Here is a 288,358-nt window from a genome sequence, read left to right as displayed (position 1 = left end):
GCTCAGCTGCCACAGACCCCGGTCGCTACTCTTCCCTAGTCTGGGTAGGCCTGGGTCCCCCCTGTGGTCCAGTGGGTCCACATTCCATCCCCACTTGGGACGCTCACCCCACATCGTCGTGGTCGTCGACGTGGAGGTGTTGGCTCGGCAGCGAACTCGTCACTAGTCGTGACATCCAGTTATCATCTGTCTATGTGGTCACAGTCCTATGGCTAATGGTCAGTTCCTACAATTCCCAGAAAATCTGAAGGACATGCATTCTCTTCCCTTTTGAGGTGAAATGTTCTAACATCTTTTTAGAAAAATATCTTTTGAATATGAACTCATGACTATTAACTTAGAGCACATTGACTTTTGGAAAGCACCCCTGTATTCCTGTCATTTTTCATTTAATTTTATCTTGTGTCCGAGGATGTGGTTGACAACTCATTGTATAACCTACCTTTTTATGTCAACGATTGTGTAACCTCCCTTTCTATTTTGCCAATTCTTATGTATTCTTCATTTCTTTTTGATCTTGTTCTATAAAAGTTCACACTGTCAATAAACCTTAGAGACGATTTGGAAACACAGCGAGCAGTCTGTCTCTCTCATTATGCTTCATTGCATAGGTACCCATAAGACAGAAACTACCCAAGTAGAAATAGAAATCTCTTCTCCGACAATGTTAAATAAATTCAAATATAAAATCCTCTGATTTTACTATGAGTGCCAAGTTTTTTCCCAACAAAGGCACAGTGAAGTCAGAGGTCTGGTGATGCTGGAAGTCCTGGCCACCCACAAGAATGATAGTGAGACTTTACATTGAGACATTTTATACCAGAATCTGTTATGAATTGGGAACTCAGGCAGTAAAATATTTTTGAGCACAAAGGGCAATCATATTCAGTCACTCAAGAGTTTTGTTTTCAAATTATTAGAATTTGTGCTGACTCATAATGATTTTATTTTTTACTGCATGCTTTCCAAAAAGTAAAAGACACATCTCTTCTTACTATAAGAATATTGTCTTTAAATTGTAAGAATAATTTGATATGTAATAGAAATGGATTGTTCAAATTAAGTATCTTTCTCCAAAAAATATATACAGTATACAAGTCACGGCAACTGGTGAATCCATTGCTGTATCAGCTGCCTGGTTATACCAGGGTCCTGCAAATTGAAAGGAATTGTGTGCAAAGCAAAAGCACAAGGATTGTCACCAGCTGCAATAATTCTTGTCAATCAAAATCATCCTGTATTTGTAAAAAATCTTGAGTCCTGTATAACCAAGGGAGTTTTCTTAACCAATGGGCATAATATCCAGTGCAAATAGCAAGATGGAGGCTCAGCATATTTATCAAATTTGGGAATAAAGTACCAGTATTATTTTTTTAGTGACAAAAAGACTGGCACTTCCAAGCTAATGTGAACAGGAGCCAACTAGCTGCAGTTACCTTCATTTTCAATAAACAAAAAAGATGCACTCTGTAGTGCTAAAGCATGTCAATGTGAAATATGTAGAATGTGAATAGCAATACCATGACAATTCCTTTTCTATATCACTTTTTATGTTTTGTTACTTTTATGAAAAAAACTGACTTAAAAAATGTTTTGGGAGTGTCCCATGTTCGTATACCCGTAACTTCTATATTTTTTTCTGTTTTTCTCGAGACAAACTTTAGTAAGATTCAAGTCTGTTTTATTCATTTATTGAGCTATTTACAATAGTTCACAGTCTGCTTTGTAGACATTATTGATTAAAAAAACAAATATCATATTGCAGTTTGTCATAGATTCAACATATCAGGTTGCTTCGGTCTCTGAACATTCCTCGGCTTTCCATGGCAAGTGCATAAATTTTAGAATGTCAATGGCCGAGCCTCTCTTAGAGGCATTTATTTGAAGCAGTTCCCAGAACATTACTCTGGCCTCCACTGAAATTTTCTTCCACTTTTTTGGAGCTTTTGACAGATCCCTTCCAACCTGCCACCAGGCAAACTCTTTATAATCTCGATCACCGCGTTTTGCCCCATGCCAAGGAAAGAGTCCAGAAAGAGCATAATAAATTACTACACCAAAAGCCCAGACATCAAGACTAGGATGTAGCAACAACTGTTCTCCTGGTCTAAGGCAGCAGAGCTCTGGAGCAGTGTAGGGTTTATACCAGGGCACAAAAGGAACAAATGTGCCCTGGAGCCTGGTGAGTCCAAAGTCTGCCAGCTTTATCCAGTGACATTCTGCATCCATCAGAAGAATATTATTCGGCTTGATATCCCGATGAACCATTCCTCTGTTATGCATAAAGTCCAGAGCACTGGCGATCTGAGGAACACAACGCTTCAACATGTCCTCCTGCATGCCGACCTAAGAAAAAGACAACACAGAAGATTACACAGCTGAACAGCAGAAGGGAAAACATATCTGATATAAAAGAACAGAAGACTTATAGATATCTTCTACTAGTAGATATAATTCCTGCAGACATCAGTTCTACTCTGCTATTAATCAGATATCCTCTATAATGTGAGATTTCCACTAAAAATTAAATATCTCTCACATAGAGGATTTTACTAGCTCACACATACTCATACAACCTAAACCTGCCTAATTATGGGGGTCCCATACTGCTACTTACAGAAATATGAGTTTATTAAATCTGAGGAAATAGGGTAATGTTAGATGTCAGATCTACAATAAAGACCACTATTTTTTTTCTTCAGCAGTATGAATAATGCTTGAATATGTAAAAGTGGAGAACAGCTTAAGATCTTACTTTAGGTACAAGGATGGACTGGAGATTTCCGGCCGGTGCCACTTCCTGAACAAACACAAAATCCCTACTGGTATGGAAGAAGATGTCGTGAGTAAATATGATGTTCCGATGAATGCTGAGGGTTTGTGAAATGCAATATTCCAGAAAGAAGTTGTCTTCTGGAGTCTTCTTCTTTGCCATCATTTTAATTGCCACGGTCTGTCCTGTTGAATAAACATTATAATTGTTAATGTTCATCCTCATCATATTCCATAACACTTTTAAAACCATATAAACAACCTGATCAATCACTTTACACAGGAGCATTCATAAGACTAGAGGGTAGTGGTGCAGAATACTAATGACACGTTGTAGATAGGATACAACTAGGGTCATACTTAATGATTGTTAACAAGTACAGTTTGTCAGGGTACAAGCAGATTTCAATTTCATCTTTCACATTCATCTAAAACCACCCTGATGGCTCAGTCATCTTCATAGTCATCATCCATCATCATCATCTCACCTGAATGTTTGTGTTTTCCCATGTGTACATTTCCAAAAGATCCAGTCCCAAGTTCTAGCAAAAGTTCAAAGTGGTCAGTCACTTCCATCATCTTCAGGTTCTTGGAAGTTTCTGATATCAGATGAAGAAGGTGTTTTGCCGTGTTCTTGCTTGCTTCCTTGATGTTGGTGGCCATTCTGAATAAAATGAAATGAGATATGGCATTGAATAAAGCATGAAACATCTTTGAGACCCATAATAACATACTGTAATCACCTCGTGTAAACTGCGACTAGAAATGCACAATTGTATAATAGTGTGCAGTCACTGTAATAATGTTCCAGCATTGCATAATTCCCCAGGGATCTGCAGTAATACCATCTACTATATGCTGTGCTATACTTATCATATATTCACCTTTGTAGATGGAGATTGAAGATGTCTACTGCTACTGAAAGAGATGATAGTCGGTGCTGAACTCCTCCTGTACACCAACAAGTCTACAACTTGATGCTCCTCAGAGGCCAGTTCTGACCACAAATAATACCTGGAGTGAAGTAGATGTCACTGAGAGGAGGAAACAGTTTATATCTGGGAAGAGCAGGGGGTTGTTAATTAGTGGGATATTGTCATTGGCCAAGACTTACTGTCTCCATTTACATATAAACTGACATTTATAAATCTCTCCAGGGAGAATGCTGGTTTGGGACAACACAAAGGGATAGAAATTTCCTGTGGTGCCCTGTGATACTATTCACCATTGTGCTGATAATTAGGTAAACTAAAGAGAGAAATGTTATTCATTGTATTATTTCATGATAGTTTCATGAAGTCAAGAGACAAAATTTCTAAAATATGCAATGACCATGGTATTGAAATTGTTAGGGCCACTGCTATGATTACCTGATTAATAGCTGCTGAGTGCAGTGTTTGCTTCAAATTGCTCAATTGTATTATTTATTAATATAGTAAGGTGTTCCATGCTTCATACATCTTGTATATACGTGTGTAATTCATGTAAATGGGAGCTATAACAGTCTTCATTTACATGCTATTAGACATCTAGTAGAAGTGGCTTTCTATATTTTATACAATATTAAAGATGTGCAAAATTGCACTGAGATATTGTGTTGATACTTATTTGGCGTGAATGCCACCCCCATGGCCATCCCGTCCAAGTGTACAACATATTGAAGAATGTAATACATGTGTTAGCTTTTTATAGCTGATTGATGTCTATTTTTTTATGATCTTCAGAAATTTACTGTTTTTACATCTACTGGAAATGCATTTGCCACGTTACCTTCACAGTAGCATAGCATCTTCATATCTGGTAACCCCTTCTTTTTTTTTATTTACATTTAATTATAGAAGCATCCAGTGACTTTAGATTAAGACGGGTGAACGAGCCAATATTGCATAAAAACATTTCTTTAAAAAGTGTGAGTATGTCAGCAGAAGACATAATCAAGAGGTTTCTGTAAAGGATAATTACATCAACATCTCACTATTTGGTCAAGTGAAATGAAGATTTGGATGTAAGTAGATTTTTTTATTAAATTGGGTAAAGAACATTTACCTGTAGTCACAAGACATCTAACATAACTGTATTCATATCATGTAACAATGTAAATGCATCTAAATAAATTTCTATTGTTTCACTGCTAACCTCTACCACCCATGTACTGATGAGAGATGAGCAGATCTGTTTTTAGTCACAAAACAGGTTTGTTTTAAAATATTATTGGATGTTTAGTTGACTCAAATGATTTTATTTTTAATTTCATCCCTTTCCACCAAGTAAATGGCACCGCTATGGGTACAGGTCATGTACCAGTTTCTGCAAATTTATTTTTAGTGTAATGGGAGAATTTCCTTATTTGATGAGCTGATTTTGTACGCCAATCTCATTTTATTTTTGGAAAGGTTTATAAATTTAGCTTTATGAGATAGTGAAAAAAGTTTTCACATTATTTCATTTTTATTGTTACATACTGGAGCCAGTTTTGACCTTCACTATAGAACATTTTTATACTTGTTGCGCTACATTAGACATATAAAACAATCCATCTCACAGCGTTAATAGATCATGAAGCTCTGAGCACAGAACTGCCATGTCTTGGAATAAAAAAATCCAAAAAAGAGATGACCTAGCTTAACGATGAAGTGAAAAAACAAATTCTTTGTTCACTCAGATTTGAAAAGACGATAAAATATCAGCATGGAGAGATTCCAGTACATAATCAGCGATACTCAATTCATGGAGAATAACTTCTCTGAAAATCCTTATAAACAGGGAGGAAATGGTTGAGGAGGTAAAAGTGGCTGGGACCCTAGGAGGTAGCGACCATGCTATTTTAGAATTTTGGATAACTAGAGGCGGAAGACCTGTGAAGACTCAGACGTCAACGTTAGATTTCAGAAAGGCAGATTTTAAGGGATTCAGAAAGAGAATTGGAGGGATCCAATGGCTGGATATCCTTAAAGACAAAAATGTCCAGGAAGGATGGGAAATCTTGAAAAATGAAATTCTCAAAGCACAGTTGTTAACAATTCCGAAAAGAGGGAAGAATAGGAAGCATTTAAGGAAACCAGGATGGATGAACACAGAACTTAAGCACATGCTAAAAAGGAAGAAAAAAATGTTTATAAAATGGAAAGAGGGAGGCATATCTAAAGAAGAATATAATGCTGTCTGCAGAACCTGCAGGGCACAAATCAGATTAGCTAAAGCTGAAAATGAATTGAGACTTGCAAGAGATGTCAAAAGCAATAATAAAGGATTTTGGGGATATGTCAAAAGTAAAAGAAAAGTCAAAGATGCTATAGGATTTTTACAGGATGAAAATGATGAAATGGTAAGACAGGATGTTGAGAAGGCTGAACTTTTAAATTCCTATTTTGCATCTGTTTTCTCTCAGAAAGGAAATGTAACATCAACTGTTATTCACTGTCCTATTAAGGGAATAGAAGAATCCAGGATATCTATAAACAGAAAGATAGTGAGGAAACACTTAGCTAACCTAAATGAATTCAAGTCTCCAGGTCCAGATGAATTACACCCCAGAGTACTGAAGGAGATAGCAGAAGAAATTTTTGAACCCCTCTCCATAATCTTTGAAAATTCTTGGAGAACAGGAGAAGTGCCAGAAGACTGGAGAAGAGCAAATGTTGTTCCTATCTTCAAAAAGGGGAAGAAGGTGGACCCAGGCAACTATAGGCCGGTGAGTCTGACTTCTATACCAGGAAAGATCTTTGAACAAATTATTAAACAACATGTATGTCAATACTTGGATAAGAATGAAGTGATTAAACAGAGTCAGCATGGGTTTGTAAATAATAAGTCATGTCAGACTAATTTAATTTCCTTCTATGACGGTATCACTGATTGGGTGGATCAAGGAAATGCTGTAGATATAGTATATCTTGACTTCAGCAAAGCATTTGACAAAGTCTCTCATACAATCCTTATTGAAAAAATGACTAAGTATGGAATGGACAAGGCAACTGTTAGGTGGATTCATAACTGGCTTAGTGATCGGACCCAAAGAGTGGTCGTAAATGGCTGCACATCCAGTTGGAAGAATGTCTCAAGTGGGGTACCACAGGGCTCTGTCCTGGGCCCTGTATTGTTCAACATCTTTATCAACGATTTAGATGAAGGAATTGAGGGTAAACTGATTAAATTTGCTGATGACACAAAGCTAGGAGGGATAGCTAATACTAGAGAAGAGAGAGAGAGGATTCAAAAAGATTTAAATAAACTGGAGAAGTGGGCAGCAACTAACAGAATGGTTTTTAACAGGGAGAAATGCAAAGTACTACATCTGGGCAATAAAAATGAAAAAAGCATATATAGAATGGGAGGAATAGGGCTAAGTGACAGCACATGTGAAAAAGACTTGGGTATACTAATAGATCACAGACTGAATATGAGTCAACAGTGTGATGCAGCAGCAAAAAAGGCAAATGCAATTCTAGGATGTATTAACAGAAGCATACAGTCTAGATCACGTGAAGTAATTATTTCCCTCTACTCCTCTTTGGTCAGACCTCATCTGGAATATTGTGTCCAATTTTGGGCACCACATTTTAAAAAAGACATCAACAAACTGGAGCAAGTTCAGAAAAGAGCGACCAGAATGGTGACCGGTCTGCAAACCCTGTCTTATGAGGAAAGGTTGCAGGATTTGGGAATGTTTAGTTTGCAAAAGAGAAGACTGAGAGGAGACTTAATAGCTGTCTTCAAATATCTAAAGGGCTGTCACATTGTAGAAGGATCACCTTTATTCTCATTTGCACAAGGAAAGACTAGAAGCAATGGGATGAAGCTGAATGGGAGGAGACACAGATTAGATATTAGAAAAAACTTTTTGACAGTTAGAGTGATCAATGAGTGGAACAGGCTGCCACGAGAAGTGGTGAGTTCTCCTTCAATGGAAGTCTTCAAAGGCTGGACAGACATCTAACAGGGATGATTTAGCGAATCCTGCTTTGAGCAGGGGGTTGGACCAGATGGCCCAGGAGGTCCCTTCCAACTCTACGATTCTATGATTCTATGATTCTATGATTCTATGAAAATCAAATTGATTGGGAAAATCCAAACAGTTAAGCGATTTTGAATTTTGCTGATCTGACCCATGTTATAAAACAATCTTATCATTTATTGTGCATGATCAATGCCGTATGAGGGGAAAAGTGAGAAACTGCTAAACTTGCTATTCTTGTTCATCTTACCTCACTAAAAAACTGAATTAAAAAATCATGTATCCCGATGCTATACCAAAATAACTAGTTTGTTACCCAAAAACATGTCCTCATACAGATCTGCAGTCAGAAAAATACAAAGCATTGACTCACAATGTGACAGCTATAAAAAATGTATTGTGATTTTCTTAGATATGAACATAATCATATCAGCACACAGAATAAAGTAATCATGTCAATTATACTGCTGGACGAACTCCATAAAAATAACAACTATTTCCAATTCATAGCTGTTTGTTTCTGCTTCCCAGCAAAACAATGAGATAAATAATAACTAGAAAGGCATATATAACCAAAAACAAAGCCTCAATCAGCGTCACCTACAATAAACCGAAAAATAAATAAGTGAAGTTTATGAGAATATGGTGATGATATCGTCCACCAAATAAAGATACCATGACAGTTATACCCAACAGTGACTGGGGTTTAAAAAAATATTAAAACAAATTCAGAATTTACGTGTTTTTCTTTCATTTTGCCTCCTAAATAATGTAAAAGTGATCAAAAAGTTGCATGTACAACAAACTGTTAACAACAAAAGCTACAGATTTTCAGGCAAAAATAAATCTTCATACCACGCCACTAACAAAAAATTGTAAAACAGTATAAAAATGGGTTTTTTTTAAAGTGTATATTGTACAAAACATAAAAAACAATTAAGATTATACAAATTTACCAGCACCATATTAGTACTGACCTACTGAATGCAGTTACTGCTTTATTTTTTCAGCAAATCAGATAACACAAACTTTAAACTACAAATAAATGTTAAAATTACTGTTTTCTTTATTTCTCTTGCAAAAAAGTGCTTATAAAATCATGCTAATAAGTTCCACTTAAAAAGTGTATTGACAAATATAACTGATACTTAAAAAACACTTTTACATCTATATTGCCCAGAAAAGAAAGGTATGGCTAATGTAACAAAAAAGCCATGATCCAGAAGTGAAAACACAAATTCTTTATTCACTCAGATGTGAATAGATAAAATATCAGCATGAATGGTACATAAGATTGTGTTATCAACGCGTTTCAGGTGTCCCAGCACCCTTAGTCATGATAACAGGCATTGTTCGAGAAAGCACTAATATGCTGAACACTAGTGAAAGACAATTAACATATCTAATTAACGTAAATGAATTACAAGTGAAGACATACATGGCTAAAATCAGGAATGTGATTTCCACATGGCATAAAGGCGAGAATGTATTTCAATTGCGCAGAACAAACGCAGTATATTGTAAATTCTTCTTAGCAGCCACAGTACAGAAGTAGAGAAATATACATTTATATAAGGGAGCAAATGAAAGAACCATAATTGTAAAAATTGATGTTGAGTTTTTACAAAACAACCAAAGAGGAAAATACAATTTCACTCTGGAACAGAGTGAAAATCATATGATGGATCAAACGTCAGAATGAAAAATTACAGCCATCTACTCAGACTAGAGGATAGAAAAGCCACTTTCAGGCTATGTGCCCACATTGCAGTTTTGAAGTAGAATATTCCTGAGGAGAAACGCACACCCTTAGCTGGAAAAACGCATGCAGTTTTGAAGATTTTAGCAATTTTGATGCATTTGTCATATGTTTTAACATGCGATTTCCTATGCGCTTTTGCAATACAAGTGTATGTATGCATAATCGCATGCGATTCCACAAAATTAATGAACATGCTGTGTTTTTTACCGCTAAGCAATTCCGCAGCGGTAAAATACGCACCATTAGCACAACATGTGCGGAATCAATTATGATAACATGGAATGATTTTCTTAAGCATTTCAGCGGCAGAATCACTTGTTTAAAATCACCACGGAAACTCTGAAAAAGCGCAATGTGGGCACACAGCCTTACAAAGACATTTTTTCTATTATATTATTCTCAATTTCTCAAGAACAACATGGGAAGGGAAGCAAAAGACCAGAAAAAGCCATACACCTGACAAATGCTATTGAGAACTCTTCTATTAGAAGTGGAAAGGAAGAACAAAGACGAAAGAATCTAATTAATAAAAATATTGGAGAAAGAGAAACCAATCACAAACTAAAATGTTTCTATACTAATGCACAAAGCATGGGCAACAAACAAGGAGAATTGGAACTACTAACACAGGAACAGAAATATGATGTAATTGGAATCACTGAAACTTGGTGGGACAATACACATGATTGGAATACAAGACTAGAAGGATACAACTTATTTGCAAGAAACAGACTTGATAAACGAGGAGGGGGTGTCGCATTGTATGTTCGAAACGCGTATATCTGCACAGAGATTGAAGCTTCAGAGACTGGGAGTTCTGTGGAAACTGTTTGCGTAAGAATACAAGGACAGAACAATGGAAAGGACACCATTGTAGGCATTTACTACAGGCCGCCTGTGCAAGCCAAAGATATAGATGAACTCTTTATGCATCAGATGGCCAAGTTCTCCAAAAAATATGACATAGTTGTCATGGGAGATTTCAACTATCCAGACATTTGTTGGGAATCTCTCTCAGGCAAAACTAACAGGTCAAGGAAATTCTTATCCTCTCTTGCTGACAACTTTATCTTCCAAAAGGTAAGGGAGAAAACAAGGGGAACTGCTACCTTGGATCTAATCCTTATAAACAGGGAGGAAATGGTTGAGGAGGTAAAAGTGGCTGGGACCCTAGGAGGTAGCGACCATGCTATTTTAGAATTTTGGATTACTAGAGGTGGAAGACCTGTGAAGACTCAGACGTCAAGGTTAGATTTCAGAAAGGCAGATTTTAAGGGATTCAGAAAGAGAATTGGAGGGATCCAATGGCTGGATATCCTTAAAGACAAAAATGTCCAGGAAGGATGGGAAATCTTGAAAAATGAAATTCTCAAAGCACAGTTGTTAACAATTCCGAAAAGAGGGAAGAATAGGAAGCATTTAAGGAAACCAGGATGGATGAACACAGAACTTAAGCACATGCTAAAAGGAAGAAAAAAATGTTTATAAAATGGAAAGAGGGAGGCATATCTAAAGAAGAATATAATGCTGTCTGCAGAACCTGCAGGGCACAAATCAGATTAGCTAAAGCTGAAAATGAACTGAGGCTTGCAAGAGATGTCAAAAGCAATAATAAAGGATTTTGGGGATATGTCAAAAGTAAAAGAAAAGTCAAAGATGCTATAGTTTTTTTACAGGATGAAAATGATGAAATGGTAAGACAGGATGTTGAGAAGGCTGAACTTTTAAATTCCTATTTTGCATCTGCTTTCTCTCAGAAAGGAAATGCAACATCAACTGTTATTCACTGTCCTATTAAGGGAATAGAAGAATCCAGGATATCTATAAACAGAAAGATAGTGAGGAAACAGTTAGCTAACCTAAATGAATTCAAGTCTCCAGGTCCAGATGAATTACACCCCAGAGTACTGAAGGAGATAGCAGAAGAAATTTTTGAACCCCTCTCCATAATCTTTGAAAATTCTTGGAGAACAGGAGAAGTGCCAGAAGACTGGAGAAGAGCAAATGTTGTTCCTATCTTCAAAAAGGGGAAGAAGGTGGACCCAGGCAACTATAGGCCGGTGAGTCTGACTTCTATACCAGGAAAGATCTTTGAACAAATTATTAAACAACTTGTATGTCAATACCTGGATAAGAATGAAGTGATTAAACAGAGTCAGCATGGGTTTCTAACTAATAAGTCATGTCAGACTAACTTAATTTCCTTCTATGACGGTATCACAGATTGGGTGGATCAAGGAAATGCTGTAGATATAGTATATCTTGACTTCAGCAAAGCATTTGACAAAGTCTCTCATACAATCCTTATTGAAAAAATGACTAAGTATGGAATGGACAAGGCAACTGTTAGGTGGATTCATAACTGGCTTAGTGATCGGACCCAAAGAGTGGTCGTAAATGGCTGCACATCCAGTTGGAAGAATGTCTCATGTGGGGTACCACAGGGCTCTGTCCTGGGCCCTGTATTGTTCAACATCTTTATCAACGATTTAGATGAAGGAATTGAGGGTAAACTGATTAAATTTGCTGATGACACAAAGCTAGGAGGGATAGCTAATACTAGAGAAGAGAGAGAGAGGATTCAAAAAGATTTAAATAAACTGGAGAAGTGGGCAGCAACTAACAGAATGGTTTTTAACAGGGAGAAATGCAAAGTACTACATCTGGGCAATAAAAATGAAAAAAGCATATATAGAATGGGAGGAATAGGGCTAAGTGACAGCACATGTGAAAAAGACTTGGGTATACTAATAGATCACAGACTGAAAATGAGTCAACAGTGTGATGCAGCAGCAAAAAAGGCAAATGCAATTCTAGGATGTATTAACAGAAGCATACAGTCTAGATCACGTGAAGTCATTATTTCCCTCTACTCCTCTTTGGTCAGACCTCATCTGGAATATTGTGTCCAGTTTTGGGCACCACATTTTAAAAAAGACATCAACAAACTGGAGCAAGTTCAGAAAAGAGCGACCAGAATGGTGACCGGTCTGCAATCCCTGTCTTATGAGGAAAGGTTGCAGGATTTGGGAATGTTTAGTTTGCAAAAGAGAAGACTGAGAGGAGACTTAATAGCTGTCTACAAATATCTAAAGGGCTGTCACATTGTAGAAGGATCAACTTTATTCTCATTTGCACAAGGAAAGACTAGAAGCAATGGGATGAAACTGAATGGGAAGAGACACAGATTAGATATTAGAAAAAACTTTTTGACAGTTAGAGTGATCAATGAGTGGAACAGGCTGCCACGAGAAGTGGTGAGTTCTCCTTCAATGGAAGTCTTCAAACAGAGGCTGGACAGACATCTGACTGGGATGATTTAGCGAATCCTGCTTTGAGGAGGGGGTTGGACCAGATGGCCCAGGAGGTCCCTTCCAACTCTACGATTCTATGATTCTATGATTCTATGATTCTATGATTCAATAACAATCATAGAAAGAAGAAAAATACATTTCTCTCTATCATACACTGAGTGTCATAGAGTAATAGTAAGAGACACAGATCTAAAAACACAATTTCAGCGGAGGAGGGTAAAAGTACCTAGGTGAAAGCAAAAATGAAAACAATTTAATTCAAAACCAGATCTACATCGCATAAAAAACACAGATAGCAATATGCTCCTGCATAATAATCCACATAAACTAGCGAGGAACAAGCCGCAATTGCGAAAAATACTTTATATCTTAATCATATAGTGGATGGTGTTAAATATTCCTAGATGACAAAGAAAAAACATTCACATTCAAAACAGGATGAATAACGCATGGAAAAACACACATAACCAAAAGTAAAATATAACGATACACGTAAGTTGACTGGGAACAAGCCGCAATTGCAAAGAAAGATTTTCATCTTGGTCATATAGTGGATCGCTTGACAACTTCACTTGCTAATTTCACTTGGTAATGAGCTGGTGGGAAGAGCTGTATATTTATACTGTAAATAATCCATTTAAAGATTGTGTCTATTGGTAAGGCAGATACATAGATGATATCATTATCATCTGGAATTCTGATGTATCTGCCATACAGGATTTTAATTTTTATATTAATTGCAATCCCTTGAATTTAAAATTTGTGGTCCGCCATAAAATTTCATGCATTGATTTTTTTTATTTGATTTTACAAGGAATTTCAGGTAAACCTGTAGTAACACAAAAATTTAGAAAGAACACAGCAGGCAATGCTATACTCCATGGAAAAAGCCATCATCCTAAACATACAATTAAAAGTATACCTGTTGGGGAGATGACAAGAGCTAAATGCAATTGTAGCACAAATACAGATTATCAACAGGAAGTTTCTAACATTAAGCAGTGATTGACCCAAAGGGGTTATACCCAATGGAGTTTAAGCAAAGCTGAAAACATTGTGGCTCAAAAACCGCGATTCAAACCTAAGTGTAACACACATGAACATTCAGTCACTCCTGTAACATTGGTCTCGCAGTGTAGTAACCAGTTTGCCTCTATTGAACGAATTATTCAAAATAATTTATCTGTATTAAAAGAGGATCCAGATATAGATAGTATTATAGGGAAAGGATTTAGAATAGACTCTAGGAGAGCACCATCTTTAGGTCAGAGCCTTTTGCCAAGTTTTTTGAATATGTCTCAAATTCAATCCACAAATTGGCAGAAAACCAAGGGTTTTTATAAGTGTGGCGTTAAGTCCTGTAAATACACTAAAGAGAGCTCTAGCTTTGGAGATTCTAGTGAAAGCAAGAATTTTGCTACTAAAACCTTTATCAATTGTAGCACTAAAACCTTGGTATATATTATGGAGTGCACCTTCTGCCATCTAAAACATGTTGGAAGCACAAAACGCAAGCTGAAGAAAAGAATTGGGGAACACATCTATGACACAGAGAATATTAACATGGAAAGGAACACATCTCAGGTGTCAAAACATTTTATTGAATGTCATAAAGATGACCTGAAAACACTTCTGGTGTATGCAATTGAAAAAATACACACACCCATCAGAGGGGGTGATACGGAGGTTACATTACAAAATAGGGAAGCCTGGTGGATTTTCAAACGTAAGCAGTATAATTGACTTGTTCACTTTATTCTGTGTGCTGACATGATTATGTTCATACCCAAGAAAATCACAATATGTTTTTTATAGCTGTCATATTGAGAGTCATTGCTTTTTATTTTTCTGAATGCAGATCTGCATGAGGACATGTTTTTGGGTACAAAACTAGTTGTTTTGGTACAGCGTTGGGATACATGATTTTTTTAATTCAATTTTTTAGTGAGGTAAGATGAACAAGAATAGCAAGTTTAGCAGTTTTTCACTTTTCCCTTCATGCGGCATTCATCGTGCACAATATATGATAAGATTGTTTTATAACATGGGTCAGATCAGCAAAATTCAAAATCGCTTAACCGTTTGGATTTTCCCAATTAATTTGAATTTCAGAGAAGTTATTCTCCATGAATTGAGTATCGCTTTTTAAGTACTGGGATTAGTGATGAGCGAGCACTAAAATGCTTGGGCACTCGTTGTTCGGGTCGAGCAAATTGTAATACTTGGGTAATCGGACAGAACAACGAGCCCAATATAAGTCTATGGGAAACCCGAGCATTTTTGCTGTGATCCCCCAAGGGGGTCATTTTAAGGTCTAGAAACATCTGAAAATGATTTAAACACTGCTCAAATGAAATGGGGAATTCATGGGGATCGCCCCTGGAAGCATTCCTGACTCCTAGTTCACAGCTTTAAATATTTTTTTCCGAGATTCATACCATAGTCATATGCACCCCATTAAACACTTGGAACCCACATACTGGATGGGCCCAGGAAAAAAATACACTTCACCATATTCATACGGTTCTCGCCTACTCTTTTGTTTACAGAGTGACAGCAATGTCTGCCCTGCTGCATAGTCCTATGCACCCCATTACACCTTGGTACCCACATACTGGTTGGGCCCAGGAAAATACACTTCAACATATTCATTTCGTACTACTGTAAAGCAGCCCTGTTGATGTATGGAGACTAAATGATGTGTGCTCAGTGTATAAACAGCCTTTTTGTTGCTCAAAGCAGCGATTAAGATAAAACTCTCTGGTTAGTTGCTCCTTGGAAAAACCTAATGGAAGGAACCGGGTGGGAGTTTGTAATGAAGTGGGAAAATCACGTGAAGACAATATGTGAATATAATTGCTCAATTTTTTTGTATGCAACCGGGTACTCAGATAGGACACTAATTAGAGGATATAGTGAACCAACCAAGAGTTTCTATAAATAGATAAGATTTATGTTTTTGTCCATTGGCATTAGAGCTTTTTTGATAAAATACGGGTAGCGGGAGAATACAGAAGTACTGCGTGTATGGATGTGATTGAAATGTCAGACAATGCCTGCCATTTTCTGAAGTCTGTTTGTGGTCGGTGTCTGATATTCTCCTGGTGACCCTTTGCTACCCCTGAGGACTGAGGAAGAGGCCGCCCTAGTATACCCATGCCAGACAACCCTGGACTGCTCAACCCGTAATGACCTCCTGCCTTTCTTCTGTTATCCTGAGACATGTACCCTTCCCTGATGTGCGGAACCGGGAGCTTTGCATAACTGTTTCGTTTATGTACCATGTCTTGTTCAAGTAAACTTTATGTCTATACCTGAAGTGTGCGGTGTCATGTCATTCTGCCTCCTCGTCCACATGCTCAGCTGCCACAGACCCCGGTCGCTACTCTTCCCTAGTCTGGGTAGGCCTGGGTCCCCCCTGTGGTCCAGTGGGTCCACATTCCATCCCCACTTGGGACGCTCACCCCACATCGTCGTGGTCGTCGACGTGGAGGTGTTGGCTCGGCAGCGAACTCGTCACTAGTCGTGACATCCAGTTATCATCTGTCTATGTGGTCACAGTCCTATGGCTAATGGTCAGTTCCTACAATTCCCAGAAAATCTGAAGGACATGCATTCTCTTCCCTTTTGAGGTGAAATGTTCTAACATCTTTTTAGAAAAATATCTTTTGAATATGAACTCATGACTATTAACTTAGAGCACATTGACTTTTGGAAAGCACCCCTGTATTCCTGTCATTTTTCATTTAATTTTATCTTGTGTCCGAGGATGTGGTTGACAACTCATTGTATAACCTATCTTTTTATGTCAACGATTGTGTAACCTCCCTTTCTATTTTGCCAATTCTTATGTATTCTTCATTTCTTTTTGATCTTGTTCTATAAAAGTTCACACTGTCAATAAACCTTAGAGACGATTTGGAAACACAGCGAGCAGTCTGTCTCTCTCATTATGCTTCATTGCATAGGTACCCATAAGACAGAAACTACCCAAGTAGAAATAGAAATCTCTTCTCCGACAATGTTAAATAAATTCAAATATAAAATCCTCTGATTTTACTATGAGTGCCAAGTTTTTTCCCCACAAAGGCACAGTGAAGTCAGAGGTCTGGTAATGCTGGAAGTCCTGGCCACCCACAAGAATGATAGTGAGACTTTACATTGAGATATTTTATACCAGAATCTGTTATGAATTGGGAACTCAGGCAGTAAAATATTTTTGAGCACAAAGGGCAATCATATTCAGTCACTCAAGAGTTTTGTTTTCAAATTATTAGAATTTGTGTTGACTCATAATGATTTTATTTTTTACTGCATGCTTTCCAAAAAGGAAAAGACACATCTCTTCTTACTATAAGAATATTGTCTTTAAATTGTAAGAATAATTTGATATGTAACAGAAATGGATTGTTCAAATTAAGTATCTTTCTCCAAAAAATATATTTACAAGTCACGGCAACTGGTGAATCCATTGCTGTATCAGCTGCCTGGTTATACCAGGGTCCTGCAAATTGAAAGGAATTGTGTGCAAAGCAAAAGCACAAGGATTGTCACCAGCTGCAATAATTCTTGTCAATCAAAATCATCCTGTATTTGTAAAAAATCTTGTGTCCTGTATAACCAAGGGAGTTTTCTCAACCAATGGGCATAATATCCAGTCCAAATAGCAAGATGGAGGCTCAGCATATTTATCGAATTTGGGAATAAAGTACCAGTATTATTTTTTTAGTGACAAAAAGACTGGCACTTCCAAGCTAAAGTGAACAGGAGCCGACTAGGTGCAGATACCTTCATTTTCAATAAACAAAAAAGTTGCACTCTGTAGTGCTAAAGCATGTCAATGTAAAATATGTAGAATGTGAATAGCAATACCATGACAATTCCTTTTCTATATCATTTTTTATGTTTTGTTACTTTTATGAAAAAAATCTGACTTAAAAAATGTTTTGGGAGTGTCCCATGTTCGTATACCCGTAACTTCTATATTTTTTTCTGTTTTACTCGAGACAAACTTTAGTAAGATTCAAGTCTGTTTTATTCATTTATTGAGCTATTTACAATAGTTCACAGTCTGCTTTGTAGACATTATTGATTAAAAAAACAAATATCATATTGCAGTTTGTCATAGATTCAACATATCAGGTTGCTTCGGTCTCTGAACATTCCTCGGCTTTCCATGGCAAGTGCATAAATTTTAGAATGTCAATGGCCGAGCCTCTCTTAGAGGCATTTATTTGAAGCAGTTCCCAGAACATTACTCTGGCCTCCACTAAAATTTTCTTGTACTTTTTTGGAGCTTTTGACAATTCTCTTCCAACCTGCCACCAGGCAAACTCTATATAATCTCGATCACCGCGTTTTGCCCCATGCCAAGGAAAGAGTCCAGAAAGAGCATAATAAATGACTACACCAAAAGCCCAGACATCAAGACTAGGATGTAGCAACAACTGTTCTCCTGGTCTAAGGCAGCAGAGCTCTGGAGCAGTGTAGGGTTTATACCAGGGCACAAAAGGAACAAATGTGCCCTGGAGCCTGGTGAGTCCAAAGTCTGCCAGCTTTATCCAGTGACATTCTGCATCCATCAGAAGAATATTATTTGGCTTGATATCCCGATGAACCATTCCTCTGTTATGCATAAAGTCCAGAGCACTGGCGATCTGAGGAACACAACGCTTCAACATGTCCTCCTGCATGCCGACCTAAGAAAAAGACAACACAGAAGATTACACAGCTGAACAGCAGAAGGGAAAACATATCTGATATAAAAGAACAGAAGACTTATAGATATCTTCTACTAGTAGATATAATTCCTGCAGACATCAGTTCTACTCTGCTCTTAATCAGATATCCTCTATAATGTGAGATTTCCACTAAAAATTAAATATCTCTCACATAGAGGATTTTACTAGCTCACACATACTCATACAACCTAATCCGGCCTAATTATGGGGTCCCATCCTGCTACTTACAGAAATATGAGTTTATTAAATCTGAGGAAATAGGGTAATGTTAGATGTCAGATCTACAATAAAGACCACTAATTTTTTTCTTCAGCAGTATGAATAATGCTTAGAATACAGTGCCTACAAGTAGTATTCAACCCCCTGCAGATTTAGCAGGTTTGATAAGATGCAAATAAGTTAGAGCCTTCAAACTTCACACAAGAGCAGGATTTATTAACAGATGCATAAATCTTACAAACCAAAAAGTTATGTTGCTCAGTTAAATTTTAATAAATTTTAAACATACAAGTGTGGGTCAATTATTATTCAACCCCTAGGTTTAATATTTTGTGGAATAACCCTTGTTTGCAATTACAGCTAATAATCGTCTTTTATAAGACCTGATCAGGCCGGCACAGGTCTCTGGAGTTATCTTGGCCCACTCCTCCATGCAGATCTTCTCCAAGTTATCTAGGTTCTTTGGGTGTCTCATGTGGACTTTAATCTTGAGCTCCTTCCACAAGTTTTCAATTGGGTTAAGGTCAGGAGACTGACTAGGCCACTCCAACACCTTGATTTTTTCCCTCTTGAACCAGGCCTTGGTTTTCTTGGCTGTGTGCTTTGAGTCGTTGTCTTGTTGGAAGATGAAATGACGACCCATCTTAAGATCCTTGATGGAGGAGCGGAGGTTCTTGGCCAAAATCTCCAGGTAGGCCGTGCTATCCATCTTCCCATGGATGCGGACCAGATGGCCAGGCCCCTTGGCTGAGAAACAGCCCCACAGCATGATGCTGCCACCATCATGCTTGACTGTAGGGATGGTATTCTTGGGGTCGTATGCAGTGCCATCCAGTCTCCAAACGTCACGTGTGTGGTTGGCATCAAAGATCTCGATCTTGGTCTCATCAGACCAGAGAACCTTGAACCAGTCTGTCTCAGAGTCCTCCAAGTGATCATGAGCAAACTGTAGATGAGCCTTGACATGACGCTTTGAAAGTAAAGGTACCTTACGGGCTCGTCTGGAACGGAGACCATTGCGGTGGAGTACGTTACTTATGGTATTGACTGAAACCAATGTCCCCACTGCCATGAGATCTTCCCGGAGCTCCTTCCTTGTTGTCCTTGGGTTAGCCTTGACTCTTCGGACAAGCCTGGCCTCGGCACGGGAGGAAACTTTCAAAGGCTGTCCAGGCCGTGGAAGGCTAACAGTAGTTCATAGAATCATAGAATCATAGAATCATAGAATCGTAGAGTTGGAAGGGACCTCCTGGGCCATCTGGTCCAACCCCCTGCTCAAAGCAGGATTCGCTAAATCATCCCAGTCAGATGTCTGTCCAGCCTCTGTTTGAAGACTTCCATTGAAGGAGAACTCACCACTTCTCGTGGCAGCCTGTTCCACTCATTGATCACTCTAACTGTCAAAAAGTTTTTTCTAATATCTAATCTGTGTCTCCTCCCATTCAGTTTCATCCCATTGCTTCTAGTCTTTCCTTGTGCAAATGAGAATAAAGTTGAGCCTTCTACAATGTGACAGCCCTTTAGATATTTGTAGACAGCAATTAAGTCTCCTCTCAGTCTTCTCTTTTGCAAACTAAACATTCCCAAATCCTGCAACCTTTCCTCATAAGACAGGGTTTGCAGACCGGTCACCATTCTGGTTGCTCTTTTCTGAACTTGCTCCAGTTTGTTGATGTCTTTTTTAAAATGTGGTGCCCAAAACTGGACACAATATTCCAGATGAGGTCTGACCAAAGAGGAGTAGAGGGAAATAATGACTTCACGTGATCTAGACTGTATGCTTCTGTTAATACATCCTAGAACTGCATTTGCCTTTTTTGCTGCTGCATCACACTGTTGACTCATATTCAGTCTGTGATCTATTAGTATACCCAAGTCTTTTTCACATGTGCTGTCACTTAGCCCTATTCCTCCCATTCTATATATGCTTTTTTCATTTTTATTGCCCAGATGTAGTACTTTGCATTTCTCCCTGTTAAAAACCATTCTGTTAGTTACTGCCCACTTCTCCAGTTTATTTAAATCTTTTTGAATCCTCTCTCTCTCTTCTCTAGTATTAGCTATCCCTCCTAGCTTTGTGTCATCAGCAAATTTAATCAGTTTACCCTCAATTCCTTCATCTAAATCGTTGATAAAGATGTTGAACAATACAGGGCCCAGGACAGAGCCCTGTGGTACCCCACTTGAGACATTCTTCCAACTGGATGTGCAGCCATTTACGACCACTCTTTGGGTCCGATCACTAAGCCAGTTATGAATCCACCTAACAGTTGCCTTGTCCATTCCATACTTAGTCATTTTTTCAATAAGGATTGTATGAGAGACTTTGTCAAATGCTTTGCTGAAGTCAAGATATACTATATCTACAGCATTTCCTTGATCCACCCAATCAGTGATACCGTCATAGAAGGAAATTAAGTTAGTCTGACATGACTTATTAGTTACAAACCCATGCTGACTCTGTTTGATCACTTCATTCTTATCCAGGTATTGACTTACATGTTGTTTAATAATTTGTTCAAAGATCTTTCCTGGTATAGAAGTCAGACTCACCGGCCTATAGTTGCCTGGGTCCACCTTCTTCCCCTTTTTGAAGATAGGAACAACATTTGCTCTTCTCCAGTCTTCTGGCACTTCTCCTGTTCTCCAAGAATTTTCAAAGATTATGGAGAGTGGTTCAGAAATTTCTTCTGCTATCTCCTTCAGTACTCTGGGGTGTAATTCATCTGGACCTGGAGACTTGAATTCATTTAGGTTAGCTAAGTGTTTCCTCACTATCTTTCTGTTTATAGATATCCTGGATTCTTCTATTCCCTTAATAGGACAGTGAATAACAGTTGGTGTTACATTTCCTTTCTGAGAGAAAACAGATGCAAAATAGGAATTTAAAAGTTCAGCCTTCTCAACATCCTGTCTTACCATTTCATCATTTTCATCCTGTAAAAATCCTATAGCATCTTTGACTTTTCTTTTACTTTTGACATATCCCCAAAATCCTTTATTATTGCTTTTGACATCTCTTGCAAGCCTCAATTCATTTTCAGCTTTAGCTAATCTGATTTGTGCCCTGCAGATTCTGCAGACAGCATTATATTCTTCTTTAGATATGCCTCCCTCTTTCCATTTTATAAACATTTTTTTCTTCCTTTTTAGCATGTGCTTAAGTTCTGTGTTCACCCATCCTGGTTTCCTTAAATGCTTCCTATTCTTCCCTCTTTTCGGAATTGTTAACAACTGTGCTTTGAGAATTTCATTTTTCAAGATTTCCCATCCTTCCTGGACATTTTTGTCTTTAAGGATATCCAGCCATTGGATTCCTCCAATTATCTTTCTGAATCCCTTAAAATCTGCCTTTCTGAAATCTAACCTTGACGTCTGAGTCTTCACAGGTCTTCCGCCTCTAGTTATCCAAAATTCTAAAATAGCATGGTCGCTACCTCCTAGGGTTCCAGCCACTTTTACCTCCTCAACCATTTCCTCCCTGTTTATAAGGATTAGATCCAAGGTAGCAGTTCCCCTTGTTTTCTCCCCTACCTTTTGGAAGATAAAGTTGTCAGCAAGAGAGGATAAGAATTTCCTTGACCTGTTAGTTTTGCCTGAGAGAGATTCCCAACAAATGTCTGGATAGTTGAAATCTCCCATGACAACTATGTCATATTTTTTGGAGAACTTGGCCATTTGATGCATAAAGAGTTCATCCATATCTTCAGCTTGCACAGGCGGCCTGTAGTAAATGCCTACAATGGTGTCCTTTCCATTGTTCTGTCCTTGTATTCTTACCCAAACAGTTTCCACAGAACTCCCAGTCTCTGAAGCTTCAATCTCTGTGCAGATATATGCGTTTCTAACATACAATGCAACACCCCCTCCTCGTTTATCAAGTCTGTTTCTTGCAAATAAGTTGTATCCTTCTAGTCTTGTATTCCAATCATGTGTATCGTCCCACCAAGTTTCAGTGATTCCAATGACATCATATTTCTTTTCCTGTGTTAGTAGTTCCAATTCTCCTTGTTTGTTGCCCATGCTTTGTGCATTAGTATAGAAACATTTTAGTTTGTGATTGGTTTCTCTTTCTCCAATATTTTTATTAATTAGATTCTTTCGTCTTTGTTCTTCCTTTCCACTTCTATTAGCAGAGTTCTCAATAGCATTTGTCAGGTGTATGGCTTTTTCTGGTCTTTTGCTTCCCTTCCCATAAGCCTTCCACTTCCGGATGATGCTCCCAACAGTGGAGACAGGTAGACCCAACTCCTTGGAAAGGGTTTTGTACCCCTTGCCAGCCTTGTGACCCTCCACGATCTTGTCTCTGATGGCCTTGGAATGCTCCTTTGTCTTTCCCATGTTGACCATGTATGAGTGCTGTTCACAAGTTTGGGGAGGGTCTTAAATAGTCAGAAAAGGCTGGAAAAAGAGATAATTAATCCAAACATGTGAAGCTCATTGTTCTTTGTGCCTGAAATACTTCTTAATACTTTAGGGGAACCAAACAGAATTCTGCTGGTTTGAGGGGTTGAATAATAAATGACCCTCTGAATAAACTTTTCACAATTTAAAAAAAAAATTAAACAAAGAAATAACATTCTTTTTTGCTGCAGTGCATTTCACACTTCCAGGCTGATCTACAGTCCAAATGTCACAATGCCAAGTTAATTCCGAATGTGTAAACCTGCTAAATCTGCAGGGGGTTGAATACTACTTGTAGGCACTGTATGTAAAAGTGGAGAACAGCTTAAGATCTTACTTTAGGTAAAAGGATGGACTGGAGATTTCCGGCCGGTGCCACTTCCTGAACAAACACAAAATCCCTACTGGTATGGAAGATGTCGTGAGTAAATATGATGTTCCGATGGATGCTGAGGGTTTGCGAAATGCAATATTCCAGAAAGAAGTTGTCTTCTGGAGTCTTCTTCTTTGCCATCATTTTAATTGCCATGTCTGTCCTGTTGAATAAACATTATAATTGTTAATATTCATCATCATCATATTCCATAACACTTTTAAAATCATATAAATAACCTGATCAATCACTTTACACAGGAGCATTCATAAGACTAGAGGGTAGTGGTGCAGAATACTAATGACGCGTTGTAGATAGGATACAACTAGGGTCATACTTAATGATTGTTAACAAGTACAGTTTGTCAGGGTACAAGCAGATTTCAATTTCATCTTTCACATTCATCTAAAACCACCCTGATGGCTCAGTCATCTTCATAGTCATCATCCATCATCATCTCACCTGAATGTTTGTGTTTTCCCATGTGTACATTTCCAAAAGATACAGTCCCAAGTTCTAGCAAAAGTTCAAAGTGGTCAGTCACTTCCATCATCTTCAGGTTCTTGGATGTTTCTGATATCAGATGAAGAAGGTGTTTTGCCGTGTTCTTGCTTGCTTCCTTGATGTTGGTGGCCATCCTGAATAAAATGAAATGAGATATGGTATTGAATAAAGCATGAAACATCTTTGAGACCCATAATAACATACTGTAATCACCTCGTGTAAACTGCGACTAGAAATGCACAATTGTATAATAGTGTCCAGTCACTGTAATAATGTTCCAGCATTGCATAATTCCCCAGGGATCTGCAGTAATACCATCTACTATATGCTGTGCTATACTTATCATATATTCACCTTTGTAGATGGAGATTGAAGAGGTCTACTGCAACTGAAAGAGATGATAGTCAGTGCTGAACTCCTCCTGTACACCAACAAGTCTACAGCTTGATGCTCCTCAGAGGCCAGTTCTGACCACAAATAATACCTGGAGTGAAGTAGATGTCACTGAGAGGAGGAAACAGTTTATATCCAAGTGTACAACATATTGAAGAATGTAATACTTGTGTTAGCTTTTTATAGCTGATTGATGTTTATTTTTTTATGATCTTCAGAAATTTACTGTTTTTACATCTACTGGAAATGAATTTGCCACGTTACCTTCACAGTAGCATAGCATCATCATATCTGGTAACCCCTTCTTTTTTTTATTTACATTTAATTATAGAAGCATCCAGTGACTTTAGATTAAGACGGGTGAACGAGCCAATATTGAATAAAAACATTTCTTTAAAAAGTGTGAGTATGTCAGCAGAAGACATAGTCAAGAGGTTTCTGTAAAGGATAATTGCATCAACATCTCACTATTTGGTCAAGTGAAATGAAGATTTGGATGTAAGTAGATTTTTTTATTAAATTGGGTAAAGAACATTTACCTGTAGTCACAAAAGATCTAAGATAACTGTATTCATATCATGTAACAATGTAAATGCATCTAAATAAATTTCTATTGTTTCACTGCTAACCTCTACCACCCATGTACTGACTAGAGATGAACAGATCTGTTTTTAGTCACTAAATAGGTTTGTTTTAAAATATTATTGGATGTTTAGTTGACTCAAATGATTTTATTTTTAATTTCATCTCTTCCACCAAGTAAATGGCACCGCTATGGGTACAGGTCATGTACCAGTTTCTGCATATTTATTTCTAGTGTAATGGGAGAATTTCCTTATTTGATGAGCTGATTTTCTACACCAATCTCATTTTATTTTTGGAAAGGTTTATACATTCAGTTTTATGAAATAGTGAAAAATGTTTTTACATTATTTCATTTTTATTGTTACATACTGGAGCAAGTTTTGACCTTCACTATAGAACATTTTTATACTTGTTGCGTTACATTAGACATATAAACCAATCCAGCTCACCGCTTTAAGAGATAATGAAGCTCTGAGCATGGAACTGCCATGTCTTGGTGTAAAAAATTCCAAAAAAGAGATGACCGAGCTTAATGATGAAGTGAAAAAATTAATTCTTTGTTCACTCAGCTTTAAAAAGAGGATAAAATATCAGCATGGAGAGATCCCAGGACATAATCAGCGATACTCAAGTCATGGAGAACAACTTCTCTGAAAATCAAATTAAATGGAAAAATCCAAACAGTTAAGTGATTTTGAATTTTGCTGGTCTGACCCATGTTATAAAAGAATCTTATCATTTATTGTGCACGATGAATGCCGTATGAAGGGAAACATAAAGAACTGCTAAACTTGCTATTCTTGTTCATCTTATCTCACTAAAAATCTGAATTAAAAAGTCATGTATCCCAATGCTATACCAAAACAACTAGTTTGTTACCCAAAAACATGTCCTCATACAGATCTGCAGTCAGAAAAATACAAAGCATTGACTCACAATATGACAGCTAAAAAAACATATTGTGATTTTCTTAGATATGAACATAATCATATCAGCACACAGAATAAAGTGAACATGTCAATTATACTGCTGGACGAACTCCATAAAAATAACAACTATTTCCAATTCATAGCTGTTTGTTTATGCTTCCCAACAAAACAATGAGATAAATAATCACTAGAAAGGCATATATAACCAAAAACAAAGCCTCAATTAGCGTCACCTACAATAAACCGAAAAATAAATAAGTGAAGTTTATGAGAATATGGTCATAATATCGTCCACTAAATAAAGATGACATGACAGTTATACCCAACAGTGACTGGGGTTTAAAAAATATTAAAACAAATTCAGAATTTATGTCTTTTTCTTTCATTTTTCCTCCTAAATAATGTAAAAGTGATCAGAAAGTTGCATGTACAACAAACTGTTACCAACGAAAGCTGCAGATTTTCAGGCAAAAATAAATCTTCATACCACACCACTAACAGAAAATTGTAAAACAGTATAACAATGTATTTTTTTAAAGTGTATATTGTACAAAACATAAAAAATAATTAAGATTATACAAATTTACCAGCACCATATTAGTACTGACCTACTGAATGCAGTTACTGCGTTATTTTTTCAGCACATCAGATAACACAAACTTTAAAATACAAATAAATGTTAAAATTACTGTTTTCTTTATTTCTCTTGCAACAAAGTGATTATAAAATCATGCTAATAAGTTACACTTAAAAAGTGTTACAATTGACAAATATAACTAATACTTAAAAAACCCTTTTACATCTATATGCCCAAAAAAAGAAAGGTATGGCTAATTTAACAAAAAAGAGATGATCCAGCTCAGCAATGAAGAGAAAATACAAATTCTTTATTCACTCAGATGTGAATAGAAAAAATATCAGCTTGAATGGAACAAAAGATTGTGCTATCAACGCGTTTCAGGTGTCCCAGCACCCTTAGTCATGATAACAGGCATTGTTTGAGAAAGCACTAATATGCTGAACACTAGTGAAAGACAATCAACATATCTAATTAACGCAAATGAATTACAAGTGAAGACATACATGGTTAAAATCAACAATGTGAATTCCACATGGCATAAAGGCAAGAATGTATTTCAATTGCGCAGAACAAACGCAGTATATTGTAAATTCTTCTTAGCAGCCACAGTACAGAAGAAGAGAAATATACATTTATATAAGGGAGCAAAGAACCATAATTGTAAAAATTGATGTTGAGTTTTTACAAAGCAACCAAAGAGGAAAATACAATTTCCCTCTGGAACAGAGTGAAAATCATATGATAGATCAAACGTCAGAATGAAAAATTACAGCCATCCACTCAGACTAGAGGAAAGAAAAGCCGCTTTTAGGCTGTGTGCCCACATTGCAGTTTTGAAGAAGAATATTCATGAGCAGAAATGCACACCCTTTGCTGGAAAAACGCATGTGGTTTTTGCTGTTTTTCTAGCGATTTTGATGCATTTGTCATGCATTTTATCATGCGTTTTCCTATGCGTTTTTGCAATACAAGTGTATGTATGCGCAATCGCAAACGATTCTGCAAAATTAATGAACATGCTGCGTTTTTTACTGCTAAGCAATTCCGCAGTGGTAAAATACGCACCATTAGCACAACATGTGCGGAATCAATTTTGATAGCATGTAATGCTTTTCTTAAGCATTTATGCGACGGAATCATGTGTTTAAAACACTTAAAAAACTCAACGTGGGCACACAGCCTTACAAATACATTTTTTCTATTATATTATTCTCAATAACAATCATAGAAAGAAGAAAAAAACATTTCTCTTTATCATACACTGAGGGCCATAGAGTAATAGTAAGAGTCACAGATCTAAAAATCTATATAGGCTAATACCGCACTAACACAATTTCAGTGGAGGAGGGTAAAATTACCTAGGTGACAGCAAAAATAAAAACAATTTCATTCAAAACCGGATCGATATCGTATAAAAAACACTCATAGCAATATGCTCCAGCATAACAATCCACATAAACTAGCGAGGAACAAGCCGCAAATGAGAAAAATACTTTATATCTTAATCATATAGTGGATGGTGTTAAATTTTCCTAAATGACAACAATGAAAAATACATTTACTTTCAAAGCAGGATGAATAACTCATGGAAAAACACACGTAACCAAATGTAAAATACAACGATGCACGTAAGTTGGCAGGGAACAAGCCGCAATTGCAAAGAAAGATTTTCATCTTGGTCATATAGTGGATCGCTTGACAACTTCACTTGCTAATTTCACTTGGTAATGAGCTGGTGGGAAGAGCTGTATAGTTATACTGTAAATAATCCATTTAAAGATTGTGTCTATTGGTAAGGCAGATACATAGATGATATCATTATCATCTGGAATTCTAATGTATCTGCCGTACGGGATTTTAATTTTTATATTAATTGCAATCCATTGAATTTAAAATTTGTGGTCCGGCATAAAATTTCATGCATTGATTTTTTTTATTTGATTTTACAAGGAACTTCAGGTAAACTTGTAGTAACACAAAAATTTAGAAAGAACACAGCAGGCAATGCTATACTCCATGGAAAAAGCCATCATTCTAAACATACAATTAAAAGTATACCTGTTAGGGAGATGACAAGAGCTAAATGCAATTGTAGCACAAATACAGATTATAAACAGGAAGTTTCTAACATTAAGCAGCGATTGACCCAAAGGGGTTATACCCAATGGAGTTTAAGCAAAGCTGAAAACATTGTGGCATAAAAAACTGTGATTCAAACCTCAGTGTAACACACATGAACATTCAGCGAATCCTGTAACATTGGTCTTGCAGTATAATAACCAATTTGCCTCTATTGGAAGAATTATTCAAAATAATTTATCTGTACTAAAAGAGGATCCAGATATAGATAGTATTATAGGGAAAGGATTTAGAATAGACTCTAGGAGAGCACCATCTTTAGGTCAGAGCGTTTCACCAAGTTTTTTGAATATGTCTACAATTCAATCCACAAATTGGCTGAAAACCAAGGGTTTTTATAAGTGTGGCGCTAAGTCCTGTAAATACACTAAAAAGAGCTCTAGCTTTGGAGATTCTAGTGAAAGCAAGAATTTTTCTATTAAAGCCTTTATCAATTGCAGCACTAAAACCGTGGTATATATTATGGAGTGCACCTTCTGCCATCTAAAACATGTTGGAAGCACAAAATGCATGCTAAATAATAGAATTAGGGAACACATCTGTGACAAAGAGAATATTAACATGGAGAGAAACGCATCTCCGGTGTCAAAACATTTTATTGAATGTCATAAAGTTGACCTGAAATCACTTGTGGTGTATGCAATTGAAAAAATACACACACCCATCAGAGGGGGTGATACGGAGGTTACATTACAAAATAGGGAAGCCTGGTGGATTTTCAAACGTAAGCAGTGTAATTGACATGTTCACTTTATTCTGTGTACTGACATGATTATGTTCATACCCAAGAAAATCACAATATGTTTTTCATAGCTGTCATATTGAGAGTCGTTGCTTTTAATTTTTCTGAATGCAGATCTGCATGAGGACATGTTTTTGGGTAACAAACTAGTTGTTTTGGTACAGCATTGGGATACATGATTTTTTAATTCAATTTTTTAGTGAGGTAAGATGAACAAGAATAGCAAGTTTAGCAGTTTCTCACTTTTCCCTTCAAACGGCATTCATCGTGCACAATAAATGATAAGATTGTTTTATAACATGGGTCAGATCAGCAAAATTCAAAATCGCTTAACCGTTTGGATTTTCCCAATTAATGTGAATTTCAGAGAAGTTATTCTCCATGAATTGAGTATCGCTTTTTATGTATTGGGATTAGTGATGAGCGAGCACTAAAATGCTTGGGCACTCGTTGTTCGGGTCGAGCAAGTTGTAATACTTGGGTACTCGGACAGAACAACGAGCCCAATATAAGTCTACGGGAGACCCGAGCATTTTTGCCGCGATCCCCCAAGGGGGTCATTTTAAGGTCTAGAAACATCTGAGAATGATGGAAACACTGCTCAAATGACATGGGGACATCATGTGGATCGCCCCTGGAACCATTCCTGACTCCTAGTTCACAGCTTTAAATATTTTTTTCCGAGATTCATGTCATAGTCATATGCACCCCATTACACACTTGGAACCCACATACTGGTTGGGTCCAGGAAAATACACTTCACCATATTCATATGGTACTCCCCAACTCTTTTGTTTACAGAGTGACAGCAATGTCTGCCCTGCTGCATAGTCCTATGCACCCCATTACACCTTGGTACCCACATACTGGTTGGGCCCAGGAAAATACACTTCAACATATTTATTTCGTACTCCTGTACAGCAGCGTTGTTGATGTATAGAGACTAAATGATGTGTGCTCAGTGAATAAATAGCCTTTTCATTGCTCAAAGCAGCGAGTAAGATAAAACTCTCTGGTTAGTTGCTACTTGGAAAAACCTAGGGGAAGGAACCGGGTGGGAGTTTGTAATGAAGTGGGAAAATCACGTGAAGCCAATATGTGAATATAAATGCTCAATTTTTTGTATGCAACCGGGTACTCAGATAGGACACTAATTAGAGGATATAGTGAACCAACCAAGAGTTTATATAAATAGATAAGATTTATGTTTTTGTCCATTGGCATTAGAGCTTTTTTGATAAAATACGGGTAGCGGGAGAATACAGAAGTACTGCGCGTATGGATGTGATTGAAACGTCAGACAATGCCTGCCATTTTCTGAAGTCTGTTTGTGTTTGGTGTCTGATATTCTCCTGGTGAGCCTGTGCTACGCCTGAGGACTGAGGAAGAGGCCGCCCTAATATACCCATGCCAGACAACCCTGGACTGCATCAACCCGTAATGACCTCCTGCCTTTCTTCTGTTATCCTGAGACATGTACCCTTCCCTGATGTGCAGAACCGGGAGCCTTGCATAATTGTTTCGTTTATGTACCATGTCTTGTTCAAGTAAACTTTATGTCTATACCTGAAGTGTGCGGTGTCATGTCATTCTGCCTCCTCGTCCACATGCTCAGCTGCCACAGACCCCGGTCACTACTCTTTCCTAGTCTGGGTAGGCTTGGGTACCCCCTGAGGTCCAGTGGGTCCACATTTCATCCCCACTTGGGATGCTCACCCCACTTCAGCATGGTCGGTCGACGTGGAGGTGTCGGCTCGGCCGCGAACGCGTCGCTAGTCGTGACATTCAGTTATCATCTACGTAAAAGAAAAAGTGGCTGACAGCAACTCCTTGATCCAAGAGAGGCACGTTCAAAGTCCAAAGACCCAGTTGGACACGAAATCCAAATAATAAAGATGAACAGCATCTCATCCGGGTGAAAAAACATATAAACATTTATTGTGGCATTTTGTCATGGCACAATAAATGTTTATATGTTTTTTCACCCGGATGAGATGCTGTTCATCTTTATTATCCAGTTATCATCTGTCTATGTGGTCACAGTCCTATGGCTAATGGTCAGTTCCTACAATTCCAAGAAAATCTGAAGGACATGCATTCTCTTCCCTTTTGAGGTGAAATGTTCTAACATCTTTTTAGAAAAATATCTTTTGAATATGAACTCATGACTATTAACTTAGAGCACATTGACTTTTGGAAAGCACCCCTGTATTCCTGTCATTTTTCATTTAATTTTAACTTGTGTCCGAGGATGTGGTTGACAACTCATTGTATAACCTATCTTTTTATGTCAACGATTGTGTAACCTCCGTTTCTATTTTGCCAATTCTTATGTATTCTTCATTTCTTTTTGATCTTGTTCTATAAAAGTTCACACTGTCAATAAACCTTAGAGACTATTTGGAAAGACAGCGAGCAGTCTGTCTCTCTCATTATGCTTCATTGCATGGGTACCCATAAGACAGAAACTACCCAAGTAGAAATAGAAATCTCTTCTCCGACAATGTTAAATAAATCCAAATATAAAATTCTCTGATTTTACTATGAGTGCCAAGTTTTTTCCCCACAAAAGCACAGTGAAGTCAGAGGTCTGGTGATGCTGGAAGTCCTGGCCACCCACAAGAATGATAGTGAGACTTTACATTGAGACATTTTATACCAGAATCTGTTATGAATTGGGAACTCAGGCAGTAAAATATTTTTGAGCACAAAGAGCAATCATATTCAGTCACTCAAGAGTTTTGTTTTCAAATTATTAGAATTTGTGTTGACGCATAATGATTTTATTTTTTACTGCATGCTTTCCAAAAAGTAAAAGACACATCTATTCTTACGATAAGAGTATTGTCTTTAAATTGTAAGAATAATTTGATATGTAACAGAAATGGATTGTTCAAATTAAGTATCTTTCTCCAAAAAATATATTTACAAGTCACGGCAACTGGTGAATCCATTGCTGTATCAGCTGCCTGGTTATACCAGGGTCCTGCAAATTGAAAGGAATTGTGTGCAAAGCAAAAGAACAAGGATTGTCACCAGCTGCAATAATTCTTGTCAATCAAAATCATCCAGTATTTGTAAAAAATCTTGAGTCGTGTATAACCAAGGGAGTTTTCCTAACCCATGGGCATAATATCCAGTCCAAATAGCAAGATGGAGGCTCAGCATATTTATCGAATTTGGGAATAAAGTACCAGTATTATTTTTTTAGTGACAAAAAGACTGGCACTTCCAAGCTAATGTGAACAGGAGCCAACGAGGTGCAGTTACCTTCATTTTAAATAAACAAAAAAGTTGCACTCTGTAATGCTAAAGCATGTCAATGTGAAATATGTAGAATGTGAATAGCAATACCATGACAATTCCTTTTCTATATCGCTTTTTATGATTTGATACTTTTATATAAAAAACTGACTTAAAAATGTTTTGGGAGTGTCCCATGTTCATTTACCTGTAACTTATATATTTTTCTGTTTTACTCGAGACAAACTTTAGTAAGATACAAGTGTGTTTTATTCATTTATTGAGCTATTTACAATAGTTCACAGTCTGCTTTGTAGACATTATTGATTAAAAAATAAATATCATATTGCATTTTGTCATAGATTAAACATATCAGGTTGCTTCGGTCTCTGAAGATTCCTCGGCTTTCCATGGCAAGTGCATAAATTTTAGAATGTCAATGGCCGAGCCTCTCTTACAGGCTTTTATTTCCAGTAGTTCCCAGAACATTGCTCTTGCCTCCACTGAAATTTTCTTCCACTTTTTTGGAGCTTTTGACAGATCCCTTCCAACCTGCCACCAGGCAAACTCTTTATAATCTCGATCACCGCGTTTTGCCCCATGCCAAGGAAAGAGTCCAGAAAGAGCATAAAAAATGACTACACCAAAAGCCCAGACATCAAGACTAGGATGTAGCAACAACTGTTCTCCTGGTCTAAGGCAGCAGAGCTCTGGAGCAGTGTAGGGTTTATACCAGGGCACAAAAGGAACAAATGTGCCCTGGAGCCTGGTGAGTCCAAAGTCTGCCAGCTTTATCCAGTGACATTCTGCATCCATCAAAAGAATATTATTCGGCTTGATATCCCGATGAACCATTCCTCTTTTGTGCATAAAGTCCAGAGCACTGGCGATCTGAGGAACACAACGCTTCAACATGTCCTCCTGCATGCCGACCTAAGAAAAAGACAACACAGAAGATTACACAGCTGAACAGCAGAAAGGAAAACATATCTGATATAAAAGAACAGAAGACTTATAGATATCTTCTACTAGTAGATATAATTCCTTCAGACATCAGTTCTACTCTGCTCTTAATCAGATATCCTCTATAATGTGAGATTTCCACTAAAAATTAAATATCAGTCACATAGAGGATGTTACCAGCTCACACATACTCATACAACCTAAACCTGCCTAATTATGGGTTCCCATACTGCTACATACAGAAATATGAGTTTATTAACTCTGGGGAAATAGGGTAATGTTAGATGTCAGATCTACAATAAAGACCACTATTTTCTTCTTTAGCAGTATGAATAATGCTTAGAATATGTAAAAGTGGAGAACAGCTTAAGATCTCACTTTAGGTAGAAGGATGGACTGGAGATTTCCGTCCGGTGCCACTTCCTGAACAAACACAAAATCCCTACTGGTATGGAAGAAGATGTCGTGAGTAAATATGATGTTCCGATGGATGCTGAGGGTTTGTGAAATGCAATATTCCAAAAAGAAGTTGTCTTCTGGAGTCTTCTTCTTTGCCATCATTTTAATTGCCACGGTCTGTCCTGTTGAATAAACATTATAATTGTTAATATTCATCATCATCCTCATCGTCATCCTCATCATATTCCATAACACTTTCGCAAGCATACAAAAAACCTGATCAATCACTTTACACAGGAGCATTCATAAGACTAGAGGGTAGTGGTGCAGAATACTAATGACACGTTGTAGATAGGATACAACTAGGGTCATACTTAATGATTGTTAACAAGTACAGTTTTTCAGGGTACAAGCAGATTTCACTTTCATCTTTCACATTCATCTAAAACCACCCTGATGGCTCAGTCATCTTCATAGTCATCATCCATCATCATCATCTCACCTGAATGTTTGTGTTTTCCCATGTGTACATTTCCAAAAGATCCAGTCCCAAGTTCTAGCAAAAGTTCAAAGTGGTCAGTCACTTCCATCATCTTCAGGTTCTTGGATGTTTCTGATATCAGATGAAGAAGGTGTTTTGCCGTGTTCTTGCTTGCTTCCTTGATGTTGGTGGCCATTCTGAATAAAATGAAATGAGATATGGCATTGAATAAAGCATGAAACATCTTCGAGACCCATAATAACATACTGTAATCACCTCGTGTAAACTGCGACTAGAAATGCACAATTGTATAATAGTGTGCAGTCACTGTAATAATGTTCCAGCATTGCATAATTCCCCAGGGATCTGCAGTAATACCATCTACTATATCCTGAGCTATACTTATCACATATTCACCTTTGTAGATGGAGATTGAAGATGTCTACTGCTACTGAAAGATGATAGTCAATGCTGAACTCCTCCTGTACACCAACAAGTCTACAGCTTGATGCTCCTCAGAGGCCAGTTCTGACCACAAATAATACCTGGAGTGAAGTAGATGTCACTGAGAGGAGGAAACAGTTTATATCTGGGAAGAGCAGGGGGTTGTTAATTAGTGGGATATTGTCATTGGCCAAGACTTACTGTCTCCATTTACATATAAACTGACATTTATAAATCTCTCCAGGGAGAATGCTGGTTTGGGACAACACAAAGGGATAGAAATTTCCTGTGGTGCCCTGTGATGCTATTCACCATTGTGCTGATAATTAGGTAAACTAAAGAGAGACATGTTATTCAATGTATTGTTTTATGAGAGTTTCATGAAGTCAAGAGGCAAAATTTCAAAATTTTGCAATGATCCTGGTATTGAATCTGTTATGATTACCTGATTAACAGCTGCTGAGTGCAGTGTTTGGTACAAAGTGCTCAACTGTATTATTTATTAATATAGTAAGGTGTTCCGTGCTTCATACATCTTGCATATACGTGTGTAATTCATGTAAATGGGGGCTATAACAGCCTTCATTTACATGCTATTAGACATCTAGGAGCAGTGGCTTTCTATATTTTATACAATATTAAAGATGTACAAAATTGCACTGAGATATTTTGTGTTGATCCTTATTTGGCGTGAATGCCACCCCCATGGCCATCCCGTCCAAGTGTACAACATATTGAAGAATGTAATACATGTGTTAGCTTTTTATACCTGATTGATGTTTTTTTTCGTTATGATCTTCAGTAATTTACTGTTTTTACATCTCCTGGAAATGAATTTGCCATGTTACCTTGACAGCAGCATAGCATCTTCATAGCTGGTAACCCCTTCTTTTCTTTTTTATTTACATTTAATTATGGAAGCATCCAGTGACTTTAGATTAAGACCGGTGAATGAGCAAATATTAAAAAAAACATTTCTTTAAAAAGTGTGAGTATGTCAGCAGAAGACATAATCAAGAGGATTCTGTAAAGGATAATTGCATCAACATCTCAATTTTTGGTCAAATGAAATGAAGATTTGGACGTAAGTAGATTTTTTTATTAAATTGGGTAAAGAACATTTACCTGTAGTCACAAAAAGATCTAATATAACTGTATTCATATCATGTAACAATGTAAATGCATCTAAACATATTTCATTTGTATCACTGCTACCCTCTACCACCCATGTACTGACTAGAGATGAGCTGATCTGTCTTTAGTCACAAAATAGGTTTGTTTTAAAATATTATTGGAATTTTAGTTGTATCAAATGATTTTATTTTTAATTTCATCTCTTCCACCAAGTAAATGGCACCGCTATGGGTACAGGTCATGTACCAGTTTCTGCAAATTTATTTTTAGTGTAATGGGAGAATTTCCTTATTTGATGAGCTTATTTTGTACACCAATCTCATTTTATTTTTGGAAAGGTTTATACATTTAGTTTTATGAGATAGTGAAAAATGTTTTTACATTATTTCATTTTTATTGTTACATACTGGAGCCAGTTTTGACGTTTACTATAGAACATTTTTGTACTTGTTGCATTACATTAGCCATATAGAACAATCCAACTCACCACTTTAAGATAAGAGATCATGAAGCTCGGTGCACGGAACTGCCATGTCTTGGCTAAAAAATTCCAAAAAAGAGATGACCTAGCTTAATGATGAAGTGAAAAAACAAATTCTTTGTTCACTCAGATTTGAAAAGAGGATAAAATATCAGCATGGAGAGATCCCAGAACATAATCAGTGATACTCAAGTCATGGAGAACAACTTCTCTGAAAATCACATTAATCGGGAAAATCCAAACAGTTAAGCGATTTTGAATTTTGCTGATCTGACCCATGTTATAAAAGAATCTTATCATTTATTGTGCACGATGAATGCCGTATGAAGGGAAAAGTGAGAAACTGCTAAACTTGCTATTCTTGTTCATCTTACCTCACTCAAAAACTGAATTAAAAAAATCATCTATCTCAATGCTATACCAAAACAACCAGTTTGTTACCCAAAAACATGTCCTCATACAGATCTGCAGTCAGAAAAATACAGAGCATTGACTCACAATATGACAGCTATAAAAAACAAATTGTGATTTTCTTAGGTATGAACATAATTGAGTGAATTACCTTTACAATGGACTACTTGCTAGAGATGCGGTGCACCTTACGAAGACTGGAAAATATGTATTTGGAAGTCGCCTTGCTACACTTGTAAGGAGAGCTTTAAACTAGAACAACATGGGAAAGGAAGCAAAAGGCCAGAAAAAGCCATACACCTGACAAATGCTATTGAGAACTCTGCTATTAGAAGTGGAAAGGAAGATCAAAGACAAAAGAATCTAATTAATAAAAATATTGGAGAAAGAGAAACCAATCACAGACTAAAATGTTTCTATACTAATGCACAAAGCATGGGCAACAAACAAGGAGAATTGGAACTACTAACACAGGAAAAGAGATATGATGTCATTGGAATCACTGAAACTTGGTGGGACAATACACTTGATTGGAATACAAGACTAGAAGGATACAACTTATTTGCAAGAAACAGACTTGATAAACGAGGAGGAGGTGTCGCATTGTATGTTAGAAACGCGTATATCTGCAAAGAGATTGCAGCTTCAGAGACTGGAAGTTCTGTGGAAACTGTTTGGGTAAGAATACAAGGACAGAACAATGGAAAGGACACCATTGTAGGCATTTACTACAGGCCACCTGTGCAAGCTGAAGATATGGATGAACTCTTTATGCATCAAATGGCCAAGTTCTCCAAAAAATATGACATAGTTGTGATGGGAGATTTCAACTATCCAGACATTTGCTGGGAATCTCTCTCAGGCAAAACTAACAGGTCAAGGAAATTCTTATCCTCTCTTGCTGACAACTTTGTCTTCCAAAAGGTAGGGGAGAAAACAAGGGGAACTGCTACCTTGGATCTAATCCTTATAAACAGGGAGGAAATGGTTGAGGAGGTAAAAGTGGCTGGGACCCTAGGAGGTAGCGACCATGCTATTTTAGAATCTTGGATAACTAGAGGCAGAAGACCTATGAAGACTCAGACATCAAGGTTAGATTTCAGAAAGGCAGATTTTAAGGGATTCAGAAAGAGAATTGGAGGGATCCAATGGCTGGATATCCTTAAAGACAAAAATGTCCAGGAAGGATGGGAAATCTTAAAAATGAAATTCTCAAAGCACAATTGTTAACAATTCTGAAAAGAGTGAAGAATAGGAAGCATTTAAGGAAACCAGGATGGATGAACATAGAACTTAAGCACATGCTAAAAAGGAAGACAAAAATGTTTATAAAATGGAAAGAGGGAGGCATATCTAAAGAAGAATATAATGCTGTCTGCAGAACCTGCAGGGCACAAATCAGATTAGCTAAAGCTGACAATGAATTGAGGCTTGCAAGAGATGTCAAAAGCAATAATAAAGGATTTTGGGGATATGTCAAAAGTAAAAGAAAAGTCAAAGATGCTATAGGATTTTTACAGGATGAAAATGATGAAATGGTAAGACAGGATGTTGAGAAGGCCGAACTTTTAAATTCCTATTTTGCATCTGTTTTCTCTCAGAAAGGAAATGCAACATCAACTGTTCTTCACTGTCCTATTAATTGAATAGAAGAATCCAGGATATCTATAAACAGAAAGATTGTGAGGAAACAGTTAGCTAACCTAAATGAATTCAAGTCTCCAGGTCCAGATGAATTACACCCCAGAGTACTGAAGGAGATAGCAGAAGAAATTTTTGAACCCCTCTCCATAATCTTTGAAAATTTTTGGAGTACAGGAGAAGTCCCAGAAGACTGGAGAAGAGCAAATGTTGTTCCTATCTTCAAAAAGGGGAAGAAGGTGGACCCAGGCAACTATAGGCCGGTGAGTCTGACTTCTATACCAGGAAAGATCTTTGAACAAATTATTAAACAACATGTATGTCAGTACCTGGATAAGAATAAAGTGATTAAACAGAGTCAGCATGGGTTTGTAATTAATAAGTCATGTCAGACTAATTTAATTTCCTTCTATGATGGAATCACTGATTGGGTGGATCAAGGAAATGCTGTAGATATAGTATATCTTGACTTCAGCAAAGCATTTGACAAAGTATCTCATACAATCCTTATTGAAAAAATGACTAAGTATGGAATGGACAAGGCAACTGTTAGGTGGATTCATAACTGGCTTAGTGATCGGACCCAAAGAGTGGTCATAAATGGCTGCACATTCAGTTGGAAGAATGTCTCAAGTGGGGTACCACAGGGCTCTGTCCTGGGCCCTGTATTGTTCAACATCTTTATCAACGATTTAGATGATGGAATTGAGGGTAAACTGATTAAATTTGCTGATGACACAAAGCTTGGAGGGATAGCTAATACTAGAGAAGAGAGAGAGGATTCAAAAAGATATAAATAAACTGGAGAAGTGGGCAGCAACTAACAGAATGGTTTTTAACAGGGAAAAATGCAAAGTACTACATCTGGGCAATAAAAATGAAAAAAGCATATACAGAATGGGAGGAATAGGGCTAAGCAACAGCACATGTGAAAAAGACTTGGGTATAATAATAGATCACAGACTGAATATGAGTCAACAGTGTAATGCAGCAGCAAAAATGGCAAATGCAATTCTAGGATGTATTAACATAAGCATACAGTCTAGATCACGTGAAGTCATTATTTCCCTCTACTCCTCTTTGGTCAGACCTCATCTGGAATATTGCGTCCAGTTTTAGGAACCACATTTTAAAAAAGACATCAACAAACTGGAGCAAGTTCAGAAAAGAGCGACCAGAATGGTGACCGGTCTGCAAACCCTGTCTTATGAGGAAAGGTTGCAGGATTTGGGATTGTTTAGTTTGCAAAAGAGAAGACTGAGAGGTGACTTAATAGCTGTCTACAAATATCTAAAGGGCTGTCACATTGTAGAAGGATCATCTTTATTCTCATTTGCACAAGGAAAGACTAGAAGCAATGGGATGAAACTGAATGGGAGGAGACAGATTAGATATTAGAAAAAACTTTTTGACAGTTAGAGTGATCAATGAGTGGAACAGGCTGCCACGAGAAGTGGTGAGTTCTCCTTCAATGGAAGTCTTCAAACAGAGGCTGGACAGACATCTGACTGGGATGATTTAGCGAATCCTGCTTTGAGCAGGGGGTTGGACCAGATGGCCCAGGAGGTCCCTTCCAACTCTACGATTCTATGATTCTATGATTCTATAGTCATATCAGCACACAGAATAAAGTAATCATGTCAATTATACTGCTGGACGAACTCCATAAAAATAACAAAACTATTTCCAATTCATAGCTGTTTGTTTATGCTTCCCAACAAAACAATGAGATAAATAATAACTAGAAAGGCATATATAACCAAAAACACAGCCTCAATCAGCGTCACCTACAATAAACCGAAAAATAAATAAGTGAAGGTTATCAGAATATGGTCATGATATCGTCCACCAAATAAAGGTAACATGACTGTTATACCCAACAGTGACTGGGCTTTAAAAAAAAAATAAAACAAATTCAGAATTTATGTTTTTTTCTTTCATTTTGCCTCCTAAATAATGTGAAAGTGATCAGAAAGTTGCATGTACAACAAACTGTTACCAACAAAAGCTACAGATTTTCATGCAAAAATAAATCTTCATACCACGCCACTAACAGAAAATTGTAAAACAGTATAAAAATGTGTTTTTTTAAAGTGTATATTGTACAAAACATAATAAACAGTTAAGATTATACAAATTTACCAGCACCATATTACTACTGACCTACTGACTGCAGTTACTGCGTTATTTTTTCAGCACATCAGATAACACAAACTTTAAAATACAAATAAATGTTAAAATTACTGTTTTTTTTACTTCCCTTGCAACAAAGTGCTTATAAAATCATGCTAACAAGTTACACTTAAAAAGTGTTACAATTGACAAATATAACTGATACTTAAAAAACCACTTTGAGGCTTTGTGCCCACGATGCGATTTTTAAGCGTTTTTGCTGTGATTTTCGGCGTGAAAACGCTGCAAAAATGTTTAAAAATCGTGTACAGAACGCCCCCCATGCATTCCTACGGCATTCCGCACATGCTGTGCTAATGCTGCACTTTTTTCCGCAGCGGAATCGCATCGGGGAAAAAATTGCAGCATGCTCATTCTTTTGTGCGGAGTCGCAAAGAATTGCCGTGATTTTGCATCCATAGGAATGCATGAGAATCGCTTACTTCCCGCATGTGGCTATGCCCACCATACGCGAAGTTAAGCGTCTTATGTGTGGTTGGTACCCACGGTGTGGAGGAGAGGAGACTGTCCTCCAGGCCCTGGGTACCATACCCCTGTAAAAAAAGGAATAAAAAATAAAAAATCGAGGTATATTTACCTTCCGGTGTCACGCGCAGCCTTCCCGGGCCTCAACGTTCCCAGTAATGCCTTGCGGCAACTTCCTGTGATGACGTAGTCTCGCGTGACTCTAGCGGTCTCGTGAGATCGCTATAGAAATGCGAGACCAACGTCATCACAGGTCTCGCAAGGCATCGCTGGGAACGGGAGCGCCGCTGAGACTGCGCAGGACGTCAGAAGGTAAATATACCCCGATTTTTTATTTTTTTAATCATTTTTAACATTCTATCTTTTACTATTGATGCTGCATAGGCGGCCTCAATAGTAAAAAGCTGGTCACACTTGTCAAACACTATGTTTGACGAGTCCGACCAACCTGTCAATCACTTTCCAAGTGATGCTTCAAATCGCTTGGAAAGTGCTTGAATATCGCACGCAAAAATCGCGGCAAAATCGCGAACATAATCGCGGTGAAATCGCGTGGAAAAAAAAGTGCGATTTCTGGCAAGAAGTCAGGTTTTCAGTGTCCGGATTTAAACGCAACATGGGCACATAGCCTCACATCCATATTGCCCAAAAAAAGAAAGGTATGGCTAATGTAACAAAAAAGAGATGATCCAGCTTAACGATGAAGTGAAAATACAAATTCTTTATTCACTCAGATGTGAATAGATAAAATATCAGCTTGAATGGAACAAAAGATTGTGCTATCAACGCGTTTCAGGTGTCCCAGCACCCTTAGTCATGATAACAGGCATTGTTCAACAAAGCACTAATATGCTGAACACTAGTGGAAGACAATTAACATATCTAATTAACACAAGTGAATTACAAGTGAAGACATACATGGTTAAAATCAGGAATGTGGATTCCACATGGCATATAGGCGAGAATATATTTTAATTGCGCAGAACAAACGCAGTATATTGTAAATTCTTCTTAGCAGCCACAGTACAGAAGTACAGAAATATACATTTATATAAGGGAGCAAATGAAAGAACCATAATTGTAAAAATTGATGTTGAGTTTTTACAAAACAACCAAAGAGAAAAACACAATTTCCCTCTGGAACAGAGTGAAAATCATATGATAGATCAAACGTCAGAATGAAAAATTTCAGCCATCCACTCAGACTAGAGGAAAGAAAAGCCGCTTTTAGGCTATGTGCCCACATTGCAGTTTTGAAGTAGAATATTCCTGAGCAGAAACGCACACCCTTTGCTGGAAAAACGCATGCGGTTTTTGATGCTTTTTTAGAGATTTTGACGCGTTTATCATGCGTTTTTGCAATACAAGTGTACACTGTGTTCCAAATTGTTATGCAAATGATATTTTTCTATGATTTTCCTAAATAGTCGGTACAAATGACAGTCAGTCTAATAAAAGTCATCACCCGTTAGAGTATACATTACATTTTATTGAAGAAACCTCCCAATGATAACAGTATAATCTCCAAAATGAAAAAAACCTCAAATTGCCCTGTTCCAAATTATTAGGCACAGTAGAATTTCTAAACATTTGATATGTTTTAAAGAGCTGAAAATGTTCATTTGTGGAATTTGCAGCATTAGGAGGTCACATTCACTGAACAAAAAAGCTATTTAACTCCAAAACATTCTAACAGGCCAAGTTACATGGTAACATAGGAACCCTTCTGTGATGTCACCTTCACAATTCTTGCATCCATTGAACTTGGGAGTTTTTGGAGAGTTTCTGCTTGTATTTCTTTGCATGAAGTCAGAATAGCCTCCCAGAGCTGCTGTTTTGATGTGACCAGCCTCCCACCCTCATAGATCTTTTGCTTGATGATACTCCAAAGGTTCTCTATAGGGTTGAGGTCAGGGGAAGATGGTGGCCACGCCATGAGTTTATCTCCTTTTATGCCTATAGCAGTCAATGACTCAGAGGTATTCTTTGCAGCATGAGATGGTGCATTGTCATGCATGAAAATGATTTTGCTCCTGAAGGCACATTTCTGCTTCTTATACCATGGACGACAGCTGTCAGTCAGAAACTCTATATACTTTGCAGAGGTCATTTTCACACCTTCAGGAACCTTAAAGAGCCCTACCAGCTGTTTCCCCATGATTCCAGACCAAAACATGACTCTTCCACCTCCTTTCTGATGTCGCAGCCTTGTTGGGACATAGTGGCCATCCACCAACCATCCACTACTCCATCCATCTGGACCATCCAGGGTTGCTCAACACTCATCAGTAAACAAGACTGTATGAAAATTAGTCTTCATGTATGTCTGGGCCCACTGGAACCATTTCTGCTTGTGAACACTGTTTGGGGGTGGCCGAATAGTAGATTTATGCACCACAGCAAGCCTTTGAAGGATCCTACACCTTGACGTTCGAGGGACTCCAGAGGCACCAGCAGCTTTAAATATCTGTTTGCTGGTTTGTAATGGCTTTTTAGCAGCCGCTCTCTTAATCCGATGAACTTGCCTGGCAGAAACCTTCCTCATTCTGCCTTTATCAGCACAAACATGTCTGTGCTCAGAATCAGACACAAATCTCTTAACAGTACGATGATCACGTTTAAATTTTTGGGAAATATCTAATGTTTTCATCTCTTGACCAAGGCATTGCACTATTTGATGCTTTTCAGGAGCAGAGAGATCCTTTTTCTTTTCTAAATTCCTTGAAACCTGTGCCCTGCTTAATAATGTGGAACATCATTCTTAAGTAGTTTTCCTTTAATTGGGCTCACCTGGTAAACTAATTATCACAGGCATTTGAGATTGATTTCAGTGATCCAAAGAGCCCTGATACACAATACCATCTATGAGTTTATTTGAAAAACAAAAAATTACATCTTTATGACACTTAAATCCAATTTGCATAATAATTTGGAACACAGTGTATGTATGCATAATCGCATGTTATTCCGCAAAATTAATAAACATGCTGCGTTTTTTTACCACTAAAGCAATTCCGCAGCGGTAAAATGCGCACCATTAGCACAACATGTGCGGAATCAATTATGATAACATGGAATGCTTTTCTTAAGCCCTTCCGCGGCAGAATCACGTGTTTAAAATCGCCACGGAAACTCTTAAAAAATGCAACGTGGGCACACAGCCTTACAAAGACATTTTTTCTATTATATTATTCTCAATAATGAAATAGCACAAAAAGATGACCCAAAAATCCTCCAATAATAAATGAAAACAGCAAAAAAGCAGAAAGGTTTACCCGTCCAGCCCTCCAGACAAATGCACTATCAGGAGGCAGTGGACCCAGATAATTAAGATGGCAACACAGGTGCAAGAATACCGATGAAACAACCGCTCACAACTTACCAATACATGGAGGGGGCGGTTGCCTGGTATGTTAATGCACGAAAAAACTTGTATGCGGCGCTGTTCACATTATGGCAATGCACAGCATCCAGGTTAACAGCCTAGTAGTGACACCCTTCTATTAGCTAAGGCGGGCTGCCCAGCGCTATCAGAATGCATGCCATGAGAACAGACACCACAGTTTACAAGACCAAATGGACCCAACTGCACCCTGAATAAAAAGTGCAAAAACACAAAAAATGTGAAGTTTTAGCACCATTAGTACAACATGTGTGGAATCAATTATGATAACATGGAATGCTTTTCTTAATTGTTTCCGTGGCAGAATCAAGTCTTTAAAATCACCACGGAAACTCTTAAAAAACGCAACGTGGGCACACAGCCTTACAAAGACATTTTTTCTATTATATTATTCTCAATAACAATCATAAAAAGAAGAAAAAACATTTCTCTTTATCATACACTGAGTGTCATAGAGTAATAGTAAGAGACACAGATATAAAAATCTACATAGGCTAATACCGCACTAACACAATTTTAGCGGAGGAGGGTAAAATTACCTAGGTGAAAGCAAAAATAAAAACTATTTCATTGAAAACCGGATCGATATTGCATAAAAAACACACATAGCAATATGCTCCAGCATAACAATCCACATAAACTAGCGAGGAACAAACTAAAATTGCAAAAAATACTTTATATCTTAGTCATATAGTGGATGGTGTTAAATTTTCCTAGATGACAACAAAGAAAAAGCATTTACATTCAAAGCAGGATGAATAACTCATGGAAAAACACACATAATCATATGTAAAATATAACGCTGCATGTAAATTGGCAGGGAACAAGCCACAATTGCAACAAAAGATTTTCATCTTGGTCATATAGTGGATCGCTTGACAACTTCACTTGCTAATTTCACTTGGTAATGAGCTGGTGGGAAGAGCTGTATATTTATACTGTAAATAATCCATTTAAAGATTGTGTCTATTGGTACGGCAGATACATAGATGATATCATTATCATCTGGAATTCTGATGTATCTGCCATACGGGATTTTAATTTTTATATTAACTGCAATCCCTTGAATTTAAAATTTGTGGTCCGGCATAAAATTTCATGCATTGATTTTTTTTATTTGATTTTACAAGGAATTTCAGGTAAACCTGTAGTAACACAAAAATTTAGAAAGAACACAGCAGGCAATGCTATACTGTTATAAACAGGAAGTTTCTAACATTAAGCAGCGATTGACCCAAAGGGGTTATACCCAATGGAGTTTAAGCAAAGCTGAAAACATTGTGGCTCAAAAACCACGATTCAAACCTCAGTGTAACACACATGAACATTCAGTCACTCCTGTAACATTGGTCTCGCAGTGTAGTAACCAATTTGCCTCTATTAAAAGAATTATTCAAAATAATTTATCTATATTAAAAGAGGATCCAGATATAGATAGTATTATAGGGAAAGGATTTAGAATCGTCTCTAGGAGAGCACCATCTTTAGGTCAGAGCCTCGCACCAAGTTTTTTGAATATGTCTCAAATTCAATCCACAAATTGGCTGAAAACCAAGGGTTTTTATAAGTGTGGCGCTAAGTCCTGTAAATACACTAAAGAGATCTCTAGCTTTGGAGTTTCTAGTGAAAGCAAGAATTTTGGTACTAAAACCTTTATCAATTGTAGCACTAAAACCTTGGTATATATTATGGAGTGCACCTTCTGCCATCTAAAATGTGTTGGAAGCACAAAACACATGCTGAAGAAAAGAATTAGGGAACACATCTATGACACAGAGAATATTAACATGGAGAGGAACACATCTCAGGTGTCAAAACATTTTATTGAATGTCATAAAGGTGACCTGAAATCACTTGTGGTGTATGCAATTGAAAAAATACACACACCCATCAGAGGGGGTGATACGGAGGTTACATTACAAAATAGGGAAGCCTGGTGGATTTTCAAACTTGACACCAGAGAACCTCTTGGCTTAAATAAAAGAAAAGATATTATGTAATTTTATTAAATATTACTCTCTGAATATTAAGTTGTTTCCAACAATACAAATATTTCGAATAAAAAGGTTAACAAATTTAACAAAGAAATAAAGAAAATCTTGTTGCAGGTATTACAAGTATTCATATAATCTACACTGCTAGAAGAAAATGCTTTCATATTGTTCCTTTTCTATTGCATTTTGTGATTATTATTCATATGAGTATATGAGCTCTTTCTGTCATTGTTGGGAACATCTAAATAATGTTATCAATAACTTGAATATACACCCTGTTGAAACTGCATAATTTCTCTGGATTATCCATATCATAATCAAAGGGTCTTTTTCATCATTATAGTGAAAATATGCAACAGATTAATCACATGTGCTTGTATCCCTGTTTCATGGGCATGCTGAGAATGTATAATTTTCACTTGAATTTATGTGAAGTTCTCTGCACTGACATTTATATATCAATATCTCCTTCATTCTAGATAAATACTGCCTTTGCCATTATAGATCTCATCGCCAATTTTATGGACTGATAGAAACACATAAATTGTCAAGATGAAATCTTTCTTTGCAATTGCGGCTTGTTCCCAGTCATCTTACGTGCATCGTTGTATTTTACATTTGGTTATGTGTGGTTTCCATGCATTATTCATCCTGTTTTGAATGTAAAAGTTTTTTCTTTGTTGTCATCTAGGAATATTTAACACCATCCACTATATGATTAAGATATCAATTAGTTTTCACAATTGTGGTTTGTTCCTCGCTAGTTTATGTGGATTGTTATACTGGAGCATATTGCGATCTGTGTTTTTTTATGCGATATCGATCCGGTTTTGAATGAAATTGTTTTGATTTTTGCTGTCACTGGAATTGTGTTAGTGCGGTATGTTGTAGCTGTTTGCGTTTTGACCCAAAGTCAGGCATGCCAGATCACCAGTGAGGCCAAATTAGGTTACACCCTTCATTAACAAGCCTGCTTGGAGACAAAGGAGACTGCACACAGGTCGTGGGCAAATCACTTTAGCTGATATACTCAAACACAAGGCAATATTTTATACCATTTACAACAAAATGTATCTCTATGTAGCTCATGTATCCTCCACCTTTACCCAGGGTCATACTTTATTTACCATGTACCCAGAACATGTTGTGGCTAACTATTGAGAATATATATGATAAGAAGTATAGTCTCCTTGAAGAGGAGACTGACAGACTGCTGCGTCATGAGAATAAATTCTAGCAATGAGAGGCAAAAGGCACTTAAAGGCAAGCCATTAACCCTTCTATATCAATTTCCCTTTTTTGTAAAGAGTATAAACTTTGCCACATGGTCAGCTGATGTCCACAAAGGAGCTACTGTCTCATGGGTCTAGTACCCATAACGAGGCTTCCTACCTGCTTCACCCATCTAACCACAGTGTGGACACTCACTTTCCCCGTAAGCAATGACTATCTGGGGTCTATGATACACTACGGAAGGTTCAGCTTTAGATTCCTTTTTCAATACATACATTATTCAATAGCTTAAGTAATACATATATTAGCACTTTTACAGCTACATAAAATAAACAAAACAACAAAATTTGCATAGAAGTCTGTACAATGCCAAAAATCCATCCTGCTAGGCCATTAAACCAATTTGCTGGATTTAAAAAAGAGAATGTGTTACCCCACTACGAGTCTCTGTTTGCACTATGTTGATTTATCCATTGGTCTCTACGTTCACCTATTTTGTCTATACTGTCCCTGATCTGGAGATTGCCAGCAGGGTCGATATAAATTGCAACAGGTAGGACCAATTATTTGACACATTCCTCCTTCTTTTGCTGTCAGGTAATCTAGTACTATAGTATGTTGGTTAGTAACTACGATTAATTGTCTCTGTATTGTATTAGTTTCAATAAGAACTTCAAGAATATGGAAAATCTGGCAGTCCGTAGCTTCCTCTAATTTATCCAACATTTGTGTTATGAAGGGGTATATTAGCATACTAATGAATATTTTATTTGTTATCCCCATTTCTACTAGTTGAGGCCTACCATTTGGACGGGGCTTATTGTCTGGAGCCCTTCTATACAAATAGTGAATTGGAGCTGCTGCTGTATCTATCTTCCTATGAGGAACTATGAACATGGCTGGTGTTAGTTTGGCAAGAGTGCAAACCCCTCTTATGTCTGGGCTCACCCACCTGTAGGCACGATGTCCACAAACCAAGAATACTCCTTCAGGGAGAAAACAAAAGTGACCAGGGTTCTTTATACATTGGTATGAATTCAAAAGTCCTAACATAGGCTTATGGGCACACCAAGTATTCATTTGTTTTCTGTTTATACCAAATGTACATTTACCTACATACTCCTGCCACCACATTTGTACCTTAGACCGCATTATATTAAACTGAAACCAGGGAATAGCGGCCCTTCTGATTATAGCCAATGAGAAATATATCACGGGGCACAGCTTTTCCCCAAAACCAAGTCCAAGTCTCATTGTGCATGCAGTGTGGCATTAATTCCTCCCATGGCTCCAGAGGTAAGGCTAAGTATGGCATAGTTCTCGCAGATACTGGGCTGTGTGTACAGATCCAACAGTCTTTCGATTTCTGCCCTTCCATGTCCTTTATAAGAAGAGCATGATGTCGAATTAGTTTGTTGTCCCACTCAACATTTAAGAGTTTATCCTGTGTCTCTGTAGAGTGCAGTAACCCTGTCACTGTCAGCAAGGTGATTAGGAGAACAGTCATTCTGTTGGTGAAAGGACCTTCTTGCAGTCACTGGCGTGGATCCAGGTGGGCTTTCCCTCAAGTTTTACTGAGTTGGATGTGGTCAGCTGGACTTGGAAGGGGCCGTCAAATCGTGGGTCCAGACTCCTTCTCACGTGTCTGCGTATGACCACCCAAACACCTAGATTCAGCTGGTGCACAGTCTGCACTGGCATTAGGATCTGGAATGGATGAAAACACATGTTTATGCATGACATTAAGTCTTTTCTGCAAGGCCTGGACATAGGCTGTCATAGAACCATGTTGCATTTGTAGCACCTGTGGGAAGTACAGACGAGTCTTTGGTGCACTACCAAACAGGACTTCAAAAAGAGACAAGCCTGTCTTTCTATTTGGAGTGTGTCTGACTGAAAAGAGTGCAAAAGGCAAGCACTCTACCCAGCTCTTTCCTGTGTCTGCCATGGCCTTTTGAATTTTTAGTTTAAGTGTCCCAGTTAGTCTTTCCACTTTCCCACTACTTTGTGGCCTATATGGTGTATGAAATGCTTGCTGTGCACCCAGGGCCTGCATGACTTCCCTCATTATTTCTCCTGTGAAGTGTGTACCCCTATCGCTTTCTATGGTTTCTGGGACACCATACCTGCAGATCAGTTCTTTCATCAGTTTGTCTGCAGTCATTTTAGCATTTGCACATTTTACCGGATAGGCTTCCGGCCAACCAGAGAAGAGATCTACACATACTAGGATATTTGCATACACTCCTACCTTGGTAGCTGTATGTAGTCAATCTGCAGTCTGTGAAATGGGTAGAGAGGCCTAGGTGTCGCTTTCTTAAAGACTTTTATTGTTTTACCTGGGTTGTGCTGTGCACAGATGAGGCATGATTGTACGAGTTTCGCAGCTGCGTAACTGAAACCAGGAGTGATCCAGTATTCATTTACCATGGCACACATGTGACTTTTTGAGGTGTGAGTGGGGCCATGTGTTGCTTGCGCCATGATTGGGAATAGAGATTTTGGTAAACACAATTTATCCTTATTCTTCCATACTCCTTTTGAGCTCAGCTCCCAGTCTCCCCCAGTGTACCTTCTCTGTTTGGGCAGCCTGTTGCTGAAGGGATTTCAGGACATCTAGGCTCAGTGTGGCTGGAATACGCTGACTCCTCACCACCGTCCACTGCTCCCTAAGCCACCTTGCTGTTACTTTAGCCTTGTCCGCCCTTCTGTTGCCCTCTACCTCCACGGAGTCACCTTTTGTGTGCTTTTACCTTGCGCCAGCATAGAAGAGGGTTCTTCATGGTAAGAGCAGTGAGGCTCTGGAATTCTCTTCCTGAGGAAGTGGTGATGGCCAACTCACTGAATGAATTTAAGGAACGGATTCCTTTCTTGTGAGTAACAGTAGAGAAGGTTACGAATAACATAATATAAGTAGATGGTTGACCCAGCTTCGGGGAAGGCATTTTTTTCCCTATGGAGAAAATTGGCTTCTACTCTGTGGGTTTTTTGCCTTATTATTATTATTTATTGTTATAGCGCCATTTATTCCATGGCGCTTTACATGTAAGGAGGGGTATACTTAATAAAAACAAGTACAATAATGTTAAACAATACAAGTCATAACTGGTACAGGAGAGAGGACCCTGCCCGTGAAGGCTCACAATCTACAAGGGATGGGTGAGAATACAGTAGGGGAGGATAGAGCTGGTCACGCAGCAGTTTGGTCGATCGGTGGTTACTGCAGGTTATAGGCTTGTCGGAAGAGGTGGGTCTTCAGGCTCTTTTTGAAGGTTTCGATGGTAGGTGAGAGTCTGATATGTTGTGGTAGAGAGTTCCAGAGTAGGGGTGATGCGCGAGAGAAATCTTGTATGCGATTGTGGGAAGAGGAGATAAGAGGGGAGTAGAGAAGGAGATCTTGTGAGGATCGGATGTTGCGTGCAGGAAAGTACCGGGAGACGAGGTCACAGATGTATGGAGGAGACAGGTTGTGGATGGCTATGTCATGGTTAGGGTTTTGTACTGGAGTCTCTGGGCAATGCGGAGCCACTGAAGGGATTGACAGAGGGGAGAAGCTGGGGAATAGCGGGGGACAGGTGGATTAGTCGAGGAGCAGAGTTTAGAATAGATTGGAGGGGTGCGAGAGTATTCAAGGGGAGGCCACAGAGCAGGAGGTTGCAGTAGTCAAGGCGAGAGATGATGAGGGCATGGACTAGGGTTTTTGCAGATTTTTGGTTGAGGAATGAACGGATTCGTGAAATATTTTTGAGTTGAAGTCGTCAGGAAGTGGAAAGGGCTTGGATATGTGGTTTGAAGGAGAGATCAGCGTCAAGGACTACCCTGAGGCAGCAAGCTTGTGGGACTGGGGAGAGTGGGCAGCCATTTACTGTAATCGATAGGTTCTTTGGGGGGTCACGTGAGATGGGGGAAAGATGATGAATTCCGTTTTGTCCATGTTAAGTTTCAGAAATCTAGCGGAGAAGGATGAAATAGTGGACAGACATTGAGGGACTCTGGTTAGTAGGGAGGTGATATCTGGTCCAGAGATGTAGATCTGTGTGTCATCAGCATAGAGATGATACTGAAAGCCATGAGATTCTATGAGCTGTCCCAGGCCAAAGGTGTAAATGGAGAAGAGCAGGGGTCCTAGGACTGAACCTTGTGGGACTCCGACAGATAGGGGGCGAGGTGAGGAGGTGGTGCGTGAGTGGGAGACACTGAATGTCCGGTCTGTTAGGTATGATGAGATCCAGGATAGGGCCAAGTCTGTGATGCCAAGGGATGAGAGGGTCTGTAATAATAGGGAATGGTCCACTGTGTCAAAGGCAGCCGACAGGTCCAGGAGGAGGAGGACAGAGTAGTGTCGCTTGCTCTTGGCAGTTAAGAGGTCATTGGTGACCTTAGTAAGGGCAGTTTCAGTGGAGTGGTGTGACCGGAAGCCAGATTGTAAGCGGTCGAAGAGGGAGCAAGAAGAGAGATGGGAGGACAGTTCAAGATAGACGTGTTGTTCCAGTAGCTTGGAGGCGTAGGGGAGAAGTTATATAGGGCGATAGCTAGATACAGAGGATGCGTCAAGAGAGGGCTTTTTGAGGATAGGTGTGATGGAGGCCTTGCCCAGGATCAACAATGCAGAATGGCGGGGCGTGGCCTGCACGCTGATGGCGACCGCTGCTTGAAAGGAGAGCTCTGTGCTTGAGCAGGATAAACCAGCTCTTATCAGCTCACAGATAACAGGATTACCAGCTACAGGAGGTGTGAGTAACCCCAGCCCTTAGAGATGCCTAAGTTGAGACCTAAAAAAACTGGCACTCCAGCCAAGCTGACAGACTTTTACCCCCGGGATAGGGAAGTCTCCTCACCTAGCAAGATGGTGCTGGCTTCCCACTCAGCGTCTTCCCACTCCTCACAAGGAGATACAGGCTGAGTGAGAGGCAATACAGACATTCCTCTGACAGAGGAAACAATGCAATCTCTGCTGAAAACGCTGAGGGCTTCCCTACAGGGTGATCTCAGAGAAATAGTCAGAGAGCTGAAGGAAGAAATCAGGTCTCTGGGTGATTGCACAGAGCACGTAGAAACTAAAATGGCTGAATTTGCAACATCACATAACAATCTGATAGCTGCTAACACAGCTTTGGAAAAGGAGGTGGAGGCAATAAAACTTAAAATCAGTGATATAGAGGACAGATCCCGAAGAAATAACCTAAAAATCAGAGGGATTCCCTCATCTGTAGCAGATAAAGACCTCCATGAATACTTCCACAAGTTTCTGCAGCTTATACTTCCTGGATGGGATGCCAGAGACCTGATAGTGGACAGAATTCATAGAGTCCCTAAATCCAAAGGCATAGATCCAGCTCTGCCTAAAGATGTCCTGGCTAGACTTCATTTCTATAAAACAAAAGAAGCTGTGCTGTACACACTGAGGGAAAGTCCAGCCCTGCCAGACACTTTCATGGGACTAAAAATCTTACCAGATCTTTCTGCTACAACTCTTAATAAAAGAAGAGAATTCGCCCACCTTTCTAAATTAGAGATCAAGACATCAAGTACAAGTGGGGTTTTCCGGTGAGGATGATAATTTTCAAAGATGGAGGCACTTACATATGTCATACTCCTTCTCAGCTGGGCAAATTGCTGGATGACTGGGGAATAGCCCACCCACCAAACCCTGGCGGGCGGGAGAATCAAAAAAGATCTCCAGACAGGATTAACCCTGAATGGTCAGCAACTTAGCTGGGACTCCTTCCTGCTTATGGCACCTGCTGTCCTTGCTCCTGTGACACGGGATGTCACGTAGCCCCCCTGATGTTCTCGCCTATGGCGAGCCGTTATACTCCGGTCACCCTACTCGGGGCAAACCGGTGTTGATGGAACTTTTTTGTTTTTGTTCTTCTTCTCAAAAATGTTCTTTAATTTTTTCGGAAATTTCTTTCAATTCTTTGTTGGTCTAACCCTTCTCATCCCTGATGGCGTTCCTAGGAATTCAAACCCCCCTGCAGCTCCAATATGAGAATTAAGATATTGTCTATTAATGTGAACGGACTCAACTCCCCAGCAAAAAGGTCAATGATGTGGAGAGAGGTGATGGCATCTAACTGTGATATAGCGTGCATTCAGGAGACCCACCTTCTTTCCACAGATAATAAACGGATACTTCATCCCAGGTTTCAACACGCCTTTTTTGCTAATGACTTAAAAAAAAAGAGGAGGAGTGGCCATTTTAATAAAGAACTCAGTGGCCTTTAAATTGATAAATGTCAGTTATGGAGCAGATGGAAGATATATTATTTTGTCTTGTTATATTAACAGTGTCCCTTATACCTTGGCAACGGTCTACTCCCCAAATTCATCGCAATTGACCTTTGCTAGGAAATTTTTCCAAGCATTCAAGGATACTGCCACAGGGGCGGAAATCATCTGTGGAGATTTTAATATACCTGTTATACGCTCCATGGATTGCTCCAACATCAACATCTCACATGCTAAGGAACTTAAGCATCTCATCAATGAATTCCATTTTCATGACATCTGGAGATATTTACACGCATCAGAAAGAGACTATACATTCTTCTCTTCCAGGCATCGCTCATACAGTAGAATTGATTTCTTTTTGGTCGACAGCAAATCTATAAGTAATTGTGTTGCAGCTGATATTGGTTTAATCACTTAGACAGATCATGCGCCGATCTCTTTGTCTGTTCAGGGTGGCTTTAGTGTTCAAAATTCCCCCAGGTGGAGATTGAATACTAGCTTGCTTGGTAGGCAGAAGGTACATGATGACGTAGAGTCAGTGTTAACAGAATATTTCAAACTTAATAATAATGGGGAAATTTCTGACGAGACCCTGTGGGCTGCTCATAAAGCAGTAGTCAGGGGGCAGTTCATAAAACTAGCCTCCATCCAAAAATGGCAAAAAGACGAAGATATTAAATATATATTAACCCGTATTCATCACCTTGAATCCCTGAATAAAGCCAAAGCAACCCCTAACTTGACTAAAGAAATTGTAACCCATAGATTTCAACTAAGATCCCTACTCCTGCAAAATTACGAACATAATCTAAAAGAAAATAGATCAACATTTTATGCTATGGGGGATAGAGCGGGGTCCTTATTGGCAAGAAGGACGAAAAAACGTGAGATTCAATCTAAAATAGAATTCCTGAGGGACCCAAATGGAACAATCACTAGACATCCCATTGAAATAGCAGAAGCATTTGCGAAATATTATGAGGCCCTGTATAATCTAAAAAATGATTCCAACACGTCACAGCCGACTCAAGTGGATATACAGGGCTTTCTAGACACCCTGGATCTTCCCCGGGTCTCAGATGAGCAATTAGAGGAACTTAATCTTCCCTTTACTACACATGAAATCCTAGGTGCCATCAAAATGACTAAGTCTAACTCTGCCCTGGGCCCCGATGGGCTGCCATACGAATATTACAAACAATTTACATCCACTCTGTCCCCCTTTATGTTAAAAACCTTCAATTTTTGGCAAAATAAAGGGTCAATTTCCCCAGACAACTTGGAAGTGATTATTATCACGCTACCCAAGCCAGGGAAACCTGCAGACACCCCGGGTAATTTTAGGCCCATTTCACTCCTAAATTGTGATGTTAAAATTTATGCCAAACTAGTGGCGGATAGACTTCATAAAGTGATCCCGGCCTTAGTGGCTCCAGACCAAGGTGGTTTTGTGACAGGCAGGCAATCTAAGGATGGCACCAGACGGATGCTTGACTTGATTGGACTGGTGGAGATATCGGGTGAACCCAGTGCATTCCTGTCTCTTGATGCTGAAAAAGCCTTTGACAGGGTGCACTGGGGATACCTGGAGAGAGTTCTAACAAAATTCGGGTTCTTGGGAAAAATTAAGTCATCCATTCTAGCTCTACTCTTACCCAAATGCGTCAGTGTTGGCATCGGGGTTTCTGTCATCTAAATTTCAAATAAGTAATGGCACTCGCCAGGGGTGTCCATTGTCTCCCGCTATTTTTGCTTTAGTGGTAGAACCTCTGGCGGAAGCTATACGAAAAAACATAGCCATTTCTGGTATAAGAGTTGGGGAATTTGAACATAAACTTGGTTTATACGCAGATGATGTGATAATTTCCTGTTCTAACCCTGTAGTTTCGATTCCAGCAGTGGTGAACACATTATCGAACTTTTCTAAAGTGTCGTATTATAAGCTTAATGCGGCAAAGTCTTTGATATTGTCGTTTAATGTACCGGTGGAAGCCAGGAGTGTGCTGGAGGGGGCCTTTCAATTCAAATGGTGCGACAGGGGGATACCTTATTTAGGTATTAAGCTGACACCATCGCAGATGTTAATTAAAGAAAATTTGGAACCTCTGATCCAAAATTTAGAAAAGGAATTGGGAAGGTATGAAAAAATATCGTTGTCCTGGATGGCCAGGATACAGTCCTTTAAAATGGTTTTCTTACCCAAAATATTGTATGTACTCAGATGCTTACCCATCAAAATTTCTCACAAAACCCTGATGAAACTTCAATCGTTGAATAACAAATTTGTCTGGGGTAATAAAAGGGCCAGGGTCGCAGGTAAAGTGTTATATCCCCCATATGACTCAGGGGGACTGGGCACCCCAAACATATCGGCATATTATAAACCCTTACTAATTGAATCACTAAAGGAATGGTGGCATCCAGGTAATTCACATAGATGGGCTCAGATTGAAAATTTCCTGTCCCGCCAGGGCTCGGTCAGAAGAATGATGGAAGCAGAATATTTGAGCCGTTCACGGTTCTCCCCGTGTGTTCCCACTATGTCAGCTTCCCTGGAGGTCTGGCGAAATGACTTGATTCATAAGATTCAGATTCCTCTTTCAGAGATTTCCCTCAAGTCATTGGAATCTCAAATCCCCTTTTTGAATCTAGCCAGGTGGGAGGGATCGGGCTTTACAGTGCTGGCGGATCTATTCTCTGATTTGGGTGTTAACCCCTTTAATGAAATAGTACGGAAACACCCCTCTTTAAAGGGTTGTTTCTATCAACACATCCAAATTAGTCATTTTCTGGCCTCTAAATTTCCTCTAAAGTCGAATCCTCTGTTACCTACAACAAAGGCTTTGGTATTTAAAAAGATAATTAAATCCAAAGGTATCTCCTCAACATACAAATGGCTCAATAACCCCCCCGAAGAGCAAAAATCTCCTTATATGAATAAATGGGACGTGGAGTTGAATGTTTCTACCTCTCCTTCAAACTGGCACTCGGCTTCAGCAAATATCCAAAAATATTCCAAGTGCATAAATCATCTGGAGCAACTGAAAAAAGTACACCTGCGATGGTATCGGTCCCCAGCCAACTTAGCACAGTTCCTCCCAAATTATTCGCCACATTGTTGGAAGGGCTGCCTCCAAAGGGGTACTTTTGGTCACTGCTGGTGGGCTTGTCCCAAGGTTTTCTCGTTCTGGCTGGAGGTGTTTGGCCTGATGGGTGAGCTGACAGGCAATACTATTAATCCGAATCCGGGTCTGGCAGTGCTGAACGTGGGTATAGAGGAGTTCTCTTGGGAATCCAGGGGATTATTGGTTCACATTCTAGTTGCTGCCAGATATTGCATAAGTAGCTATTGGAAATCCCCAAAGACACCTACATTAGCTGAACTATATAACCGAATTAATCTCCATTGCCAATACGAGTTCTGTCTGGCTCACTCCATCCGCGCCAAAAACAAAATACTTCAGACTTGGGACATGTGGCTAAACTCTGTATATGCATCCCCTGTCAGGCATCTGTTTCCAGGGCAAACTGTCTGAGATTAATAAAATGGGTCAAATAGGGTCAAAGAGAGTGTTACGCAGGGAGTTCATCCGTACCACATGTCAATATTCAAGGTGTTTATATCTATGTTGTTGTTACTGCTCGGGCTACCCCGGAACGCCATCTAATTCCCTAGCTCCCCCCCCCCTGGTTGCCTCTTTGCAACCATCCATGGTTCTCCCCCCCCACCTCTTCCTCCCTTCACCTTTCTTATCTTCCTTTCTTACTCTCTGGTTCTGGTTGTTTGAAACCCTCGTTTTGAGGATTAAAGAGTAAATGGTAGGTTGACTTTATACGTATTAGGTGTTGATTAACCAAAAAAAAAAAAAAGTTGGAACTTGTATCAGACATGATTGTTGGTGGTGTGATGGGAAATGTGAATCATAATCAAAAGATATACTACCACGTGTTACAGCGTTGTTCTCTTTGTGTATTAATGCCATTGATACCTGAATTTTTTCCTTTTTCTAATGTAACTTCCTACAATAAAAATTGATTGGAATAAAAAAAAAAACAAAAAAAACAATGCAGAATGGCTGCACTAAAAATAGGCTGAACTAGATGGACATAAGGTCTTCAGCCTTCAAAACACAGGATACAGGATATCTATAAACAGAAAGATAGTGAGGAAACACTTAGCTAACCTAAATGAATTCAAGTCTCCAGGTCCAGATGGATTACACCCCAGAGTACTGAAGGAGATAGCAGAAGAATTTTTGAACCCCTCTCCCTAATCTTTGAAAATTCTTGGAGAACAGAAGTGCCAGAAGACTGGAGAAGAGCAAATGTTGTTCCTATCTTCAAAAAGGGGAAGAAGGTGGACCCAGGAAACTATAGGCCGGTGAGTCTGACTTCTATACCAGGAAAGATCTTTGAACAAATTATTAAACAACATGTATGTCAATACCTGGATAAGAATGAAGTGATTAAACAGAGTCAGCATGGGTTTGTAACTAATAAGTCATGTCAGACTAACTTAATGTCCTTATATGACGGAATCACTGATTGGGTGGATCAAGGAAATGCTGTAGATATAGTATATCTTGACTTCAGCAAAGCATTTGACAAAGTCTCTCATACAATCCTTATTGAAAAAATGACTAAGTATGAAATGGAGAAGGCAACTGTTAGGTGGATTCATAACTGGCTTAGTGATCGGACCCAAAGAGTGGTCGTAAATGGCTGCACATCCAGTTGGAAGAATGTCTCAAGTGGGGTACCACAGGGCTCTGTCCTGGGCCCTGTATTGTTCAACATCTTTATCAACGATTTAGATGAAGGAATTGAGGGTAAACTGATTAAATTTGCTGATGACACAAAGCTAGGAGGGATAGCTAATACTAGAGAAGAGAGAGTGAGGATTCAAAAAGATATAAATAAACTGGAGAAGTGGGCAGCAACTATCAGAATGGTTTTTAACAGGGAGAAATGCAAAGTACTACATCTGGGCAATAAAAATGAAAAAAGCATATATAGAATGGGAGGAATAGGTCTAAGCAACAGCACATGTGAAAAAGACTTGGGTATACTAATAGATCACAGACTGAATATGAATCAACAGTGTGATGCAGCAGCAAAAAAGGCAAATGCAATTCTAGGATGTATTAACAGAAGCATACAGTCTAGATCACGTGAAGTCATTATTTCCCTCTACTCCTCTTTGGTCAGACCTCATCTGGAATATTGTGTCCAGTTTTGGGCACCACATTTTAAAAAAGACATCAACAACCTGGAGCAAGTTCAGAAAAGAGCGACCAGAATGGTGACCGGTCTGCAAACTCTGTCTTATGAGGAAAGGTTGCAGGATTTGGGAATGTTTAGTTTGCAAAAGAGAAGACTGAGAGGAGACTTAATAGCTGTCTACAAATATCTAAAGGGCTGTCACATTGTAGAAGGATCAACTTTATTCTCATTTGCACAAGGATTGACTAGAAGCAATGGGATGAAACTGAATGGGAGGAGACACAGATTAGATATTAGAAAAAACTTTTTGACAGTTAGAGTGATCAATGAGTGGAACAAGCTGCCACGAGAAGTGGTGAGTTCTCCTTCAATGGAAGTCTTCAAACTGAGGCTGGACAGACATCTGACTGGGATGATTTAGCGAATCCTGCTTTGAGCAGGGGGTTGGACCAGATGGCCCAGGAGGTCCCTTCCAACTCTACGATTCTATGATTCCCCGGAAGCTCCATGATGAAAACTATGTTACTATGTTACGATGCCAACCTGAACTGGTAACATTAATGCCTCCATTTATTGTTTCCCCAGCTCTGCATTCTTAATGGGCTTACCGGCTGATGCAAGAAATGCTCTGCTTCTCCAGATAGGGCCATAATCATGGGCTATTACCCATGCATAATTCGAAACTGTGTAAATATTAGCGACTTTACCTGCAGCGGCTCTACATGCCTCAGTGAGTGCCTTCAACTCTGCCTCCTATGCCGACATGTGAGGAGGGAGTGGTTCAGCTCGGATTACTGAGGATTGTGAGGATACTACTGCATATCCAGTGTAGAATCGTCCATCCTGGTGGTATCTGGAGCAATCTACAAAAATCTCAAAATCTGCATCTTTAACAATTGATTTTGGATAACCTTCATCGTGCAATTGTTTATTTATTTCTTACGATTACTTTAAAAATTATTTCTCACTACTGTTGATGCAACACCATATTTTTCGGACCATAAGACGCACTTTTTTCCCCCAAAATTTTTGGGGAAAGTGGGGGGTGTGTCTTATGGTCGCAATATACTCACACTGGTGAGGGTGCGGCATGGCTCTGTGGTGTGGTGGTGGCGGGCTGTACTCCGGTGTAGGGGCAGCGGCTCTCTGTTCTCTGTGGGGCGGAGGCTCCGCCGGCATTTTCTCACACCCCGGAGGCCCCCGCACATCAGTAGCTGCCATGTTGCGGTGGCCTCCGGGAACATGGACGCCGGGAAGATGGCCGCCGGTCCGGGTACTGTGCATGCTCAGGTACAGATCTCGTCCTGAAATCTCGGGAGACGAGATTCAAATCTCGGCAACGAGATCTCGGGACGAGATCTGTACCTGAGCATGCGCAGTACCCGGACCGGCGGCCATCTTCCCGGCGTCAATGTTCCCAGAGACCACCGCAACATGGCAGCTACGGATGTGCGGGGGCCTCCGGGCTGTGAGAAAATGCCGGCGGAGCCTCTGGAGCCACTGCCCCTGCACCAGAGTACAGCACCCCTGAGCACAGCACACAGCCCCCAGCACAGCACGGTGCCCCACAGCCCCCAGTACAGCACAGAGCCCCCAGCACAGCACGGCACCCCACAGCCCCCCTTCCCAGCACAGCACGGCACCCCACAGCCCCCCTTCCCAGCACAGCACGGCACCCCACAGCCCCAGTACAGCACAGAGCCCATAGCACGGCACCCCACAGCCCCCCTTCCCAGCACAGCCCCCACGACAATGCCCCCAGTACAGCACAGAGCCCCCAGCACAGCACGGCACCCCACAGCCCCCCTTCCCAGCACAATGCCCCCAGTACAGCACAGAGCCCCCAGTACAGCACAGAGCCCCCAGCACGGCACGGTGCCCCACAGCCCCCCTTCCCAGCACAGCGCCCCAGCACAGTGCCCACAGTACAGCATGGTGCCCACAGCACAGCCCCCCTTCCCAGCACAGCATAGTGCCCCCAGCACAGCCCCCCTTCCCCAGCACCCCAGCACAGCACCCCTGCCCCAGCACAGAGCTGCCACCACTCCAGCTTGGGATGGGATTTCCTAAAGGCCACCGAACCAGCCTGGAACACCGAACGACCCCTATGACCACTCCTCCACCTCGGATCCCTTCCCTGGTAAGCTGAATTCAGACTGTAAGATGGACCCCCATTTGACACATTATTTTTTTTCCCCTATTTTCTTTCTGAAAATTTGAGGTGCGTCTTATGGTCCGATGCGTCTTATAGTCTGAAAAATACGGTAATCACAAAAATTGACTGTATGGTAAGAATTTTTAATGTAATGCGGTTGATATCTAACAGAATGCATGAGTGAATTTGTTGCCATTGGTTTTCGATATCCATATGTAAGTATCTGACCTTCCATTATTTTAATATCAATATCCAGTCATTTTATTTAGTTCTCACACATTTTGCTTTTAAATCTGATATTAACTTCATGATGGTTTAAGAAGTTTAGAAATTCAGTAAATTCCTGTGGATTACTATGCCTTACTATTAGAATATTTTCTCTAAACTGTAAGAATAATTTGATATGTAAAAGAAATGGATTGCTCAAATTAAATATCTTTCTCCCAAAAATATATTTACAAAAGTCATGGCAACTGGTGTATACATTGCTGTATCAGCTGCCTGGTTATACCAGGGTCCTGCAAATTGAGAGGAAAAGTGTGCAAAACACAATGATTGTCACCAGCTCCAATAATTCTTGTCAATCAAACTCGTCCAGTATTTGTAAAAAATCTCGTGTCCTGTATAAACGAGGGAGTTTTCTCAACCAATGGGCATCATATCCAGTCAAAATAACAAGATGGAGGCTCAGCATGTTAGGGATGGCGGAACGCACTAAATCTTAAATAATAGGAAGTGCGTTCGCCAACCGGGGTCCACCGTGCAGTAGGTGTTAAAACCGCTGCTAGACAATGGCAGATGCGCTATATGGCGGTATAGCACACGCGGGTTAAACGTCACCCGATGTGCGCTGCGCATACTCTGTTGATTTACAGAGTCGCCTTAAGGCATGAACATAAATGCCGAGCCTGTTGAACTCACAGGACTCAGTGAAGTGCACGCACGGTATGTGGTCACAGGACTAAACCCAAGACTCAGGGCGATGTCCGTCTAGACCTACCGTGCATGCGGCGTCGCTACCGCGGACACCAACTAGTGCAGCTACAGCAGTGCGGCGACTGACCCAGCCACAATGCAATAGCGCACAAGAGGGACGCACTGTCGGATGCTAGCACTGTGGAGGATGTGCCGTGTGGCCAGTAACTTGCCACTGACTGACGCTGACTCTATAACTAGATCTCTAAATGAACTCGTAATATCAGAGGGAGGGGAATCTTAATGAGTCATTTGCAGTCCATACATCCATCACCATTCACACAGTAGCAATTAGAGTCTATTCTAGCGCATGGCCGAGCGGCCATGGGGACTTTTTATAGCTGTGCGCTTCCGGGACCTTCCAGATCTCAGAGATGGACCAATCAGATCAGGAGAAGGACCTGAGCACATGACTCCCGATCTCCAATGGGTGATCGTCTCATGAGCATGCCCGGTAGCGCGACGAGAAGACAGCCACTGGGGTGGCTTGGTGCAGGACAGCCTGCTCTGCTATTGCTGAACCAGAGGTGGCAGCAACAAACAGTCCTACAGAGCTGGTCTGAGCAGAGCGTCTGAGACACCGAGATTGCTGTGCAGGCTCCTGAGCGTTCGGAGGAGAATGGGAGACCGCTGGATGTAAGGGTCTGGATTCCCGCTGTGCAGCTGCAGGAACCCGACGCCTAGCATTACCCCCCCCCTCCTAGGGCCCCCTCCCCTCTGAGCCTTGGTACAATCAAATGCTACGATCAGGAGTGGGGCGTGGATGTTCTCCACTGGCTTCCAGGTCTGGGCCTCAAGACCATGACCCTTCCAGTCCACCAAATAAAATTTTTTGCCACGCACAATCCCGCATCCCACAATGGCATTGACCTCAAACTCATCCGAGGACAGGTCTGATGTCCCAGCAGATGACTCGGAAAACCGAGCCATGTGAACAGGCTTGAGAGGGGACACGTGGAAGACGTCAGAGATGGCCAAGTGCGGTGGAAGAGCCAGACGGTAGACCACTGAGCTGATGCGCTAGAGGACTTTGAAGGGACCAATGTATTGCGGAGCGAACTTGGAGGACTTGGCCCGCAGCTTGATATTACGCGCAGAGAGTCACACCAAGTCACCACGGGGAAATGTTGGAGCGGGATGCCGATGTGTGTCGGCTGACGCTCTCATTCTCTCTTTAGAGGCTCGAATAGCATCCTGGGTGCGATCCCAAATGTCGCGAGCCTCCACTGCCCAGTCTGCCACCCTGGAATCAGTGGAAGAAACTGGCATCGGGACAGGGATGCGAGAATGCTGGCCGTAATTGAGAAGGAACGGCGTCTGACCAGTGGAATCAGCCACTGCGTTATTCAGGGCAAATTCCGCCCATGATAGTAAGGATGCCCAGTCATCCTGCCTGGCAGAGACAAAATGTCGCAGGTATGTGACCAGAGTTTGATTGGCTCTCTCAACCAACCCGTTCATCTCAGGATGATATGCGGAGGACAAATTGAGCTCGATACTGAGTAGACTGCAGAGCTCCCTCCAAAATTGAGATGCAAACTGGGGACCTCGGTCACTGACTATTTTGTCTGGCATACCGTGCAAACGAAATACGTGCTTTTTGAACAGTGCGGCGAGACCACGAGCGGAAGGCAGCCACGCGAGTGGCACCAGATGCACCATTTTAGAAAGATGATCGGTGACCACCCAGATGACCGTGCTGCCACCAGATTTGGGCAGGCCGACCACAAAGTCCATGCCGACCATCTCTCAGGGTCTGTCTGCCACCGGCAAGGGGTACAGTAACCCAGCCGGCCTCTGCCTAGAGGCAGGCTTGAATGTACTCTTTTGTGTCCCGAGCCATGTGCGGCCACCAATAAGACCTTGCCAGGAGTTCTGTGGTCCGCTTAATGCCAAAGTGACCACCCACCCTGGATGTGTGTGCCCACGCGAGGACCTCCGGCCGCAGGCTCAGAGGGACAAAGGTATTGCCCGGCGGAACTAACTCAAGAGTGACTGGAGCCACGGTCCTCAGGCTCTTCGTGGGGAAATTAGCCGAAGCTCAGCCTCCTCTTCCTCCGCTGAGACCACCGAGCGAGAAGGAGCATCCGCATGGATGTTCTTCTCTCCAGACAGGTAGTGCAAGGTGAAGCAGAAGCGGGACAAGAAGAGCAACCACCTAGCTTGACAAGAGTTCAAGTGCTGGGCCGTTTGCAAATAGACCAGGTTTTTATGGTCAGTGTACACTTGGAAGGGAAACCGGGATCCCTCCAGGAGATGTCTCCACTCGGAAAAGGCCAGTTTCATGGCCAGCAACTCCCTGTCCCCGATGGAGTAGTTTCTCTCCGCCAGTGAGGTCTTTGAGAAGAAGCAGGGATGCTTCCGACCTTGAGCATCCTTCTGGAAAAGGACTGCTCCTGCACCGACGGATGATGCATCTACCTCTAGAATAAAGGGTTTATCCACATCGGGATGGTGGAGGATGGGAACGCCAGCAAAATGGGTTTTCAGTGACGAAAAGGCCGTGGAGACCTGCTCTGACCAAAACTTAGGATTGGCTCCTTTCTTGGTGAGAGCGACCAAATGAGCTACCAGTGTGGAGAAATGAGGAATGAACTGACGATAATAAATGAACCCAAAAAAGCGCTGCATCGCTTTCAAGGAATTGGGCTCCTGCCAGTCCATTACTGCTTGCAATTTGGCAGGATCCATAGCCAACCCCTGGGCCGAGATGATGTAGCCCAAGAACGGCAAGGACTCCTGCTTAAACTGGCATTTCTCCAGCTTGGCGAAGAGAGAATTCGCCTGCAAACGGTCGAAGACCTTGCAGACGTCTCTCCGGTGAGAGGTCAAATCTGGAGAAAAGATGAGAATGTCATCCAGATATGCTTTCCACCTCGGTGGTGGTCTATCGCGAAAGACGTCATTTACGAAGTCCTTGAAGACAGCAGGCGCATTACAGAGGCTGAAGGGCATGACCAAATACTCGTAGTGGCCATCCCTGGTATTAAAGGCTGTCTTCCACTCGTCTCCTTCGCATATGCGGATCAGGTTGTACGCCCCCCCGTAGATCCAATTTCGTTAACTCAGAGATCAAAGGAAGAGGGTATTTGTTTTTTACAGTAATGGCGTTAAGACCTCTGTAGTCAATGCAGGGGCGAACTCTCCACTCCTGTTCTGCACGAAGAACCCTGCACCAGCCGGCGACACCGATTTTCTGATAAAACCACTTGCCAGGTTCTCCTGGATATATTGTGACATAGCCTCTGTCTTGGGGAGAGATAGAGGATACACGCAGCCTCTAGGAGGTTCCGCAACTGGCAGTAGGTCTATCGGGCAATCTTATGGACAGTGTGGCAGAAGCGTCTCCAAAGACTTTTTGGAGAAAACATCCGCATACTGCCGGTTGTGTGTAGGAAGCGCGGAAAGGTCCGCGGGCACCTCTGTGGAGGCTACTTGGACACTGCCCCTCATGCACCTTCCCTCACAGTTCTTCCTCCAACCCAGTATACTCCCCAAAGACCAATCTATATGAGGGGAATGGTAGCAGAGCCACGGAACTCTGAGAAAGCACCTGGTCAATGCCGTCTGGCAAAATGAACAGGGACAACATCTCGTGATGAGAGGGTGAGACTGAGAGACCAAGAGGTGCTGTCTGGTGTGTAACCTGAGATGGAAAAGGTGCACCGTCAACCACCCTGATGGTCATGGGATTGGGCATTAGTACCAGCGGAATAGCATGCTTTTGGGCAAAGGACGAAGACATGAAGTTTCCTTCTGCCCCGGAGTCCATCGTGACCTCTACCTCCCAGGTGGAAGCACCGCTATCTAACATCCCGCGGAATACTGGTTTTTGGGAAAAGGGTTTCATATCAGGTAGACCCCCCCCACTACCATGGTACGTGCTCGTTTTTTCGAGCGCTGCGGGCACCTGTTAGCCGGATGACCAAACTGTCGACACTGGTAACAGTGTGCGAAGCTTCGCGCCGGACTCGACTTGGGACCGGTGTGAGACACCTCCGTGGGTACAAGAGGAACAGAGAAGGTGGAAACCAACCTAACCTTCTGTCTGGATTGAGCTCGCTCCAACCCGCACTCAGTATAACGGAGATCAATGCGGTTGGAGATAGCAATCAGCTCCTCCAGAGTTACAGGAACCTCCCTGGTAGATAAGGCATATTTAACATGCCGCGCCAAACCCCTCCAGAACACAGGGACGAGTGCCTTATCTGGCCACTCCAACTCGGAAGCCAGTGTCTGAAAACGGATGGCGTAATGGCTAACCGAGAGGGAGTGCTGTGTTAAAGCTAATAACTGGAGAGGTATCGTGAGTGACCCGTGGTCCCAAAAGACCTGTTTTAGAGAGGTTAGAAACTGAGCAGCACTCAGAACCATGGGGTCACCACTCTCCCACAGCGGCATGGCCCATTCTAACGCCCTGCCCGACAAAGGGAGATGATAAACCCCACCTTAGCCCACTCTGTAGGAAATCGCGCGGCCAGTAACTCAAGCTGGATAGAGAACTGGCTCACGAAACCCCTGCAGGCGGCGCTGTCACCAGAAAATTTATCGGGCAACGGGAGGCAGGACATTGTTGGCACTGGCGTGGGTGTGGGCACACGAGAGACAGCCTCTGCGACTGCCTGGGCAGTGGCCACTGTAGCATTCGCAGCTGAGGTGGAGCTCTCAATAGCCACCAAGCTGCTCTCCAGCTGCCAAATGTACTGCCGTAGCTGCTGCAGGTCCTCCATTACTAGCCAGACCCTGGAGCTAGTATAATGTTAGGGACTGCAGAACGCACTAAATAATAATAGGAAGTGCGTTCGCCGCCCGGGGTCCATTGTGCAGTAGGTGTTAAAACCGCTGCTAGACAATGGCAGACGTGCTATATGGTGGTATAGCACATGCGGGTTAAACGTCATCCGATGTGTGCTGGGCTGGGCTTTAAGACATGAACATAAATGCCGAGCCTGTTGAACTCACAGGACTCAGCGAAGTGCACGCACGGTATGTGGTCACAGGACTAAACTGTGCCATGTGGCCAGTAACTTGCCACTGACCGGCGCTGACTCTATAACTAGATCCCTAAACCCACTCGTAATATCAGAGGGAGGGGACTCTTAATGAGTCATTTGCAGTCCATACATCCATCACCATTCACACAGTAGCAATTAAAGTCTATACTAGCGCCATGCAGACTTTTTATAGCCGTGCGCTTCCGGGACCTTCCAGATCTGAGATGGACCAATCAGATCAGGAGAAAGACCTGAGCACGTGACTCCCGATCTCCAATGGGAGATTGTCTCGTGAGCATGCCCAGTAGCACGAGAGGATTTAGCCACTGGGGTGGCTTGCTGCAGGACAGCTTGCGCTGCTATTGCTGACCCAGAGGTGGCAGCAACAACCAGTCCTACAGAGCTGGTCTGAGCAGAGCGTCTGAGACGCCGAGATTGCTGTGCAGGCTCCTGAGCGGTTGGAGGAGAATGGGAGACTGCTCGATGTAAGGCTCTGGATTCCCGCTGTGCAGCTGCAGGAACCTGATGCCTAACACAGCGTATTTAACGAATTTGGGAATAAAGTACAAGTATTAATTATAATTGACAAAAAGACTGGCACTACCAAGCTAATGTTAACAGGTACCAACTAGGTGCAGTTACCTTCATTTTCCCAAAAAAAAAGTTGCACTTTGTAGTGCTAAAGCATGTTTATGTGAAATATATGAAATGTGATAGCAATACAGCTTCTGGATACTAGGAAACATCCAGCTTCACGCACCTTCTCCAAAAGGTAGTACCATCCTTTCTCCAGCGTACCATACTTAAATTATCTCTAAACCCCTAAGACCAGTTTATGTGCATCAGATCTGCTCTTCTGTGCAGGGCTACGCACAAAATTTACCATTTTTATATTTTCTCCTCATACCTGTTTGCTAGACCTGCAGCTATTGCATCAAGCTGGCAGACAGCCACAAGCCACAATTCATGGGACCGCGATGTGGCTCCCGAGCTACAGGTTGGGGACCCCTGCTCTAGAGTATCCTCCATCGATATAGTTGCATGATATACCTTTAAATCTGGGAATGAGAGCACGACTCCAATGAAAGGTAGGCTCACATGTCACGTAGGTGCCATGTCCACCTGGAAGACCTGGAGCTAGATGGTCACGTCGAGTACTGAAGCGCAGGTCTTCTTTAGAGATTTTGTGATTTGTGGTAAAAGGAGAAAAAGAACTACAAAGAGATGCACACACTCATAAATAAATAAATAATGATACCAGAAATTTATAAACATGAGAAAAAGGGAGGGGATAGACATACAGGTGCATCTCTCAAAATTAGAATATCATCAAAAAGTGAATTTATTTCAGTTTTTCAATACAAAAAGTGACTCTCCTATATTCTATAGAGTCATTGGTACTTTTGGCAGTGTGGTCAGGTGCCAAGTCCTGCTGGAGAACGAAATTTCCACTTCCAAAACGTTTTTCGGCAGAGGAAAGCATGAAGTGCTCTAAAATTTCCCAGCAGACTGCTGCTGGTCTTGATAAAACAGTGGACCTACACCAGCAGATGACATGGCTCTCCAAACCATCACTGATTGTGGCCCCTGTCCACACTGCCAAAAGTACCAATACCTGGTTTACACACAACAGTATCACTGTGCTTGATTGGCCAGCAAACTCGCCTGACCTTAATCCGATAGAGAATCTATAGAGTATGGTCAAGAGGAAGATGAGAGACACCAAACCCAACAATGCAAATGAACAGAAGGCTGCTATCAAAGCAACCTGGGCTTCCATAACCCCTCAGCAGTGCCCCAGGCTTATCACTTCCATGCCACACTGCATTGATGCAGTAATTGATTCAAAAGGAGCCCCACCAAGTATTAAGTGCATTTACTGATCATACATTTCAGCAGGCCAACATTTTGGATTTTAAAATCATTTTTTTCAAGCTGGTGTTATAAAGTATTCTAGTTTACTGAGATAATGACTTTTGGGTTCTGATTGGCTGTAAGCCATAATCATCAACATTAACAGAAATAAACCCGTGAAATAGATCACTCTGTGTGTAATTACTCTATATGAGTTTCACTTTTTGTATTGAAGAACTGCAATAAATTAACTTTTTGATATTCTAATTTTGTGAGATGCACCTGTAGATATAAAATCAAGTAAAACCTGTACAAACACCCGAACGCCCTACAGCCACATAAAATAACAATATATTGCAATAGTATAGTAGCCACTCCAAGGCAACCTATACAATGTGCATGTGGAATAAATGAGGATATAACCTTACAATACAGAAGTTATAATCATGCACTAAATTATGAAAGCTATATCTAGCACAAAATGTGTCATACCAATGAAAAGCAAAATATATAGCCAAGTCCACATGTGGACATGAGGTATCAAAACTCACACAAGGAAAATATTAAATGCTCACACAAGGAAAATATTAAATGTGTCCCAAGCAAACCATGTGGAGAGAAGGGTGGTGCAAGCAGCACTGGGGCAAAGATGCTAGGACAGATACGAGAACAACATAGCCTAAGTCCTAGGGTGATAGCCAAGGTAAACTGTAGATTAGACATGAAGGAAATTATACCTCCGCGAACTCAACGATCACTGGATTTTGGCTGTTGCAGCTGAAAAGAGGAAATCGGTAAACCAGGGGAAGAGTCCTGAGGAGAGAATTTGCATATTCCCAGTGCCTTCTGGGATTAGTGAAGAGTCTCCGCGAGCTCAACGATCACTGGATTTTGGCCGTTGCAGCTGAAAAGAGGAAATCAATATATCACGCGCCTATCAGTGCATGAATTTTGGCTCATTTTTCATCGCTTTGAAATCTCTTTATCAATAACAAAATGGAAGAGGCCAGGAGCCATTTGGTGAGCTGCATTTCTTGCTACATGTTCACAGACTTATCAGTGGAAAAGCCAAACTTCACATGCTATAAATGCAAGCTTGTGTCCCTGTTGGAGGAAAAGTTGCAAAATCTCGAAGAGAGGTTAGCTACATTGAAGATCATTTAGGAAGGTGAAGAGTTCTTAGACAGAGCAGAATTATCTCTTCATGTTACAGAAAGAAAAGAATTTCGAAGTGCACCTGAAGAAACAGAGGAATGGAGACATGTGACCCAGAGAAGCAGGAGGATCAGGAGGCAGTCAGCACCCATACTGCTAAGGAACCAGTACCAGGCTCTCACGCAGAACAATGAAGAAATACATCAAGACTTTACCCACAAAGAAAAACCTTGTACGCCTTCAGAGTCCTCCTGGATGGAGAAAGAAAAATGTAGTGAAAAAGAAACAGAGTGGTGGTCATGGGGGATTCTCTGTTGAGAGGCCGCTATCTGCAGACCGGATATAACCTCAAGAGAAATGTGCTGTCTTCCAGGTGCAAAAATTAAAGATGTGTCTGACAGGATATCAGGACTCTTCAGACCTACAGATGACTACCCATTCCTGCTAATACATGTGGGGACAATGACACAGCAAGGAGCGACCTGGAAACCATCTGCAGTGACTTTGAAAACTTAGGTAAGAAAGTGCAAGAACTGGGAGCGCAGGTGGTCTTCTCTTCCATCCTCCCAGTGGATGGCCATGGAACAAGGAGGTGGAATAAGATTCTGCAGGTGAACAACTGGCTACGTCGATGGTGCCATCAGCAAGGATTTGGATTTTTGGATCATGGAGTGAATTATCTATACGATGGACTACTTGCTAGAGATGGGGTGCACCTTACGAAGACTGGAAAACATGTATTTGAAAGTCGCCTTGCTACACTCATCAGGAGAGCTTTAAACTATAACAATGTGGGAAGGGAAGCAAAAGGCCAGAAAAAGCCATACACCTGACAAATGCTATTGAGAACTCTGCTATTAGAAGTGGAAAGGAAACACAAAGACAAAACAAAATCTAAATAATAAAAATATTGGAGAAAGAGGAACCAATCACAAACTAAAATGTTTCTATAGATATGCACAAAGCATGGGCAACAAACAAGGAGAATTGGAACTACTAACGCAGGAAAAGAAATATGATGTCACTGGAATCACAGAAACTTGGTGGGACAATACACATGATTGGAAAAAAAATGACTAAGTATGGAATGGACAAGGCAACTGTTAGGTGGATTCATAACTGGCTTAGTGATCGGACCCAAAGAGTGGTCGTAAATGGCTGCACGTCCAGTTGGAAGAATGTCTCAAGTGGGGTACCACAGGGCTCTGTCCTGGGCCCTGTATTGTTCAACATCTTTATCAACGATTTAGATGAAGGAATTGAGGGTAAACTGATTAAATTTGCTGATGACACAAAGCTAGGAGGGATAGCTAATACTAGAGAAGAGAGAGAGAGGATTCAAAAAGATTTAAATAAACTGGAGAAGTGGGCAGCAACTAACAGAATGGTTTTTAACAGGGAGAAATGCAAAGTACTACATCTGGGCAATAAAAATGAAAAAAGCATATATAGAATGGGAGGAATAGGGCTAAGTGACAGCACATGTGAAAAAGACTTGGGTATACTAATAGATCACAGACTGAATATGAGTCAACAGTGTGATGCAGCAGCAAAAAAGGCAAATGCAATTCTAGGATGTATTAACAGAAGCATACAGTCTAGATCACGTGAAGTCATTATTTCCCTCTACTCCTCTTTGGTCAGACCTCATCTGGAATATTGTGTCCAGTTTTGGGCACCACATTTTAAAAAAGACATCAACAAACTGGAGCAAGTTCAGAAAAGAGCAACCAGAATGGTGACCGGTCTGCAAACCCTGTCTTATGAGGAAAGGTTGCAGGATTTGGGAATGTTTAGTTTGCAAAAGAGAAGACTGAGAGGAGACTTAATAGCTGTCTACAAATATCTAAAGGGCTGTCACATTGTAGAAGGATCAACTTTATTCTCATTTGCACAAGGAAAGACTAGAAGCAATGGGATGAAACTGAATGGGAGGAGACACAGATTAGATATTAGAAAAAACTTTTTGACAGTTAGAGTGATCAATGAGTGGAACAAGCTGCCACGAGAAGTGGTGAGTTCTCTTTCAATGGAAGTCTTCAAACAGAGGCTGGACAGACATCTGACTGGGATGATTTAGCGAATCCTGCTTTGAGCAGGGGGTTGGACCAGATGGCCCAGGAGGTCCCTTCCAACTCTACGATTCTATGATTCTATGATTCTATGAATACAAGGCTAGAAGGAAACAACTTATTTGCAAGAAACAGACTTGATAAACGAGGAGGTGGTGTCACAATGTATGCTAGAAACGCGTATATCTGCACAGAGATCCAAGCTTCAGAGACTGGGAGTTCTGTGGAAACTGTTTGGGTAAGAATACAAGGACAGAACAATGGAAAGTAATAAAAATAAACTAGGCACTCAACTTAAAGATGTATTTTTTTGTCTTTTAATGTAGTCAACGCAAAACGTTTTGACCGCATTTGGCCTTTATCAATTACACAACTATACAGGCATGTCAGGGATTTGTGGGAATCCTGTGGATATTTAGTGAGGCACGTCTCAGTATGGTCACTTTCACAAGAGTATGGGGAGTTAAAAGAGGAAAATCCCCAATGGTAAATAAGCCAGGGCACCTGGATGTGTGCACGTGCCTGGAGAAAGACACAGCATCCGCGGACATTTGTTGGGAATCTCTCTCAGGCAAAACTAACAGGTCAAGGAAATTCTTATTCTCTCTTGCTGACAACTTTACTTTCCAAAAGGTAGGGGAGAAAACAAGGGGAACTGCTACTTTGGATCTAATCCTTATAAAGAGGGAGGAAATGGTTGAGCAGGTAAAAGTGGCTGGGACCCTAGGAGGTAGCGACCATGCTATTTTAGAATTTTCAATAACTAGAGGAGGAAGACCTGTGAAGACTCGAACGTCTCAATTCTCAAAGTACAATTGTTAACAATTCCGAAGAGGAAAGAATAGGAAGCATTTAAGGAAACCAGCATAGATGAACACATAACTTAAGCACATGCTAAAAAGGAAGAAAGAAATATTTATCAAATGGAAAGAGGGAGGCATATCTAAAGAAGAATATAATGCTGTCTGCAGAACTGAGGCTTGCAAGAGACGTCAAAAGCAATAATAAAGGATTTTGGGGCATATGTCAAAAGTAAAAGAAAAGTCAAAGATGCTATAGGATTTTTAAAGGATGAAAATGATGAAATGGTAAGACAGGATGTTAAGAAGGCCAAACTTTTAAATTCCTATTTGCTTCTGTTTTCTCTCAGAAAGGAAATGTAACATCAACTGTTCTTCACTGCCCTATTAAGGGAACAGAATTCAAGATATCTATAAACAGAAAGATAGTGAGGAAACACTTAGCTAAACTAAATGAATTCAAGTCTCCAGGTCCAGATGAATTACACCCCAGAGTACTGAAGGAGATAGCAAGAAGAAATTTTTGAACCCCTCTCCATAATCTTTGAAAATTCTTGGAGAACAGAAGTCCCAGAAGACTGGAGAAGAGGAAATGTTGTTCCTATCTTCAAAAAGGGGAAGAAGGTGGATCCAGGCAGCTATAGGCCGCTGAGTCTGACTTCTAACTTCTATACCAGGAAAGATCTTTGAACAAATTATTAAACAACATGTATGTAAGTACCTGGATAAGAATAAAGTGATTAAACAGAGTCAGCATGGGTTTGTAACTAATAAGTCATGTCAGACTAAATTAATTTCCTTCTATGACAGAATCACTGATTGGGTGGATCAGGGAAATGCTGTAGATATAGTATATCTTGACTTCAGCAAAGCATTTGACAAAGTATCTCATACAATCCTTATTGAAAAAATGGTTAAGTATGGAATGGACAAGGCAACTGTTAGATGGATTCATAACTGGCTTAGTGATCGGACCCAAAGAGTGGTCGTAAATGGCTGCACATCCAGTTGGAAGAATGTCTCAAGTGGGGTACCACAGGGCTCTGTCCTGGGCCCTATATTGTTCAATATCTTTATCAACGATTTAGATGAAGGAATTGAGGGTAAACTGATTAAATTTGCTGATGACACACAGCTAGGAGGGATAGCTAATACTAGAGAAGAGAGAGAGAGGATTCAAAAAGATATAAATAAACTGGAGCAGTGGACAGCAACTAACAGAATGGTTTTTAACAGGGAAAAATGCAAAGTACTACATCTGGGCAATAAAAATGAAAAAAAGCATATACAGAATGGGAGGAATAGGGCTAAGCAACAGCACATGTGAAAAAGACTTGGGTATACTAATAGATCACAGACTGAATATGAGTCAACAGTGTGATGTAGCAGCAAAAAAGGCAAATGCAATTCTAGGATGTATTAACAGAAGCATACAGTCTAGATCACGTGAAATCATTATTTCCCTCTACTCCTCTTTGGTCAGACCTCATCTGGAATATTGTGTCCAGTTTTGGCGCCACATTTTAACAAAGACATCAACAAACTGGAGCAAATTCAGAAAAGAGCGACCAGAATGGTGACTGGTCTGCAAAGGAAAGGTTGCAGGATATGGGAATGTTTAGCTTGCAGAAGAGAAGACTGAGAGGAGACTTAATAGCGGTCTACAAATATCTCAAGGGCTGTCACATTGTAGAAGGATCATCTTTATTCTCATTTGCACAAGGAAAGACTAGAAGCAATGGGATGAAACTGAATGGGAGGAGACACAGATTAGATATTACAAAAAAACTTTTTGACAGTTAGAGTGATCAATGAGTGGAACAGGCTGCCACGAGAGGTGGTGAGTTCTCCTTCACTAGTTTTCAAACAGAGGCTGGACAGACATCTGTCTGGGATGATTTAGCGAATCCTGCTTTGAGCAGTGGGTTGGACCAGATGGCCCAGGAGGTCCCTTCCAACTCTATGATTCTACACCTACTGACACTCAGGCTGCAAATAGAGTAAAGAAGCGAGGAGGCATATAGGGACCAGAGGCAAATCCCCACTCATATCGCCATGTCAAGCACGGCTTCATAGGTATACTTTTCATCATGCCTTAGCTACACTATACCTTGGCTATCACCCTAGGACTTAGGCTGCATCAGCGAACACATGGCACACATGCCAGAGGGGGCATGCAGAGCTTTCCCGGCGGGCATGTGTGCCTGTACCATCTCAAGACTAGAAGAGGGTGGGGGAGATGGAGCAGCGGAGCAGGACACAGGGGGAAAGAGTCGGCTGCTGCACCTAACTCCTGTGCCCGCTGCTGAAGAGAAATGAATATTCACTGCACTGGCAGCGAGTGTTCAATTTTCTTATAGTGTGCAGTTTTAGCAGCAGCCGCCGGCTTCCAGCAACTGCCGGGCTATCACTGGTGCCTGGGATGGCTCATATTGTTGGTTACTTCTTTTGTATGAGAGGTTTTCTGTTATCCCTGTTTTGTATTTTGTCTCATTTCATTACTATGTTGTTCCATGCCTCATGGAGTGATGCCTCATGGAGTGGGGGAGGGGACAGTCCAGGGTTTAACAGGAGCATAGTAAGGTCAGAGACTCGGGCCACTCTACCTTCAAGAGAACCCCATATTTGTGATTTGTGTCCTGGCAGGGACAAGAAAGTCTGACCAGTTTTTATAGGAAGAGGTAATGACCAGATCAGAAGCAGCTGAAATAGAGATGTATGTTTCTCACCAGCATACAACAGGTTGTTAACATCTTCAGCACCAGAAGAAACTAAATCGTTCAGTATGGGACACAAATCACACCATCTCTAAAGAAGACCCTGCAATGCATTACCTGACGTGACTGTCTAACTCCAGGTCCTCTAGGGGGATGTGACTATTGTGACATCACACCAGGTGACCCTGGCATGTCGTGTCAAATACAACCTCACCTCCCGATCACGGAAGTGGAAGGCCATGATAACACACGCATGTATGGAGCATCACATTCGGTCACAACTTCTGACCGAGAAGCGAACAGCCACAATTATATTTTCTTTTCTTTTTTAGTGTCTATGGACCAGAGATTCAAAGCCAGTCTCTGATGCTCATAGTTGTCAAGCCTCAAACTACCCAGCACCTGCAGTCTGATGAGGGCAACAACATTCAGCTTAGAATGGCCATTGATAGCACATGCCAATGTGCTGCATCTTACCAGTCCTAACTTCAGAACATGGGTGAAGTCAGCCAGAAACAGAGCTTCACTCCTGTATTCCAAGCAATTGCATGAAAAGCACTGCTAGAATGAAGATACACCAGAAGACCTGAATTGTTCACGATGATACTCCTGGCCTGCCTGCTCCATTCCCCAGTTATGCCTCTTGCCAAACCCCTGGAGAACCTTCCTCAGGTAAGAAAACATGTACAAATGAGGCAGGTCTCCCTTATGAACAGAAAACAACACAGACGAACAGAGAGGTTCTTTTTTTAATTTCTATTACTTTGGGCGGGTTATCTCTCTCTAGTGCGGTCAGGGTTTAGTGAAAAAAAATCTAAAATGAAAATGTAGATGAATCAAACTAGTGGTTGAATGCACATGTTCAAGATACAATTCCTGGTTAAATCGGGGTAACTTAACCTCTTAATGACAACCAATACATCTTTTTGGACTGAGCTGAGATATAAGAGAATAGCATCCTCATACAGGTGACAATCCAGCAGCTGTCGGCTGTCCACTATAGGTGACAACTTGCTGTATCACAAACGATCAGCGTTGTTACCGTCCATATCTGTTTAACCCATTATTTGCTGCTGTCAAAAGTGACTACATCAAATAAATGGTTAATAGATTGTGGGGGCTTCTGCTTTAATCTAATTGACACACTGAGACTATGATTGTGTGATCCTGATGTTTGTCATAGCAGTTCATGGCCAAATAGCGGCCTTAGAGTCTCCCGGCTGTAGCGGTCAGTTCAGAAGTTAGCGACATTTAGTTGGTAAACAAACACTTCTTCATTCCTGCTATACCACTTTGCATTAATTCCTGAAAATCACCTGAAGGGTTAATAAACTATCTGACAGAAGTTTTCAATATGTCAGGGGGTGCCGTTTTTAAAATGGTATCATGTTTGGGGTTTTCCAATATATAGGACCCCCAAAGTCACTTCAAACCAGGATAGGTCCCTCAAAAAATAAATTTTATAAATTTCCTTGAAAAAATGAAAAACTACTGCTACATTTTTAAATGTCCTAATTGACTAACAAAATAAATTAGCATTTTACAAATGGTGCTGCGGTAAGTCAGACATGTGGGAAAGTCGTAGTTACTCACCGGTTAACGGTATTTTTCGGAGTCCATGACAGCATCACCTGAGAGAGGGGATCCGCCCTTTAGGAACAGGAAACCTACAGATACAAAAGGGCGGCACCTCTCCCACGCATCAGTTGGATTACAGAGCACAAGACCACAATGGTTAATAGCATAATTTATATACAATACTTTACACGACTATTTAAATTACCCATGTACATATAAGAGGAAGAAGTGCACACCCAAATTTTAAACTAAAGGGAGGGAATATACGGGTGGTGTCATGGACTCCGAAAAATACCATTAACCGGTAACTACGACTTTATTCGGTCGTCCATGACAGCACCACCTGAGAGAATTACAGAGAGTAATAACTATTTAGGGAGGGACTACAGCCTGCAGTACCCTTATACCAAAAGATAGGTCTGTGGAAGCACCCAAGTCTAACCTATAATGACTATAAAAGGTGCTCGGAGAGGACCAAGTAGCCGCCTTACATATCTGGTCGATGGAGACTTCTGATCTCTCGGCCCACGAGGTCGCCATGGCTCTGGTGGAATGCGCCCTCAGCTTCCCGGGTGGCGACCTGCCTTTTGAGGTGTATGCTATAGAAATCGCCTCTCAAATCCACCTAGCTAGTGTGTTTTTTGATACTCTACCTTTAATAGGGCCTTGATGGGAGACAAACAGGGCATTATCTTTTTTCCAGGGATTGGTAACTGCCAGATATTGAGGCATTTCCTCACATCCAGGGTGTGTAGTTTCTCTTCCTTGTCATTAGCTGGATTAGGGAGGAAGGATGTGTCCTGTGAAAGCTAGAGACTACCTTAGGTAAGTACGCCGGATCAGGTGAGTATTACCCTATCGTCCTTAACCTGTATATAAGGACACCTAGATAATGCCTGGATGTCGCTTACTCTACGAGCTGAGGTTAGAGCTACCAGGAAGGCTACTTTAAGGGACAGGTTTTTTATGGAAGCTGATGAAATAGGTTCGAATGGAGCTTCTGTCATAGCCGTGAGGACTAGGTTCAAGTCCCACGGCATGAATCTATCTTTCACTATTGGCCTGGATCTACCTGCTGCCTTAATGAATCTACTGATCCAGTAATTACCCGCGATGTTGCAGCTAAAGAGGGCCCCCAAGGCTGATACCTGTACTTTAAGGGTACTAGTGGAAAGCCCCATATCCAGACCTTTCTGAAGAAACTCTAAGATCTGGTTTATAGGTGCTGAACCCCCAGCGACTATTCCGGAGTTCTGAAGGAATTTCTTCCAAATCCTGACAGATTTTGGTAGTGATGATTTTCCTACTTTTAAGTAGGATGTTAATCAGGTCTGGGGAGAAGCTTTTTTCTCTTAGCAATGTCCGTTCAAACTCCACGCCGTCAGATGTAGGCCAGCCACCTGAGGATGGAAAACTGGGCCCTGGGATAGGAGATCCGGGATGTCTGGAAGGACCCAAGGCTCGGACACCGACATGGTCCTGAGGCATGAGAACCATGCCCTCCTGGGCCAAAATGGAGCGATAACTATAACCCTTGCTCTGTCCCTCCTGATTTTCCTCATCACCAGGGGTAGTAGTGATAGGGGAGGGAAGGCGTATGCTAGCCTGAAGTCCCACTTTATCAGAAAGGCATCTACCGCTAGGGGGTTCTCTCTGGGATTTAGAGAGCAGAACGGTCTTAATTTTCTGTTTTACATGGTAGCGAAGAGATCCATCTCTGGTTGTCCCCATTTTTGTACAATCAGGTCGAAGATGGAAGTTTTTAGGGACCATTCTCCTTGCTTTAGTAGATTGCGGCTTAAGAAATCTACTGTGATATTTTCTTTCCCTTTTATATGTAGAGCTGTTAAAGAGAGAAAGTGCTGCTTTGCTAGCCGGAACAACCATTCTGACACATTCATCAGGGGTTTGGAACGAGTCCCGCCTTGGTGGTTGATATAAGCCACGGTGACCTGATTGTCGGAGAGCACTCGCACATGATGGCCCTGTAGATACACAAGTAGTCTCTTAGCTGCCTGTTCTACTGCTGTCAACTCTTTCAGGTTAGATGACATCTCTATCTGATGATGCTCCCATAGGCCCTGGACCAGAATGTCACCCATATGAGCCCCCCCAACCGGAAGGGCTAGCATCCGTGGAGATTATGCGGGATGTCATACTCCCAGGGAACCCCTCTGGATAAATTATCCTTGTCTAGCCACCACTCTAGGGACTCCCTTGTGTTCCGGGACAAGGTTAGCTGGCCCTCTAAGTAACCCCCAAGGATTCTTTGATGTACTAAAACCTTGCCCTGTAGTGTTCTTGAATGGAACTGGGCCCACTGGACCGCCAGGATACAGGATGAAAGAGAACCCAGCAGGGACATGGCTCTCCTGAGGGACATGGTAGGGTTATTGGAAGCATTCAGGACCTGATAGTGTAGGCGAACAAGCTTCTCCGGAGGCAGACGGCATTCCTGTTTCTCAGAATCTAGGATCAAGCCCAAGAATTGTTGGACTCTCACCGGTTGTAACCGAGATTTTTTAATGTAAAGCAGCCAACCTAACCGCTCTAAGGCAGACATTGCCCTTTGTAGCTGTTCCATACAATGTTTCGCCATTTTTCCTACAATCAGGAAGTCATCTAAGTAGGGAACTACTAGAATGTCTGATTCACGTAGATGGGCCACAACTTCCGCTACCACTTTAGTAAATATTCGGGGAGCGACTGCCACCCCATAGGGGAGTGCCGCATATTGGAAATGTTGAACTGACCCATCTAACTGAACCGCCACTCTGAGGAAACGCTGATGAGCTGCATGAATGGGTATATGGTAGTAGGCAGCTTTTAAATCTAACACTACCATAAAGCAATTTTTAAACAGCAATTTTATTGATGAATTAATTGTCTCCATTTTGAACGGGCGTATGACCAGGAATTCGTTGAGGGACTTAAGATTTATTATAGTCGTAAAGGAGCTGTCTGGCTTGCGGACCAGGAACAGAGGGGAGTAGAAACCTTTCCCCCTTTCTCCTTCTGGAACCATAGTTAGGACCTTCTTGCGGCAAAGATCATGAACCTCGGCCTCCAGGGCAGCTTGTTCTGATGTTGAAGTCCTGAGCGGGGTGACCTTAAATCGATCTTGGGGAACCCGGGTGAATTTTAGTCGTAGACCCGCAGCTATCACCCCCAGTATCCAGCTACTACTAGAAATCATAGACCAGGCTGGGTAGAAGGCAGCTAGTCTCCCCATTACCGGAGCAGCTAGTCATTGGGGTGGCTTTTTAGTGTCACGGGCTGGACCTTCCTGGTGCCCCCCACCTCCGAACATGAAACCTGTACCTCTCCTTCTCTTGTCATCCCATCTACCCTGGTCCCTGGACGGCCTTCTACGGAAATATCCTTTCCCAGTAAAGGGACGTCTATAAGAAGGGTTCGGCAGACTGGGGAACGTCTTTTTATCATCCCCGGCTTTCTCTAAAAGTTCATCCAAAACGGGGCCAAACAGATATTCCCCCTCACACGGAATGGAGCAGAGTCGTGACCTGGCCTGGATATCTCCTGGACAGCATTTTAACCAGAGAGCCCTTCGTGCTGCATTAGATAAACCTGCGGTCCTATCCGCCATTCTCACAGAGTCTGCTGAGGCATCAGCCAAAAAAGCAGCAGCACTTTGGATGATTGGTAGAGTTTTTCGAATGGATGCTCTTGAGGCTCCGTCCTTCAGTTGGGAATCCAGTTGATCTAGCCAGACCATCATGGATCTGGACATACATGTGGCAGCTATCGCTGGTCTTAGAGCGCCTGCTGACATCTCCCATGTTCCCTTTAGAAAGGAATCCGCTTTTTTATCCAGCGGGTCTTTTAAGGAGGCCATGTCATCGAATGGTATGGAGGATTTTTTGGAGGCTTTGGCTACTGCCGCGTCCAGTTTAGGGGCCTTATCCCATCTGTTTACCACTGGGTCATCAAACGGGTACCTCCGCTTGAAGGCAGGTGGCAAGGAGCCCCTTTTTTCAGGTCTTTTCCATTCCCTATCAGGCTCTGGACTTTGTCATTTAATGGAAAGGCCCTGCGCTTTCTGGGATCTAGACCCCCGAACATCACGTCCTGTGCCAAAAGTTCTGGTTTTGCGTCTGCTACCCCCATGGTGGACCTTATTGCTTTAACCAGCCTATCCATTTGGTCTAAGGGGAAGCAGAATCGGCTTGAGTCTTCCTCTGAAGACGAAGTGGAGGCCGGGGAATCTGAGTCATCGATCCTAGGGGCGGCCGAGGACTCCGAACCTGAGAGACTAAATTCTCTTCCCCTAGAAGAATCCCTTTTAGATAGGGCCTTCATCTCCGACCTGATTATCTCCCTCAGGCTTGTGGTGAAGTCCGGCGTTTCTTCCGCTACCTGTATGGACGGGGGAGAGTGTAAGGGCCTGTCAATCTACCCCTGGGCCCCCGTCCCTTTCCAACCCCTACCGTTTGTCGCACGCATGGCTGACACAACTTTTTAGGGTGGCCGTCTGGCAAGGGGCAACTACAGAGGGCACATTCCCTGTGCTTCTGTTTTCCCGTAGCTTTCCTCCCCTGCGAAAAAAACAAGGGAACACTGCATCAGGGTACATTCATGGAGATCTCTAACCCATGCAGATGAGGCAGGTACCGGATCAAGGAGGGAGGCAGGAGGATCCGTTATTCTGGAGGAACTTCTGTGGCTCTGTTCGCTCGGATGTTTCTGTTTCTTCTGCTGGCCACTCGCATGAGGCTTTACTGTGGCCTGTTTCTGTGGGCGCTCCTTTACCTCGTCCTGCTGCTATATGGGGGCTTCTGTCGTATTCATTGCTGGGCCTTCAGAAGCACCCCAGCAGCATCACCTCCTGCCTTTTAAGGGCTCCCAGTGTCCAGGTCAGCAGGGTTCTGGCACGGCACCTCCCACCTGGGACCCCTCCGCATGTACCGGCCATAAAACCCCTCCTGCCCCGGGGACCGTGCGCCACCACGGATCGCCGTGCACACGCGGCGCACACTGGAAAGCCGGCCGGCACCCGACTTCCGGTTTCGGCGTTCCCGGCCCCGCCCCTTCCGCCGCTCATCTGAGACCTCGGGAGCGCGCGGAAGGAGCCGGCATGGCGCCCCCGGTATGCCCGCAGCCCCACGCACGCTGACCTGCGCCCGCCGCCCGGGCGCAACCGCCGCCCAGACAGGAGACCGGACCCCGGAGGGAACGCACCAGGAGCCCGGGGCATACATACCTCCTGGTGCCGGCACTCTGGAGGCGGCTGTCCACCGGACCCTCTGCTCCACCAGCTGACCGAGGTAGGAGACCCCCTGCTACCTGGGTCGGTCAGCCGGCCTGGGAGTCCCTCGACGACTCCATGACGGACGATCTGAAGGAAGTCCCGTCCTCTAGGAACAGGAAACCAACTGATGCATGGGAGAGGTGCCGCCCTTTTGTATCTGTAGGTTTCCTGTTCCTAAAGGGCAGATCCCCTCTCTCAGGTGGTGCTGTCATGGACGACCGAATAAATGTTATTTATTAATATTTTTGTGTGGTATGGCTATCTGGATAAAGGGACAATCAAAGTTTGAAAATTGAAATTTTTTGTACATTTTTGTCAAGTTTTTGATATTTTTTACAAATAATCACAAAACATATCAACCTAAATTTACCATTATCATAAATTATAATGTGCCACAAAAAAACAGTCTCAAAATCAATGGGATTTGTTGAAGTGTTCTAGAGTTATCACCACATAAAGTGACATTGGTCAGAATTTAAAAAACTGGCCCCGTCACTAAGGGGTTAAAAGTAAAATGCATATATAACAATAAAATCAACTACCAAAATGTGAATCAATATCGAATTTTAAGAGTAAAAAAATATAAAATTGTACATTTCATTTAAAGTAGTCTTAAAAATGTTGAGCACCACGCCCATGTCAGTATCATATTTTTCAAATGAAATAATTTTTTTGCCAAACGTCTTCATGTGATGTCTTGAAATGACTGCTTGCTTCTTCCTTCTCTAGAGGATTGTTCTGAAGACCTAAGTTTTTCTGAAGAAATCGTCACATGTTTCAAGAGTGATTTTCTTCTGGCACACCTCCAATGTATTTTTAATTTTTACAACTTTTTTTTGAACTGGTGAGAAGTAATAAATGCTGCCTGTAGTTCTCAAATTCTGGAACACCTAGAAAGTTCAACACTTTTTTTGTGTCCTTGAGCTGATCTTCGTTACACTGTCCTCGGTCAAGTGACAACGTCTTGAAATCTCTACTTGTTGATGGCTTAAGTGTATATGTAGATAGTTGTTGATAGTAAAATAATTAATATTCATCTGGTTGTCCAACTTAACTTTTCAGGATCCTAACCATCCATAAATGTTCGGAAAGCCTTAGAGCAGGGTTCCCCAACTCGTCCTCAAGGCCCACCAACAGATCATGTTTTCAGGATTTCCTTAGTATTGCTCAGGTGATAATTGCGTCACCTGTGCAATACAAGGGCAATCCTGAAAACATGATCTGTTGGTGGGCCTTGAGGACTGGAGTTGGGGAACCCTGCCTTAGAGAGTTCTGAATAGGCCTGATTATACCTCATATTTTAATTATGAAGACCAAATATTCTCGGTTAGGATAAAATGTCTTATTTTTAGAACTTCGCAGTTATAGTGACAAAGTTTGCTCCTTCATTTTTTGAGCCAAGATTAGACGTGAATTCGGCAAGAATAGGAAATATAAAGAATGGACTTATGCTGGATCTAGGACTGCTTTAGGCACAAAAAATGCATGAAGAATAGCATGCACCTCCACAGCATAACCGTACGTAGCAGTTTTGTTGCAGAGATTTATGCAATGGGTTCAGACATCACAATGGGGAATATACTTTTAAATGCTAGAGGAAAGCAACAAAAACAACAAAACCCAGATAATAAGATTACATTGTGGGTTGGAGAAATTTGATCGATACAAATATCCATTAACAGAGTATATTTTGGGTGACATCAGCCTGGATTTTCCAGACATAGTTACATAGTTTTGAAGGCTGAAGGAAGACCTTATGTCCATCTAGTTCAGCCTATTTTTAGTGCCGCTGTTCTGCATTGTTGATCCTGGGGAAGGCAAAAAACCCACAGAGTAGAAGCTAATTTTCTCCATAGGGAAAAATATTCCTTCTCCTAAACTGGGTCAACCATCTACCTATAATATTCTGTTATTCGTAACCTTCTATACTGTTACTCACAAGAAAAGCCTCCATTCCTTTCTTACATTCATTCAGTGAGTTGGCCATCACCACTTCCTCAGGAAGAGAATTCCAGAGCCTCACTGCTCTTACTGTGAAGAACCCTCTTCTATGCTGGTGCAGAAATTGTCTTTCCTCCAAACGAAGAGAACGCCCCCTTGTTCTTGTCACAGTCCTTGGTACAAACAGTTCATTGGCGAGATCTCTGTATTGCCCTCTGATATACTTGTACATATACTGTATATTAGGTCTCCCCTAAGTCTTCTCTTTTCTGGAGTAAATAGACCTAATTTTGATAACCTTTCTGGGTATTGTAGTGACCCAACTCCATTTATCATTTTAGTAGCCCGTCTTTTAACCCTTTCAAGTTCAGTAATGTCTTTCTTGAGCACCGGCGTCCAAAATTGCACACAATCCTCCAAGTGTGGTCTGACGAGTGATTTGTACAGAGGGAGAATTATGTTTTCATCTCGTGTCCCCAGACTTCTTCTAATGCATCCCATCACCCTATTTGCTTTGGTGGCAGCTGCCTGACACTGGGCACTCCAATTTAGCTTCTTATTGACTAAGATGCCTAAGTCTTTTTCCATGTCTGATTTCCCCAGCAGTTTCCCATTTAGTAAGTAATTGTAGCATCTGTTTCTCCTTCCCATGTGCATAACCTTACACTTATCTGTGTTAAACCTCATTTGCCATTTTTCAGCCCAATTCTCCAATTTACTCAAATCTGTCTGTAGTTGCAAACTGTCCTCCTTTGTGTTAACTACCTTACATAGTTTTGCATCATCTGCAAATACTGATATGTTACTGTGTAAGCCATCCACTAGATCATTAATAAATATATTAAATAGTAGGGGGCCCAATACAGACCCCTGTCACAAGTAATTATAAATACTTGTGACCTGTGGTTAATCTTAACCAGGATCAATGGAGGAAAAAAGTTGTTGATATCAGCAAAAAAAAAAAGTGTTACTTTGAAAGCTGTGAAACTGAATTGTCACCATGAACTTTGCTTACGTTTAGGGTTAATCTGAGAAATGTAATATAACCAGGAATTAGGGCTATTACTATGTATATAAGCAACATAGGTGAATATGATGCTGTAATTTTTGGTAATGTCTAACGCAAGATCATCCACACAACCTGTAGTCAAACCTTCAGAACTCATCTCCCAAGATCTTCATCTGCGCATGCGTCGCACCCAGCAGCCATTTTCTCAGAGTCCACCGCATAGGAAACTATGCAACTGCGGGGGCTCTGGCCTTTCACAAAATGTCAGCAGAGCCCCCACAGCACCGAACACCCGCAGCGGCGCACATCCGAACACCCCCGCATCCCAGCCTGCCGACTGCAGCAAAGCTCCACTCTTGCCTACTCGAGCAGCGACCCTGGGACCCAGCTTCACCGCTGCTACCACCCCCAGACACATGGATTAAGAGCACCACCATTTTATTAAAAAAAAAAATTTTTTTACCTATTTTTCTCCTCAACATTTGGGGAGCGTCTTATAATCCCACAAAATCCGGTACATAAGGAAAGGTTTGAAACAAAAAAATACACCTTTTTTGTAGTAACTTAAAGAATCCACAGAAGGAAATTGAATCAGATGCTTTAGACTTGGCACAAATGATTGGAACTTGATTAGGAATCATCACACATGGTGGACTCGTAGCCAACATTTCTACAACAGCCCCCCGAGGAAGCCAACGCGAAACGCGCGTTGGGGCTACGTGTCCTGGGACTCTGAATAGACGTACTATGGGTAAGAGTGGCACTACTTATATTCTATGATTTATGGGGAGATTACTTGCTCCTATTTGGCTGTTTTAGCCATAAGGTTTTTCTACACTAAGCCTTGGGTATTTGTCTTTTGTGACTTTACTCTTCATTTGTTATCTTAATACAAACTTTGGTCTCATTTTATATGTGACTTTTTTGTAATCTATGTGTAGGAGTTGCCGCTCCCCCACCTCTTTACATATCCATTCAGACCTGGTGTGACATATACTTTTTGCCTACCCTTCCCCTGCATTATGTAACTAGTCATTTTTGTGATATTGTATTATCTTTTCTAATAAAGTATTGTAATTTTATATATATGGGATCTACACCTTGTTCTTTTTTTGGTCTTCTAATATCTATGGGTGTCCCGAATGTTAGTTCTGGTCCTGTCTCGTCCCAGTATACTTGATTCTGGGATTGGGAATATGTTTACATTATGGAGTCTGTTCTAATTTGCTTCTGCAGAACTGCAATGTGTAGATGAAATCTAACAACGTTGTTTTTATTTCTTCCAAATCTGGAGCATCTGATTCCAACTTTAGGTTTTAGGGTGGTCAGAATTATACATGATATTTCTTTCTGTAGAAAAAAAAAAGATCTGTGAATTTTTCTTTTAATTTGAAGTAACATTAAGTGTCCTAAGTTCCTCTCTAAGATTCGACCCCACTGGGTTTATGTATACAGTAATGAAAAGCCCAGTTCATGATGACAACTCAGTTTTGCTGCTTTGAAAGTCAATGAGGCTCTTTTTTTCTTCCGCAGGTAAATATAATTTGGGTGTTTTGGAGATTCCAGCTTAGGATTAGGCTGTGATTACTGTAGGAGAAATATGTTCATGAGGTATACATCAATCCACAGTCACAGTCTTGGGGGCATAAATTTACTGCAGGTACATATTGCCGAACAGAGGCCAAAAGGATGGGGTTTTTTTCATCTGTATTTGGTAAATATGGCCTAAGAAAAAGTAAATGTTCACACCAGGAGCTTGTTCCCAGCATATATATTTAATCTAATGCACACACGTAATACGGCCTTGCCCAAGTTTACTAAAAAAAAATGTTGCTTGTTCAGTGTCTGTGAATAAACTGATGTTTTCAAACACTTTACTTTTAAAGCATTTTCAGTGTTTCACACAAGAATGTTTTGTTTTTGTATATGCAATCTAGGGGCGTTTGAATTTTGAATTTCTTGTAAATCATTTTCCATTGAAAGAACATTTTAAAACTGTTTTTCTCCTGTGTGACGTCTTTGATGTTTAACAAGATTGGATTTATTTGTGAAACATTTCCAACATTCTGAACATGAGTATGGCTTCTCTCCTGTGTGGCTTCTGTGATGGCCCCTAAGTCTGGCTTTGGTAATAAAAGACTTTCCACATTCTGGACATGAATACGGTCTGTCTCCTGTGTGAATTCGCTCATGTTTAACAAGATTTGATTTATCTGTAAAGCCCTTTCCACATTCTGAACATGAATACGGCTTCTCCCCTGTGTGACTTCTCTCATGTCGAACAAGACTTGATTTATTTATAAAACATTTCCCACATTCTGGACATGAAAATGGCTTTTCTCCCGTGTGACTTCGCTCATGTGTAACAAGATTTGATTTTTGTGCAAAACATTTCCCACATAGTTGACATGAATACTGCTTCTCTCCTGTGTGACTACTCTCATGTCTAACAAGACTTGATTTATCTGTAAAGTACTTCCCACATATTGAACATGAAAATGGCTTCTCTCCTGTGTGACTTCGCTCATGTTTAACAAGATGTGATTTATCTGCAAAGCACCTTTCACATAGTGAACATGAATATGGTTTCTCTCCTGTGTGAATTCTCTCATGTTTAACAAGCTGCGATTTATTTGTAAAACATTTCTCACATTCTGAACAGGAGTACGGTTTCTCTCCTGTATGTATTCTCTTATGTCTAACAAGACTTGACTTATCTGTAAAGCATTTCCCACACAGCAAACATGAAAATGGCTTTTCCCCTTTGTGAATTCTTTCATGTATAACAAGACTTGATTTATCAGTGAAGGACTTTGCACACAGTGAACAGGAGAATGGTTTCTCTCCTGTATGAATTCTTACATGTATGAGAAGACTAGATTTATCTCTAAATCGCTTCCCACATTCTGAACAGGAGTATGGCTTCTCCCCTGTGTAACTGCTTCTTTGTATGAACGGTTTTCCACACCGTTTCACACCTGTACTTGTCATAATCACTGATTGATCAAGAGTAAGTTCCGCATGATTAGGAGTATTGTCTAATAAATCCATACTGTGGTGTCCCGAATATAAGTTAAGGGTAATGAGGTTTTCTTCGGAGGTGTGCCGTGTGATGCTTTCATCTTCTACTTTATCATTCAATGAGAAAATGAAGTTTTTCTCACAGAGATTTTCTGAAAAGATGAAAAATAGATTGAGTGAGATTTTTTTTTCCCCCCATTTAGAAAGTAGCAAAGTTTATAACATTCTTACTAGGCTGTAACCACAGATGCGGTTTCTGATGCAGTTAAAAGTGCATTCTTACAAGGTTAAATCAGAAGGGGATCCATCTAGAACAAAAAGCATAAGTGATTCCTTTTGCTAGTGTGGTGTAGGGTTTACGCAAAAGTAGCTCGAAAATCAAAAATTTATGAAGAACTGATACTTTTCGAAAATGAGATTTTAATCTCGCCTCCATGATGGCACAGATGACAGGAAGCCACGATGAATCAGCTCTTCCTCATTCCTAGCTCAGTATACTGCAGAAAAAAAGACATTTAAATACATATTAAAAAAAATAACACTATTCATTAACAAGAAACAAAATGGATAACTTTGTAAGACAAGGAAATCCTCTGCCATCATGGAGGCTAAATGAAAACCTAATTACTGATTAGAAGCCATCATTTTTTAATCCTCCGTAATGGCACCACCAGTGGGATTACAACAGATCTGAATTTCACAGGGAGATTTCCCGTAACACAAGGAGACTTCTCTTCTTGAAACTGGATGAGAATCTTGACATTTTATCCTAAATCATCTTGTTTTTATCATGTGATCACACATCTAAAAGTATGAAATCCAGCATACTTAAACCCATGTGGGCAGAGGAACTTCATTACAATCTTGAAACAAGGGAAGGGGTTTTGGCTGTAGAATGATTTTATCTATCTAACTTTTTAAGAAGTTTTGACGAAAAGAAAGTATTTCTTCAACACATGTAGCAATGGGAAAATCATTATTTAAAGGTTCAATTATTAATGGTTGTCAACTAAAGATGAGCAAATCAGGCAAGATTACTATCAGTCTGTATGTTTTTTCTTTTTTTTTACAGTCTGTAAATCTACCTGAGGAAGGTAGCAGTCTGCTGCCGAAACGTGTAGTGGTCTAATAAAAGGTTTGTTTACCACTAATCCATTGCAGTGTGATCTATAGCCATAGTGCTCCTTACATTGACCACATTTATATTTTTTCCAAAAAATCATTATGCTTTGGGGTCTCTCCCCATGGGAAAAAAAATACTTCTACTCACATCCCTCGCGCCCTCTGCTCCTTACCGTCATCAGTCGGGTCCCGGCCGCATCTTCAGATCACAAGTTATCACTCTGAAACCCCTAGGCCTCTCCCACTGGCTTGCACTTCTGGCTTTGATGCGGCTCAGGAAGGTTCTGCAAATGCAAGGCCACGGCGCATGTTGCGACTTCAAGACGTAATGCTTCGCTAGACTGCGCATAATCCTAGGGATTTCAAGGTGAGTGGAGGTGACCTGAAAATGCAGGAGTACTGGACATATGACGTGGAGGGGCCAGAGAGTTGAGCTGTAGAGTAAAAGGATTTTTTTTCTATCATTTTACGGCCTTTTACGGTTGCAGAAAACAATAAATATGGTGCAACAAAAATTTTCCTAAATCCACAAGCGAATTACGGTATTATAAAAATCCATATTTTGGTTAATGCGGATATTTGTAAAATTCATGTACTTCTATTTCTGTGATTTTTTTTAAAACGTATGTCCTTTTGTGAGAAATTGTAGAATTCAATTCCACTCAATATTATTTGCTCAACTCTAGTATTAACACTAACACAGAACAGAAGCTCTGAAAAATCTTAGCGTGATCAGCCAATATCTTGACCAGATAGGCATGGAGGACTACCAGATGGAGCTTATAGCAAAGGTCTGAACCTGTCTACAAATATGCATGACTTGATGGAATATAGGGATGAAGGAAAAGTTTGGAATCCTGAGGTCAGTCTCTGCTCCTAAACAGACAGGAAAGTCGTCTATACTATATGGTAAATTAAGTAAGTAATCTGCTCCCTACTTTTTGGTATTGAATAGTCCGTTCCCTATCAGGCTTCTCAGCCATAGTCGATTTGCTTCTGGGTGGAGCTCAGGACTTCGGAGCATTAACGTTGTTGGAAATACCATGGAGCCATTTTTAAAGCTGTAGGGTGGAGAACCGGACCTATTTTGGCAATATGCCGTTATTATAATCACTCTGGCATTTTGTTCCAAATCTTTTTTTTAGCCTCTGTGAAATTAGCGTAGGAGGAGAACAGGCATAGAGGGGCTTGTCTCCTCACGGAAAGTGGAGATGGAGGAGAGGGAGAATGAGGAACGAGAGAAGAAAAGAGAGACAGAAGTGAGAGAACCACCTGAACTATCGCAGTGAGAAAGCGAGAACTTATAAACTTCTGCCTGTTGGGAAGTAAATTCAGCTCCGCCTAACCCTCTACAACAGGGGACCCCGACCTGCAGCTCGGGAGCCACATGTGGCTCGCGGTCCCATGAATCGTTGTTCGCGGCTGTCTGCCAGCTTGGTGCATTAGACCAAGGTCTAACAAACAAGTATGAAGAGCACATCTCAAAATGGTGAATTTTGTGAGTATCTCTGCACAGAAGAGCAGATCTGGACGTACGTGTTCTGGTGTTAGGGGTTCAGAGATAATTTAGGTCTGGTACGCTGGAGGCAGGATGATATACCTGTCGGAGGAGGTGTTTGAGGCTGGATGTGACAGAGTGGTGTGGTGGGAGTTTGTAATTGGTGAATACTGAATCGGGGTGTTGTGGGAACCCCTGGATCTCAGTGTACTGCTTCGGGGTGATTTCTGTGGAAAAGCTTTGGTTACCATTATACCTGTAATGGGGGCTGTGGTTGCCACTACTGTGAGGGGGGCAGGAGCTGGATGTGGCTCTCAATCCCCGCTCAGAGCTGAATGTGGCTCTCAAGGTCACAAAGGTTGGGGATCACTGCTGTACAACATGTTATGTATATAGGCATCCCATATCAGGTGTGAGAACATGGAGCAGGCTCAGGAGTTGAGCCTGCTCTACACGTGTAAGATTTCCAGCTACTTTATACAGCTGGCACCTACCTGAAACAGAGGTGGTCAAGGCTAGCTGTGATTGCTGTTATTTACAGTGGCACTTTAAGGGTTAAATCTCTAACAGTGGCATTTATATGGATGTAGCCGGTGTCCATTTAGGATAAATTGCTAGGTTCCATAAAGGCATCATGGCAGGCTGAACCTCAAGGTGATATTTACTATAGATTAGAAAAAGTATGAATATTGTGAATAATAATTACGTTTATTTTTATTGCTGAGTTTTTGAATTGGGAAAAAGATGATATTTCAAGCTTATTATTTAGTATTTTTAAAAACGTTTATTTTCAGCCTCCCCAGCATGTTTCACCAGACTATCTGGTGTCCTCAGGGGATTGAGGCTATAAGCATGATTGGGAGGCTGAGGATTACCCTTTAATAGTGTTAGTCAGATATGTGAATGCTTTATACAATAGGATCGTGCAAAACTACAAAAAGGGAATGGTTCCAGGGACCCGTAACAGAGTGCTGACTGTAGTGAATGGTTACTGCACCTTCTGTCCCAGAGCTCATACTGACTCTTGAACATTATACATCTATATTCCTTTTATTAGTATATATTTATATATAGTTATATTTTTAAGTCTTTCGGGATTTTTTTGCCTTAGGCAACTTGATAATTGTATTGACCCTTCGCTGAGTTTTGTGAGCAGCATTACTTGTGTATCTATAGAGCACAGCTCCAGAATCGGTTTCCTCCACCCGCAGCCGACATGTGGTGCACGGGTATGTCCTATGTCGGAAAGTGGTTAATGGTGTTTTTATTGAGCAAAAGTTAAGTCCCCATCACACACAGCGATATCCCCAGCCAGATCGCTGATTTTGTGATGCCACAGCGATCTCGCCAGTGACATCGCTGTGTGTGACGGGGATCAGTGACCGCCCCCCCCCCACGCCGGGTATCGCTGATCGCGCTCCATCTTCCTGGGCCATTTTTTGATTGTTGGCCTCCCGCTGGCCAGCGCGCATCGCTGCGTGTGGCAGCGAGAGACCAGCGATCAGCGACGCTGGACACTGGTTTCCAAGGTAAACAGCGGGTATCTAAGAGCCGCGCGGCTCTTAGATACCCGCTGTTTCCGGTGGAAACCAGCATGCATGCTGGTCCTGATCACTGGAGGGGCTGTCTATGTGACCGCTCACCAGCCTAACGATGTCCCAGCGATCCCATCCATGTCAGATCGTTGGTGGGATCGCTGGGACATGTTTAGGTGTAACGGGGCCTTTAGTATTACTGTAATGACACTGAGCTGCAGAATAAAGGTTACTTCACTTCATGGTGAACTCCATTCACAATCCCCTGCCCCTCCTCCATAGAAAACAAATACACAATTGCTGTTTTTTAACCTCCTTAGGCTATTTGCACACTAACGTTTCACTGACCTGCGTCAGTTTGTGCATGGCCGCCGCTAAGCTCCGCCCCCAGCCGGGCCTCCTCCCGGCCGCTCCACCTATGGGCGCATGACGCTGCATTCGACCTGCGTACCCTATCTTTAGCATTGGGCACACAGGCCGTGCGCAGGTATACGTTTGCCGGTGCATGAGTCCTTTTGACGGTGTGCTGAGCACACCAAAATGCAACACCGTGCGTTTGGCACACCCTCAAAAAGATGCATGCGCCGGCAAATACATACCTGCGCACGGCCTGCATACCCAATGCTAAAGATAGGGTACACAGGTCGCATGCAGCGTCATACGCCCATAGGCAGAGCGGCCGGGAGGAGGCGTGGCCGGGGGAGGAGCTTAGTGGCAGTCGTGCACAGACCAACGCAGGTCAGTGAAACGCTAGTGTGAAACTAGCCTAAGGCCGGTTTCACATTCGCGCTTTTGAGCGCAGCGACGGCCTGCGCACGGCCGCCGCTAAGCCCCGCCTCCACCGGTATCTCCGCCTCTGGGCGCATGACGTTGCATGTGTCGTGCGTCCCCTATCTTCATCACAGAGGGCGCAGGCCGTGCGCAGTCTGCGCACAGTCTGCGTTTGGCGGCACATGCGTCCTTTTGATGGTGCGCCGAGCACAACCAAAATGCAACAGGTTGCGTTTGGCGCTGCTCGGCGCACCGTCAAAAGGACGCATGCGCCGCCAAACGCACACTGTGCGCAGACTGCGCACGGCCTGCGCCCTCTGTGATGAAGATAGGGGACGCATGACGCATGCAACGTCATGCGCCCGGAGGCGGAGATACTGGTGGAGGCGGGGCAGGGGGTGGGGCTTAGCGGCGGCCGTGCGCAGGCCGTCGCTGCGCTCAAAAGCGCGAATGTGAAACCGGCCTTATACGGTATGTAGAAAAAAAGGAAGGTACATCAAGCCAAGGGTCCTCAGAAAAATCCTTGTTTATTACAAATCCATAAAATCTCCAGACACAGAGCAGCCTCTTATATGCACCCATGAAATGGGGTCACTGAATAATCTTCCCACAAAGAGCAGAAAAATTAAACAATGTTGACACTAAGAAGTCAGCAAATTTGTCTTCTAAGCCCAAAAATAGTGACATAATGAAGGGGTTAACACAACGGGGCAGATCCTGAGATAAACACAAAATGTTCCACCTCATTTCTTTGGTTTCAGCTTTAATTTTTAGTGTACACAGGGGTGTGGCTGCCAATTTTGGGGCGGGGGATCTTGTCTATAGATTTCCATGGGCGGGTCCTGCTCCGCTCCCATCTAAACTGTGTTCCAAATTATTATGCAAAAAGTTTCGGAGTGATAAGGTTAGAATTTTTTTGTCTGTCATTTACACTCATTGATGGTGATGTGTGTCAGGGCTCTTTATATCACTGAAAGCAATTGCAGATTCCTGTGCACATTAGTTTGGCCGGTGTGTCCAAATAAAGGCAAGACTACTGAAGAAGGCTGTTCCACATTATTAAGCAGCCGACATTTTTTGCCAAAATGGGAAAGAAAAAGGATGTGTCGGCTGCTGAGAAGCAACAAATTGTGGAGTATTTAGGTCAAGGCATGACTACAATCAACATTGCCAAGACACTTCATCGTGATCATCGCACAATCAAGAAGTATGTGGCTGATTCCCAGCACACACGTGTGCGTGCTGATAAGGAAAAATTGAGGACTCTTTCCAACAGGCAAATGCGTCAGGTTAAAAGAGCAGCTGCAAAAATGCCTTGTCAAAGCAGCAGACAAGTTTTTGAAGCTGCTGGTGCCTCCAACGTCCCCCGAACAACAAGATGCAGGGTCCTTCAGAGGTTTGCAGCTGTGCGTAAGCCATCCTGCCGACCACCTCTATCCACTGCACACAAGCAGAAACGGCTCCAGTGGGCCAAACGAGACATGAAGACTGACTTCCAAACTGTTTTGTTCACCGATGAGTGCCATGCAACGCTCGATGGTCCAGATGGATGGAGTGGAGGATGGCTGGTTGATGGACACCCCATGAAAACACGGCTAAGGCTCCAACAAGGAGGAGGTGGAGTAATGTTTTGGGCTGGAATCATGGGGAGAGATTGTCTGCCCCTTTAGGATCCCTGAAGGGGTAAAGATGAACTCCATAATCTATATGGAGTTTCTAAAACAGCACTTCCTGCCATGGTTCAAGAGGAAGAACCGTGCTTTCCGCAGCAAGACCATTTTCATGCCTGATAATGCACCGTCTCATGCTGCAAATAACACATCTGCATCTCTGGCTGCTATGGGCAGAAAAGAGGACAAACTTATGGTGTGGCCACCATCTTCCCCTGACCTCAACCCCATTGAGAACCTCTGGAGCATCATCACAAGGAGCGTCTATGATGGCGGGAGGCAGCTCACATCTAAGCAACAGCTCTGGGAGGGGATTCTGTCCACATGCAAAACAACTGAAGCACAAACCAGCACAAACCATCCAAAAACTGACAAATTCAATGGACGAGAGAGTTCAGAAGCTTCTTTCCAACAAGGGCTCCTATGTGCAAATGTAACATCACCGAGAAGAAAGTTTGGACTTGAAAACTGTTTGATGTCATTCTGTAATAAGCTGATAATGCTTATAACTTCACAATTGACCATTTTTTTGTTCAAAATAAAAATAAAAAGGTTGAAAACTCTGCTGTGCATAATAATTTGGAACATGCATTTTGAGTGTTTATTATTTTTAAAAATATCCTGTTTTCATAGGCAGTTTGTTCAAAAACATTACAATTATACTAGAATATTAGATGATGGGAAAATAACAATGACTGCAATTCATATAGGTAATTTACAGAAAATAGGAGGAAATATTTTTTGCATAATAATTTGGAACACAGTGTATATTGGGGTCTGCTGACACAAGGTGAGGTGAACTACAAGAGAGAGGGACCGCCCTGATTGGGTACACCTTGTCGTGCTAGGATGGATTTTATGCTTTTTTTAAATCAAAATAGTGTGACCCAAGTCCCCTGTGTTATTACATGCGACATTACTATGGATTTCATGCGGGGCGCTCAGTGATCTTGCTTTTACCCTTGGTTGTGTTTGTTAATGAGAACATACACACCGCACTTATTCCCACATACGCTCCAGCTCATCGCGTTATTGTACAGGTTAATACAACGCCAACGCTTTGTTTCATTAAGAAGTCGGCCCCATCATGACGGAGTGCACACAGATCTCTCCCCTCCCACAACTGGCTCCAGGGACTGTGCAGGGAGAAACTGTGTCTCCAAAGAGATAAGTCCTCCATATTGTACCTCGAAGGTGGAACCTCGCCAAGAAACCTCTGAACTTATCTTCTAAATTCATTACTACATACCTGTGGGGACAGCTGCTAAAATGCTCTCTGCTTCTCTCTTCCATGGCTGACCGAGCCTCACCCTCTCTTCTACATCAACCACTGCTTTAACATGGGTCAGATCGTCCCCCTGATATATCGGATACAAGAATTCAGTAAGATATAGTGGACAAATCCACAAGAGAAATCACCAAATTACCATATGACTGCAAGTACAAAAAATGTCCACACTCCCCCGATACAGATCGTGGACAGTGCCAGCGCCGTCTACCTGATGATCCTCCGGGATGTTGTGATTATCCTCTGGATAGTCCTGCGGACACAGAGGACGGGGACATCTCTCTGGTGGATTTCTCCTCCTGGATCCATCTGTGGAGACACAACCACGTAGTGACTGACTACACGGCTTACCGTGTAACAGGCTATAAATTACGCTCGCCAATTCTACCTTTTTTCACCAGGGACCATAAGTATAATGTTGAGACCCGAACACTTGTTCCGAAGTCCCAGAGCCTTGTAGGCTGCCGGCCTGAAGTGGCGTTTAAAAGTGAATGGCGGTGCGAGAGCAAATAGTTCTCTGCTCCACCACAGTATTCAACTGCATTATGGAGGGGACTAATATGAACAGCTCCCACCTCCCCATCTGCACCCTGACACAGACATTGCTTTGGCACAAGGCAACATGGTGGCTCAGTGGTTAGCACTGCATGGTGATTCAGTGGTTAGAACAATTTATTTGCAGCGCTGGGGTCCTCAGCTCAAATCCTGATCAAATCAATTCCTCCGGTTTCCTCCCACACTCCAAAGACTGATAGGGAATCTAGATTGTGAGCCCCAATGGGGACTGTGATGATGTCTCTAAAGCACTGTGGAATTAATGGTGCTATATAAATGAGTAAAATAAGTAAATGACACCCCACTTTATTACAGAATGTGTGGTGACGACATTTATGAGCCAAAGCAAGTGTAGTAAAGGTCATGAACAAGTACTCTGCTGCTTCCAACCGTCAGGACAATCACACAATTGACTGATGACTGATATGAGGCCACGGCTGCTTTCGCTACTAGCCCGCTTATTGGGCATTTTCCAGTGAACAAATGTTACATACACGTCTGATTCATGATTTTAGCTTTCTATATATCTGTGAGACATGGCATATATAACGTTATCCATCTGGCGGATATGAATTCGGGCTGATCGGCAGGCCACACCACAACACAAGTTCTATGCATTACATTCATCCTTGACCCACGATGCTGAAAATATATCTCCTATAACTATAGGACCTGCACTGGTCCCAAAAATCAATATTCATGCATAGAACCCGGTGCCATCCCATCTGTCAGTCATTCTTTTGAAGACAGGAAGACGTAAACCACACACGAGGGAAATGTCTCACCTCTCAGCCCATTTACAGACTTTGTGTCTGCCCACCATCGGACAAAGATCCCCAAATCACATCAGGACCACAAGATCCCAGGGACTCTCAACTGAATCACATCTAATGGGGTGTACTTAATTATATGTACTAAATGTCCAACTGGGGGTCTATATGTGGGGGAGACCGGGCAAAAGCTTAGAACAAGGATGAATTCTCACCGCCACACAATCTACCTGTGGCCAAACATTGTTTCCCTGCACCATGGACATGAAACTACCGGTATTAAACGGTAACTTCAAATCTCAGAGAGACAGAAGAGTCTGGGAATATAAACTCATAACGACTGGTAAAACACTCAGAGCAGGAATGAATGTGTCGCCTGGATTTATGTCTTTCTATATCAACTAAGGAATGTGCTCCTCAGACCATTTGGGGCATCAGAATCATGGACCAGACCCCAATCACAAGACAATAACATTTTCACCTACGAACTGTTCCCATGTTTATGGCCACAGCTGTTTCTCTCCTTCCCACAATGATAGTTCTGCTTCACGTCACTTGTCTTACACACGTGGTCAAAATTGTGGGTACCCGACATTTAATGACAGAAAAACCCACAATGGTGACAGAAATAACTTTAATCTGAAAATAGTAATAATGAATAAAAAATCTATGAAAATGAACAAATGAAAGTCAGACATTGCTTTTCAGCCATGCTTCCACAGAACTTAAAAAAAATAAAACTCATGTAATCGCCCTGGACAGAAATAACGGTGCCCTTAACTTAATATTTTGTTGCACAACCTTTTGAGGCAATCAGACGATTCCTGTACCTGTCAATGAGTCTTCTGCACCTCTTGACAGGTATTTTGGCCCACTCCTCAAGAGCAAACTGCTCCAGTTGTCTTGTGTGTGAAGGTTGCCTTTTCCATGCTTCAGCTCTTTCCAAAGATGCTCAATAGGATTTAGGTCAGGGCTCATAGAAGGCCACTTCAGAATAGTCCAATGTTTTCCTCTTAGCCATTCTTGGGTGTTTTTAGCTGTGTGTTTTGGGTCATTATCCTGTGGCAAGACCCATGACCTGCGACTGAGATCAAGCTTTCTGAAACTGGGCAGCACATGTTTCTCTAGAATCCATTGATTGAAATCTCAAGACTTTCTACCCTGCACAGATTATAGACACTCTGTGCCAGATGGAGCAAAGCAGCCCCAGAACATAACAGAGCCTCCTCCATGTTTCACAGTAGGGACAGTGTTCTTTTCTTGATATTCTTCATTTTTCCGTCTGTGAACATAGAGCTGATGTGCTTTGCCAAAAAGTTCCACTTTTGTCTCATCTGTCTATAGGACATTCTCCCAGAAGCTTTGTGGCTTGTCAACATGTAGTTTGGCAAGTTCAAGTCTGGCTTTTTTAATGATTTTTTTTTTTCCAACAATGGTGTCCTCCTTGGTCATCTCCCATGAAGTCCACTTTGGCTCATACAACGACGGATGGTGCGATCTGACACTGATGTTCCTTGACCTTGAAGTTCACCTTTAATCAGTTTAGAAGTTTTTCTGGGCTCTTTTGTTACCATTAGTATTATCCGTCTCTTTGATTTGTCATCAGTTTTCCTCCTGCGGCCACGTCCAGGGAGATTGGCTACAGTCCCATGGAGCTTAAATTTCTGAATAATATGTGCAACTGTAGTCACAGGAACATCAAGATGGTCTTACAACTTTTACCTTTCACATTTTTTTAGGTTTGGCGGATTGCTCTTAATTAAAATAATAATAGAGTGCAATCGCAACCCGGGGTCCACCGTGCAGAGATGTATAACTGCCCCTTGTGAACAATGGCAGAGCAAACCAGGGAGCGATCACCTTAGACACACTGTGTTAAACGCCACACAGTGTGAACAGAACTCAGAGTACCCGGTTCAATTAGTTCACGAGAGGTACTGCTAAAGAAAGCTAGGTACTAAACCCGGGAAGTTAACTCGTGGGATGAACTCGCTCTGCAACTAAATGGTGCTAACCGCACACATGGATGAAGCAGATGTTGAGTCAAGAAAAGACTCGTTTGACGCTACGAACAAAACCCTGCCGCTTTCCCAGAGAAGTATGGCCTAAGGGTTGGACTTCCTCTGTAACTCAACTGTGCTAACCGCACACATGAAGGAGACAGATGCTAAGCCAAGAGAGAGTTACCCTGTGCTAACCCTGCCTACGAATATAGGCTCTGAGTATAAAGCGGCACACACACATGTGGAAACTGAATGGTAAAGTATCCACTCAAACACACCCCACATAAGTGATACTAGTGTGCCTGCGTGCGCCACTGGGAGCCTTTTATACACTCTCGCCCAGTTGGTCGAGATGTCGCTCATGGGCCAATCCGAAGCTGCCACCTCACCAGAGTAGCAAACGTCCGACCATCAATGAGCAGAAGCCACATCACGGACATGCTCCATCAGGTGATCCCTGGACTTAGATTACCAAGCTTCAGGCTGCACCTCGCTGGTTACCATAGATTTGGCTGAAGAGCCAGCAGTACCCAAACGAATATCACGAGCTTGAGCAAGACACTGGGACCGACGCCTGTGGTGAGCAGCACTCGCAGCAGCCGGGTCAGAATGGGAGACCACAGCACCAGGCAATGCTTGGGATCTATCCCGCGCCGTGGGAGAATCCCGACGCCTAACACGTTTGTCTATAATTTTCTTTCTAGTCTCCTGAGACAACTCTTACCTTCTCTCCCTCTGGTCCATGTTGAGTGTGATACACACCATGTCACCAAACAGCACAGTGAGTATCTGTAGCCTCTATACAGGCCACTCACTGACTCCAGGATTGTAGACACCTGTGATGCTAATTAGTGGACACACCGCGATTTAACATGTCCCTTCTGTCACATTATTTTCAGGGGTACCATCATTTCTGTCCAGGCCTATTTCATGAGTTTTATTTTTTTTTTTTTAAATTCTGTGGAAGCATGGTTAAAAAGCGATGTCTGACTTTCATTTGTTCATTTTCATAGATTTTTTATTTATTATTACTTTTGTCAGATTCAGGTTATTTCTGTGACCTTTGTGAGGTTTTCAGTCATTAAAAGTGGGGTACCAACAATTTTGCCCATGTGTGCATCTATTGCATTATTAGTGTGCCCTGCTGTAAATAAATATGTGACTTCAGATTTTGTGTTATTCTATACCTAATGAAGAGACCGGAGGAGTCTCGAAAACTGCAATGTGTTACCATCTTTTCAGTTAGCCATTAAAAAGTATCAAAAACTGAGCAGTCTCAAATGTTAACATTTTTCTATCTACTGTCTAACAGTACAAAGATATATATTTTCCCTATTGTAAACTTGTAATCAGTCAGTCTGTCTGCCTATTTTAAAGGGTGAAAAGTAGTCACTGTGCTGTTTGGTATCATGGTGTCCACCTCATTGAACATGGATCAAAGAAAGCTCAAGAAAGTTGTTTCAGAAGGTTAGAAAGAAAATTATAGACAAACCTAATAAAGGTAAAGGCTATAAGACATCTCCACACGGCCTGATGTTCCTGCTACTACAGCTGCAAATATTATTCAGAACTTGAATGTTTATGGGACTGTAGCCAACCTCCCTGTACGTGGCCAAAAGAAGAAAACCGATGACAAATTGAAGAGATGGATAATACGAATGAAAACCAAAATGCCCAGAACAACTTCCAAAGAGATTAGAGGTGAACTTCAAGATCAAGGTACATCAGTGACATATTGCGTGTCACTGCACCACCCATCTCTGTTTTGGCAAAAATGGACTTCATGGAAGACGAAGAGAAGGAAACCACTGTTGAAAGCAAATCATTAAAAAGCGAGACTGGAATTTGCCAAAATGCATATTGACAAACCCAAAGCTTCTAGAAGGATGTCCTTTTGGATAGATGAGCACAAGTCTCATTGAGAGATACAGAAATAATTTGTTTGCAGTGATTGCATCAAACGTTGTGCAAAAAATATTAAGTTAAGGGAGACCTGTTCCTAAAGCACCAAGCTGGTAGACAACCGTGAGCCACACATAATGGTCCTTCCAGCCACATGTGGCTCACAAGCTACTGGTCGGGGATCCCTGGGAACGAAGATTTCATCATAATCACATTTTTACTGTACATGAAAAATATAACACTACAGCTTATGGGTATGAAATTATGTGATGGGCCCTTTTCTGTTCCCTATGACTGTGCCCCGTAAACAAAGCAAAATCCATCAGAAATTCATGGTTAGGTGACCTGGTGTGGAAGAACATGACCAGCCGCACAGAACGCAGACCCTAACCACATCCAACACCTTTGGGATAAATGAGAATAGTGATTGGGAGCCCGACCTTTCCCTAACATCAGGGTCTGACCTCACAAACACTCTTTTGGATGAAGAGGCAAAAATTACCACAAACACAAACGAAAATCTTCTATAACACCTTCCCAGAAGAACGGGAGCCATTATATCTACAAAGGAGAGACTCCATATTAAAGTCTACGGATGTAGGATGGGAGGTCAGAAAAGTTCTGGGGTGGAAGGAGGCTGTCACGATAATGTAAAAATGATGTATGGTTTTCCTTAACAACACCTTCTAGAATCTTCCATTCACTACACTTTTCTAGAACGATCCATGGCTCACACACACACACACACACACACACACATGCTGCAGCTGTGACCCCCCCCCCCGCTCCAGGGGGGATTTATTCACTAGCAGCCTGTAACACTATACTCCTTCCTCCCTCAGGAATGTTAATTAGTCAAGAGAAGTCCTTTATGTAAAAACCATGTACTTGGTGGCTAAAATGGATGGGATGTAGAATCTAACCCTTCGGCATAACTCGGGCCCAATCAGTGACAGGAATCTGGCTACGGAGTCTGGGACGGATCCTAGATGCGGAGGTCATGAACCATTTAATCCATCGATGGCTCGCCAAGTCCTGATCGTAGAATGAGCTAAGGGCTGACACTTGTACCTTTAAGGTACTGGGTGTGAGGCCCAGATCTAGGCCATCCTGGAGGAACTCTAAGATCTGTGCAATCTTGGGACGGAAGGGATCTGGAAGATTTGGGGAGCACCAGGACGAGAACTTCTTCCAAATTTTCCCGTAAATGGCGTTAGTCACTGGTTTCCTACATTTTTGTAGGGTTTGGATTACCTTGTCGGATAAGCCCTTAGCTTTTAGAATTCTGGCTTCAGTAGCCAGGCCGCCAGGTTCAGCTTGCGCGGATCTGGGTACAGTAGAGGGCCCTGGCGAAGGAGATTGTCCCTCTGGGGCAGAAGTATTGGACCATCCTGAGCCATGTTTTGTAGGGCTCCGTACCAGCTCCTTCCCGCCCACAAGGGAACGATCAAGATTGTAGTGACTCGTTCTTCCCGTACCTTCTGTAGTGTTCTTGCTATCATGGGGATTGGAGGGAAGGCGTAGGCTAGGTTGAAGTGCCACGGGTGGGAGAAGGCGTCTACTTTCCATGCTCCATCCGTGGGGCTGAGGGAGAAATTGGTTTCCACTTTCGCATTCTGACCACTGGTGAACAGGTTCACCTCGGGATATCCCCATCTTGAGACCAGTGATGAAAATACTGACTGGTCCAGACTCCATTCCCCGGGATGAACATCCTTCCTGCTGAGGAAGTCCGCTTCCACATTGTCCACTGCCCTTAGATGCACTGCTGATATGGACAGATGTTTCTCTGCCCAGGAGAAGATCCTTGTAGCCACCCGCTTTAGGGTGAAAAATTTTGTGCCTCCCTGGTGGCGGATGTAGGACAACGTAGTCATATTGTCTGAGTAGACGTGTACATGATGGTTTTGGAAGAGGGTCGCTGCTGCCTTTAGTGCCTCCTCTACCGTTATTAGTTCTCTTGTATTTGAGGAGCTGGAACTGACGTCTGGGCCCCATAACCCCTGGAAGTGTGACTTTTCCACTGTCGCATCCCAGCCTCTCTGACTGGAATCTGTGGTGATGATCTTTAGGGGCAGCTGATCCCAGCTGACCCACCGCTGAAGGTTCTGGTGGTTCAGCCACCATAGAAGAGAGGCTTTAACATGACCAGGGAGAGGAGTTCTCCTGGTCAATATATTCTGGTGTTTTCTTGAACACGAAGAACGTAGGACTGCAGGATACGAGTATGGGCTTGGGCCCAGGAGACGGCTTGGATATATGCCGTCAGTGATCCCAGTATGGACATTGAGTCTCTCAGGGTCGGTGCTCTTTGGTCCCTGAACCTGGAGATCCTCTGAGCCAGGTCGAGTTGCCGTTCCCTGGGTAGAAAGGATGTTCGCTCTCCTGAGTCCAAGAGAATCCCTAGGAATTTTTTCCTTGTTGAGGGACGAAGGTTTGACTTCTCTAGGTTGGGGATCCAACCCAAGGATTTCAGAATCTCTAGAGATTTGTCTACATCCTGGTTCAGGCGAGGCCTGGACGGAGCTACTATTAGAAGGTCGTCCAGATATGGAACGATGCAGATCCCCTGTTGGCGAATGAAGATTATTGCCTCCACCATCACCTTGGTAAATACCCGAGGTGCTGACGATACCCCAAACGGCAGGACGTTGAATTGTTAGTGTCTGACCTGGGACCCCTGAGATATGCATGACCCGTGACTGCGGGCTGGTCTCCCATTCGTGTCCGGCCAAGGTTCAAGCTGCTTAGCGGTGGCCACCTGAGGAATGCGCTCACGATCAGCCTAGAAGGGCCGCCGCAAACCTGAGGAATCTTCTGTGGTCTGGATGGATTGGGACGTGATAATAGGCGTCCCTTAGGTCTATTGTAGCCATCACCCAATTCTGTCCTATAAGGGGGATAGCAGTCTTGACCGACTCCGTCTTGAACCGCCTGTATTTTACCAATTGGTTTAACGGTTTCAAGTTTATAATAACCCTGTGTTTCCCTGAGGGTTTTACCACTACGAATAGGTGAGAGTAGAGGCCTTTGCCTATTTCTCGTTGTGGAACCAGGGAGATTGCTCTTGCTCACAGGAGTGTTTTTATATCTGACTGCAAGGATCTTTGGAGGTGCGCTTGCAGGGAGGTTATTGTCAGGCATTGAGGGGGAGGACTCTCGAATTCCAATCTCAGTCCGTCGCGAATGGTGCGAAGAACCCACTGGTTTGAGGTTATGGACTGCCATTGCTCTATTGCTCTATGAAATTCGAGAGTCGACCCCCGACCGGAATACCGTCATTGCTTATCTGTGGGATTTTGTTGTTGCTGGGAGGCCAGAATATTTCTGCCTCTAACTCCCTTCGGATAGCTCCACCTGCCCGTTTTACCCTTCCCTTTGAACTCTCTATGGGAGGGTTGGTCACAGGGGGAACGAAAAAAAACGTCTTCTAGGTTTCCGCTGTTGCGGTAGCGACTTCTTTTTATCCGTGGCCTTCTCCAGGATATCATCCAGGGCTGGGCCAAATACATACTTCCCCTGGAAGGGAATCGCACAGAGTTTTGACTCTGACGTGATGTCTCCCCCCACGATTTCAGCCACAGCGTCATTCAGGCTGAGTTGGAGAGGACTGCCGATTTCGCTGCTACCCGAATGGACTCCGCAGAGGCATCGGCTAGGAACCCTGTTGCTTTTTGCAACAGAGGCAGAGAATCGAGGATCTCTTCTCTGGAGGTTTCTTGAGAGAGGTGGTCCTCCAGTGTATGCAGCCAGTGAAATAAGGACCTCGCCACAAACGTAGAGGCTATATTAGCCTTGAGCAGGATTGTGGAGGCATCCCAGGATTTCCTAAGTAGGCTCTCTATTTTACGGTCCATGGGATCCTTGAGTTGTGACGAATCTTCGAAGGGAAGAGCAGTCCTTTTCGTCACTCTGGATACCTGCACGTCTACTTTGGGGATCACCCATAGGGAGCAATCCCACTCCAAAGGAAATCTGTTTCTCAGGTCTGATGGGGTAGTGAGCCTTTTTTCAGGAAAGGCCCATTCCTGCAAAACTAAATTTCGAATGTTCTCGTGGATGGGGAACCCCTTTTGGTCTTTGGGTCTCAACCCTCCGAACATTTCATCCTGAACTGAGTATTCCACTTCCATCTCCTTTAATCCCATGGTGCCCCTTACCTTGCTAACTAAGTCCCCCATGTCTTCCGATGAAAAGTAATATTTTTTGTTATCGGGCCTGGGCGCAGAAGTGGAACTCTCGTTTTCCCATGCCTCCTCTGAGTCAGAGGCATCAATTTCGCCCGAGTCGGAGTCCGACTCCGCGGGGGGCGCTTTCCTCTTCCTAGTCGGAGGGGGTTGTGGTGTCGGGGTTTGGGCACTCGTCATCATAGAAGATTGCATTTCTTGCTTGATGAGGGTTTTTATACTGTCCAGAAGGGAGGGTTGTTCTGCACGGATTACATCATCCGTGCAGGGCTGACATAGATTTTTCTTGTATGTCGAGGAGAGTTTGGTACCGCACACGCACTTGCGGCTTGCTTTCTTTATGGGGTCAGGGGCCTTGTCTCCCTAGAACAGAGAGAGAAGGCATACTAAGTCACCTCGCCATTTGGACAGAATAAAGGGGGACCGGTCCTGCTACTTACAGTAGGAGGGTGCACGCTGGGCTCCACAGAAGCAGAACGAGAGGGTTTCTCACCGTCCATGGTCAGTCTGTCACAGTCACCAGTGCAGAAATGGCCTTACCTGGACGCGCTCTGTCAGGGTCTAAATAGCCGAGGCTCCACAGCGTCTTCCGTGCTCCTCCTCCCCTGGTCCACAAGTGGGGGTAATCCTGATCACCCCTCCTCATGGCTACTTCCCCGCTGTCCGTGGTCATCCTGGGGACGCCGCTCCGCCCCCTCCAGCCACCGACTCCCGATGTCGCCCCCTGTATCTGCCTTAGCCCACAATCAGTGCCCCTCACACAGGCGAGTAGACGGGTGGGCGGGTGAACAGGCGGTGCGGGTGAATAGCGAGGGTGAACCGGCGGCGAGTAGGTGGGTGGACAGGCGTTGGGCGGGCGTATGACGATTCTCACGCCCTGAGACGCCTCCCCCCCTCCACTGGCCGCCCGCCGAAACCGGAAGTTCGGCGCCGCGTCACTTCCGGTGCGCCGTCTCCTGGGGAAGAGGACGCCGGGGAGATCCATGAGGACCCCGGCTGCACGTCGCCGCCTTGCTTTACCCTGCAGAGGGGGCGCAGGAAAGGTGGGTACGGGGTACCGAGTCGCGCCCGCGGCGGAGACAGGAGCGGCCAGTCCATGGAAGAGGGAACGGAGTCCCTGACCGTCGGCCTCCCAGCTTTAAGGTAAGAAATATAGCACTCCGGTCGTCGACCACGGCAGCACTATCAGACCTCTCATGCCCCCATAGGGGACAGGAAAAACACTGGAGGTAATAGGAAGGGGAGGGTTATTTAACCTCTTGTGCATTTCCTGTCCCCTATTAGGGCGGGGAGACATCCTCCGATACTGCTGTTGTGGAACGTGACTAGAGAAATAACATATCTGGGACGTGCTTCAACAGAGCCTCTTAGCCTGTGTTCAGCGCTAGCAGAATCCGAGAAATGGATTTCTCCTGAACCAAGTTGAATAGAGTCCGTGTTTAGAGTTGATAGGAAGCTAACTCCAAGACAAGATGAGTGATGGTTCTGGCGTTATTCTGCTAGGTTCTCCAGCCCAGTTACGTAGCCAAGAAGTTTTTTTTTAACCAAAGTTGCAACTCGGAGAAAAGGGGAGGACACCGGTAACTCAGCCCCTTTAGTGATGTCATGACCCAGAAGTATAAGTTACTGTCATTCAGTCTGCAGTGAGAGTCTTGCCTGGAACTGAGATACAGGACGAATCTCTGATGCATTATGATGTATCGCCCCTCCCCAGCACAGCATCGTCAGCCTGAAATGATCTAAGCAACATGTAAGTGTTTTTTTCTTTTAATCCCTTTTTTTGTAATTGCCTTGTACATACTTTAATTGTCTCATATTGTAAAATCTTTTTATACCTTCTGTAAACACTGCCTACCTTTTTGGAGTAAAATATAAAATTATTACTTTTGTTTCTCGTTGCTCTATAACGAATTTTGCATGTGCCTGAAGTCAATTACGCTACTAATTTGGGTTGGCTTCGGACCCCCTTTATAAATTTAGAAATATTAATAGAGAAATTGAAGCTGGTGGCAGCGAAATGTATTCTGGGCTAGTTGGGAAACGCTGGCAGCGACGGAACTGGTTTTATAAGCTACTGTCTGGGTGCGGCCAGAGCATTCATAATTCCCTCGCTGCAGCGTGCCTGATAGCCAGTCCACAGTGAAGGGGCCCATCCGGTGACCAATTATCCTAGGTGCAGTTCCCTGACTGACCTGATAAGGGGGGCGCTGGAGAGCTGCAAGTTCCAAAGCGGAACTCAGAAAGTGGGATATACATAAATCCCTGCAGTTCGTGACATATTGCTGGCAGCAGTGGGATAACTAAAATAAGCCCCTGCGGTAAATTGACAGGTCAATAGCCTTGTTGGCTGTTTTTCATCACATTGTTGGCAGCGGTGGGATAACTAAGATAAGCCCCACTGCACATGTGATAGCTATGTGCCGGCCAAAGGTCTCCTCTCCCCTTTACATGACAGAGGCGCATACTGATCAATATATTCAAGCTGCCAATACATCTGGTGTCGAATGAACAGAGTCATTGAAGGCAGCCAGTGCCCACCGCAATACACACTAATTACCTCGTGATGCAAGAGGCTGGTGCTCCTCCATCAAAACGTTCAGATACTGATCTTGGTGTCCTTCTAGATACTCCCACTCCTCCATGGAGAGATAGACAGCAACGTCCTGACACCTTATAGGAACCTGACAACAACGACACCGTCACCACCCAGAATCCTCCAGTGCTGTATAATGTCCCAGCAGTCACCTCTCCGCTCATCACCCAGAATCCTCCAGTGCAGTATAATGTCCCAGCAGTCACCTCTCCGCTCATCACCCAGAATCCTTCAGAGCTGTCCTGTATAATGTCCCAGCAGTCACCTCTCCGCTCATCACCCAGAATCCTCCAGTGCCGTCCTGTATAATGTCCCAGCAGTCACCTCTCCGCTCATCACCCAGAATCCCCCAGTGCCATCCTGTATAATGTCCCAGCAGTCACCTCTCTGCTCATCACCCAGAATCCTCCAGTGCCTTCCTGTATAATGTCCCAGCAGTCACCTCTCCGCTCATCACCCAGAATCCTCCAGAGCTGTCCTGTATAATGTCCCAGCTGTCACCTCTCCGCTCATCACCCAGAATCCTCCAGTGCCGTCCTGTATAATGTCCCAGCAGTCTCCTCTCCGCTCATCACCCAGAATCCTCCTCCAGTGCCGTCCTGTATAATGTCCCAGCAGTCACCTCTCCGCTCATCACCCAGAATCCTCCAGTGCCGTCCTGTATAATGTCCCAGCAGTCACCTCTCCGCTCATCACCCAGAATCCTCCAGTGCCGTGCTGTATAATGTCCCAGCAGTCACCTCTCCGCTCATCACCCAGAATCCTCCAGTGCTGTCATGTATAATGTTCCAGCAGTCACCTCTCCGCTCACCACCCAGAATCCTCCAGTCCTGTATAATGTCCCAGCAGTCACCTCTCCGCTCATCACCCAGAATCCTCCAGTCCTGTATAATGTCCCAGCAGTCACCTCTCCGCTCATCACCCAGAATCCTTCAGTGCCGTCCTGTATAATGTCCCAGCAGTCTCCTCTCCGCTCATCACCCAGAATCCTCCAGTGCCGTCCTGTATAATGTCCCAGCAGTCACCTCTCCGCTCATCACCCAGAATCCTTCAGAGCTGTCCTGTATAATGTCCCAGCAGTCACCTCTCCGCTCATCACCCAGAATCCTCCAGTGCCGTCCTGTATAATGTCCCAGCAGTCACCTCTCCGCTCATCACCCAGAATCCCCCAGTGCCGTCCTGTATAATGTCCCAGCAGTCACCTCTCTGCTCATCACCCAGAATCCTCCAGTGCCTTCCTGTATAATGTCCCAGCAGTCACCTCTCCGCTCATCACCCAGAATCCTCCAGAGCTGTCCTGTATAATGTCCCAGCAGTCACCTCTCCGCTCATCACCCAGAATCCTCCAGTGCCGTCCTGTATAATGTCCCAGCAGTCTCCTCTCCGCTCATCACCCAGAATCCTCCTCCAGTGCCGTCCTGTATAATGTCCCAGCAGTCACCTCTCCGCTCATCACCCAGAATCCTCCAGTGCCGTCCTGTATAATGTCCCAGCAGTCACCTCTCCGCTCATCACCCAGAATCCTCCAGTGCCGTGCTGTATAATGTCCCAGCAGTCACCTCTCCGCTCATCACCCAGAATCCTCCAGTGCTGTCATGTATAATGTTCCAGCAGTCACCTCTCCGCTCACCACCTAGAATCCTCCAGTCCTGTATAATGTCCCAGCAGTCACCTCTCCGCTCATCACCCAGAATCCTCCAGTCCTGTATAATGTCCCAGCAGTCACCTCTCCGCTCATCACCCAGAATCCTTCAGTGCCGTCCTGTATAATGTCCCAGCAGTCTCCTCTCCGCTCATCACCCAGAATCCTCCAGTGCCGTCCTGTATAATGTCCCAGCAGTCACCTCTCCGCTCATCACCCAGAATCCTCCAGTGCCGTCCTGTATAATGTCCCAGCAGTCACCTCTCCGCTCATCACCCAGAATCCTCCAGTGCCGTGCTGTATAATGTCCCAGCAGTCACCTCTCCGCTCATCACCCAGAATCCTCCAGTGCTGTCATGTATAATGTTCCAGCAGTCACCTCTCCGCTCACCACCCAGAATCCTCCAGTCCTGTATAATGTCCCAGCAGTCACCTCTCCGCTCATCACCCAGAATCCTCCAGTCCTGTATAATGTCCCAGCAGTCACCTCTCCGCTCAGCAGCTCGATCATCTTGTTGCTGAGCTCCAGGATCTTCTTGTTCCTCTCATGTATCGGGGATTGCGGGGGAGGCTCTGTGATGGGGCCCGGTCTCCGCCCTCCTGACTCCTGGAGATGGATGATGGGAGTCACACAGTCCCCCGGTGTCTTCCTCACTATTGTGTAATCCTGTGTATGGAGAGAGACACTTAGGGAGAAGAATTCCTTCCCAACTCCAGATCTGACAATCAGTAGAAATCCTGGGATCAATAACCGTCTCCAGTAATCTGGGGCCATAACCGGGAATATTATTACACTCCGGACAGACATCCCGGCCCCTCTACAGCTCTTATAGGGAATCCCCATGACAACTCCTCCGGGCAGAGAGCTCCACAGAATCCCTGCTCTTACAGTAGAGAATCCTTCTCTCCTATTCTGGATTTCCTCTTCCCGGTGTAGGACTCGTCACATCACACAATAAAGCTGATAGAAATGTAGAGGAGTTACCTCTCCGCTCAGCAGGGAGATGATCTCCAGGGCGCAGTGGAATAATCTCCTGGTGGTCTCATCCCTGTCCTCGTCCATCCCTGTTGGGTCATTCAGAGGGAAAAAAAAAGTTTGAGTTAAGAACATGCTAAAACTGGATCACTCAGATGGATTTAGTAGTGACGGCCTCTTTATAACAAAGAGACGTAAATGACACCAAAAAATTGACCCATCCTTGAATATTTAGCACTGTACAATAAATCACAAGCAGCAGAATAACAGCAGTTTTCTTAGACATGGATCTTTTCAAAATAACATTCACCGTCCATCCAGAAGATGTGGTTGGGAGGCCTGCTCCAGTTCTGGAAGCCATAACTGTGCAATGTGGAAGTCGCAAGAGCATTGACGCCGGCGTGACATCTCACATGACGCGCTGCTAATTCTGAAATGTGAATTCGCTAGCTATCCTGAGTAACAGAAAATTCTCCCAAATACCACAGCTGCCCATAAAACACGTGTACGTCTCTCTGAGGACTCACTGCTGTGTCCACGTTCAAGCAAAGCCAGATCTAGTAATGCCGGAGTGGTGTCACCCTATATGGCTGTCACCAGATTGGTGGAAACCAACAGCAATCGTATAAAACATGGGAACCTCACATCAAAGATCTAAAAACTTTCTCTTCTTAGGAACGTATCAACGTTGGTGTTTAGGAACTGAAGACGCAATGGCCTGGCTTCTTTTAACCACCCAAAAATGACTCCCCTTTGTCGTATCGATAGGTTCGTTGTGGGTCTATATATTAAACACTGGGTCAGCATGGGGTCCGAAGAGGGTGGACAAGAAAGTCACTGAATTCAAGAGTCCAGGACACAGAATGGACCAGGAAAATCAATTACATTTTAGCTGGCACTCTTTCAAAGAATTATTTTTTCCTTTTTTTGGGCAGCAGTAAAAATTGTTAACCCCTTCACCCCAGTTTTCACCTTCCTGACCGGGCCAATTTTTACAATTCTGACCACTGTCCCTTTATGAGGCCATAACTCTGGGACGCTTCCATGGATCCCGGTGATTCTGACATTGTCTTCTCAAGACATATCGTAATTCATATTGGTGGTAAAATTTCATTGATATAACTTGCATTTATTTGTGAAAAAAAAAATGGAAATTTGGCGAATATTTTGAAAATTTTGCAATTTACAAACTTTTATTTTTCATGTCCTTAAATCAGAGAGTCGTGTCTCACAAAATAGTTCATACATAACATTTCCCACATGTCTACTTTACATCAGCACAATTTTTGAAACATTTTTTTGTTAGGTAGTTCTAAAAAGTTGACCAGCGATTTCCCTTTTTTTTTTGTTTTTACAGCAAAATTTGAAAAACCATTTTTCAGGGCCCACCTCACATTTGAAGTGACTTTCAGGGGCCTATAAGACAGAAAATACCCCAAAGTGACACCATTCTTTTATAAAAAAAAAAAAAAGCAGCCCTCAAGGTGCTCAAATCGACATTCAAGAAGTTTATTAACCCTTCAGATGCTTCACGTGAATTTTTGGAATATGGAAGGAAAAAATAAACATTTTATTAATTAAATAAATATTTACTTTTCCTTCACAAAATTTTCCTTTAGACCTAATTTTTTTTTAACTTTCGCAAGGATAACAGGAGAAAATGGACCATACAATTTGTCGTGCAATTTCTCCTGAGCATGCCGATGCCCCATATGTGGGGGAATCTACTGTTCGGGTGCACGGCAGGGATCGGAAGGGAAGGAGCGCCGGTTCACTTTTTGAACGTGAAATTTGCTGGCATAATTAGCGGACGCCACATCATGTTTGGAGAGCCCCTGATGAACCTAAACAGTGTAAACCCCCCACAAGTGACATTATTTTGGAAACTAGACCCCTTAGGGAGCTTATCTAGATGTGTATTAAGCACCTTGAACCCACAGGTGCTTTACAGAAGTTTATAATGTTAATCCGTGAAAAATAAAAAAAACATTTTCCCCACAAAAATCTTTTTCAGCTACAAATTTTGTATTTTCACAAGGGTAATAGGCAAAAATGGACCCCAACATTTGTTGTGCAATTTCTCCTGAGTTCACCGATTCCCCATATGTGGTGAAAAAACTACTTTTGAGGCACAGTGCAAAGCTCAGAAGGGAAGAGCGCCATATTACAGCGCAGATTTTGCTGCAACTGAGGGTGCCATGTTACAATGGCAGAGCCCCTGAGGTGCCAAAACAGCAGAACCCCAATAAGTGACCCCCCATTTTACACACTAAACAAAATCACTGAATTCATCTAGAGGTGCAGTGATTATACTGACATCACAATCATATCACAGAATTTTATACCATTGGGCAGTGAAGAAAAAATCATTTACATTTTTACCACCAAGATTGTGTGTTAGCCCCAAGTTTTACATTTTCATACTGGGAAATGGGTAAAAATTTCAAGACCACACTCGCCACAGATAAACAAACCTACTTCTCATCTCTCATATCCTCCCTGTCTCACAACCCTAAACAGTTATTCAACACCTTCAATTCTCTCCTCCGCCCCCCAGCACCTCCTCCCTCCCCACTCATCTCAGCTGAAGACATTGCCTCATTTTTCAAGCAGAAAATTGATAACATCAGGGACAGTTTTGGTCAACAACCCCCAGAGCCCTTCCTCCCGACTTCCCAGCCCTCCACCTTCAAAACCAACTTCTCCACCATTACAGAAGATCGACTCTCCACTCTACTCTCAAGATCACATCTCACCACCTGTGCACTCGACCCGATCCCATCCCACTTCATCCCAAACCTCACCACAGTCTTCATCCCAACCCTAACCCATCTCTTCAACCTATCACTAACAACTGGTGTTTTCCCCTCAAGCTTTAAACATGCCTCCATCACACCTATCCTCAAAAAGCCCTCTCTTGACCCATCCTCTGTATCTAGCTATCGCCCTATATCACTTCTCCCATACGCCTCCAAGCTACTGGAACATCACGTCTACCTTGAACTGTCCTCCCATCTCTCTTCTTGCTCCCTCTTCGACCGCTTACAATCTGGCTTCCGGTCACACCACTCCACTGAAACTGCCCTTACTAAGGTCACCAATGACCTCTTAACTGCCAAGAGCAAGCGACACTACTCTGTCCTCCTCCTCCTGGACCTGTCGGCTGCCTTTGACACAGTGGACCATTCCCTATTATTACAGACCCTCTCATCCCTCGGCATCACAGACTTGGCCCTCTCCTGGATCTCATCATACCTAACAGACCGGACATTCAGCGTCTCCCACTCACACACCACCTCCTCACCTCGCCCCCTATCTGTCGGAGTCCCACAAGGTTCAGTCCTTGGGCCCCTGCTGTTCTCTATTTACACCTTTGCCCTGGGACAGCTCATAGAATCTCATGGCTTTCAGTATCATCTTTATGCTGATGATGACACACAGATCTACATCTCTGGACCAGATATCACCTCCTTACTAACCAGAATCCCTCAATGTCTGTCCACTATTTCATCCTTCTTCTCCGCTAGATTTCTGAAACTCAACATGGACAAAACAGAGTTCGTCATCTTTCCCCCATCTCACGTGACCCCCCCTACGAACCTATCAATTACAGTAAATGACTGCCCACTCTCCCCAGTCCCACAAGCTCGCTGCCTCGGAGTAATCCTTGACGCTGATCTCTCCTTCAAACCACATATCCAAACCCTTTCCACTTCCTGCCGACTTCAACTCAAAAATATTTCACGAATCCGTTCATTACTCACCCAAGAATCTACAAAAACCCTAGTCCATGCCCTCATCATCTCTCGCCTTGACTACTGCAACCTCATGCTCTGTGGCCTCCCCTCAAACACTCTCGCACCCCTCCAATCTATTCTAAACTCTGCTGCCCGACTAATCCACCTGTCCCCCCGCTATTCCCCAGCTTCTCCCCTCTGTCAATCCCTTCACTGGCTCCCAATTGCCCAGAGACTCCATTACAAAACCCTAACCATGACATACAAAGCCATCCACAACCTGTCTCCTCAATACATCTGTGACCTCGTTTCCCGGTACTTTCCCGCACGCAACCTCCGATCCTCACAAGATCTCCTTCTCTACTCCCGTCTTATCTCCTCTTCCCACAATCGCATACAAGATTTCTCTCGCGCATCACCCCTACTCTGGAACTCTCTACCACAACATATCAGACTCTCACCTACCATCGAAACCTTCAAAAAGAGCCTGAAGACCCACCTCTTCCGACAAGCCTATAACCTGCAGTAACCACCGATCGACCAAACCGCTGCACGACCAGCTCTACCCTCACCTACTGTATTATCACCCATCCCTTGAAGATTGTGAGCCCTCGCGGGCAGGGTCCTCTCTCCTCCTGTACCAGTTATGACTTGTATTGTTTAAGATTATTGTACTTGTTTTTATGTATACCGCTCCTCACATGTAAAGCGCCATGGAATAAATGGGGCTATAACAATAAATAATAATAATAATAATAATAATAAATGGCCCCAGAATGTGTCGCACAATTTCTACTGAATGTAGAAAACCCCCATATGAGGCTGTACAGTACTGCTTAGCCATACGGGGAGACTCGGGAGGGACGGAGCGCTATTTGCCTCCTGGAGCGCAGATTTTCCTAGAAGAGTTTGCTGATTCCATATAAAGAGCCCCTAATTGCTCGAAGGGCAGAATCCTCCTCAAGTGACCCTATTTTGAAACTTATAACCCTTTTGGAATTTATCTACAGGTATAGTGATGATTTTGACTCCATGGATGTTTTCCAGAAACAAGCAGTAGTGGATGTTGCTGAGTGAAAATTGCAAACTGCCGCTGTAGTGATGAGAACATTATAGTGACCAGTACGCTGTAGTGACCAGTACATTATGCCCAGCTCATTCTTCTGGAGAAAGGCACATCACTATAGACATGCCAAACATGTGGGCACTAAATGTGGCTTAGGCACACTAGGGCTCAGAAGGGAGCGGGCATTTGGATTTGGGAGCGGAGAATTTGCTGAATTTCTTTTAGGGAGTGAGGAGCCATTTAACTTTTCCAGAGCCTTTGTGCAACCAGTAACGTGCAAGCGCACTATAATTCCATTAGCAGTTGACAGACCTGAGTGGGGACTTGCTTTTTTTGGGGGACTAAGTTGAAGCTTTTATTGGTAACATTTTGCATAACATTTGGTGTGCACAAAAAACTATGGCCAGCAGCACGTTTATGAAATTCTAAAAAGACGGACACCGCCGGATCACAGGTGTGGAGACACAAGAGGTTTGGCGGGCACCCAGGTCCGCTAGCCGAAACCGCATTGAACTAAGGATCGTCCTGTCAAATGCCCGCACTCCTTTTAAGGTGGGCGTCACGCTACTCAGACAACACAGGGTGAGGGTAAAACCAGGGCTGTGGAGTCGGTAAGCCAAACCTCTAACTCCAACTCAGACTCCTCAATTTCCATGACTCCGACTCCCTTATACATGGCTCATGTTTAAGTTTAAGGGATAAATTGACTGTAGTAAAATGGTGACAGCAGGCTTTTAATCATTATTGTGATACAATAATCAAGCCATTTAGATAGAACACATAATAAATTGGAATACTTTAGAACCAAAAAAACTTTTGCATATTTACAATTTATTATACACTCTGCAGTAAGTGGAAAAAAACAGTTTTCAACAAAAACGTACTGACTAGCATTTGTGCAGTCTATGATTTGTTCTGAGGAATAGTATTGCCTCCATCAGATCCTCCCTCATAGAGGACCTCACATCTGACCTAATAATTTTAAGGCCAGAGAACAACCTCTCTACAGTAACTTGGGTTGGTGGTAAAGCCGTAACCACATGGGAACATCTCTAACAGTGTCAGGGTGTGAAGGAATTGCCTCATGCAGTAAGTTTTGATGAATGATTGATCTCTTCTTCTTCTTCTTTGAGAGCAAGTGAAAAATTTTGCTGAAATCTGGTCAATCTGTTTTCTATGGGAGTGGAATCTTTTTCCTTGCGGCAACGCTTTGCCTGCTCCATGTCATCCAAATATTTGTCAAAGTCAAACTCCACATCTGATGAGGATGAAGATATGGCAGCAGCAGCACTGTCAGGACCCAAGTCCTCCTGCTCTTGGCCACCCTGTAGCCACTCATCCTAACTCCTACCTCAGTCAGAGCTTCTTTTCCTTTAGTAAGCTGTTGATCATCAAGCAGTATACGATGACTCGGGTCCACATAAACAGCTGCCAGAAGAATTTTATTTTCTAATAGCTGTGTCTCTCCGCTTCATTGAAGCAGGAATGCCATCTGCGATTAAACCTCCTCTTTGGGACAGGCAAAATAGCAAGTTATTCCACTCCTTTATAAAAATGAATTAAATCCTCAGCTTGTAACTTTTTAGTCGCTTTAAATGGGTGATGAAGACATTCCTTCAATTCAGCCACCTGGGTCCATTGACCTTCATGTAGTGCTACCTGAGGTTGGCCATATCTACAAGGAAGGGTTTCAGCTCAAGCAGTCAATTACAGTGGGGAAAAAAAGTATTTAGTCAGTCAGCAATAGTGCAAGTTCCACCACTTAAAAAGATGAGAGGCGTCTGTAATTTACATCATAGGTAGACCTCAACTATGGGAGACAAACTGAGAAAAAAAAATCCAGAAAATCACATTGTCTGTTTTTTTTTCATTTTATTTGCATATTATGGTGGAAAATAAGTATTTGGTCAGAAACAAGCAATCAAGATTTCTGGCTCTCACAGACCTGTAACTTCTTCTTTAAGAGTCTCCTCTTTCCTCCACTCATTACTTGTAGTAATGGCACCTGTTTAAACTTGTTATCAGTATAAAAAGACACCTGTGCACACCCTCAAACAGTCTGACTCCAAACTCCACTATGGTGAAGACCAAAGAGCTGTCAAAGGACACTAGAAACAAAATTGTAGCCCTGCACCAGGCTGGGAAGACTGAATCTGCAATAGCCAACCAGCTTGGAGTGAAGAAATCAACTGTGGGAGCAATAATTAGAAAATGGAAGACATACAAGACCACTGATAATCTCCCTCGATCTGATGCTCCACGCAAAATCCCACCCCGTGGGGTCAGAATGATCACAAGAACGGTGAGCAAAAATCCCAGAACCACGCGGGGGGACCTAGTGAATGAACTGCAGAGAGCTGGGACCAATGTAACAAGGCCTACCATAAGTAACACACTACGCCACCATGGACTCAGATCCTGCAGTGCCAGACGTGTCCCACTGCTTAAGCCTGTAAATGTCCGGGCCCGTCTGAACTTTGCTAGAGAGCATTTGGATGATCCAGAGGAGTTTTGGGAGAATGTCCTATGGTCTGATGAAACCAAACTGGAACTGTTTGGTAGAAACACAACTTGTCGTGTTTGGAGGAAAAAGAATACTGAGCTGCATCCATCAAACACCATACCTAATGTAAAGCATGGTGGTGGAAACATCATGCTTTGGGGCTGTTTCTCTGCAAAGGGGCCAGGACTACTGATCCGGGTACATGAAAGAATGAATGGGGCCATGTATCGTGAGATTTTGAGTGCAAACCTCCTTCCATCAGCAAGGGCATTGAAGATGAAACATGGCTGGGTCTTTCAACATGACAATGATCCAAAGCACACCGCCAGGGCAACGAAGGAGTGGCTTCGTAAGAAGCATTTCAAGGTCCTGGAGTGGCCTAGCCAGTCTCCAGATCTCAACCCTATAGAAAACCTTTGGAGGGAGTTGAAAGTCCGTGTTGCCAAGCGAAAAGCCAAAAACATCACTGCTCTAGAGGAGATCTGCATGGAGGAATGGGCCAACATACCAACAACAGTGTGTGGCAACCTTGTGAAGACTTACAGAAAACGTTTGACCTCTGTCATTGCCAACAAAGGATATATCACAAAGTATTGAGATGAAATTTTGTTTCTGACCAAATACTTATTTTCCACCATAATATGCAAATAAAATGAAAAAAAAAACAGACAATGTGATTTTCTGGATTTTTTTTTCTCAGTTTGTCTCCCTATGATGTAAATTACAGACGCCTCTCATCTTTTTAAGTGGTGGAACTTGCACTATTGCTGACTGACTAAATACTTTTTTCCCCACTGTAAATAGGTGCTACCCCACGCAATACAGCTGACACCCGCACACAATCACCGCAGCACTCAGCAGGAGGCCGCGCCATCGTGCAGTATATCAAACATATTGATCCTATAGCCACTAAGCCACCGATGTGATCAAGAAGTGTTTACTCAAAAAGAAAATAAAAATGACAATTTTATTGAAATAACTACAATTACAGCAGAAAATAAATGTTTGTGCCTCAAACCAGACAAGAAAAAGTCAGACAACTGAGGAACATACAAAATTACTCAGGAAACTGAGAGTCTAATATACTATATTATTGCACTGAACATTCTCATGTATTCCAATAGTAAGAAGTGCTTCACTATTCATATGTAATAAAGTGCAAATGCATAACCAAAGTGCAGCGTTCATGCCGATCCACACAGGGAAAGACCGTGCAGTGCAATAATACAGTATATCCACAGATGTTAGAATTATACAGGTTTGAATTGTGCAATATGTGGAGCATTATAGCAATATGTTTCTTTAAGATTAGACTCTCAGTTTCCTGAGTAATGTTGTATGTTCTGCAGTTGTCTGACTATTTGTTGTTCATCTTGTCTGGTTTGAGGCACCAACATTTATTTTCTGTTGTAATTGTAGTTATTTCAATAAAATTTACATTTTTATTTTCTTTTTGAGTAGACACTTCTTGATCAATATGTTTGACTACTACGTGGAGTGTTGCCCTTCCTGTGGTTAGGGAAATGGGTTTGGGTAGTGTGCTTATCAATCGTGCAGTATATGTACGGCGCATGTCGGGAAGGGGTTACATTTTTTTTTTTTTTTTTACGACACCAAAAACAATGAAGAAATGTGTTTTTCCAGTTGGGGCTGTGGTCTTCTAGGCTGACATCCTGTAGAGTCCCTTGGAACAGAGTTAAAATCTCCTTATATATTAGTTAAATGGGTCAGGGGTCAGCAGGTGCTCTAATCCACTAGCCGAAACCAATTGGAACAGTGGGCATAATACTACTCAGACAACACAGGGTGAGGGTAAAACAGTGAGGCAATACTTTATTATACCACAAAACAGGCAAATAACATGTAGCACAGTCCCAGCAAAATACACAAGATGGTGCAAAATTGCAAAGTCTCACCCTTCCGCTGACCCGTCGGGTTAAGAGCCGCTATGACTTCAGAGCTTCCAGGGCTGACTACCCCCTCCAGTGGCACGCACAGAGAGGAGGTAATGACAAGCTTAGGAAGCTGACAGTCCCTTGAGGTACAAGGCAAGGTGACCGGAGGGTCACAACCTGGCTTCTCTGAACGTCTCCATGGAGCCAGGTGACCGGTGGGTCCAAATTCTGACTTTCCCAAATGTATCCTTGGGTTCAATGGTGGTCAATGGAGCAGATTTGTATTCATTCAACTGGGGCCATGGTCCCCTAAGCTGACATCTTGTAGAATGTCAAATCTGTATCCTTGTGATGGAGCCATGATCTGCCAGCTATCCTCTAGAATGTTCCTAGCTGTAGATTTGTAAATAGTCTCTGGTTCTTTGGATGTCTTGATACAGCAGCATATCCCCTTTTAATAGTTCACAACTGTTCTTCAAGCTATAATTCACAGGTCAAGGAGAAGGGGTGAAGAGATTAACTCGAATTGATTGACTATTTAGTTTATCCTTCAATGTTTGCAAGTCAACAAACTGCATGGCCTGGATATCATTTGTAATCAACAAGCCAGCAAACACCATTGTTCCTTCACCTTGCATCCTTGTTTTACAAAGATAACAGTACAATAAACTGTAGGAGCTGATCTAAGAGGTAAGTAACAACTATTCATCAATTTACAAACATCAATTTAACCTACAAGAAGAGTCAACATTTCAGACTATTGACCAACCGAAGAAAGAAGCACATAAATTCAAAAGTCAACATATAAATAACGGTCTATTTGTCCTGGCTTACTGAAAATAGACCTCTGGATAATTAAGTTAAAATACAGTGTTGTCACAATTATCATCATCCCAAACTCTGCTGACATTTGCTTCAGTGTGGGAAATGTCTTGATGTCCTTGTTTCACCTCCTGATTCCCACCTCTAGATTTGCTGAGTCTGAGTGCCACTGCGGCTGCCAATGCTATGACCACCAACAAAGCTAGGCATTTGAGTCATATCTTCCAACTCCTCCACCCCATTTCATCAAAGACCAAAGTGACTGTGAGGCAGTGAAGGAGATCATAGGCGGGGGTCGATAGGTGTAGACCAGGATGTGAACGGAGTCCTATTAAACCTGCTGGAGTGCCTTGGGTTCACAGCAGGACGCCTGTGAGTCACAGGGATTTGCAGGTTTGGTAGTGGGGCAAACCCCTCTCTCCACTCCGGGTTTTGGAAGTAGCTCTATGGCCATGATTTCCATTTAAAGCGGTCAGTTTTTGCTTTGGTGTCGAAGGCGATCACAGGCCCTCCAGATTGCCTATAGTATATTATATCTGCAAGTCATCAAAGTCAAGAGCCTGTCAGGTGGCTCTGTGCAACCCAGGTCAGTGTGGAGCCAACACAGTGTCAGGGACTTCTAGGCGACTCTACGCACCCAAAAGGCACGGTGGTTTTATTCTTGACTGTGTTTGTTTTAACCAGGCTGCGATCCGGAGGACATCACTTCTATGTGTGAGTTCTGAAAATAAAGACTCCATTTATGCTGAACTTTCTGTGGTCCCTGCCTATCTGTCGCACTGCACCAACCCTATTGCACTACAACACATCAACATCAATTGTATAAGATCTTAGCACCTAAAGAGCCGCGGCTTAAAGGACATGGCGTCTCACTAGGGGTCAGAGAAGACGGATATGCAAAACATGCAAAACACAAGCCGCGAAGACACCATCACATGTTTCTCAACGCAAGCAATGACTAGCCAGGTCTTTCCCCGGGAAGGAACAACCACAGGAAGGGCAGTCTCCAATGAAGGAAACGACCTATGCCAAAACATGGTATCCATCCACAGACAGCTGTTTCGGGGTATTGCCCCTCATCAGTGTGGAGTAGGAAACTGGACAGTGGGAGCAATGCCTAGTAGAAGACTGAAAAATGAGGATGAATGAACTCATGGAGATCAACATCCAACACTTTTTCAGAGAAGACTGATTTGTCATTCACGGAATAGAAAGTCAGCAATCGGAAAAAACTGTTATGGCAGCAGGGCAAGGGAAAGAATGTGCAGAATTTTTATTTTACTCATTTATATAGCACTATTAATTCCACAAAGCTTTACAGACATTATTGGCACTGTCCATGATGAGGCTCACAATCTAAAATTCCCTAACAGTATGTCTTTGGAATGTGGGAGGAAACCAGAGAACCCGGAGGAAACCCACGCAAACACGGGGAGAACATACAAACTCCTTGGTTCGATTTGAACCCAGGACCCCAGCGCTGCAAGGCTGCAGTGATAACCACTGAGCCACCGTGCTACCCATACTGAGTGAAACGGATGGTGTCAGTGTCGGGAAAAACATCTGGCTGTGACGGAGATGGATGATGTGCCATAAAGTCCATGATGTCCTCAGCTTCCTCCACATTCACACTCTTGCGAGGGGAAAAAGACACAGTGACACTCCTATATCTTTCTCCAAAATTAAAAGGATTGTCCAGTACTTGGACAACATATCTTAAAAGCAACCTTCTCACCGCTGTCACACACTATCTGTACAGTCCCTTCAGTGTTCTATGGTTTTTACTTCCTATCCCTATAGCTAAGCTGTGATATACCATGATCCCTCACTATGCAGATTAACGACAAAACAGCTGCTGCATTTCCTGCTTCTGCTTTTGTAAAGGCTATCAAAGTTCCTCCAGATTGCAAGTCATCAAAGTCAAGCCTGCCTGGCCGCGCTCAGGGTCATGTGATTATTCTTTGGCCAATAAAAACTTGTCCTATAGTATCAGCCGATTTAGGGGCTTTGCACAGTAGCCGACCTCTGAAGCTGCCTGTGCTGGATCCACAGAAGTAAAGGAAGGGAGAATGCCCATGTTTGTTACTTTGTTTTCTTTTCTTAGGCACTGCCCTTGAGAACCGGGCTATCCAATGGTGTGAAGATAGGGTTGTGTCTCTCAGAGTGCTGGGTCTAAGGCCCTTTTTGAACCCTGCCTGCAGGAAGTCAAGGATCTTCGGGATGTGGGGTTTGTCAGTCTCGACTGTCGCCTCTCCACAAAAGTTGCAAAATTTATTCCAGATCTTGTTATTTATTGCTGCGGTCACGGGATTTCTACTTGCTTGTAGGGTAGATATGACTTCGTCCCATAGAACCCTTGCTCTTAGGATCTGCCGCTCAGGATCCAGGCTGATAACTGGAGCGCTTCTGGCCTTTGGTGGAAGACCGGACTGTTATGAATGGGTCACCGAGGAGAAAAAAAACGAAACAAGCTAAGTCACAGAAAACCAGAGAGGTTGGTAACTATGCAGATTGCAGATCCCTGATCCTAACCACACAACTAGCAGCAGCCGTGGAGCGTACCTACGATGATCCTAGACGCTTCATCACAGCCGGAGAACTACATAAGCCTGAAGCAAGAAAAGGGGAAAACTAACTGCCCCAGAGCAGACCCCAAGGGAAAAACAGCCCCCACACATGTATTGACGTTGAAACAAGATGAAAATACAAACAAAGGCAGGAAAATAGGCTGAGCAAACGATGGGGCCAAAACTAACTAGAAAGGATAGGAAAGAAAAGACAGTCTGCAATCTGCAAAAAACCCTACAAAAATAATGTCCAACACTTCTGATAGCAAAATTGACCCTGAAGTCACTAGACTTCTCCCACTATATCAGCACTCTGAAATATTCTGAGACAGAGCAAAAAGAGGCCAATCTAATAAAGGACAAAAAGCAAATTTGCAAACACAGGTAAATACGAGTGGAAATTCAGCACAGCTCCAGCCGGGGCTGGCTGACCACACAAAAAACTGAATAGACCAACAAAATCAAGTGTGAACATTAGCAGAAAAACTTAGCTTTAGATGACTGGAACAGAGCTGAAAACCAAGACCTGACAAGCCAGAAGGAATCACCAGAATAGGGCGTCGGCTGTCTTAAATCCAGTCTGAGATTCCTGAGGTCCAATCGTCATCCTCATTATCAGGTGGCGGATCTCTACTGATTAAATCAGCCTCACTACCTCCTGTTACCACCAGAGGGAGCCTAGCAGGAGAACTCACAACTGGTGGACCAGAAAATGAACTCACAACAGTACCCCCCCTTTGAGGAGGGGTCACCGAACCCTCATCCACGCCACCAGGCCGATCGGGATGGGCCCGGTAAAAAGCACGAACCAATCTATTGGCATGACTATCAGAGGCAGAGACCCAAGAATTATCCTCCTGGCCATAACCCTTCCATTTAACCAAATACTGGAATCTCCGTCTAACCAAACGAGAATCCAATATTTTCTCTACCTCATATTCCACATTGCCTTCAGCCAACACAGGGTCAGGAGGTGCTGCCATAGGAACCACTGGCTCAACAAACCTCTTCAACAGAGATTTGTGAAATATGTTATGGATCTTGAACGTAACTGGAAGAGCCAATCGAAAAGAAACAGGATTAAGAATCTCCAAAATCTTATAAGGTCCAATAAATCTTGGCTTAAATTTTGGAGATGCAACCTTCATAGGAATATTCTTAGACGACAACCAAACCATATCACCCACTTTAAACCGGGGACCAATGATCCTATGCTGGTTGGAAAATCGCTGGGCCTTTTCCTGAGGGAGTGACAACTTATCCACCACTTGGTCCCATATCTGCTGCATTCTCTCAACCACAGTGTCCAAACCTGGGCAGGACGAAGATTCCACTTGCTCTGAAGAGAATCGAGGATGAAACCCAATATTACAGAAAAAGGGTGACATCAAAGTGGTAGAACTAGCTCTATTGTTCAGTGCGAATTCGGCCAAGGGCAAAAATGAGACCCAATCATCCTGATCAGCAGATATAAAACATCTCAAATAAGACTCCAAGGTCTGGTTTATTCTCTCAGTCTGTCCATTGGTCTGGGGATGAAACGCGGAGGAGAAGGATAACTGAATTCCCAGATTGGAACAAAAGGCTTTCCAGAATCTGGAAACAAACTGGACTCCTCTGTCGGACACAATGTTCTCAGGAATCCCATGTAACCAAACCACCTGTTGTAAAAACAAGGGCACCAACTCAGCGGAAGAAGGCAACTTTGGGAGTGGTACAAGATGGACCATCTTCGAAAATCACAAATCACCCAGATAAGTCATTCTCTGAGAGACAGGAAGATCAGAAATAAAATCCATTGAGATATGGGTCCATGGCCTCTTGGGCACCGGCAGGGGCATCAGCAACCCACTAGAACGAGAACAGGGTTTAGACCGAGAACAAGTCCCACAGGACTGTACAAAATTCCTGACATCACGAGATAAGGCAGGCCACCAAAAAGACCGACTCACCAAATCTCTAGTACCAAAAATACCTGGATGACCAGCCAATGCGGAGCAATGAATTTCAGACATCACTCTCTTTCTCCACTGGTCAGGAACATACAATTTTCCCATAGGGCAACGCTCAGGTTTATCCTCCTGAAATTCCTCCAGGGCGCATCTCAAATCGGGCAAAATGGCAGAAAGAACTACCCCCTCACCTAGGATGGTAGTAGGCTCGGTCACACTAAGGGAATCGTCAAAGAAACTCCTAGAAAGGGCCTCTGCCTTAACATTTTTAGTGCCCGGAAGAAAAGAGACCACAAAATTAAACCGCGTGAAAAACAAGGCCCATCTAGCCTGTCTAGGATTCAAGCGTTTGGCCGACTCCAGATAAATCAAATTCTTGTGATCGGTGAGGACCACAACTTGATGTCTAGCTCCCTCCAACCAATGTCTTCACTCCTCAAATGCCCACTTCATGGCCAACAATTCCCGATTCCCCACGTCATAGTTGCGTTCAGATGGGGAGAATTTTCGAGAAAAGAATTCACAGGGATTCATCTTAGAAGTCACAGGGTCTTTTTGGGACAAAACAGCTCCTGCACCAATCTCAGAAGCATCTACCTCCACTTGAAATGGAAGTGAGACATCAGGTTGCCGTAAAACTGGAGCTGAAGTAAATCTCTGCTTAAGCTCCTGAAATGCTGAGATAGCCTCAGGAGACCAATTCAGCACATCAGCGCCCTTCTTGGTCAGATCAGTCAGTGGTTTGACAATACTAGAAAAATTACCTATAAATTTACGATAGAAATTAGCAAAACCCAAAAACTTCTGGAGGGCCTTCAAAGAAGTAGGCTGCACCCAATCATAAATGGCCTGTACCTTGGCCGGGTCCATTTCAATAGTCGATGGAGACAAGATAAATCCCAAAAATGAAATCCTCTGTACACCAAAGAGGCATTTCGATCCCTTAACAAACAGGGAATTCTCCCTCAAAATCCGGAACACAGTCCGGACGTGTTCCACATGAGAATCCCAATCACTAGAAAAGATCAAAATATCATCCAGATAGGTGATCAAAAACTTATCCACAAAGTCTCGGAAAATATCATTCATAAAGGACTGGAAGACAGAAGGGGCATTAGTGAGCCCAAAAGGCATCACTAGGTACTCAAAATGTCCCTCCGGAGTATTAAACGCCATCTTCCATTCATCCCCGTGCTTGATGCGAAAAACATTATACGCCCCCCTGAGGTCAAGCTTAGTAAACCAGCAGGCACTCTTAACTCTGGAGAATAGATCAGACATCAGAGGTAACTGGTACTGATATTTAACCGTCATCTTGTTAAGGGAACGATAATCAATACACGGTCTTAATGAACCATCTTTCTTGGCCACAAAAAAAAACCCAGCACCTAAAGGTGACGAGGATGGTCTAATATGACCCTTCTCCAATGACTCCTTAATATAGGATCACATAGCATCATGTTCGAGTACAGATAAGTTGAAAAGCCGACCCTTGGGAAATTTACACCCAGGCATCAACTCAATTGCACAGTCGCAGACTTACTCTCTCACTAAATACATCAGAGAATTCAGCCAGATAATCAGGAATATCATGAGACTGAGGAGAGGTGGAGAAAACAGGAGCGTCCCTAAGAACACACTGACAACCCCAACTCACCACAGACACAGATTTCCAATCCAAAACTGGATTATGAGTTTGCAACCAGGGAAAACCCAGAACAATAGTATCAAGCAAATTATGCAGCACCAAAAATTTACAATTTTCTTGGTGGTCTGGGGCAACTCGCATTATCACCTGGGGCCAAAACTGAGGTTTATTCTCCGCCAAAGGAGTAGCATCAATACCCCTCAAAGGAATAGGCGTCCGCAGAGGCGTCATGGAAAAACCACAACGTTTAGCAAAGTCCAAATCCATCAGATTCAAAGCTGCTCCTGAATCCACAAAAGCCTTAGTGGAAAACGTGGATAAGGAGCAGATCAGAGTAATTGCCAAAAGGAACTTCGGTTGTACACTGCCCACAGCAAATGTGTGTGCAAAACGTTTCTCTCGTTTAGGACAGACAGAAATAGTATGAGAGGCGTCTCCACAGAGAAAACACAGCTTATTACGCCTTCTAACTCCTGACGTTGTGCCCTAGACAAAACCCCATCACATTGCATAGGTTCAGACGTTTGTTCAAAAGGCGGCAACGCCTCTCGTGTGGTTTTACGTTCACGTAAACGCCGATCAACTTGAATGGCTAATGACATAGAATCATCCAGACCAGAGGGAACAGGAAATCCCACCATAACATCTTTTACGGTCTCTGATAAACCCTTCGAAAGAGAGCTGCCAAGGAACCATCATTCCATGTAGTAAGGACCGCCCACTTTCGGAATTTTTGACAGTATAACTCTGCAGGATCCTGACCCTGGTTTAATGCCAACAGGGTTCTCTCAGCTTGATCAACAGCATTAGGTTCATCATACAACAACCCCAAGGCTTGAAAAAATGCATCCACATTAGTCAGAATAGGATTTTCAGGTGTCAGAGAAAAAGCCCAATCCTGGGGATCGCCGCACAGCAAGGAGATGACAATTTTAACCTGCTGCACAGAGCTCCCCGATGAGTTAGGCTTCAAGGCCAGAAATAATTTACAATTATTCTTAAAATTAAGAAATTTAGACCGATCCCCAGAAAACACATCAGGAGTAGGGATCTTAGGTTCAGCAGCATGCGACTGAATGAGGTAGGTGGAAATTCCCTGTACTTCAGCAGCATGTTGCTCCACACGATCAGACAATTGCTTAGGAAAGCCACTGTCTGCAATCTGCCCAAAAAACCCTACAAAAATAATGTCCAACACTTCTGATAGCAAAATTAACCCTGAAGTCACTAGACTTCTCCCACTATATCAGCACTCTGAAATATTGTGAGACAGAGCAAAAAGAGGCCAATCTAATAAGGGACAAAAAGCAAATTGGCAAATACAGGTAAATAAGAGTGGAAATTCAGCACAGCCCCAGCCGGGGCTGGCTGACCACACAAAAAACTGAATAGACCAACAAAATCAAGTATGAACATTAGCAGAAAAACTTAGCTTTAGATGACTGGAACAGAGCTGAAAACCAAGACCTGACAAGCCAGAAGGAATCACCAGCACCAGAATAGGGAGTCGGCTGTCTTAAATCCAGTCTGAGATTCCTGAGGTCCAATCGTCATCCTCATTATCAGGTGGCAGATCTCTACTGATTAAATCAGCCTCACTACCTCCTGTTACCACCAGAGAGAGCCTGGCAGGAGAACTCACAACTGGTGGACCAGAAAATGAACTCACAACACCGTACCCTGGTGGAGGAGGGCTTCTCTTTTTGGCAGGAGAATAGGATCTTCCCATGATAGAGGAAATCAACTTCTTCTTGACCAATAGGGGACCACCAATATGACCCTGGCTCTGTCCTCGTAGACCTTCCTGAGAACCCGTGAAATGAGAGCTAGAGGCGGGAAAGTGTACAACAGGCCTCTATTCCAGGACTGTGATAGAGCGTCTATCCCTGTCAGGTTTCCCACAGGGCTCAGGGAGTAAAAGGCTTTGACTTTTGTGTTCCATTTGTCCACAAACAAGTCTATTTCCAGTTGTCACCAACGGTTGCTGAACACTTTTCGTCGTTGAGTTCCCAATCTGTTGCGGTTATTCTTCTTCTGCTGAGGAAGTCCACAACTTGGTTCCTGGTGCCTTCCAGATGTACTGCTGAGATTGAGAGGACCTCTCTTTCCGCCCAACTGAAGATCTGTTCTGCTAAGCCCTGAAGTGGCGGGTGTCTTGGTCCGCCCTGGTGGCGGAGAAAGGCTACTGTCGTGATATTGTCTGACAGTATTTTGACGTGCTTGTTCTTCACCAGAGACCAGGCGACGAGTAGTACCTTCCAGACCGCCTGTAGTTCCCTGAAGTTGGAGGACCTGTTGCTGTCCTCCGGACGCCATTGTCCCTGGTAGTACCTTCCTCCGACGTGTCCACCCCAGCCATACAAACTCGCATCCGTGGTCACTACGATTTCTGGAGATTGAATCCATGAGACACCGGTTTTTAGGTTTCTCGGGACGGTCCACCACAGCAGCAACCTTCTGACCTGGGGGATTAACTGTATTTTCTTGTCCAATGAGTCCTGCCTTCTGTCCCAGGACGTTAGGACTGCCCGTTGTAGTTTGCGGGAGTGGAATTGACTCCATCTGACACAGGAAATACACGAAGTCATCAGCCCCAGGATCCTCATTGCGTCTCTGATCGATACCCGGTTCTTTGAGAACTGACGAATATTCTTTGGCATGCTGGTCTGCTTTCCCTCTGGGAGATAGGACATTCTTCTTTCTGAGTCCAGCATGACCCCCAAAAATGTTATTCTGGGCTTGGGTATGAGATCTGATTTTGACCAATTTATGACCCAACCCAACCTCTGCAGCGTGGAGATCGAGGACTGACAGTCGACCCTGAGCTGGGCTGCTGAATCTGCTATGATTAAGAAGTCGTCTAGTTACGGGACCACCGTGATGTTTCGAGCTCTTAGGTAGGCCACTACTTCTACCATTAATTTTGTGAAGACTCTTGGGGCTGATGCTAGTCCGAAGGGGAGGCAGTGAAACTGGTAGTGGTGTATCCTGCCCTCCTTTTCGACCGCAAACCTGAGATATTTTTGGTGGTCTAGGTGGATGGGGACGTGGTAGTACACGTTTTTTAGCTCAAGCGTGCACATTACCACCGCTTTTCACAGCAGAGGAATCGTGGATCTTAGGCTGGTTTCACACTTGTGTTTTTTTTCGCGGTATTTTAGCGCTAAAAAACGCATGCAATTTTTTTCCTATACTTTGCATGGGATGCGCTTATGTGCGCATACACACGCGTTTGTATGCGTTTTTGCGCGCATGCGTTTTTTTCCGGTATGCGCTCGGGCGCACAAAATGCATCCTGTTGCATTTTTTGGGCATCCGACTTGCCTCAAAAAAACGCATGCGCGCGCAATGGGTTAGTTAGGGTTTAGGGTTTGGGTTAGGGTTAGTATGGTTTGGTTAAGGGTTAGGGTCAGGGTTAGTAAAGTCATGGTTTGGGTTAGTGTGAGGGGCCACCTAATGTTTGGAAAAAACGCAAACGCGGTAAAAACGCACTAAAAACGCATACAAACGCATAAAAACGCTGCGTTTTTTTCATGCATGCTCATAAAAATGCTTGAAAAAAACGCAGCAGTTGTATGCGTTTGTATGCGTTTTTTCAATGCTTTTTTTTGCGGGAAAAACGCGCTGCAAAAAAAAAGCAAGTGTGAAACTAGCCTTATTGATTCCATCTTGAGGCGTTTGTATTCTACCCACTTGTTTAGGGGCTTGAGATTTATTATGGTTCTGGTCTCCCCCGATGGTTTTTTTATTGCGAAGAGGCTCGAGTAGTGTCCTCTCCCTTCTTCTTGGGTGGGTACTGGCATAATTGCCTCCATTTCTAGGAGGTCCAGGATATCAAACCACATGGGGGAAGTCGTCGGACAGAGTTGAGAGCTGGTCACCAAGAACCTGTTCGGGGGTAATGAGTTGAATTCTATCCTATACCCCTGAGAAATGACCTGTAGTATCCAGGGGCTAGTGGTAACCTCCCGCCATTCTCCACTGAACTTGAGCAATCGCCCCCCTACTCTGGTGGCGTCATTTTTTCCGGGAGCTAGACCCTGGGCCGGAGATGATGGTATCTCTGTTCCTATTTCTACCCTCGCCCCCTTTGGGGTAGCTCCATCGACCCGACTTCCCCTTCCCTCTGTAGTCCGTTCTCTGGTTGCAATGGGGTCTACGAAAGGGCTGATACCTCTTACGTTTCTCTTCAGGGAAACCCTTTTTTTCATCTGACGCCTTCTCTAAGATTTCATCAAGCACAGGCCCGAAGACTCTACCCCCACCCCCCCCCCCCCCCCCCGAGAAGAGAATTGAGCAGAGTTTATTCTTTGACTGCATGTCACCTGACCAACTTTTAAGCCAGATAGCCCTTCTGGCTGTGTTGGACAAGGATTGGCTTCTGGCAGAGAACCTAACAGACTCTGCTGAGGCGTCAGCCAAAAACCCCGTAGGCAATTTTAGTAAGGGAAGGGATTTCAAGATAGTTTCTCTCGGAGTTCTATCTGACAGGTGCTCCTCCAATAGAAAAAATGGCAAACAGCACTTACAGGATCAGAGAGATGCACGCTCACAGTCCAGAGACCCAATTGGACAACAGGAATCCCAATGAAATGAAGAAGAGCAGCATCCAATCCAGGTGAGAAATGTATAAATTTATTCAGCCATTTCTGCATGGCTGAATAAATTTAGACATTTCTCACCTGGATTGGATGCTGCTCTTCTTCATTTCATTAGGTGCTCCTCCAAATCATCTATCCATAGATGCATGGAGCTTGCCACTGATGTCGCGGCTATATTTGTTTTTATGACCGCTGCTGAACTCTCCCAGGCCCTCTTTAAGAGGCCGTCTGCCTTCCGATCTAGGGGCTCCTTTAAGCTTGAGGAGTCCTCGAACGGAATAGCTGTCTTTTTTCATACTTTCGCTACTGGGATATCTATTTTAGGGACCTCTTCTCAGACCTTGACCTCCTCTAGGTCAAATGGGCAGGCGAAGCCTGAAATCTCTGGGGATAGTCAATCTCTTCTCTGCTTCCTCCCATTCGTCTAATATCATCGCCCGTATATGGGTGTTTACTGGGAAGACCATTGAAGTCTGGGAGCGCAACCCCCCGAACATTTCATCCTGTATTGAGAGGGTAATTGAGGGTTCCTGGATCTGCATAGTCTGCCGCACTGCCCCTAATAGCTCATCCGTATCGCCGGATGAAAAGAGATACTTCCTTCCCCTTTCTGGATGCTCTCTGATCTCCTCCTCCTCTGCGTCTGATTTGAACAGGATGTCTTCGGAAGACGTGTTCGACTCCGTCTCTTTTTGGATGCCTGGGGGTTCACCTGCGGGGTTTGGGACATGGCCAGGCCGGAAACCGAAGCCTGCACTTCCTCTCTAATTATTGCTCTCATGTTAGACATGAGTGCAGCTTGTTCCTTCCCCATTATGCACTTTGTACATGCATCGCAGAGGGTCTTTTGCCACGTGTCCTTTAGCTTCTTAGAGCAAACTGGACACTTCTTATCCTTCCTCCTGGGCTCCTTTCTCTCTGAGGTGGAGGTTCCCCCCTGGAACAAATAAAAAACGTGTTCTGTGGGGTCTGCCTTACCGGGGCCCTGCTATGACCTCATCTGAGGTTACTCACCTGACCCTGGCTCTCTGCTCCCGTCACCGTCTTTGCCTGGTCCTCCATCCTGGATAGAGGCTTACTGTGGCTGCCTGCTGCTGTGGAGACACAGAGACGTGTAAGTGGCCACGAGCGTAGCGTCCGGCTCTTACTGCCGCAGAGCCTGGCGTACCGCTGCTGTTCCTTCCTCCTGCTGCGTTGCCGATCCGCTCCACCGCCAGACATCTATGCCGGCAGTGCCTGCGACGCCGGGCGGTCACACTTGATGACGCGACCGGAAGGGACGAGCCCCGGCCTCGATGACGCGACCAGAAGTGACACGCCCCGGCCCCGATGATGCGGCCGGAACTGACGCGCCCTAGCCCTGATGATGCGGCCGGAACTGACGCGCCCCGGTCCGGGCACTGCGCGGTCCTCCAGGTATGCCGCGTCCCACGGAGGGGGGAGAGGTGCGGCAATCCGCTGCCGGGGTCCGCTTGTGGGGCCAGTGGACTCCATAGAGGCGGCCCCGTTTCCCGTATATCGGTGGTGGCGGCGGCATCCAGGGTCGAGAGCCCCCGTCAGGAGGAACCGACCCCGTCTCCAGGAGCAGCGCTACCCTGGATGGGCTGAGGGACCCTTGTGCCGGGTGTCAGCTGCAGAATTTTTGAGGTAGGAAGGGAAAGGCTGGGCCCCCGATCCGAACCATTTGCGTGGAACGGTCGGATCTTCCTCTCGTCGTCCCTACCCGCAGTGGGACAGGAAAAACACTGAAGGGTGGTAAGGGGAGGATCCTTTTAAACTCTCGTGGTTTCCTGTCCCACTACGGATAAGGACGTCCTCCAGTGTGCTGTTAGGTGCTGACCTGGAAAAAAATGTTTTTAAAAATATAAAAAAAAATGTTCAAAAAGTTCAAATCAACCACCCCCCCTTCGCTCCATTCAAAATAAAATAATTAAAAATAAAATCAAACATACCAATATTTGGTATCGCTACGTTCAGAATCGCCCGATCTATCAATAAAAAAAATTAAACCGATTGCTAAATGTCTTAACAAGAAAAAAAAACTCAAAACGCCACAATTATTTTCTTTGGTCACCGCAACATTGAATTAAAATGTAATAACGGGCGATCAAAAGGTCGTATCTGCACCAAAATGGTATCAATAAAAACATCAGCGCAAAAGATAAGCCCTCACCCGACCCCAGATCACAAAAAATGGAGATGCCACGTCTCCATTGACACTGAAACAAAAAAGCACACTGTAGCGCCATAGCATGCAAACATAAAATATAAATTGGCCATTTTAGGCGCTAAGCTTTCTCAATTTTTCATATTTCTAGTGCAGTAATGCAATTCACTTTTCATATTTCACGTTTGCATGGTTGGGTGCTGCAGTGTGATTCCTATTTTGAGTGTATATGAGTTGGTCACTCTAGGTTAAGCACCTGTTCACACTATGCTTAGATGTGACGGTCAGTTTTCTGAAATCCATTGACACTTTTTTTTTTTAAACAAACGTTGGCATTTTTTTTCCCCACCGACAAAGAAGATCCTAGACATGTTTGGTGTCTGTGAACTCGTAATGACCTGCAGAAACAACTGTGGAATTGCATTTTTTTTTTGCAATTTCACCGCACTTGGAACTTCTTTCCCATTTTCCAGTACACGATAGTTTAAAACTAATGGTGTCGTTCAAAAGTACAACTCGTCCCGTAAAAAACAAGCCGTCACATGGCCATATTGACGGAAAAATAAAAAAAGTTATGGCTCTGGGAAGGAGAGGGAAAGACGAAAATGGAAAACCAAAAATACCTCTGGTTAAAGGGAGTCTGACTGTTCAAACCAAGTACAGAAGTTCTAAGCTTCATGGTGCAGCCAATCATTTAACCCTGTAATGACCAGAGGTATTTTTGGTCTATACGGATGAAGTAATAAATAAGTTAGTTCTGGACAATCCCTTTCAGTTCACAGAGGATCTGAAATTCCTCAATTCCTGGAACAACAAGAGGTTTCAGACTGAGTCATTATCAGGATGTTTCCAGATGTTCCACATCGGTGGAACATCTGGAAACACAGCTCAGCAGATCAACCCAGTGACTGGTAGGAAGAGATTACCAAAACTCCCAGAGTCCCACACCCCGACACAAGCTCCTACACAGAACGGCCTTGGTCCAAATTAAAGGGGCTGTCCATTTCTAAGGTATCTCCTGTGCCCTCAGCATCTGATATCCCCAGTGACCCCCGGTACAGCCGTCTCCTGTGTCCTCAGTGTCCGATATCCCCGGTGACCCCCGGTACAGCCGTCTCCTGTGTCCTCAGTGTCCGATATCCCCGGTGACTCCCGGTACAGCCGTCTCCTGTGTCCTCAGTGTCCGATATCCCCGGTGACCCCCGGTACAGCCGTCTCCTGTGTCCTCAGTGTCTGATATTCTCAGTGACCCCCGGTACAGCCGTCTCCTGTGTCCTCAGTGTCCGATATCCCCGGTGACCCCCGGTACAGCCGTCTCCTGTGTCCTCAGTGTCCGATATCCCCGGTGACCCCCGGTACAGCCGTCTCCTGTGTCCTCAGTGTCTGATATTCTCAGTGACTCCCGGTACAGCCGTCTCCTGTGTCCTCAGTGTCCGATATCCCCAGTGACCCCCGGTACAGCCGTCTCCCGTGTCCTCAGTATCTGATATCCCCGGTGACCCCCGGTATAGCCGCCTCTTTTGTCCTCAGTATCTGATATCCCCGGTGACCCCCGGTACAGCCGTCTCCTGTGTCCTCAGTGTCCGATATCCCCGGTGACCCCCGGTACAGCCGTCTCCTGTGTCCTCAGTGTCTGATATTCTCAGTGACCCCCGGTACAGCCGTCTCCTGTATACTCAGTGTCCGATATCCCCGGTGACCCCCGGTACAGCCGTCTCCTGTATACTCAGTGTCCGATATCCCCGGTGACCCCCGGTACAGCCGTCTCCTGTGTCCTCAGTGTCCGATATCCCCGGTGACCACCGGTACAGCCGTCTCCTGTGTCCTCAGTGTCTGATATTCTCAGTGACCCCCGGTACAGCCGTCTCCTGTATACTCAGTGTCCGATATCCCCGGTGACCCCCGGTACAGCCGTTTCCCGTGTCCTCAGTGTCTGATATTCTCAGTGACCCCCGGTACAGCCGTCTCCTGTGTCCTCAGTGTCTGATATTCTCAGTGACCCCCGGTACAGCCGTCTCCTGTATACTCAGTGTCCGATATCCCCGGTGACCCCCGGTACAGCCGTCTCCTGTGTCCTCAGTGTCCGATATCCCCGGTGACCCCCGGTACAGCCGTCTCCTGTGTCCTCAGTGTCTGATATCCCCGGTGACCCCCGGTACAGCCGTTTCCCGTGTCCTCAGTGTCTGATATTCTCAGTGACCCCCGGTACAGCCGTCTCCTGTGTCCTCAGTGTCCGATATCCCCGGTGACCCCCGGTACAGCAGTCTCCTGTGTCCTCAGTGTCCGATATCCCCGGTGACCCCCGGTACAGCAGTCTCCTGTGTCCTCAGTGTCCGATATCCCCGGTGACCCCCGGTACAGCCGTCTCATGTGTCCTCAGTGTCCGATATCCCCGGTGACCCCCAGTACAGCCGTCTCCTGTGTCCTCAGTGTCCGATATCCACGGTGACCCCCAGTACAGCCGTCTCCTGTATCCTCAGTGTCCGATATCCCCGGTGACCACCGGTACAGCCGTCTCCTGTGTCCTCAGTGTCTGATATTCTCAGTGACCCCCGGTACAGCCGTCTCCTGTATACTCAGTGTCCGATATCCCCGGTGACCCCCGGTACAGCCGTCTCCTGTGTCCTCAGTGTCCGATATCCCCGGTGACCCCCGGTACAGCCGTCTCCTGTATCCTCAGTGTCTGATATCCCCGGTGACCCCCGGTACAGCCGTCTCCTGTATCCTCAGTGTCTGATATCCCCGGTGACCCCCGGTACAGCCGTCTCCTGTGTCCTCAGTGTCCGATATCCCCGGTGACCCCCGGTACAGCCGTCTCATGTGTCCTCAGTGTCCGATATCCCCGGTGACCCCCAGTACAGCCGTCTCCTGTGTCCTCAGTGTCCGATATCCACGGTGACCCCCGGTACAGCCGTCTCCTGTATCCTCAGTGTCCGATATCCCCGGTGACCCCCGGTACAGCCGTCTCCTGTGTACTCAGTGTCCGATATCCCCGGTGACCCCCGGTACAGCCGTCTCCTGTGTCCTCAGTGTCTTATATTCTCGGTGACCCCCGGTACAGACGTCTCCTGTGCCCTCAGTGTCCGATATCCCCGGTGACCCCCAGTACAGCCGTCTCCTGTGTCCTCAGTGTCTGATATTCCTGTGGTAACGACACCTCCAGCGGGGGACGGTCACCGTGGTAACTACACTGCCAGCGGAGGACGGTCACCGTGGTAACTACACCTCCAGCGGAGGACGGTCACCGTGGTAACTACACCTCCAGCGGAGGACGGTCACCGTGGTAACTACACCTCCAGCGGAGGACGGTCACCGTGGTAACTACACCTCCAGCGGAGGACGGTGACCGTGGTAACTACACCGCCAGCGGAGGACGGTCACCGTGGTAACTACACCTCCAGCGGGGGACGGTCACCGTGGTAACTACACCTCCAGCGGAGGACGGTCACCGTGGTAACTACACCTCCAGCGGAGGACGGTCACCGTGGTAACTACACCTCCAGCGGAGGACGGTCACCGTGGTAACTACACCTCCAGCGGAGGACGGTCACCGTGGTAACTACACCTCCAGCGGAGGACGGTCACCGTGGTAACTACACCTCCAGCGGAGGACGGTCACCGTGGTAACTACACCTCCAGCGGAGGACGGTCACCGTGGTAACTACACCTCCAGCGGAGGACGGTCACCGTGGTAACTACACCTCCAGCGGGGGATGGTCACCGTGGTAACTACACCTCCAGCGGCGGATGGTCACCGTGGTAACTACACCTCCAGCGTGGGACGGTCACCGTGGTAACTACACCTCCAGCGTGGGACGTCACCGTGGTAACTACACCTCCAGCGGGGGACGGTCACCGTGGTAACTACACCTCCAGCGGGGGACGGTCACCGTGGTAACTACACCTCCAGCGGAGGACGGTCACCGTGGTAACTCCACCTCCAGCGGGGGACGGTCACCGTGGTAACTCCACCTCCAGCGGGGGACGGTCACCGTGGTAACTCCACCTCCAGCGGGGGACGGTCACCGTGGTAACTCCACCTCCAGCGGGGGCCGTGAGGTGAGGAGGAGACGCTGCACATCCCCCATACAATGCTGCCCGTCCCCAACACTGAGGAGCCGCAGTCACATGGAGCAGGAGCCTCCACAGGAACAGCTCTGATCTCCCCCCACACTCTCCTCTCACAGATTCACCACAAACCCTCCTGTCATCTCACCGGAATGGCGGGAACCGGAAATCTGCTGCTGGCTGACCCCAGAGAACACGAGCTGCGCACACCCGGGACGGAGCGGCGGCACTGAGCGCGGGAGGACCTGTGGTGACGTCACCGTCATGTGACCAGGGGGCGGGGCTCAGGAGAGAAGGGGTGAAGGACCTGTTGCGACGTCACCGTCATGTGACCAGGGGGCGGGGCTCAGGAGAGAAGGGGTGAAGGACCTGTGGTGACGTCACCGTCATGTGACCCCCCTGGTCACATGACGGTGACGTCACCACAGGTCCTTCACCACCTCTCTCCTGAGCCCCGCCCCCTGGTCACATGACGGTGACGTCACCACAGGTCCTCCCGCGCTCAGTGCCGCCGCTCCGTCCCGGGTGTGCGCAGCTCGTGTTCTCTGGGGTCAGCCAGCAGCAGATTTCCGGTTCCCGCCATTCCGGTGAGACTCCAGGCCGTGTGTTATGATTTCCCGTGTGTCCGGCTGTGCAGTGTTAGGCCGCGTTCAGTATTTGGTCAGTCGGTGGAGGTCTCCTCTGTGGGTGGTTTCCCCTCGGTGACATCGCCTGGGTCATACAGAGGATCTGGGCCTGAGCCCGTCACACGACGCCTGGAGGCGCTGAGGCTCCGTGTCACGTCCCACAGACACACCGGACAGGGAGTGTAAGGCTCGGTTCACACACAACGTTTTTTTTTTCGCGGATTTACAAAACAAAATCCACTCAAAAAAACGCTTAATAGAAGCTTCCCATTCATTTTAAAGCATTTTGCACTTTTTGTGCATATTGATGCATTTTTTACCGCGAAAAAATGCTTCACAGTAAAAACCGCAGCCTGCGCATTAATTTTGTGGTAAATTCCACATTTCTGTCTATTTTATGTGTGTGGGGACACGCGGAAATTTTTTTTTTTTCCTCCTGCTCTAGATGTCTTTCAGACTCCGACCACACGGCGCAGGCTCAGTCCATACCGACTTCAGACAGTGTTAGATGCTCTCTAGTCGCTCTCTTGTTTTTTTTTCTCTTTACGGCTCTAATCTTGTAACATTAAATTCTGCCTATTATTTTTCATGATCTCGTCATCTTACACCCTCTCTTCTTAAACTTAATTATGGGGTGGATTCTGTAAGGCGTAAGTCTGGGTGGGCAGGGAAGCATGTTTTGACAGGCGATATGTGAAGGATGTTATGCAGGATGGCAGGCAAACACGTGGAGCTGGTAGCACAGATATAGCCTAGCTTAATAGGTTAAGCACCTGTTCAGACCTAATTTATGTTTGAATGTGATGGTCAGTTTTTTAAAATTTGAATTCATTAACTTTCTGACTGAGCACTTCACCCCTTAGCCTCAGGCGGTTTTAATCACAGCAGGTCCACCACCCCTCCACAGAGATTGGAGGTGACGCACCAGCGATCCCGACAACAATATGACCTGTAAGGATCGCTGGTGCGTCGCTACGAGGTCGCTGCTGAGATGTCAAACAGGCAGATCTCAACAGCAACAATACGGAATGATACAACGGTCGTTGGGACCCGGTCTCTCAGACCTGTAGTATTGAAGTCGTTCGATTTGTCCATGTCAAACACAGCGATGCATGCTGGCCAGCGGGACACCAGCGATCAAAAAATGGCCCAGGACATTCGAGCACGATCAGCGACATCGCAGCAGGGGCCCAATCGCCGCTATGTGTCACGCGTAGCGAGATCGCAGGCGATCTCGCTATGTGAGACGGGGGCTTAAGACAGAAGATATTTAAGTTGGGAAATCAAAATTCAAACCAGTTCTATCCAGATTACTAGACTTTCAGAGACAAAGAATTGTTTAACACACAGACCCCTCTATATCAGAGACAGCGCCCAGTGTTATTGCTTTTACGAATAACACTTATAAAGCGATTACTAAAATACAGAATTATCAGAGATATAGGTACATATAATTATCCAAAATAATAATCAAAGCAAAGTATAAATATTTACCGTAACAACTGCTAACTCCAAGATAACCAACAAACTACTCGCTGCCACCACCAGTCGTTTATACGGACTGGCTGGACACCTGATTTCTGGTAGCATATGGCCTTGGGATGTGGTTTACAGAACAAAAGGAACAGAACTATTACATTTTACATTTAATCCAGAAAGATAGGTAGTGTTAATAAAAAAGATACAAAGGAGACAAAACAATACAGCATATACAATTACCGTATAAGCCGAGATTTTCAGCCATTTTTTATAGGCTGAAAGTGCCCCTGTCGGCTTATATTCGAGTCATTGTCCCAGGGAGTCGGCGGGGGAGAGCAGCTATCAGATCATACTCGCCCCCTCCTGGCGCGGTCTCTGCACTTCCCTGCTTCTCAGATGGTCTCCGGCGCCGCAGCTCTTCCTGTGTTCAGCGGTCACATGGTGCCGCTTATTAAAGTATTGAATATGCACAAAAAAGTAAATAGATAGCGCTCACCGATCTTCAGAAAAATTCCTTACTTTATTGACAATGATAAAACATTATGGCCGGGGGGAGTGAGCATAAGAGAAGCGCTCCTAGGCGCGAAACAGCCGTCGTCAGACCTTGCGCTCTCCTGTGCTCACTCCCCTGCCATAATGTTTTAACATTGCCAATAAAGTTAGGAATTTTTCTGAAGATCGGTGAGCGCGATCTATTTACTTTTTTATGCATTGCCAACAAACTGTGTTTTTCAAGATTAAGCACCCGAGATCATGAGGCATATTCGGCAACATGGTGTGACACCGACAGCGTGGAAATATAGCGGTACTGGCGGTGCCCTCTGCCTTTCTCTTCTTGGTTCAGCATTGTAAAGTGATGCCTATGCGCATATTCATTACTTTAATGAGCAGTACCACGAGACTGCTGAACACTGGAAGGAGCTGCGGCGCCAGAGACCATCTGAGAAATACAAGGTGCTATTGTGGGCGCACTCGGCTGTGCATGATAGCCACATCAATGATATGGCCAGGTGCCGCAGCAGTGGAATAATGACAATAAGAAAAAAAGGAGAGAAAGCACCACTGCAGAAAAAGCGCACACTGCACCAATTATAATTAAGACTGAAATAAGTAATTTTTATTGATACAAAAGAGTTATACATAATAAAAACATGATAAAATCACAAATCTATGGCATCCATAGTACCCATAATACATGTCAGCACATAAATATCGTACATATAAGCACATATAATGTGAGCATATAATCCAGCGGCACTGTGGCACTATAGCAGTATCCCTCCCTATTCCTAGGCTCATGAGGACTATATAACCCTAGATAAAGCCCAGCCCATAAATGCAATGGAGCAACCACACACAAAAATCCATGTTATATAATATTCATGCCAGGACCCTAATAAGCCCAGATAGCAAGAAAGGGGGGGAGAAAAGTTAAATCCTCCACATATCAGTGGTGCCGGAGCACATAGTAGGGCAAAACAATATCAAAAACTGCCATAAGGACGATCAATAGCCGCTATGACTGCTGAACACTGGAAGGAGCTGCGGCGCCAGAGACCATCTGAGAAGCAGAGACCGCTCCAGGAGGGGGTGAGTATGACAGGGGGAGCCATGCAATATTCACCTGTCCCCGTTCCACCGCCGCGTGCGGCTCTGTCTTCCCTTTCATCTGGCTGTGACCGTGGAAGATAGAGCGGCGCGCAGTGGTGGACCGGGGACAGGTGGATATCGCAGGTGCCGGGGCCCTTAGTCAGCGGCGACACCGGCACCTGGCCCCTATAGCGCGCCGGTGTCCCCGCCTGCTCAGGACACCGGCACCTGGCCCCCAGCGACGAGAGGTGAGTATGTTATTTTTTTTTTTAAATCGCAGCAGCATATGGGGCCTATTCTATGGAGCAGCATATGGGGCATATTATTCTATAGAGCATCTTATGGGGTCATAACCTTTATGGAGCAGCATATGGGGCATATTATTCTATAGAGCATCTTATGGGGTCATAACCTTTATGGAGCAGCATATGGGACATATTATTCTATGGAGCATCTTATGGGGTCATAACCTTTATGGAGCAGGATATGGGGCATATTATTCTATAGAGCATCTTATGGGGTCGTAACCTTTATGGAGCAGCATATGGGGCATATTATTCTATAGAGCATCTTATGGGGTCATAACAGGGCTGTGGAGTCGGTAAGCCAAACCTGCGACTCCGACTCCTCAATTTCCCTTACACCGACTCCAACTCCGACTCCACGACTCCGACTCCCACACATATTGCTTATATTTAAGTGAAAAATTTATTGTAGTACAATGTGAACCTCAGACATTTAATCATTTTTATGATCCCATAATCAAGATATTTAGATAGAACAGAATATATATTGGTGTACTACCCGGTTTTCATTCTTTTTGGTACAGATACGATATGGATAGACAGATATGGATAAATGGATATATAGAGCAGATTTCTAATCTGCTTTTGCTATTGAAAACATTATCTATGAGCTCAAAAACCTTTCAGGTGATGCGGTTTTTTAAAAAGATGATCAGCTTTTGCAGCTGAAAAACGTATCCTCAAAAAACACAGGAAAAACGCTGTGTGTGAATGTAGCCTTAGATCAGGAATAGAACAGCCATTTATAGGACATTTCATAACTTTCCCAAATTCCTATGAAAAAATATTCAGCACATTCTGCATTGAATTACTGTACCCAATTTATTATATATTTTAGGAGTCGGAGTCGGTCCATTTTATACCGACTCCACCAAAATGAGCTCCGACTCCACGACTCCGACTCCACAGCCCTGCCTTTATGGAGCAGCATATGGGGCATATTATTCTATGGAGCATCTTATGGGGCCATAACCTTTATGGAGCAACATATGGGACATATTATTCTATGGAGCATCTTATGGGACAATTATTAACCTTTGCAGCATTATATGGGGTGTATTTTGTATGGAGCAGCATATGGGGCATATTATTCTATGGAGCATCTTATGGGGCCATTATTAACCTTTGTGCAGCATTATATGGGGTGTATTTTGTATGGAGCATCTTCTGGGGCCCATCATGAACTGTATGGAGCATTATATGGGGCTCCTGATTCAATATGGATATTCAAAAACATTTAACCTACTGATGTCTCAATTAATTTTACTTTTATTGGTATCTATTTTATTTTTGAAATTTACCAGTAGCTGCTGCATTTTCCACCCTAGGCTTATACAACAGTCAATAAGTTTTCCTAGTTTTTGTGGCAAAATTAGGGGGTCGACTTACACTCAGGTCGGCATATACACTAGTATATACGGTACCTAAAATAAACAGGATTAACCCCTTAACGACCAGGGGTATTTTTGGTTTTGCATTTTCATTTTTCCCTCCCCTTCTTTCCAGAGCCATAACTTTTTTATTTTTCTCTTAATATGGCCGTGTGAGGCCTTGTTTTTTGCGGAACGAGTTGTACTTTTGAACAACAACATTGGTTTTACCATGTCCTGTACTACAAAACGGGAAAAAAATTCCAAGTGTGATGAAATTGCAAAAAAGTGCAATCCCACATTTGTTCTTTGCTTGGCTTTTTTGCTAGATTCGCTAAATGCTAAAGCTGCCCTGCCATTATTATTCTCCAGGTCATTACGAGTTTGTTAAAAAAAAAATTGTGCCATCTTCCGAGACCCGTAGCGTCTCCATTTTTCATGATCTGAGGTCGGGTGGGGTCTTATTTTTTGCGTGCCGGGCTGACGTTTTTAAAGATACCACTTTTGTGCAGATACGATCTTTTGATCGCCCATTATTGCATTTTAATGCAATGTCACAGCGACCAAAAAAAACATAATTCGGGCATTTTGATTTTTTTATTCGCTACGCCGTTTAGCGATCGGGTTAATCCTTTCTGTTATTGACATATCAGGCGATTGTGTAATTTTTTTTTGTAAATTGATTTGGGAGAAAGGGGGGGTGATTTAAACTTTTATTTTTATTTTTTCAAAACTTTTTTTTTTATTTTGGCATGCTTCAATAGTCTCCATGGGAGGCTAGAGGTATCCCATACTTGATTGGCTCTGCTACATATAGGCGATGAGCAGATCGCCTGTATGTAGCTGAATTACTGCATTGCTTTGAGCGCCCACCATTGGGTGGCGCTCATAGTAATGCGGCATCAACAACCACAGAAGTCTCCAGGAGACCTGGTTGTTATGCCAGCGCATCGCTGACCCCCGATCCCGTGACGGGTGTCGGCTTTGCCCGTCATTGGATGTTAAGGGGTTAACAAAAGAAACTGATCACAGAGATAATTAATCTTAGCGAAGGGGAGAATTTGATTGGAAATGTCCAGTGAATGGGACTGTGCATACACAGATGTGTATCTCTCTGCAGGAACACAGATCATAATTCGTCTTGTCTTTTTATCAGCACCTGAGTTACACCCACACCCCCCCCCCTTGATGACCTCGTGGGCCGGGTTTTGGGATGTTCTCAGCATTTAAAGATTTTAAGAATTTCATAACATTAACAATATCTTCAGTCCTGACGATTAAAAAAGTTTGAGGTCGTCGCCATATTTTTTTTAGCAAGATTTTACCTTTCCATAGATTTTAAGCATGGCTGTTGTCAGTGATCTGGCCACTATTGATCTGGGGCTTATAGGCAGGTGTCACAGTTATGAAAAATATGTATTTTCTTCCTCGATTAGTCCTGAACTTGAAGATGTATAATGGTGTGAAAGTGTTTGCCCCTTCCTGATGCCTTTGTCACACTTATATGTTTTGGACCACAAAACAAATTTAAATATCAGACAAAGATAACACAAGTAAACCCAAAATGCAGTTTTTATATGAAGATCTTTATTAGGGAAAAATAAATCCAAGCCTACCGAGCTCGTTGTGAAAAAGTGATTGCCCTCTAAACCTAATAGCTGGTTGGGCCGCCTTTAGCAGCAACAATTGCAATCAAGTGTTTGCAATAACTGGCAATGAGTCTTTTACAGCACTCTGGAGGAATTTTGGCTCACTTATCATTACAAAATTGTTGTAATTCAGCCACAATGGAGGGTTTCCTGTACGGTCTTTTTAAGGTAATTCCACGGCATCTCAATCAAATTAAGGTCAGGACTTTGACTAGGCCACTCCAAAGTCTTAATTTTGTTTTTCTTAAGCCATTAGAAGATGGACTTGCTGGTGTGTTTAGGATCATTGTCTTTCTGCATAACCCAAGTGCGCATCAGCTTGAGGTCACGAACAGATGGCCGGACATTCTCCTTCAGGATTTTTTTGTAGGCAGCAGAAATCACGGTTCCATTTACCACAACAAGTCTTCCTGGTCCAGAAGCTGCAAAACAGCCCCAGACCATCTGTGGAGATACGGGGGGGTCAGCAGGTGCCCGGGTCCACTAGCCAAAACTGCATGGACCAAGGATCATCCCAATGAATGCTGCTCTCCTTTTACTTTGGGTATAAAACTACCAAGACAACACAGGGTGAGGGTAAAACTGTGTGGAAATACTTTATTGTACCACAAAACAGCGCAGATAACATATAGGACAGTCCCAGCAAAATACCCAAGATGGTACAATTTATAGAGTCTCACGCTTCCGGTGATTCGCCAGGATAAGAACAACTGTGACCTCAGAGCTTCCAGGGCCGACTACCCCACCTGTGGCACGCACACAGAGAGGAGGTAACGACAAGCTTAGGAAGAAGACAGCCCATTGAGGTACAAGGCCAGTTGACCAGAGGGTCAAAACCTGATTTCTCCGAGCATCTCCATGGAGCCAGGCAACCGGCGGCTCCCACAAACTTATTCATGGGGCTCAGGGGACCATTGAGTCCAAAACCTGACTACCCCAAATGTACCCATACAGCGGTATTCCAGGTGTGCCGAACGTCTGTGGAGAAAATCCAACCTACACGAAGATTTCATCCATTATAAGTTTATGCTTAGAACATACAACACTGCCCTTCACCTCTCAAAACAAACCTATTTCAACACCCTCATCACCTCACTGTCCAATAAACCTAGACGTCTCTTTGAAACTTTTCATTCCCTACTCAACCCAAGAGTGCAGGCCCCAACCACAGATCTTCGAGCCGACAATCTGGCCAACTACTTCAAAGAAAAAATTGACCATATCCGACAGGAAATTATCTCCCAGTCACCTCATACCATGCACTGTCCTCCCTCCCCCACTGCATCGAGCCCACTCTCTGATTTTGAACCAGTCACAGAAGAAGTGATCAGGCTCCTTGCATCTTCTCACCCTACCACTTGCACCAGTGACCCCATTCCATCACATCTCCTCCAGTCCCTTTCCCCTGCTGTCACCACTCACCTAACAAAAATATTTAACCTTTCTCTCTCTTCCAGTATCTTTCCTTCCTCATTTAAGCATGCCATCATACAGCCATTACTTAAAAAACCATCCCTCGACCAAAACTGTGCCGCTAACTATAGACCTGTCTCTAATCTTCCCTTCATCTCTAACTCCTGGAACGCCTGGTCCACTCCCATGTTATCCGCTATCTCTCAGATAACTCTCTTCTCGACCCTCTACAATCTGGTTTCCACTCTTTACACTCCACTGAAACTGCCCTCACTAAAGTCTCTAATGATCTACTAACAGCTAAATCTAATGGTCACTACTAGAGTTGAGCGAAACGGGTCGAACAATTTCAAAAGTCGCCGACTTTTGGCAAAGTCGGGTTTCATGAAACGAAACCCGACCCTAGGATGAGGTCGGCCACGAGGTCGGCGACTTACGCGCCAAAGTCGCGTTTCAAAAGTTTGTTTTGCGCTCTTTTTCAGCCAATCAGGATACACGGACACTGTGGGCAACGTGATGACATAGGCAGGGGTCACCACCATCTTTCAGAAGGGCATGCAAGTGATTGGCTTGCTTTGGTGGGCGTCACAGGGGGTATAAAAGGGCGTGCACGCTGACCGCCATCTTCTGCCGATCTCAGTATAGGGAGAGGTTGCTGATTCTGTAGGGAGAGCGTTAGGCAGGGAAGAAGACAAAAAAACTGCTTCTGCTGCTAGCGATTTGGCCTGTACAACACACCAGTCACTGTGTGTGCAGTGCAAGGGGAGGCTATATAGTGGTGTATCAGTGGTGTTGGTTGTTGGGCTGCCTTCTAAGGCTTCCTGACATTCCTGCATTGCTGTTTACCCACTGCTCCGCAAATTGCTTTCTTAAAAGCAATCCAATCTCCCTTATCCTCTAGTCACTTTGGTCACAGCTGTGCCATCAAGCCTGTCACATAGCACTCAGATATCAGTGGGCCTCACACAATCCAAAAGTGTCCAGTGTCCACAAGTGTCTGCAGAAATTCAAAATCTCCCCTGTCCTATAGACACCTTGTACCTTGTTTTACATTACTATATAGTTTGTTGGATTTTGTCTACATTTCTACCAAAAATTAGGAAGGCTGGTGGAAGAGGCCGTGGAATTGGGCGGGGGTTGGCAGCTGGTAATGATGGTGTTGGTGGTGGATCTGATGGTAGTGGCAAGAGCAAAATAGGACCGAATGCAGGAGGTGTTGAGCCTGCGTCATCGTCTGGCTACATAAGGCCTCGAACGCTTAGTTTTCTAGGAGTTGGCAAACCGCTTTTAAAGCCAGAGCATCAGGAAAAAGTTTTGTCTTACATTGCTGACTCAGCCTCCAGCTCTATCGCCTCCTCTTCTTCAGTTGTAAAAAGTAAAAGCACTGAGTCGTCATTGGAGGCTCATGTTCATGAACCACACCTTTCCTTGTGTCCTTCACCCCAACCAAGATTGAAGGATGATGCAGGCCATACTACTGATTACTCCATGGAGCTGTTTTCACATACCATGCCTGGATTATCAAGTCAAATGGTGAATTACCCAGGCCAAGATGAATCTGACATGGAGTGCACTGATGCACAGCCGCTGATGGATGATTCTGCTGGTACATTCACTCAGAGCACTACATTGTCCTCGCAGTGTACAGAGCCAGATTCTGACCCTGATGAGACTCATGTTCCCCTTCCCGCACACTATACCACCATACACGGTGACACAGAGGAAGTGTTGGATGACCCAGTTGTTGACCCAGATTGGCATCCATTGGGGGAAGAGGGTGCTGCTTCCAATAGCTCAGATGAGGAGCATCCACAGCAGACATCGACATCGCAACAGCTGTTATCTGGCAGGCCCGTAGCACTCCAAAGACAGGTTCCAAACATCAAAAGAGTTGCTGGACAGCTTGTCCAGAGGGTCAAAAGATCACAGCGTGCTAGGCTGCAAAATGTCTGCCAAAGTAGGAAGAGTGCAGTGTGGCACTTTTTTGACCAAAATCCTCATGATCAGGCCAAGGTTATCTGTAAGAAGTGCGCAAAGACCTTTAGCCGAGGGAAAAATCTGAAAAATTTGAAAACCAGTTGCATGCTTAGACATTTAACCAGCATGCACTTGCAAGCATGGACACAACACCAAACCTCAAGTGCCACATGTGCAACTGATCACAACGAAGGTAGTCAGCAACGCTACATTGTTTCCCCCACTGTAAGCCCACCGGTTAGCACAGCAGCAAATGTTGAGGTGTCGTTGCAAGGCCACAGCAGTCAGGGAATCCCACTGTTATATCAACGAAAGACTGATTCTAGGCCATCAGAAAGAACACCAACTCCATCACCATCATCAACCCTCTCTCAGTCCGCCCTGTCCACCGCTACTTCCACCATATGCAGCTCTCAAGTCCAGCTCACCCTCCCAGACACTATGAGTAGGTCAAGAAAGTACTCAGTCTCTCATCCGCGTACACTGGGTTTGAACGCCCACATTGCCAAACTAATCTCGTTTGAGATGATGCCCTTTCGGTTGGTGGAAAGCACAGCTTTCCACGAACTCATGGCCTATGCAGTACCACGCTGTGACCTACCCAGTCGCCACTTCTTCTCTCGCAAAGCCATCCCAGCCCTCCACCATCATGTGAAAGACCGCATTGTCCATGCACTCAAGCAGTCAGTGAGCGGAAAGGTGCACCTCACAACTGATGCATGGTCCAGTTGGCATGGCCAGGGCCGTTACGTGTCCATCACTGCGCACTGGGTTAATGTGGTGGATGCAGGGTCCACAGGGGACAGCGGTGGTGGGACAGTGCTGCCTAGCCCACGGTATAGGAAACAGTTGGCTGTAGGCGTTGGACCCTCCTCCTCCTCCAGAAGCGAAAGCTCGTCCACAGAGCGCAGTCGTACGAGCACTCCATCTGCAGCTGCCACTGTTGCACACGATGTGTCCCCCTATCGAGCAGCTAGTGGAAAGCGTCAGCAGGCTGTGTTGCAGATGATATGTTTGGGCAACAGACACACCGCCGAGGTGCTGGCCGAGTACTTGAAGCGACAAACTGAGTCATGGCTGGGCAGTATACATCTTGAGGCAGGCAAGGTAGTTAGTGATAACGGCCGTAATTTTGTGGCAGCCATAGCCCTTTCAAAACTCAGCCACATACCTTGCTTGGCTCACACCTTGAACCTGGTGGTGCAGTGCTTCCTCAAAAATTATCCGGAGTTAACAGCCCTGCTCCAGAAGGTGCGAAGACTGTGCGCGCACATCCGCCGGTCGCCTGTACACTCCGTTCGTATGCAGAAGCTGCAGCGATTGCTCCACCTTCCCAACCACCGCCTCATTATCGACATTGCAACAAGGTGGAACTCCACCCTGCACATGGTGGAGCGGCTGTGCGAGCAGAGGCAGGCCATAATGCATTTGTGGGAGGATACACGGCCAGGCACTTTGAGAGCAGACATGGAGTTGACAGGTGTGCAGTGGTCGAAGCTGAAAGACCTCTGTAAAGTCCTTCAGTGTTTTGAGGAATGCACACGGCTGGTAAGCGCAGACGACGCCATCCTAAGCATGAGCATCCCACTTATGCGTCTGCTCATGCAAACTTTGACGCACCTTAAGGAGCAGGCGTCTGCAGCCAATGTTGATGAGGAGGAAGAGGAGGAGGGAATCCTTGATGACATTCAGCCATTGTCTGCTCAGGGACCTCTCCTGGACGAGGTGGAGGAAGAAGAGGAGGAGGAGGATGATGATGGGGATGATTACTTAGGGGAGGAGGATGCATCTCGTGGGGCAAGTGAAAATGTTGGCGTGGCAAGGTCTGGTACAGGGTTTGTGCGTGACTGGAGGGATGTGGATTTGCCAGAAAGTGCTCCTCCAACCAGCACTCGCAGTGCATCATTGACACCGGGAACATTGGCCCACATGTCAGATTATGCCTTGCAGATCCTAAAAAGGGACCCAAGCATTGCCAAAATGATGAACGATGACGACTACTGGTTGGCCAGCATCCTGGATCCACACTATAAAGGCAAATTACAAAACATCATGCCACAGTAGAACCTTGACCTAATATTGGCTAATAAACAAGCAACTCTGGTAAATCGGTTGCTTGAGGCATTCCCACCACACAGCAGCGGTGATGGTTCTCACACGAGCCGTACGGGCCGGGGGCAGCTTGGCAGAGGTGTTCGTGGAGACAGGGGTTTCATGACAATGTTGTGGACTGATTTTTCAAATACCGCTCACACAACTGGTAATACTGCATCGATGGAAAGTGACAGGAGACAGCAGTTGTCAACTATGGTTACAAACTACTTTTCCTCCCATATCGATGTTCTCCCACACAGGTCATTCCCCTTTGACTATTGGGCCGCTAAACTGGACACCTGGCCTGAATTGGCCCAATATGCCTTACAGGAGCTCGCTTGCCCAGCTGCAAGTGTGCTATCGGAAAGAGTCTTCAGTGCAGCTGGATCAATCCTGACAGAAAAAAGGACCCGTCTGTCAACCCAAAATGTGGATGATCTAACCTTCATTAAAATGAACCATGCATGGGTTTCCAAGGATTTTGTCCCACCTTCCCCTGATGACACACAGGGTGACAGAAAAATGGCTTGCTTTGGTCCACCTCTTCCTGGGACTTCACCTATATCGCCTTTTGCATCAGCTGAATGTCCAACATCAACATATGCCACTTTCTAAAACTCCCTAACTGTGCTGCCTCCCCCCCCATGGCCGGGGTCACCACCTAGCGCACGACACCGTGTGTGTGCCGTTGCCCTGGACAGGTGGGTAGGCCGACTCTTGGGCGCGGGCACTGGCACAGGGTCCCTCATAGTGCAATCAAGTGTCTCTGACGGTGGTGGTGCACACCCGCCGTCAGACACACCGCTGTACTATGAGGGGCCCAGTGCCAGTACCGACGCCCACGAGTGGGCCCCCCTTGCTTGGGCAGGGCCCCAGCATTTGCAATCTTTACCTCTCCCTGCTCCTCCGCTGTGTAATCTGGGCCGTCAAATCCATACTGTGCCTGACACCGTCTGAGCCTGCCTCCTGATGTATAGACATATATTTTGAATGTGTACGCTATCCATACATGTTATCTGGGGATACGGTACCCTTTCTAACCTTTGTGCAATCACGTGCAATCCATACTGGGCCTAACACCGTCTGAGCCTGCCTCCTGAGACATATATTTTGAATGTGTACGCTATCCATACATGTTATCCGGGGATACGGTACCCTTTCTAACCTTTGTGCAATCCATACTGGGCCTAACACCGTCTGAGCCTGCCTCCTGAGACATATATTTTGAATGTGTACGCTATCCATACATGTTATCTGGGGATACGGTACCCTTTCTAACCTTTGTGCAATCACGTGCAATCCATACTGGGCCTAACACCGTCTGAGCCTGCCTCCTGATGTATAGACATATATTTTGAATGTGTACGCTATCCATACATGTTATCTGGGGATATGGTACCCTTTCTAACCTTTGTGCAATCACGTGCAATCCATACTGGGCCTAACACCGTCTGAGCCTGCCTCCTGAGACATATATTTTGAATGTGTACGCTATCCATACATGTTATCCGGGGATACGGTACCCTTTCTAACCTTTGTGCAATCACGTGCAATCCATACTGGGCCTAATACCGTCTGAGCCTGCCTCCTGAGACATATATTTTGAATGTGTGCGCTATCCATACATGTTATCCGGGGATACGGTACCCTTTCTCACCTTTGTGCAATCACGTGTAATCCATACTGGGCGTGAGAACGGCTGGCGAGCTGTTAAGCAAGCTACAGCACCTGTGGTTTGCACACGTAAGTTTTTCATTTTTTCAGGAATGACGGTTAGGCCTAATTCCGGAACTGCGGTTGACCTGCACTTACTGGGAAATCATCGTTCGCGGGTAATAATTGTAATCAGTGATCCCCATCACTAACGTTGTTCAGCGGGTTATCTGCACCTGTAAGCGACAAACGCTGGCCTTTTCAGTGTAGCGCACATGCAGCCACGGACATGTAAGGGCATGACACACCAGTTATTGGCCAATCTCATGTGCCAGAGCCTCACGTGTCCCTCTAGTAAGCCGGACTCGGACCGCGGGGCATGACGGAGTCTCGTTCGTTAACGGAATTAAGCTTGCAATCTGTGCATCTGTTCTGTAGCTGGCATGGTTGAGGTTTCCCAGGTGGAGTCGAATTTAACCGTAGGCTCCACTCCTGGTGGTGCCCTTCTGGACATTCCTTTAAGGTTCAGCTTTGCAACCATACTGCCCACGTAAAACAAACACTTTGCCTTCATGAACGCTGTTTGGAGGGTCATGACTCGTGGGAATAACGCCGCCCAATCAGTTAACCTGCTAGAGAGATCCTTCGTTGCTCCCAAGCATGACATCACACTCCCTAGGAAGAAGGTAATGCCACTGTGGCGACCGTACTCCTGGGGGCGACACAAGTGCACTGATGCCCAGCCACTGCTCGATGAATCTGCTGGTACATTGACCCAGACCACTACATTCCCCTCGCACGCTACCCGGCCTGAATCTGACCCTGATGAAACTCAGGTTACCCTTCCCATATACAGTTCCATCTTACACGGTGACAAAGAAGAAGCTGCAGATGAAAGTGCAGGTTCGGCCCACCCGCCATCAGACACACCACCGTACTATCAGGGGCCCTGTGCCAGTGCCGTCGCCAACGAGTGGGCCCCCCCTGCTTGCGCAGGATCACAGCACTTGCAAAGTTGAAATACTGTGCAGTGAGATGGAAGATGGGGACGACGAGGAGTACAGACTAGTACAGGGATTCCCTAGCGAGGAGACTTATTTGATTGTTTTCAATGTTGGGACAGCAATTTTTGGGGAGCACTATACTCTGGAGAATGATAGATGGGGCCCACCATACACTGGAACATTCCAAAGGTGGACATCAGACACTGGAGCAGCATTTACAGGGCCCATTATACACTAGAGCATTAGAAATGGGGCCCATTATGTTTGGAGCATTATTTGGGCCCATAAGACAGTGGAGCTTCATCCATGGGGACCAACATATACTGTAGCATTATGTGGAGCTGATCATATACTGTTTCAAACATTATATGGGACCAATGATTCTGTATGGAGAAATAGATGGGCCTCGTCATGAGATGTAAAAAGTGAGGTATTTTTCATTGTACTATACCGCTATTTCTCTGCCGTATCGGAGCATGATGAGTTGTGGTATGTGTTAAAGGGGCGCTCTTTCGCCCAGGGCACATGAAAACCTGCAGCCAGCCCTCCCCCCCCACAACTTTAGCCAAATAACCCCCATTTTTCAGTGCGTAACTTGTATTATGAAGTTAATTAAGGTTGACAAGCTTAAGTAAGAAGAATTGATGCTTTTGGCATTCAAATGGGCACTGTAGGTGTGTTTCCTGTCCTCTCACTGCCGACTTTTATTCCCCATTGACTTACATTGGGTTTCGTGTTTCGGGACGACCCCGACTTTTCCCTATAATCGGACGATCTTGCTCGACCCGACTTTTGGAAAAGTCGGGTTTCACGAAACGAAACGCGACCCTAAAAAACTAAAAGTCGCTCAACTCTAGTCACTACACCATGCTAATTCTCCTGGATCTCTCTGCAGCATTCGACACGGTGGATGACCAGCTCCTCCTCACTATGCTCCGCTCCATTGGCCTCAAGGACACTGCTGTCTCCTGTTCTCCTCCTATCTCTCTGACCGCCCCTTTACTGTATCTTTTGCCGGTTCCTCCTCCTCTCACCTTCCCTTTACTGTCGGGGTTCCTCAAGGATCGGTTCTAGGCCCCCTCCTCTTCTCCTTGTACACTGCCCCTATTGGTCAAGCAATCAGTAGATTTGGTTTCCAGTACCATCTCTATGCTGATGACACCCAATTATACGCTTCTTCTCCTGACATCACGCCTGCCTTTCTAGAAAACATCAGCGATTGTCTAAACGCTGTGTCTAACATCATGTCCTCACTATATCTGAAACTGAACCTGTCAAAAACTGAACTCCTCGTGTTTCCTCCCACTACTAACCTACCTATACCCGACATTGCCATTTCTGTGTGTGGTTCCACTATTACTCCCCCGCAACATGCCTGCTGTCTTGGGGTCATATTTGACTCCGAGCTTTCATTCACCTCCCACATCAGATCACTGGCTCGTTCTTGTTATCTGCATCTCAAAAATATTTCTAGAATTCAATCTTTTCTTACTTTTGATTCTGCAAAAACTCTGACTGTTTCTCTTATTCATTCACGTCTGGACTATTGTAACTCCCTTCTAATCGGTCTCCCTCTTACCAAACGCTCCCCTCCCAATCTGTCTTGAATGCTGCAGCCAGGATCATATTCCTCGCCAATCGTTACACCGATGCCTCTACCTTGTGCCAGTCATTACACTGGCTACCCATCCACTCCAGAATCCAGTACAAACTTATTACCCTCACCCACAAAGCCCTCCATTGCTCAGCACCACCCTACATCTCCTCCCTTGTTTAAGTATACCATCCTACCCGCACCCTCTGTTCTGCTGATGACCTGAGGTTAGCATCCTCAATAATCAGAACCTCCCACTCCCGACTCCAAGACTTTACATGTGCTGCTCCAATTCTTTGGAATACACTTCCCAGGTTAATACGATTAGTCCCCAATCCCTACAATTTTAAGCGTGCCCTGAAAACGCATTTATTCAGACTGGCCTATCGCCTCAACACATTAACCTAATCTATCCCTATGTGGCACAGCCAAAAGTTTTACCATAACCAGGTTCCCCGTATCGTGTTCCCACATGCTTTATGCCTCCATTAGCCCTCTGTGTACTGTTACACACTTAACATTATGGCTGGTCCATACAATCAGGGCAACTGTTACCACCCACCTTTCGTGTCTACCTCTTTCCTCAGACTGTAAGCTTGCGAGCAGGGCCCTCACTCCTCTTGGTATCTGTTATGATCTATGTGATTATTGTTATGCTGTAATGTCTATTGTCTGTACAAGTCCCATCTGAAATGTAAAGTGCTGCGGAACATGTCGGCGCTATAGAAATAAAATTATCATTATCCATGGATTTGCAATGGTCAATGGAGCAGATCTGTATTCTTCCAGCTGATCCCAGGGACCTCTAAGCTCGCTTCCTTTAGAATGACAAATCTGTTTCCCTCATGATGGAGCCATGATGTCTTGGCTGCTGTCCTGTAAAGAATCTCTGGTTCTTTGGATCTCTTGGATGTCTGGAGGTATCTCTGTATATGGAGGTATCTAGCTTTTTTATAGTTAACAAATGTCCTTCAAGTCAGCATTCACAGGTAAAGGGGAATAATGGTCATGAGATCAACTCGCTTAGTTTGATTGTGTAATCTATTTGTATAGTTTTTCTTCCTCTGTTTTTCAAGTCAACAAACTAGCTGGCCTGGATAATGTGTAATCAGCATATCAGCAAACATCACTAGTCATCCAGGATAACAGCACAACATGTTACATCAAATGTCAACTTAGAAGTCAATATTACAGGCTTATACCAAGAAAAGTCTGTTTTCTTGCCCAACCAGAAAGAAACATATAAATTCAAAAGTCAACATATGGATAACAGTCTATTCCTCCTGGCTTGCTGAAAATAGACGTCTGGTTAATTAAGATAAAATGCTGTGTCATCATGCTACCACCACCATATTTTACTGTTGGTACATAGTAACATAGTTATTAAGGTTGAAGGGAGACTTTAAGTCCATCTAGTTCAACCCATATCCTATCCTAACTTGCCCTAACATGTTGATCCAGAGGAAGGCAAAAAAACCCCATGTGGCAAACAGTAAGCTTCACATTGGGGAAAAAAATTCCTTCCCGACTCCACATACGGCAATCAGACTTGCTCCCTGGATCAGCGCAATATTAAGGAAACTAGTGTATATACCCTGTAATATTATACTTTTCAAGAAAGGCATCCAGTCCCTTCTTAAATTTTAGTAGTGAATCACTCATTACAACATCATATGGCAGAGAGTTCCATAGTCTCACTGCTCTTACAGTAAAGAATCCGCATCTGTGAGTATGCTTAAACCTTCTTGCCTCCAGACGTAGAGGATGCCCCCTTGTCCCCGTCACAGGTCTGAGAGTAAAAAGATCATTAGAAAGGTCTTGGTATTGTCCCCGCATATATTTATACATTGTAATAAGATCACCCCTAAGCCTTCGATTCTCCAAACTAAATAACCCCAAGTGTAATAACCTGTCTTGGTATTGCAGACCCCCTAGTTCCCTAATAACCTTGGTCGCTCTTCTCTGCACCCGCTCCAGTTCAGCTATGTCTTTCTTATACACCGGAGACCAGAACTGTACACAGTATTCTAAGTGTGGTCGCACTAGTGACTTATATAGAGGTAACATTATGTTCTCCTCATGAGCATCTATGCCTCTTTTAATGCATCCCATTATTTTATTCGCCTTTGCAGCAGCTGCCTGACACTGGCCACTAAATGTGAGTTTGTCGTCCACCCATACACCCACGTCTTTTTCAGTGACTGTTTTGCCCAGTGTTTTACAATTAAGCACATAATTATACATCTTGTTCGTTCTACCCAAGTGCATGACCTTACATTTATCCCCATTAAAACTCATTTGCCATTTATCAGCCCAAGCTTCTAGTTTACATAAATCCTCCTGTAATATAAAATTGTCCTCCTCTGTATTGATTACCCTGCAGAGTTTAGTGTCATCTGCAAATATTGAAATTCTACCTTCTATGCCCCCTACAAGGTCATTAATAAATATGTTAAAAAGAAGCGGGCCCAAAACTGACCCCTGTGGTACCACACTGCTAACCGTGACCCAGTCCGAGTGTGCTCCATTAATAACCACCCTTTGTTTCCTATCTCTGAGCCAGCTCTTAACCCACCTACACATATTTTCCCCAATCCCCATTGTTCTCATTTTATGTATCAACCTTTTGTGTGGCACCGTATCAAAAGCTTTTGAAAAGTCCATGTACACCACGTCCACTGCATTCCCTTGGTCCAGTCCGGAACTTACCTCTTCATAAAAGCTTATCAGATTAGTCTGACAGGAACGGTCCCTTGTAAACCCATGTTGATATAGGGTCATGAGGTTATTCTTCTTCAGATACTCCAGTATAGCATCTCTTAGAAAACCCTCCAGGATTTTACCCACAGTTGAGGTTAACCTTACTGGCCTATAATTTCCAAGTTCAGTTTTTGTCCCTTTTTGAATATTGGCACCACATTTGCTATTCTCCAGTCCTGTGATACAGACCCTGTTATTATGGAATCTTTAAAGATTAAAAATAATGGTCTATCTATGACTGTGCTTAATTCCTGCAGTACTCGGGGGTGTATCCCATCCAGGCCCGGGGATTTGTCAATTTTAGTGATTTGTAGACGCCGCCGTACTTCCTGCTGGGTTAAGCAGGTGACATTTAATGGAGAATTATTTATCCCTGATCATGTTATCCGTCATGGGATTTTCTTGTGTAAATACTGTTGAAAAAAAGTCATTTAGCATATTGGCTTTTTCCTCATCTTCATCCACCATTTCACCCAGACTATTTTTAAGGGGGCCAACACTATCATTTTTTAGCTTCTTACAATTTATGTAGTAAAGAATATTTTGGGATTATTTTTACTTTCTCTGGCAATGAGTCTCTCTGTCTCAGTCTTTGCTGTCTTGATTTGCTTTTTACAGAATTTATTTAATCTTCTGTATTTAGTTAATACCTCATCACTACCTACTTGCTGTAATTCTCTGCTTTCTTTTTGTCCCTTATTGCACCCCTTACAGCTCTATTTAGCCATAGTGGTCTCCTCCTATTTCTCGCAGGTTTATTCCCATACGGTATATATTGTGCACAGGTCCTATTCAGGAGGATAATAAACGTCTCCCATTTTCTTTGTGTATTTTTATGTCTCAGGATATCGTCCCAGTTAATTGCACCAAGATCATCTCTCATCCGTTGGAAATTTGCCTTCCTGAAGTTTCGTGTCCTTGTAACCCCTCTACTACACATCTTATTAAAGGATACATGAAAACGTATTAATTTGTGATCACTGTTCCCCCAGTGACCCCCAACCCTTATATCTGATCTGCGGTCCGGTCTGTGGGGTAATATTAGGTCTAGCAGTGCCCCCCCTCTTGTTGGGTCCTGAACCAGTGGTGAAAGGTGATTGTCTCTCATAGTTGTCAGACACCTATCACCTTTGCTGAACTGCAGGTTTCGATTCCCCAATGTATTTCAGGGTAGTTGAAGTCCCCCATAATAATGACTTCTCCTTGAGTCGCAGCTTCATCTATTTGCTTTATGAGGATATTCTCTGTAGCTTCCATTATTTTTGGAGACTTATAACAAACCCCTATCAGTAATTTATTATTTTTCCCACCTCGATGTTCCTTTTCTTAAATGCTGTTTTACTTCTACTCCAGATGTAATGGGACATATATCTTCCAAAAAGTTGAACTTTTTGTCTCGTTAGTCCACAGAGTATTCTCTCAAAAGTTAAGATTTTTTTTGTCAAAACTGAGATGAGCCTTCATGTTCTTTTTGTTCAGCAGTGATTTTTCGTCTTGGAAGTCTGCTATGCATGTCATTTTTGCCCAGTCTCTTTCTCATGGTGGAGTCTTGAACACTGACCTTAACTGAGGTAAGTGAGGCCTGCAGTTATTTTAACCCCTTTCTGCCATCCGACGTACTATCCCGTCCATGGGACCCGGGCCCCTATGCCCATGGACGGGATAGTACGTCGGCGCGATCAGCGGCGCCCACGTGGTGAGCGCCGCTGATCACGGCCGGGTGTCAGCTGATTATCACAGCTGACACCCGGCACAATGTGTCAGGGGCGGTCACGGACCGCCCCCGACACGTTAACCCCTTGCACACCGCGATCAAACATGATCGCGGTGTACCGGGGGTTAAAGGGAAGCATCGGCAGGGAGGGGGCTCCCTCCGTGCTTCCCTGAGCCCCCCACGGCAGCGCAATGTGCAGCGCTGCTGCGGGGGGCTCCTTTCCTCCAGGCCCCCGAATCCAAGATGGCGACGGGGACCTTCAGGGGCCTGCAGGAAGCTGGCTTCCTCAGTGCCTGCAAAGCGCAGGCATGAGGAAGCCTTCTGCAGTGCCTGTGTCAGATCGCTGATCTGTCACAGTGATCTGTGATGTGACAGATCAGCGATCTGTCACAGGACAGTGATGTCCCACCTGGGACTATTTAATAAAGTAAAAAAAAAAAATAAAAAAAAGTGTTAAAATAATTTTAAAAAAATCGCCAAATAAATTAGAAAAAAAAAAAAAAAATATTCCCCCAATAAATGCGTTTTTTGGAAATAATAAAAAAAAACAATAAAAGTACACATATTAGGTATCGCCGCGTCCGTAATGACCCGCCCTATAAAACTGTCCCATTAGTTAACCCCTTTAGCGAACCCCTTAAAAAATAAAAAACGAAGCAAAAAATAATGATTTATTATCATACCGCCAAACAAAAAGTGTAATAACGCGCGATCAAAAAGACGCATATAAATATCCATGGTACCGCTGAAAACGTCATCTTGTCCCGCAAAAAACGAGCCGCCACACAGCATCATCAGCGAAAAAATAAAAAAGTTATAGCTCGCAGAATAAAGCGATGCAAAAATAATTATTTTTTATATAAAATAGTTTTCATTGCATAAAACCGACAAAAACATAAAAAAATGACCTAAATGAGGTATCGCTGTAACCGTACTGACCCGAAGAATAAAACCGCTTTATCAATTTTACCGCACGCGGAACGGTGTACACGCACCCCCCCAAAAGAAATTCATGAAACGCTGGTTTTTGTTCATTCTGCGTCCCAAAAATAGGAATAAACAGCGATCAAAAAATGTCACGTGCCCGAAAATGGTACCGATAAAAACGTCAACTCGTCCCGCAAAAAATAAGACCTCACATGACTCGGTGGGTCAAAATACGGAAAAATTATAGCTCTCAATATGTGGTGATGCAAAAACTATTTTTACAATAAAAAGCGTCTTTTAGCGTGTGACAGCTGCCAAACATAAAAACCGCCATAAATAGTAAATCAAACCCCCCGTTATCACCCCCTTAGTTAGGGAAAAATAATAAAATTAAAAAAAAAGTATTTATCTCCATTTTCCCGTTAGGGTTAGGGCTGAGATTAGGGTTAGGGGTGTGTTGGGGTTCGGGTTGGAGTTATAATTGGGGGGTTTCCACTGTTTGGGCACATCAGGGGCTCTCCAAATGCAACATGGCGTCTGATCTCAATTCCAGCCAATTCTGAGTTGAAAAAGTCAAATGGTGCTCCTTCCCTTCCAAGCTCTGCCATGCGCCCAAACAGTGTTTTACCCCCACATGTAGGGTATCAGCCTACTCAGGACAAATTGCAAAACAATTTTTGGGGTCCAATTTCTCCTGTTACCCTTAGGAAAATAAAAAATTGGGGGCAAAAATATCATTTTTGTGGAAAAAAATGATTTTTTTATTTTCACGTCCGAGTGTTATAAACTTCTGTGAAGCACTTGGGGGTTCAAAGTGCTCTCCACACATCTAGATAAGTTCCGTGGGGGGTCTCGTTTCCAAAATGGGGTCACTTGTGGGGGTTTCCACTGTTTAGGTACATTAGGGGCTCTCCAAAGGCAACATGACACCCGCAGACCATTCCATCAAAGTCTGCATTCCAAAACATCACTACTTCCCTTCCGAGCCCCGACGTGTGTCCATACAGTAGTTTTATCCCACATATGGGGTGTCAGCGTACTCAGGACAAATTGGACAACAACTTTTGGGGTTCAATTTCTCCTGTTACCCTTGGGAAAATAAAAAAAATGGTGACTAAAAGATCATGTTTGTGGAAAAAATACGAATTTTTTATTTTCACGCCCGGGCATTATCATAGAATCATAGAATCGTAGAGTTGGAAGGGACCTCCTGGGCCATCTGGTCCAACCCCCTGCTCAAAGCAGGATTCGCTAAATCATCCCAGTCAGATGTCTGTCCAGCCTCTGTTTGAAGACTTCCATTGAAGGAGAACTCACCACTTCTCGTGGCAGCCTGTTCCACTCATTGATCACTCTAACTGTCAAAAAGTTTTTTCTAATATCTAATCTGTGTCTCTTCCCATTCAGTTTCATCCCATTGCTTCTAGTCTTTCCTTGTGCAAATGAGAATAAAGTTGATCCTTCTACAATGTGACAGCCCACATAAACTTCTGTGAAGCACTGGGGGGGTCAAAGTGCTCACCACACATCTAGATAAGTTCCTTAGGGGGTCTAGTTTCCAAAATGGTGTCATTTGTGGGGGGTTTCCACTGTTTTGGTACATCTGGAGTTTTCCAAACGCGACATGGTGTCCGATCTCAATTCCAGCCAAAAACGTCAAATGGCGCTGCTTCCCTTCCGAGCTCTGCCATGCGCCCAAATAGTGGTTTACCCCCACATGTGGGGTATCAGCGTACTCAGGACAAATTGCACAATAACTTTTAGTGTCCTGTTACCCTTGGAAAAATAAGAATTGAGGGAGAAAAGATCATTTTTGTGGAAAAAATATGATTTTTTAATTGTATGGCTTTATGTTATAAACTTCTGTGAAGTCCATGGGGGTTCAAAGTTCTCACCACACATCTAGATAAGTTCCTTAGGGGGTCTAGTTTCCAAAATGGTGTCATTTGTGGGGGGTTTCCACTGTTTTGGTACATCAGGGGTTTTCCAAACGCGACATGGTGTCCGATCTCAATTCCAGCCAAAAATGTCAAATGGCGCTGCTTCCCTTCCGAGCTCTGCCATGCGCCCAAATAGTGGTTTACCCCCACATGTGGGGTATCGGCGTACTCAGGACAAATTGCACAATAACTTTTAGGGTCCTGTTATCCTTGGGAAAATAAAAATTGGGGTGAGAAGATCATTTTTGTGGAAAAAATATGATTTTTTAATTGTACCGCTGTACGTTATAAACTTCTGTAAAGCCCTTGTGGGTTCAAAGTTCTCACCACATATCTAGATAAGTTCCTTGGGGGGTCTAGTTTCCAAAATGGGGTCACTTGTAGGGGGTTTCCACTGTTTAGGTACATCAGGGACTCTCCAAACGTGACATGGCTCCAATCTGAATTCCAGCCAATTTTGCATTGAAAAAGTCAAACGGCGCTCCTTCCATTCTGAGCTCTGCCATGCACCGAAACAGTGGTTCCCCCCCACATATCAGGTATCTGCGTACTCAGGACAAATTGCACAATAACTTTTGCAGTCCAATTTCTCCTGTTACCCTTGGTAAAATAAAAAAAATTGAACCTGAAGTATTTTTTTTATGAAAAAGTTAGATGTTCATTTTTTTTTTTAAATATTCAAAAAAATTCCTGTGACGCACCTAAAGGGTTAATAAACTTCTTGAATGTGGTTTTGAGCACTTTAAGGGGTGCAGTTTTTAGAATGGTGTCACTTTTGGGTATTTTCTATCATATAGACCCCTCAAAGTGGCTTCAAATGTGATGTGGTCCTAAAAATAAAATGGTGTTGTAAAAATGAGAAATCACTGGTCAACTTTTAACCCTTATAACTTCCTAACAAAAAAAAATGTTGGTTCCAAAATTGTGCTGATGTAAAGTAAACATGTGGGAAATGTTAGTTATCAAGTTTTTTGTGTGCCGTATCTCTGTGATTTAAGGGCATAAAAATTCAAAGTTGGAAAATTGCGAAATTTTCAAAATTTTCGCCAAATTTCCGTTTTTCTCACAAATAAACGCAAGTTATTTGAATGAAATTTTACCACTAACATGAAGTACAATATGTCACGAGAAAACAATGTCAGAATCACCGGGATCCATGGAAGCGTTCCAGAGTTATGACCTCATAAAGGTACAGTGGTCAGAATTGTAAAAATTGGCCCGGTCATGAACGTGCAAACCACCCTTGGGGGTGAAGGGGTTAATGTTGTTGTGGGGTCTTTTCTGACCTCTTGGATGAGTTGTCGCTGCACTCTTGAGGTTATTTTGGTCGGCCGGCCACTCCTGGGAAAGTTCATCACTGTTTCATGTTTTAGCCATTTGTGGATAAAGGTTCTCACTGTGGTTCCCTGGAGTCCCTAAGCTTTAGAAATGGCTTTATAACCCTTTTCCAGACTGCTAGATCTCACAATTACTTTTTCTCATTGTTTCCTGAATTTCATTGAATCGCAGCATAATGTCTATCTTTTGAGGATCTTTTGGTCTAATTCACTTCATCAGGCAGGTCCTATTTAAGTGATTTCTTGATTGAGAACAGGTGTGGCAGTAATCAGGCATGGGTGGTGTTACGGAAATTGAACTCCGCTTCCCAAAGTTGTGATAAACCACAGTTAATATATGGTCCTACACAGGGCCCCGTAGGTTTGGATTTTTTTTTCTCTTAATAATAAAGACCTTCATTTAAAAACTGCATTTTGTGTTTACTTGTGTTATCTTTGTTCAATGTTTACATTTGTTTGGTGATATGAAACAAACTTGCAAAAGAATAGGAAATCAAGAAGGGGCCAAACACTTTATCACACAACTGTATGCCCTATCAATACCGGATCTATACAAACCCCAATATTAATAATTTTTTTATTTCTATAGTGCCAACGTATTCCGCGGCACTTTACATTTTAAAATATAAGTTTCCACCAGTGACCATCTGTCTAGCTGTAGGTGTCCAATCTCCAGTGAAGGGCATAATAGTTACTTCTAAAGGTGTTAGATTTCCTGCTTCTCTTCCTCTCCAATCTATGAATCTCAGTCTTCCTCACAATAGACATCCTGCTTGGCGCTGCAGGAGTCATCTGCTTCAAATGGTGATTTGGTTTAGCTTTGTCACTTCTTAGCTATACATAATGTCCTCAACTCCCACATGTTAAACTGTGTAATTCTATTCCAAGGACAGTAAACTTCTGTCCTTCTGGAAATTCTGTGTGAGAGGAGGGGGGCTGAGTGCCCCCCTCACTGGAGTGTGTTATTGATCTTAATGTTTTCTATGACAGAGTTCACCGGGGTACCTAAAAACCATTTGAAGGTGACCATAGAAGAAGGGAACCTGACCCAGTGCTGGTCTGGACATGTGAGTGACGTCTATTTTATCCATGTGTTTTATATAACTCCTATTCGTTACTCCAAAAACATCTTGGCCTCATAGTTATTCCCCTGTATGTGGTGAATAAAAGCTATTGAGTCTCAAAAAATTATTTTTGGCAGTATTTTTATATAACATAGTGGCAACTAGTAGAAAATGGTAGAATCACAGGATGACTGACAATCTTCCTCCGTCTGGGGCTGCATGCAAGATCTAACCTGAGAAAGGTCAGTAATCAGCGCAGAACTACCCGAGAGGACCTGGTCAATGACCTAAAGAGAGCTGGGACCACAGTCTCAAACATTACCATTAGTAACACACTGCGCCATTATGGATGAATATTTTGCAGGGCACGCAAGGTTTCCCAGCAGATGTCCAGGCCAGGTTGAAGTTCACCATTGAACATCTGCATGATCCGGGAAATATTTTTGAGTTGAAGTCGGCAGGAAGTGGAAAGGGCTTAGATATGTGGTTTGAAAGAGAGATCAGTGTCAAGGATAACCCCGAGGCAGCAAGCTTGTGGGACTGGACAGAGTGAGCAGCTATTTACTTTAATGAATAGGTCCATTGGGGGGTCGCTTGAGATGGGGGAAAGATGATAAATTCTGTTTTGTCCATATTAAATTTTAGAAATCTTGCGGAGAAAAGGATAAAATAGCGGACAGACATTCAGGGATTCTAATTAGTAGGGAGGTAATATCTGGTCCAGAGATGTGTTTAGAGGAAGAAGAATGAGCACAAACCAAAGAACACCGTCCTAACTGTGAAGCATGGTGGAGGAAACATCTCACTTTGGGGGTGCTTTTCTGCAAAGAGGACAGGACAACTGCACCGTATTGAAGGGAGGATGGATGGGGTCATTTACCGTGATTGGCCAGCAACCTCATTCCCTCAGTAAGAGCATTGAAAATGGGTTGTGGCTGGGTCTTCCAGCATGATAATGACCCAAAACACGCATTCCGGGCAACTAAGGAGTGGCTCTGTAAGAAGCATTTCAAGGTCCTCGAGTGGCCTAGCCAGTCTACAGACCTGAACCCAATCAATAGAAAATCTTTGGAGGAGCTGAAACTCAGTGTTGTCCAGTGACAGCCCCGAAACCTGAAAGATCTGGAGAAGATCTGTATGGAGGAGGGGGCCAAAATCCATGCTGCAGTGTGTGCAAACTTGGTCGACAACTACAGGAAACCTCTGACCTCTGTAACTGCAAACAAAGGTTTCTGGTCCAAATATTCTGTTTTCCTATGGTGTCAAATACTTATTTCATGCAAATTTCATGGATTTTAGTTTTAGATTGTGCCTCTCACCGGCGAAGTGTACCTACGATAAAAATTACAGACCGCTCCGTTCTTTGTAGATGGGAAAACTTGTAAAATCAGCCGTGTATCAAATACTTATATTACCCACTGTACGTAGTGGAGCCATAGTCTGGCGCCTTGTGATATCTCGCTTGATAATATGTATTTGTCATCAAGTGATGACCTAAAAAATATCAGCAAAACTTGGAGCTTCAGGAGACACTATCATCATCCACCGGAGCTGCAATAATGAAAATGTGTAACATGGCTTTGGAATGAATATAAAAAGAGAATTCATTTTCAGCAATGTCCACTAGAAGGAAGCCGGATCCTACTCTTTCCCTCATCAGCATGTCTCAGGAGGGCATGTCTCAGGTGGGCATACTCTGGGGGAGGAGGATATGGCATTCCGCTCATGGTTTCACAGCAGCATCTTTCATTGACAGGATCCTCAAAGTCGGCGTGCATGGTCATCACTGTGGTTTTCATCATCATTTTCTTAAGGCATAGAATTAATGCTAATATAACCAAAACAGAATAGCTGCTCCAAATTTAGGGAGAGCTCTTTGCCATCCATCCCACCACACAAACGAGGTGTCCCATTGATCCTTTAACCCTTGCGTTTTGGGCTAGTTCTTCTGATAGGTTAGTAAGGCCTTTGAGTGCCTTAGTTACGCTCCCACCCAGGGCTGTGTTTTCGGGTATGTAAGTACACCAGCTGGTACCTATCATTTTGCAGACTCCATCTTTTTCTGCCTGGATCATGTCTAGGGCCATCCTGTTCTGGAGTACCATGATGGATGTGGGACCTAGTTGCTCGATATGTCCCTTTGAAGCATTTCTAGTGAAATTCGCAAACCGTTGTTGATTTATAGTATGTGAAGTTTATACAACTTACATTTTTGTTTACCTCTATCATGGGGATAATAGATTAAAATCCAGCTGCTACCTCATTTCTGGCCTTCGTTTCACAGGTACTCCCTGTGGGACCCATGTGGCATCTGTGTAGATATGAAGGTCAAAAGAACCTTGTAGTTTCCTTTTCACCTTTTGTGATAATTGGTCATCCCGGAGAACTTGATCCCAGCTGTGTGGATCAAATATGTAGAATTGCGTAAGGGCCTTTAACTTTGGTGTCATGCCCGCCATGTCTGTTATGCCGCATGACTCCTGGAGCAGTGTTCACGTGCACCGAACTATCATGCCCGCCATGTCTGTTATGCCGCATGACCCCTGGAGCAGTGTGCACGCGCACTGAACTATCATGCCCGCCATGTCTGTTATGCCGCATGACCCCTGGAGCATTGTGCACGCGCACCGAACTATCATGCCCGCCATGTCTGTTATGCCGCATGACCCCTGGAGCAGTGTGCACGCCCACCGAACTATCATGCCCGTTATGTCTTATGCTGCAAGATCCCTGGAGCAGTGTGCACGCGCACCGAACTATCATGCCCGTTATGTCTTCTGCTGCAAGATCCCTGGAGCAGTGTGCACGCCCACCGAACTATCATGCCCGTTATGTCTTATGCTGCAAGATCCCTGGAGCAGTGTGCACGCGCACCGAACTATCATGCCCGTTATGTCTTCTGCTGCAAGATCCCTGGAGCAGTGTGCACGCCCACCGAACTATCATGCCCGTTATGTCTTATGCTGCAAGATCCCTGGAGCAGTGTGCACGCGCACCGAACTATCATGCCCGTTATGTCTTCTGCTGCAAGATCCCTGGAGCAGTGTGCACATGCACCTCGTGACTGTTGTGCTGCAAGATGCCGGGAGCAGTGTGCACGCGCGCCTCATCTCATGGCTGCCTGCCATTGCCAGTGCGCATGTGTGCTTTACCTCATGGCTGCGTGCCGTTGCTGTGTGACCACCCGTCTCTGCTCTACCTGCTGTGATCGTCACTATGGTCCGGCAGAATCTGATCCAGCAATCCTTCCTGTGGTCCTGGATTCCCTGATTATGTGACCCTCTCTATGTCTAGCAGTATCTGATCCAGAAATCCTCTCTATGGTCCTGGAGGCCCTGATCATGTGACCCTCTCTATGGTCCAGCAGATTCTGATCTAGCTAGCCTTTCTATGATCCTGGAGGATCTGAACCGGAAGTCCTCTCCTGGTCCTGACCCAGAAGTGCAGGTGCTATTGCCCTATATCACACCGCCCCTTCCTATGGTCGGGGCCTGAGTATCGTGTTGCTTCCCTGCATGGCTGCTTGGTCTGCTCGGTTGCTCCCTGTATTCTGTGCCCCTGCACTCTGCCCTGTTGTGCGTCTCTGCACACACTCTGTGCTTGCATTCTGCCTCTTGTCTCGTGCCATGTCTTGTGTTCTTTTGTGCCATGTCTTGTCCTTGCTATCTTTGTCTTGTAGTACTTCCCCGTTCTCTGCCTTGCCTGTTTCACCATGTCTTGTTTCTGCTATTCTTGTACTTGTAGTACTTCCCATGCTCTCTGCCTTTGCCTGTTTTGCCATGTCTTGCCTTTGCTATTCTTAGCCTTGTAGTACTTCTCTTGTTCACTGTCTTTGCCTGGTTTTCCTTACTCTGTCTTCTGCTGCTCTCCTGCACATTCTATGTCTAGTCTCAAGGTTCTGCCTTGACCCGGCTCTGGGCTTCGGGCCTACGCTCCGTTGCTAGCCCTTTACTCTCTCTGACCCCGCTCTGTGCTTCTGCCTACGTTCCGCTCCTTCTTCTGTACCTTGCCTAGCTTTTGCCTTGTTTCTTGCCTTGCCTTGTTTCTTCACGTGCCCTTTGCACGTGCCTGGCCTTCCCTCGCCCGCCTGTCTGTGCCTCAGCCGTGCTCGTCGGCCAGTGACTAAGCTGTGTCCGCTTGTTGTGCTTCAGCCGTGCTCGCCTCAGTCTTGCCCGTCTGTCTGTGCCTCAGCCCAACCAGCTAGCCAGTGCCCCAGCCGTTCTCTGTGCTTCCTTGCACCCACACTGACTCGCACTGTGCATTGCTTGCTTCTCTAATACAACGCGCAGGCCCTAGCCTGCTGCTTGGCATACCTCCCCGTGCTTCTCTAAAAGCATGCGCAGGCCCTGCCATGTACCCTGTCGTGCCCTTTTGCACGCACAGGCCCTAGCTTGTACTCTGTCGTGCCCTCTTGCACGCACAGGCCCTAGCCTGTACCCCGACGTGCCTCCTAGCACGCGCAGGCCCTTGCCTTAGCCTGAACCCTGGCGTGTCTTAGCACGCACCCTGACTTGAACCTGACCCTGACGTGTCCCTCTGCACGTGCAGGACTATGCCTTGAACCCTGACCCTGGCGTGTACATCGGCACGCGAAGGACCTTGCCTTGAACCCTGACCCTGGCGTGTCCCTCGGCACGCGCAGGACCTTGCCTTGAACCCTGGCGTGTCCCTCGGCACGTGCAGGACCTAGCCTTGAACCCTGACCCTGGCGTGTCCCCTAAACACGCACCATGCCTAGTATGTTGAACCCTGCCTTGCACCTTGCCTTGGACCCCGGCGTGTCCCTAGCACGCACCTTGCCTTGGACCCTGGTGTGCCCTAGCACGCACCCTGCCTTGAACCTGAAACCCTGGTTCTTGTCGTGTCTCCTAACACGCACCATGTCTTGAACTATGTCTTGCCTCCTTGCCTGAACCCTGGTTTGTCTGCCGGATGCCCGGAATCATAGAATCATAGAATCGTAGAGTTGGAAGGGACCTCCTGGGCCATCTGGTCCAACCCCCTGCTCAAAGCAGGATTCGCTAAATCATCCCAGTCAGATGTCTGTCCAGCCTCTGAAGACTTCCATTGAAGGAGAACTCACCACTTCTCGTGGCAGCCTGTTCCACTCATTGATCACTCTAACTGTCAAAAAGTTTTTTCTAATATCTAATCTGTGTCTCCTCCCATTCAGTTTCATCCCATTGCTTCTAGTCTTTCCTTGTGCAAATGAGAATAAAGTTGATCCTTCTACAATGTGACAGCCCTTTAGATATTTGTAGACAGCAATTAAGTCTCCTCTCAGTCTTCTCTTTTGCAAACTAAACATTCCCAAATCCTGCAACCTTTCCTCATAAGACAGGGTTTGCAGACCGGTCACCATTCTGGTCGCTCTTTTCTGAACTTGCTCCAGTTTGTTGATGTCTTTTTTAAAATGTGGTGCCCAAAACTGGACACAATATTCCAGATGAGGTCTGACCAAAGAGGAGTAGAGGGAAATAATGACTTCACGTGATCTAGACTGTATGTTTCTGTTAATACATCCTAGAACTGCATTTGCCTTTTTTGCTGCTGCATCACACTGTTGACTCATATTTAGTCTGTGATCTATTAGTATACCCAAGTCTTTTTCACATGTGCTGTCACTTAGCCCTATTCCTCCCATTCGATATATGCTTTTTTCATTTTTATTGCCCAGATGTAGTACTTTGCATTTCTCCCTGTTAAAAACCATTCTGTTAGTTACTGCCCACTTCTCCAGTTTATTTAAATCTTTTTGAATCCTCTCTCTCTCTTCTCTAGTATTAGCTATCCCTCCTAGCTTTGTGTCATCAGCAAATTTAATCAGTTTACCCTCAATTCCTTCATCTAAATCGTTGATAAAGATGTTGAACAATACAGGGCCCAGGACAGAGCCCTGTGGTACCCCACTTGAGACATTCTTCCAACTGGATGTGCAGCCATTTACGACCACTCTTTGGGTCCGATCACTAAGCCAGCTATGAATCCACCTAACAGTTGCCTTGTCCATTCCATACTTAGTCATTTTTTCAATAAGGATTGTATGAGAGACTTTGTCAAATGCTTTGCTGAAGTCAAGATATACTATATCTACAGCATTTCCTTGATCCACCCAATCAGTGATACCGTCATAGAAGGAAATTAAGTTAGTCTGACATGACTTATTAGTTACAAACCCATGCTGACTCTGTTTGATCACTTCATTCTTATCCAGGCATTGACTTACATGTTGTTTAATAATTTGTTCAAAGATCTTTCCTGGTATAGAAGTCAGACTCACCGGCCTATAGTTGCCTGGGTCCACCTTCTTCCCCTTTTTGAAGATAGGAACAACATTTGCTCTTCTCCAGTCTTCTGGCACTTCTCCTGTTCTCCAAGAATTTTCAAAGATTATGGAGAGTGGTTCAGAAATTTCTTCTGCTATCTCCTTCAGTACTCTGGGGTGTAATTCATCTGGACCTGGAGACTTGAATTCATTTAGGTTAGCTAAGTGTTTCCTCACTATCTTTCTGTTTATAGATATCCTGGATTCTTCTATTCCCTTAATAGGACAGTGAATAACAGTTGGTGTTACATTTCCTTTCTGAGAGAAAACAGATGCAAAATAGGAATTTAAAAGTTCAGCCTTCTCAACATCCTGTCTTACCATTTCATCATTTTCATCCTGTAAAAATCCTATAGCATCTTTGACTTTTCTTTTACTTTTGACATATCCCCAAAATCCTTTATTATTGCTTTTGACATCTCTTGCAAGCCTCAATTCATTTTCAGCTTTAGCTAATCTGATTTGTGCCCTGCAGATTCTGCAGACAGCATTATATTCTTCTTTAGATATGCCTCCCTCTTTCCATTTTATAAACATTTTTTTCTTCCTTTTTAGCATGTGCTTAAGTTCTGTGTTCACCCATCCTGGTTTCCTTAAATGCTTCCTATTCTTCCCTCTTTTCGGAATTGTTAACAACTGTGCTTTGAGAATTTCATTTTTCAAGATTTCCCATCCTTCCTGGACATTTTTGTCTTTAAGGATATCCAGCCATTGGATCCCTCCAATTATCTTTCTGAATCCCTTAAAATCTGCCTTTCTGAAATCTAACCTTGACGTCTGAGTCTTCACAGGTCTTCCGCCTCTAGTTATCCAAAATTCTAAAATAGCATGGTCGCTACCTCCTAGGGTTCCAGCCACTTTTACCTCCTCAACCATTTCCTCCCTGTTTATAAGGATTAGATCCAAGGTAGCAGTTCCCCTTGTTTTCTCCCCTACCTTTTGGAAGATAAAGTTGTCAGCAAGAGAGGATAAGAATTTCCTTGACCTGTTAGTTTTGCCTGAGAGAGATTCCCAACAAATGTCTGGATAGTTGAAATCTCCCATGACAACTATGTCATATTTTTTGGAGAACTTGGCCATTTGATGCATAAAGAGTTCATCCATATCTTCAGCTTGCACAGGCGGCCTGTAGTAAATGCCTACAATGGTGTCCTTTCCATTGTTCTGTCCTTGTATTCTTACCCAAACAGTTTCCACAGAACTCCCAGTCTCTGAAGCTTCAATCTCTGTGCAGATATATGCGTTTCTAACATACAATGCAACACCCCCTCCTCGTTTATCAAGTCTGTTTCTTGCAAATAAGTTGTATCCTTCTAGTCTTGTATTCCAATCATGTGTATCGTCCCACCAAGTTTCAGTGATTCCAATGACATCATATTTCTTTTCCTGTGTTAGTAGTTCCAATTCTCCTTGTTTGTTGCCCATGCTTTGTGCATTAGTATAGAAACATTTTAGTTTGTGATTGGTTTCTCTTTCTCCAATATTGTTATTAATTAGATTCTTTCGTCTTTGTTCTTCCTTTCCACTTCTATTAGCAGAGTTCTCAATAGCATTTGTCAGGTGTATGGCTTTTTCTGGTCTTTTGCTTCCCTTCCCATGTTGTTCTAGTTTAAAGCTCTCCTTACAAGTGTAGCAAGGCGACTTCCAAATACATGCTTTCCAGTCTTCGTAAGGTGCACCCCATCTCTAGCAAGTAGTCCATCGTATAAGTAGTTCACTCCGTGATCCAGAAATCCAAATCGTTGCTGACGGCACCATCGACGTAGCCAGTTGTTCACCTGCAGAATCTTATTCCACCTCCTTGTTCCATGGCCATCCACTGGGAGGATGGAAGAGAAGACCACCTGCGCTCCCAGTTCTTTCACTTTCTTGCCTAAGTCTTCAAAGTCTCTGCAGATGGTTTCCAGGTCGTTTCTTGCGGTGTCATTTGTCCCCACATGTAGTAGCAGGAATGGGTAGTCATCTGTAGGTCTGAAGAGTCCTGATATCCTGTCAGACACATCTTTAATTTTTGCACCTGGAAGACAGCACATTTCTCTTGAAGTTATATCCGGTCTGCAGATAGCGGCCTCTGTTCCTCTCAACAGGGAATCCCCCATGACCACCACTCTCCGTTTCTTCTTCACAACATTTTTCTTTCTCCATCCAGGAGGACTCTGAAGGCGTACAAGGTTGCTGTTTGTTGGCAAAGTCTTATCCTGATGTATTTCTTCATCATTTTCCTGCGTGAGAGCCTGGTACTGGTTTCTGAGCAGTATGGGTGCTGACTGCCTCCTGATCCTCCTGCTTCTCTGGGTCACATGTCTCCATTCCTCTGTTTCTTCAGGTGCACTTCGAATTTCTTCTCTTTCTGTAACATGAAGAGATAATTCTGCTCTGTCCAAGAACTCTTCACCTTCCTTAATGATCTTCAACGTAGCCAACCTCTCTTCGAGATTTTGCAACTTTTCCTCCAACAGGGACACAAGCTTGCATTTGTGGCATGTGAAGTTTGGCTTTTCCACTGGTAAGTCTGTGAACATGTAGCAAGAAATGCAGCTCACCAAATGGCTCCTGGCCTCTTCCATCTTGAGATTTCTTAAAAACGATGAAAGATGAGCCAAAATTCGGTTTTTCCGATTTCCTCTTTTCAGCTGCAACGGCCAAAACCCAGTGATCGTTGAGCTCGCGGAGACTCTTCACTTATCCCAGAAGGCACTGGGAATATGCAAATGATCTCCTCAAGACTCTTCCCCTGGTTTTCCGATTTCCTCTTTTCAGCTGCAACGGCCAAAACCCAGTGATCGTTGAGCTCGCGGAGACTCTTCACTTATCCCAGAAGGCACTGGGAATATGCAAATGATCTCCTCAAGACTCTTCCCCTGGTTTTCCGATTTCCTCTTTTCAGCTGCAACGGCCAAAACCCAGTGATCGTTGAGCTCGCGGAGACTTCACTTATCCCAGAAGGCACTGGGAATATGCAAATGATCTCCTCAAGACTCTTCCCCTGGTTTTCCGATTTCCTCTTTTCAGCTGCAACGGCCAAAACCCAGTGATCGTTGAGCTCGCGGAGACTCTTCACTTATCCCAGAAGGCACTGGGAATATGCAAATGATCTCCTCAAGACTCTTCCCCTGGATCGGAACCTGCCGATCGCTGCCAGAGATCGTAATCCTGACGACTGCGGCCTGATGTCCGGAGCTGATGTCCGCAGCCTGATGCCCTGATCCTCTCGATCGTTGCCAGGTGTCCGGAGTCCAATGCTAACGAGCCCTAGCCTGTACCCAGGCGTGCCACTTGGCATGTACCATGCCATGGACCTTGGCGTGCCCACGCATGCACCTTGCTGTGTTTTCTCCGTTATCACGTTTTGCACCTGATGTTACCCTGAGTTTGCCTTAATGAAGTTACCTTGAAATCAAGTTTTGTCTTGTTTCCTGCACGTCCTTTGTCGTCAGACACTCGTGTCTTCCTTGAGCCAGCCGTCTAGTTCCAGCAGTCGTGGTGGCTCACCCCCTTGGTCTTGCCCCTGACACTCCCTGTATAGGGGGTGGTTCCTCACAAGGTCAGCTCGCCCTCGGTGGGTGGGTGCCACGACCCAGAGGGTCCACTCTAGAAAAATGACTCAGCGATAGCTGACTCCGTCACACTTGGTGCATTGTCCTCTCCAGGGTGTGTTTAGTCTGGGCCTAATTTTGAGGTCAACACATAGCCAGTACACATCTGGTTATTGGTAATTTTGGCATACCAACAAAGAATTATTATATGGGCTTTCTGCCTGGTCCTGGAGGACATGATTACAATAGTCAGATGGTAAATTGTCTACATACACTCCAGGAGCGTCTTGTTCGAAACAGGTGTGATTCCCTGGATAGGGGGTGATTCCCATGGCCAGTTGGTTCCTTATTTTGGTTAGGTGGGATACAGCTTGGCATCTTTGTGAGTCACCTGGGTGGTTGTTCATGTATAGTCATAGGGCACATATGAATCCCTCCTTGTCTACCCTTGGGTTTATTGGGAAAGGGTCATGCTGTAGAACAGGTTATGCATGAGGAGCGATTTGCATTGCTGGCAGAGTATCTTATCCATTCTAGCCAGTTGTTAGAGTCAGAAAGTCCTATTTCTATGGCCAGTTTATCCTCATAGGTCTTATCTGATAGGAATTTTGCTCCTGGAATTGGTCCATCTATATTTTCAGTTTGAGCGGGTTAGACAGACCTGGTATCAATATTTCTTAGCCAAAATTTGCCCACTTTGTCACCATCCCCCCTCTCTCCCAAGGTGATACTTGAACCTAGTACATATAACCCTTGGTCATTTTCTGTAGGGTTTTCAGTGGTGATGTACAGAACTATACATCCATCCTTGGGGCAATGAGATGCAAGGATGGGGAGTATTGAACCCAGAAGGCCCCTTTTGCCCTGAAAGGGGGCTTTGGTCAGGGTCATGCGGGTTAATAGGTTGTCTCTGTGTTGCTGGGCCTGGACTGCTTTGTTATCCCAGTCACTTTCACTATTGTGCCACCCAACAAGTGACCAATCCACACAGTTTGACCTTTCTCCTGTTTTAGCAGTAGTAACACAGATGAATTGTGTACGTAACCAGATGTCAAAGTGTGCCATGGGGCCTGAGCATTGTACTATGAGGCAATAGTCAAAGTGATATGTTACTCTTGGGGTAGAAACATTATACCAGAAGTTGTTTTGGCTGTTTTTTTTTTTTTTTTTTTTACAGGAAAAGCTTCTGGCCATTATAAGAAAATGTCTACCACCACTAAGGCACACTCAAACCCCCCTGAATGTGGCATTTGTATGTGATCTAACTGTATGAGCTGGAAAGGGTATAGGGTTTGGGTGTGCACTTCCGGGGTGTCTTTTCTGTTTTCCTTGGATTGTAGCTGGTACAAACAAGACATCCCATAGTTTTGTTTATGGCTACTGTTGAGAAGCCTGGAGCATAGTGGTACTGCTTGACATGATTGTGCTTCTTCATTTTTGATTGGTGGGTCATGACGTGAGCCCATTTTGACCATCATGGTGTAGAGGACTCTTGGGAGGCAGGGTTTACCTCTGTACAACGTTAGGTGTCTTTCATGCTGTGTGGCTCCATCTTGGGACCATTTCTTTTTTTCTTCCTTGGATGCTTGCTTCTGGAGGGCTAAACACATCTTCTCCCAGAATTGTCCATTAGTTCCATTTTTCTCTGTTTCGGGATCCATTAAAGAGTATAGATGAGTTGTTTCTGTGTCAAGTGGTAGCATTACTGCTTCTTTGGCTGATGTAATAGCAAATCTATAGCCCACTGCTTCCCTTGAGGTTCCTCCAGTGTTGGCCTTAATCTTTACCACCGCAAATCTTTCTGGCATCAATAAGGACTCCGTCAGTTCTTGTATGGCTTTGTGGTGTCTTACAGGAGTTTCATTCGCCATGATGAAGTCTCTTGCCCTCCAGATTGGTCCATAGTCGTGACAAATACTATCCGGAGCGGGAGTTGAAATAAATTGTCACTGTCCGTTGGGCAACTTGGTCTGCATATCTTTTCTATTCACAAAAAGAGTCAGGTCAGAATCTTCCAAAGGTACATCAGTGACAGAATCAAATCCGGAGGTTTCTTGCCTCATGCGAGCGAGTCGACTACCTCTTCCACTAGTGTGTCAGAGATGTGATCTTCATCCTCTTCCCCCTTGGCAGAGGTAGGAGAGTAGCTGGATTAAGGACAGCACATCTGGAGATGGTGACGTCTGGAAGCAGAAGGGAGCATTGTAGACGTAGATGGCAGGCAGCAGATTGGTGTTTTGGCTGTGTCTGGGCTAGAATGGCAGTAATATTATGGGGTGCCATTATCTTCAACTGGTGGCCTAGAATGATGTCAGAGGTCTTATCTAGCAACAGGTGGGTTGCAAACATGGCTCTCATGCATGTTGGTGCTCCACAGGCAACTGGGTCGAGTCTGACATAGTAGTACCGAAGATGTCGTTGTCTTCCTCCGTGAAGTTGTCAGGACTCCAGTTGCATGTCCTTTCTTCTCCGAGACAATCAAACAGAACAGTTTGTGGTTGTCTGGTACACCTAGAGTAGGAGAGGATGTGATTGCAGCCTTTAGCATGTAGAATCTGTCGATGGCTTCCTTGGTTAGACTGAAGGGAGTGTCCTTGAGGCAGTCCTACAAGGGTTGTATGTGTAGAGAGGCATCAAGGATCCAAGGGTAGAAGTAGGACACAAGTCCAAGGAAGGACTATAGCTGTGTTGGATAAGGTTGGCAGAGATTATGTTCTCCACACCTGTCTTCAGTCAATGTTTTGTCTGGTGTGAGATGCAGTATCCTAGGAACACAACCCTGTCCTGGCAGAGTTGCAACTTGTTTGCCAGAAACTGGACTAAGGAGGTGGACTCCCTCTGTGCTTCTACCTTGGTGTCAGAGTAGAAGAGGAGATCATTAACATGCTGGAGAAGAGTGACAGTGGGGTGTGTCATTTTCCACGGTTCCAGTACCGCAGTCATGGTTTGGGAGAACATGGTCATGCTGTGTTGTACCCCTTGAGGCATCACAGTCCAAGTAAATTGTTGGCCTTCATGTGTGAAAGCAAACAAGTACAGGCTGTCAGGGTGTATTAAAAGACTGAAGAAGGCATTTGCCAAATCAATCACCTTGAACCATGGTGAGATGGATCAGACAGATGACAGCAGAGTGATGGTTTGGCACAATGGGTGTGTCCAGTACTGTGGCTTCAATGACAGCATGCCAGTCATGTACCATGCGGGACTTCATAGGTTGCCCCTTTGGTCTTTTCTTTTTCACTGGAAACAAAGGGGTATTGCAAGGTTACTTGGTGGGGATGATTGCTCCATTCCTGAGGTAGATTTTTAGTTGTTTGGTGATCGCAGCAGATTGTGTGTCTGGGCGGTACTTGTGCCTTCAGTTTAGCTCCGGGGAGCTGATCTGCAGTTCCTTTTCAGGTGTCCTACTCTGCCACAGTTGTAGCAGGTGATCCTGGGCCTCTGTGTGTTCACGCTGTGTGAGGTGTCTTGTGACATTAGAAGGTTGGTGCTAGACCTAGCTGGCTAGTTCATCTTCAGCCCTTTTGCCACTATGTAGAATATGCCTGAGTCTAATCTCCGATATTCTGTTTTTTTGGTCAGCAGTTGTTGCGGTATAGGCTCTCGGAGGCCTTGTACCAAGATCTGGTGATGAGCTTTCTCATTGGAATCAATTCCCAGATCCAGGAACATTTGTTTTTATTCTGTAGAAAAATTTCTACACAGTCTCACCTTTTTCCTGGATAATATCCTGCACAGAGGTGGCTTTGTCTGCTAGGCGGTCTGTAGCCCAAGCATGGAGTTTGTCGAGGAAGCTCTCCCATGACTCCACTGTTATGATCCAGTCCAATGTCCCACAGCTGGGCCTCAAGGCTGGTTCCATCACAGGCCAGAAAGAATTTCCTACTTTAATTTCAGTGAGTCCAGTCAGGTCTGTCCCAAGAAGCAGAGTGTTTTTTATGTATCTGACTCATTTTCCGGTAAAAGGGCATAGGATACCCTTCCGGATCTGATAAACTGTTCAGCTAGTGGTTTCCTGAGGCTTCCAGCTGACGTAGCGGGTGCCATGTCTAGGAGTGCAAGGTTGGTATATGTCCCCTGTGGATTCCAGTTTGCTTGAAGTGCCACTGATTTCTCCCATGTGCAGGGTGCTCCAGTCCCACTGTGTTGTGGCTGCAGCCTGCTTCCCCTTCCTGGGGTGAGGGTGAGGTTTTTGGAGACTCCAGTACCTGCTTGTACTTCCACTGCTTCTTAGCTTCTTCCTCATCATCACCATGTGTGTATATGACAGACACTACCGGAGCTAAAATGGCTACTGGGTGAGGTATGCCCTTACCTAAGATGGCTGCCGGTGTGGGTGTGGCCTGACTTAAGATGACCGCCAGGACTTAGGGGGGCAGCCCATCTGCACTGATGACTGGATACAAGGAAGTAGGCCAGTGTGGGCGTGGTGCCCCACAGACACAACTTGTGTCACTCCAGTCTGGGTTCTGGCAGACTGCACATGTCCAGGGGCGGCCTGGACACTGTGAGTGCAGCTGCTGCAGTCAGGGCTATCCTGTCGGACGGTGGCTGATACATATATTCACCAGAACAATCACATATTTCAATTCACATTTGTTTCTTAACGTCCCTTCCCATTCTATATCATGCCTCAGGATCCTTCAGGACTTTGTGGTCCCGTAGGCCAGGCCCTTCTCACTTGACAACATACGTCTCCATTCCTCCTCATGCAGTCCCCGGCTGCTATGGATTGTAGATCCCATGAGTTTCAGGAGAACTTTAGCATTCTGTTTTCCCTCTCCTGTGCAGGTGGGGTACCACAGGGCTCTGTCCTGGGCCCTGTATTGTTCAACATCTTTATCAACGATTTAGATGAAGGAATTGAGGGTAAACTGATTAAATTTGCTGATGACACAAAGCTAGGAGGGATAGCTAATACTAGAGAAGAGAGAGAGAGGATTCAAAAAGATTTAAATAAACTGGAGAAGTGGGCAGCAACTAACAGAATGGTTTTTAACAGGGAGAAATGCAAAGTACTACATCTGGGCAATAAAAATGAAAAAAGCATATATCGAATGGGAGGAATAGGTCTAAGCAACAGCACATGTGAAAAAGACTTGGGTATACTAATAGATCACAGACTGAATATGAGTCAACAGTGTGATGCAGCAGCAAAAAAGGCAAATGCAATTCTAGGATGTATTAACAGAAGCATACAGTCTAGATCACGTGAAGTCATTATTTCCCTCTACTCCTCTTTGGTCAGACCTCATCTGGAATATTGTGTCCAGTTTTGGGCACCACATTTTAAAAAAGACATCAACAAACTGGAGCAAGTTCAGAAAAGAGCGACCAAAATGGTGACCGGTCTGCAAACCCTGTCTTATGCGGAAAGGTTGCAGGATTTGGGAATGTTTAGTCTGCAAAAGAGAAGACTGAGAGGAGACTTAATAGCTGTCTACAAATATCTAAAGGGCTGTCACATTGTCGAAGGATCATCTTTATTCTCATTTGCACAAGGAAAGACTAGAAGCAATGGGATGAAACTGAATGGGAGGAGACACAGATTAGATATTAGAAAAAACTTTTTGACAGTTAGAGTGATCAATGAGTGGAACAGGCTGCCACGAGAAGTGGTGAGTTCTCCTTCAATGGAAGTCTTCAAACAGAGGCTGGACAGACATCTGACTGGGATGATTTAGCGAATCCTGCTTTGAGCAGGGGGTTGGACCAGATGGCCCAGGAGGTCCCTTCCAACTCTACGATTCTATGATTCTATGAACTGGTTAGGTTTAGACTGTCCGGTGCTTTGTAATTTCTACAGCACCTGAAGGGGCTGCGTGTGTGGGGTCATAAAGCCTCCGGTCCTCTGTCTTGCAATAATGTGCCTTTCCGGATTGGGAAGAGTTAGCCTTGCTTATATGTTTAATCTAAACACTTTCAATTCTGGAAATGCAGTGGAAAAAGCTGTATAATTCTAGAGAAGGGTCTCTCCGCTCTGGTAACATGCCAACCTTCCTTTGAGATACTAAGTTCTAATGCTTGAATAAAATGAGGGCACGTCATCTGACCGATGTGGCCGGTCATGAAATGGTTAAGACTTTAACATAAACCAGTTGGACTTGTGTTATGATTGAGTCACCGTAGGAGGCAAAAACAGGAATGCTAGCTAAGTCCAGAAAACCAGAGAAGTTGGCAACTATCAGATTGCAGACCCCTGAACCTATCAACACAACTAGCAGTAGCCGTGGGGGGTTCCTACGATGACCTAGACCCCTCGATCACAGCCGGAGAGATACATAGGCCTAAAGAAGGAAAGGGGAAAATCTAACTGCCCCAGAGCAGACCCCAAAGCAATAGGCAGCCCCCCACATATAATGACGGTGAAGCAAGATGAAAACACTTACACAGACAGAAAGATAGACTGAGCAAAGACGGGGCCCAAAAACTACCTAGATAGGAACGGATAGGAAGGCTGCTGTCTGCAATCTGCCAAAACCCTATCAGAGACAAAAGCCAACAAGCTGATATAAAAATGGCCCTGAAGCAACTAAGCTTCAAAAACTAAATCAGCACTCAGGTACTTTCAGAAGACAGAGCTAACGGAACACTGCACACTCCAGCAGGGAGTGGCAGAATCCAAAAAGCAAGAAAAACAAAAACAAATCTTAAATGCAAAAAGGCAAAACAGAAAACTTAGCTTTAGGAGAGCAGGAATCAGACTGCAGTCCAAGAGTCCACAGAGAAATCACACGCAGGGCAGAAAGGGCGTAGGCTGCCTTAAATCCAGTCAGTGACTCCACTCAGCCAATCGTCTTCATCAGTCCCAGGTGCCCGACAATCAGGCTCACTACCTTCCTTCACTAGAATAGGGAGTTCACCAGGCCTCAGTGACGGAGGGGAGAATGAACTCACAACAGACTTGTATCACTCCTGCAGAGGGTACTCTGACCCCGGCTCGGCCTACAGCCAGGACTCAGGCCTTGTGACTTGGCTGGGCTAATAAAAGTCTAGCGAATCATTGACTGTCTTGGATGATTTTTTTTTCTTTTCTTACTGGTTTTAACAACTTAATGCAAGCAGGAAGGAATTTTGCAATCCCTGCACTTTTTTGCTTTGCGTTGCTTGGGGGGAGCTGGGCGCGGACCATCAGGTGGGCAGCTCAGCGCATGCATGCACCTGGGGCCATCAGCCGTGCTAGAGGCTGGAACCAGAGTGATTGCTCTGTTTCATGTTGTGTTTTTGATTTTTTCGCTGCCCTCTGCCATGTATCACCTCTTGCTTATTTAACCACACAGACAGATAAACAGATAATTAAGGAAAATACTCTGACCGGTTCAAAGGCTCAGGACTTGTCAATTATTGTCCGAACACTACAGCCGGCTATCTCTATCCCTGATGTATTTTCCTACCTTTTGGAGGTGCGTGATCTCCAGCCCTCAGGTGTGGTTCGTTCCTGGAAAAGGTCTGGTGCAGCTGCAGTCGTCTGGACTCCTCGTTCTGGCCCCATGTTGAGCGCCAACTGTTCGGGCCACATTAAAGCTATGTGATGATCTTAATTGTGTGTTGCCAAATTATGTATCAGAGAAATGTACGTGTACATGGAAAAAGACTACCTGTGATTGACCACACTGTCACGAGAAGAAAATCTGATTTATTGAGGAAAAACTACATCCTTATATAGATTATCACTTATCATATTGATCATTGGTAAAACTTCTAATTTCTCCTCCCTCAGGACGGGTTAGCTTTTATGATTCTGTTCTTTTCCTAAGCATTACTTCATTCTGTATTAGCGAAAGTAGACACGCTATCATATCAAAGTCCACAGAAGTGTTCTAGAACTGCTGACAGATATTGATTCTTATATGTTTATATAAGCGTCCATTTTGTATATCTTCAATTAAGTCCATATCCTTACCAGTGTCTATGGTGGTTTCCACTCATTTGTACAACAGTGTCACAATCAGGGGTGATATGACCTTTGGCCGCACACGGCTATCACATATGCAGGGGGGCTTATCTTAGGTATCCCACCGCTGCCAACAATGTGACGAAAACAGAAAGCTAGTCTTGCCCTACCAATTTATCGCAGGGGTTTATTGTACAGATCCCACTGCTGCCACAATATGTCATGAACTGCCAGGATTTATGTATATCCCACTTTCCAGTTCCACTTTGGAACTCGCAGCTCTAAGGCGCCCCCTTACCCTCAGGTCAGTCAGAGAACTGCACCTAGGATAATTAGTCACCGGGCGGGCTACTAGTTGTTCACTGGCTATTAGGCCGCTGCAGCGAAGAAATTATAACTAGTCCTGGCCGCAGCCAGACAAATCAGCATATAAAACACCTTCTGTCACTGCGAGCTGGCCCACCTGCCCAAAGCACACTTCGCTGCCACCAGCTTCCGATTTCTCTTATCAATATTTAAAATTAATAGAGGGGTTTAAAGCCAACCCAAATTAGTAGCATAATTATCTTCAGGCACGTGAAATCGTCATTAGAGCAAGGAGACGGAACTAGTAATTTTATAGTTTATTCCCAAAAGATGGGCAGTGTTTACAGAAGATAAAAAAAAGGTTTCACAATATGAGACAATAGCAGTATGTACAAAGCAAATATAAATAAAAGGGATTTAAAAAGCAGAAATAAACTTACATATTGCTTAGGTCATCTTAGGCAAAACCAGGCTGGGGGGGAGCCAGACGTCACCATGCATTTGAGATCCTATTGCCACGGCATCCCAAGCTAGAATGGGACTGTCCAGTCTGAAAGTGACTTATACCCCTGGGCTTGTGACATCACTAAAGGGGCTGATTTTTCGGCCCCCTCCCACAGCTTTCAGAGGTACAATCTGGCAAAAAAAACTTATAACAATCATAACTTGGCTTTAGAACCTAACAGAATAACGGCAGACATATCACCCAGCTTATCTTGAGATCAGCTTTCTGCTTACTCCAAACACTGGCTGTCTGTTCCCCTCGGTTCAGGAGAAATCCATTTCTCTGGTTCTGTCGATGCTATAATTTAGCAACAGGCGCTGTAGCGAAGCTTCATCAGAGCACGTTCTAAATATGTATCTGTCATTTTTCTGTCATGGATTGGGTCCGAGTTACAGCCTCTTTAATATTTTCCACACACATGGGCTTAGACAAAGAAAATTTCTCTCCTGGCTAATTAACATTCCTTGCAGTGATGAGGTGGGGTCAGGAAGGAGTGAGTGGCTGTAGTCTCATGTTATAGTCAGCGTGTGCGAAGATGCAGGCAGAGGAAACACAAACTGCTGCAATGTTTGTCTCTGGGCAGCTATGCATCGTTCTAGAAAGTGTAGAGAATGGAAGATTCTGGAATGTTCTGGAAAAGTCATACATGATATTTTACATTATCGTTACAAACAGACATGGAAACATCCCAATACCTGTAGAGGAAGCCCTCATGTGTCAGACAGTTATAGTTTATCCTATGGACACTATATTAATCTCTGTGCTTGTAACCTTCCTACAATCCAGGTCGTGATGGCTCGGAATACCTGCTCCTCTCCTTGCTCAGTGACTGTGGTTCTGTATCGCACGTTGTATTGTCCTCTGTGATTTCCATCTTCTCCTATATCATGAATATAATGGCACAACTAGATCCCTCCAGCTGATCCCGTGCTCATCCCTCTTTCTCCTGAATGACCCTCGAGGATGGACGAGGACAGGAATGAGACCACCAGGAGATTATTCCACTTCGCCCTGGAGATCATCTCCCTGCTGAGCGGAGAGGTAACTCCTCTACATTTGTCAGTAGGATTTTCACCAGTATTTCATTATACAGCTGGGATTTAGTGTTTTGCATCTTTTCCCTAAGTGTCTCTCTCCATACACAGGTTTACACAATAGTGAGGAAGACATCGGGGGACTGTGTGACTCCCATCATCCATCTCCAGGAGTCAGGAGGGCGGAGCCCGGACCCCATCACAGAGCCTCCCCCGCACTCCCCGATACATGAGAGGAACAAGAAGATCCTGGAGCTCAGCAACAAGATGATCGAGCTGCTGAGCGGAGAGGTGACTGCTGGGACATTATACAGGACTGGAGGATTCTGGGTGATGAGCGGAGAGGTGACTGCTGGGACATTATACGGGACGGCACTGGAGGATTCTGGGTGATGAGCGGAGAGGTGACTGCTGGGACATTATACAGGACGGCACTGGAGGATTCTGGGTGATGAGCGGAGAGGTGACTGCTGGGACATTATACAAGACTGGAGGATTCTGCGTCATGATCGGAGAGGTGACTGCTGGGACATTATACAGGACTGGAGGATTCTGGGTGATGACCGGAGAGGTGACTGCTGGGACATTATACAGGACAGCACTGGAGGATTCTGGGTGATGAGCGGAGAGGTGACTGCTGGGATATTATACAGGACGGCACTGGAGGGTTCTGGGTGATGAGCGGAGAGGTGACTGCTGGGACATTATACAGGACTGGAGGATTCTGGGTGATGATCGGAGAGGTGACTGCTGGGACATTGTACAGGACTGGAGGATTCTGGGTGATGAGCGGAGAGGTGACTGCTGGAACATTATACAGGACTGGAGGATTCTGGGTGATGACCGGAGAGGTGACTGCTGGTACATTATACAGGATGGCACTGGAGGATTCTGGGTGATGACCGGAGAGGTGACTGCTGGGACATTATACAGGACTGGAGGATTCTGGGAGATGAGCGGAGAGGTGACTGCTGGAACATTATACAGGACTGGAGGATTCTGGGTGATGAGCGGAGAGGTGACTGCTGGAACATTATACAGGACTGGAGGATTCTGGGTGATGAGCGGAGAGCTGACTGCTGGAACATTATACAGGACTGGAGGATTCTGGGTGATGAGCGGAGATTTGACTGCTGGAACATTATACAGGACTGGAGGATTCTGGGTGATGAGGGGAGAGGTGACTGCTGGGACATTATACAGGACGGCACTGGAGGATTCTGGGTGATGAGCGGAGAGGTGACTGCTGGGACATTATACAAGACGGCACTGGAGGATTCTGGGTGATGAGCGGAGAGGTGACTGCTGGAACATTATACAGGACTGGAGGATTCTGGGTGATGAGCGGAGAGGTGACTGCTGGAACATTATACAGGACTGGAGGATTCTGGGTGATGAGCGGAGATTTGACTGCTGGAACATTATACAGGACTGGAGGATTCTGGGTGATGAGGGGAGAGGTGACTGCTGGGACATTATACAGGACGGCACTGGAGGATTCTGGGTGATGAGCGGAGAGGTGACTGCTGGGACATTATACAGGACGGCACTGGAGGATTATGGGTGATGAGCGGAGAGGTGACTGCTGGGACATTATACAGGACGGCACTGGAGGATTCTGAGTGATGAGCGGAGAGGTGACTGCTGGGACATTATACAAGACGGCACTGGAGGATTCTGGGTGATGAGCGGAGAGGTGACTGCTGGGACATTATACAGGACTGGAGGATTCTGGGTGATGAGCGGAGAGGTGACTGCTGGAACATTATACAGGACTGGAGGATTCTGGGTGATGAGGGGAGAGGTGACTGCTGGGACATTATACAGGACGGCACTGGAGGATTCTGGGTGATGAGCGGAGAGGTGACTGCTGGGACATTATACAGGACGGCACTGGAGGATTATGGGTGATGAGCGGAGAGGTGACTGCTGGGACATTATACAGGACGGTACTGGAGGATTCTGGGTGATGAGCGGAGAGGTGACTGCTGGGACATTATACAGGACGGCACTGGAGGATTCTGGGTGATGAGCGGAGAGGTGACTGCTTGGACATTATACAGGACGGCACTGGAGGATTCTGGGTGATGAGCGGAGAGGTGACTGCTTGGACATTATACAGGACGGCACTGGAGGATTCTGAGTGATGAGCGGAGAGGTGACTGCTGGGACATTATACAAGACGGCACTGGAGGATTCTGGGTGATGAGCGGAGAGGAGACTGCTGGGACATTATACAGGAGGGCACTGGAGGATTCTGGGTGATGAGCGGAGAGGTGACTGCTGGGACATTATACAGGACTGGAGGATTCTGGGTGATGAGCGGAGAGGTGACTGCTGGGACATTATACAGGACGGCACTGGAGGATTCTGGGTGATGAGCGGAGAGGTGACTGCTGGGACATTATACAGGACGGCACTGGAGGATTATGGGTGATGAGCGGAGAGGTGACTGCTGGGACATTATACAGGACGGCACTGGAGGATTCTGGGTGATGAGCGGAGAGGTGACTGCTGGGACATTATACAGGACGGCACTGGAGGATTCTGAGTGATGAGCGGAGAGGTGACTGCTGGGACATTATACAAGACGGCACTGGAGGATTCTGGGTGATGAGCGGAGAGGTGACTGCTGGAACATTATACAGGACTGGAGGATTCTGGGTGATGAGCGGAGAGGTGACTGCTGGGACATTATACAGGACGGCACTGGAGGATTCTGGGTGATGAGCGGAGAGGTGACTGCTGGGACATTATACAGGACGGCACTGGAGGATTCTGGGTGATGAGAGGAGAGGTGACTGCTGGGACATTATACAAGATGGCACTGGAGGATTCTGGGTGATGAGAGGAGACTGCTGGGACATTATACAGGACGGCACTGGAGGATTCTGGGTGATGAGAGGAGACTGCTGGGACATTATACAGGACGGCACTGGAGGATTCTGGGTGATGAGAAGAGAGGTGACTGCTGGGACATTATACAGGACGGCACTGGAGGATTCTGGGTGATGAGCGGAGAGGTGACTGCTGGGACATTATACAGGACGGCACTGGAGGATTCTAGGTGATGAGCGGAGAGGTGACTGCTGGGACATTATACAGGACGGCACTGGAGGATTCTGGGTGATAAGCGGAGAGGTGACTGCTGGGACATTATACAGGACGGCTCTGGAGGATTCTGGGTGATGAGAGGAGAGGTGACTGCTGGGACATTATACAGGACGGCACTGGAGGATTCTGGGTGATGAGCGGAGAGGTGACTGCTGGGACATTATACAGGAGGGCACTGGAGGATTCTGGGTGATGAGAGGAGAGGTGACTGCTGGGACATTATACAGGACGACACTGGAGGATTCTGGGTGATGAGCGGAGAGGTGACTGCTGGGACATTATACAGGACGGCACTGGAGGATTCTAGGTGATGAGCGGAGAGGTGACTGCTGGGACATTATACAGGAGGGCACTGGAGGATTCTGGGTGATGAGAGGAGAGGTGACTGCTGGGACACTATACAGGACGGCACTGGAGGATTCTGGGTGATGAGCGGAGAGGAGACTGCTGGGACATTATACAGGACGACACTGGAGGATTCTGGGTGATGAGCGGAGAGGTGACTGCTGGGACATTATACAGGAGGGCACTGGAGGATTCTGGGTGATGAGAGGAGAGGTGACTGCTGGGACACTATACAGGACGGCACTGGAGGATTCTGGGTGATGAGGGGAGAGGAGACTGCTGGGACATTATACAGGACGACACTGGAGGATTCTGGGTGATGAGCGGAGAGGTGACTGCTGGGACATTATACAGGACGGCACTGGAGGATTCTGAGTGATGAGCGGAGAGGTGACTGCTGGGACATTATACAGGACGGCACTGGAGGATTCTGGGTGATGAGAGGAGAGGTGACTGCTGGGACATTATACAGGATGGAACTGGAGGATTCTGAGTGATGAGCGGAGAGGTGACTGCTGGGACATTATACAGGACGGCACTGGAGGATTCTGGGTGATGAGCGGAGAGGAGACTGCTGGGACATTATACAGGACGGCACTGGAGGATTCTGGGTGATGAGCGGAGAGGTGACTGCTGGGACATTATACAGGACGGCACTGGAGGATTCTGGGTGATGAGCGGAGAGGAGACTGCTGGGACATTATACAGGATGGCACTGGAGGATTCTGGGTGATGAGCGGAGAGGAGACTGCTGGGACATTATACAGGACGGCACTGGAGGATTCTGGGTGATGAGGGGAGAGGTGACTGCTGGGACATTATACAGGATGGCACTGGAGGATTCTGGGTGATGAGCGGAGAGGTGACTGCTGGGACATTATACAGGACGACACTGGAGGATTCTGGGTGATGAGCGGAGAGGTGACTGCTGGGACATTATACAGGAGGGCACTGGAGGATTCTGGGTGATGAGGGGAGAGGTGACTGCTGGGACATTATACAGGATGGCACTGGAGGATTCTGAGTGATGAGCGGAGAGGAGACTGCTGGGACATTATACAGGACGACACTGGAGGATTCTGGGTGATGAGCGGAGAGGTGACTGCTGGGACATTATACAGGAGGGCACTGGAGGATTCTGGGTGATGAGAGGAGAGGTGACTGCTGGGACACTATACAGGACGGCACTGGAGGATTCTGGGTGATGAGGGGAGAGGAGACTGCTGGGACATTATACAGGACGACACTGGAGGATTCTGGGTGATGAGCGGAGAGGTGACTGCTGGGACATTATACAGGACGGCACTGGAGGATTCTGAGTGATGAGCGGAGAGGTGACTGCTGGGACATTATACAGGACGGCACTGGAGGATTCTGGGTGATGAGAGGAGAGGTGACTGCTGGGACATTATACAGGATGGAACTGGAGGATTCTGAGTGATGAGCGGAGAGGTGACTGCTGGGACATTATACAGGACGGCACTGGAGGATTCTGGGTGATGAGCGGAGAGGAGACTGCTGGGACATTATACAGGACGGCACTGGAGGATTCTGGGTGATGAGCGGAGAGGTGACTGCTGGGACATTATACAGGACGGCACTGGAGGATTCTGGGTGATGAGCGGAGAGGAGACTGCTGGGACATTATACAGGATGGCACTGGAGGATTCTGGGTGATGAGCGGAGAGGAGACTGCTGGGACATTATACAGGACGGCACTGGAGGATTCTGGGTGATGAGGGGAGAGGTGACTGCTGGGACATTATACAGGATGGCACTGGAGGATTCTGGGTGATGAGCGGAGAGGTGACTGCTGGGACATTATACAGGACGGCACTGGAGGATTCTGGGTGATGAGGGGAGAGGTGACTGCTGGGACATTATACAGGACGGCACTGGAGGATTCTGGGTGATGAGCGGAGAGGTGACTGCTGGGACATTATACAGGATGGCACTGGAGGATTCTGGGTAATGAGCGGAGAGGAGACTGCTGGGATATTATACAGGACGGCACTGGAGGATTCTGGGTGATGAGCGGAGAGGTGACTGCTGGGACATTATACAGGACGGCACTGGAGGATTCTGGGTGATGAGCGGAGAGGAGACTGCTGGGACATTATACAGGACGGCACTGGAGGATTCTGGGTGATGAGCGGAGAGGTGACTGCTGGGACATTATACAGGATGGCACTGGAGGATTCTGGGTGATGAGCGGAGAGGAGACTGCTGGGATATTATACAGGACGGCACTGGAGGATTCTGGGTGATGAGCGGAGAGGTGACTGCTGGGACATTATACAGGACGGCACTGGAGGATTCTAGGTGATGAGCGGAGAGGTGACTGCTGGGACATTATACAGGACGGCACTGGAGGATTCTGGGTGATGAGCGGAGAGGAGACTGCTGGGACATAATACAGGACGGCACTGGAGGATTCTGGGTGATGAGCGGAGAGGTGACTGCTGGGACATTATACAGGACGGCACTGGAGGATTCTGGGTGATGAGCGGAGAGGAGACTGCTGGGATATTATACAGGACGGCACTGGAGGATTCTAGGTGATGAGCGGAGAGGTGACTGCTGGGACATTATACAGGACGGCACTGGAGGATTCTGGGTGATGAGCGGAGAGGAGACTGCTGGGACATAATACAGGACGGCACTGGAGGATTCTGGGTGATGAGCGGAGAGGTGACTGCTGGGACATTATACAGGACGGCACTGGAGGATTCTGTGTGATGAGCGGAGAGGTGACTGCTGGGACATTATACAGGACGGCACTGGAGGATTCTGGGTGATGAGCGGAGAGGTGACTGCTGGGACATTATACAGGACGGCACTGGAGGATTCTGAGTGATGAGCGGAGAGGTGACTGCTGGGACATTATACAGGACGGCACTGGAGGATTCTGGGTGATGAGCGGAGAGGTGACTGCTGGGACATTATACAGGACGGCACTGGATGATTCTAGGTGATGAGAGGAGAGGTGACTGCTGGGACATTATACAGGACGGCACTGGAGGATTCTGGGTGATGAGCGGAGAGGTGACTGCTGGGACATTATACAGGAGGGCACTGGAGGATTCTGAGTGATGAGCGGAGAGGTGACTGCTGGGACATTATACAGAACGGCACTGGAGGATTCTGGGTGATGAGCGGAGAGGTGACTGCTGGGACATTATACAGGACGGCACTGGAGGATTCTGGGTGATGAGCGGAGAGGTGACTGCTGGGACATTATACAGGACGGCACTGGAGGATTCTGAGTGATGAGCGGAGAGGTGACTGCTGGGACATTATACAGAACGGCACTGGAGGATTCTGGGTGATGAGCGGAGAGGTGACTGCTGGGACATTATACAGGACGGCACTGGAGGATTCTGGGTGATGAGCGGAGAGGAGACTGCTGGGACATTATACAGGACGGCACTGGAGGATTCTGGGTGATGAGCGGAGAGGTGACTGCTGGGACATTATACAGGACGGCACTGGAGGATTCTGGGTGATGAGCGGAGAGGTGACTGCTGGGACATTATACAGGACGGCACTGGAGGATTCTGGGTGATAAGCGGAGAGGTGACTGCTGGGACATTATACAGGACGGCACTGGAGGATTCTGGGTGATGAGCGGAGAGGTGACTGCTGGAACATTATACAGGACGGCACTGGAGGATTCTGGGAGATGAGCGGAGAGGTGACTGCTGGGACATTATACAGGACAGCACTGGAGGATTCTGGGAGATGAGCGGAGAGGTGACTGCTGGGACATTATACAGGAGGGCACTGGAGGATTCTGGGTGATGAGCGGAGAGGTGACTGCTGGGACATTATACAGGATGGCACTGGAGAATTCTGGGTGATGAGCGGAGAGGTGACTGCTGGGACATTATACAGGACGGCACTGGAGGATTCTGGGTGATGAGCGGAGAGGTGACTGCTGGGACATTATACAGGACGGCACTGGAGGATTCTGGGTGATGAGCGGAGAGGTGACTGCTGGGACATTATACAGGACGGCACTGGAGGATTCTGGGTGATGAGCGGAGAGGTGACTGCTGGGACATTATACAGGACGGCACTGGAGGATTCTGGGTGATGAGCGGAGAGGTGACTGCTGGGACATTATACAGGACGGCACTGGAGGATTCTGGGTGATGAGCGGAGAGGTGACTGCTGGGACATTATACAGGATGGCACTGGTTGATTCTGGGTGATGAGCGGAGAGGTGACTGCTGGGACATTATACAGGACGGCACTGGAGGATTCTGGGTGATGAGCGGAGAGGTGACTGCTGGGACATTATACAGGACGGCACTGGAGGATTCTGGGTGATGAGCGGAGAGGTGACTGCTGGGACATTATACAGGACGGCACTGGAGGATTCTGGGTGATGAGCGGAGAGGAGACTGCTGGGACATTATACAGGACGGCACTGGAGGATTCTGGGTGATGAGCGGAGAGGTGACTGCTGGGACATTATACAGGACGGCACTGGAGGATTCTGGGTGATGAGAGGAGAGGTGACTGCTGGGACATTATACAGGACGGCACTGGAGGATTCTGGGTGATGAGCGGAGAGGAGACTGCTGGGACATTATACAGGACGGCACTGGAGGATTCTGGGTGATGAGCGGAGAGGTGACTGCTGGGACATTATACAGGAGGGCACTGGAGGATTCTGGGTGATGAGCGGAGAGGTGACTGCTGGGACATTATACAGGACGGCACTGGAGGATTCTGGGTGATGAGCGGAGAGGTGACTGCTGGGACATTATACAGGACGGCACTGGAGGATTCTGGGTGATGAGTGGAGAGGAGACAGCTGGGACATTATACAGGACGGCACTGGAGGATTCTGGGTGATGAGCGGAGAGGTGACTGCTGGGACATTATACAGGAAGGCACTGGAGGATTCTGGGTGATGAGCGGAGAGGAGACTGCTGGGACATTATACAGGAGGGCACTGGAGGATTCTGGGTGATGAGCGGAGAGGTGACTGCTGGGACATTATACAGGAAGGCACTGGAGGATTCTGGGTGATGAGCGGAGAGGTGACTGCTGGGACATTATACAGGAGGGCACTGGAGGATTATGGGTGATGAGCGGAGAGGTGACTGCTGGGACATTATACAGGAGGGCACTGGAGGATTCTGGGTGATGAGCGGAGAGGTGACTGCTGGGACATTATACAGCAGGGCACTGGAGGATTCTGGGTGATGAGAGGAGAGGAGACTGCTGGGACATTATACAGGACGGCACTGGAGGATTCTGGGTGATGAGCGGAGAGGTGACTGCTGGGACATTATACAGGACGGCACTGGAGGATTCTGGGTGATGAGCGGAGAGGTGACTGCTGGGACATTATACAGGAGGGCACTGGAGGATTCTGGGTGATGAGCGGAGAGGTGACTGCTGGGACATTATACAGCAGGGCACTGGAGGATTCTGGGTGATGAGAGGAGAGGAGACTGCTGGGACATTATACAGGACGGCACTGGAGGATTCTGGGTGATGAGCGGAGAGGTGACTGCTGGGACATTATACAGCAGGGCACTGGAGGATTCTGGGTGATGAGAGGAGAGGTGACTGCTGGGACATTATACAGGACGGCACTGGAGGATTCTGAGTGATGAGCGGAGAGGTGACTGCTGGGACATTATACAGGACGGCACTGGAGGATTCTGGGTGATGAGCGGAGAGGTGACTGCTGGGACATTATACAGGTTGGCACTGGAGGATTCTGGGTGATGAGCGGAGAGGTGACTGCTGGGACATTATACAGGATGGCACTGGAGGATTCTGGGAGATGAGCGGAGAGGTGACTGCTGGGACATTATACAGGACGGCACTGGAGGATTCTGGGAGATGAGCGGAGAGGTGACTGCTCGGACATTATACAGGAGGGCACTGGAGGATTCTGGGTGATGAGCGGAGAGGTGACTGCTGGGACATTATACAGGATGGCACTGGAGGATTCTGGGTGATGAGCGGAGAGGTGACTGCTGGGACATTATACAGCACTGGAGGATTCTGGGTGATGAGCGGAGAGGTGACTGCTGGGACATTATACAGGACGGCACTGGAGGATTCTGGGTGATGAGCGGAGAGGAGACTGCTGGGACATTATACAGGAGGGCACTGGAGGATTCTGGGTGATGAGCGGAGAGGTGACTGCTGGGACATTATACAGCAGGGCACTGGAGGATTCTGGGTGATGAGAGGAGAGGAGACTGCTGGGACATTATACAGGACGGCACTGGAGGATTCTGGGTGATGAGCGGAGAGGTGACTGCTGGGACATTATACAGGACGGCACTGGAGGATTCTGGGTGATGAGCGGAGAGGTGACTGCTGGGACATTATACAGGAGGGCACTGGAGGATTCTGGGTGATGAGCGGAGAGGTGACTGCTGGGACATTATACAGCAGGGCACTGGAGGATTCTGGGTGATGAGAGGAGAGGAGACTGCTGGGACATTATACAGGATGGCACTGGAGGATTCTGGGTGATGAGCGGAGAGGTGACTGCTGGGACATTATACAGCAGGGCACTGGAGGATTCTGGGTGATGAGAGGAGAGGTGACTGCTGGGACATTATACAGGACGGCACTGGAGGATTCTGAGTGATGAGCGGAGAGGTGACTGCTGGGACATTATACAGGACGGCACTGGAGGATTCTGGGTGATGAGCGGAGAGGTGACTGCTGGGACATTATACAGGTTGGCACTGGAGGATTCTGGGTGATGAGCGGAGAGGTGACTGCTGGGACATTATACAGGATGGCACTGGAGGATTCTGGGAGATGAGCGGAGAGGTGACTGCTGGGACATTATACAGGACGGCACTGGAGGATTCTGGGAGATGAGCGGAGAGGTGACTGCTCGGACATTATACAGGAGGCACTGGAGGATTCTGGGTGATGAGCGGAGAGGTGACTGCTGGGACATTATACAGGATGGCACTGGAGGATTCTGGGTGATGAGCGGAGAGGTGACTGCTGGGACATTATACAGCACTGGAGGATTCTGGGTGATGAGCGGAGAGGTGACTGCTGGGACATTATACAGGACGGCACTGGAGGATTCTGGGTGATGAGCGGAGAGGTGACTGCTGGGACATTATACAGGACGGCACTGGAGGATTCTGGGTGATGAGCGGAGAGGTGAATGCTGGGACATTATACAGGATGGCACTGGAGGATTCTGGGTGATGAGCGGAGAGGTGAATGCTGGGACATTACACAGGACGGCACTGGAGGATTCTGGGTGATGAGCGGAGAGGTGACTGCTGGGACATTATACAGGACTGCACTGGAGGATTCTGGGTGATGAGCGGAGAGGTGACTGCTGGGACATTATACAGGAGGGCATTGGAGGATTCTGAGTGATGAGCGGAGAGATGACTGCTGGGACATTATACAGGAGGGCACTGGAGGATTCTGGGTGATGAGCGGAGAGGTGACTGCTGGGACATTATACAGGACGGCACTGGAGGATTCTGGGTGATGAGCGGAGAGGTGACTGCTGGGACATTATACAGGACGGCACTGGAGGATTCTGGGTGATGAGCGGAGAGGTGACTGCTGGGACATTATACAGGACGGCACTGGAGGATTCTGGGTGATGAGCGGAGAGGTGAATGCTGGGACATTATACAGGATGGCACTGGAGGATTCTGGGTGATGAGCGGAGAGGAGACTGCTGGGACATTACACAGGACGGCACTGGAGGATTCTGGGTGATGAGCGGAGAGGTGACTGCTGGGACATTATACAGGACTGCACTGGAGGATTCTGGGTGATGAGCGGAGAGGTGACTGCTGGGACATTATACAGGACAGCACTGGAGGATTCTGAGTGATGAGCGGAGAGATGACTGCTGGGACATTATACAGGAGGGCACTGGAGGATTCTGGGTGATGAGCGGAGAGGTGACTGCTGGGACATTATACAGGACGGCACTGGAGGATTCTGGGTGATGAGCGGAGAGGTGACTGCTGGGACATTATACAGGACGGCACTGGAGGATTCTGGGTGATGAGCGGAGAGGTGACTGCTGGGACATTATACAGGACGGCACTGGAGGATTCTGGGTGATGAGAGGAGAGGTGACTGCTGGGACATTATACAGGACGGCACTGGAGGATTCTGGGTGATGAGCGGAGAGGAGACTGCTGGGACATTATACAGGACGGCACTGGAGGATTCTGGGTGATGAGCGGAGAGGTGACTGCTGGGACATTATACAGGTGGGCACTGGAGGATTCTGGGTGATGAGCGGAGAGGTGACTGCTGGGACATTATACAGCAGGGCACTGGAGGATTCTGGGTGATGAGAGGAGAGGTGACTGCTGGGACATTATACAGGACGGCACTGGAGGATTCTGGGTGATGAGCGGAGAGGTGACTGCTGGGACATTATACAGCAGGGCACTGGAGGATTCTGGGTGATGAGAGGAGAGGTGACTGCTGGGACATTATAGAGGACGGCACTGGAGGATTCTGAGTGATGAGCGGAGAGGTGACTGCTGGGACATTATACAGGACGGCACTGGAGGATTCTGGGTGATGAGCGGAGAGGTGACTGCTGGGACATTATACAGGTTGGCACTGGAGGATTCTGGGTGATGAGCGGAGAGGTGACTGCTGGGACATTATACAGGATGGCACTGGAGGATTCTGGGAGATGAGTGGAGAGGTGACTGCTGGGACATTATACTGGATGGCACTGGAGGATTCTGGGTGATGAGCGGAGAGGTGACTGCTGGGACATTATACAGGATGGCACTGGAGGATTCTGGGTGATGAGCGGAGAGGTGACTGCTGGGACATTATACAGCACTGGAGGATTCTGGGTGATGAGCGGAGAGGTGACTGCTGGGACATTATACAGGACGGCACTGGAGGATTCTGGGTGATGAGCGGAGAGGTGACTGCTGGGACATTATACAGGATGGCACTGGAGGATTCTGGGTGATGAGCGGAGAGGAGACTGCTGGGACATTACACAGGACGGCACTGGAGGATTCTGGGTGATGAGCGGAGAGGTGAATGCTGGGACATTATACAGGATGGCACTGGAGGATTCTGGGTGATGAGCGGAGAGGTGAATGCTGGGACATTATACAGGATGGCACTGGAGGATTCTGGGTGATGAGCGGAGAGGAGACTGCTGGGACATTACACAGGACGGCACTGGAGGATTCTGGGTGATGAGAGGAGAGGTGACTGCTGGGACATTATACAGGACGGCACTGGAGGATTCTGGGTGATGAGCGGAGAGGTGAATGCTGGGACATTTTACAGGATGGCACTGGAGGATTCTGGGTGATGAGCGGAGAGGAGACTGCTGGGACATTACACAGGACGGCACTGGAGGATTCTGAGTGATGAGCGGAGAGGTGACTGCTGGGACATTATACAGGACTGCACTGGAGGATTCTGGGTGATGAGCGGAGAGGTGACTGCTGGGACATTATACAGGAGGGCATTGGAGGATTCTGAGTGATGAGCGGAGAGATGACTGCTGGGATATTATACAGAACGGCACTGGAGGATTCTGGGTGATGAGCGGAGAGGTGACTGCTGGGACATTATACAGGAGGGCACTGGAGGATTCTGGGTGATGAGCGGAGAGGTGACTGCTGGGACATTATACAGGACGGCACTGGAGGATTCTGGGTGATGAGCGGAGAGGTGACTGCTGGGACATTATACAGGAGGGCACTGGAGGATTCTGGGTGATGAGCGGAGAGGAGACTGCTGGGACATTATACAGGACGGCACTGGAGGATTCTGGGTGATGAGCGGAGAGGTGACTGCTGGGACATTATACAGGACGGCACTGGAGGATTCTGGGTGATGAGCGGAGAGGTGACTGCTGGGACATTATACAGGACCGCACTGGAGGATTCTGGGTGATGAGCGGAGAGGAGACTGCTGGGACATTATACAGGACGGCACTGGAGGATTCTGGGTGATGAGAGGAGAGGTGACTGCTGGGACATTATACAGGACGGCACTGGAGGATTCTGGGTGATGAGCGGAGAGGTGACTGCTGGGACATTATACAGGACGGCACTGGAGGATTCTGGGTGATGAGCGGAGAGGTGACTGCTGGGACATTATACAGGACGGCACTGGAGGATTCTGGGTAATGAGCGGAGAGGTGACTGCTGGGACATTATACAGGAGGGCACTGGAGGATTCTGGGTAATGAACGGAGAGGTGACTGCTGGGACATTATACAGGACGGCACTGGAGGATTCTGGGTGATGAGCGGAGAGGTGACTGCAGGGACATTATACAGGACGGCACTGGAGGATTCTGGGAGATGAGCGGAGAGGTGACTGCTGGGACATTATACAGGATGGCACTGGAGGATTCTGGGTGTTGAGCGGAGAGGTGACTGCTGGGACATTATACAGCACTGGAGGATTCTGGGTGATGAGCGGAGAGATGACTGCTGGGACATTATACAGGAGGGCACTGGAGGATTCTGGGAGATGAGCGGAGAGGTGACTGCTGGGACATTATACAGCACTGGAGGATTCTGGGTGATGAGCGGAGAGGTGACTGCTGGGACATTATACAGGACGGCACTGGAGGATTCTGGGAGATGAGCGGAGAGGTGACTGCTGGGACATTATACAGGACTGGAGGATTCTGGGTGATGAGCGGAGAGGTGACTGCTGGAACATTATACAGGACGGCACTGGAGGATTCTGGGAGATGAGCGGAGAGGTGACTGCTGGGACATTATACAGGATGGCACTGGAGGATTCTGGGTGATGAGCGGAGAGGTGACTGCTGGGACATTATACAGCACTGGAGGATTCTGGGTGATGAGCGGAGAGGTGACTGCTGGGACATTATACAGGACGGCACTGGAGGATTCTGGGTGATGAGCGGAGAGGTGACTGCTGGGACATTATACAGGACGGCACTGGAGGATTCTGGGTAATGAGCGGAGAGGTGACTGCTGGGACATTATACTGGAGGATTCTGGGTGATGACGGTGTCGTTGTTGTCAGGTTCCTATAAGGTGTCAGGATGTCGCTGTCTATCTCTCCATGGAGGAGTGGGAGTATCTAGAAGGACACCAGGATCGGTACCAGGAGGAGATGATGGAGGAGCTCCGGCCTCTTACACCGCGAGGTGAGCAGGGATAATATATATGTGTTCTCTGTAGGTAGACAGCGGGTACATGTAAAGCATTTGCCCGTCTCAGTGATGACTGCACATACCGATGTCGCCCCCCTTACTACATCACACATAATGATGGTCAATAATGTCAAACCACAAACAGTCACAGGAGGCCCATCTGATGTAGGGGGAATCTAATATAAGTATAAATATTGTCAAAAAGCGTATTAACCCCTTCCTGACCGATGCAGTGTATATATACGTCATGGCGATTGCCCGCACACAGAAGGTTGAGTGCTTGCGATCGTTGCTGGGTGCTCAGCTGATATGACAGCTGACACTCGGCACTCACTGCCAGTAGCAGTCCCCGCACCACTCCCAGCAGTTAACCCTCTAAATGCTGCGATCGGTAGCATTTAGTAGGTATGCAGAGGGAGGGGGGAAGCCTGATCGTGGAAGCCTAATTGTTTCCACAGTGATCCAATGTCGTCATGAAGACATCTGGGTCTCCAGAGCTAGCAAATTTGTTACACCATGTTCAGAGAATTATGTATCGACCTTGTATGACAGTGCAGCGCTGACAGTTTATAAAGCATAGCAGTACTCGTTCATTGCTATGCTTCTTAAGTGATCAGGCTGCTGAAAGTGAAGTCCCATGGAGGGAATAAGTAAAAAAAAAAAAAATCACAAATTAATAATGAAAAAAAAATATTGTAGCCAGTAATAAATATTTCTATGAAAAAAAAATGCACGCTTGGGGTCGCCGCATCCGGAACGACTCTACCTATAAAAGTAGATAACCCCTTCAGTGATCATCATAAAAAAAATGTATATATATACACACATACTATAGAGCAGTCATGAGGTAGTGACCCAGAAAAGTTCAAAAACAAACGTATTTAATGTCCAAAACTCACAAAACACACAGCACATTGTATCCTCCGGATCGCAGCCAGGAATCAAGACAGTCCAACTGCGAGACTTTGTTGCCGTGGGCGACTGCACCGCCGTGTCACGCTGAGGGGTGCCAGGCATTTTTGCTTTGCTTGGCTCCATGTTACCTCACACAGGCTGAATCTTGCAGAGCCACCTGCTCTTCACTTTGCAAACCAACACTGACACACTCAACGCTTTGTTGCAGGGTTTTTAAATGGAATCTGTGGCCATGGGCCAGTTCTAAGTCCCGGTCTGGAGGGAGTGAACCGTCCCACTACCATCCTGTAGTTCACTTCAAAAATAAAAATCTGCCTTGGGCAAAGAGGTTGTCCAAGACCAAACTTACTTTTCTTCTGCATTGCAACCACAGCTGTACCTGTGACTGCAATGCACTCCAGCGGCCTCAATATGCTTCTGTGCGCATCCTGGGGGATACATAGCGTCTCTCGCCTATAATACCTGTTACTGCCTTACAATATACAAGGCAACGCTATGCTTTGTCATCATAGTGCCAAACAAAAAGTGGAATAAAACACTATCAAAAAGATGAATGTAAGTAAAAATAGTACCGCTGACGTCACTTGTCCTGCAAAAAAACAAGCCACCATACAGCTCCATCAGCAGAAAAATAAAAGTTATAGCTTTCAGATAAAAGCCATGCAAAAATAATTATTTTTTCTATAATAGTTTTTATTGTGTAAAACCGCCGAAACATAAAAAAAAATATAAATATGGCATTGCTGCAGTTGTACTGACCCCAAGAATAAAGTCGTCTAGTCACTCATACTGCACGAGGTACGGCGTAAAAATTTGGCGGTGTCGGTCTTTTTAGGCATGCACAAAAGTGTGGTCTACCACTTTTTTTTCCACCTCTGAAAATAAGAAACCCTGCTAAACAGAGGCCAGACGGAGTCCAGAGTAACTCTGCTGCCTCATTATATCTCTTGGGGGTTTCATTTTAATTATGTCACTCTGAGATTTAAAGGTAAACCCCTGACTCAGGATAAATGTGATCCCAAATGTTATGTAAAATGTTCCTAACAAAAGCCTCAAATCAATAAAAAAATTAAAAATCAAGTCCCCACTCAGATCTGTCATGTGTTACCAGAAATATAGGGGGCTTCCATGTTACTTGTAGCACAAAGGCTCTTAAAAAAGTGAAATGGCTCCTCACCCACCAAAAGAAATTCAGTAAATTCTGTGCTCCCAAATCCAAATGCCTCTCCCCCATGAGCCCCAGTGTGAGAACTGGCCTAATTTACGAATGCGTGTCTCCAGAAGCATGAGCTGGGCATAATGTACTGGTCACGACAATGTACTGGTTACGACAATGTACTGGTCACTACAACGGCAGTTTGCAATTTTCACTCAGCAACATCCACTGCTGCTTCTTCCTGGAAAACATCCATGGAGTCAAAATCGTCACTACATCTGTACATACTGTATATTCACAAAGGGGTATAATTTCCAAAGTAGGGTCACTTGAGGAGGATTCTGTTTTTCTAGCACTTACGGGCTCTGTTTATGGAATCCGCAAACTATTCTAGGAAAATCTGCGCTCCAGCAATAGCGCTCCGTCCCTCCCGGGTCTCTCCGTCATGTAAAGCACCATGGAATAAATGACGCTGTAATAATAATTAATAATGTGGCTAAGCAGTACTGTACGGCCTCATATGGGGTATTTCTATATTCAGCAGAATTTGTGGGTCAAATTTTGCTGCTGTTTTTACCCATTTCCCAGAGTGAAAATGTAAAATCTGGGGCTAACACAAAATTTTGGTGGTCAAATTGTAATTATTTGTTCTTCACTGCACAACAATAACATTCTGTGCCCCACCTGTGGTGTCAATATGGTCACTGCACCCCTAGATGAATTAATTGAAAGGTGTAGTTTGTAAAATTAGATCACTCATGGTGGGTTCTGCTGTTCTGGCACCTCAGGGGCTCTGCCAATGTGACATGGCACCCAACCAGTCCAGCAAAATCTGCAATAGATGATGGCGCTTCTTCCCGTCTGAGCTTTACACTGTTCCTTAAAAAGTAGTTTTGGATTACAAATGAGGTATCGTTGTACTCAGGAGAAAATGTTCACAAAGTGTGAGGTCCATTTACTCCTGCAATCCTTGTAAGAATGAAAAAGGGGCTAAAACAACATTCTTGTGGGAATAATATGTTTTTCCATTTTCAGAGATCAACATTGTAAAATTCTGTGAAGCACCTGTGGGCTCAGGGTGCTAACCACACATCTAGAAAAATTCCTTGAGCGATCTAGTTTTCAAAATGGGGTCACTTGTGGGAGAGTTCCACTGTTTAGGCACATCAGGGCTCTCCAAATGCAATATGACTGCCACAGAACATTCTATCAAAGTCTGTGTTCTAAAACGTCACTCCTTCCTTTCTGAGCCTCACTGTGCACCCAAACAGTAGTGAGAATTTTCACTGTTTAGGCACATCAGGGGCTTTCCAAACGTGACATGGTGTCTGCTAATGATTACAATTTTGCATTCAAAAAGTGAAACTGTTCTCCTTCCCTTCCATACGCCTCAACCGTAGTTAAATTCCTTGAGGGGTCTAGTTAACAAAATGGTGTCACTTGTTGGGGGGTTTCCACTGCTTAGGCACATTAGGTACTCTCCAAACGCGACGCGACACCTGCAGACCATTCCATCAAAGTCTGTGTGTTCCAAAACGTCATTCCTTCCTTTCTGAGCCTCACCGTGCCCCCAAACAGTAGTTTTCCTCCACATATGGGGTGTCTGCATACTCAAGAGAATTTGCAGAACACATTTTGGGTTCAGTTTCTCCTGATACCCTTGTGAAAATAAAAAAAATGAGGCAACATTTTTTGTGGGAAAAATTAGATTTTATTTTTTCTTCACGGACCAACGCTATAAACTTCTGTGAAGCACCTGTCGGTTCAAGGTGCTATTCGCACATCTAGATACATTCCATGATGGGTCTAGTTTACAAAATAGGGTCACTTGTGGGGAATTTCCACTATTTAGTCACATCAGGGGCTCAACAAATGTGACATGGGGTCAGCCAATGATTCCAGCAAAATTTGCATTCAAAACGTCAAATGGCGCTCCTACCCTTCCGAGCCCTGCCGTGCGCCAAACAGTGGTTTTCCCCCACATATGAGGTATCGGCGTAATAAAAATAACTCGGTCTAAAGTAAAATTTTTGTTAAACAGTTAAATGTTCAATTTTTCAATCCACATTGCTTTGGTGTAGTTTTTAGAATGATGTCACTTTTTATTATTATTATTCATTTTTATAGCACCATTTATTCCATGGCTCTTTACATATGAAAAAGGGGCATACATAGTGTAGGACAGCGCTTACTGAGTGTGCTGGGGGATGCTCGCTTGGCAACCTGTTGGAGGCACACAAGGACGCTTTCTTACTTAAACAGTCCATGCAGTTTATTATGCCATTACAGTGGCTTGTGAAAGTATTCAGCCCCCTGGAACTTTCAACCTTTTCCCACATATCGTGCTTCAAACATAAAGATACCAAATGTAAATTTTTGGTGAAGAATCAACAACAAGTGGGACACAATTGTGAAGATGAACAAAATTTATTGGTTATTTTAAATTTTTGTGGAAAGTCGAAAAGTGGGGTGTGCAACATTATTCGGCATCTGTAACTTAATACTTTGTTGCGCCTCCTTTTGCTGCGGTTACAGCTGCAGTCGCTTGGGGTATGCCTCTATCAGTTTTGTACATCGAGAGACTGAAATTCTCGCCCATTCTTCCTTGGCAAACAGCTCGAGCTCAGTGAGGTTGGATGGAGATCGTTTGTGAACAGCAGTTTTCAGCTCTTTCCACAGATTCTCGATTGGATTCAGGTCTGGACTGTGACTTGGCCATTCTAACACCTGGATACGTTTATTTGTGAACTCTTCCATTGTAGATTTTGCTTTATGTTTGGGATCATTGTCTTGTTGGAAGACAAATCTCCGTCCCAGTCTCAGGTCTTTTGCAGACTCCAACAGGTTTTCTTCAAGAATGGTCCTGTATTTGGCTCCATCCATCTTCCCTGTCCCTGCTGAAGAAAAGCAGACCCAAACTATGATGCTGCCACCACCATGTTTGACAGTGGGGATGGTGTGTTCAGGGTGATGAGCTGTGTTGCCTTTACGCCAAACATATCATTTGGCATTGTTGTCAAAAAGTTTGATTTTGGTTTCATCTGACCAGAGCACCTTCTTCCACATGTTTGGTGTGTCTCCCAGGTGGCTTGTTGCAAACTTTAAACAACACTTTTTATGGATATCTTTGAGAAATGGCTTTCTTCTTGCCACTCTTCCATAAAGGCCAGATTTGTGCAGTGTACAACTGATTGTTGTCCTATGGACAGACTGTCCCACCTCAGCTGTAGATCTCTGCAGTTCATCCAAAGTGATCATGGGCCTCTTGGCTGCATCTCTGATCAGTCTTCTCCTTGTGTGAGATGAAAGTTTAGAGGGACGGCCAGGTCTTGGTAGATTTGCAGTGGTATGATACTCCTTCCATTTCAATATGATCGCTTGCACAGTGCTCCTTGGGATGTTTAAAGTTTTGGAAATCATTTTGTATCCAAATCCGGCTTTAAACTTCTCCACAACAGTATCACGGACCTGCCTGTTGTGTTCCTTGGTCTTCATGATGCTCTCTGTGCTTCAAACAGAACCCTGACACTATCACAGAGCAGGTGCATTTATACGGAGACTTGGTTACACACAGGTGGATTATATTTATCATCATTAGTCATTTAGGACAACATTGGATCATTCAGAGATCCACAGTGAACTTCTGGAGTGAGTTTGCTGCACTGAAGGTAAAGGGGCCGAATAATATTGCACGCCCCACTTTTCAGCTTTTGAATTTCCACAACAATTTAAAATGACCAACAGTCTGTGGAGGTACCTTACTGGAGCTCCTGCGCCAGACGCCAACTCCTTGTCATTCCTCTCTCCCAGGGAAGCTGCCTTACTGGGATCACTGTCCTTGTGACCAGGGCACTCCAGACCCTCAGAAGTCGGTAGCTCCCCAACGCAGGGCCGTCACAGACTCTGCTCACACATGGCCTCTCCGGGTGCTATTCTGGAAGTCCGCCTCCCCCCGGGACCGTTCAACACACCGGCCTCTAGGTCCAAGGCCTCACCATGTGCTCTTCAGGAAGTTAGCAATTTCTAACACACAGGCCTTCCAGGACCTGAGTGTTGTTAATGGTACACAGGTCCAATGGTCACATCCAAGCATAAACTAAATGTGAACAATTGAGAAAGCTTAGCGCATAAAATGGCCATTCAATTTGTCATATTTCTAATGCAGTAATGCCATTCATTATTCATATTTCATGTTTGCATGCTATGGCGCTACAGAGTGCTTCCTATTTTGTTTGAGTGTTTGAGTTGGTGACTCTAGGTTAAGCACCTGTTCACATTTAGTTTATGCTTGGATGTGACGGTCAGTTTTTTGCAATTTGTATTCATTAACCTTCTGACTGAGCACTCCGCCTTTTAGTCTCAGGCGTTTTTAATCACAGCAAGGCCAGCACCCCTCAACAGAGATATAGACTTCAGTCTAAGGAGAGAATTTATATAGGTTCCCATACAGATGAGGACTTTAGTCTAAGTGAGGATTGGCATTAGGTTAGGGTCCTGGAAAAAGAGAAATGCCTTACCGTGGATTCCAGGTACACATAAATTGGCCATTTTATGCGCTAAACTTTCTCAATTTTTCATATTTCTAATGCAGTAATGCAATTCATTTTTCATATTTCATGTTTGCATGTTATGGAGCTACAGTGTGCTTCCTATTTTGTTTGAGTTAATGGTACAGTGACCTCTTTCTTAAGGACATTATCCTTGTTGGCACCTGTCCTTGTCTCCTCTTTATTTATCTTCTCAGAGTGCGACATTTGTTCAGCCCCTTTTTGGCCTCTACGCCTTTGGCGACGGGATGAAGACTTGCCATTTAGACCCGAGTCAGTCTTACTGCACTCTTTTCCACTGTCGTCACCGTCTGAATGGGAGTCACCACCACCCGATCAGTCTTCCTGGAACCAGTGGTTCCCATTTCTAACGGTGTCGGACCCCACTCCTGGAGCTTTCCCGTCTTCAGCGGTCACACCTTTGGTCACCTCTGCCAGGTCCCAGAGTTGGTCACACCCACACTTCCGTACGGTCATACGTTCTGGTATGGCTACCACCGTCATCCTGACTTTCACCTTGTGGAGCACCACACAAGGACACTTTCTTAATTAAACAGTCCATGCAGTTTATTATGCCATCATAAACTGCTGTGGGATATGTTAAACATCACATAGTCTATAGAACTTTACAAGATATGGCTTTAATTCGCGGTACCTAACCACGCCAGACCTCACTGTCCAGTGACCGTGGACAACCGCATACCAAACAATTCATTAGTCCAGACCCTCAGAAGCTCCCCAACGTAGGGCCGTCACAGACTCTCCTCACACATGGGCTCTCCGGGTGCTATTCATGACGTCTGTCCCTCCCGGGACCGTCCAACACACAGGCCTCCAGGTCCAAGGCCTCACCATGTGCTCTTCAGGAAGTTAGCAACTTCCAACACACAGGCCTTCCAGGACCTTGCACTCTGATCACTCAGGTTCACACACTCCACCATGTCACCAGACCTCAGTCACTTTATATATCCGAAAACAACCCCATATGTGGGTGGTGTATGTGTGTCTAGCCAATCCCACCCAGCTCTCCGACCAGCCCTTTAAGCCCCCCTTATAGGTAAATAAACTCATGGAACTACAAGTCCCAGCATAACAACATCATTTTTGGGCTTACAGCGCAGAGGACCTCTGCAACACATACCGGCCATTTACAATCATGCCGGTCACTGTTTCACCATCACAATCAAGGAAACGCCTGCATGCCTATCCTGAGGAGCACATACAGCGTGCCATAGCTGTAACAGGTGTCACTGCCTTACAATAGACAAGTAACATAGTACCATAGTATTGAAGGCTGAAGGAAGACCTTATGTCCATCTAGTTCAGCCTATTTTTAGTGCAGCTGTTCTGCATTGTTGATCCTGGGGAAGGCAAAAAACCCACAGAGTAGAAGCCAATTTTCTCCATAGGGAAAAAAATTCCCTCCCCTACGCTGGGTCAACCATCTATCTATAATATTCTGTTATTCATAACCTTCTATACTGTTACTCACAAGAAAAGCCTCCATTCCTTTCTTACATTCATTCAGTGAGTCGGCCATCACCACTTCCTCAGGAAGAGAATTCCAGAGCCTCACTGTTCTTACCGTGAAGAACCCTCTTCTATGCTGGTGCAGAAATTGTCTTTCCTCCAAACGAAGAGAATGCCCCCTTGTTCTTGTCACAGTACAATAAACATGATCAATACAATGCACACACAAGTACAGAAGGAGAGAGGAACCCTGCCTGCGAGGGCTCACAGTCTACAGGGGATGGGTTACACTAGGAGAGGGTAGAGCAGGTCGTGCGGCGGTTCAGTAGACTGAGGATCACTGCAGGTTGTAGGCTTATCGGAAGAGGTAGGTCTTCAGGTTCTTTTTGAAGGTTTCCATGGTAGGCGAACGTCTGATGTGTTGGGGTAGAGAGTTCCAGAGTAGGGGGGAAGCACGGGAGAAGTCTTGTATGTGGTTGTGGGAAGAACAGATAAGAGGGGAGTAGAGAAGGAGATCTTGAGAGGATCGAAGGTTTCGTGTGGGTAGGTACCTGGAGACCATGTCACAGATGTATGGAGAGGACAGGTAGTGGATGGCTTTGTATGTCATAGTTAGGGTATGTACACACGTTGCAGATTCTGGTGCGGTGTACAGTACCATTTAATCAATGGAAAATAAAAGACGCTGTGCACATGCTGCGGAGAAATCCATGCAGATTTGCTGCGGATTATTTTCTGCAGCATGTCAATTCTTTGTGCAGAATCCGCAGTTTTTTTACACCTCTTTCATTATAGAAAACCGCAGGTGTAAAAACGCAGGCGAAATCTGCACAAAATCTGCAGAAGATCCACACGTAAAATGCAGGTCATTTTACCTGCGAATGTAGCAAAATCCACGCGGAAAAATTTGCACTGGAATCTGCAACATGTGCACATACACTTAGGGTTTTGAATTGGAGCCTCTGGACAATAGGAAGCTACTGAAAGGCTTGGTAGCGAGGAGAGGCTGACCAATAACTGGGAGACAGGTGAAATAGAATAGAATGGAGGTTGCAGTAGTAGAGGCGGGAGATGATGAGGGCGTGCACAAGCATTTTTGCAGTTTCTTGGTCAAGGAATGTACGGATCCAGGAAATATTTTTTAGTTTGAGGCGGCAGGAGGAGGCGAGGGCTTGGATATGTGGTTTGAAAGAGAGCGCAAAGTCGAGGATCACCCCGAGGCACCGAGCGTGCGGGACTGTTGAAAGTGAGCAGCCATTGACATTGATGGATAGGTCTGGTGGAGGGGTAGAGTGAGATGGGGGAAAGATGATGAATTCTGTTTTGTCCATGTTCAGTTTGAGAAAGCGAGCAGAAAAGAAAGATGAGATAGCAGACAGACATTGTGGGATTTTGGTCAGTAAGGAGGTGAGGTTGGGTCCAGATAGGTAGATCTGCATGTCATCGGCGTAGAGGTGATACTGCAAACTGTGGGATTCTATGAGCTGTCCCAGGCCGAAGGTGTAGATGGAGAATAGTAGGGGTCCTAGAACTGAGCCTTGAGGAACACTGACAGACAGGGGGCGAGTTGAGGAGTTGGTGTGGGAGAGGGAGACACTAAATGTCCGGTCTGTTAGATATGACGAGATCCAGGATAGGGCCAAGTCTGTGATGCCAAGAGATGAGAGGGTCTGTAGTAGTAGGGCATGGACAACAGTGTCGAAGGCAGAAGACAGGTCCAGGAAAAGGAGGACAGAGTAGTGTCGCTTGCTCTTGGCGGTTAGTAGGTCATTGGGTATTTTCTGTCATATAGCCCACGCCCCCCAAAAATTCACTTCAAATGTGATGTGATCCCTAAAAAATAAATGGTTTTTTGTAAAAATGGGAAAAGGCTGGTCAACTTTTAACCCTATTATGTTTCAAAAATTGTGCTGATGTAAAGTAGACGTGTGGAAAATGTTATTAACTATTTTGTGTCATTATTCTCTGGTTTAAGGGCATAAGAATTTAAAAGTTTGAAAATTGCAAAATTTTCACTATTTTAGTCAAACTTCTGTAATTTTCACAAACAAACGCAAGTCATATCAAAGAATTGTTAGCAATCTCATGAAGTACAATGTGTTACGAATAAACAGTCACAGAATCAATGGGACTCGTTAAAGCGTTCCAGAGTTATTACCACAAAGTGACACTGGTCAGAATTGTAAAATTTGGCTTGGTTATTAAGGTGAAAATGGGCTCGGACTTGAAGGGGTTAAAAATGTTTAATTTGAAAAATAGGCAATTTTTCTGATGATACACCCACTTCAACTTGAGTTATGACCTGGTATTTTTATTTTATTTTATATTTTGCTCTTTTGTGTAATTTCCCCTCGTTTTCCAAAGACATACCTTATTTTTCGGATTATAAAACAGTTTTTTTTCCCCAAAATTTGGGAGGAAAATGGGGGTGCATATTATAATCCAAGGTACCTTATCGAGAAGGTCGGAGGTGGTGGAACGGGGTCATAGGAGGCAAGTAGATGTAGGAAAATAAGAAGGACCAAAAGACAAACGGAACACGTAGAATCCTCCCAGACCCTAAACCTAAAAGAAAGGGAAGTGTGCTGGGGAGGAAGACTTTCAAACAAATCGCAGGGAAAGCAACAAAGGTTAATCAAGCAAGATAATCCCTTGCTGAGGAGCTGGAACTCCAACATCCATCAATCATGATGTATAGCAAGCAAAGATGGCAGGTGCCAGGTGCGTATAAATGGCGCCTCCGAAGATGTGATAGGACAGAACCAAATGAGGACGTGAGAGACACCTGACTAGAAGAAAACCAAGGAAAGGAAAGCATGGAATGGAGATCTCTCTGCAGTTGTACAGAGACTAAACAGGCTGTAAATAGAGAGGGAAAAACGACCACACAGCAAGAGGTCACCAGATTGAGAACCGAAACCGAGCCATGACAAAAAAGTTATTATTTCAACGGTAGAAATCACAATATTCTCCATTTATGTGATATTTCAGTCAATTACCTAAAAAAAAAAATCCAAATCTATGAATCTGATCACCAGTGACGTTTTCTTAGCCTTGTATTTCACTTTTAAAAGATTTAGGCTAAATCAAGAGGGAGTTTAAAGTTTGTCTCTCTGTGGTTGTGTCTCCACAGATGGACCCAGGAGGAAAAATTCCTTACAGAGATGTCCCCGTCCTCTGTGTCCCCAGGACTGTCCAGAGGAGAATCACAACATCCAGGAGGATCATCAGGTAGATGACACTGAAGCCCCCACAACATCTGACCATGAAGTGATGGGACCTGAGCTCATCTTACATTTTTCTTTTTAGGGTGAAGATCTGATTGACATTAAGGTTGAGGTTATCGATGAAGCAGAAGAGTCGATGGATGTATGGGCCGATCAGCAGGGTGAGGAGGGGAGACTGTTATGTCTGTTCTGTGGTCACCTACTACTCCCATCATCTCATTGCTTGGCACAATCTATACTGTCACTGTATTTCCTGCAGATGAACTTTTAGAAGGAAATCCACCAGAGAGATGTCCCCGTCCTCTGTATCCCCAGGACTGTCCAGAGGAGAATCACAACATCCCGGCGGATCATCAGGTAGACGGCGCTGAGCTCTGTAACAGATCTATATGGGGAGAGGGGTCATTTCTGGTCCCATGGTCATAGATGTCATACATTCTTGTTAGTTCATATATTATGGAATACACTGGGAAATGTATAGGAAATAGCAAATGGGAATCAAAGAAATGAAAAAAGTGGGTGAGAAAGCCACTATTTACCTCTTCCTTCAAAACAATTTTTTTCTAATTCAATTGTTATTTCCACAATTGAATTAGAAACTCCGCTAGGAGGCGGCGCTACAAGGAAGGGGCGGGCACGCCGGGCAGAGAGCCGGCTCGGGGGCGGAGCTACCCCCGGCCGTGCGCGCGCTGAAAAAGCGCTAATGTGAAACCAGCCTTACAATGTTTTTAAAAACTGAAACTTTGAGGTGGAATGGAAAAAATCTTGAATATTAAAATTCCTCCATTGTTTCTGGATTCAATATCCACAGACCCCACCGCTGACACCGGTATGTCACAGACGGAGGGATGCGACGCACTGCCGACACACGGCTATCACAGGCACAGGGGGGGCTTGTCTTAGTTATCCCACCCCTGGCACCATGTGATAAAAACAACAGCAAGCTAGTCTTGCTCTAACAATTTATCGCAGGGGGGTTATTTTGGTTGTCCCACCACTGCCCACAATACTTCACGAAGCTTTTCAGTTCCACTTTGGAACTCGCAGCTCTCCGGCGCCCCCCTTTCCCTCAGGTCAGTCAGGGAACTACACCTGGGATAATTGGTCACCGGCCGGCTGCTTCATTGAGGTCTGGCCACCTGGCACGCTGCAGTGATGGAATTATAAATGCTGTGGCCGCAGCCACCCAATTAGCTTATGAGATCCCTTTCCGTCACAGCCAACAGTACCCGGGGCCTAGATCACATTTCGCTGCCACCAGCTACGATTCACTTAATCAATGAGTTAAGAGGGTCCGTAACAAACCCCCAAATTAGTAGAAGTTATCTTAAAGGCACATGTACGTTTGTTCTTAGAGCATGAAGACAGACTAATAAATTTTATAGTTTATTCCCCAAAAGGGGGGCAGTGATTACACAAATAAAAGATGTTATAAAGTTGAGACATTAATATAAATATAAAATAAAATGGATTAACAGCAGAAATTAAACTTACAGTTGCTTACATGGTCTGTAAGCTATTTGACAGGCGAAGTCTCAGAGAATGGAGGATTCTGGAAGGTTCCAGAAGTCATACCTTACAGACATATCTTACTTATCATTACAATGACATGATAACTTTTAATTCTGATATTCAGTAAATGTTATAGTCCATATGTTATAAGTGTCCAGGTGATAACACACTGTTAAAAGGTTGTTCTCAATTTATAAAATTGCTTTAAAGCGAACCTGTCACCAGATTTGGCCGCTATAAGATGCGGCCACTGCCTTTCAGGGCTTATCTACAGCATTCTATAATGCTGTAAAAAAGCCGCCGAACCACCCTGCAAGAGAAGAAAAATAACTTTTATTACACTCTCCTAGGGGAGTCCGGTTCGGTGGGTGTCGCAGGTCGGGGTCCGGCGCCTCCCATCTTCTTGTGACACCGCCCTCCTGTTTGTTTCATGGCTCCCCGGCATCGCGCTCTTGCGCTGGTGTATTTCTCTGCTCTGTTGAGGGCAGAGCAAAGTACTGCATTGCGCAGGTGCTGGGCGCCTCTGACCTTTCCCGGTGCCTGCGCACTGCAGTACTTTACTCTGCCCTCAACTGGGCAGAGAAGTTTGCCTGCACAGGAGCGCAATGCTGGGGAGCCATTATCCTCCTCCAAAAATCTGTACAGCAAGTACAACAAGTACAATGCAGTCAGTTAGGTAACCTAGCATTCACCAAACCCAGACATTTCCATCAGACGTATATAGAGAAATGTGATCCATCACTGGACAGAACATAGCTCCTCCGGAGTCCAGTGGTGGCGGCGTTGCACAAGTCCTTGTGCTCATTGGTTAATCTGCCAGATGCAAACATTTCCTACAGTGCTGTCAATGAGCCCTTGTATAGACGCCACCAGGTGCTTTGCTCCAGTGAGTTTGTGGATAGACTTGGGCTTCCAATAGTTAGCCTTCAGTTTCTCCAGTCGGAGCTATCCTCTGGCCACAGTTAAACTACTGCCATAGTTGTAAGAGGACTAAATAAGACCTGGACATACTTAACCCCTTAGAAACAGGTTAACAATGCAACTATTTTTATTCCGTACATTAATTGTCTTATAGTAATTCCTGGTAGATGGTCACAGAGCAATGTCCACAGTCCACAATATCCCATCCTGGGGCCAATAGTTCCCCTGCACCAGGCGATAAACACTGTCTCCCAACTTTTTGTTGACCCACAGTTTTTGTATCTCTCACCAGTATAGTCTGTTCCATACCTCGACTGTAGCACATATCTCCCGCTCCATTTCAATAACAGTCTTTAAGATAGTTCCTCACATCCAGACAATAGATATCATGACCGCAGCACATGTATCAAGCTCCAGCCGGCAAAAACAGTCCTAAAGATAGTTCCTCACATCCAGACAATAGATATCATGACCGCAGCACATGTATCAAGCTCCAGCCGGCAAAAACAGTTCTTAAGATAGTTCCTAACATCCAGACGATAGATATCACGACTGTAGCACATGTATCAAGCTCCAGCCGGCAAAAATAGTCCTTAAGATAGTTCCTCACATCCAGACAATAGATATCATGACCGCAGCACATGTATCAAGCTCCAGCCAGCAAAAACAGTTCTTAAGATACTTCCTAACATCCAGACGATAGATATCACGACTGTAGCACATGTATCAAGCTCCAGCCGGCAAAAATAGTCCTTAAGATAGTTCCTCACATCCAGACAATAGATATCATGACCGCAGCACATGTATCAAGCTCCAGCCAGCAAAAACAGTTCTTAAGATACTTCCTAACATCCAGACGATAGATATCACGACTGTAGCACATGTATCAAGCTCCAGCCGGCAAAAATAGTCCTTAAGATAGTTCCTCACATTCAGACAATAGATATCACGATCAAGTTCCCGTCGGCAACCCATCTTCAATTCCAATGGCCATCAATACAGGGTCAACTGGACCTCACCAATAGATCTTCGCTCTTCAGCATCACTGCACCTATTGCCTCACTAAACATGTGGCTTATTGTTCTCCCTCTCCAGGGATCCACCCCCCTTAAACATTTGCTTTTAGCTCAAAGAGTGAAGAATATTCCAGAAGCCCAGTCTCCCGTCTGTCATCAGGGTTGTGTATTAGAGATGCCCCCTGCAGAGAGGAACAAAGACACACATGCCCCCACAGATGCAGGACAGAAATGCTAATGTAGGCCTTATATATACAAGAGATCCAGCCGGCACATCTAGCTCTGCTCACTGTCACTGAATGGAAACACTGATTTGTGAGACTGAACACTTTCCAGGAGAGATTTATGTACTTTAAACTGACGAGCAAGTAAATCTCTAATAAAAACAACAATAAAATTGACGTACTGGTGCTCCGCGCTGGAAAAAGTCCGTGGTCCGCTCCTCACAAGCATCATAAACATGAAGGCTTATTTCTTGAGGAACAATTATTTTTAAAAGAAAAAAAATTCCCTTATCAAATGGGGGGAATTTTATCCCTCGTTTTTGGGCTTTGTTTTTAAGGTTATCATTGTGCATTGAAAATGGCCTGACAACATGATTTTCCAGGTTGCACTTATGGTGATACCAAACTTATAAAAGGCTCTTTTATTGTGTTTTTATGTTCGTTTAGTGACTAAATAAAATTCAAACGTTTTGTAATGGAAAAAAAAAAAAGCCGCCTTTAAGTCTCGCTGCTGAGTTGGAGGTCAGTTAGTGCACAAACCACTCCATCCAGTTCCATGATACGCCCCTCTCCCCGTCTTTGTAATTGTACTGACATGTTACATCTCATATATCAGGGGGAAGATCTGATTATTATTAAAATGGAAGATGAAGAAGAGGAGATGACCAGCGCTGGTCAGCCATGTCTGAGTGATGGAAAGGATGAAATTCCACCAGCTGTTACCGCAGGTATGTAATAATGATCATAAAAGTGAATATAACATTCTCAAGGTAGATTTTTCTTTGTTGCTACATTGAAATAACTTATAATAGCACACAGAAAACCCAATACAGGTCAAAGGCAAAAACTCATATGACGAATATTCAACACAACAAGAAAATAGTTTAAATTGCCAAAATTACAAATTTTATTATGCACACAGTGCTACAGATAAAATATCCAAAATATTCTTTATACAAATAACATATCAGGAATACTGCAGTCTAAACAGGGAGCCATATTGCATGTGTGCCCAATAATCCAATAAATTAGACTTATAAAATTTCATCATATACAGGCATAACCTCTAGTTACATGTAACATGGATTCATTCTGACAGCTTACTACTGAGTCATATAAAATGCAATAACCGCATGTATTTAAATATCGTGCAACAAAGTACGTAAATCTGTTCACATGAAAACAGCCTATAGTCTCCCCCGGGCATAGCCTGTATACAAATGTATTAGGAGTGCCATTTCCAATCAGTCTACTAGTGATTATATATATTCACAGCACCTTACAAGCAATCCCCCAATAAACCATCTAGGAGATAGGCAAATATATGACATAAGGAAAAACTCCAGCGGGCACTTACATGAAGAGTAGTGGTCGCGCTGGCCTCCCTGTCGCCCCAACGCGCGTTTCGCTTCTTCGTCAGGAAGGTGCTTGCAAGGTGCTGTGAATATATATAATCACTAGTAGACTGATTGGAAACGGCACTCCTATACATTTGTATACAGGCTATGCCTGGTGGAGACTATAGGCTGTTTTCATGTGAACAGATTTACGTACTTACTTTGTTGCACGATATTTAAATACATGCGGTTATTGCATTTTATATGACTCAATAGTAAGCTGTAAGAATTAATCCATGTTACATGTAACTAGAGGTTATGCCTGTTTATGATGACATTTTATAAGTCTAATTTATTGGATTATTGGGCACACATGAAATATGGCTCCCTGTTTAGACTGCAGTATTCCTGATATGTTACTTGTATAAAGAATATTTTGGATATTTTATCTGTAGCACTGTGTGCATAATAAAATGTGTAATTTTGGCAATTTAAACTATTTTCTTGTTGTGTTGAATATTGAAATAACTTACTAGCGAAAAGTGATACTGTGTGATGCATCGTGTAGGACAGGGGTCCCAAACCTATGTCTTGGGAGCCCCATGTGGCTCGGGAGCCCATGATTTGTGGCTCGCGGTTACCGGTCAGCTTAGTGCATTAGCACCAGGTCTAGCAAACAACTATGAAGAGCAGGTCTCCAGGTGGGGTAGTTTGTGAGTAGCCAAGCACAGAAGAGGCAGATCTGAATGTGAATATTCTGGCCTTGGGGTTTGGAGATAATTTAAGTATGGTAAGTTGGAGACGGGATGATGCTGTCAGGAGGAGAAGCTGGGTGCAACAATGTGGTGGGAGTAATTGATGCGAGAATACTGAATGGAGGTATTGTGGGAACCTCTGGATCTTGGTATGCTGCCTTGCTGTGATATCTATGGGCAAGCTTTGGCTATCATTATACCAGTAATGGGGGCTCTGTGTCGCTTCTGTGAGGGCGACAAGAGCTGGATGTGGCCCATGATTTTCTCTAAACATCAATGTGGCTTCCGACCCTTTCATATGGCTGGATGTTGCTCTCAAGGTCAGAAAGTTTGGGGACCACTGGTGTAGGACCTGAAGGAGGTGTGAACGCACTGAGAAATTCCCTTCACTGTGTTATATGAACCTTGTTGTGTTCTAGTTTAGCATTAGGATCCCTGGAACAAGTTCTCAATATCAGATTGATGGGAACCCAACACCCGAATGATTCCAGGTCCTATCTACTTCAATAGTAGCTGAGCTACAGTACCAGAGTCTGGTCACCATACAGCAGACTGAGCTGTGCTGTTCTGGCTCCATTCAAAACCATCTTTAACGTCTTAAACACCAAGCCCAAGCTAATGTGGGCTTTCTTTGATACTACACATAGTGCTTTATCTGGCAGTCAATAGACTATACATACGTACATTCCAAGAAAATTACAGAATAGGAGATAAAACTCCAACATTCCATACAACGGTATCCATTTATATATTGAGACAAGGGTGTCTGATAGTTCCTGTGAAATGCAAAGAGTATAATCTGCAAAACATTCTCAATACATGCACATTCAGCTACTTATACACATCATGCGGCCTTTAAGGTGCTTTGAAAGCAGTTTTTGACATTATGTATACCTCGGGATACTGTATTATTGTAGTATGAATGGCCTAGTCTTCATTAGAAATGTTATGCCATTTTTTGCTGCAGAGAGTCTGGAAGCTTTGAAAAATGTTAACAAATCCTTACAGCTCCTACTCCTGATGGTTCTCTGCTCTCCCCCCTCCCTTCTCTCAGTGTTAGAGATCACAGCAGGGACAGTACGTGGGTTGTACATAGAACTCCACAATATGGAAAGAGGATAAAAGAGCCACAGTCTTGGGGATCTTATATATTAATGGGAGGGAAACACAGAGATCACACCCAGTCTGTAGTACTTGGATACACAGACACTGATCATATCCAGCCTATATATCTGAAAGACACACACAGCTCATATACAGTTCATACAACTCTTATCAAGTCAGGGCGTATGTAATAAAAGTGGTGACTAGGTGTAGAACAGATCCAGTTTTAGTGGTGATTTTGATGCATTATTTGAGCCAGACCTTGAAATGGATTGAATGGGAATGACTTTTACGTCTTCCTGGTAGACCCACTTCTGGAATGGAATGTGTGATTTCAGCCTAAAAGGAATATTGCAACTTTTTCTACTGTGTGCTTCTAATTTTTTTCACCATTTGTTTTGACTCCTAACAGAAAATCATAGTAAGAAATTTGAAGAAAACGTAATGTTGCCTGATTATAAAGCAGAAGATGAAGACATGAAACAGCGCTCTTCAAATGATAAGCTAATTTTCCCCCCCGGACTTCATAGTACACAGGTATCCTATAAATCCCTGGATAATGAGGAAACTTCTTCTGATCAATCGCTGATTGTTACCACAAGTCCAAGTCTAAAAGGAATTCAGAAATTTCGGCATGCTGAACAAGGTACAAAAAGCTCAGTTCATAGAAGAATTTACACAGGGGAGAAGCCGTACTGTTGCTCACAATGTGACAAGTGTTTTTTAAAGAAATCACATCTCGTTATACATGAGAGAATTCACACAGGAGAGAAGCCATTTTCATGCTCACTGTGTGGAAAGTTCTTCACAAATAAATCAAATCTTCTTAGACATCACAGAAGGCACACGGGAGAGAAGCCGTATTCATGTTCAGAATGTGGGAAATGCTTTTTAGATAAAGCGGATGTGGTTAAACATGAGATAATGCACAAAGGAGCAAAGCCGTTTTCATGCTCATTATGTGGGAAGTGTTTTACGTATAAATCCAGTCTTCTTACACATGAGAGAAGTCACACTGGAGAGAAGCCGTATTCATGTTCCGAATGTGGAAAATGTTTTACACATAAATCAGATTGTGTTAGACATCAGAGAATGCACACAGGGGAGAAGCTGCATTCATGTTCAGAATGTGGGAAGTGTTTTCTTAGTGAATCAAGTCTTATCATACATCAGAGAAGTCACACAGGAGAGAAGCCGTATTCTTGTTCAGAATGTGGGAAATGTTTTGCACAAAAACAAAGTCTTATTAAACATCGGAGATTTCACACAGGAGAGAAACCTTATTTATGTACAGAATGTGGGAAGTGCTTTACAGTTCAATCAGATCTTATTAAACATCAAAGAATTCACACTGGAGAGAAGCCGTATTCATGTTCTGAATGTGGGAAATGTTTTACACAAAAATCTGATCTTGTCACACATAAGAGAATACACACAGGAGAGAAGCCGTATTCATGTTCAGAATGTGGGAAATGTTTTATTGCTAAAGCCAAACTTCGGGATCATCAGAAAAGTCACTTGGGAGATAAGATGTTTTGATTTCTTATTGCATTGATATCTGTGGACATTGAGAATTTTAATTTATTGGTGAAATTAGCCTGAATCTACCAAACGACCAAATTATATGTACTTATGGGTATCTATAAGTGAGGTCCATGGAGGAAAAGAAATGTGGACATGAAAAAGAAAAAATGTATGACTTTCAAAGAAGTACAGCCCGATTGATACCATGAACCTTGTTTCTTATTAATGTATTCAGAATCTCACCCAATATGCAGGAAAATGTGGAGTGGCATCAAGGAAAAATAAGGATACTCAGTGGAACTTGTTTTTCTAACATTCGTGGACATATCAGTATTTTTTATTAAAATAACCTAAAAATATAAAGATGATGACATTGATCAGAAAATGATTCTTTTTTTTGTACAGAAAGAAATTTCTAAAGTATATTTATCACTGCTTGAAAACCTTACTTGTCGTGTGTATGAGGAATCACACTGTTTCTGGCCCTAACATGACTTGCATCCTGCAGTTTTCACCATTTTACCTTTGAAGGTTCTATATAGGATTTGTTGCTGTCGTCTCTGAATTTGTTGGTGGAGACTTGCTGCTATGAAGCTGCGGCTCAGTTGGTTGAAATGACAGCGAAATAACATCACATTGTATATGTCTTTTGCGGTTAAGTCATGTATATCGCATCCCAACTTAAGTATAGAGTATAAGTGGAGGGGATGGAGCGAGCAAATCTGCAACGGATAGGTTGGGTTCACATTCCGTTTGGTCACCACGTCCTTGGCTTCGTCAGGCATTCCTGCGTGCTCTGCCGGACATTATTTTTCACCCATATCTGCCAATTTGAGGTGGGCTCCATAGGCGGATATCGCTGAAACTGATGTCCGACAGATCGCACTGTATCATCACAGTCAATGGACCTGTCGGCACATACGCCCAAATCCCATTTTCCAAGGCTTCAAACATAAGCCCCAATGCATCTACTAATGTGAGGATCAAACGCACTGGGAACCCAGCCTCAGGGCTGTGGAGTCGGTAAGTCAAACCTCCAACTCAAACTCCGACTCCTAAATTTCCATGACACCGACTCCATCTCTGACTCCCTCATACCAGGGCTGAGGAGTCAGTAAGCCAAACCTCCGACTCCAACTCCTTAATTTCCATGACTCTGACTCCAACTCCAACAAATTGGGCTCCGACTCTACAGCCCTACCCAGCCTTACGATCCCAGTTATGTGCAATCCCTGTCGTTTAGTTGCTAACATGCCTTGGGAAATTGCCATGTAAGTAGTTTTAAAGAGGGAGAGCAATGTTATCTGGGCAATTAAAGGATTGCATGTTCACGTCCCCTTGTAGGACTTTTTTTTGTTTACATTATTTATAAGTGGAAAAAAATAAGCCATGATAATGAAATTTTAAATAAAAAAACCCTTGAAAAATACTTGAAAGTAGTATGATGGCTTTGTTAAGGTCTGGGAGTTCTTAAATGTATCAGGATCTGGTTAGTTAATCATAGAATTCTCTGTAAGATCTTCATTGTACCAGGGAGGCCTGTGGCCAATGTGAGACAAGGTCTAAGATTGAATCTTTATGTTACTCCTACAATCCATAACTATACATTATAGTAATAAAGGCGACTACTGCTCCCCCCACTCTGTCCTGTGATCGCAGGTAATATATTTGGTGAATGGATATTGTACTTAATTTGGCAGGTGAGTTTTCCAGTATGACCAAAGACCATTGTATCATATTAGTTGTTTCTCAGTGGAGAGTGTACCATTATAAACCAGGTTGGGAACCATTTGGGTAGCATTCTTTACCTTTGCACACGTTAAGGTATTTGGGGGGGTCTTCGAAGTCATGAAGTGGCCAGAGACCATTCATAGGAACATTCAGGCAATGCGAAGCACTGGGGCTCGCTCTTTACTTTTGCTCTCCCTAATAAGTTGCCTGTCTTTATGTATCTAAATATATTACAGTAGACTTTGTATGTGTACTGTTAGTTACTCTAGGTATATGTCTGTCAGTATATAGGCGTGATCAGTGAATGAGTTGCGTACCTTCCAGAGATGTGCTTAGATAATTCTACACTTATAACCTATAGTACCCAATATGGGATAGTTACGGGGAGGCAGCCTGATCATAGTATACCATACACCGTGTGCAGAATTATTAGGCAAGTTGTATTTGAGAGGATTCTTTTTATTATAGAATAAACAACTATGTTCTCAATCAACCCAAAAGACTCATAAATATCAAAGTTTAATATTTTTGGAAGTTGGAGTGGGGTTTTTTTTTTTAGATTTGGCTATCTTAGGAGGATATCTGTTTGTGCAGGTAACTATTACTGTGCATAATTATTAGGCAACTTAATAAAAACCAAATATACACCCATCTCACTCGTTTGTTTTCACCAGGTAAACCAATAGAGCAACGCAAAATGTAGAAATAAACATTTCTGACATTCAAAAACAAAAAAAATCAGTGACCAATATAGACATCTTTCTTTACAATTACACTCACCTTCCTTCCATCCATAGATTCTGTCAGTTGCTTGATCTGTTTATGATCAACATTGCAATGTGCCGCAGCCACCACAGCCTCCCAGACACTGTTCCCAGAGGTGTACTGTTTTCACTCCCTGTAGATCTCACATTTTATGAGGGACCACAGGTTCTCTATGGGGTTCAGATCAGGTGAACAAGGGGGCCATGTCATTATTTTTTCTTCTTTTAGACCTTTACTGGGCAGCCACGCTGTGGAGCATTTGGATGCATGTGATGGAGCATTGTCCTGCAGGAAAATCATGTTTTTCTTGAACGATACAGACTTTTTCCTGTACCACTGCTTGAAGGTGTCTTCCAGAAACTGGCAGTAGGTCTGGGAGTTGAGCTTCACTCCATCCTCAACCCGAAAAGGTCCCACAAGTTCATCTTTGATGATACCAGCCCATACCAGTACCCCACCTCCACCTTGCTGGCGTCTGAGTTGGAGTGGAGCTCTCTGCCCTTTACTGATCCAGCCTCTGGCCCATCCATCTGGCCCATCAATAGTCGCTCTCATTTCACCAGTCCATAAAACCTTACAAAAATCAGTCTTAAGATATTTCTTGGTCCAGTCTTGATGTTTTATCTTATGTTTCTTGTTGAAAGGTGGTCGTTTTCCAGCCTTCCTTACCATTGCCATGTCCCTGAGTGTGGCACCCTTTGTGCTTTTTGATACTCCAGTAACGTTGCAGCTCTGAAATACGGCAAAACTGGCGGCAAATGGCATCTTGGCAGCTTCACGCTTGATTTTCCTCAATTCATGGCCAGTTATTTTGCGCCTTTTTTATCAACACGCTTCTTGCGACCCTGTTGGCTATTTGCCATGAAACGCTTGATTGTTCAGTGATCACGCTTCAAAAGTTTGGCAATTTCAAGACTGCTGCATCCCTCTGCAAGACATCTCACAATTTTTGACTTTTCAGACTCCGGCAAATCTCTCTTCTGACCCATTTTGCCAAAGGAAAGGAAGTTGCCTAATAATTACGCACACCTTATATAGGGTGTTTGTCATTAGACCACACCCCTCCTCATTACAGAGATGCAGATCACCTGATTTACATAATTGGCAGCTGGCTTTCAAGCCTATACAGCTTGGAGTAGGACAACATGTATAAAAAGGATGATGTGATCAAAATACATATTTACCTAATAATTCTGCACCCAGTGTAGTTATTATAAATATACTCATACCACAAGCTATGGCCTTCCCAAAACCCTGTCTGATGACAAATGCACATATAGCAGGATGCAACAGGCCTCCACTAATAAAGGCAAGGGGCATCACAGGCGCAAACTACTGATAAAACAACCACACCTACCAGACCATGGAGGGGTTGGTTGCCTAGTAGAAAAAATGCACATAGATGCAGTGTAGATATACTTAAAGTGTATATAGTGAAGTATAGCGTGGCACTGCTGCAGGGTGCACAAGTAGGGTACCCACACCAAGAAGTGATAATGAAAATAACTTGGCACTCAACTTCTAGTATTCATGAGATTGGAGAAGAATTTTATTTAGGCAGTCTACAAAAACGTTTCGGCCAACAACCTGGCCTTCATCAGTCTGCGGTCAAGCATGACAAACAAGGAAGCAAAATTACAATCAAAAAGATGACCAAATCATCATAATTTTCTGTGGACATTATGTACAATAATTGAGACAGCAATGTAACAGATAAGATTACTGATGAACATGCTGTTAATCATGTCTGAAGCTAATCAGACGGAATAACGAAACAAAGAAAATAAGAGGAAAAAAAAGGGGGGGAAAAAAACTGAAGTACCGTATATGCTCAAATATAAGCCGAGATTTTCATCCCATTTTTTTGGGCTGAAAGTCCCCCTCTCGGCTTATATTCGAGTCATATACACCGGAGGGGGGGGGGGGGGGTGTCAGGTCATACTTACCCGTCCTAACGCTGTGTCTTGAGCCCCCAGCTTCTCCGCGCTCTCCCTGCCTTCAGCGGTCACGGGGTGCCGCTCATTAAAACTCATGAATATGCGCATATTCATGAGTTTTCATGAGCGGTACCACATGACCGCTGGAGGCAGGAAGCGAGAGCGCGGAGAAGCTGGGGGCTCAAGACACAGCGTCAGGACGGGTAAGTATAGCGATACTCACCTGTCCTGCGTCCATGGCTGCTTGCTGCTGTCTGTCATTGGTCAGTGACTTCAGACAGCATAGGGCGCGGTGACGTGGTTAGTGCACTCCGCGCCCTCTGCAGTCTGAGCGTCACTGACCGATGACGTGGCAGATAGTGGTGAGCAGCCATGGACGCAGGACACGTGAGTATCTCAGGTGCCAGCAGTGACACTGGCACCTGACACCCAGCGACGGAGCGGTATGTCATTTTTTTATTTTTACATGCAGCAGCGGCATGGGGGCAGCATATGGGGGAATAATCTATGGAGCTTCTTATGGGGGCAGCATATGGGGGAATAATCTATTGAGCATCTTCTGGGGTCAGCATATGGGGGAATAATCCATGGAGCTTCTTATGGGGGCAGCATATGGGGGAATAATCTATGGAGCTTCTTATGGGGGCAGCATATGGGGGAATAATCTATGGAGCTTCTTATGGGGGCAGCATATGGGGGAATAATCTATGGAGCTTCTTATGGGGGCAGCATATGGGGGAATAATCTATTGAGCATCTTCTGGGGTCAGCATATGGGGGAATAATCCATGGAGCTTCTTATGGGGGCAGCATATGGGGGAATAATCTGGAGCTTCTTCTGGGGTCAGCATATGGGGGAATAATCTATGGAGCTTCTTATGGGGTCAGCATATGGGGGAAAAATCTATGGAGCTTATGGGGTCAGCATATGGGGGAAAAATCTGGAGCTTCTTATGGGGTCAGCATATGGGGGAATAATCTATGGAGCTTCTTATGGGGTCAGCATATGGGGGAAAAATCTATGGAGCTTCTTATGGGGTCAGCATATGGGGGAAAAATCCATGGAGCTTCTTATGAGGGTCAGCATATGGGGGAACAATCTATGGAGCTTCTTCTGGGGTCAGCATATGGGGGAATAATCTATGGAGCTTCTTCTGGGGTCAGCATATGGGGGAATAATCTGGAGCTTCTTCTGGGGGTCAGCATATGGGGGAATAATCCATGGAGCTTCTTATGGGGTCAGCATATGGGGGAATAATCTATAGAGCATTTCCCACCCTAGGCTTATACTCGAGTCAATAAGTTTTCCCAGTTTTTTCTCGCAAAATTAGGGGGTTGGCTCATACTCGGGTCGGCTTATACTCGAGTATATACGGTAATGGGGAAAAAAATAGAAAAGCGGACCTACCCGACTGCTTAAGATAATTAGGTAAGGCCGTAGTATAGTAAAGGATGTGTCAATTCCTAATAAAATGATAAAGGGTGTTATATAGTAAATGGACCGTAAGTGAATGCTCATATAGAAAAAAACAGTTAATATGGAGTCGTACCTTTTGTGAGGACTGTGATGGTGAGCCATCCAGCTCACTATTAAGGTGAGGTTCTATGTAATATTCTCATATAAAGAGATATCCAATTCACTGTTTAGGCAAAAAAATCTGTCTGATAACAAAACACCAGGAGGTGAGTACATGGAAGGATTGATAGGTGCACTCAGTGAAAAGAAGAGGATATTTTACCTTTACTTATAATGGAGTTATCTGTATGATATGCCCATGGAAAGCCAAAACCCTAATAATAACAAGGTGATGTGTGTAAAAAGATAAGTTGCCAACCAATGGAGATTTTTTTATTGACAAAAAATACTGCAAGGATACGTGTTATATGCAAGAGTGTAGAAAGTAGTACAGCTGGCTTGTTATAGCGATGAGCACTCTAGACAGGAAGATAAGGTGAGTATATGGAAGTATTTGAATGGATACTGGCAGGGGAGGCTTTTACTTGCTCACTTCTTTTACATGGGTCTGTCAGTGCAGCAGGTCCTATTTAGGCTAAAGAAACAAAAGATACTCAGTGGAAATCTAGTATATGGTGATACATCTCATAAAAGATAAGAGTGTACAATAAATAAGCGCTTACCGCTGGTGTGTAGGGATCCAGACGTGGTTTCCACCACTAGTCGCGTTGCTGTATAGAGCTCAAATGAAGAGCGCTAAAAAAGAAAGGGGCGGGACTAGGTGCCTCATGTGTCCGGGGCTGGTGAGCAGGAAACGGCTGCGGCGTGTGTTCCATGGACAGGAAAGTCCTGTGTTTGCGTTCCATATGCAGGAAGTGACCTTTCTGTATGTGTCTGTGATCAACCAGACGCTGTAATGTTTCCTTATCCTCTTATAGAGGCTTAAAAAGCCGTTACACTTATTGAAGTAGCGCTATAATATTATAGAGTGTCCTGTTTTCCTGGTGCATATATGAGATTTATATGCTGTTGTATACTCTTGGTAAAGTCTGCCCGATGGCATCACAATATCCTGATGAGGCGGTACCGCTAAGAAACTCCTCAGCCAGAAATATAGCCGAGAACTGGTCCATACCGTTTCCCGTACCGGCCTGCCAAAGGAGATCCTGACAGACCAAGGAACTCCATTCATGTCCAAAGTGATGAGAGTTGTGCAAGTCCCTCCAAATTAAGCAACTCAAGTCATCGGTATACCATTCACAAACTGATGGTGTTGCAAGCACCACACCTCAAATCAACGCCAGGCCTTATATCTGCTTAATTGAGAATGACATAACGAAGGGATTGCCCACACCTGTCCATGAAATAGCCTTGGAGTCAACTGTCCAATTACTTTTGGTCCCTTTAAAATCAGGGTGGCACATGTTAAGGAGCTGAAACTCCTAAACTCTTCATCCAATGTTAAGGTGGATACCCTCAAATGAAAGCTGAAAGTCTGAACTTCAACTGCATCTGAATTGTTTTGTTTAAAATTCATTGTGGAAATGTCTAGAACCAAAATTAGAAAAATGTTGTCTCTGTCCAAATATATATGGTCCTAACTGTAGTTTTAACCCCAGATTTTACATTTTTCACATTGGAAAATGGGTAAAAAAAAAGTCAGCAAAATGACTGCACAGTCCTTAGTCACGTAAAGTAACAAGCAGCAACGCGGGATGCAGTGACGGGACGCAGGCAGAGCAAGGGTTAATAGGTTTATTTACAGGGGAATACTCCACGCAGGGAGGTAAAGGGTTAAACAGCATGATTGAAAAAAGGATGTGGTGAGACAAACAGTACATTAAATCAAAAGGATATTCTTGAGAACAACGGTTCCAAAATAACGGCGGTTCAATAGCACGGATGTCAGGAAGTCCCTCAATGGCACCAGCAACGGCCGACGCGTTGTCCATATTAATGGATTCCAGCAAGCAAACAATACCCCTTCTTCTGGTGTCTGTGGTCGGTCTCCGGTACCTTCCTCTGCCCCTAGTCCATATACTGCAGATGCCTACAAGGGTACGGGCCACGGTACTAAGCCCGACAGTCTTGCACAGCTCTGCTGACAGTCTCAGTCAAGTGGGCCCAAAGTGGCTGATGGTAATACGGGTCACGGTCTTGTACGAGCCCAACGTGTCTCTGCAGGTGTTTAATGGCCCAGTCGGGATGCAAGTCAAAAAAAAAAAAAGGAAATTCGTTCCAGCTTCCAAACAGTCAAAAAAAAGTTTTATTCGTTCATGGATAAAACCATTTTTTTTATCCATGAACGAATAAAACTTTTTTTGATTGGAAGCTGGAAGGAATCTCTTTTTCATTTCATCCACATGTGACTGCACCGGTTCCGGGCTTTCCCACACCACATGCTGCAATGGAACCGGTGAGCTGGTCCCTTTTTGTTTGTTCAGGGTGCAAGTGTCTGTTCTGTTCCCGGTCACTCGTATGGGGCACGTGTGTTGTACTCACGGACTCGGAGCGTTCTGCGCCTTGCCTTCTGGCAGCCACTGGGCTTACACTGCACGTCACCTCTCTGGTCCCCGCTGTTGGCTGAAGGCGACAACAGGCACTGCCTTGCGCGCTGCTCCCGGCTGAAGCACTCCTCTCTGTGGCTGCTGCAACACCTCACAGCTCTGCTCTGTGTGCATGGCTCTGCTCTGAATTGCTGCTGGGCACACTGCTTCCCTCACTGCAACAGTCCCTGTCCTGGTTGACTGAAGCACAGCCTGTCGCAGCGCCGGTACTCCGTGTCAGGATGAGGAGCGCACCGCTCACCCCACTGCGCACTGCTCTGACCTGGCGCCAAAACTCTCCTCTTTTTATTCGGACTCCCATGACAGCACCACGAGAGAGGGGATCCGCCCTTTAGTAACAGGAAACCTACAGATACAAAAAGGGCGGCACCTCTCCCACGCATCAGTTGGTTTCCTGTTCCTGAAGGGACGGGATCCTACAGAAGACCAGGATCCCAGGCCGGCCGGCCGATACAGGTAGCGGGCGGGTCTCCTACCTCGGCCTGGTGCGGATCCCTGGAAGACGCCACGGTGGCCCAGGATGGGTAGCACGGCGGTGGCGTAGTCAGCAGGGAGCGGCGTCCGGAGGATGTCCGACTCCAGAATAAAGGCCGCCGCCGGTGAGTATGTTTCCCCCCGGGGGCCCCCGGATCCGGCGGCGCTGGTGCGGTGGCCGGCGCGCTGCTGGGGACGCTGCGACCGGGGAGCGCGGCATCCCGAAGCTCCCGGGCGTCCCGCGTGACTTCCGGTCGGGTGGGGTCGCGGTGACGTCAGGGGGCGGCCGGAGGAGGTGCTTCCGGGTCGGCGGCGCCACTGCGCATGCGCGAGAAAAACAAGATGACGGCGCCCATCGCAAGCGCCGATGAGCGTCGGCTCTCCGGCCCGGTGCGGCGCCAGCTGGGGAAGGGAGCCCTATTAGGGGGGGAGGGGCGCGGCACGCATACTGCTGTCCGGAGGAGGGGTATATAGGCAGGACCCGGGCAGGGTGCCTTGCCTTGGCCACATTATTGCGAGCAGTAATGGAGAGCGAGCAGGAGCAGCGTCAGCGGCGTCAGCAGCAGCAGCAACGACGGCAGCAGCGACAAACATCTCTGCCGCCCCTGGATGACCTTCGGCAGGTCAAGCAGAAAAAGAAAGAGTCACGTGACAGTGAACGTGCGGGACGAAATGACCAGTCCAGCCATAAAAGCTCCTCTAAGCAGACAGGAGCATCGTCTGAGAAGAATCCCCCTCATCCTCCGGTACTTGATTGTGGCACTGGTAAGTGATCTTCGTGAAAGTTCACTCAGTGACGGGGCCCCCCTTCTGTGCTTTATTCTAGGGGAAGAAGGCTTCAGGTAAAACTAAACACAGGGAATGCGCACTCTGTGCATGCCCATTACCGGACTCATGCCCCAAAAGATTGTGCCCCCCCTGTATTCAGCAGACAGTGGCGGAAGAGTCGCCCGCGGTAGCAGCGAGTTTGAGAGACATTGTTAGGGCAGAAATGAAGGAAACCCTAAAGTCACTGTCCCAGCCGGAAACTAAAGGGCGGGGTCCCGGTGGAGTCCGATTCCTCGGCAGAATGGAGGAGAAGTAGAGACTCCCAGGCTTCATCTCCCTCGTCCTCCTCAGAAGAAGAGGACTCTGGGCGGTTTTGTCTGCCTCTTGACCGGGTAGACAAGCTGGTCAAAGCAGTCAGAGGGACAATGGAAGTAGAGGAGCCTAAGCCCCAATTATCCATGCAGGATGTCATGTTCAGGGGGCTGGAGCAGAGGAAGCATAGAGTCTTCCCGTTAAATCAGAAGATCCAGGATCTAATCCACAGAGAGTGGAAAAAAACGGATAAAAGAGGGTCGCTACCACCAGCCCTCAAACGCAGATATCCCTTCGACGATCCGGCAGTAAATACTTGGGACAAGGCCCCCAAATTAGATGCGGCCATTGCAAAGGCATCGAAAAGATCCTCGCTGCCCTTTGAGGACATGGGATCCCTTAAAGATCCCCTAGACAGGAAGGCAGACACCTTCCTTAAGAATACTTGGGAGATGGCAGCCGGTTCCTTAAGACCAGCAGTGGCGTCAACATGCACAGCCAGGTCCATGATGGTCTGGTTGGACCAGTTGGAGTCACAATTAAAACAGGGTACGTCAAGACAAACAATTCTTGGGGCCCTACCAACAATCCAAGAGGGAGCAGCCTTCCTAGCAGATGCCTCGGCGGATGCAGTAAGAATGGCAGCCAGAGCAGCAGGTCTCTCTAATGCGGCTCGTAGAGCCCTGTGGCTAAAGTGCTGGCAGGGAGACATTCAGACCAGGGCGAAGCTTTGTACTATTCCGTGTGAGGGGGAATATTTGTTCGGCGCAGTCCTGGACGAACTGCTTGAGAAGGCTGGGGACGACAAGAAAAAATTCCCAAATCTCTGGCCTACATCCTACCGACGCCCATTTGGTAGAAGGAGATTCCGTCTGGGGAGAAGGCCCAATTCTTCGCCTACTAGAGACCGTCCCAGATGGGAAGATAGAAGGAGAAGAGGTACGGGCTACATGTTTAGACGCTCGTCTAGAGATCAAAAGAGACAGAATCAATGACTAGCAATTCCCGTGGGAGGTAGACTATCATCCTTCCTTCCGGCATGGTCACAGATTACAAATAGTGACTGGGTGCGCAATGTAATATCCACCGGGCTTAGATTGGAGTTTACCCAGGTCCCGCGGGATACCTTTAAATCCACTCCTTTAAGATCTTCACCCCTTGAACAAGCAGCTTTAGAAGCGGAGGTCTTGAGCCTATGCCAGAAAAACGTCTTGATAGAGGTTCCGGAAGCTGAGAGAGGAAGAGGGTTCTACTCTCCCTTATTCCTGATCCAAAAACCTGATAAGACATTTAGAACGATCATTAACTTACGTTTCCTTAATAAGTTTTTGGTGAACCGTACTTTTAAGATGGAGTCCATCAATACGACAATAAAAATATTGTTTAAAGGGTGTTTTATGGCAGTCATAGATTTGAAAGATGCGTACTATCATGTACCTATCCATGCAGACTTCCAGCAGTTCCTGAGGGTGGCGGTTTCAATAGACGGCACAGTCCGTCATTATCAATATAGAGCCCTTCCCTTTGGTCTCTCAGGAGCGCCCCGGGTATTTACAAAGATAGTGGCCGAAGTGATGGCGCATTTACGGGAGGTGGACATCCTGATTGTTCCATATTTGGATGATTTTTTAATTGTAGGAAAATCAGGGGGCCATTGTACATCCCAGATAGAAAGAGCTAAGTCCAGGTTAGAAAACCTCGGATGGATATTAAACTACGAGAAATCCCGACTTCAGCCCTCAAAAATACAAAAGTTTCTAGGCTTACTATTAAATTCAGAAACTCGGCAGTGTCTGTTGCCATTGGATAAAATGCAAAGGATACAGCAGCAGGTTCTTCGGGCGGTTGATAATCCTTCTATGACCCTCAGACAGGCCATGTCCCTGTTGGGATCTCTAACCTCATGCATCCCAGCAGTTAGGTGGGCACAATTCCATACTAGAGCCCTTCAGAAGGATGTCCTATTTAATAGCAGGGCCTTAAGACACTCCTTACAAGGTCAACTGTTGCTAAGCCCCTCGACTGTCACATCGCTTAGATGGTGGCTCGATGATGAGAACCTAGCCTCAGGGGTGCCCTGGATAACGCAGATAACCCGTTTTATAACCACAGACGCTAGTCCCTTCGGTTGGGGGGCCCATATGGGGGACATAGTGGTACAGGGACAGTGGGATTCGGATACGGAGATCTCATCCAACCAAAGAGAGCTATTGGCGATAGAGCAGGCAGTCAAAAAACTCATTATGTACCTACAGGGCCATCACGTGAGGATACTCTCGGACAACCAGGTAGCGGTAGCATATATCAACCACCAAGGTGGAACCCACTCCGACGCCCTGATGCGGACAACAGAACGTCTCCTTCAAATAGCAGAGGGAAGTTTTCTATCTTTGACGGCGCTCCACATCAGAGGGAAAGACACACACAGCTCATATACAGTTCATACAACTCTTATCAAGTCAGGGCGTATGTAATAAAAGTGGTGACTAGGTGTAGAACAGATCCAGTTTTAGTGGTGATTTTGATGCATTATTTGAGCCAGACCTTGAAATGGATTGAATGGGAATGACTTTTACGTCTTCCTGGTAGACCCACTTCTGGAATGGAATGTGTGATTTCAGCCTAAAAGGAATATTGCAACTTTTTCTACTGTGTGCTTCTAATTTTTTTCACCATTTGTTTTGACTCCTAACAGAAAATCATAGTAAGAAATTTGAAGAAAACGTAATGTTGCCTGATTATAAAGCAGAAGATGAAGACATGAAACAGCGCTCTTCAAATGATAAGCTAATTTTCCCCCCCGGACTTCATAGTACACAGGTATCCTATAAATCCCTGGATAATGAGGAAACTTCTTCTGATCAATCGCTGATTGTTACCACAAGTCCAAGTCTAAAAGGAATTCAGAAATTTCGGCATGCTGAACAAGGTACAAAAAGCTCAGTTCATAGAAGAATTTACACAGGGGAGAAGCCGTACTGTTGCTCACAATGTGACAAGTGTTTTTTAAAGAAATCACATCTCGTTATACATGAGAGAATTCACACAGGAGAGAAGCCATTTTCATGCTCACTGTGTGGAAAGTTCTTCACAAATAAATCAAATCTTCTTAGACATCACAGAAGGCACACGGGAGAGAAGCCGTATTCATGTTCAGAATGTGGGAAATGCTTTTTAGATAAAGCGGATGTGGTTAAACATGAGATAATGCACAAAGGAGCAAAGCCGTTTTCATGCTCATTATGTGGGAAGTGTTTTACGTATAAATCCAGTCTTCTTACACATGAGAGAAGTCACACTGGAGAGAAGCCATATTCATGTTCCGAATGTGGAAAATGTTTTACACATAAATCAGATTGTGTTAGACATCAGAGAATGCACACAGGGGAGAAGCTGCATTCATGTTCAGAATGTGGGAAGTGTTTTCTTAGTGAATCAAGTCTTATCATACATCAGAGAAGTCACACAGGAGAGAAGCCGTATTCTTGTTCAGAATGTGGGAAATGTTTTGCACAAAAACAAAGTCTTATTAAACATCGGAGATTTCACACAGGAGAGAAACCTTATTTATGTACAGAATGTGGGAAGTGCTTTACAGTTCAATCAGATCTTATTAAACATCAAAGAATTCACACTGGAGAGAAGCCGTATTCATGTTCTGAATGTGGGAAATGTTTTACACAAAAATCTGATCTTGTCACACATAAGAGAATACACACAGGAGAGAAGCCGTATTCATGTTCAGAATGTGGGAAATGTTTTATTGCTAAAGCCAAACTTCGGGATCATCAGAAAAGTCACTTGGGAGATAAGATGTTTTGATTTCTTATTGCATTGATATCTGTGGACATTGAGAATTTTAATTTATTGGTGAAATTAGCCTGAATCTACCAAACGACCAAATTATATGTACTTATGGGTATCTATAAGTGAGGTCCATGGAGGAAAAGAAATGTGGACATGAAAAAGAAAAAATGTATGACTTTCAAAGAAGTACAGCCCGATTGATACCATGAACCTTGTTTCTTATTAATGTATTCAGAATCTCACCCAATATGCAGGAAAATGTGGAGTGGCATCAAGGAAAAATAAGGATACTCAGTGGAACTTGTTTTTCTAACATTCGTGGACATATCAGTATTTTTTATTAAAATAACCTAAAAATATAAAGATGATGACATTGATCAGAAAATGATTCTTTTTTTTGTACAGAAATAAATTTCTAAAGTATATTTATCACTGCTTGAAAACCTTACTTGTCGTGTGTATGAGGAATCACACTGTTTCTGGCCCTAACATGACTTGCATCCTGCAGTTTTCACCATTTTACCTTTGAAGGTTCTATATAGGATTTGTTGCTGTCGTCTCTGAATTTGTTGGTGGAGACTTGCTGCTATGAAGCTGCGGCTCAGTTGGTTGAAATGACAGCGAAATAACATCACATTGTATATGTCTTTTGCGGTTAAGTCATGTATATCGCATCCCAACTTAAGTATAGAGTATAAGTGGAGGGGATGGAGCGAGCAAATCTGCAACGGATAGGTTGGGTTCACATTCCGTTTGGTCACCACGTCCTTGGCTTCGTCAGGCATTCCTGTGTGCTCTGCCGGACATTATTTTTCACCCATATCTGCCAATTTGAGGTGGGCTCCATAGGCGGATATCGCTGAAACTGATGTCCGACAGATCGCACTGTATCATCACAGTCAATGGACCTGTCGGCACATACGCCCAAATCCCATTTTCCAAGGCTTCAAACATAAGCCCCAATGCATCTACTAATGTGAGGATCAAACGCTCTGGGAACCCAGCCTCAGGGCTGTGGAGTCGGTAAGTCAAACCTCCAACTCAAACTCCGACTCCTAAATTTCCATGACACCGACTCCATCTCTGACTCCCTCATACCAGGGCTGAGGAGTCAGTAAGCCAAACCTCCGACTCCAACTCCTTAATTTCCATGACTCTGACTCCAACTCCAACAAATTGGGCTCCGACTCTACAGCCCTACCCAGCCTTACGATCCCAGTTATGTGCAATCCCTGTCGTTTAGTTGCTAACATGCCTTGGGAAATTGCCATGTAAGTAGTTTTAAAGAGGGAGAGCAATGTTATCTGGGCAATTAAAGGATTGCATGTTCACGTCCCCTTGTAGGACTTTTTTTTGTTTACATTATTTATAAGTGGAAAAAAATAAGCCATGATAATGAAATTTTAAATAAAAAAACCCTTGAAAAATACTTGAAAGTAGTATGATGGCTTTGTTAAGGTCTGGGAGTTCTTAAATGTATCAGGATCTGGTTAGTTAATCATAGAATTCTCTGTAAGATCTTCATTGTACCAGGGAGGCCTGTGGCCAATGTGAGACAAGGTCTAAGATTGAATCTTTATGTTACAAAACTCCTACAATCCATAACTATACATTATAGTAATAAAGGCGACTACTGCTCCCCCCACTCTGTCCTGTGATCGCAGGTAATATATTTGGTGAATGGATATTGTACTTAATTTGGCAGGTGAGTTTTCCAGTATGACCAAAGACCATTGTATCATATTAGTTGTTTCTCAGTGGAGAGTGTACCATTATAAACCAGGTTGGGAACCATTTGGGTAGCATTCTTTACCTTTGCACACGTTAAGGTATTTGGGGGGGTCTTCGAAGTCATGAAGTGGCCAGAGACCATTCATAGGGACATTCAGGCAATGCGAAGCACTGGGGCTCGCTCTTTACTTTTGCTCTCCCTAATAAGTTGCCTGTCTTTATGTATCTAAATATATTACAGTAGACTTTGTATGTGTACTGTTAGATACTCTAGGTATATGTCTGTCAGTATATAGGCGTGATCAGTGAATGAGTTGCGTACCTTCCAGAGATGTGCTTAGATAATTCTACACTTATAACCTATAGTACCCAATATGGGATAGTTACAGGGAGGCAGCCTGATCATAGTATACCATACACCGTGTGCAGAATTATTAGGCAAGTTGTATTTGAGAGGATTCTTTTTATTATAGAATAAACAACTATGTTCTCAATCAACCCAAAAGACTCATAAATATCAAAGTTTAATATTTTTGGAAGTTGGAGTGGGGTTTTTTTTTTTAGATTTGGCTATCTTAGGAGGATATCTGTTTGTGCAGGTCACTATTACTGTGCATAATTATTAGGCAACTTAATAAAAACCAAATATACACCCATCTCACTCGTTTGTTTTCACCAGGTAAACCAATAGAGCAACGCAAAATGTAGAAATAAACATTTCTGACATTCAAAAACAAAAAAAATCAGTGACCAATATAGACATCTTTCTTTACAATTACACTCACCTTCCTTCCATCCATAGATTCTGTCAGTTGCTTGATCTGTTTATGATCAACATTGCAATGTGCCGCAGCCACCACAGCCTCCCAGACACTGTTCCCAGAGGTGTACTGTTTTCACTCCCTGTAGATCTCACATTTTATGAGGGACCACAGGTTCTCTATGGGGTTCAGATCAGGTGAACAAGGGGGCCATGTCATTATTTTTTCTTCTTTTAGACCTTTACTGGGCAGCCACGCTGTGGAGCATTTGGATGCATGTGATGGAGCATTGTCCTGCAGGAAAATCATGTTTTTCTTGAACGATACAGACTTTTTCCTGTACCACTGCTTGAAGGTGTCTTCCAGAAACTGGCAGTAGGTCTGGGAGTTGAGCTTCACTCCATCCTCAACCCGAAAAGGTCCCACAAGTTCATCTTTGATGATACCAGCCCATACCAGTACCCCACCTCCACCTTGCTGGCGTCTGAGTTGGAGTGGAGCTCTCTGCCCTGTACTGATCCAGCCTCTGGCCCATCCATCTGGCCCATCAAGAGTCGCTCTCATTTCACCAGTCCATAAAACCTTACAAAAATCAGTCTTAAGATATTTCTTGGTCCAGTCTTGATGTTTTATCTTATGTTTCTTGTTGAAAGGTGGTCGTTTTCCAGCCTTCCTTACCATTGCCATGTCCCTGAGTGTGGCACCCTTTGTGCTTTTTGATACTCCAGTAACGTTGCAGCTCTGAAATACGGCAAAACTGGCGGCAAATGGCATCTTGGCAGCTTCACGCTTGATTTTCCTCAATTCATGGCCAGTTATTTTGCGCCTTTTTTATCAACACGCTTCTTGCGACCCTGTTGGCTATTTGCCATGAAACGCTTGATTGTTCAGTGATCACGCTTCAAAAGTTTGGCAATTTCAAGACTGCTGCATCCCTCTGCAAGACATCTCACAATTTTTGACTTTTCAGACTCCGGCAAATCTCTCTTCTGACCCATTTTGCCAAAGGAAAGGAAGTTGCCTAATAATTACGCACACCTTATATAGGGTGTTTGTCATTAGACCACACCCCTCCTCATTACAGAGATGTAGATCACCTGATTTACATAATTGGCAGCTGGCTTTCAAGCCTATACAGCTTGGAGTAGGACAACATGTATAAAAAGGATGATGTGATCAAAATACATATTTACCTAATAATTCTGCACCCAGTGTAGTTATTATAAATATACTCATACCACAAGCTATGGCCTTCCCAAAACCCTGTCTGATGACAAATGCACATATAGCAGGATGCAGCAGGCCTCCACTAATAAAGGCAAGGGGCATCACAGGCGCAAACTACTGATAAAACAACCACACCTACCAGACCATGGAGGGGTTGGTTGCCTAGTAGAAAAAATGCACATAGATGCAGTGTAGATAGACTTAAAGTGTATATAGTGAAGTATAGCGTGGCACTGCTGCAGGGTGCACAAGTAGGGTACCCACACCAAGAAGTGATAATGAAAATAACTTGGCACTCAACTTCTAGTATTCATGAGATTGGAGAAGAATTTTATTTAGGCAGTCTACAAAAACGTTTCGGCCAACAACCTGGCCTTCATCAGTCTGCGGTCAAGCATGACAAACAAGGAAGCAAAATTACAATCAAAAAGATGACCAAATCATCATAATTTTCTGTGGACATTATGTACAATAATTGAGACAGCAATGTAACAGATAAGATTACTGATGAACATGCTGTTAATCATGTCTGAAGCTAATCAGACGGAATAACGAAACAAAGAAAATAAGAGAAAAAAAAGGGGGGGAAAAAAACTGAAGTACCGTATATGCTCAAATATAAGCCGAGATTTTCATCCCATTTTTTTGGGCTGAAAGTCCCCCTCTCGGCTTATATTCGAGTCATATACACCGGAGGGGGGGGGTGTCAGGTCATACTTACCCGTCCTAACGCTGTGTCTTGAGCCCCCAGCTTCTCCGCGCTCTCCCTGCCTTCAGCGGTCACGGGGTGCCGCTCATTAAAACTCATGAATATGCGCACATTCATGAGTTTTCATGAGCGGTACCACATGACCGCTGAAGGCAGGAAGCGAGAGCGCGGAGAAGCTGGGGGCTCAAGACACAGCGTCAGGACGGGTAAGTATAGCGATACTCACCTGTCCTGCGTCCATGGCTGCTTGCTGCTGTCTGTCATTGGTCAGTGACTTCAGACAGCATAGGGCGCGGTGACGTGGTTAGTGCACTCCGCGCCCTCTGCAGACACTCCCAGACACTGTTCCCAGAGGTGTACTGTTTTCACTCCCTGTAGATCTCACATTTTATGAGGGACCACAGGTTCTCTATGGGGTTCAGATCAGGTGAACAAGGGGGCCATGTCATTATTTTTTCTTCTTTTAGACCTTTACTGGGCAGCCACGCTGTGGAGTATTTGGATGCATGTGATGGAGCATTGTCCTGCAGGAAAATCATGTTTTTCTTGAACGATACAGACTTTTTCCTGTACCACTGCTTGAAGGTGTCTTCCAGAAACTGGCAGTAGGTCTGGGAGTTGAGCTTCACTCCATCCTCAACCCGAAAAGGTCCCACAAGTTCATCTTTGATGATACCAGCCCATACCAGTACCCCACCTCCACCTTGCTGGCGTCTGAGTTGGAGTGGAGCTCTCTGCCCTTTACTGATCCAGCCTCTGGCCCATCCATCTGGCCCATCAAGAGTCGCTCTCATTTCATCAGTCCATAAAACCTTACAAAAATCAGTCTTAAGATATTTCTTGGTCCAGTCTTGATGTTTTATCTTATGTTTCTTGTTGAAAGGTGGTCGTTTTCCAGCCTTCCTTACCATTGCCATGTCCCTGAGTGTGGCACCCTTTGTGCTTTTTGATACTCCAGTAACGTTGCAGCTCTGAAATACGGCAAAACTGGCGGCAAATGGCATCTTGGCAGCTTCACGCTTGATTTTCCTCAATTCATGGCCAGTTATTTTGCGCCTTTTTTATCAACACGCTTCTTGCGACCCTGTTGGCTATTTGCCATGAAACGCTTGATTGTTCAGTGATCACGCTTCAAAAGTTTGGCAATTTCAAGACTGCTGCATCCCTCTGCAAGACATCTCACAATTTTTGACTTTTCAGACTCCGGCAAATCTCTCTTCTGACCCATTTTGCCAAAGGAAAGGAAGTTGCCTAATAATTACGCACACCTTATATAGGGTGTTTGTCATTAGACCACACCCCTCCTCATTACAGAGATGCAGATCACCTGATTTACATAATTGGCAGCTGGCTTTCAAGCCTATACAGCTTGGAGTAGGACAACATGTATAAAAAGGATGATGTGATCAAAATACATATTTACCTAATAATTCTGCACCCAGTGTAGTTATTATAAATATACTCATACCACAAGCTATGGCCTTCCCAAAACCCTGTCTGATGACAAATGCACATATAGCAGGATGCAGCAGGCCTCCACTAATAAAGGCAAGGGGCATCACAGGCGCAAACTACTGATAAAACAACCACACCTACCAGACCATGGAGGGGTTGGTTGCCTAGTAGAAAAAATGCACATAGATGCAGTGTAGATAGACTTAAAGTGTATATAGTGAAGTATAGCGTGGCACTGCTGCAGGGTGCACAAGTAGGGTACCCACACCAAGAAGTGATAATGAAAATAACTTGGCACTCAACTTCTAGTATTCATGAGATTGGAGAAGAATTTTATTTAGGCAGTCTACAAAAACGTTTCGGCCAACAACCTGGCCTTCATCAGTCTGCGGTCAAGCATGACAAACAAGGAAGCAAAATTACAATCAAAAAGATGACCAAATCATCATAATTTTCTGTGGACATTATGTACAATAATTGAGACAGCAATGTAACAGATAAGATTACTGATGAACATGCTGTTAATCATGTCTGAAGCTAATCAGACGGAATAACGAAACAAAGAAAATAAGAGAAAAAAAAGGGGGGGAAAAAAACTGAAGTACCGTATATGCTCAAATATAAGCCGAGATTTTCATCCCATTTTTTTGGGCTGAAAGTCCCCCTCTCGGCTTATATTCGAGTCATATACACCGGAGGGGGGGGGGGTGTCAGGTCATACTTACCCGTCCTAACGCTGTGTCTTGAGCCCCCAGCTTCTCCGCGCTCTCCCTGCCTTCAGCGGTCACGGGGTGCCGCTCATTAAAACTCATGAATATGCGCATATTCATGAGTTTTCATGAGCGGTACCACATGACCGCTGAAGGCAGGAAGCGAGAGCGCGGAGAAGCTGGGGGCTCAAGACACAGCGTCAGGACGGGTAAGTATAGCGATACTCACCTGTCCTGCGTCCATGGCTGCTTGCTGCTGTCTGTCATTGGTCAGTGACTTCAGACAGCATAGGGCGCGGTGACGTGGTTAGTGCACTCCGCGCCCTCTGCAGTCTGAGCGTCACTGACCGATGACGTGGCAGATAGTGGTGAGCAGCCATGGACGCAGGACACGTGAGTATCTCAGGTGCCAGCAGTGACACTGGCACCTGACACCCAGCGACGGAGCGGTATGTCATTTTTTTATTTTTACATGCAGCAGCGGCATGGGGGCAGCATATGGGGGAATAATCTATGGAGCTTCTTATGGGGGCAGCATATGGGGGAATAATCTATTGAGCATCTTCTGGGGTCAGCATATGGGGGAATAATCCATGGAGCTTCTTATGGGGGCAGCATATGGGGGAATAATCTATGGAGCTTCTTATGGGGGCAGCATATGGGGGAATAATCTATGGAGCTTCTTATGGGGGCAGCATATGGGGGAATAATCTATGGAGCTTCTTATGGGGGCAGCATATGGGGGAATAATCTATTGAGCATCTTCTGGGGTCAGCATATGGGGGAATAATCCATGGAGCTTCTTATGGGGGCAGCATATGGGGGAATAATCTGGAGCTTCTTCTGGGGTCAGCATATGGGGGAATAATCTATGGAGCTTCTTATGGGGTCAGCATATGGGGGAAAAATCTATGGAGCTTCTTATGGGGTCAGCATATGGGGGAAAAATCTGGAGCTTCTTATGGGGTCAGCATATGGGGGAATAATCTATGGAGCTTCTTATGGGGTCAGCATATGGGGGAAAAATCTATGGAGCTTCTTATGGGGTCAGCATATGGGGGAAAAATCCATGGAGCTTCTTATGAGGGTCAGCATATGGGGGAACAATCTATGGAGCTTCTTCTGGGGTCAGCATATGGGGGAATAATCTATGGAGCTTCTTATGGGGTCAGCATATGGGGGAAAAATCCATGGAGCTTCTTATGAGGGTCAGCATATGGGGGAACAATCTATGGAGCTTCTTCTGGGGTCAGCATATGGGGGAATAATCTATGGAGCTTCTTATGGGGTCAGCATATGGGGGAACAATCTATGGAGCTTCTGGGGTCAGCATATGGGGGAACAATCTATGGAGCTTCTTCTGGGGTCAGCATATGGGGGAATAATCTGGAGCTTCTTCTGGGGGTCAGCATATGGGGGAATAATCCATGGAGCTTCTTATGGGGTCAGCATATGGGGGAATAATCTATAGAGCATTTCCCACCCTAGGCTTATACTCGAGTCAATAAGTTTTCCCAGTTTTTTCTCGCAAAATTAGGGGGTTGGCTCATACTCGGGTCGGCTTATACTCGAGTATATACGGTAATGGGGAAAAAAATAGAAAAGCGGACCTACCCGACTGCTTAAGATAATTAGGTAAGGCCGTAGTATAGTAAAGGATGTGTCAATTCCTAATAAAATGATAAAGGGTGTTATATAGTAAATGGACCGTAAGTGAATGCTCATATAGAAAAAAACAGTTAATATGGAGTCGTACCTTTTGTGAGGACTGTGATGGTGAGCCATCCAGCTCACTATTAAGGTGAGGTTCTATGTAATATTCTCATATAAAGAGATATCCAATTCACTGTTTAGGCAAAAAAATCTGTCTGATAACAAAACACCAGGAGGTGAGTACATGGAAGGATTGATAGGTGCACTCAGTGAAAAGAAGAGGATATTTTACCTTTACTTATAATGGAGTTATCTGTATGATATGCCCATGGAAAGCCAAAACCCTAATAATAACAAGGTGATGTGTGTAAAAAGATAAGTTGCCAACCAATGGAGATTTTTTTATTGACAAAAAATACTGCAAGGATACGTGTTATATGCAAGAGTGTAGAAAGTAGTACAGCTGGCTTGTTATAGCGATGAGCACTCTAGACAGGAAGATAAGGTGAGTATATGGAAGTATTTGAATGGATACTGGCAGGGGAGGCTTTTACTTGCTCACTTCTTTTACATGGGTCTGTCAGTGCAGCAGGTCCTATTTAGGCTAAAGAAACAAAAGATACTCAGTGGAAATCTAGTATATGGTGATACATCTCATAAAAGATAAGAGTGTACAATAAATAAGCGCTTACCGCTGGTGTGTAGGGATCCAGACGTGGTTTCCACCACTAGTCGCGTTGCTGTATAGAGCTCAAATGAAGAGCGCTAAATAAGAAAGGGGCGGGACTAGGTGCCTCATGTGTCCGGGGCTGGTGAGCAGGAAACGGCTGCGGCGTGTGTTCCATGGACAGGAAAGTCCTGTGTTTGCGTTCCATATGCAGGAAGTGACCTTTCTGTATGTGTCTGTGATCAACCAGACGCTGTAATGTTTCCTTATCCTCTTATAGAGGCTTAAAAAGCCGTTACACTTATTGAAGTAGCGCTATAATATTATAGAGTGTCCTGTTTTCCTGGTGCATATATGAGATTTATATGCTGTTGTATACTCTTGGTAAAGTCTGCCCGATGGCATCACAATATCCTGATGAGGCGGTACCGCTAAGAAACTCCTCAGCCAGAAATATAGCCGAGAACTGGTCCATACCGTTTCCCGTACCGGCCTGCCAAAGGAGATCCTGACAGACCAAGGAACTCCATTCATGTCCAAAGTGATGAGAGTTGTGCAAGTCCCTCCAAATTAAGCAACTCAAGTCATCGGTATACCATTCACAAACTGATGGTGTTGCAAGCACCACACCTCAAATCAACGCCAGGCCTTATATCTGCTTAATTGAGAATGACATAACGAAGGGATTGCCCACACCTGTCCATGAAATAGCCTTGGAGTCAACTGTCCAATTACTTTTGGTCCCTTTAAAATCAGGGTGGCACATGTTAAGGAGCTGAAACTCCTAAACTCTTCATCCAATGTTAAGGTGGATACCCTCAAATGAAAGCTGAAAGTCTGAACTTCAACTGCATCTGAATTGTTTTGTTTAAAATTCATTGTGGAAATGTCTAGAACCAAAATTAGAAAAATGTTGTCTCTGTCCAAATATATATGGTCCTAACTGTAGTTTTAACCCCAGATTTTACATTTTTCACATTGGAAAATGGGTAAAAAAAAAGTCAGCAAAATGACTGCACAGTCCTTAGTCACGTAAAGTAACAAGCAGCAACGCGGGATGCAGTGACGGGACGCAGGCAGAGCAAGGGTTAATAGGTTTATTTACAGGGGAATACTCCACGCAGGGAGGTAAAGGGTTAAACAGCATGATTGAAAAAAGGATGTGGTGAGACAAACAGTACATTAAATCAAAAGGATATTCTTAAGGAGAACAACGGTTCCAAAATAACGGCGGTTCAATAGCACGGATGTCAGGAAGTCCCTCAATGGCACCAGCAACGGCCGACGCGTTGTCCATATTAATGGATTCCAGCAAGCAAACAATACCCCTTCTTCTGGTGTCTGTGGTCGGTCTCCGGTACCTTCCTCTGCCCCTAGTCCATATACTGCAGATGCCTACAAGGGTACGGGCCACGGTACTAAGCCCGACAGTCTTGCACAGCTCTGCTGACAGTCTCAGTCAAGTGGGCCCAAAGTGGCTGATGGTAATACGGGTCACGGTCTTGTACGAGCCCAACGTGTCTCTGCAGGTGTTTAATGGCCCAGTCGGGATGCAAGTCAAAAAAAAAAAAAGGAAATTCGTTCCAGCTTCCAAACAGTCAAAAAAAAGTTTTATTCGTTCATGGATAAAACCTTTTTTTTATCCATGAACGAATAAAACTTTTTTTGATTGGAAGCTGGAAGGAATCTCTTTTTCATTTCATCCACATGTGACTGCACCGGTTCCGGGCTTTCCCACACCACATGCTGCAATGGAACCGGTGAGCTGGTCCCTTTTTGTTTGTTCAGGGTGCAAGTGTCTGTTCTGTTCCCGGTCACTCGTATGGGGCACGTGTGTTGTACTCACGGACTCGGAGCGTTCTGTGCCTTGCCTTCTGGCAGCCACTGGGCTTACACTGCACGTCACCTCTCTGGTCCCCGCTGTTGGCTGAAGGCGACAACAGGCACTGCCTTGCGCGCTGCTCCCGGCTGAAGCACTCCTCTCTGTGGCTGCTGCAACACCTCACAGCTCTGCTCTGTGTGCATGGCTCTGCTCTGAATTGCTGCTGGGCACACTGCTTCCCTCACTGCAACAGTCCCTGTCCTGGTTGACTGAAGCACAGCCTGTCGCAGCGCCGGTACTCCGTGTCAGGATGAGGAGCGCACCGCTCACCCCACTGCGCACTGCTCTGACCTGGCGCCAAAACTCTCCTCTTTTTATTCGGACTCCCATGACAGCACCACGAGAGAGGGGATCCGCCCTTTAGGAACAGGAAACCTACAGATACAAAAAGGGCGGCACCTCTCCCACGCATCAGTTGGTTTCCTGTTCCTGAAGGGACGGGATCCTACAGAAGACCAGGATCCCAGGCCGGCCGGCCGATACAGGTAGCGGGGGGGGTCTCCTACCTCGGCCTGGTGCGGATCCCTGGAAGACGCCACGGTGGCCCAGGATGGGTAGCACGGCGGTGGCGTAGTCAGCAGGGAGCGGCGTCCGGAGGATGTCCGACTCCAGAATAAAGGCCGCCGCCGGTGAGTATGTTTCCCCCCGGGGGCCCCCGGATCCGGCGGCGCTGGTGCGGTGGCCGGCGCGCTGCTGGGGACGCTGCGACCGGGGAGCGCGGCATCCCGAAGCTCCCGGGCGTCCCGCGTGACTTCCGGTCGGGCGGGGTCGCGGTGACGTCAGGGGGCGGCCGGAGGAGGTGCTTCCGGGTCGGCGGCGCCACTGCGCATGCGCGAGAAAAACAAGATGACGGCGCCCATCGCAAGCGCCGATGAGCGTCGGCTCTCCGGCCCGGTGCGGCGCCAGCTGGGGAAGGGAGCCCTATTAGGGGGGGAGGGGCGCGGCACGCATACTGCTGTCCGGAGGAGGGGTATATAGGCAGGACCCGGGCAGGGTGCCTTGCCTTGGCCACATTATTGCGAGCAGTAATGGAGAGCGAGCAGGAGCAGCGTCAGCGGCGTCAGCAGCAGCAGCAACGACGGCAGCAGCGACAAACATCTCTGCCGCCCCTGGATGACCTTCGGCAGGTCAAGCAGAAAAAGAAAGAGTCACGTGACAGTGAACGTGCGGGACGAAATGACCAGTCCAGCCATAAAAGCTCCTCTAAGCAGACAGGAGCATCGTCTGAGAAGAATCCCCCTCATCCTCCGGTACTTGATTGTGGCACTGGTAAGTGATCTTCGTGAAAGTTCACTCAGTGACGGGGCCCCCCTTCTGTGCTTTATTCTAGGGGAAGAAGGCTTCAGGTAAAACTAAACACAGGGAATGCGCACTCTGTGCATGCCCATTACCGGACTCATGCCCCAAAAGATTGTGCCCCCCCTGTATTCAGCAGACAGTGGCGGAAGAGTCGCCCGCGGTAGCAGCGAGTTTGAGAGACATTGTTAGGGCAGAAATGAAGGAAACCCTAAAGTCACTGTCCCAGCCGGAAACTAAAGGGCGGGGTCCCGGTGGAGTCCGATTCCTCGGCAGAATGGAGGAGAAGTAGAGACTCCCAGGCTTCATCTCCCTCGTCCTCCTCAGAAGAAGAGGACTCTGGGCGGTTTTGTCTGCCTCTTGACCGGGTAGACAAGCTGGTCAAAGCAGTCAGAGGGACAATGGAAGTAGAGGAGCCTAAGCCCCAATTATCCATGCAGGATGTCATGTTCAGGGGGCTGGAGCAGAGGAAGCATAGAGTCTTCCCGTTAAATCAGAAGATCCAGGATCTAATCCACAGAGAGTGGAAAAAAACGGATAAAAGAGGGTCGCTACCACCAGCCCTCAAACGCAGATATCCCTTCGACGATCCGGCAGTAAATACTTGGGACAAGGCCCCCAAATTAGATGCGGCCATTGCAAAGGCATCGAAAAGATCCTCGCTGCCCTTTGAGGACATGGGATCCCTTAAAGATCCCCTAGACAGGAAGGCAGACACCTTCCTTAAGAATACTTGGGAGATGGCAGCCGGTTCCTTAAGACCAGCAGTGGCGTCAACATGCACAGCCAGGTCCATGATGGTCTGGTTGGACCAGTTGGAGTCACAATTAAAACGGTACGTCAAGACAAACAATTCTTGGGGCCCTACCAACAATCCAAGAGGGAGCAGCCTTCCTAGCAGATGCCTCGGCGGATGCAGTAAGAATGGCAGCCAGAGCAGCAGGTCTCTCTAATGCGGCTCGTAGAGCCCTGTGGCTAAAGTGCTGGCAGGGAGACATTCAGACCAGGGCGAAGCTTTGTACTATTCCGTGTGAGGGGGAATATTTGTTCGGCGCAGTCCTGGACGAACTGCTTGAGAAGGCTGGGGACGACAAGAAAAAATTCCCAAATCTCTGGCCTACATCCTACCGACGCCCATTTGGTAGAAGGAGATTCCGTCTGGGGAGAAGGCCCAATTCTTCGCCTACTAGAGACCGTCCCAGATGGGAAGATAGAAGGAGAAGAGGTACGGGCTACATGTTTAGACGCTCGTCTAGAGATCAAAAGAGACAGAATCAATGACTAGCAATTCCCGTGGGAGGTAGACTATCATCCTTCCTTCCGGCATGGTCACAGATTACAAATAGTGACTGGGTGCGCAATGTAATATCCACCGGGCTTAGATTGGAGTTTACCCAGGTCCCGCGGGATACCTTTAAATCCACTCCTTTAAGATCTTCACCCCTTGAACAAGCAGCTTTAGAAGCGGAGGTCTTGAGCCTATGCCAGAAAAACGTCTTGATAGAGGTTCCGGAAGCTGAGAGAGGAAGAGGGTTCTACTCTCCCTTATTCCTGATCCAAAAACCTGATAAGACATTTAGAACGATCATTAACTTACGTTTCCTTAATAAGTTTTTGGTGAACCGTACTTTTAAGATGGAGTCCATCAATACGACAATAAAAATATTGTTTAAAAGGTGTTTTATGGCAGTCATAGATTTGAAAGATGCGTACTATCATGTACCTATCCATGCAGACTTCCAGCAGTTCCTGAGGGTGGCGGTTTCAATAGACGGCACAGTCCGTCATTATCAATATAGAGCCCTTCCCTTTGGTCTCTCAGCAGCGCCCCGGGTATTTACAAAGATAGTGGCCGAAGTGATGGCGCATTTACGGGAGGTGGACATCCTGATTGTTCCATATTTGGATGATTTTTTAATTGTAGGAAAATCAGGGGGCCATTGTACATCCCAGATAGAAAGAGCTAAGTCCAGGTTAGAAAACCTCGGATGGATATTAAACTACGAGAAATCCCAACTTCAGCCCTCAAAAATACAAAAGTTTCTAGGCTTACTATTAAATTCAGAAGCTCGGCAGTGTCTGTTGCCATTGGATAAAATGCAAAAGATACAGCAGCAGGTTCTTCGGGCGGTTGATAATCCTTCTATGACCCTCAGACAGGCCATGTCCCTGTTGGGATCTCTAACCTCATGCATCCCAGCAGTTAGGTGGGCACAATTCCATACTAGAGCCCTTCAGAAGGATGTCCTATTTAATAGCAGGGCCTTAAGACACTCCTTACAAGGTCAACTGTTGCTAAGCCCCTCGACTGTCACATCGCTTAGATGGTGGCTCGATGATGAGAACCTAGCCTCAGGGGTGCCCTGGATAACGCAGATAACCCGTTTTATAACCACAGACGCTAGTCCCTTCGGTTGGGGGGCCCATATGGGGGACATAGTGGTACAGGGACAGTGGGATTCGGATACGGAGATCTCATCCAACCAAAGAGAGCTATTGGCGATAGAGCAGGCAGTCAAAAAACTCATTATGTACCTACAGGGCCATCACGTGAGGATACTCTCGGACAACCAGGTAGCGGTAGCATATATCAACCACCAAGGTGGAACCCACTCCGACGCCCTGATGCGGACAACAGAACGTCTCCTTCAAATAGCAGAGGGAAGTTTTCTATCTTTGACGGCGCTCCACATCAGAGGGAAAGACAACGTAAAGGCAGACTTTCTAAGCCGCAAGGCTCTAAAGCAAGGAGAATGGGCTTTGAACAGGGATATTTACCACCAGATTGTCCGCAGATGGGGTCGGCCAGAGGTAGACCTCTTTGCCACCAGAGAAAACAGAAAAGAAAAATCGTTCTGCTCTCTGAATCCCAGGGAAAATCCACTAGCAGTGGACGCCCTCCTGATAAGATGGAACTTTTCTCTAGCATACGCCTTCCCGCCATTAAATCTTCTACCTCTGGTAGTAAGGAAGATCAGGGAAGATCAGGCAAGAGTCATATTAATTGCCCCCTTTTGGCCCAGGAGAACCTGGTTTGCATGGTTGAGGACCATGTCTGTATGCGATCCCTGGGTGCTGCCGAACCTTCCGAATCTCCTCTACCAGGGGCCAGTCAGCCACCCACAAGTAGCGAGACTCCATTTGACGGCGTGGTCTTTGAAAGGTCACTGTTAGAGGATAGAGGGTTCTCCAAGAAGTTAATTGATACCCTCCTAAAAAGCAGGAAATTGACTACCACTAACATTTATGCTAGGACCTGGAAGCGATTCCTGTCCACCTTTCAGTTTGACGCCAGAGACGGAATTCCCACGAAACATATTCTGGAATTTCTCCAGAAGGGTCTCGAATTGGGTCTCTCCACAAGTACATTAAAAGTACAAGTTTCAGCCTTAGGGGCCTTGTTTGCATGTGATATTGCCAATAACTATTGGGTAGCAAGGTTCATCAAAGCAGCGGCTAGATCGAGACCCATACACAAAGACAGATGTGTACCTTGGGACTTAAATTTAGTCCTTACGGCCTTGACAGAAAAACCATTTGAACCTCTGGATTCGGCCTCATTAAAGATTATATCTCTTAAGGCAGCTTTTCTAGTGGCGATAACATCCGCACGTAGAGTGAGCGACATACAGGCACTTTCCAGATTGCCCCCTTACACAGAGTTCTTACAGGATAGAGTAATCCTAAGGCCAGATCCAGCATACCTTCCCAAGGTAGCATCACAATTTCACAGGACACAAGAGATAGTTCTGCCTTCCTTCCTCCCTAATCCGACCAACCCTAAGGAGCAAAAACTTCAGGCATTAGATATTAGGAGATGCTTACTTAAATATTTAGCAGCCACGGATCCTTGGAAGAAGGAGAATGCATTATTCCTATCCTTCCAAGGTCCCAGGAAAGGTTGTAGGGTATCAAAACGCACATTAGCGAGGTGGATTAGGGAGGCTATCTCTCTTGCCTACACAGCAGGTGGAGGTCCGGCTCCGCAGAACCTGAGGGCGCATTCCACTCGTGCCATGGCATCATCTTGGGCAGAAAGATCTGGAGTGTCAATTGATCAGATATGTAAGGCGGCCACCTGGTCATCTCCTTCCACCTTTTTTAACCACTATCGATTAGATATGGGTGCCTCTTCAGATCTCACCTTCGGGCTAAGGGTGCTGCAGGCTGTAGTCCCGCCCTAAATTAGTTTACATCTCTGTAATTCTCTCGTGGTGCTGTCATGGGAGTCCGAATAAAGTATGAAGTTATGTACCGGTAACGGTATTTTTCGGAAGCCCATGACAGCACCCTTAGTTCCCTCCCTTGTTCACATATAGGGGTGCACTCCTTTAGAAGATTGTCCACAATTTACGGTATGTGGGAGATGGTGTAAAAAAATATATATATATTTCTGCTATATAGGGTAGATAGGTTGTATATATTATATGTTGTGTACTAACCATGGTAGCCTCTCAAGCTCTGTAAACCAACTGATGCGTGGGAGAGGTGCCGCCCTTTTTGTATCTGTAGGTTTCCTGTTCCTAAAGGGCGGATCCCCTCTCTCGTGGTGCTGTCATGGGCTTCCGAAAAATACCGTTACCGGTACGTAACTTAATACTTTCGTGCTTTCCCTTCTTATACTCCTGTGACTGCGCTCTTTCTAGGTTCTTTCCGCACCCTCCTGTCAGCAGGAAGCTCCGTCTCTCTCCTCCTTCCTTCCTGCAGCAGGGGAAGGTCCTCCTCCCTCAGGTTTCCCCCCCCGGGAACAGAGGTTGCAGCCTTCCTAGTTCCGGACCCGGCCTGCAAGGTACCCGCGGTCTGGTCTATCTCCTTACAGTCACACAGTGAGACTCAAGATGGACAGAGCACTATATGCCTCATGGAGGGCAAAAATGTTCCTAGAATAGTTTGTGGACTCCATATCCAGCACCCCCCAGTGGTAGAAGAGCAGAATTTATCTACAGATGTAGTGATGATTTTGACTCCATGTTTGTTTTCCTGAAACAAGCAGTAGTGGACGTTGCTGAGTGAAAATTGCAAACTGCCATTGTAGTCCCCAGTACGTTGTCATGCCAAGTACGTTGCAGTGCCCAGCTCAAGCATTTGGAAACGAGCAGCACCTGTAAAGTAGGTGGGCTCTCCTCGCTACCGAAATTCAAGATATGTGGTGGTAAATGTGGTTTAGGCATATGGTGAGGCTAATAAGGGTAGGGGGCATTTGGATTTGCCAGCACAGAATTTGCTGAAATTCTTTTAAGGGACGAGGAGCCATTTCACTTTTCCAGACATTGGTGAGGGCATATACAGTTGTGGCCAAAAGTATTGACACCCCTGCAATTCTGTCAGATAATACTCAGTTTCTTCCTGAAAATGATTGCAAACACAAATTCTTTGGTATTATTATCTTTATATAATTTGTCTTAAATGACAAAACACAAAAGAGAATGAAGCAAAAAGCAAAACATTGATCATTTCACACAAAACTCCAAAAATGGGCCAGACAAAAGTATTGGCACCCTCAGCCTAATACTTGGTTGCACAACCTTTAACCAAAATAACTGCGACCAACCGCTTCCGGTAACCATCAATGAGTTTCTTACAATGTTCTGCTGGAATTTTAGACCATTCTTCTTTGGCAAACTGCTCCAGGTCCCTGATATTTGAAGGGTGCCTTCTCCAAACTGCCATTTTTAGATCTCTCCACAGGTGTTCTATGGGATTCAGGTCTGGACTCATTGCTGGCCACCTTAGAAGTCTCCAGTGCTTTCTCTCAAACCATTTTCCAGTGCTTTATGAAGTGTGTTTTGGGTCATTGTCCTGCTGGAAGACCCATGACCTCTGAGGGAGACCCAGCTTTCTCACACTGGGCCCTACATTATGCTGCAAAATTTGTTGGTAGTCTTCAGACTTCATAATGCCATGCACATGGTCAAGCAGTCCAGTGCCAGAGGCAGCAAAGCAACCCCAAAACATCAGGGAACCTCCGCCATGTTTGACTGTAGGGACCGTGTTCTTTTCTTTGAATGCCTCTTTTTGTCTCCTTTAAACTCTATATTGATGCCTTTGCCCAAACACCTCTACTTTTGTCTCATCTGACCAGAGAACATTCTTCCAAAACTTTTTAGGCTTTTTCAGGTAAATTTTGGCAAACTCCAGCCTGGCTTTTTTATGTCTCGGGGTAAGAAGTGGGGTCTTCCTGGGTCTACTACCATACAGTCCCTTTTCATTCAGACGCCGACGGGTAGTACGGGTTGACACTGTTGTACCATCGGACTGCAGGGCAGCTTGAACTTGTTTGGATGTTAGTCGAGGTTCTTTATCCAACATCCGAACAATCTTGCGTTGAAATCTCTTGTCAATTTTTCTTTTCCGTCCACATCTAGGGAGGTTAGCCACAGTGCCATGGGCTTTAAACTTCTTGATGACACTGCGCACGGTAGACACAGGAACATTCAGGTCTTTGGAGATGGACTTGTAGCCTTGAGATTGCTCATGCTTCCTCACAATTTGGTTTCTCAAGTCCTCAGACAGTTCTTTGGTCTTCTTTCTTTTCACCATGCTCATTGTGGTACACACAAGGACACAGGACAGAGGTTGAGTCAACTTTAATCCATGTCAGCTGGCTGCAAGTGTGATTTAGTTATTGCCAACACCTGTTAGGTGCCACAGGTAAGTTACAGGTGCTGTTAATTACACAAATTAGAGAAGCATCACATGATTTTCGAACAGTGCCAATACTTTTGTCCACCCTCTTTTTTATGTTTGGTGTGGAATTATATCCAATTTGGCTTTAGGACAATTCTTTTTGTGTTTTTTTAATTTAAGACAAATTAAATGAAGATAGTAATACCAAAGAATGTGTTTGCAATCATTTTCAGGAAGAAACTGAGTATTATCTGACAGAATTGCAGGGGTGTCAATACTTTTGGCCACAACTGTACATCGCAGGAGATGCTGGGGCATATAAATTGGAGGAGATGCTAGGGCACATTCATCAAAGAAGGGGCCTGGAGTACATACGTTGCAGGAGGAGCTGGGGCATATACCTCACTTGATACACTGGTAGCATATACTGTACATCACTGAAGGGGTTGCCGCTACGGTCGTCATAGTCGGTGGGACTGGAGTGCAGAGCCTGCTGCCTATCCACAAAGTATGTCCTACTGCTGGCACAGGGCAGCATCAAGATGTAATGCTGCACGTACCACTGCATTGAGTAGTGAACACTGCATGCGTGTTCTCGCAATGTCGTGAACAAATAAAATGCTGGAGGCTAGCATTTTTCTGGCCACTTACCCGAGCACTGCAGTCTATGTTCTGACCACTGCGGTCCCCAGAAATCTGTCCAGGGGCTGGACAAAAGTACTGGAGTTTCCTCACCCCTGACATAAATGGATGGTAACCCTATAGTAACCATGTAACGATAATATAAAGTATCATGTATTTTTCCCTATTATCACACCTTCTGGACCATTCCAGAATCTTCTAGTCACTTACTGAACTCTGCTATGCCAGTGGTGAGGGTTTGACCCCCCTGTTCTTTTCCCTTTGCCTGTCATGCCTGCAGCTTTCTCCCCCTCGCAGCCTGTGACACTGTCCACCCCCCTTCCCCCCCCAGCCTCCATACACACTATTTGTAACCTGAGATACCAGTGAGTGATTTCCCTTCTCCCAGCAGGGAGCCCCTTTGTCCTCCCATGTGCTCTGACTTTTCATAGGCAATAATGAGAATATAATCATTTGGTCATAAAGCAAAGTGAGTGTGTGATAAAAAAATGACAGATACATATTTGGAACATGCTTTGATCGAGCTTCGCTTCAGCGCCTCTTGCTAAATTCTAGTTTCAGCGTAATCCGAGAAGTGGATTCCTACACAGCCGGGGCAGCCCCATGCTTCGTGTTTGGTTTTGAATGAACGCCAGCGACAAGCTGAATAAGATGATACTATGTGCGTTTCTATATGAGGTACCCTCTGCGAGATATGATTATTATAATCTTCTTAGCCAGATTGTAACTCTGAAAGCATGGGGGAGGACTGCCACAAGCCAGCCCCTTTAGTGATGTCACAAGCCCAGAGGTATAAGGTACTTTCCTGCAGTCACTTCGTGCCTGGGAAACTGCTGCAATCAGACCCCTCAATACATTGTGACATCTGACTCCTCCCACCAGCACGGTTTTGCCTGAAAAAATCTAAGCAACATGTGAGTTTATTTCTTCTGTTAATCCTCTTTTTTTATTTGTATTCGCTTTGTACATAATTTAATTGTAAATCTTTTTATACTTTCTGTAAACACTGCCTACCTTTTGGAGTAAATATAAAACTACTAGTTCGTCTCCATGTTCTATACCGAATTTTTACACGTGCCTGAAGTGATTACGCTACTAATTTGGGTTGGCTTTGTACCCCTTTATTAATTTAAATATTGATAGAGAAATCGGAAGCTCGTGGCAGCAATGTGCGCTTGAGGTTAGGTGGGCTAGCTGGCAGCGGCGGAAGGGGTTTTATAAGCTGATTGGGTGGCTGCGGCCAGAGCCTTTATAATTCCCTCACTGCAGCATGCCTAATAGCCAGTGCACAACAAGTTGCCCGTCCGGCGACTAATTATCCTAGGTGCAGTTTGCTGACTGACCTGAGGGTAAGGGGGGCGCCAGAGAGCTGCTAGTTCCGAAGCTGAGCCAAAAGTGGGATTTACATAAATCTCGGGAGTTTGTGATATGGTGTGGCAGTGGTGGGATAACCAAAATAAGCCCCTGCGGTAAATTGTTAGGGCAAGACTAGCTTGCTGCTTTTTCATCACAGTGTGGCAATGGTGGTATAACTAAGATAAGCCCCCCTGCACATGTGATAGCCGTGTGCAGCCAAAGGTCATATAACCCCCCCAACCCTGACAAACCAAAAGCCCACTTTATTTACTGAAGTGTGCAAGAAGAGTTTTTGAGAACAGCTATCATCCGGGAGGCTCTGAAGAAGATGAAAACTTTGAAAAAGATCTGCAAAGAACTTTGATGTATAAAATAATGGTCAAAAATCTTCAGGTAACTCCATCGCTGAAGAACTTTGATGATGATGACTGCAGCTTGATGAAGCCGTCCTCTGAAGAATTCACTTAGCATGAACAGAGCAGGAAATTTGTAAAGCTCAGCCCCCTTCTGGGAGAAGGTAAATCCTGTACTCAAAGATGAGATGACAGGAAATGCCAAAAAACCTTGGCCCAAACCAACCAGAAGGATATATCAGTGCCAAGTATGAGTGCCCAGTCATCAACTATTTCTTTCCCTAAGTGTCCTTCCAGCAGCTGAAGATGAGCGGGAGATCCGGCCAAGCAGACCAATCCCTGGATACCATTGCTTTGAAGTTCATGATGGAGAGAACATCTGCAGAAGGCACCGGGAAGCAGCAAAGACTGAATCCTCTTTCTCTCAATTTGTAAGAAGCTGTCCCATCTAAAAGGAGTCAGGAACTTGCTAGAGATGAGGTGCACCTTACGAAGACTGGAAAGCATGTATTTGGAAGTCGCCTTGCTACACTTGTAAGGAGAGCTTTAAACCAGAACAACATGGGAAGGGAAGCAAAAGACCAGAAAAAGCCATACACCTGACAAATGCTATTGAGAACTCTGCTATTAGAAGTGGAAAGGAAGAACAAAGACGAAAGAATCTAATTAATAAAAATATTGGAGAAAGAGAAACCAATCACAAACTAAAATGTTTCTATACTAATGCACAAAGCATGGGCAACAAACAAGGAGAATTGGAACTACTAACACAGGAAAAGAAATATGATATCATTGGAATCACTGAAACTTGGTGGGACAATACACATGATTGGAATACAAGACTAGAAGGATACAACTTATTTGCAAGAAACAGACTTGATAAACGAGGAGGAGGTGTCGCATTGTATGTTAGAAACGCGTATATCTGCACAGAGATTGAAGCTTCAGAGACTGGGAGTTCTGTGGAAACTGTTTGGGTAAGAACACAAGGACAGAACAATGGAAAGGACACCATTGTAGGCATTTACTACAGGCCGCCTGTGAAAGCTGAAGATATTGATGAACTCTTTATGCATCAAATGGCCAAGTTCTCCAAAAAATATGACATAGTTGTCATGGGAGATTTCAACTATCCAGACATTTGTTGGGAATCTCTCTCAGGCAAAACTAAAAGGTCAAGGAAATTCTTATCCTCTCTTGCTGACAACTTTATCTTCCAAAAGGTAAGGGAGAAAACAAGGGGAACTGCTACCTTGGATCTAATCCTTATAAACAGGGAGGAAATGGTTGAGGAGGTAAAAGTGGCTGGGACCCTAGGAGGTAGCGACCATGCTATTTTAGAATTTTGGATAACTAGAGGCGGAAGACCTGTGAAGACTCAGACATCAAGGTTAGATTTCAGAAAGGCAGATTTTAAGGGATTCAGAAAGAGAATTGGAGGGATCCAATGGCTGAATATCCTTAAAGACAAAAATGTCCAGGAAGGATGGGAAATCTTGAAAAATGAAATTCTCAAAGCACAGTTGTTAACAATTCCGAAAAGAGGGAAGAATAGGAAGCATTTAAGGAAACCAGGATGGATGAACACAGAACTTAAGCACATGCTAAAAAGGAAGAAAAAAATGTTTATAAAATGGAAAGAAGGAGGCATATCTAAAGAAGAATATAATGCTGTCTGCAGAACCTGCAGGGCACAAATCAGATTATCTAAAGCTGAAAATGAATTGAGGCTTGCAAGAGATGTCAAAAGCAATAATAAAGGATTTTGGGGATATGTCAAAAGTAAAAGAAAAGTCAAAGATGCTATAGGATTTTTACAGGATGAAAATGATGAAATGGTAAGACAGGATGTTGAGAAGGCTGAACTTTTAAATTCCTATTTTGCATCTGTTTTCTCTCAGAAAGGAAATGTAACATCAACTGTTATTCACTGTCCTATTAAGGGAATAGAAGAATCCAGGATATCTATAAACAGAAAGATAGTGAGGAAACACTTAGCTAACCTAAATGAATTCAAGTCTCCAGGTCCAGATGAATTACACCCGAGTACTGAAGGAGATAGCAGAAGAAATTTTTGAACCCCTCTCCATAATCTTTGAAAATTCTTGGAGAACAGGAGAAGTGCCAGAAGACTGGAGAAGAGCAAATGTTGTTCCTATCTTCAAAAAGGGGAAGAAGGTGGACCCAGGCAACTATAGGCCGGTGAGTCTGACTTCTATACCAGGAAAGATCTTTGAACAAATTATTAAACAACATGTATGTCAATACCTGGATAAGAATGAAGTGATTAAACAGAGTCAGCATGGGTTTGTAACTAATAAGTCATGTCAGACTAACTTAATTTCCTTCTATGACGGTATCACTGATTGGGTGGATCAAGGAAATGCTGTAGATATAGTATATCTTGACTTCAGCAAAGCATTTGACAAAGTCTCTCATACAATCCTTATTGAAAAAATGACTATGGAATGGACAAGGCAACTGTTAGGTGGATTCATAACTGGCTTAGTGATCGGACCCAAAGAGTGGTCGTAAATGGCTGCACATCCAGTTGGAAGAATGTGTCAAGTGGGGTACCACAGGGCTCTGTCCTGGGCCCTGTATTGTTCAACATCTTTATCAACGATTTAGATGAAGGAATTGAGGGTAAACTGATTAAATTTGCTGATGACACAAAGCTAGGAGGGATAGCTAATACTAGAGAAGAGAGAGAGAGGATTCAAAAAGATATAAATAAACTGGAGAAGTGGGCAGCAACTAACAGAATGGTTTTTAACAGAGAGAAATGCAAAGTACTACATCTGGGCAATAAAAATGAAAAAAGCATATACAGAATGGGAGGAATAGGGCTAAGCAACAGCACATGTGAAAAAGACTTGGGTATACTAATAGATCACAGACTGAATATGAGTCAACAGTGTGATGCAGCAGCAAAAAAGGCAAATGCAATTCTAGGATGTATTAACAGAAGCATACAGTCTAGATCACGTGAAGTCATTTCCCTCTACTCCTCTTTGGTCAGACCTCATCTGGAATATTGTGTCCAGTTTTGGGCACCACATTTTAAAAAAGACATCAACAAACTGGAGCAAGTTCAGAAAAGAGAGACCAGAATGGTGACCGGTCTGAAAACCCTGTCTTATGAGAAAAGGTTGCAGGATTTGGGAATGTTTAGTTTGCAAAAGAGAAGACTGAGAGGAGACTTAATAGCTGTCTACAAATATCTAAAGGGCTGTCACATTGTAGAAGGATCAACTTTATTCTCATTTGCACAAGGAAAGACTAGAAGCAATGGGATGAAACTGAATGGGAGGAGACAGATTAGATATTAGAAAAAACTTTTTGACAGTTAGAGTGATCAATGAGTGGAACAGGCTGCCATGAGAAGTGGTGAGTTCTCCTTCAATGGAAGTCTTCAAACAGAGGCTGGACAGACATCTGACTGGGATGATTTAGCGAATCCTGCTTTGAGCAGGGGGTTGGACCAGATGGCCCAGGAGGTCCCTTCCAACTCTACGATTCTATGATTCTATGATGGGAAGGGTGATAGTCTCCATGCATAAGCCACACATCCCTGGCAAAGAAATCACCACATTCCTGAAAAGTTTTAGCTCCATGGTGCGAGAACTCACCTACATCCTGAACAGTTATCAATTTTGTACCGGTAAATGGTTGGTCAGTGTCCAAATATGTGAAAAGCAGGGAAGGGAGCACAACTAACGGGCATATAAAATTATACTTCAATAAGCAGGGGTGCTGCACAATGCACAGAAAAGAGTATACGGAATGTAGGAGAAAAAGAACTGTGCAGAACAGGCACACACCCAAAATACTACAGCAATTGTATTTATATATAGAGATGTGCAACAATTTATTAGTAGACAAAAAAACACAATAAAAACATTGAAAAGACAAAATACATCACAAGAGTCCTATAATTCTATCAGATGCCATAATGCAAGAACACATGCAGAGAATGTACACAATAAAGTATTATCCCTAAATGGTGCACTATAGACATATAAGTTGTATAAATACAATCCCAAACTGGGCATCCCCAGGAAGTGTAAAGAGTTAATATAGTCCCCATGTGAGGTCACAATAAACCTGATAGGTGCTGTGAGCAATTGTGGATAGATATCCTGTCAAGGGAGAGAAAGAGCTCACTAAGATTGCAAGGTATCACAAGGAGAGAACTCATACAGAGAAAAACGGAAAACAGGAGGGGAAACTCAAAGAACAAGTCACCAACTAGAGATGGTCCATGGAGACGTCAGGATGGTCATATCAGGAGGGCATAAGTCCCAGGACACAGGTGATGTGGGAGACCCCACGCGTATCGCTGCTGAAGCGCAGCTTCGTCAGGGGAAGTGTGTTGGGGAAAGAGTCAAGCAGCCTTTTAATCATGAGTTAATGAGGTACAACAGCTGAACGGTAAGTAGGGGGAATGAACGACATCAGCCGGAACAACTATCCTGGCCAGGATAGACGCATGCGCTACAGGAGCGAGCTCCTGTGACGGCAAAGGCATCAGATTACGGAAGAGCCGATTACGTCAGTCTGGAGTTGGCACCTGCGCTGTGCATTACTCTAATAAAGAATGAGAAACTTATTGAAGATGCATAGTGCGCAGGCGCCGAGGTTGTTAGGCGTCGGGTTCCGGTCGATGCACAGCAGGAATCCCGAGCCTTGCATTCGGCAGTCTTCCATTCCTCTCCGGCCACACAGGAGGCTGCTCAGCAGACGCGTCGATCCAGGCGCTCTGCCCAGACTAGCTCTGTAGGTTTAGTTGCTGCTGCCACCTCTGGTCCAACTATAGCAACGCATGCTGGTCAGCAGCGAGCTACTCCAGAGACTAAGTCCTCCTTTCGGTCCACTGAGCATGCCCGTGGGATGATCTCTCATTGGAGATCGGAGGTCACATGCTCAGGTCCTTCTCCAGCTCGGATTGGACTATCAGGAAGGTCCCGGAAGGACGCTGCTATAAAAGAGTCGCATGGTCGCTCGGCCATGCGCTAATATAGACTCAAATAGTTTGGAGTGTGTGATGATGGATGCATGTATCTGGTGACTGATTCATTATGAAACCCACTTCCCTTTTGATACGTATGTTGGTAGGGTTTAAAGTCCGAGTCAGCACCTGTCACTGGCTAGTCTATAGGCCACAGGGCATACCAGCCGTCTGCACACTAGCGTCCGATGGTGTCGCCCACTGCAGGGCACTATCGAACCGCGGCAAGTGACAGCCTCGCCGGTGCAACGCCTTTGCGCAATCTGTGCACTTATCTGGCCCAACCCAGGGCGATTAGTGGCGTCCACCTGAGCGGCACTGTGCACACTTGCACACGTAATTTATTTAACCCTTGCTGGCATCGCAGTCGCGGTGCCGAGCGCTAGCGGTCTAGAGGGACTTCAGTCCTGTGGTCTAACGGCTGAGTTCTGTGACTATGCGCTAGCGCTCACACTGCCGAGCTCTGTGAGCAATAACAGGCTACGGCATTTATTATTTGGCGGTTGTGCAGCTCTGTGAGATAAGAGTCCGCCTCTGTACACATTGGGTGAGGTTAACCCCATGTGTTCTGTTATTATACCGCCATATTACGTCCACCATTACTGAGCAGCCGTTAACACCTCTGCACGGTGGACCCCGGGCTGCGAACGCACCTAAACACCATCTTTATTATTTGGTGCGTTCCGCCAGCCTGTAACAGAGGTTACCAGGGCATCTGAGATAAACATACTGTAGGTATACGGCGAGATACGCTCCAAGTGTAAGAATATATGAAAGGCACAGGAAAAGCAATATATCATATCCAGGGCCAAATACTCGCATAATAACGAGGAATAAAATCGTAAGAGCGTCACTCTGCCTGCAAAAAAACACATAATATAGGCAGAGGGGAACCAGACTGAAAAATGGGGTATAGTATAAACACAAAGGGTTAACCACAGCATATATGGTACAAGGAAATCCACTCAAGGATAATGAAAGCCATGACGCGAATTCTAAGGGGCGAAAACAAATAACTAATAAGACCATACACTAAAGGTGGATGGAATAGAAAAAAATAATAGAAAAGGAGGGGGTTTAACGAGAAGTGCTGCTGAAAAGTTTAATAAATGGATAAGTGTGCAAAAAGCCACCAAATACATATTACAGTTGTGGCCAAAAGTATTGGCACCCCTGCAATTCTGTCAGATAATACTCGGTTTCATCCTGAAAATGATTGCAATCACAAATTCTTTTATTATTATCTTCACTTAATTTGTCTTCAATGAAAAAACAAAAAAAGAATTGTCCTAAAGCCAAATTGGATATAATTCCACACCAAGGGGGCGTGGCATGGCTGCTGAGGAGTGAGGACGTGGTTTAGGGAGCTCCCGCTCCTATACCGGCTACCAACCTACCAGAGACCTATGCAGAAATCCTCTACCCCGATGAATACTAGGAGAGTTTTTCATTGTGAAGAGAAAGAAAAAATAGGATGGCACTCACCGTTCATGTGAATCAAATCTCTTTATTTCACATACACAAGGCATCGGCATAGGCACGGGAGCAATGTGCTGGAAGACGGACAACAGCCGTTTCGTGCTCAATACGCTTCAACAGGTCCTGTGCCGATGCCTTGTGTATGTGAAATAAAGTGATTTGATTCACATGAGTGGTGAGTGCCATCCTATTTTTTCTTTCTCTTCACAATGAAATGTTGTTTTTTCAACATGGGATTGAGCACCCGCCGTTCCAAGTGGGATTAAGGTGTTTTTTTTATTAATGTGAAATATATATGTGCAGACATCCAGGGTATTTTTCCACACAACTGTGCCAGATATCTATTTTCTCAATTTGTGAATACTAGGAGAGGCAAAGGGAGCAAGTCCATCAGCTCCGCGGTGCACGAGAAGGCTTCCCACGGCATACCCTGCTATTTTACAGGAGCAGGGAGGACAAGGGCTGCAAGCGCCATATTGGATCCGGCGCGCAAAGTGAAGACGGCCCCGCCGACAGCAGGAGGCACGGTACAGGGGATGGGAAAGAAGCGCGGGGAGCAAAGACCGTGGGGAGACCCCCCGGAGACCTATCACAATGACCTCAGGGGCCCCGTGGGAGACCGAGTGCTCTCCTCAGAGTAAAATCACTAAACCCCTGGAGACATGTTTCTAACAGGGAGACCCCGTGGGCAAGGCAGCACAGCCTCACACCAGCGCGGCACACGTGGGCCCGGAGATGTCCCCAAAGCTTTCCACAGTATGCCCCCAGACAGGTACCATTACTCCCCCTGACACCGGCCTTGCCACCAACGCAGGCGCTACAGCTCAGGAGAAAACCGATCTGATGGGGAGAGAGCAGTCAAACTATGCCATATCATCTGCCCATCAGCCTGGACTCCCACCCATCATGACTCTCCCACCTACCCATCAGCCTACAACTTCCCTGATACCGCAGTGCGGACCAGCAGCCCCTTTCTTTATGGGACACTCTACAGCCCCCATGGGAATCGATCTCACTTTGCTATATGATAAAATAAAAGATATCCCGACGAAACAGGATATGGAACAATACATTACCCGTCTGGAATCCTCCTATAAAGCTGAACTTTCCATACTTAAAGATGACATTCAGCAATGTGGGGAGAAAGTTGAGTCCCATGACCAGCTATTGGCTTCCCTGACTGGAAGGATAGAGGCTCAGGAAGCAGCTATGACCGTTCACACTAGACAGCTACAGACCTTAGCAGAGATGCTAGATGATTCGGAAAACAGGGGACGCAGGAACAACATAAGAATACGGGGACTACCAGAGTCCGTGCCCCCTCAGGAGTTAGATTCCACCTTGAGGGGCATTTTTAATTCGGTATTGGACAGACCTCAAGATGCCCCATTGGAACTAGACCGTGCCCATAGGGCTCTAGGCCCGCGCCCCAGTGAGCAGGACCCACCGAGAGATGTGATATGCCGGGTACACAAATACCAACTTAAAGATGCAGTCATGGGGGCAGCCAGGAAGATAAGATCCATAGACCACTTGGATACCCGCATACAGCTCCTACCAGACCTGTCCAGATGGACTTTGCAGAGGCGCAGAGCTCTTCGCCCTCTCTTGGATATGCTATGACAAACATGATCTTCTCTACACCTGGGGGTTTCCATTTTGCCTCCGGGTTCAGAGCGGGGGAAGAATGCATCGTTTGAGTCACCCTAGTGGAATTTCAGCCCTAGATATACCTGAAGTGGACATACCTGAGTGGCCACCTTTACCATCATTTTAAAGATTGGATGATCCTCGCAGGGGTCATGCCCCTCAGAGACAGCGGCGACCCAGAAGAGGGCCCAATAGACACGAGCATATACATCCAGAAGATGGAGATATTGCCTGATTATTCAGCTTCTTGATTTGCAGTTGTTTCTCTTTTAGTTGGATGTGGGGACGGGGATTGGGGATCATCTTTACTGGCAGTGCGGAACTGAGGTTTCAATCGGTTTTCATCATCAGTTGATTCCCCCTTTTTTTTTTCTCTTCCCCCCCCCTTTTTTTTTTCTCTTCCCTCCCCCCTTTCCTCTCCTTCCACCACTTCCCCCCTTCCCCCATCCATATACTCTTGGACAGCTGATGTTTCATGCTAAACGCTATCATTTGTCTATAATTGCTCATCATTCTGTTGTACCCTACTTTGATGGAAGATATGATCCCTAGAAGCCTATGCCGCCACAGGTTGAAATATTACGGTACCTTTAATATTGCTAGCCGTGACGGTATTGATACCAGTGGATATGTGGAATATGTTGACGGCCAACGAGCTGGTAAACCACGGTCATATATACTTTTCATGTGTTAACTCTCTGCCCTAGAGGTATAAGATTGTTAAGTAGTTATGAGGTTGGGGGCCGGGGGAGATGGCGTCTCCATCTTTCTCCTTGCCGTACACTTACCCCCCTCCGGAGGTGCTGCTTCGCCCTGGTGGCGCGCAGCATTTAAAAAGTACCTCCACTAGGATTCTCGTTATTTGTTGGTGTGGTTCATCCACACTTGTATTGTTACGTTTCACCTTTATTCCTAGCCTTCCTTTTCTACTTCTTTGTCTAACACCTTGTTTATACCCTCTCTACCCTACTAGCTTCTCCCTCCCCTCTCCACAGCGGGCACTGTATTCCGAGACCAACCCATCCTTTTGATCGAAGTTTGACCTCCTTGAACTTGGACTACGACCACAATACCTGGTAAGAAGGCCGCACAAAAGATTACATTGGGCTCTCTAAACGTTAGGGGCTTTAACGTATCACAGAAGCGGTCACATATTCTATACGGCATGCATAAGAAAAGAGTAAATATATTGATACTACAAGAGACCCACTTTAAAATTGGCCATGTCCCTAACATACCTGACCGCTACTATACGACTTGGTTCCACAGCGCCAACCCGGAGTCGCGATCCCGGGGGATGTCTATATCACTCCATAAATCCCTCCAACACACCATACTGGACACACTAATTGATGCTGAAGGCAGGTACGTGATCTTGAAAATCCAGATTTTTTTCAACAACCTACACTATAGCGGGTTGGTACGCCCCCAGCCGAGACCAAATTCAAGCCACTAGGTCTTTTTTGAAGAAGGTGGCAGATTTCGCTGAGGGGGTTGTTATACTTGGAGGGGACTTTAACCTGACCCTTAATCCGACGATGGACTCCACAGCGGCGAAGTCTTACCTTTCCCATCGTCAGTTGTCTTCTCTGAAAAAGGATCTTCATGACCTACATCTTACTGATGTTTGGAGAATCCTCAATTCCAATGTGAAAGACTATACATTCTTCTCCACGCCACATAATTCGTATGGTAGAATAGATTTCTTTCTACTTAGCCATTGTGCATTGGCGTGGGACCCGAAACCCTCCATTGGTAGTTTCCTTTGGTCGGATTATGCTCCAGTTTTCCTGGACATTAATCCTCCTGACTCGGGGACGCGCCAATGGACGTGGAGATTGAATGATAATCTTTTAAAGGATCCTACCTGCGTGACTGATGTTAAGACTACCATAGCAGCATTCTTGCAAGACCACACGCATGACAATACCGCTATGCCGATTAAATGGGAAGCTCTTAAATGCGTCCTTAGAGGGTTACTTATTAAACACGGTTCTCGTCTGAAACAGGTGAAAAACAGGGAAATCATGGACCTCACTGAAAAAGTACTAACTCTGGAGACAATGCATAAGTCCGGTGTGGGGGCGGGGATACAGTCTGACCTGATCAAATGTAGAGATGACTTGAAGTCCCTATTAAATGAGAAGTCGCGTCACCATAGAAACCGTTTTAAAAGTATACTATACGGTCAAGCCAACAAATGTGAACACCTATTAGCCAGATTTCTACACCCACGCTGCCAGACCACATACATTCCATCTCTCCGAGGACTCTGTGGACAGACAACATCGAACCCAACGGAGATTCTTGATATATTGCAACGTTATTATCATACATTTTACAATATTAATGGGGATGGCCCCCATCAGCCGCCTACGGACTCCCAACCTCAAATAGACTCTTACATACATGATACTGCCCTCCAGACACTAGCAACTGACTTAACGACACCACTGGAAACTGACTTTACAATTGATGAGGTCGACGAAGTCATTCACAATACCCCGGCAGGTAAGAGTCCAGGGCCGGACGGCTTCACTCCTCATTTCTACAAGGTGTTCCGAGAGCAGCTTACACCCATTATGACGTCGGTCTTTAACTCCATCGTAGATGATTCACTGTTCGCCCCACAATCCTTAGAGGCTTTTATTACAGTGATACCGAAACCAGGGAAAGATTCCACAGTGGTAACCAACTACGTCCAATATCCCTTATTAACATCGATGTAAAACTCTATGCGAAAATCTTGGCTAACCGGTTAGCACCCCTTCTACCTTTAGTTGTTCACTTGGATCAGGTGGGGTTTGTGCAAGTAAGGGAGGCAAGAGACGGTATAGGTAAGACCCTTATCTTGACAGCACACGCCAAATTAAAACATAAGCCGCTTGCTTTGTTGTCGATTGATGCGGAGGCCTTTGACCATGTACACTGGGGTTTCATGTTCTCGGCTTTACGACAAATAGGCCTAGGGAATCGTTTCCTACATAGGATTGCGGCTTTATATTCCGGTCCTTCAGCAAGGGTTAGAGTCAACGGTGCATTGTCAGATTCCATAGCCATTGGGAATGGCACACGTCAGGGCTGCCCTCTATCGCCCCTTTTATATACGGTGGTTATGGAACATTTGGCAGTGGCGATTAGAAAGAATCCCAGTGTGCATGGACTATGGGTAGACCGAGTTCATTATAAGGTCTCTATGCTGACGACCTCCTGCTGTATGTCTCCCAGCCACACATTACTCTCTCGTCGTTGATGGCCGACTTTCAAAAATACGGTGCAGTCAGCAATTTTAAAATTAATATTCATAAAACTGAAGCCATTAATATTTCCCTAACACAGTCAGAACTTGTGAGGACCATGGGGAATTTTCCTTTTCGTTGGAGGTCTGGAGCTATCCAATATTTGGGTGTTCAAATTCCCACTGACATGACTGACCTATATAAACTGAACTACTTACCCCTCCTAGAGTCGACTCTGAAATGCTTGAGAGAATACGGACGAAGAAATATCTTGTGGTTTGGTAGAATGAATTCATTTAAGATGGACATTCTTCCCAGGTTTTTATATTTGTTCCAGGCGGTCCCGATTGTACCACTGAAGGTGTTCTTCCAAACCATCAGATCTGCACTGACCCGCTTTATCTGGCAGACCTCTAAACCCCATCTGAAATATTCCATTCTGACTGCCCCGAAGTCCAGAGGCAGAGCGGGCCTCCCTGACCTAGAAATCTACCATTGGGCCTCTATGCTTGTACGTCTATTCTACTGGCAATTCGGCCACCGTTCAAAACAATGGGTGCAGCTGGAACAGGCATCCTTTAACATTCCTCTGCGGCACCTTCCATGGATCCGATGTCATGACTTTGCTGTAGATGATCCTGGGGAGTCCACGGGTTTCTTGTCGCAGGAAACATTACAACTCTCGAATCGTTTAAAAAATAAAAAGAAATTGATCAGCGATCTGAATCCACTGGCTCCAATTTTTGGAAACCCAGATTTCCCTCCTGGTCGTCATAGGGACCAATTTTTGGGCTGGCATATTAGTACTGACCTACGCTTGGGACAGGTGATAGTGGGAGGGCACATCTCATCCTTGGAAACTCTACGGGAACAGTCTCCCGCTAGGACACTCTCCTGGCTGGAATACAATCAATTGAGATCGTTAATCCGGGGACATATAGTTGACCGTACTCCTCATTCTGACATAACACGGTTGGAAGATTTACTTCAGCAACAGGTCCCTCCCTCTCATCTGATTTCTCTTTTATATAAGGAATTCCACACTAGTGACTCGGATGTGACACCGAGCTTCATTCGGGCATGGGAGAGAGAGATGGGATGCGAGTTCTCTGTGGAAGATCTTGACAAAGCTTATCTTTTTACACATAAAATGTCTCCGGCTGGGGGCGCACAGGAGAAAAATTTCAAGATTCTGTCCAGATGGTATCCATCTCCTGTCAAACTGAAGTCTATTTTTCCGTCGGTCGACGATGCGTGTTGGCGGTGTGGAACTCAGAAGGGAACTCTATTTCATATATGGTGGCAATGTTCCGCTATACAACCCTTCTGGAAGAAGGTGTTCTCGGCGTATCACAAAATTTCTGGAGATTGTATCCCCCCCTCCCCACAGATTGCCATCCTTTCGATTCTTCCAGGACCCATATCTGCTCAGAAGCGGAGCCTTCTTCGGTTTTGTATCACTGTGGCACGGATGGTGATTCCGCGCCATTGGCGAACGACGGCACCTCCGACTATGGTAGAATGGGTTTCGGAATTCGCAGACATTTTCCGTATGGAGGAGCTGATGGCTGAAATGGAAGGGACATGACAGGGAATTCTGTATGTCCTTTTAATATCAATGTATTTCTGGGGTCTTACATGCATACTCTGTATATGAAAATGCTGTCTCATGATAATGATTACCTATAGCCTTATTCTTCATAAGAAATTGTACGTGATGGATAAACTGTTTACTGCACCCAGTTGGACATTGAAACTACACGTCCACATGCTAGGTAGATACTGGGGCCATGAATACTTAGTAAGACAGGTTAATGAGGCTAATGGAGCTATAACTGTCATGAGGCTAGATTAATGAGAATAATATTGGGGTCTTGTGTAATTTACCCAAGACCTATTAAAGCTTTCAGCACGTCTACACAAATACTAATAATTAACAGCCGAGTACAATCTGATTGGTTAATGAATATGAATATGATTGGTTGGAACCATTTATGCTTACTGTTGAATGATCAATTGTCCAATGAAATGTGATGATGCAATGTTACCGCCTACTCAAATGAGCTTATAAGCTACCTAATTAAATCAGGAAAGGGGGAACATCCTGCAGATACATACCCTGTCTCTGTGTGTGTTTGTTCTCCGCTACTCGAGTAGGCCTCAGATCAAAATCTGGCAACCTTCCAGCATATCGATCTCCCATTGAGAGATAAACATCAAATCACAAACTCATCAGTGGCGTCTCATTGGGCGGGCTGGTTACAACAGAAGACCCCAGTATCCTGAAATCCGGCACCCGCAGACTGAAGGCCTAGAGGACACACAGATCAAAATCACCGGTGAAGGTAAGAGCCATTGATTCTTACAAATTCTGTGTCTCCCCTCTGCTACATGCTCTGAACCGGCTTTTGGGGTACAGTATAGTCTGTCTTCTTAAATACCAGTGCTAAGAACCGTAGAATATCCTTGTGATACATAATACATATGCTGGAGGGAGAAACCTAAAAGCTGCTACGTATGATTGCGCATGAATGATTGAACCAACCTTGAGGGTACTAGGAATTCTTTACTGTGCTTTTGCCCCTTGGGAGCGTCTCTCCATGGTAACTGGCTTGCCAGGATTCATGTGAGGACACGTCTCTGGCGGCATACGCATAAAGAAGGCTGCGTACGTCCTCTTGGAGAGTGCTAGAGGTACTATTACGGTGTTAAAACGCCGTTACAGACAGGATAGGTCTATCCACCTTCTATTCTGTCTGATACGCACAAACTGCCCTCTAATGGTGCTAAAGAACTTTGAGGTAGTAGGGATTACATTAGCCTGCATACTAATGATAGCTTTAGTCTTCTGGTTGATAAATAAGATCTCTGAGTATACAAGGCTCAGCAGGTTTAGTTGAGGGAAAAGATTTTTACTGGGCTAATAAGAAAATTTGGGTCATATTAGTCTGCCTATAGTTAATTGGATTTGCTCTCTGGTATATATAGGTTTATTATAACTGTAGAGAAGTGCCATCTCATACTGAGTACGTAGAGATTTAGTGTTAGGTGACCAGGTGGGTCACGAGGTCTGGCCGGACCACTAAATAGTTAACCTTCTTATCAAGGTTCCCATGGGTTTGATGCCTATCAACTGATCAGTTTCAGTTTAGGACACGCAAGTTCAAACAGTGAGCGGGAGCCTCTTATAACAACGGGACGCAGTCTATGTATCGAATTGGTGTAGTACAGTCGGCATAGATATTGCTAAGCAGGAGTGAGAATGAAGTAGACTTGTTGAGATGTGGGCACACAGTAATAGCGTATATTAAGAGAATAAGTGAATAGCAACCAGAGAAAGAGGCAGATAGAGAGATATGGTCTAGGTGCGGCCTGTACATTGAGTTAGCGAAGTGCAGTCAGTACGGGTCCACAAGCCATAGGCATTTTACATTTTAGGACAAGCCAGGAGAATTTTTCGCCCCAATACAGTCAAGTATCAACCAGAAAACATAGATAGGATTTTTAGCAGGAGCACCAGGAGGTAATAAGCTTAATGAGTTAACAGTTTACTGAATCTGTGTGAAGGAATGTGAATGACCTTTGAGACTCTCTGCTGATAAGTGGAAGTACATGATTTCATGTGTGAAATTCTGTAGTATTGCTTGCCGCGTGTGTGTGTGTGTGTGTGTGTGTGGGTGTGTGTGAGCCAGATATTCCATGAGAAAATGTCGTGCCCTAATTGCACATTTGGATTAATGTTGATTATATCTCCTGAAGGTTGGAGAATTGTCAAAATTATACCAGGAGGGTATATCCAACAGCTCACTGGTTTTGGATTTCTGTCAGACAGATTTCCAGAGTATAAAGTGTTTAGGCTCAATGTGCATGGTATTCCTGCAACTCCCTGGGTCGACGGAATTTCATTAAGTGACATAGAAAATTATAATCTTGTCAGATGTCCATTAAATAATGGGCAACTAGAGACGTACCTGGTTGAAGCGCAGCTTGCAGCTTTGCTCACTGGATTCACATTATAGCATAATACGTATTTGTAGAAGGTATACAGCTAGTTTTTCATAATGTCAAGTTTTTTTTTTTAGAATGCATGTTGATAAGAAGAAAAAGGAGAGGCAGATGGTTCAAGGTACAACGTTGCCTTTGACTTGAAGCAGTGTTAGATATCCATGGAAGGCAATTGTCAGGTAGCAAAGATAAGGAATGCTTTTAGTATGTGTTAGAGAGAAGAAAAAAAAAGAGGAAATCCCGTTATATGTGTAATGGAAATCCACCACTCTGCCCCCTATTCGGTATTAATATGGTGATTTCCAAAGGGGGGGAGAAGAGAGGAGAGTCAGCTATTTTTAAATATTTTTAATCCATAAAGGTATCTCTCATTAATCTGGATTTTGAGTTTTTCTTTCCGGAAGGTCCAAGAACCTGGTTGTATGGCGATCACACAGCATGAGATAGTAGAAAGCAGAACCACTCCTCCCTCATAACTCTACAGGGGAGGTGGAGTTGACGGCACTCATTGAGGCGTTTAGGGGGCTTTAAGGTAAGCAAGACACCACATATACAAGTCATTGTTTTCAGGTGAACCCACAACTGCAGCCCCATATGGGGAGAAAAGGTCTTTTCTTACATCAACAGGCCCTGGAAGAGGTTGCCATAGTGGAAGTGAGGGTACATATGAGAAGGAACCCGTGGAGCACGAAGCAAACAAAGTGGCTGGGAATCAGCCAGAAGACCAAGGTACTGGGAGACCCCTGAGGCGCCTCCACTGGTCATGGTGAGCATTAAAGATAACCAGTTAGACTTAAGTATCTTACAGGCTCTGACTCGGTCACCAACCGGGGAAGAGACTGAAGTCTGGTCGGAAGCTGGAGCTCAGAACCGTGGATGGTGGGACAGTGGGTATGTTTGCCAAAATCCTTGCACCATGTGATGGCTCATGACTCAACGCACGTGAGTGAAGACAAAAACTATGTGCTCTGAAGAAAGATGCTGGGTCCACCTGTTTAGCTTTACATTAACATAGATTAGATGCGCACAACACAGATAGACTAGAAAGATGCCATAGACATACACGTGCGCCTGGGCCCTCCTATCCGTTTCAATGACTGCAGATTGACTTCATACAGGCTGCCCAAGGTAAGATGTATGAAGTATGTGCTCGTGTGTGTTGATCTCTTTTCAGGGGACTGGAGGCCTTCCTGATGTCCGAAGCTACCACAACTGAGGTACTCTCTTGTCCACATAGATGTTGTAACTATTTGACAACCCCTGCAGCAGGTCCGGAGTCCAAAAGGGACTCCCATTTGTGTACAAATAAGTTTTTGATTCTATTTTAGTTAATCCAGACATTGGTTGCTGACCAAAAGACACGAAGACCACTGGAGCCACTGGTTGATGGTCCCCGCTAAGCCACATCCGTAGAGTTAAACGGAAGACCGGTCTACACAAGCTACTATGAGGTCCTGGAGTGGAAGAATATGGGTCCTGTCCCTGATGATGTTGGCAGCTCTACTGCAAGAAGGACAACTGGACGAGACACTTCAGAATAGCACATCAGTAACCTTGTGGTTTGACACCAAGGCAGCAACAGCTACATTTAGGGTGGACTTGTGTCGGATAGTGAAGTGTCAATGGAATCTTAAATTTGGGAAGAAGAGTAGCAACCCCAATTATAAATATCTAACAGGAGTTGAAGGGGCGGTGGTATATATCTGTGTAACTAGACCTGGAAATGAGAACTGTAATTCTTGGTCAGATGCAGCTTGGAACACGGGAACGTCATGGGGGTATAAGCCAGAGGAAGCCATGACTCGTGTTAGTTCATCAGGAAAGCCTCTCCTCAAGAGGATGAATATTGCTGTACCCATTCCAAAATGGGGTTGTGATCCAGAGGTTTTGGACTGGAGATTCTCTTGCAATCCTCTCCTTATAACACTGGATGAACCCTCTCTTGGAGATGAAGGTCTCTATGTATTGGGACTGTATACCCCAGGTAGACAGGTTCAGCAGGGAACATTTTGGTTAAAAGCTGTTCCTGCACAGGACAAGGAACAAGAGGAGGACAAACCCCAAAGGTCAGGAGAAATGTTGGATGTTGATGGAATTGGAGAATTAGGCTATGAGGAGAAGTTAGCCGTAGAAACAGGCTACACAGAGAGGAATGAATGGTTGCTATGGATGAAGTATACTACAGAGCAAAATAACAAAACTGATTGTATTGCATGTGCAACCGCTAGGCCCCATTTAGGGACTATTCCCCTCAGATATTCAGAACAGGATCAAGTAGACTTACAGTGTATTCTAGCTTTGTATAATGCCACATATGACCCTAGTGATAATGTTCTGTGTCAATCTCTATCAGTCCGGTATCCAATAGCAAAAATTGATCAGGTACCACCTAGAGTTTATGCATATCCAGGTGACTACACTTGCTTCCTGAGAACAGGACCAGGAAGATGGGTAGGAAATCTAACTTCAGAGTTTTGTCACAACACCATCCCAATAAATACTGATACAGGAGGGTTTAAAAGCCAGTTGGTTTCAAAACCAAACTATAGCAAGGAGTGACATATGGTGGTTATGTGGAGATATGAAATTGAGGCCTAGGTTGCCACCAGGTTGGGTTGGCAGCTGTGCTCTAGTTCAAGTGCTCATGCCATTTAAAATAATTTCATCAGAAGAGATTAAAGGAGGTGGAATGAATGTTGAAACCCTACACAGAAATAGAAGGTCAGTACCTGCTGGGTCCTTTGATCCTAGAGTTTATATAGACAATATAGGGGTACCCAGAGGGGTACCGGATGAGTACAAGGCCAGGAACCAGATAGCAGCAGGTTTTGAATCAATTTTCTTTTGGTGGGTGACAATTAATAAAAATGTGGATTGGATAAATTATATTTATTATAATCAGCAAAGGTTTATAAATTACACAAGGGATGCAGTAAAAGGGATAGCTGAACAATTAGGCCCAACTTCTTTAATGACACATCAGAATAGGATGGCTTTGGATATGTTGCTAGCGGAAAAAGGGGGCGTGTGCAAGATGTTTGGAACGTTTTGCTGTACCTTCATCCCCAATAATACAAGTCCAGATGGGAGTATCACCAAGGCGTTGGAGGGTCTTACATCCCTGTCCGAAGAATTGGCAGAAAATTCGGGTATCAACAATCCCTTCATGGACTGGTTGGAATCCTGGTTCGGTAGATGGAGTCATCTTGTGTCCAGCCTCATCTCTCTGGCAGTAGTAGCAGCAGTACTTGTGACCTGTGGATGCTGCTGCATACCATGTATCAGAGGACTACTTCAAAGACTGATTGATGCGTCTATTACTAAAACTATGTATATTACGATGAAACCTTACAATAATGATTATGAGCAAATGGTTTGAGGTTGAGAATTAGATATGATCTCCCTTTCCCTATGGGGAATTCGGCAGAAGAAGGGTTAGGAAGTCCGACACTGGCATTAGGCCTTTGAATGTACCTATATGTGAGTGGTAGAATCATATCTGTTCTCAAAAGGGGGGACTGACAGGGAATTCTGTATGTCCTTTTAATATCAATGTATTTCTGGGGTCTTACATGCATACTCTGTATATGAAAATGCTGTCTCATGATAATGATTACCTATAACCTTATTCTTCATAAGAAATTGTACGTGATGGATAAACTGTTTACTGCACCCAGTTGGACATTGAAACTACACGTCCACATGCTAGGTAGATACTGGGGCCATGAATACTTAGTAAGACAGGTTAATGAGGCTAATGGAGCTATAACTGTCATGAGGCTAGATTAATGAGAATGATATTGGGGTCTTGTGTAATTTACCCAAGACCTATTAAAGCTTTCAGCACGTCTACACAAATACTAATAATTAACAGCCGAGTACAATCTGATTGGTTAATGAATATGAATATGATTGGTTGGAACCATTTATGCTTACTGTTGAATGATCAATTGTCCAATGAAATGTGATGATGTAATGTTACCGCCTACTCAAATGAGCATATAAGCTACCTAATTAAATCAGGAAAGGGGGAACATCCTGCAGATACATACCCTGTCTCTGTGTGTGTTTGTTCTCCGCTACTCGAGTAGGCCTCAGATCAAAATCTGGCAACCTTCCAGCATATCGATCTCCCATTGAGAGATAAACATCAAATCACAAACTCATCAGGGACAACACCCGCTTGATTCGGGTATGGCAGCCTTGGATCATGTTCAGGGAAACTACCGACTTATCTCAACTGGTTGAAGAGACTTCATAGAGGTCGGTGCGGAGATCCGGTGTCCGCTCCTCCCCCCTTCTGTCCCTACCCCCTTTTAAGGTTTCATATACAGTGGGGCAAAAAAGTATTTAGTCAGTCAGCAATAGTGCAAGTTCCACCACTTAAAAAGATGAGAGGCGTCTGTAATTTACATCATAGGTAGACCTCAACTATGGGAGACAAACTGAGAAAAAGAAATCCAGAAAATCACATTGTTTTTTTTTTCATTTTATTTGCATATTATGGTGGAAAATAAGTATTTGGTCAGAAACAAGCAATCAAGATTTCTGGCTCTCACAGACCTGTAACTTCTTCTTTAAGAGTCTCCTCTTTCCTCCACTCATTACCTGTAGTAATGGCACCTGTTTAAACTTGTTATCAGTATAAAAAGACACCTGTGCACACCCTCAAACAGTCTGACTCCAAACTCCACTATGGTGAAGACCAAAGAGCTGTCAAAGGACACCAGAAACAAAATTGTAGCCCTGCACCAGGCTGGGAAGACTGAATCTGCAATAGCCAACCAGCTTGGAGTGAAGAAATCAACTGTGGGAGCAATAATTAGAAAATGGAAGACATACAAGACCACTGATAATCTCCCTCGATCTGGTGCTCCACGCAAAATCCCACCCCGTGGGGTCAGAATGATCACAAGAACGGTGAGCAAAAATCTCAGAACCACACGGGGGGACCTAGTGAATGAACTGCAGAGAGCTGGGACCAATGTAACAAGGCCTACCATAAGTAACACACTACGCCACCATGGACTCAGATCCTGCAGTGCCAGACGTGTCCCACTGCTTAAGCCTGTACATGTCCGGGCCCGTCTGAAGTTTGCTAGAGAGCATTTGGATGATCCAGAGGAGTTTTGGGAGAATGTCCTATGGTCTGATGAAACCAAACTGGAACTGTTTGGTAGAAACACAACTTGTCGTGTTTGGAGGAAAAAGAATACTGAGTTGCATCCATCAAACACCATACCTACTGTAAAGCATGGTGGTGGAAACATCATGCTTTGGGGCTGTTTCTCTGCAAAGGGGCCAGGACGACTGATCCGGGTACATGAAAGAATGAATGGGGCCATGTATCGTGAGATTTTGAGTGCAAACCTCCTTCCATCAGCAAGGGCATTGATGATGAAACGTGGCTGGGTCTTTCAACATGACAATGATCCAAAGCACACCGCCAGGGCAACGAAGGAGTGGCTTCGTAAGAAGCATTTCAAGGTCCTGGAGTGGCCTAGCCAGTCTCCAGATCTCAACCCTATAGAAAACCTTTGGAGGGAGTTGAAAGTCCGTGTTGCCAAGCGAAAAGCCAAAAACATCACTGCTCTAGAGGAGATCTGCATGGAGGAATGGGCCAACATACCAACAACAGTGTGTGGCAACCTTGTGAAGACTTACAGAAAACGTTTGACCTCTGTCATTGCCAACAAAGGATATATCACAAAGTATTGAGATGAAATTTTGTTTCTGACCAAATACTTATTTTCCATAATATGCAAATAAAATGAAAAAAAAACAGACAATGTGATTTTCTGGATTTTTTTTTCTCAGTTTGTCTCCCATAGTTGAGGTCTACCTATGATGTAAATTACAGACGCCTCTCATCTTTTTAAGTGGTGGAACTTGCACTATTGCTGACTGACTAAATACTTTTTTGCCCCACTGTACATGTTGGGAAAAAAACATTTTTTTTTTTACCCTTACTCTCTCCTCTGCTCCCCCCCTCTTTTTGTGCCCTTTCTTGTCTCTTTCTTTCTTCTCTTTCTAAAGTACACCTGTGTTGAAATCAGTAAAGATGTTACTATGACTATGTTTATAGTTGCCGTCTTTATCATTTGATCATTATACTCTACTACTATACCAGAGGACATTTGAGGATGAAGGCCATCCCTCCAGCTTGATTCTTTGAACATAAGCAATGTATAATGAATATTTATATAGTACCAATTATTTGAACTGATTCTTGTACATGATGATGTATATGAACTATACACCGATAACCATCCTAATGGGACATTATGTGCCTCCATTTCAGGAAAAAGTTAAGGTCATATATGAGGACGACTATATTGCGATCTTGTATGGATGGGTGTACAATGATTTCTTGTATGCTATTTTTGCCTTTTGTTTTCACTAAAAATAGATTCAACATAATTCCACACCAAACATAAAAAAGAGGGTGGACAAAAGTATTGGCACTGTTCGAAAAATGTGATGGTTCTCTAATTTGTGTAATTAACAGCACCTGTAACTTACCTGTGGCACCTAACAGGTGTTGGCAATAAGTAAATCACACTTGCAGCCAGTTGACATGGATTAAAGTTGACTCAACCTCTGTAATGTGTCCTTGTGTGTACCACAATGAGCATGGAGAAAAGAAAGAAGACCAAAGAACTGTCTGAGGACTTGAGAAACCAAATTGTGACGAAGCATGAGCAATCTCAAGGCTACAAGTCCATCTCCAAAGACCTGAATGTTCCTGTGTCTACTGTGCGCAGGGTCATCAAGAAGTGTAAAGCCCATGGCACTGTGGCTAACCTCCCTAGATGTGGACGGAAAAGAAAAATTGACAAGAGATTTCAAAGCAAGATTGTGCGGATGTTGGATAAAGAACCTCCACTAACATCCAAACAAGTTCAAGCTGCCCTGCAGTCTGAGAGTACAACAGTGTCAACTCGTACTATGGGTCGGCGTCTGACTGAAAAGGGACTGTATGGTAGTATACCCAGGAAGACCCCACTTCTTACCCCGAGACATAAAAAAGCCAGGCTGGAGTTTGCCAAAACTTACCTGAGAAAGCCTAAAACGTTTTGGAAGAATGTTCTCTGGTCAGATGAGACAAAAGTAGAGCTTTTAGGGCAAAAGCATCAACATAGAGTTTACAGGAGAAAAAAAGAGGCATTCAAAGAAAAGAACACGGTCCCTACAGTCAAACATGGCAAAGGTTCCCTGATGTTTTGGGGTTGCTTTGCTGCCTCTGGCACTGGACTGCTTGACCGTGTGCATGGCATTATGAAGTCTGAAGACTACCAACAAATTTTGCAGCATAATGTAGGGCCCAGTGTGAGAAAGCTGGGTCTCCCTCAGAGGTCATGGGTCTTCCAGCAGGACAATGACCCAAAACACACTTCAAAAAGCACAAGAAAATGGTTTGAGAGAAAGCACTGGAGACTTCTAAGGTGGCCAGCAATGAGTCTAGACCTGAATCCCATAGAACACCTGTGGTGAGATCTCAAAATGGCAGTTTGGAGAAGGCACCCTTCTAATATCAGGGACCTGGAGCAGTTTGCCAAAGAAGAATGGTCTAAAATTCCAGCAGAGCATTGTAAGAAACTCATTGATGGTTACCGGAAGCGGTTGGTCGCAGTTATTTTGGCTAAAGGTTGTGCAACCAAGTATTAGGCTGAGGATGCCAATACTTTTGTCTGGCCCATTTTTGGAGTGTTGTGTGACATGATCAATGTTTTGCTTTTTGCTTCATTCTCTTTTGTGTTTTTTCATTTAAGACAAATTAAATGAAGATAATAATACCAAAGAATTTGTGTCTGCAATCATTTTCAGGAAGAAACTGAGTATTATCTGACAGAATTGCAGGGGTGTCAATACTTTTGGCCACCACTGTATCTCGAATTGGATCAAAAAATAAACGTGCATATGTATATATACAATTATACATGGATATAAATAAATGTATAAACACATGTATGTATGATCCAAATAGAATACCTCGAGGTCACGAAGAGGAATTCAGAGAATCTGAAAATTATACAGGCTCGATAGAATGCTTTACAGTAACAAAAAAGAATATATACAAAGCAAAATGCATAGGACATCAAAGGTAAATACAAAAAATAAAAGAACAGATAATAAATGAAGTCGGTGGATAACAAGGAAACCCAAGAAACAAGGGCGGAACAAAGAATAAGATGTCGATAAGTCATGTCTCCAAGAGTCGGTAACAGACAAATAATGAAAATTTATCCCAAAAAGCTTGAAAAGAGAAGCTCCTCGTTGAGCCGGCTTATACTTGAGTCAATAAGCTTACCCAGTTTTCCTTGGCAAAATTAGGTGCCTCGGTTTATACCCGGGTCGGCTTATACTCGAGTATATACGGTACATTAAATTTCAGTTGACATTTCTTATCTTAAGCCTACAGCTTACATAATTCCTTCTGTAATATTAAATTATCCTCCTCTGTATTGATTACCCTGCAGAATTTAGTATCATCTGCAAATATTGAAATTCTACTCTGGCCCCCTACAAGGTCATTAATAAATGTTAAAAAGAAGAGGACCCAATACTGACCTCTGTGGTACCTTTCTGATAATTATGACCCAATCTGAATATTTTGCATTAATAACCAGCCTTTGTTTCTGGAGTCAGTTGATAACCCAGTTACACATATTTTCCCTTAGTCCCATTACTCTCATTTCATATAGCAAGCTTTTGTGTGGCCCTGTATCAAACGCCTTTGCAAAGTCCATATAGACAACATCCACTGTGTTTCCCTGGTCCAGTCTGGCACTTACCTCCTCACAGAAGCCGATCAGATGGGTCTGACTGGACTAATCCCATAAACCCAGGTTAATGATGAGTTTGAAGTTATTGTTAGTGAGAAATTCCAGGATTGAATCTCTTAGACCCTTAAAGATTAGTAGCAGTTACACTTACTAGTGTTATGGAAATATATATGTATATGTATTTCATATAGATCTCACTTGCCTGCTTTAGGCTATATACTCCATATACTGCTATATACTCATGTACTCTTATATATTCTTATATGCACACAGATACATATTCACAGTTTGAACCTTGTAACTAGTTGGTGGAAATGACCTACTGCCCCCCCATGAGATAGTCTGGGGAGCAGATGGTATTTTATGATAGCATTGTCTTGTGATATTTGTCCCAGACATAGAAAGAGGAAGTTTAGGCCAGATGTGCCAGCCGATATCAGAACATTGCTGACATTGTAAGACAAAGAGCAGTATATCATCTGACGCTTAAGTCACCATAGGTCGACGCCCATATATGTTTATGCATTAAAACTGACCAATTAGCTAAGAAGTAAAGCCTCTATGTTAATGAGTAGCCACTCCTTTTCTGTACAACTGATAAAACCAAGTATATTCAATAAACTTCCAGAGTTTTGCTGGGAGGTATTGCTGCCAACCAAGTCTGGCGTCTTTCCTTCTTTGAGCGCTCAATAAGACTCTGTCTAATTAGGACAGGCCACAGTATGCACAGGGGTAAATCTACCCAAATCAAAAGTAAATCCATCCACAACAAGTGGCGCCCAGCGAGGCCGTGGACGAAAACGCACGGGGATCCTGCTGACCGGAGAGGACAGAGGTGCCGGCCAAGGTCTTGGCTCATGGGAACGGAGATTTGTGCAACTCCATAAGTAAGGTAAGAAAATCTAGTTATCTTACCTGAATGTTCCCTGTGCCCAGTCCGGGTCAGTGTGGTCACCAAACCCAGGTAGTGTTGAAAAGTCCACGAGAAAATCCAAACCCTGGGATAAGCTAAGTGTCTACTGTGATCCTGTGTGTCTAAGATCCGGGTGGGAGAGTTGGTGGGAAATTGTGACAGATTTGTGTTTATGGTTGATGGTAGACCGATAACGGGGGAGTTTGACCCACTCAGATAGGTCCTCACAAATACACCTGGACACAGGGGGAGGACAGGTGAAGCCTTGCCCAGGGACAGGTGGTGGGGGCCTTACGGAGATATCACGAGGCAAATCTCACATCAAGCTATCACAACAAACACCCGTGCACAGGAAGGGACAACAGCGCCCACGCCAGGCCACGCGGTGGTGTTAGCTTAGGGGAGATATTGCGAGCCAAACCACTTGACAGGTTGCCACCAACACACCTGGTCACAGGGAAGGACAGGAGAAGCCGGCCCAGGCATCAGGTGGTGGCAACATAGTGGGAGTTATCACATTACTGATACTGACGAGCCAGTCGGGACGTCCGGTACAGCGTGTTAATATTCCCGGGTCACCAGCGCAGTGCACCCAGTGTGGTTGGCAGTTATCGGTTACCAGCAGCTGTTTCACATACGCGTCACAAGACAAGGGCTTTCGATCTCTCTCCCTGGACGTCTATATGTGAATTCATTGCAGGGTTCCGCAAAGATCTGAAGCAGAAAGAGTTTTGCCTTTTTTTTTATTGTAAACTTCCTCTTTTGCCTGCAGGGTGTGGTCCCTGAGATATATATATATTTCATATTGTTATATTTTGGACTCTGTTTTTCCCTATTTTATCTTTTTATTTTGCATTTTTGGTAGAGGCTTTTGTTACTGCAGGGTGAGAATTTTCGGGAAAGCTGGGTCTTTTTGAGCATATCAATGTTTGTTTTTTTTCCTCTTCATGTCACTGAAAGACACAGGCAGAAAAAAGAGGAAGTTGGGTGCCTACATTCTACATTAACCGTTTTCTTGTTGGTTTAAAGTTTTATAAACTATATACTTTTTGATTTTATCAATTTTTGGGGGGGGTTTCATCCTTTAAAAAATCTTTTTAAGGAAAAAAAAAAAAAAGAAAATTTTTTCCTTTTTTTATCTCTTAATTTTTCTTCCGAGTTTTTCTTCCACGTTTTTGTGACATATTTTATCAGTTTTTTTTAGTTTTAGTTTTTACTTCTTTCTTCCAGTTTTGTGTTAAAAAAAGAATTTTTAATTTTTACCTGCTTTGGTAATTCCTGTGTTATCTTGCCAATTTTTGATTTTCCATATTCTTGTTTTCTTTTTGTTCCCTTTTAAGCAGGTTAAAAGGGGTTGCAAGGTGTTAAAAGGTTTAATCACTTACCTTTTTTTTTTAAGTTTTTGGAACAGACACAGTAGGTGTTATTCAGAAAGTTAAGCATGTCGGTTTCTACGGGCAGCTCCGTATGCTGTACAATGGCATAATGTATTGAAAGGAAAAAAGGGAAGTAGCTAGTTGAGCTCAATTGCAGTCTGCATTTCTTAAAGTGACAGAGCATTTAACAGCGCAGTAGGTGCTAGCAGATAGTGTGAACAAGACAGGATTGTTTTTTTTTGTTTTTACGTGTAGGAGAAAGTGTTTTCATAGAAATCTGTGCCGTCTGAGAAGGACCACAGGTCGAAGAATGCCTTCCGTGACGGCGGGGGGGGAGCGCAGTCCGCCCCCCCATCTTCTCTCTCCTCACTCTTCCCTCCTCCCATCTCCCTCCTCCCTCTATCTTCGCTATTTTCACAATCTCCTCCCCTCTCTCATCTATTTTTCTTCCTATACCTTGTCCTCCCTCACCATCTCTCCCTCCTCTATCTTCTTCACCTCCGCCTATCTCTCCTCCTATCCCTTCTCCTCCTCCTCCTTTTCTCTCTCCTACCTCTCCTCCCTTTCCATCTTCATCACCAACGCCCACCTCTCATCCCTCTCATCCACCGCACCCGTCTCCTTTTTCCCTCCTCGTCTTCACCATCTCCCCCACCCTTTCTTCTTCTTTTTCTTCTTCTTTCTCACCCACCTCTCAGTTCATCGTCACCCGCTGGCCCAGTGCCAGATCCAGGGGACTCTCTCTAAAGAGACAGTTATGTCACCGGGAGAAGAAAGTGAATCACTTCCCATGCATGACAACACAGGTGCCCTCCCTATACAACAGATAGCAGAAGGGAGGTGTGGGCCATCAGACACTGCACCTGCTAACTCTGAGACTGAGGATCCTATGTGCCAAACGGAGCTGCAGTCTCAGAAGGGGGGGAGTACACACACACACACAGAAAGACAATCACACAGTGGCACAGTTCCTCCTCTGATGAACATGAAGAGGAGATTATGCTGCATAGTAGGCAGGGGCAGATAGAGCCAGAACTCTTACACTATGTGCCCTTCACCCCTAGTCAGGTGTTCAGTATTCTAAAATCATGAAGGAACACCTCAAGCTTCCATCAGAATTAGATGTGCATTCCTGGAAATCAGGATCAAAGCTAATTGAATAGCTTAGAGAGTGGGCCAACGCCAGACAAGCACTCAGCCTGCATAACATGAGCCAAGCCGAGACAGAGTCTCTAGACAGGTTTCATGGCAGAGTGAGGCAAGTATTCCAAATTTTAGGCTTCACTATTCATGATCAGGTACACAGACAAATGTTGGCACAGGCCTTTGTGCATGGACTAAGAGAACCAATCAAGAAACTACTGATAATGGCCAGGCCTGAGTACAGGACAATAGTAGTAGATGTCTTGCTTACAGTAGCCAGAAGAATTGAGGCCCTCCCGTGATGGCCACCGACGTGGAGGAGCAACCACCCTGCAGAGACAGAAGACCTGTCAGGTGTTTCAACTGTGGCAACTTTGGCCATTTCCGGAACCAGTGCACAGCACCCCGGCAACCCAGGTCATCCCGCAGAGGAGTAGGCCAAGAAAAAAAACACAGAAGACAATGAAGAACCCTGTCCATAAGACAGAGGCAAACCTGGTCCGCCATACGTCACGCCCCTGACATGTGAACCCCATCAGCGGACCTAATACCTCAAATCACGGGGGGCTGTCATATCTTTCCTTGTGGACACTGGTGCAGTCAGAAGTGAAAATCCCAGACCCCACCAGTCTATCAGAACACTCTGTGTCTTGTATGGGGATTTAAGGTCAAGACAGACGTTCCCCAGCTTGCAAGCCCCTAAGCATGAGGACACTGCCAGGACACTCCATCCTGTTCCAGTTTACGGTGGAGACCTGCCCACCCCACCTGATGAGCGCAAACCTACTGCAGGAACTGAAGGTGACCAAAGTGTCCCATGAAGATGTGACCTTGACCTCTTCTCCAACCCAGGCCCAGGAAGAATTAATCATGCTGGTGGCCCTACAAGAGCCTCGCTCGAACAACCGGTGCAAGCCTACCCAAGGAGGTGCTGGACATAGCACTCAGAAGCCTATGGCCCAAGGGAGACTTCAAGTTGCGCCAGTGCGGGTGTCACTCAAGTCTACAACTCCGGACGCTCCGAAGGCCCAGCATCCGCAGCTCATCACCCAGAGCTAAACTGACTCTGACCAGCTGGAGGTCTAAGTGGAACTGCTGTTCAAGAAACGGCCTAAGAACTTTGGCATGGGTCAGGAAAACTCTCAACCCAGAGGGACCACACCTGCTTCGTGGAATGGCTGCACTGCTTCCGGCTCCAGCGCCAGAGGATCATCTTGGACAAGATTCTGAAGGTGCTCCCTGAAGTTAATCCAGGCCCTGGACCAGAAGACAGCCACTCAGCTCCTCAAATTGGTTAACAAGATGCTGACCAGAAATCAAGCTGGGTGAAAGGAGCTGCTGCTGGCTGGTAAAGAAGATGCCCCAGCAAAAACAAACAAGAAAAATTATAGCCAGCTCACCCAGTTAGACGTCCTTAGTGGTTCTGCTCACTGCCAGGAAGCCGCACGGAGTTGTAATGGGAGAGGCACACCCATGTTGCAATAGAAACAAAAACCAGCAAGTAGGAAGCATCCGCTGGAATTATTTGCTGGTTTTTGCCCCAGCAAAAAGACCCCCTGTGAGAGCAAGAAAGCTCAGCTGAACGTCACCTCTGACAAAAAATAAGGACCCCAGCAAACGGTTTGGTTTCCTGCCAGCCCTGTGCCAGAAGATGGGAGTCGCTCACGGCACTGTGAAGAGCAAGGCCAGATTGAGCCGCCTCACCCACGGGAACCATCATGCGGTCCCAGCTTCTCTCGATCAAGAGGAAGACTGTGAAAGGAGAACCAGATCAGATTGAATGGTGCATAACCTGAGGTCTGTGAGCGAAGCAACCGTGTTTAAAACCCCAGTTGTGCCAGATCTGCACACTCTGCTGACAAACGTGCCAGCCACAGCAACGGTGCTCACGGCAATGGATCTGCCCGAAGCTTCCCTCAATGTTCCCCCTCACATGGACGACCAGTTCCTGAAAACGCACAAGGGGGGTGTGGAACAAATGAACAGTGAGACCCAAGAGGGCCCAGAACAGCTTTTCACAGCTCGCCAGAGCATTGCCCTCCGTCCCCACCAACTGGATTGCGGAGCATGCAGAAGTCATCGACACCGCTACCTGCACAGCGCTTTCCATGTCTCCTCTACTCTGCCTGGCAGAGCAGCAACGTAAGTTATGCAAAACAGAGTCCAGTGGTGTCAAAAGCAAGTTCCTGAAGACACTGTATCGCCCACTAGACGAAACACTTGACAGATGACCGGAGGGCCGCGGAGGAGAAGGTGGCTTCCTCAACAACTCCGAAGATGCAGTCTTTCCTTAGTCTAGTCTCGTACTGCAGAACTTGGATCCCTGGTGCTCCAGGCTTAATGCAGCCTCTGTACAATTGCATCAACGCATTGCAACCTTCATCTCGTACAGGAAACTGAAAGACTTCATTGTCTCTGCGCCAACTCTAGGCCTCCCTGACTACGAGAAGCCATCCCGTCCTGACCAAAACGGAGAAAGAAGGACCAAGATGGAGAAGGTCATGCTACTGGCCAGGCTTAAAACAGACCCACGGAGGAAAACCAGAGGCCTCTAGACTACCTCTCAGCTGGCCTGGATCCAGTTGCAAGGGGGGGGCCCTCCTGCATGAAAGCAATACCCGCAGCACACGCCCTCCTGACAAGGCTGCTCTCCACCACTCTTCAGTGCTGTCAGCCATTACCTGTCTCTACTCCCGCTCCCAAGGGGGGATGCGGATACGGACCCTCAGATGAAAAATTTGCAAGATACCGTACATGGCTCCAGCCTTGCAAATGATGAAGGAAAGTTCCACACGGGATGTGCAGCGACCAGCAATCAAGACATTCTATGGTCCAGAAGGTTGTCAGCCCAAGAGCCCAAGAAACGGAGCTGATAGAGCTGACGAAAGACCTACCAGATTGCGAAGAACGAAAACTTCCAGGTACTCGCATGACATGGCACCTGACTTCGGACCTATCTGGGCTGCAAGAAACTTCATCACAGCAAGCGGATCGACTGTGAAGCACCATGGAGCCATCAGAGACCTGCTGGACGCTCTTCAACTACTAAAAGTGGTGGCAGTGCTGAAGGCCAAGGCACACGGAAAACTGAACACAGTAGAGACACGGGGCATCAACAGCAGACGTGGCAGCCAAAGGAGCAGCCAGAGGAAGACAATATGGAAGATGGGAGAGGTCGTAGAGCCGGACGGCTACTACATGACGACTGAAGACGAGAAAACCTGGCAAACAGAAGTCAATGGGAAAACCATTGAAGATGCCATCTCTGAATTGGACAGAAGTGCTGCCTCCTCCTCCACCAGTCAACAAGCTGAATCACTTCCAGGACGAAGACTCTGACGTGGATATGAATTCTGAGGCAGAAGAATGGTGCCCACCTTTACCAGAAAGGACGTATTTGATGGAGAACATTCCAGAAGATTGTCCTCCACCATCCTCTCGTGGGGAAGCTTCTCCTCCAGCACAGTCCTACGATTGGCAGTCCACGGCAACACTCCCCGAGACGAGCTGCATGAGTCCGAAGGCATCCCAAGGCTACGAGTTTGACTTTCCCCCTCATGCCCGGAGAATACCGGCTGGACCGGTACCAATGCAAAGAGTCCCAAGTCCTCCTCTGACGCAGTCTAACCCAAGTCTTCATACAGAGGGAGACGCGGACATAGACGGAACCACAGCTAAAATCCCACAATCAGCTCAGAGAATGTCAATTACCACAACCCAGTCACTAAACCTGACAAAATGACTTCCTGAAAACCAGTACAAGAAGTAACAGGATCAGACTCGGAAGGAGGAAAAGAAAAGCTGGATGCTGAAGGCCAAAAGCACTGGGCTCCAAGAAACCGTCTACCTCAAAACGTCTACCTCAAGACAGACCCAGTCTATCTCAAAGTGTGTATCCTACGGTGGTTCAATGGGCACATGGCCCCCACACAGAATTGAAGGCACAGATGAATGACCTGATTGGACTCAACTCACACCTAAACAGTGAAGATTCCCAGCAGCTGTTCGGCCACCGACAAATTTAACATCGGACAAGCGGGAAAAGTTCCCCCACATCATCTGGCCTGAAGACTTCCCAGTAAGGAACCAGTTGGCGAAGACTACTGCAAAGAAGCTACTCTCAAAAATAGTGTGCAGATATGGGGTTTCCAGAAGCAATAGCAAGTGATCAGGGACCTGCATACACAGCAAACCTAACACAAGAGACCTGATCAGCAGTAGGGTCAGACTTAGGCCTACACAGCTACTCACCATCCCACACCATAGACTAGGTGGGACACTTAAGAGCAGCATGCTAAAAAAAAATCTGCCCAAGAGACAGACAAACCCTGGCATTAGACACTCCCATAGGCTCAGAAAAAGCTGTCACCAATATGAGACTTTATTTGGGTAAAAAACCCAGTTTAGGGGTATTCTTTACTTAGCAGTTGACTATGCAATAAGATACTTTGTCTGCATGTGTAATTGAATTTATCAAGAATTTTGCTAATGTCCATTCTCGAGTTTTCCTCCCTCATTGCCAGGTCCAGATTCGGTGCCTGGTATGCACGTCCTGAAGTCAGGAGACTGCTGAGTGTTGGTGAAAAAAAACCGTCTGTAAAGAGAAGCACTCGATCCCAGATCCGATGGCCCTTCTCCAAGTGCTGACGCCACCGACCTGGAGAGAAAAACCCTGCCTGGATCCACACATCGCATTGCAGGAAAAGGCCTTCATACCAGAAGGAATGATGCTGTGGATGACCTCCCTGACTGAATAAATTACCTACCTGACGGAGAATACACATGCACTGACTGCATAGACTGCTAACTAAGAGACTTTGATTACATTGCACCACACCCCCTTTAGGGACAGATCTCCTGACCGCCCATTTGCGAAAATCTGTACAGAGGAGGATGTATGCACTAGGCATATGTCGGTCCACTGGCAGCATAAAAGAGTTGCAGCGCTTTGGGCCAGGAGCAGGGTTTTAGGGCAAGTGATATCGAAGGGGGGATTGTTATGGAAATATATATGTATATGTATTTCATATAGATCTCACTTGCCTGCTATAGGCTATATACTCCATATACTTCTATATACTCATGTACTCTTATATATTCTTATATGCACACAGATACATATTCACAGTTTGAACCTTGTAACTAGTTGGTGGAAATGACCTACTGCCCCCCCATGAGATAGTCTGGGGAGCAGATGGTATTTTATGATAGCATTGTCTTGTGATATTTGTCCCAGACATAGAAAGAGGAAGTTTAGGCCAGATGTGCCAGCCGATATCAGAACATTGCTGACATTGTAAGACAAAGAGCAGTATATCATCTGATGCTTAAGTCACCTTAGGTCGACGCCCATATATGTTTATGCATTAAAACTGACCAATTAGCTAAGTAAAGCCTCTATGTTAATGAGTAGCCACTCCTTTCTGTACAACTGATAAAACCAAGTATATTCAATAAACTTCCAGAGTTTTGCTGGGAGGTATTGCTGCCAACCAAGTCTGGCGTCTTTCCTTCTTTGAGCGCTCAATAAGACTCTGTCTAATTAGGACAGGCCACAGTATGCACAGGGGTAAATCTATCTAAATCAAAAGTAAATCCATCCACAACACTATCCTATAATTCTAGGTTGAGAGATTTCCCCCTTTTTCCATATTGGCCCCACATTTGCTCTGCAGCCGACCCTCCTGTGGTACCCTGTTATTATGTGATCCCTGAATATTAAAAACTAGCTGAAGAGCCCGGCGCTGCCCGGGCATAGTAACTAACTGTGGTTAGTTATAGCAAATTATAATTATCCTCCATCCCATAGTCTCGTGCCCATATACCCATCATACATATCCACGATCCCATATTCGAGTGCCCATATAACCATCACACATCCTCCATCCCATAGTCCCATGCCCATATTCCCATCACACATCCTCCATCCCATAGTTCAGTGCCCATATACCCATCATACATATCCTCCATCCCATAGTCCCGTGCCAATATACCCATCATACATATCCGCCATCCCATAGTCCCGTGCCCATATATCCATCATACATTCTCCTCCATCCCATAGTTGAGTGCCCATATACCCATCACACATCCTCCATCCCATAGTCCGGTGCCCATATATCCATCACACATCCTCCATCCCGTAGTCCCATGCCCATATACCCATCATACATATTCGCCATCCCATAGTCGAGTGCCCATATACCCATCACACATCCTTCATCTTAGTCCCATGCCCATATACCCATCACACATCCTCTATCCCATAGTCCCGTGCCTATATACCCATCATAGATATCCTCCATCCCATAGTCCCGTGCCCATATACCCATCATACATATTCGCCATCCCATAGTCGAGTGCGCATATACCCATCACACATCCTCCATCCCATAGTCCAGTGCCCATATACCCATCACACATCCTCCATCCCATAGTCCCGTGCCCATATACCCATCCTTCATCCCATAGTCCAGTGCCCATATACCCATCACACATCCTTCATCCCATAGTCCAGTGCCCATATACCCATCATACATATCCTCCATCCCATAGTCCTGTGCCCATATACCCATCACACATTCTCCATCCCATAGTCAACCATTATGACATCATGAGCGGCGGGGCTTGCAACCTATGATGACATCAGCGTCGCCATGGCAACCATTATGACATCATAATGAGGGGCGGGGCTTGATACACACTTTTTCCCCTTTATGTAGATAGGGGCAAAATTGTTTGGTGAATTGGAACGCGCAGGGTTAAAATTTCGCCTCACAACATAGCCTAGGACACTTTCGGGGTCCAGACGTGTGACTGTGCCAAATTTCGTGGCTGTAGCTGTGACGGTGCAGATGCCAATCCCGGACATACATACATACATACTTGAGCTTTATATATTAGATAATGGTCTGCCTATCACGGTATCACAGGAGGCTCAGTTGCTGGATGGAGTAAATGATGGCTTCAAATTCATGATAAAAAAAATCACAACCTGACCTGGTCTCAGCCTGT

The 288,358-nt window shown here is 44.6% G+C and overlaps 5 protein-coding genes across 5 annotated transcripts; 1 reads left to right on the top strand and 4 right to left on the bottom strand.

The window, feature by feature from the left end:
• Positions 1 to 1,785: 1,785 nt before the first annotated feature.
• On the bottom strand, positions 1,786 to 3,435 carry LOC141074898 (serine/threonine-protein kinase SBK1-like). The gene is made up of 3 exons (XM_073562207.1): positions 3,261 to 3,435; positions 2,756 to 2,958; positions 1,786 to 2,346 (listed from the first exon to the last, which is right to left on the bottom strand). Exons 1-3 carry the CDS (start codon positions 3,433 to 3,435, stop codon positions 1,786 to 1,788), a joined length of 939 nt encoding a protein of 312 aa, XP_073418308.1.
• Positions 3,436 to 17,940: 14,505 nt separating this feature from the next.
• Positions 17,941 to 23,944, bottom strand: LOC141074897 (serine/threonine-protein kinase SBK1-like). Its single transcript, XM_073562206.1, has 3 exons — positions 23,877 to 23,944; positions 23,504 to 23,702; positions 17,941 to 18,501 (listed from the first exon to the last, which is right to left on the bottom strand). Exons 1-3 carry the CDS (start codon positions 23,942 to 23,944, stop codon positions 17,941 to 17,943), a joined length of 828 nt encoding a protein of 275 aa, XP_073418307.1.
• Positions 23,945 to 33,026: 9,082 nt separating this feature from the next.
• Positions 33,027 to 34,693, bottom strand: LOC141074896 (serine/threonine-protein kinase SBK1-like). The gene is made up of 3 exons (XM_073562205.1): positions 34,519 to 34,693; positions 33,996 to 34,198; positions 33,027 to 33,587 (listed from the first exon to the last, which is right to left on the bottom strand). The coding sequence occupies exons 1-3, from the start codon at positions 34,691 to 34,693 to the stop codon at positions 33,027 to 33,029; spliced, it is 939 nt and encodes a 312-aa protein (XP_073418306.1).
• A 49,461-nt stretch (positions 34,694 to 84,154) lies between these two features.
• Positions 84,155 to 138,687, bottom strand: LOC141074940 (uncharacterized). The gene is made up of 7 exons (XM_073562268.1): positions 138,580 to 138,687; positions 111,415 to 111,494; positions 110,917 to 111,096; positions 108,752 to 108,875; positions 96,989 to 97,086; positions 96,739 to 96,847; positions 84,155 to 89,045 (listed from the first exon to the last, which is right to left on the bottom strand). The coding sequence occupies exons 2-7, from the start codon at positions 111,490 to 111,492 to the stop codon at positions 87,862 to 87,864; spliced, it is 1,773 nt and encodes a 590-aa protein (XP_073418369.1). The 5' UTR covers positions 111,493 to 111,494; positions 138,580 to 138,687; the 3' UTR covers positions 84,155 to 87,861.
• A 185-nt stretch (positions 138,688 to 138,872) lies between these two features.
• On the top strand, positions 138,873 to 234,102 carry LOC141074949 (uncharacterized). The gene is made up of 11 exons (XM_073562277.1): positions 138,873 to 139,018; positions 159,425 to 159,516; positions 184,280 to 184,534; positions 184,639 to 184,818; positions 199,020 to 199,143; positions 210,371 to 210,468; positions 210,547 to 210,625; positions 210,724 to 210,821; positions 214,754 to 214,865; positions 217,746 to 218,865; positions 231,821 to 234,102. Exons 3-11 carry the CDS (start codon positions 184,457 to 184,459, stop codon positions 232,686 to 232,688), a joined length of 2,757 nt encoding a protein of 918 aa, XP_073418378.1. The 5' UTR covers positions 138,873 to 139,018; positions 159,425 to 159,516; positions 184,280 to 184,456; the 3' UTR covers positions 232,689 to 234,102.
• The last annotated feature ends 54,256 nt before the right edge of the window (positions 234,103 to 288,358 follow it).

The sequence above is a fragment of the Dendrobates tinctorius genome, unplaced genomic scaffold (genome assembly GCF_039654945.1).
Source record: "Dendrobates tinctorius isolate UK_male_01 unplaced genomic scaffold, ASM3965494v1 ptg000342l, whole genome shotgun sequence".
In the NCBI taxonomy this organism is placed as follows: domain Eukaryota; kingdom Metazoa; phylum Chordata; class Amphibia; order Anura; family Dendrobatidae; genus Dendrobates; species Dendrobates tinctorius.
Note: the sequence above shows the minus strand (reverse complement) of the source record. Positions and strands in the feature narration are given on the sequence as shown.

Bases quoted from the DNA above. Each gene is read 5' to 3' on its own strand.
- LOC141074898 (XM_073562207.1), bottom strand. From the start codon at position 3,435: ATGGCCACCAACATCAAGGAAGCAAGCAAGAACACGGCAAAACACCTT. The intron at 2,959-3,260 runs GTGAGATGATGA...TTTATTCAACAG, and splicing joins GGGAAAACACAAACATTCAG to GACAGACCGTGGCAATTAAA. The intron at 2,347-2,755 runs GTAAGATCTTAA...TCTTTTTCTTAG, and splicing joins AGTCCATCCTTGTACCTAAA to GTCGGCATGCAGGAGGACAT.
- LOC141074949 (XM_073562277.1), top strand. From the start codon at position 184,457: ATGGACGAGGACAGGAATGAGACCACCAGGAGATTATTCCACTTCGCC. The intron at 210,626-210,723 runs GTGAGGAGGGGA...TATTTCCTGCAG, and splicing joins TGTATGGGCCGATCAGCAGG to ATGAACTTTTAGAAGGAAAT. The intron at 214,866-217,745 runs GTATGTAATAAT...GACTCCTAACAG, and splicing joins TCCACCAGCTGTTACCGCAG to AAAATCATAGTAAGAAATTT.
- LOC141074896 (XM_073562205.1), bottom strand. From the start codon at position 34,693: ATGGCCACCAACATCAAGGAAGCAAGCAAGAACACGGCAAAACACCTT. The intron at 34,199-34,518 runs GTGAGATGATGA...TTTATTCAACAG, and splicing joins GGGAAAACACAAACATTCAG to GACAGACCGTGGCAATTAAA. The intron at 33,588-33,995 runs GTGAGATCTTAA...TCTTTTTCTTAG, and splicing joins AGTCCATCCTTCTACCTAAA to GTCGGCATGCAGGAGGACAT.
- LOC141074940 (XM_073562268.1), bottom strand. From the start codon at position 111,492: ATGGACGAGGACAGGGATGAGACCACCAGGAGATTATTCCACTGCGCC. The intron at 108,876-110,916 runs GTGACTGCTGGG...CGTTGTTGTCAG, and splicing joins TCGAGCTGCTGAGCGGAGAG to GTTCCTATAAGGTGTCAGGA. The intron at 97,087-108,751 runs GTAATTAGTGTG...GTGTCTCCACAG, and splicing joins CCAGCCTCTTGCATCACGAG to ATGGATCCAGGAGGAGAAAT.
- LOC141074897 (XM_073562206.1), bottom strand. From the start codon at position 23,944: ATGAATGTGAAAGATGAAATTGAAATCTGCTTGTACCCTGACAAACTG. The intron at 23,703-23,876 runs GTATGACCCTAG...TTTATTCAACAG, and splicing joins TACTTGTTAACAATCATTAA to GACAGACATGGCAATTAAAA. The intron at 18,502-23,503 runs GTAAGATCTTAA...TCTTTTTCTTAG, and splicing joins AGTCCATCCTTTTACCTAAA to GTCGGCATGCAGGAGGACAT.